The sequence below is a fragment of the Psittacula echo genome, assembly GCF_963264785.1.
Source record: "Psittacula echo genome assembly, chromosome: 6".
Taxonomy (NCBI): domain Eukaryota; kingdom Metazoa; phylum Chordata; class Aves; order Psittaciformes; family Psittacidae; genus Psittacula; species Psittacula echo.
In genome coordinates, this window is record NC_137743.1 from 57,641,042 (window position 1) to 57,929,399 (window position 288,358).

At 40.1% G+C, this 288,358-nt stretch overlaps 1 protein-coding gene across 1 annotated transcript; it reads right to left on the reverse strand.

Annotated features, from left to right (window-relative positions):
• Positions 1–10,682: 10,682 nt before the first annotated feature.
• ZMIZ1 (zinc finger MIZ-type containing 1) lies at positions 10,683–232,018 on the reverse strand (the record flags this gene model as incomplete). Its single annotated transcript, XM_080622186.1, is given in 22 exon segments — positions 10,683–10,790; positions 14,374–14,622; positions 20,341–20,504; positions 23,532–23,779; positions 24,244–24,312; positions 25,274–25,341; positions 25,646–25,806; positions 26,365–26,470; positions 27,671–27,881; positions 31,104–31,245; positions 32,550–32,724; positions 32,728–32,796; positions 34,999–35,187; positions 37,275–37,547; positions 38,613–38,811; positions 40,226–40,443; positions 42,603–42,717; positions 58,248–58,392; positions 133,885–133,990; positions 145,801–145,914; positions 162,013–162,122; positions 231,935–232,018. Coding segments are annotated over 21 exon segments (3,189 nt in total). The 5' UTR covers positions 162,073–162,122; positions 231,935–232,018.
• Positions 232,019–288,358: the final 56,340 nt, after the last annotated feature.

Below are 288,358 nucleotides of genomic sequence, written 5' to 3' on the forward strand. Positions count from 1 at the left end.
CACATTCCTGATTCTAACTGTCCGACTGCACGCCTACTTGTTTGTGACGCAGGAATGTAGGTTAATTGTATTTTTCAGTCTTGGATTGCTGCTGGATTGATCTTGGCAGCTTGGCAAGATCACATTTTGCAACCTACCAACTGCAAGAATGCAACTACACACAATTCATCTTTGTCATCTTTGGCACATGTTGCTATGCTTTTCACAGGGCTGTATGCTTAGACTATGCAAATAAAACTTCAAATATAGACTGCAGCAGTCTAATATTGAGTGGATTTCACCTCAGCATCACTTGTTACTGTGATAGAGGGAATTCTTATGGTACTGATGTGAAGAACCCTCATGGATCTGGGACCTAGTTGTCTCAAGGACTCTGGTAATCTGGACTGTTAGTAGAGGGAAGGGTCATACAGGGACTCAGCTTGATTTTAAGTGAGGAAAGCAGGAATTTCCAGTGGGCATTCCCACCCTCCACCTGCAGAGCCCAGATGTGCTGCACTTCAAAATACTCAGTGCAATTTTTATTTCAAGGTTTTGGCTGAGCCAGAAGATGAGTTCAGAGCTGGAAAGGATTCCTGTGATCTGTATCTGTGATATGCATTTATTTATGAATGGGGAGTAGAGCAGGGGAGATGGTGAAAGACCTTTCCATTATACTAAGTGATTGCAGTGTGAAATTAAATCATACAAGAGCTCAAAGAGCACAGAGTAGCCACACAGGTACATTTACAGATGAAAAGAAAAAATGCTAATAAATATTTCCCCCGATCAAGGTTTTCTCTTAGGAACTTGTAGTAACCCAGCTCACAACGTGAACCTTCTCTCCAGCACGCACTGAACATAAAGGAGGAGTTTCCCCACATGACTTCATCCTAATTACCTACAAATAGTCATACAAGAAAAACCTCAATCCACTCATGCTCTTTACAGCTGTGATTAGCGTTTTCATTTCGGAAGTTCTGAGTGGCACTGCTCGCTCGGAATTCATTACTCTGCCTCCCTGCATAATGTATGGAAACTCACTGCTGAGATGTCAGATTACATGGGGCCTTTATGCAGCGCCCAGGGCACCCTGCAGCTGCCTGCAGCTTCCCACAAGACTGCCCATACACCACTACACCTGGTCCAAGAACGTTTACAGAGGGATCAAAATAGTACTAAGATATAGCCATAATTACATGAGCCCCTCTATCTTCCGAAACACACAAATTTCAATTAGAACTTGAAATTTATAAGGATCAGTTCAGTTTATTTACCTGTGCAGTACCACCTCTGGTCTGAGGAATGAGTTAAACATAAAATAGTATCAGAAATACTTTTAGAATTGATCAGTCATGCTAATGATGATGAATAAGACTAGTTTGGAGCTTGGGATGATCATACTGAAAATGGAATTGCCCAGGAATTACTCATCAGAGGGGACTTGTAGTAGCTTCTTCCCGGGGAGTGGAAGTCAGCACTGCATTGTCCCCACCTCCATCCTGAGAGGCTGTTCCGGCACGCACTTGCATGGAAACCTACATCTGTTCTCTCATCACTACCAGCTCCTGCCATGCCTCGTCATTTCTTTCTCTGTGTGACTCCATTGACTGGTCAGGTCTCGTTTCGTGGTGTAACACGGAACTGGTAAAAACATAACTGATAACAAAGCCAGAGGAGCATCGACACTTCCTGTAATCACTGTCAAGAACACCAGAAAACGCCAGGTGAAAGGAAGGGGGGAGCATCACACATTTAGCATTTTAAGACTGACAGAGTGGTAATACAGCATTCTAGGTTGAGGTGATTTTTAGAAGTTAATTGTCTTTGCAACTCAAGTGGGAAATGTTTGCACTGTTCACAGAGGCACAGGACCATGTGCGACCCATGGTTCCATGCAGCACATCACCAGCAGCCCCCCAAATTCCCAGCCATACAGTTTTCATTCTCCATCCTTGCCAGAGTATTTAGAGTGTTTTAAATTTATTTTGTCATGGGTGTTTGCTGTAATTTGGTCCCTTTTCTGATATTTTCCCCTCCTCAATATTTAGGACACACTTTCTCATGATTATTTTCCTTATATTCTCATGTCCTCATGACCTTTCTTCTCTATACGGTTTCTCAGGAGCTCTGCATTAATTGGCTGCCAGGTAAAGCCTTGGGTTTTCCTTGTATTTCTCTGATGTGTAAATCTGAACAGTGACTCCTTGAGGTAACTGTACAAGATGAATTACTCTGTCTGCACTAAACTAGTTCTAAAAATAATTGTAGTTTTGAGACATGATTTTCAGTTGTACAACTACGCAATTGGAGTTTAAAGCTAAAAATGGTCAGATAGCATCAGTCTGAAAAGAATCACCTGGAAATTAAAAGCGTCACAGGTATAAAAAGACTAAAAACACCTCCCCCAGTTTTTCTAATGTGTAATTCTGCTGGAATCAACCTCACAATGCAGAATCTCTCCAACACTTTTCTGCTTTTTTGCCATTTCACTACAGAAAAGGCTGCTAGTAACGTGAGCATGTAACAGCACCACTGCATTACCTAGCATGGAACATTATGACATACTTATGTAACATAATTGCATGTGACAATCACCTGAATACACGAGTTCCACCAACCAAGCTAACAAGTTGTCACATGCAAATTAACGTGTGTCTCATTTACAACTAAAGAGCATCATTTTTGGATGATGAAATGTTTGGTGAAATACTTAGAAGCCCCAGGTACAAATGCTGATCAGCATCCCTAGGAGGTGACAGTCCAGGTTTCCTTAACTTCTGATTGTGCCACTCCTGCACATTTTGCCACCAGTTTGATGGTGGCAATATGAAAGTAATGCTTCCTCCCAGGCAGACCATCATTCACAACATAGCAATGAAAACCGCCAGCCAAACAGGATTGCTTGTGAAGCCACATATTTTGTGTAACTTCATGAACCGGGTGTTTTTACCAGTCAGTAACTAGGACGGCCAATCAGATGGGTACGTGGGTAAGTCCTAAATTCACTGATTTTACATGTCTTAAAAATGTACAAAATGTACCTTCTGAGAAATACAGAAGCAATGAACAAGGAGAAAATTAGCCCTGATTATAAATATGAAGAGTAGCTGGTCAAAATATGAATCATTTAAATATGCATTAAAACCCCAATAACACTTAAACTGCAGCTTTTCATTAGTGTGGGGTATTTCAGTAGTTTTTACCAACCAACCAAAAAGATACAACCCTGACAACAGTCTGATTATTTTAAAAATACTTTGCTTTTTCTAGCGTTTGACTAGCTACAACTCATTAAAATGAACAAGCTGTCTCCGTGTTCATAACCATCGCTGTGCTGATACCGATCATGGTGATGTGTGAAACTGAATGTCCCAGAATGGTTCAACAAAGTAAATTTGAAAAAAATCATTAAACAACTATGGGCAAACGCGAAAGTCTCTATTGCACGACTGAGTTAAAAATGTAACTGGTCAACACTTTGACCTCGGGGAAAAGCAGTAATCCCAAAACACATAGAATGTCTAACAAAGCCAAAAACTGCAGAGAAATCAATGTATTTAAGAGTGGCAGACGCTAGTGTTTTTAGAGAAGCTTTCCTGTGTTTAACTGGACCTATCAACAAACCTAGTGAGTTCAGAAATGGGGAAGACACAGACAACGCAAGCAGACATAAACAGGGGAAAGAGCTTTATCTCGTCTACTCCACACATTCAGAAAGAAGATTTTTAACAGGACAGACTTAAATAGCATAAAACCAGTTACTATGATTTAGGCAAGGAGTTTCTGGAAATGCAGATGAAGTGTGCATAGTGTAGCAAACAAACCAGTAGGTCCACCTTTACCATGGTATATGCTAATGCCAGTAGGAGTCATGACATAACTGCTGTCTGCTTGCTTTATAAATGAAATCACATAACTGGTTAGGTTCCTTGTGGACCATTTCTATACTGGAAAATTATATTGACTGATGGAGACAAGATACCTCAGCAAAAGATTTTGGAGGTCTATCCGATACAACAAAAATTCCATGTTCCTTTTAGAGAGAGCAAATGTGAATAGTGCATTGACGTGATGACAGACATTAGGAGTAATCTGCATAGAGTCAGTAGGATTTCAGTGGTGCAGAAAGTAGAAAACTGTAATAAGGTGACACGCTGCTAATAACTCTAAATGTAAAAAAGAAAGGTAATCGTTCACACATGGAAGTTCACAACACAGGAAGATTTGTACAGATTTGGGACTTAAGCAGATTAGAGGGAAACAGGTTTGTGCTAAATACACATAGAAATAAAAAGAGTAGGTACACAAATGTGAAAATTTGTTAATTAAAGGAAAACAGAAGGGTAACAAATGAGAGCATTATATATGGCGTATCAGGTGAGAGTTGTACAACTGTTTTATATGCTGTCTAGCTGCTTTAAAGGAAAGCAAGCTGCTCTAGGCACAGAAGTCTCATCCCAGTTGTTCAAGCAGAAGAGAAACGGGGAGTCCTTCTTCCATGTTTCTAATTGTTTTCAGTCTCCTGCTCCTGTAAAAGGCATTATGAAGTGCGTGGCAACAGAATACAGAGCACACAACCAAAATAATGAGATTCAGAGATCCCTATTGATCAGGTAGAGTAAAAATGCAGGGAAATAAGAGTGTTCTGAAGCTGTTCAATGAGTGGTAAGCACAGAACTCAGACATTCATGTAGGTGGCTGCCTGGAAGCACAGGCAGAGCGCACAATGCACTGAACACACTGCCAGAGCGCAGGATGCGAGACATTGCATCAGCTGGATGCACACATTATACCTACCCTGGGGTCCTTGGGTTTCATCTGTGAGAAACCACTCTCAGAACTGTTGTGGCTGCCTCAAAGTAAGCTTGAAGAATGTACAAGCTTATGGACATCACTCAAAATCTTCATACTTTTCTCCATCTGTACAGTGCAGAAACGGGTTAGCACAACATCTCACTGGCACCTGTGAGCTTCCAGGAAAACAGAACACCAAACCCAAAATATTCATTAATTATTGGCTGGAACGGATAAATATTTTTTCTGCTTCACTCCTGAGTGCACTGTAACTCAGTTTTGTTATGTTACCCTAAAAGCCCATTGTAATGGGCAGTACTAGCAAGGAAGGCGGAAGTTGGGAGTCAGAAACAAACAGTTTTTCTCAATTTTGAGAAAATAAATCTCTAGCCTAGATTTTTATATACCTGCATATATACACTTGTATAGTCAACAGTAAGGACTTGCATCATTATGAGCTGTGGAGTAATTGCTATTTCTGAATTGGATATTTAATACTCATACGTGAAATGCTTAAGTTGTTCTGATGTATTTGAATTCATTTCAAAGGTGGGTTTAGACTAAACCCTTCCACAAATGCCATATACATATACAAATACAGTGATACTGTCTATATTACACTCTCTTAAAACGTTCCCAGATGCAAAGGGGCTCAGATGCATCTATGGCCATGTCTAAGCACAGGTGTAGAACTTGGTTGAGCTGAGACAGGGCCTGTATGTGCCACAGCTGTTGTTGATACGACCCTGTGTGTATTCCTTGTTCCACAATTCGGTCCGCTTAAACAGGCAGATAAATTGAGCAGACTTTGTAACTCAAAGGCTGCATTATGAAACCAGGTCCTTCAACTTGGGGATGCATTAAAAAAACCCATCTAATTGTAGCCATCTTCCAAGATCACTGATTTCACTTCACTGACAGGCTCCAACTGAAGAAAGAAATTCATGAAACCTTAAAACAAAGCCAGTTGTGGACTTGTTGGCTGTTTACTCCCTCCACACATGCCAAGTCTGGAGATAAGCCCTCCTTTCTTGTTATTCGTATCACACACAGACTTCCATTTCAAAGTAATTCTCATTTGTTCAGGTGATACACAGTCCCCTGTGCATTGGGCTGTGAGTCACCGATACCCTGCCCAGCAGAGGCTGTTTTCTATGTGATCCCATGCCTGGCAGTACATTTCAGTTCATAACCTGTCATTCTGTGTCTCCTCCAGGGTGGTTCACACCTTCCCCTTCCCACAGCAAGTCCTGATCCCTGAAAAGGTGCATCCTGCACAGCTGACGTCCACGTTAACATACACCAGGGAGGGTGAAGGGCAGGTTGGTGGTTTCAAAAAGAAACTCAGAATTTACAAAGCAGCTGCCAATTGGCCAGACCTTGATTTTGCAAATTTATTTAGGAAAAAAAAAAATTAACGTGAGCAAATGAGAATACTTCAGTGTTACAACAGAGTATATAAATGTCTAGCTATAGGCAAATAATTTGATCTTTAAATACAAAATAACCACATGAACACCTAATATACAGGTTTCATCTGAATACATATTTATTAGATAAATATTAGGTTGTCACATCATCTAACTACATACAGTTTTGCAAGACTAAAAATCACAATTATTTTTTCTGACCAGTTTAAAGTATGAAATGATTGCATTGTACTGTACATACAATGTACAAACAAAGACAATGGCCATTTTTGCATGTTGCTTCAGATTGTACTTTTTTTTCTTTTTTTTTCTTTTTTTTTTTAATTCCCCTCTGATCGCGTTATCAAAAATTGTACAAAGTATGAATTTGGTTACAATTTATTTTTTCCTGAATCCCCGTATTTTTCTTCATTATTTCTGTAGCACCCTAAAAATACACAGGTGATAGACTAGTACACGTAAGCTAAATATTACATGTAGATAAAACAAAACAAAAGGAAGGATCAGAGTATATTACAGAAGTGAAAGTGAAACAAATGCCGAGACTCCACAAACGCTAACAAACAGGATTCATTTTCCACATAAGATGGAGCTTCAAGCTTCTTTTTTCCTGCGAAATAAAAACAATGCACATTCCAAGGAAAATGAATGCATTTCTGTTAACATGTCTCTATTTGTCATTTACATATGTACAGCTGTCCCTTGAGTCTCCGCTGCAGACACTGGCGTGTATCTGTCAGTCCTATAGTAATGTCTTGGCAGCAGAACTGTAGATCTCTGTGGGTTCTTTCCCAGATGAACTTCCATAGGGAAACAATTTAAGAGTAAACAAACAAACAAACAAGAATAAAAATACTACTGGAATTTCATATAATAATTAAGCTTTAAAAGAAATGACTGTGATTACCCTATTTGCTAGGCTTTTTTTCTCTAAACTTTAATATGGCAGTGAACGGATAAAAAAATAACTAAATTTTCATTTAGAAGCCTTTTCATATAGAAGCCTCCACTATACAGTACCTGATTTTAGCTGACAGGTAAGTTTTAAAACTGTCTTAAATGTCCAACATTTGGGTGATGGGTAAAAATCGTATTTTCTCTCAAGTTCTGCTTAGAAACCGAATGTTTCTGCAAGCTTAAAAATGTCAACTGTCTGCTTTAATTCTCTGTTACTGTTACTAATTCTCAAACACTGCTCCAAACATATTGCTAATATCTATGGGTGGGTTTTTTCCCTTTACGCTTTCCAACAGGTACTTTTAAATGATACATTTTAAATACTACCAGTTAGCAAAAGGTCAGTCCTTAACATACGTGGTTTAAAATGCTAATGTTGTGTTTAAGAGAAAAAAAAAAATCATTTCAATTTCAGGTGACTAACTCAGCTGCTCAGGAATTAATGGAGGTTGGACCATTAAACAGAATCAATTAATAAAATCTGAGCAACCAGTTCCAACTAATAATGAGAAATTTTCTTTATTCCCAAACCTATGGCTTAAGAAACTCCCCCTTCCCCCCTCCCCCAACAAAACCCCCAAATTCTAAGGGCAAAAAGTCAGCTTATCATTAGCCACCCCTGCAGATGACTTCAATACCTACATAAACAATGCAGCAAAAATACAGGGGGAAACTACTACAGTAAAATGGCTACAAAACACATCTGTAACTGAAGAACGGCCTTTCCTAGGAACTGCGTGAGAGCAGCACCACACCACAACCATACTACCATGTATTACACCAAGGTATCTTTAATACTCTGCAGAGATCCTCTACAGGTTGTCAAGCCTATATAAGAAAAAAGACACTTCTAAGCAGAATAAAATATACTATACTGTTTCCCTCCCCCACCCGCCAACATCCCAAAGTGTTACTGTGCCCTGGTTCCAGAGACCGGAGCGATATAAACATGGTACCTCACATACTTGCTGCTTGCCTTAGTGCATCTTTACCTGTTCAGACAGCTGGTCCTAGGTGTTCTGCTCACTTGGGTAAATGAACAACGCCTCTGCCATTACCAGCCCTCAATCACCCACAGTCAGTGAACATCACTCAGTTACTTGTTTGGGGGTTTTTTGCCCTAGGCAACCACTTACTATTATGTTTCCATGACAGAGCTGGGCCCTGATTGTCCAGGTACTGCCTGATGTACCAATTCATTCAACACATAAATGGATACGAAATTTGGGCTAATTTATCAAGAGAAAACAGGAGGGGGAAAAAAAGAAAAATACCCAACTCCCTTATTCTGTTAAAGAACCCTCAATTTTCTTTTTTAAAAAAGGACCCATAATTTTCTTCAGACAAGGTATTTAAAAACACCAGCAAAAGTATAACCAGATCATGAAAATGCTGAATATTATCAAAGACGATACTAAAATATTCACAGATATTTACAATAGCAATTCTTAAAATAATTGATTTTGCATAATGAACAGCGCCTTTCTTAAAAAAACTCGAAACAGGAAAAATAGAAGTATGGGACCATCTCTACATAATATGTTTGACAGATTCAATACTCCTACTGGAAAACAAAGGAACTAAACCGCCATTTCCTTTAATATCTACAGCAAGGTGCTGCTGACTAGCATATATATATCATGACACATGTACAGCAGTAGTGGGAAACGTTAACAAAGAGAGCAAAACAAAACAAAAGCCGCAAAGAATTTACAAATCTGACTTTGGTGAAGAAAGCAAATCCAGAGTCATAAGCACAGAGCATGCCATTTACAGCACTGCAAACTAAACACAGAGGGCTAGGCAGCTAGCTAGTCAAACCAACAGGAACTAACAGGATTTTGCCTGGCACTTCTGTTTAAAATGTATTGTGGTGAGCAAACACAGAGTGTTTGATTGGACTTGGGATGAGGAAAAGGAGTAGGGTCAACTTTGCTTTAGTAACTAAAAGAAACAAAACCAATAACTGTACAGTGGGCAAAAGCTGAAATGTTGCACCACAAGGGCAAAGTTGGCACACATGCACTTCTTACACAGCTACTGTACATCATTTATAAGAGAGAAAGAGAGAGAGAGACGAAGAGCACAGAAATGGGCACAGAAGCAACAGGAAGCTCATGCAGGAGCAGCAACCACACGAGAAGCACAGACCACAGGGGCAAGGCAGTGATTGTGGCAGCAGGGTCTCTTGAGGGCAGTAGCAATCTACCAACAGTTACTGATTCTCCCCATGCCTGGTCCTTCAGGAGAAAGAGCTCATCCCGGCAGCCAAAGTTTGAAAAAAAGAAACTGAAGGAGGAGAAAAAAAAAGGGCTGAAATACCTGTAACAGTCACAGAACAGGAACGCAAAGCAAAACAAAAATGAAGCTGTAAGATGTCTGTCCGATGTCAATGCCCCTTCTCAAGCCAATTATTAAAAACAATTATGCAGATAGTGATGTTACTCTCCCTCCGTCCTGCAAATCAACCTGGCTGCCTTCAACCCAGCTTGTCTTACTATGTTTTGTGCAGTACAGTGACACAAACGCTTGGGGCGCCGAAGGCTGTAGGTAATAATCAGGAACAGTTTGGTTTGCATCCCACCTCCCTCTCTTTTCCATTCCCTATGGCATATACAGCAAAAAGATCTATTACAGACCACAAGAGCTGGATGTTAACTCAGCTACAAAGGGTACTGATCTCAAACCAAAACTACAAAAAAATCCCTAAACATCGCCAACATGTTTAAATTTTCCTGGGTGTTCCCAATCTGTGTGTTTGGGCAGACGAATCCTCTTCACAGAGGTGGTTATGATTCCTGTGCTTGCAGAAATACCAACACCTGTGGCCGCAGCCTGAAGATTCTCAGGATTCTGTTACTGAAATCGCATTAGCTAAACTGCTGGCTCCCTCTGACAGGCCCATGTGTCTTCCCTATCTCTGCCACTCAGCTGTAGGATTTGTGCTTTTTTTGAGCTTTGTATGTGTTTTTGTTTTCCTTTCTGTGTGAGGCCAGGACAATCACCCCAATGCAAACCTGTGGCTGAAGGAGGGCAGAGGGGAGGTGCGGTGGAGGGAGGAGATACAGTTTCAGATATATGGAAGAACACGCTTTGGAAGGACACTCTGAGATGGGTCAGTTAAAGACAGTTCCATTTTGTTGCCTTCTCTTCACTTGCCAAGATTCGGTTTTGCCAAGATACTTCACACTATGTTTATCACAGAACTCTCTCTCTAGAGGATGAACAACAAATGGGGTTTCCAATAGCTGCACAACTGTCTATGCTTCTTTGTCACATGTAGCACGGCAGACTCAGAGATTACTGCATTTATTTATATTGTGTGTTTTTTTCTCCCGTCACTTTCGCAGTCTTTGAAGCTGACAAAAGCAGTTCTGAGATGAAGAAAGCAGGGAGTGCACCACTGGATCAAGTTGTGAGTTTTTTTTTCTTCTCTTGTGGAAAAGGAGTGTAAAGATTTCTTGCTGTGCAGCCACACACGTGTGAACAAGTGAAAGGGATGGGAGAATACACAAGGTTTCAGTTGTTCTCAAAGAGAGAGAGAAGGTCATCATTGCTATTGCTTGGCAAATCAGGAGGATCCAGGTACGAAAGCAGCTCATCTGGATTTGTGAGTTCTGGAAGCAGCTATAAAATACAAAGATAAAAGGAACATTACAGGTAACAGAAATACAATTGAGAAAAGAAAGGGATTAAACACCACACATTCCTGGAAACTGGCTTTCACATGTATATATCCAAATAAGTTGGACGGCAGCAATACAAACCTAACACCCTAAGATGATGCAATATCCACTTGTTTACGAAGGCCTGTATTGCTCAGTTTTCACCTGTGAATTACATTCCCATCTCAGTTAGGTTTTCTCAGTCACCCTCAACCTCCCTTATCACAAAGTTCACCAATAAACAAAGTATATTTCTTGGCTAGTGATGCTGACAAGAACTTCTCATTAAATGTTCGTTATGTATGTCAGCTTCATCTAAAACACCAAGCAAAAACTTTAACCACATGGTTTGAGTAATACATATTTAAGCTTCATGGCAGCTCAGCAAAGACTGGTCTATGTGACTTGCACACGGCAGTGTGATGATAATCCTAAGTCTGCATCCCTACAGGAAGAAGTCCTTTCCTCACTCCCATGCACGGATGTAAGCTCAGGGGCAGGTGACTCACCCAGGGCTAAAACTACCCAGAAAGGAGAAAGAAGGGGAGGGGAAAATAAAACAGGAAAAAAAACCAACCCAACTGCAAAGGAGTACAAGGAAAGGAGTGGCAAGCCTCCCAAGGTGGGCGAGTCCTTTTCCTTCTGTGGCAGTGAGTTTACAATGGTTGGAAGTACTACAGCGTTACCCGCAATTCCAGGCATTTTAAAGGGTCAGGGGCATAACATCTCATTCAACAGAAGATGCACTAATCTTCTAAAGTATCAAAAGGAAGAGCTGTGGAGGTTTATTTATATTTTTTATTACTACTGTGTTTTAAATAGGAAATCTTGTTTTTCCAACCATCAATCACTCAGATTCTTTTTGATCTGACAGGTAACAAGGACATCGTAACTCCTGAGTTGCGTACCAGGCAGTGTTTTCTGCTTTATTCTGCATCTTGCCATATCCTAGTCAAAAAATAAGTGTCATTTATAAAAAAACACCAGGGAAGAGTTTGTAACAAACTCCCTTTATATTTGTAATAAACTTGCTTTTATATCCAGTATTGTGTTAAAGCAAAGACAGAAAAATATGGACTGCTTTAACAAACTTAATAGCAGGCATGAGAAATTCATTTGAAGTTGTTCTGTTGTCAAATGCTATAAAATGAAAAGCTTGGCTGCATTACATTTAGCATGCAAATATTATATTTATATGCTTCTGTTACTCCTGTGCAAATGCAGCTGCATCTTCTAATGTTATATGGATAAACATATCTTTCAGTAGGCTAACCATGAAATGCGGAAAGAAGTTTATTACTTCCTAAGCATTTTGAAAAAAACCACAATGTCAAGTTTACACAAACAGAGTCTCCCAGAGGAATGCTATTCCTGAAACACCGCCTCCTCTTATTGCAAAAATACTGTTGCCATAGTTCTAGACTAAAGATATAAGGCTTAAATGTATTTCACCTGCTATCATGATTTATGAATACCTAGTACAAAAGCCCAAAAGAAAACTGCTTTCTACCAAATGTGTATAAAGTAAAAAATGGTTGAATTTGTCCTATGATTTTACAATTAAATTCTTAAAAATTTAACATAACGTCTCTGAGACCCATTCGTGTACACACGGGATTTAATTTTCTTTTTTCAGAAAGGTGGCAGTTTTAAACAACATGTCCAGTATCTGAAGAGCAAGTACTCCAAGCTCTGAGGGTGACCTCGGCTCCCTTGCTGGGAGCTGAGGGTGCTGCGATGGAGCAGCGGTAAGAGAGGAGCACCAGGGAGGGGACAGAGGCAGAAGAACATACTAGACTTAGGGTCAGAATCTGGAGAGGTGCACCCAGTGCTCCTGAAGTGAATACTTTGAGAGGCAGTTCTAATCAGTCATTTTCTCTGATGTCTCTGCTGTCTATGTGTGCAGATCACCTGTATCTGTATCTATACAAGGTATGTCCTATATCCTAGGTTAAACCTTAGACTGCATCACACTGAAGCCTTACAGAATTAATGTGATTGTGCCAGGAGGGAGTAGACCAAGCTGCCTGCCCATAGCACAGTCCCATTTGGTCTGCTGCATGGAACTTTATACAGCCTGGTTTCACAACACGGCTGCTGAAAGTTAAACCCATTAAAATAATCCAACTGATTGCGACTGAGCTCACAGATATTTCAGGGAACTATATTCCCCACTGCCTTCTCAGTTAGCTAAGATAATTTCAGCCTCCCATTAAGAATCTAGCATACCCCCATCAGAGATAACCACAGTACTGTGATATATGCACAGGTTTTTCTACTTTGCTTTTCACAATGAATGAGTGCCTGAGCCATAACAGCATACTTTGTGTGCTTAAATATTTGAAGAAAAAAATGACATTTTTATTTCACCTATTAATATTCCTCATACAGGGTCCTTAAGGGTTCAGAACTCTAATTGCCACAAGAACTATCGTTCTCAAATGATGTGCATGTGACCGCATTGTGTGAAACAGCAGCATTCTGGTTCAGACAGAAGTTACTCCACTGAGCACTGTTCCCGGTGCACCCATCCCTCCCCTAGCCCCTTCCTTCCCCTCTGTGAGGCTACCTTGCCAGCACAGTGCTCCTGTGTGACCAAAAAGACGTAAATATACAGCAACAGTAAATACAGATATAAATGCAAGGACAGAGGTGAGCATTTCTCTAAGAAAATTACACTGTGCAATAGCAGACTTGGGAACAGACAGAAGAAGATACACATACAGGAACGCATGACTAAAACAAAAATCCAATCCTAGTGCTACAGAATTTGTATTTCAGGAGGTAGGTGGTTAACCAGAGAGATACCTCAGATAATTCACTTCCGACTCCACTGAACGGATGGTAAGAGATGGAAGATCACTTTTGACCTTAAAACTAAGTTTATCTTTGTTTCATTGTGAGCTCCTCGTATAGCAGCTGAGGAGGCAGAAGATACCCTTGTTGGTTGTTCTTCCATGTGGCACACCAGGAGGAAGAACTTGTGCTGCTGAGCTGCCTGCACAAGCAGGTACGGATAGGCACAGGCTGGTTTCGGCTTCAGGGAGCAGGGATAGTGCCACAGCATGGGCCAGCACAGATCACCTTCCCACTGGCCAGGGCACACTGCAGGGCTCAGCATGCAGCTTGCTTGGCACGGCTCCACCACAGTCAGCCACACACAGCTGTTTCCTTCCCCTTATTCAGGCACTGTGATGGTTAGAGAGTCTACATGAACACATGTGAGATCCCGTCCAGCAATGAGGGGGAAGGGAGGATGTGGCTCCCCTCCTGGTGCCTGAACTGCTGTCCGAAGAAATGCCTGTCCTGGTGCTAGGAAGAGGCTATGGCTCGTGTGCCACACAGCTGCTCAAACCAGAACTGTTCTCCCAGCAAGTCAGGAGTGCCCTGTCACCTCGGCTGCAGCACCTGTGCCCATGTACCAAAGCATGAAAGGATGGCATGTGCCATGGAAGCAGCTCCCCATATCCACACCCTCCCCGCCCTCCCGCCGCGATGCGAAGCACACGCTATGGCAGGCAGATGATAGTATGACACAGACTTACATCCAGCGAGGGCTCCGGCATGTCGGGTGCTCCCTGTCCACCAGCCTGACCCTCTAAGGCTGAGGAGGGATTAAAGGTCAGGTCACTGTGTGGATGGTTGCTAGAAGCGGCCGGGGGTGGCTGCCGGGACTGCTGGGTAGGAGGCCCGCTGTGATGTAATGGCTGCCCTGACTGGCTGCTGGGGTGAGGGACGTGCAAACCTTGCTGCATGGAAGTATGGGACTGATCAGTGCTGCCGGGATGAGGGATCTGCGGAGGAGGAAAAAAGCAGGAAAAGAAAGTGAGGCCACAAGGTATAGTGCTCGCAGTGCCTGATTCTGAAACCGCATGTTACAGAAAGAAATAACTTAATCAAAAAAGACACAACAAAAACAAATGAACAGACAAAAGCAACAAAAGAAAGACAAAAAAAAATGTAATCAGGAAAAAAAACTCCATATCCCAATGCTTGGGGAAGTGTTTCAGCTTTTTGAAGGTTATCTGCAAGGGGGAGATAAACACATTGGATTTGCACTGTTGGTTTGCTTCCTTGTGATGTGGGAAACTGCACCTGAAGATGCAACCCCAAAGAGGAGGGAAGGAGGCTTATGGGTACAGCTCAGCATTAGCAAGGCAGATGCTTTTGTCCTAAAAGAAATCCACGAATGAACAGAGAATTTGTTGAATAACAATTCCTATGCCAGAAAACTGATTATCTGAGAAAATGCAGCATTTCTGCTGAGCTCCCTTATTGGGTAGCTTCCTGATATCACTGCCTACTTGCGTTTCAACTCAATACAAACCTCTTGCAAACACCAGCCCTTCCCACTCCTCCCCTCCTTTTCTCTTCAGAATGCAACACTCACTTTAAGGGCTGAAGATTTTCCCTGCTGATATTCATGGGGTCTGATGGTTGACAAAGAAACAAGCCAGCAAGCTCCTCCCACCAGCAGAGCTGCTGTAGGTGGCTGCATACCTGCTGACAAGGCATTAGCTTAAACTAAGCTAATAATCACAATTCTATTTTGTATCCATGCTGTGGATAAGTTCTCTGGCAAAAGCTTTGTATTTTTTACATTTTCCATGGGGAATAAACTACCAAACCATAGTCATCTTCCAAGCCCTGTAATAGAATAATGCGGGAAAAGTCTTTCTCACATGACAGAGAAGCAACAAAAATGCACAAGCCCAATTCCTCCTTCCACTGCATATCACATTTAACACTAGAGGATTCTCTGGAGCTTGACCTTGGTGCCATGAGAGAGAAGTATGTGAATGCTTCAGAATCAGATGTCTCATGTTAGTTGGGTATATGGAGAAGCAAAAAATGTAAACATTTTTTGAGGAATGCTACATGTTGCCACGAAGTGGAGCTGAAATAAAAGGACATATACATACAACAACAGCATGAAATTGATTCAGCCAAGCCAACAGAAACTAGCAAAATGCTATGTCAGCATTGACCCTTTGATATCACAGTAAACTGCAAGGTTATATCCTGCATCTTCAGTATTGGAAAGCAAAAGGGAGGTCATTACAAACTTAACTAAAATGTTCTCACAAAAAGAAAAAAAGATAAATTAGAGAAATAAGCATTAAAAAACCACATTTCACCACTCTTATGAAAACCTGAACACTGATCCACTGGGACAGTCATACTTAGTTACACAGAGATCCTTTACAATGCCTTGGTAATACAATGGTTGGTGGAAATGAGCAGGATTCTATCTGCAACGCTGCATTTGGGCATATTTCCCAAGGAGTGTTTTAAAGTAACTGTTAAAAAGTATCGATACACACTCTTCTCTCCTTTAGGGTCACAGTTTGACTATCTGAAAAGCATTCTGCAATGTTACTGTTGATACCTTAGGGGTAAACTTGTGCAAAATCCGCCCACAGACAACACCTGAATGTCAATGAATCTGCAGCCTAAAAGCTTTACAAAAGTCAAAATGAAAGCAGATGCTATTCAAATAGTACTGTTTTCTTCTCCATTCATTGAGGATGTGTGTAACATGGAAATGGAGGAAGCTTAATAATAATAAAAAGTAAAAAGCTATTTAAGACAGTGTTGCTAAGGCGGGAAAGCAGTTCCCAGAAAACAAAACAAAACAAAACAGGATCATCTTGAATAGTCTTTTAAATTCACCCCTGAATGCACAAAGCAGGCATTAGACTGCCATATTTAGATCAATATTTGAACCAAGGGCATTCATAAGTTCACAGACATATTTCAAAACAAATAAGCAGGTTAGAAAGTCTACATTATGTTTATAGGCAAGCATTCTTATATATAAATATTTTGGTGATAAGGCAGCATCTTGGGCCCTGACATAAATGTTAGATAGGGAGTAATTGTTCACTGTAAGACTGAGGGCCACCATCATCTTAAACAGCCATTGCAGGTTCAAAATCCGTCCAACTTAGGCCACAGACTCTACCGGCCTCCCTGTGAGAAAGCAAAATGCTCAGGGCTTCAACATTTTTCTATTTGCATTCATCTTACAAATGATAAGTTTGCTATGGTGCAGAACCATTCTAATCAGTACACTTTGTGTATGATCAGCTTACATCTGCAACTCACATAGTTTTATTTTAAAAACACTAACCCACACTATGAACATGGAGTCTTAACAAAGTTGCCTTTGCTTACATTGGAAGGCAATTCCTCTTGTGTTTAGGAGTGTAAACTTTGGCACTCTTAAAACATTTACTATCTATAAAAGAAAAGCTTAGAGCACACAAGAGTACATATTCAGCTTAATAGCACAAAACAACACAACTTTTTAATGAGCCCAACAGTGACCCCTAGGAGTGCTGAGATGTATAGCTGGAGAGCAATGGGACGTGCCAGCTGCAGAAAAATATTCCTTTCATCTCAGGAAAAAATTGATAGTGCAACAAAAATCAGCCAGTTAAGTTGATGGCTTATCTCTCTCTCCATTACTGGGGTCATAGTTTTACCAATTCTTTTGCAGGGTTAGCTGGCAGAACCACTGAAAGGTGCCACCCTGCCCTGCTGCTGATCTCACTACTTTTCCCATTCATGCCTTTGTCATTGGGTGCATCCTTGCAGGCATGCAGTGAACTCAGCTGGGAAGCTGACAAGAAGCAAAGCTGAACTATCCCCCCACCCCAAATTAGTTCTTAATCACATCAGTACCTGGATCCAGATCATTTCATGGCTGCAATGACACTTGTGCTGGTGTAAGAGAGAGGAAAAGTGAAAATAGAAACAAGAGCAATGACTTTTTAAGCAACACCAGCTCACCCCACTGAGTCTATTAAACTATGGTGTGATCCTCCACTGCTCAGTCACGTACCACTCCTTACAGTGTCTGCAATAAGCACTAAGCTACAGCTACCTTTGCCTAAAACTTGTTTACAATTTCTGAAATCAAACATAATGTGATTGTGGCAGCTGTTTTGTAGCAATCTTGCACTGACTTAGAAACATCTGTTCTATAGTTCACAACACTACACTGGGGAAGAAGTGTTGCTTCTAGCCATGTTTCAGGTCTTGATTTTCTTCTTGTGTAACAGCAGGTTTGAGAAAAGGTATTTCAGATGATCCAGCCCTTGTTACCCAGCCCTACCCACGCTGGGCAAACATATCTGCATTTCCTGGAGTGATCTATGGACTATGTCTGGGGGGAATCAACATTCTCTGCCTACCATTATACAAAGGCCACCACATAGATCTTCATAATAGGAGAATTAGGAACTTCCCCTTCAATGTTCAGCTCCAGTTAGAGACAGACTTTAGGTCTAATAGGACCGAACATCTGATCCTGACTCACCTTGTAAACATGAAACAGTCAAAGTGAATAGTAGATGAAAACAAAATACATCTTAAATGTGTAAAAAGAAAAGACAAAAAGCCAGATGAGAGAACAGGCAACATCCCAAAACCTTAGTTCAATTATGCAATATGATTTCTAGATATTTTTGTACAGAGATGTCTGTCTAAAGACATTCAGCTACACAATTTAGGAATGTGCTAATGGCATGCATTTCTCTAAAAGCAGTGATTTTAAAGCTGCTTTTCCTGAGTGCCTGCTACAGACAAACAGTTCATTTCTGACAGAGAAGAAAGAGAGAAGAAGAAAAAAAGAGAAAGAGGAAAGCAGAGATTTTTTTAATATCAAAAAAGCTCTGTGAGAGCACTACCAGTCCTCAAACACAGCCTAAAGACTGCACAGCCAGATTGACACAGTCAATCTAATTCCCTTGTGCTAACAGACCTGAAAACTGATCCTCATTAGAGAAAATCAACCATTGTCATAAATTAGGTGGAACCTGCTTTAGCACTGCCTCATGTTCCCAACAGCATACCTTGCATATCATGATAGATGAGGGAGAAGTGAGGCAAAGGTTTAATTGCCAGCTATCACAAACAACTTATCAGATTTGCTACAGACTGGACCACAGAACCAAAAATCTATTAACATTTGCCCACCTACCCTCTTACAGTTCCGGAACATGCACAGCCTTGAGCAACTTTCATGTTTGCTATTATCTGTAAGCAGCCGCATTGTCAGAAAGCTGCAAAATTTTCACTTTCATATTCAACCACATCGTATCCTACCACTTCAGAAATTTCAGCGGGGCAACTACTATAGCAAAGGTATAGCAGTTAACTGATGAAATCAAGAGTTGGTGTCAGGTAATAGGAAGCAAAAAATAATTACCTGTGGCTTTGATTCAAAGGAAAGTAGCTGTGAGGGGTTCAAGATGGTAGTATTTCCCCTCACTACTATATTCTAATACTGTATGGTTGGTTCTGATGCAGGTAACTCAGACTGCCCTTTAAGCTGGGCACATGGAATTTGCCAATGTAAAATTGAATTTACAGCATATTTGCTCTTTCGTTTATTAGCCTGTAAAGAGGTAAAGTCATTACAGTTTCTGGATTCTTCCTTTGCAGACAGTCTTGTTACTTGAGTTCTCTCCAAGTGCTAAGAATTCTCTCTCTCTCCCTTCCTATTTCTCACCATCCTCCTTGGGAAACCCACTGCCAGCTAGAGGAGACATTGACTGAGTAGGCTTTTGCTGAGCATCTGCTACCACATTGCCTCACTACATTCTGAAACTGTACTTTCTAGTATTCATTAAAGACATGGCACAGATGACTTGTCAAGTTAAACATCCTTCCTGTGCAGTAACAGCACACTATAAAGCCCCTGCCCTGTAACTTAAATGAACATAAAAGGATGTATACACACACTCCACACACAAAAAAATAGAAGACTAGCCATGCCTAAGAGCTAAGTACTTCTGGTAGCTTTTCCATCACCTAGCTGCTGCAGTACTCCATTTTCTGGAGACATATAAAGGTTTGTATAAAAAACTAAGCGCTCTGAGCAAGCTGCTTTTCCAAGGCACTGCTCTGCCTCACCTTCTGAGACCTGAGGAACCTCCATTTTTTAGTCTCTTACCCTGATATATTCTCACACCAGTGGCAGCATCTTTCCTTGAAATCTAAATGCTCAGCCTATTCGCAACAGCTTAAAGGTGCCTTTCATGCTACTTGGGTAGAACTCCCCTCAAAATGCTTTGACCTCAGGGACAAAGCCACGGAAGGTATTGTCCCTGCTTTGAAGTCAGTCAATGCCTTACTATAACAAGCTGTCTCTTGAAGATGGATAGTCATAGACCCTGCTGGCCTAGGAAACGAAGTCTAGTTTTTTTCAGGTGTCAGAGCAAAACACAAAGATTAACACAAGCACACGGAGCCAAGTTCTCTCTTTCAGATAAACAAGCTTAAATGACAATTCAAAAAGCTCAGAAATGTTTCTCCAAAACCTCAAAAAGGCCAGAAACTAAAACTAGCATTTTTTTGCACTCCACAAGACTATGCTATTTCATGAACTTCCAAAGTGAGGTATCCACAGAAAGTAAAAGCAGTACAGGAGGCAAGTCCATTAGCTGGATGAGAGCACCTTACCCCCACAAAGGAAAACCTACATACACAACACCATTACTTACAGATTCCTGCATGGGGTGACTGAGGGGTTTGTCAAGAGCTGCCATGCTGCTTGGCATGTCTGGGGGATGTGACAGCTGTGGCCCATGCATGAAGTCATTCATAGACGTGCCACCAGGATTCCCATGCGGGAAGTCAAAATTGCCATGACCTTGGTAACTGTTGCCTAAAAGAGAAACAGATGTGATATGTAAGAAGCCATTTGTTACCCAACATTGATCTCCCATAGTATTTCGTATGAGCTGTACAGCATGGCATCCTGCCTGCGCAGCTCAGCACAAGGCAACTGCAACACTGAATTTGACAACACTGTGCTCCCCGCTGCTGGAGTGAGCTGGAGGAATAGGGAGGGAAAAACCGCACCCAGCTTTTATGCACGTTGTAACTAATTGAAAACTGCTGACATTTTGAAAAACTACTGTCAAGTCACCACATAAATTTAACCATGTTGAGAAGTGAAAGGGTTATTAAATGCCATGGAACATTTGCATGTGGAAGCATCCTGGTGTAACTAAAACTGACCGCCCAAGTCCAAAATCAGTTAGAGGACACCTGTGTTAGTCTATGCTTCTACACAGTAAGATTGTAGCATTGCTTCAGTTTTTGATGCAGCTAATTGACAGAACTGTATCAGGAAGACGCTACAGTATCAGTTCATCTGTTTTACCTCTTCTGTGGTATAAACAGGCAACCTCCACTGAGACAGCGCAGAAGAGGCCTTCACGTCCAGCTGGAGTTTGTGATGTAATTCTCCTTGCTTCCCACAAAACCTAGTAAAATTCACTTGACTGTCTGCAAATATAACATCAATTTTCCACTCTTGGATCTCTTAGTCTTGTTTTCAGAGTTACAAACTGGATGCCTGTAGCCTGTGTTTCAGCATGTGGGTATGCACACTCGCAATAAAAAACTAATGACTATGAAATCCACCTATCTTTAGCCTGAAACAATGTTCTCCAAAGCACCAAAATTTCACACAAATTGACAATAAATGATCTGGATTTACCCCCAGACATCTACCATACAGCAACAAGGCTGGAGCTCCTTGTGGATCCTCAGAACAAATATTGTATGACCATCAATGGTATGTTTTGATCCATCTCACCTTAGCCCAGTGATCTTCACTTGCATGCTAAAGACAGCACCTATCCCAATGCAGAAATTTTACTCTCTTATTTTTTCTGTCCAGATCCCTGTGTTAACACTTCCAACTGAGTTACCAACTCTGGTGGCTTATTTGTTATGAAGAGCAAAAATTGAACTAAACCCAATCAGCTATTTCATAGAAGCAACTGAATTGGATGGTACTGAGCTCTGAAATAACAGAATAACTCTGGAGCTTGCATGGAGAGCCTGCAGTTTGTCAGCTGAAGTACAGCAGCTTTAAGTCAAGAAGGGAGTTTGACAAACTGAAGAAGCTGCATCATTTGCTCTTTAGCACAGCTTCACAAGCTGAAGTTTAATCTCAGAGGAATAGAAGTCATCAGCCATGTAAGAGTATTTCTCAAAGAAGTCAGGACTTTGATCTATCATGTAAATACTGCAGAGCTTTACTAATTCTCATTTTGTTAATCTGCAAACTGGATGAGTCTCACAGAATATAGCTGGTTTTGCCTTGCTTCTCAGGAATGATTTAATAGCAGGGAGCTGGAATAAGGCCTTGTATTACTGAGTACTTGTTGTATTTGGAAATTAAACTTTAGTATGTTTACTGTCAAACCCAAATAAACAAATGTAAACTACAGTAGTTATACTACTACTGCTTTGCTCTAGAGTACTGTTAATCCAAGGACATTACCTAATTCGAAACACTACATTTCAGTGTGCACATTGATGGAGAATGCAGATGCAAGGCAGTGTGCCCAGGGAGTTACAGCCATGCAGCAGCATGCCCTTCTCTGCAGCCAGAGTTGTGCCACATGCTGAGGGACAGACCTATAAAGACATTTAGGATAATCTGGTGCTCTGCATTGATATGCCTATTGCTGGGGAAATAGAAAAGCGTGGGTTTCACCTGCCACTGATGAGTCAGGCCTCTGAGAAGCAATGACTACCTCTGCTACAGGATCCACAGAGGAAGGCAGGAAAATAACAGTCTAGGCAGCAATTGTTACACAAACCCTAAACCTCACTTTACATAACTACCCTGTCTGTTCCTGATTATAAAGTAGAAAGATGACAAAGAATAGATGGCTGTTTTCATGCTCTGACTGCACTTCACTCCTACTAAATGAGTGAAATATTTGTGATGCAGTGCTCTTGGCTTTGTTATACTAGTCATTCATCTGCTTGAAAACCTGAGAAGTTTTATCATCTGTCATCAGTTTTGCAGTCATTGGAGCAAATTAACCATATTTAGCATGCAATCTATATTTTTATTCAAATGCCTGCAAAAAGCACATATATCACCTTGTAATCAATTTGCAGATTCTGATGGTGTGAAAAGTTTGGTCTTTTCCCAGAGCTGAACCGAGTCATATCATACTACTTGCACCAAAAAACAAACAAACAAAAACCAAACAGTCTCTGGTTTCATATTTTCAGAATTGTCACTATAATTGAGTTTTTCACAACATACCAGTCATTTGAAAATGTATCTCGGCTGCCTGTATTTAATTCCCTGTTTCTCAATCTGGCAGCACATGGGTAGAAGAACTCAAAAGTAATTTTCTAATGCAAAGGTGTTTGCAAAACAGTTAAAAGCTCTTTAGAAATCATTCACTTTCTAGTTAGCCTACCAAATGTCACCCACCTGGCCACAAGTTAAACTCAGTGTCCCAGACAGCAGAGTTAATTAATGGGTCAGGTTCTCTACTTTGTAACTTCTGTAGCACTAGGAGCCTTCACTTGAATGAGAGCGCAACAGCAGGAAAATGGACAGAAAAAATTAGGAAATATGTATATCGTGGCAGGCCGTGAATATATAAGGTAACATACAATGTTTGTTGATTCAGGGAGGGCTGCATGGCAATAAATATGACAAGCACCTATTTCCTTACTAAAATATATTTCCCTCTAAACAGATGAATCTTAAATGATGAGACTGATGCAGAATTTCAGAACTGCAGCTATATAATTTCCTTTCCTTATGCACCTCTCTGAGGAGATGCACTGACATATCTGAATCACAAAGCTGAATGAACCACTGACTTCTAGAGTGACCAACCTGAGAGCACAAAAGTATAAAACTAACCTTGGTTACCATACTCAGTGGAGTTGTTGCCCCCTGGAGGAGGGGGTAGGGATGGATAAGGTGATGGCCCAGGACCCAAAGCTGCAATCATCTCCATTACATTTGGCATGATCATCTGGCTTGGGCTCATGGTCTTAAATCTTTTTGAGGGAATGCCATCTGGGTCATCTTTGATGTGAATATCTGACTTTATAGGGACCGGCCTCCAACTGCAAGTTGGATCAATGGTAACTTCTTCAAACTCTGAGCTGTAAAATAATGTGAACATTTTAGCACATTGATTATTATTATTTTTTAATCAATTCTGATAGAGTTTCCATAAGAATCTGCATGGTAACAAATGCTCTGAAATGCTCTAGTATAATACAACCTCAAGATCTTTCACTCCTCAAGTGTGCACCAAAAGCAAGTTTTAAAAAAGGCAACTGTGGGAGCACATTTCTGTGTTTATCCACACAACAAAACCCAGATATATCTATGTGATATCATCACATCTATCATCATATCCTGATCTATCATCAGGAGATAACCCAAACCAAATCTATTAAGTAGATGGAAACTGGTTCATTGTATCACCAGCTCCACCAAGGACCCATGAAATAAAATATTCAAGTTTAGTCTAAGACCTACTTTGGTGTGACTATCTCAGTACTCATTAACGTATCTCCTAGTCGCTTTGTTTTGGATATCTGAAATGATTGAGTTCACTTACTTTTGTATAGCGTTCAGAATACCCCACATATACTGGTCAACCTCCAAGCCCTCCAGCAGAGCGGTTTTACTAGAAAGGAAAAAAACCCCAAACCTCGTGTTACAATATTGCTACACACGCGTGTAAGAGGAATGAGAGAAGGATAGATTAGTGATGAAATCAGCAGACTGAGATCCACCATCATCTGTGACATATTATTTAGGAATTATCTGGGGCAAACAGTTTTAGTTCTACATCTGCATTACCACCATAATGGTATTCTATATCAAACAGATGAGATAAGAATACATCTACTTGCATATGTCCAAACAAGCTGCTCACATGCTTTGAATAATTTTTTTACTGAAATACATTGTTAATTAAAAGGCTTTTCAAACACAGCAGATCTCTCCTGTGAACACCAGCTAGCACTATTCTCTTTTCAAATTGAATTTTTTTTTTGAGTTACACAGTAATATGGCTTCAAAATAACCATGTATTATAGCTATTTTACTTAAGATCAGCACAGATGGGGACAGAACAAAACAAAACAAGAAATGATGTAGTTACACAGGCACTTAGATCTGAACGCAGGTGCTCATACTCAGAGAAATAGGACAAAAATTTTGGCCTGGATGTATGAATGCATAAATTAAGAAGTAAGTTATTCAATTCTTGTTGTATTTTTAGCCAAACATAGAAAGATTCAGGTAGTCCAGAGAAAATACCTGCACTTTAGGGTACATATCAACCATGGATAGTTGCTGAAACAAGCCTGTCTTCAGTCTGCAATGCCCACCTAACATCAGCTGGCACAGATGGGACTGAACTAGAGACTTGCAGAGATGGCTTTAAGTTTCTAATAATCCGCAGTGTTCCCACAATTTATGAAGCATTGCAAGAATTCTCCCTGAACTTTATGCTATTAGATAAATGTACTACATACACCTTACTTCTAGCACTTCCTTTTCCTCCTGCCTTGACCTAAAGTATGATCTGAATTTGGTCAAATGGTCTACAACTGCATTTCATGTAGTACGGTTGCACTTACTTGCATACTGGACACCTCCAAGTTCCTCTTTCACAGTTCAGTTGCAAGTAAGATTCCAGATCAAAGCACTAGGTATCAGAAAGAAAGAAGAAAAAAAAAGAAAAAAAGAGAAATCAAAGGAAAATACCATATTAACTGAAAGAGTTGGGTCAAAAGCAAAACTGTCATGAAAAAAAAGCCTACAAGGACTGAAAACTAAACCAAAAAGCTTACTTTCTCCCTCTACATTAAATATATGCACAATTAATTATTTAGCTTGATAAACACAAAGAAATCACATTTCATTAGGTGTTCTCTTACGATAACTAAGCTAAAGCTACTGTAACAACACATGGCTGAGGGAATACTGACAGGCCACTGGCATCTACTCACTTGTACATGCTTGCAATCGTGACCTCTTGCTGGGAGCTGAATCCGCCGGAATGTGATCGGACACTTCAGAGACACTTTAATAGCAGTTTGCTCTACTCCATCTTCTCCATTTAGTGTTGCGTTGCCAGAGGAAGCTGCTACACTACTGAAGTTCCTCTTTACTGTTTAGGAAGAAAGTATGTGTATGTGTAAAACACAAGCGTACTCTAAATTCTAACATAGAAACGTGAAAGACCAATACTTCAACTGTTAAGGGCCAATGTAGCGGACAATTTATCCACACAAGTGTATTCTGTGTAATTTAGGATACTCTCCTGAAGAGACAAACCATCACACACATGCAAATCAGCTATACCCTCAATCAAATTATGTACCGTACAAGCACTCAAAGCAGCCTTAAAGAAAGAAAAATCTTTCTACCTGGGCCTTTTAGGTAAGTCAAAAACAAATATGAGGGAAAGCTGGAGAGATTTTCCTGGAATGAGAAAGTCTTCATTGGGAACTAAGCTTGTGTCCTTGGTACTTTGTTACGCCCACTCAAATAGTCCTCAACATCTGAGGATACTGAGGATTTAATCTATTCACATGATGTTCTGGAAAGTCCCGACAAGTACATCTTAAGATTTTCAATAAGCAAGTAAATCTCGCACAGAAATAGCTTATCACAACTGAACACAGGCATCCTAGAAAGTCATCTTCCACTTAAAATGGAAACTCACTCTTAGTGATACAATGTTCTGCTGGGAGGAGGCGTTTCTTTAGCAGACCTTGAAGTACAGAGCGAACTGAAGGCCGGTGTACTAACTGCAACACGAACAAGTGTGACTGAAAGAAAATGCATTTTGTTACCAAGAGAACCAAACACACACAGTAAATACACTGCTGAACAGAGCTGCATTCTTCCCTTGAACACATGGCTTTGTAAGAGCCTGGTGCTTAAATATGAAAGCTGGTTCTGCTCTGTGTGCATATGGGCTCCCTTAGGGATATTCTGCACGCTGCATAGTATGTTGTTCCATGCTCCAGGAGCATAACATATACAAGCACTCTAAAAAGGCAAAGATTTCCTGCATTTTCTCCCTCCTTAATATTAAGAATACATAGTGCTGACATATTCATCTCTGACATCAGGGGTTATTTTTAAAAACCTGAATTCTTTGACACTGTCTAGCCTCCCTGCCTGCCCTCAGACTATGTTTGAAGTTGCAAAAAATGACTTGCTACTGATGTTTCTGGAACCAGCTGCATCTTTGGTCCCAACACAGACCTCATTGATGATTCACAGGATGCTGCCTCTGCTCTTAGCCATCGAATAAATGACATTAGGTGAAGAAACATCAGTATGAAGTAAAGCAAAATAGGTGAATGGCTTCTTGTCAAAGTGCCTCACACTGCAACCTTGGGAGAGGTAGCAGCTTGCTTTATTGTCAGTGTCAACAGAACAGTCAAAAGCTCAGACTGTATGTGTGCAACCATCTGCATTAAAAATACAGTTCTCATCCCCAAGAGTGGAACCATGGGAAAGAAGAAAGGGGAAAGTTGCATGGTCTAGACTGCATCATAGAATGTATTTTTTATCTGAAAAGCTATTCGAAAAAATCATTACCACGACCAATGATTATGCTGTTGATATTCTCATGTCAAACCACACTCAGTTTAACACTCTAAAGTAAACGAAATTAGTACCAGACAACAGTCTGCATCACAATCATCTACTTATACATTAATACACTTTAGCTGCCTTGTTACACAGGCACACACTAAATAGGTAGGAGATCAAACTCCCTTTCTCCCCTAGACCACAAGCCTTTTCAGAGACACAAGGACTCCATTACATTCTGCAATAATTCAGCAGCAAAAATTTCCACACTAGCACTCCGACTGTGTCAACATCACCAAACAAGCACCTTACCAGAAAAATGCATGGACAAAAAAGAGAGTAAGGCTCTTCCAGCTAAGGCAACATTTGCAAACCGTACTAAATAGCAAACTCAGCATCAGCAGCCATAAGCTCAGTGTACTTACACAACAACATGCTGTGACTGTAATTTGAATCGTGTTTCTTCCTGGCTGGCAGACGTGCTTTAGGTGCAGAGGTTTATGAGATGTCTTGTTGTCACCACGTTCAATGGTAAGTGGGGTTGCATTAACGCTGACCTGGACTGAAGCTGGCCAGTTTGTGTTCATTTGTCTGTCTTCATGGTGATAGCACTTGAACTGTAATTCCAAGTCAGACCTGTATAACAAGCAATAAATCTTCCTTAATTTTGTGTTTACATTGCAGAGAAAGGTTGTTTTGATGCTAGGAAAGCTTTTTCTTCATCAATCAGATTATTTTTCTAGACTTATTGCCAGTAAAGGATATAACATACTTCATAAAAGCCCTTAACAGAAGCAAGTCATGATGTATTACTGATGCAAGCATACCACAAACTTGCTGTTAATATTTTACACTTATAAAGAACTTTCCAAGGGAACATCTCGAAAAATAATAACATTCAGTAGGTCCTTCCTGTGTGTAAAAATTTAAGAACAAGAGAGTGACATGCTGCAGTGCTTTCTGCTGGAAGACTGTGGATTCTTCACTATTTCAGAGCATTTAAAAGAGCACTGGAATGAACACTTGTCAGACAAAACACAAGTACAGCTAATCCTGCCTTGGAACAGGTAAATGAACTCAGATAAAATGACCCCTGTATCTCACCACCTGCATTTCTGTTATTTCAAATTAACACAGCTGTGGATTAAATCTACCCAATTTAGACCTTCTTTCAGAGCACAAATTCCTCCCACCTCTCCAATAATAACTTCTGCACACTATTTAGCTCCTCAAAAATGGTTTTATAACACCTCCAAAACCGGAAGAGGCTGAGATTAAGTCAATCACAAATTCAGTGGGTAAAACTATGACTTCAGTTTCATACGTGGATGTTAACCTTGTGTTAGGAATGAGTAATTTTAAGAAGAAATTTAAAAGAACACGAAAAACTGAACTGAAATGTCAGGGTTCTGCTGTTTATGACAGCAAAAGACAGCTGAATGTTTATCTTTGAGATTTGAAAATCTAGGTGCTCGTTTCTTCACCTTGCTTGAAGGAAAATATCTTTGTAAGATCCGTGAACAGCTTATTCAGGAGATCATCACCCTAACTGTCATTTTCCAAAACCAGAGATTCAATTCTGAGTTAACATCATCTTTTCTGGATGTCAAAACACCAAGATCTAGCACTGGATAAAAACATTACCTTTTTTTTTAAAACAGAAAAGTATAGAACACAAATCACCTGACCTTTCAGCATAATCCATATCAATCTATATGAAGTCTTTGCAGCTTTTTCTAATATTTTATTACCAATTTTTGAAAGCTCTCTCTGCAAGATACACTGGAGATTCTCACCTTTTGAGAACACACTGCAGTCACCCAAACCTGGAGGGAAGCAAGGCTTGGTAACTCTGACATAAAATCCAAGTGTGCTCCAGAGGACTCTGAGCAGGCCTGCTGAATGTCACAAAGTGGTGACAGAGTTCAGGAGACCCTCATGTTCTCAGCACACACTGTCTCCACTGTGGGATGCTATTAATTACCGAGTAGTGTTAAGACTGAACCAGCTTCAAGAATACATTTTCTCTGCCTTCAACCTTTCTGTTTCTCGTAACCATGAAAAGTTCCAGTGAGGAGAAAAAACAGTGGCATTGCTATTCATTATGTGGGTACACGTGAGAGGTTTTGCTGAATATTTTAACTGGCAGACAAATATTCAAAATTGGCTCGATTCCACCATTCTCTATAAAACTGAAATCCATTCACACATGTGACTAATTCATTTTTCTGGAGTCCATCCAGCCCTGAATTAAATGTGAAATGACTTCATTACAGGACTGTCCGTTCTCCCCACTATTAACAAGCTTTTCAAAATAGCAGACCTGAGCACAGTTTACCTATGAGCCTTCATTAAAATAAGTTTAAATAAAGCCTATGTGCTTGGTGAGCTAAGGAAGAACAGATATTAAGAAACAGCCTCATGCCTCAGTGCAGCACTATAAATCTACTGAATGAGCCAACACAATCCCCAGTAGTGATTACTTATTAATAAGAACAAGCAAATAACTGCCAAAACTCCCTCTGCTGCGAGTAGTCCATGATAATGAAATGCAAGTAAGCAATAACTGACCTCAAAGTTAGGTGTTAATTATTAGATGTGGCCTGCCTGCAATCTCCCTCCTTCTCAACACCCAACACTACCTCAGGGTAGGGGGGCAACATGGCAGCAAGGACTCCTGTATCCCGCATCAAGCCTCGGTTTTAGAGGCAGAGTCAATTCCTGGAGCAGAGAACTCAGTGCACCTCTCTGCCCAACTCACACCCTCCATAACATGAAAACAGAAGCCTCAGGTAGATTCCAGTGAATGGGAAGAAGATCCTCACAGGGAAAAAAGCTGAAGCTACAAGTTATCATTCCCATTAAGATCAGCGGGTATGTGGTCCAGGCATGGGTAGAAACTGAAAGCAAGACAGGCATAACAGAAAATGTGCTGACAGAAGGATGCTGCATTTTATGCTCTCAGCTGCTACACCTGAGAAACAACCTCTACAAAGATCCTGAGCAACTAACCAGCCTTCACAGTGCACAGAGACAGGTTCAAACAATGTTATCAGCAGTCTTCTATTAAACATTTTATTAAACATTTAAAGCAATGTTTATCAGCAGCCTCATGATAACACTGAGATACTTTCTGAGAAAAACAGAACAACAAGACAAAATTATTCTGTGGTATTTGAAAGTAGATAAAAAAGATTTAGGCTCTGACAGTCATTTGATCTAAAGCCCTTCTATGAAAATGGTGAAATCAGGACATAACCTGGAATCACTTATGCAGATCTACATTAAATGCAGGAATGTACCACCTAGGAAAACTATTCCTCTGTGCTGGAAGGAAGTACTTGATGTACAGAATCTTTTGTATGTGGAAAGCCATGTTCCAATATTTCTGACCTGTCCTTACTGGAATCATAGGAGAGAGCAGAATTTCTGAAGTGAGTTTCTAAAGTTTGGCAGATTTAAGCACTTGTATTTTCAAATGACTTTACCAAGTCTCTAAATCAGGCCCTTGATTTAGAGGACCTGATTTTCATTATCAGATACTCTGCACCATTTATGTATCAGTCCTGCGCAGTTACTCCTGCAACTAGCATTTCACAAAGCACCTAAAACGTCAGTCTCCCAAATGGAAGTTTGTAATGGTGTTGGTCATCTGTGTCCAACACACATTCCAGCAGAAAGGATAGAAGAGTTACAGTGATTTTTCAGACACTGTGTGCCATGTGCTATCAGCAAGGAGTTGCCACACAGATCAGGAAGCATTTTAGAGCATGTCTCTGAAAAGTGAGAGGCGAGAGTTATCTGTAAGTGACAAACCTAAGTGGAGTTCATGTGGCCTGGTTGCAAGACTGAGCTTACCTCCACATCAGTGTCTGATGAACAGTTGGCCGTAGGTGAAAGACATGGTTACTGACTGCTAGGTTGTGTTCCAGCCGGAAGGGCTCCAGTACAACACCATCTCTCACAGGAAACGTCAGACGCAGCTCATCATTGTGGTTGGCTGGGATCGAAGAGGGAGAGAAAGCGTGAACTTTCCCTTTAGCATCTGCAGTGCAATAATAATGTGTATATTTATACAGAATAGTAAAAAATGGCACAGTGATCTGCTACTGGGTCTAACTTAGCAGGCTCATATACACTTAAAAGAAAATCACAAGGAATGAACTGATACAAGTGACAGAACTCAAACTGATTGTGATGGCAAAACAATGTCTTCTTTTCTCCGACACCTAACATTAGGACCTTAGCATCCTGACCATAAACAGAAACCAAGCCTGGCAAGAATTCCTAGTTTTTTGTTACTGGATAGGTTCTATGTCCAGGTTGACTCTGTTGGCAGAAGACTTGACAACAAATCTCTTAATTATGGCAAACAGTGATAAGGCTTATTTTCTCTGGTTTGAACAGCAATCAACATTACCTAATTAGTTCCAACAGTTTCATCAGCTGAAACTATCCAATGACCAAAGACACTTGTTTTTAATTACAATCTGATCTCACAACATGATGGTTTGTGGTAAACTTACAGCTGGTTTATGAGGTATGAATATCTTTAAACGCTGTGCTCTTGCTCAAATAATACTGCGGGCCACCTTCTACTTCATTTCTCACCTATCCTGAACTCAGACGAGTTGCAAAGTGCTAACGCAGCAGCAGTTATTTTACAGAAAACATAAAGGTTCTCCTAACTTCCTAGTAAATGATATCTCCTATTGTCTATCAGTCACTTCAAAACCTCAGAGATCTTGTTATTCCTGCCCTGTACACAGCCAAATGCAGCTGTGACATTGAGTGGCTTTGAAAGGAACATGGAACATGTCAATTTTTGGCATACTATTGACTATTCTTAAGAAGCCTATATGGATCACAACAGAGACACCACTATAAATATTCACACTTCATGCTATTCTGCAGAGATGTTCAATGAATGGCTTTGCCCTTGAACAAAACAGATCACAGTGAAAGTTCATACAATAAACAAGCCTACCAAGCACACATAGCGTAACACAAAATCAAGTGGTTTATCCTCAGGAAGTGTACCAAAGGAATACTTCAGAAGCAAACTCCTTACAAGTTTAATCTGGATGAACACTTCTGCTATTCTACTTCAGGAAGGAATAGCAATCTTTCTCTTTCCTGTCCACTGTCTCTAGTGACCCTGCACTGTGCAGGTCACCTATCACAACTTCAACAATCAAAGCCTCTCCCAGAGCAGCAATCAGAGCTAGTTTCCAGACTCTGAAATGTATGTGGCAGAGAACAGAGACAATAAATGACTGTGGTGGCATTCTGTTTGCTACTCACTTGGAGGTGGTGGTAAAGCATTGATATTTGGTTTAATGTCAGGTGGGAATGGTGGTTTGACATCCTGGTTAGGTGACAGGTATGGAGGAATATTGCTCCCTGGAGTCATAGGTGGTGTGGGATTTCCTGGAACAGGTGAATGAGGGTAATTTGCCACAGGTACAGGCCTTGATGGCTAGAAAACAGATAACATCATATTGTTATTGCAGCCTGAAAATAAGAATAAAAAGCCTTGTGAACTGCACTGCTATCAAACACCAAATACTGCAAACAAGGTAAGGAGGCCTCTCTGTCACCGGAAGGAGAAGAAACCACAGGAGGTCCCTTGAGGCCTTCAGGGAAGAGGCAGACTAGGAGAGCAAAGCAGGAACTGAAACCAGACCAGCCAGCTTAACTCAGGCAATAACCAGATACAAGCATGGCTGCCAGAAGGCTTGTCGCACTCCTCTGAAGGCTCTCTTTCCAAAAACAACTGGCAATTCACTTTAGTTTTTCCACACCACCCCAACCCAACCCACCCAGCCCTTTGTATCTCTTTGGCTTCCTCCCAGAATAGCCCCACTGCACAAAAGCCTACATGAAAAACAAATTCCAAAGACATGAAATTAGAATGTTTCTGTCCCTTTTACTGTCATCTATCCCTTCTTCCACCCCCGTCCAACTCATCTACTCAGAATGAAAGCTCTGAGGGTCAGCGTATGTCTTTTATTCTGTGTACCTACAATTAGATTTTGTTCTTAGTTTGATGCTGAATACGACAAATTAAAAGGAAGGTTAGGGATAAATAGCAGCTATAGTATTAAAACATCATTGGTTTTGTTTCTTGTAATTAAGGGGATGGCTGTAGTTAACAGAATAAACCAGTAATGAAGGAAGCTGATATTAACCAAAACTGCTATTTCAAGTCACGCTCTTGTAATAGCTCATGTACCATAAGCACATATTCATGGGAGTGTCAGAAGATGAAAATCTTTACAGACAGCCAAAGTATCAAGACTTCAAATCTGATTCTGTATCTAAACGCTGCACTGCTAGCGTCAGATATTCTAAAGTATCTAAGAAATCTTGAGCATTTACATTTCCAACCATTTTTGCTTTTTTAACACACAGAGTTACTATCTTCACAATCACTATAATCCAAAGGCTCAGGTCCTGTCTGTGGAAAGCTGGAATTTTTCCACTAGCCAGGATGAACTCCCTTGTTAACAAGGTCTCTTCTTTTCTGTTTCCAGATCAGTCGTCATTTGATACAAAATAAAGGATGCATTGGAAAGACCACAGACTCCCTGTTAGAGTTATACTGTAAGCAAAAAACTTAAAACTCCATCTCAAATACACACATGCAAAATGTATTAAAAAATCTGTCACTTAAAAACTTGACAGAGATCATCTGTTGTTACTTTAGCATAAGTGACTGCACTGGAATTACAGCAGTTGAGGATCTGTCTCCTCCTCATGTTCTTCCTGGCAGTGTACTGCAAAAGCTGCCATGATACAAGAGGCACTCCTTTGGGTACCACAGTGGACAGCTTGGTAGAACATATACTCTATAGTAAAGAGTGTTGTTTCCTCTTTCATTTATTCAACGGTGTTTGGGTTTTTTTTTTTTGTCTGAATGACACTGGAACAATTGCAGTTCAACACCAATGTGCAACTTAGATTCTTTAGCCCACATCAGGGATCAGTAAGTAGTTAAGAGACTTCAACAGCTAACGCTTTAAGAACAGGTTAGACCATTGATGGTCCTCCCCATTTTTATGCTCACTGGAGTACCCTGTATGCAAAAGATCACTTTTGTGTGCACTTCAAAGACATCAAGCCTCAGCAGACCCTCAGTACAAACTCAATTTGGAGAATATGAAGGGCTCAAAATGTATCCATAAAGCAGGCTTTAGACAAAATTTTAACAATATTAATTCCTGCCCAAAACAAGCAGCACAGAGGGAAAAGAAGGAGAAAAGGGGAGGGAGAGGTCAGAGAAAGTCACATAAACTTCAGTTGAAAGATTAATTCTACAGATGGAAGAGCTTTTAAGTTTGAACTAGCTTAATCCAACAGTGACCACTGTAGGTCTGAAAACGGGATGCTGCAACACTGAACTTGTTTATTACAAATTTCCAAAGTTGTATTTTTGCAGGGTGCCATGAATAGGTGAAAATATTACACCTGAATCCCATTAGGTACCTTTTTTTTACAGGCTATTTTTAAAGCAAAACCAACATTTTCTTGTAAAAGCCTCTAATGAGCTCCAGTACCATTCAGTTTTCTTTATGAACTGCTCTGAAGTTACAATGCAACTTGGCTGATTGACTTGATCCTGTGATATCCAAACATTAGTAAAAACACTGCTTTTTTTCCCCTTTAATTACATAAAAGCAATAGCTATGAAATAATTCATGTGACTTCATTCATAAATGTCTAGTGGAACGCAATAAGATAATCTGAAAACTCTTACCTTGTAATACTGCCCCATGTTGACTGTTGGAGGAGGATACTGCCCTGTGTTTTGCTGGCCTGGCATCCTCTGTCCGGGATAGTTGGGAGATGTAAGGGGTCTTGGAGGGTTGGGAGTGGGGTACTGACCAGGCTGGTTTGGAAACTGGCTATTTGGTCCATACTGCTGGTTTCCATAATTCGGCTATTTCATGACAGAGATTAAAGAAGATAAAGATGTTTCATGCAAGCAGCTGTCCTAAACTGATTATTAGCACACATTTGACAGCAAAATCAAAACAAAAAACCAAAAACCCCTCTGGGTGCATACTTCTCAACTTAGTGCCACTCATGCCTAAACCAGGCCCTTGAAGGCTGGAAGGGAATACTCATTTTAAAGCATAAAAATCCCACATACCAAAGTGGGATAAGAATAACCATGTATCTTAACACACACGTACACTTAGCCTTGCAGCACTGTTCAAAGGGCATTGCGTTTGAAGAAACCAGAATCACAATCAGATGCAGTGTTCGCAAAATCTCTGTGTTGTTGCAAGTGCTACCAGCCCCAACCCTGGGGATCTGTTTCCAGATGGAGAATGGAAGCACAAAAAGTACCATAAAAAAAAAATAAAATACCCTGGAATGGGCAAAAACCTGTGCCGTACACATCCCTCTGCTCAATACAGCTGCTATCCTGGCCTTGTGCTAGAGCATATAGCAAGACCTTAATAACTAAAGAGACACCACCACTAGTCATAAACGCCCTGCTAGTGCTAACTAGTACTGTGCTGCAGTTTTTGGAATTGAAGTTATGAAAATTGGAACTTTAGAGGTAATATAATATCAATTTGAAAAATTAACTGATTAACAGGCAGTTTCCATAAATGAAGCCTTCAAAAGCCAATAAGCAAATAGCATCTATAAGACCTGCAGAATTCCAGACCAGCAAGCATGTAGCATTTAGTGTATTGTTCAGCACTGACTTCTTGGAAACATGACCATATTCACTTAAAAGGAAATACCTGCTTCTGAAGCAGCAAAAGAAATCTGAAGGTAGCAAGTATCTGAACAAGACACATTTTGTGTTTTTTTAATTGTAGAGTAAATAGCAGTATGAAAAGCCATCCCAGAGAAGCAACTCCTGCTAAAGCACATCACTTTTTTTTACATTTCTGAATACTTTTTAATTAATTAAAAAAAAGTAGTTTGCAGATCAGGAAAGAAATGTAGCCCAATAATAAATGTTTGCTATACTTTCTGCATGCTGTGGTACTCTTTGCTGTATGTTTACTAGAAAGTCTTACTACCATTATTATAGTCAGGGCAATGTCACAATATTCAAAGCTCTACACCTGAAGTTACAGCGGTTGTTTTAGTCTCAGTTTAATACAGAATTTCACCAGCAAATTATCTCTGAAGCTAGTAATGTGGCTAGATTCGTAAAGATAATTAGGTGCATATAGAGCTGAGAGAGTTGGTGGGATTTTCGAGCACCTACTGCCTGATTCATACCAATTTCAATAGTAAAATGCATTGGTACTTTTTAAAATCCAAAAGCTTTTCTGTCTACATCTTTGGCTGTCTACATTTCTCTAAAATTTTGACCCTAAGTGTTTTGCCTTAAGTCAATGGCAATGTAATTTTGTTTACAAAGCCACTCAGATCTCGTATAACAGCATGGGAACTTAAGAGATACCACACTCCAAATAAACTTATATTAGATAAATGCTGACAGAGAGGGATTTGAGTTCAACATGATTTATATTCATCTCAGTGCCTACGAAAAATAAGCCTCAAGAAGTTTGGAAAGCAATTGGTCTTTAAAATAAATGTTATTACTATTGGTGTTCATACAATGTTCACCCGTATCTCTTTAGAGCAATAAAACCACCCAAGAAAATGCAGATCACATATGTACTGGGCTCAAATGAAGTATTTCACCTTCAACGTCTCTTTTAAGTTGTCACATTAAATAAATCCACTCCTGTGAAAGAAGTCTGCTTATGGTTTACAAATTCACCATCTAGCATGGGAATCTTAAAGTGACATACATTTTGAGGGCTCAGCTGATTTTGGGCCCTTATTGGTTTTAATGACTGTCATCTTGACTAATACAGCAAGGGCCAACCCAAAAAAAGAAAGAGCTGCTTCCACTTGTATTTTAATGGCAGCATTCCTATCAAGGCTGGAACAATGACATACCTATCTTACAGGGATGTGCACCACACACTACCCAGCATGTTGCATCACAGGGAAACAGTGTATACAAAACATAATTTATCTTATTACCTCTCCTGGGTACGGTCTCTTTATGCCCTGTATAGGCAAAGACTGGGGACGTGGGCCTGGGTAGGCTTGCTGAGGCATCCTCTGCCCATGGGTGCTGAAGGGACTCATCCCAGGAGGCCGAGGTTGGTTCATGCCCATGGGTGGCCCACTCATACTGGAAGGTGTCATTCCTGCTCCCATGCTTGCTGGGTTCATGTTGCCTGGCATAGAAGCAGGGCCACGAGGACCAGGCTGGTTCATAAACTGGTTGTTGTAAGCCTGAGTTGGACCCATCTGGAAAGAGGAACAAACCTTCAACGGAAGAAGAAAAAAAAAAAAAAAAAAGAATAAAATGCGACATGCATTTAAAACGGGAGGAGGGAGCTGAACATGCTTTTAGGGGAGGGAAGAAGGGGAGGACTTATGTCGCATTTTCCTTCAGTGTTCTCCAACATCTGATGAGCAGTGACGTTAATTATAACAACTCAATTGGAATTGTAGAAGGCATAAGAGAGGAAGACAGACCTAAGTCTAAGGTGAGCAATTAACTTGTTTAAATTGACTAGTTATTACTGTAAGCTAAACAGGTTAGGAAGTTGGCTGTGTAAATACAGCACAATGCTACAATTTCTAAAACATGTGCTTCTTTACATCACCTGGCATATGAGGCCATATACATCAGAACTCAGAGAGGTAAAAAAGCTAAGGAGGGAAAAACCTGAATTGATCAAACCCTTGTTTATTTTAAGAAAAATATTACATGAAGTCATGACATGCTGCAGGCTATGGATCACCAGAAATGCATGTCTCGCATAGCTGTTCTTACAGACAATGTTATTAAAAAGCAAATCCCTTCTCTACTGTTGTTTCCTTGTTTGAAGGGGAAATAAACCAACCAACCAACTGTAGCTGGCAAAATAAACAATTACTGAAGCGGTAAAAAACCTATTCCGAGATTCTGGAACACTTTACCAGGTACTCAAATTTAAAGGTTCAAAGGCTGGCAGAGGCAGCAACAATATATCACATCAGATGCAGCTGTAACTTCTGGTAATCTTCAATTTTTTTAAGGGACAATCTCCAAACTACAAAATACAGTTAGGCAGGATTTATTTCCAACCCTAACTGTTCTATGATTCTATGATTTATTGGGAAAAACATGGGAGATCAACTCATACCTACATACACACATTCCAGCAGCTTCCCGTAAGCATTTATAACCATGCTCATGCACAAAAAAAAAGTAATTAAAAAAAATACAGTAGGCATCCTAATAAACAGGGGAGTAAGAAGAACAGCCCAATTCTCTGTAACGGTCTCCATCAAGCAGGTAGGAAGACATAAGGGTTATTCTCTTACCGGTCCATACTGGTTCATGTCCTTATTCTGCGTTTCCTGAAGGGCTGCCACAGTGGCTGTAGCTGTAGCTGTTGCTGTAGCAGCTGCAGCTGCAACCGCAGCAGCAGCGGCAGCGGCAGCTGGCTGGGTGAAATCAGCTGGCGGCCTCGTGTGGGGTGGGATCCCCATTCCTGCAGGGGTATTTGGGCCTCCTGGGTAACTGACAGGGAAGAAAGGAAAGAAAGAAAGAGAGAATTAAAACGTGCCTGGTGATTTTGTTTTGAACATTGGCGTGATCCTCATCTGGAACTGTTCCAAAACCATTACAACACCTAATGAAAGCCAGCAGGACAAGGCATGAGGTGCGTATATGAGATGCAAGTGTTGCTCAGGTGTAGCAGCCATAGCCACTGGGATTGCAAGGACCCACCATCAGTAGTTTCAGGGGCGGTGTTCTGCTTTGCAGCTCTGTAGCTTACTGTGAAGCTGAACTGAAATCCTGGCAGTTAATGCATTCTTCATTTCCCAATAGTGTAGCAGTATATCACACAGCAGCGTCAACAGACAGCTTTCTCCTCTACAGTGTGCTCATTTGCCTCAGTGGTGAACTACACCAAGTGTTCCCAGCATCGTAAGTGCTCTTCCCTGACCCTTAGCAGAAAGGACAGGAGAGACCCAATGCAATCAGCTCTACTGCATCCCATACAGCGTATTCTGCAGTTCCTACCAGGCTCTCCTATTGATCATAAGACAAATTAAGCTAAACCATGCCTTTCTCACTCCAAGGCATCAACCATTTTTATAAATATGAGCCAGTATACTGTGCCCATTTTAGAGATGTTAATACAAAGCCAAAGAAATTTTCTGATTTGTTCAAGGTCACTCAGTAAATCAGTGGCAGAGATGAAAGGAAAGAGAAGTTCTCAGTGTCCCAGGCTTTTATTCTTCACAGTAGACTGACTATGCTAACAACCTTTTCAGTAGGCTTTGCAGAGAGACCATAAATAGTGGTTTCAGCTAAGTGCACTTACCACCCTTGTTTACAAAGCATAGACACAGAAAGTAAAAATGTAACAAACCCCAGGCTATTAGTTTTTGCCTTATTTCACTAATTCAGCATTTACTTCCCCGAAAAAAATACACAGCCTGACCATCTCTCTCTTAAGAAACATTTTCACCCCCAATTCTTTTCAAATTCCTACTGTGGAGTAAGTATATGGGCAGAAATATGCCACTGCATTGGAACCTACTTTGCCTAATACAAGTTTATTCCTTCATGCACACGTAGAAATTATACCATCAATACCTTTCACATCCTGGCCTTATTAAATGTTAATCATCCCTAAGTGTGTGGTCTGTTTAACAATCTCTCTTAATTAAAACTTTATTTTGGGGGTTTATTAAAGCTAATTGATTGACCTAAGCCATTTCTGTTTACTGTGATGAATTTTACTGCAGTTTGGGTAGCTGATTTCTGAAGCTGTAAAAGCGGCACGCACTTGAGTTAACCAGCATAAAATAGCTACTAAGACTTTATATAATTAAAATAAGCCCAAGACACTTCTGCCAGGCCACTAAAACAAGCTTCATCAATGATTTCCATCCATTTCCCACCTCACACAAGTAAACCTTACCTGCCACCAAAGCCTCCACTTCCAGGATAATTGGGTCGCCCATACATGCTCTGCTGTATGTACGGCTGAGTGGAGCCTGCCTTGGCTGAAAATTGTTGCTGCTGTCCAGCAAACTGAGGGGAATTGATACCAGGGTTGCTGGTAGTCATCCCAGAAGCCATGGGATTTCCTGCTGGGTTCATAGGGTTGTTAGCATTTGCCATTGGATTTCCCAGCACCTGTGAGGACAAACATGAGAATAAAGGGCTGTACCTTGAACTACCTCAAGCAAATTAAGTTGATTTTCTGCAATCAATAAATTAAAATACAACCACCCTGTACTCTGAACTCTAATAAGCATACACCTTGTTGATGTCTAAGTGCACATTCTTGGTGATTTCTTCTTTTGCCATTCCAAACAAGACTTTCTGATCTCTAATTATCCTTCACAGATTTTTAACTAGATGGAACCCAAACTAACACGCTTATGAAAAAAGGTACTACATAGACCTCTTAGAACCATGCTCTGTTTGTGACAAATTCATCTGATTTAGGAAATGCCTTTGTTTTTTTTTTTTTTCTGGGTGTAGGACTTCAAATAATTTGCAAATATTCAGTCCCACGGGCATACTGCAAAGGGTACTACAGATGTAGAACTGTGAAGGAATGTATTTTAGTGTCCTCTGTTCTGTTTTTAAAAGGACTTGGTTTGCTTGTTTGAGGCATATTTTTTTTCCCTTTGAATCAAAACTGCTATGATTTCCTTTGAGATGTAAGTATGGCTGTTCATGGATCACCTGCATGGAAATCTGTCTTCTCCTTGGGAAAAAATATAGCGATTTTTGCACAAGACCAAATTTCAGCTTTGGGAATTTGCAGAAGGAAATCAGTGATCCTGGCCAATGCCTTTTCCCTTGGGGAACTTGAAGACTTACGGGAAACCCTGTCATTCATTTTAATCTGTTCTGAATAACCACAACCAAGCTTCATGTTAAAGAGTTTCGCCCTTCTCTTGCAGTGATTCTGAAAAACCATTTTCTTCTTTTTACCAAAGCACTTTTTTTTCCCTGCTATTGCACATTCTTCTGAAGTATCACAAAGAATTCAAGCAACGTTACAGTGTTTTAGGATAGAACAAAAATCTGAGTCTTTCCCCCACGTCCCCCTCTTTCCTTTTGCCTTTTTAAGTGTGAAAGATTTTCACAGGAAACTGTATTTCCATTTTCTGGACAATGTACAGACTGTAGAAACACCTGTTTACTCAGGTGTTTCTTTCCCAGATGGGATACCTTTTCCTTTAAGGTGTTAAAAAGAAATCAACAATAATAAATGATGTTATAGATCTGCATCACTGTTTCCTCTCTATTTTTTGAAGAAAGATTTTGCCACCACCAATGCTTACATAACTGCCATGTGAGTATTTGTATGACTTGGTCCCTGAATAATTTCTTTTTCAAGTGGCTCAATCCATAACAGTTTTGGTTTTATTTTTCTGACCAAAATTAAAATAATAAAAACAATTACACTGAAAATTCTGTGTTGGATCTAATATCACTTGATTTAAAAAAGGTAAAAAAGACAAGTTAGATTTATGTACTCATTAAAGATGTTGATGTGTTTAGAGCACTTCACCTACAGTGTAAGAAAAGGCTAAACTGCCTGAGAGCTTGATTTGCACCGCACCCCTTGGAGAGTACACTATCACAAATAATTGGCATCTCCTTCATTAAAGCTGCTTCTTTTTGTATAGCATAATTCAATATACATTGCAGAAGAAAAAGAGAGGTAAGAGTGGAGAGAACCAAATGGAAATCCACTAAGTATGGGTCTCACCTGGAAGCCAGGAGCTCATGCCTTTGCTTCGATGCATACTGAAATATTTTTTTAAAGTAAGGCTGTATTAACAGGAGAGGTTGAAAAGAGCACAGCCTATAGTCGGTAGTTAGTATCTCAGTGTGTGGGCAGACCTGGCACAGGCCTTCACCAGTCCACAAGTATGACACAACCCCAGGTAAAATCAACAATAACTGTCATTTGGTGAATCTAGCTAGAATTTTGGTTTTTTTTTTTTTATAAAACAACTCTTCCAATTAAATCTGAATTTCCCAAAAAGTTTGGTATTATCCCAAAATCATTCTTTTAGTGTTGAAACCATACAGTGCAAAAAAAGCAGTAAACCCAAGCCTGACATTTGCATGCAGCTAAAGGAGTTACTGACTCATGCTCTCAGACAACTCCTTTCGATGCTTCCAAAGAGGAGACCACTGGCAAAAAATGCACCATATGCAAGAAAGACACTCTTATCAATCCCAAGAGAATCTTCCAAAAACCCTTCAATTTTGCACACATTAGTGAAAATCTGTATGTAGAGGGGAGGGAGCATAAAAAGGAAGCTTACCTGGCTTTGAGAGGTGTTAGTCACACCCCATACTGTGGTGACCACTGACAAAGAGCCTGGAGGCTGGTTGGTATTTTGCTGCCAGGGAACAGAATCGTAAGGGAAAGACCCATCACTGCAAAAACAAACGTTTAGGAGCATGAGATTCTGGAAGTTTAAACAGTGGCAAGTTGCTGGCAGGGAAAAGAGATTAAAACCCGACATTACCTTAACTCTCCACTCCTCCTTCAATTATTAGCCTAGTACTTTCACAAGTATAAAATTTTTCTTAATACCAACATGACCATATCAAAACCACATGGAACTAATGAATACCTTAGGTATATTTAAGACAGGGCTTTCACCATAAGGTATGTTACCAATGAAAGTGAAAATAAACCTGGCAGCAGAGTTTCAAACAACTATGCAAGTTGCTCAGAATCACTTATTTTTTGCCATCCATCTCAAGCTCTTCAACAATCACTGCTTCAGCTGGCTCCTACCAATTCAATTAGATTTTGAGACCAGACTGCAGCTCCACTGTCTGCACTGGGTCCCCACATGGCCAGAAAAGCCGTTAAAGCAATAGCAGTTCACCATCATTTGGAAAAGTAAATTGAAATTCAGATAGTGTTCTCCCACACGGTGGATAAGCTGCATGCCAAAAACAGTATCAGCTAATCAGCATTCTAGAAAATCAACTGCAGATACAGAACACATCTTTCAGATAAATATATGGTCGAGAAGATTGGGTTTTTCCACTAGCTTTGTCCACAGATACAAGCAAGCATTTCTTACAGTTCTTTTCACATGAAAGCATTGGTGACTTCAAAATGAATGCAGGATAGGCATGCGTCTAGTGTAATTAATGACATATGCTAAATCCAGTGGAAGGAACTATTAATCCAAGAACTGCAAAATATATTCCACTTGAAATTTGCTTGTTCTCATATTATTAAGTTGTAAATTAGATTTCTATTTGCATATATGTTCACATACACGCACGTGATCTTTCATCATCTATATATATATACCATTTAATACACACACACACACACATTGCTGTCTCATTTTCTAATGCCACTTACTTGTATTTTATAATTGAGAACTGCATTTTTGCTTGGACTACCAGCTATCACTGTACAGGGCTACCCTGCCTAAAGAATCCACCATACAGGCTCTGTGAGTGCTTTATCTATATTCTTCAAGGCCTGCACTGTGAAGTGCCAAACAATCAATTCATACAAGACAAGGTGAGACAACCAACCTGCCAAAGCCCTAAAAAGAAAGGGCTGTGGCAGACCAGGGTGCTGACTCTCCCATGTTCCCAGACAGTACTCAAAGCTTGGACCACTACTTCTTCCTGTGCTGTGAGCCAAAATCAAGGACTACCCATGTGATCATTCTTTAGCCTGTTTGTAACACCTCATGTAGACCATTTAGGAATAGGAATTGCTTTGCTTAGAGTGTGCACACATGCGATAAAAAGTGTGTCCCAAGTAACAAATAATCTAATAACAGCATCAGCAACTGTATAAGGTAAAATGAAACATTTCATAAACAACTAGGAAATTTCAAATACCATAATGCTGTGTGAGCACAACAGCACTATATTAGAACATAACTGTGAACCTGAACTGACCCATTTCAAAATACCCAAATAGAATAAAGCAGTAAAATCATACACACACACACACACACACACACACACACACACACACAAAAATAGCATTGATTAAATCAGGGAAAGAATAATTTCCTCTAACAAATAATTAGGGAAAATTAATGGAAAATAGTAAGTCTCTGTAATATGCTTGACATGTAATGTTTATGTTGACAGCATCCATACAAAACAATGTGTGAATAAGGGCATATTTAAGACCTTGCAATCAGTAAGTCCTTCTAGCCCACTTTTCTTACTAGATTTTCTCTTAGAAGGCTGAGAATCTTGCCCCTCTCATTCAGAAGTGCAGACAATAGCTTCAGTGACTAATATTTGCAAGTGACGCAATGCTTCAGCAGGTCCCCTCCACCCACCATGGAGACAAATGATGACTAACCCAGAATTTGTGACTGCTATTAAGCCTTCCTCTTTTTCCTATTCTGAGTGATGCCTCCTACTTTACTTCCTTCTCTGACTGCTTTTGATGATGTCTGCTCTGTGATTTGTTTGGATATTTATGGCACATATGAGTGTTTGTATATTTCAATGACTACACAGAAGCTCTCTCCATGACATAAGCAGTGAAAGGACTCTGCAGCCGTTCCTCTCTATTCTCCACTGATGCACTGGGGACAGGTAACAAAACCTAAGGGACAAGGCAAATCTTTTGCAAGTATAGGAGTAAATAAGAAGGGTAATGACAGGCAGGAGTCAAACCACAAAGTTGCTAAAGGTTCTTCTAATGCAAATATGCCATACAGTTTATACGCACATTGAAACTTCGAGCTAGTGATGCCTTAGTCTGCTATTAAGAAGTTATAACTATTTCTTCACTTTCTTCGCCTCCAAAGCATATTCCTTGGACCCGTTCCTCACCTTTACAGCACACAGAAGAGATTTCATATAGTATTCATCCATAGTTTCCAATGGTGAAGTCAGAGCATTTGTTTAGTGGAAAGCTGCACTGGGTTCTCAAAGACTACACAATTGTTTCACCTAATTACAAAGAAGAGTAAATCACTCCATTTTTATTATAGTATAGTTAAAACACCTCAAGAAACCACATTGTTGACATATGATGAAAGCCCCCAGCACAGGACTCAGTATAACACAGGAAAGCCAGAAAAAATTACCAGGTACAGACTTGTTTAAAATTGTCATTGTTTACATTAAATCACATGACTATCACATGATCCAACCCAGGACTTGGCCTTAAATCACAGACAACACTAATAGCAGAAATTATGGCAACACTGGAATAGTGATAGATGCACCTTGCAGAATATCAGCTTACACACCCTGTTATACAATTACTGCACTAGACTCACTTCAAACTTCCCTTTAGTTACTTCGATCAGAAATACACAGCATTTTAGCAGTGTGCACCTCCAGCATGATACTCTTGCCCATCAATTACATGCATGTTTGAGTATGACTTTTGCTATACTGGATACAATACCCACCCTTCCTCCATTGCATGAAGGCTTCTTTGGTTTCAAACAGTAGGAGATGCTGAAGCACATGCCACTCAACTAAGGATTACTTGTCCCTCCACTCTGCTCTTTCAACTTGCATTTCTGTCCTAAGACAACCCAAAGGAATACTCCCAACATCAAAGGAAAATCCATATAAGTACTGTAATGAAACATGACCAATCCAATTCTCATTTGCAAGACAGCACTCACTTTCCGCTGTTATTATACAGAGCTGTGAATTATCCTGAAATCCCTTTCTTTAAACTTGAAAATGGCAGCCAATAGAGAAAGAAGCTTCAACCTCTCCAGCCACAGCAAAATGCTGCCCATGACATTGTTCCTGTTGAACGATACAAGGGCAATTAAGTCTCTCACTACACCCTGGAGGGTAGTGAGTCAGTTTGGGCTCAGCTGGAGTCCACTAAAAAAGTATTGACTAAATTTATAATAGTGTTAATGAACCTATACATACTGCTGGTCAGCTTTATTGGTCAAGCAGCAGAGGAAGCCATAGAGCAAAGAGGGAGAGATGGAATGAAATTACTTCTCAAACTATGATGTTGTGAATCCCTAATACTAGGAAAACAGAACCAGGTGCATATCCAGCCTCTCTGGAACAGTTACAGCCTTAATGTCAGACACAGACTGTAGAAGTTGCTTAATAAAAAGTGAGCTCCATATAGTAAATTAATACTAGTCAATTACTGTCATTTATACAAGATTTGTGGCATTATTTGAAAATTATGTATTTTAAATATGTTTATATTGTCATTAAAGCAATTGTATGTGTATCTGATACTCATGTTTACATGTCTTTGTTGCTTGAGGAAGAAGAGATATAGATGGTTTAGCAAAGTACGCATCCCTAGAGCACTGGTACTTTACATGCTGTGGAGGAGGGTAAAAAATTGAATTATGCCTTCCCAGTGATTTTTTTCACATGGCTTATTAAGAAAGCCAGATATCTAAAAGACTACCTTTATAAAGCATCTATCTCTGTTTTAAGCACTGAAAATATATCAACTACTGCAGAGAAGCACCAGATGTGGCTTTCTCAAAAGACCTTTCCATTTCAAGCACTGGTATCAAGTTTCCCATAATTGGGCTTTCACGGGCTAGCTGGCTAGTTTCTGTAGCTTACCCTCAAGCCAGCTTTACAGTTTTGCAGGGGTCTTTAATGTTTCTGAAGCACAGTCATCCTTCCTGGCTGGACACATACAGAGTCCACACAGTCCTAATGTACTCTACTAACTATTTCTAAAGGAATCTACTGACTCTACCATAACGTCTTCAGCTGACACCAAGATAAGCAGGTAACTGCCAGTGCAACGCTGGCTGTAATTTCTCCCATGTCTTCTTTTGTCACCCATGGACACACTGAGAAGAGAGCATCTCATGACAAGGAGTGAGGTGCCAGAGATCTAACCCAGGCCAAACGCTCCTTTGCAGTTACACACAGCTAAAAATCAGACAGGTCCAAATACATCCCAAACCCAGGGCTACTGATCTGTTCTTGCCTGCCAGCATCTCTCTGTGTCTGCACCTTGATTTGCCTCTGCAAGTGCCTCTGGGTGTGTGCGTGCTCAGGATGCCCAGCACCCCTTGGCTGTATTCTTTGTTGATGCCTCTAGGTGACACTACTTTAAAACAAACTAAAACAGCGATTTCCAAACAAGGCTCATTGCTTCTGCCTCATTCCCCTTTTCACCCTAAACCCTCATCTGTCTGCAGTGGAAAAATATCACAAATCCCACAAACAGAACAGGAAATAAAGCCCTGGGTAACTAGCACCAATACCAGTGTTTCATGCCCCTACTGTCTCACAAGCTAGGCAGCTTAGCTTTTTTCATTCAGGTTTAGATTTTGTTTTACTTGGATTTCTCAAATGAACACCACTCACGTAGCTTTTATTACTAATATGGATTCGGTTAGCAAACCTTCTTGATTAGGGCACCACCATAAACTTGTCTTAAGCATATTCTTATTTAAGAAAAAGACTGTTTTGCATGGTGCAGTGCAAATACTGGATTTGAACTGCCTTTTTTATATGTTCATGTTATGGAACATGCATGAATTTCACCACATTTTTGTAATTTTCATAATCAGTATAAACAAAACCTAACAACTTCTTTAAAAATAAAATCTCAAGAACAGATGGAATACTATTTGGCAGTTTCATGCAACGCTAATGTTCCAGGAACGACTTCAGCTAATTTTTCCCAATTCAATAAGCTAGGAATCCCCAACAATCTATTCATAAATAAATAACCAATCAAATTTATTACTGATTTTTAAATTTAATTTCTGGTCAAATTTCCACTGAAAATACCCTTGGCCTTGACTATCAATTAAAAAAAAAAAAAATCCAAACAAAAAACCCAATATGACACCTGAAAGACAAAATTTGTTTCTGCTTACTGGCAATCAAAAACATTTCATAGATCTGCTTTTGCTTTCTTTTCAAAAACCTTGGACATTTAGAAGGAAACCACTTCTCATTTTTCATTGAGGTTTTTTCCAGGGGAACAAAACCTCACCAGCTGAAATACATGCATCATCTTCATACAGCTAAAGTGCTTGGCCAAAGCGTTTCAACTCAAACACTTAATTTTAAGTTTCTGATCTAGTTAACAGGTATTAAAACACACTACTATTAAAAAAATTCCTAACACAAAATTTAATGAAGTTATCCCTTGGCCTTCTGTGCTGTGTTTTCCATAGATGTAGAAAACACTCTACACAATCTGCTCTCTGTTCTCATGGAGGAATATGGCAGCGGAAGGAGAGAGCTGCATAGAAAGGGCAGGAAGGCCACTTACAGTCAGCAAGGAAATATGAAGACAAAAGAGTAACTGCCTCTGTACATCACACACTGACATGAAGCAAACTAAAAGCTGATGTTGTGTATAGGTATCCTAAGGTGCTTATGTTAAAGATCAGAAAAAAAGAGGGTAGTGTAGGAAGTTTGTATATTCATACTGGCTTTGAATTGCTAGCAGTAATTTATTTTTGACTGATGCTGCCTATGTGATGCACACCTTCCTCAAATAGTAGTATCATTTGATGAAGCTTAAATTGTGTTGGAATAAATTGAGGCTCTATCATGTATTACACTAAACAAACAAGTAAGACAGAGTCCCATTCAAATCACTGGTTATTTTTATGTCATGCAAAAGTGAAAAAAGCCAATTTGGAAGCATTCTGCGAGACTTTATTTCCTTCTGCTTCTTAATGCCATGACTCCAAACATTCAGATCTTACAGAAAAAATATACAGCTTCAAAAATTATCATATCTTCCCCTCCCTCCCTCCAATTTCTCAAGTTTGTTGTTTTCCTCTACTCTTTCCAACTACATAAGTATGTTCTCTAATCCTTCGGAAAGCTTTGATTCTCCCAACTCCAAACACCCAGAGGTTCCATACCTAGTCCTTCCCTGTCAAGAAAGAATTACCTCAAGTGTTATTTCAGTACTGGATGTTGCCTGTACCAGGCTATGAGCAATATAGACTGAAGAGAAGACTGAAAGCTGTTAGAAAATTCGTAATTCACTGTAAAAAGAAGGAAGGCTGTTTTCTGGCAAACCATTCAAAAACACAGAAGCATTCTGAACCGGTTCTAGGTGAGCAGATGCAGGTGAAGCAGTCAAAAGGTGAAAGCAGCAAGCCATTTATCAGCTCTGTGGTTTGGATGGCACCTGCAGTAAGCAGGTGGCTATCACCCCCTGCCTCTGCTCTCTTAAATATCAACACACACTTTTACAACAACCATTCAGGCAGCCACACACATACCCACAATACATTTGCTCCCGTGGAGACTGAGACAGAAAAATCCAGCCGGCAGTTTAGCAGGCCATACAAAGTGCCTCTGAAAACTGAAAGCCCTGAACTTTGTCTTCATAGTCCCGACAAGGCCTGTGAGGCCTGAATGACTTATGACTGCACGAGGTGGGGACGCTGTCTTCCATTTCACATTGGGTTGCTTTAGGTCAGGCTGTGGCACACTCGCTGCTGCTTCCTGGCGCCTGCCTCACTCTACACCCAGTCTCATCAGTTAAAGAGCCATGCCTGCAAAGTACCACCCTGCTCAGCAAGAGTTAGTGCATCTTAATCTAACCCCTGGAATTAGAAAAATGCATCAGGCTAAATAATTAGATCATTTCAGAAGTTTCTGAAGCTGCACACACCCACAGCCCTCTGTATACACACACAATCCTGCTATGTTACAGATTTCAGATATGTCCGCGCACACTTGTGTGCGCATGCACGCAAAGATACTCGCAGTGATAACACAACTTATTTCTGTCCATGTGGAAAAAACGATCACAGCTATGCAGGTAAGCATAAGAAACAGAAACTCTACTGAGACCTGCTCCTGCCTCAGAAGCAGTAGAAGGGGTTACCATCATCTGACATTATGGGACTAGAGCATCCACCTGATCAAAGGAAAAAAAGATTAAAGCATCACACCCAGTTCTATTGTCACACAAGTAGACCATGCAGCGCATTACTACAGCCCAGATTACAGTTACAAAATCCACCGGTAACAGCCCTGCTATTAACATGCCACCTGTTACCCTTTCCAAAATGCTGAAATTATCTTATGATCGTTTTCAGCTTGACAAATGCAGTTTAATCTTTATTGCATCTCACATCACAGACCTGCTTCATCCATGTCTTATTTATCTCACGTGTGTCGGAATGCAACCCCAAGCCCTCAGTCCCCCCCTGCCACCAGGCATTCCTTCTGCTCTGCTTTATCAATATACCTGGGTTTCCATATCCGACTGCTCCTTTACAATAAAAAACACACCCACCCAGTATTCTACCATTGCCTGTTGCCTTGGTAATCCAAATGCCTGGGTACTCGCTGATTATCGGCGAATGAGACTCGCATTGTTCACACCGCAGCGCGTCTGCTATGTTAATGTGAGATAATGGCAGCCAGAAGACTCCTTTTGTTCCCAGCTTTGCTGTTTATTCATAGTGCCTGGAGGTCAGCGACTGCTACAACAACCGGGGAAGGAACCGCTGTAAGCGTGAGCAGATTCCACTTCTGCTTTTGCCTCTGAGACAGAGGGAAACACGAGCAGCCCCGCACAGCGAGAAGGGCACCGGGAGCTTTGCAGTCTGACTCACGCAAGGTGTAGCAGGCGCCTAGGAAGAAGATTTGATGGACTTGCACTTCCGAGATTTTAGATGAAGCTGATTTACGTTCCCCGACAACAGAAAAAAACCGCTTTCTTCAAGAGGCGCGGCGGAGGGCGGGAGGGGAGGGGGCAGCGCACCGCCTCAGCTCACTGGAACCGCGCGGGGCCGGGGGCTACGGGGCTGACAGGGAAGAGGGGCGAGCCCTGCCGAGCCCAGCCGCGCCGCCGGGCAGCAGCTGCTGCGAGCAGCGGCCGGGGACAGGGCGGCAGTGGCTCCCACAGCGCCGGAGGCTGACACGGGCGGGTCGGGTCGGGACGGGACGGGAGTGGGCAGCCGCCGAGCAGCCCCTCGCCATGCGGCGGCGCCCGGAGCGGGCGAGCACGGCAGGGCAGGGCAGAGGGAGCCCGGGCAAATGCCTTCTCCGGCGAAGGACGGCTGCGCCCGGTGGCACGTACAGAGCAGGTCTGAGAAACGTCTTCCCGAGCCGTCTCCGACACTCTGCCTGTCAAAGTTGTTTGGAAATGCTGTTGCTGACACAGTGACACGGGCAAACAAACCATCACATCGTGTCTCCCCTGACGTGGTAAGTGGGAACGGAGAGCATAAACAGACTGTGGTACCTTCCCCGCATTCCCAGCGTGGAGGAGATGAGGACATGCCGGAAGATACCCTGGCTGGCGTGCTATTCCTCATTCCTACAACAGTCCTTTCACGGAAAGAAACCTCCGATTCCTGCTAACGGCACTGCCAGTATCTAATTAATGTCAGAGACCCATCTGCACCGGTCGCTGATGTGCTCTGTCTACCGAGCAGGCTTTGTTGTCATCAATAGCGAAAACAATGCAGAATTTTTTAGCAAGAATTTCTAACCAATTTTATTTTAGGGAAACCATTAGAAAAGCCTGCATTAGAAATCGCTGCAAATAGCAATGACTATTTCATTTTCTTTCCACTGCGATACTAAAGAGACTTAAGAACCTAGGTGCATGGGAACAGCAGGAATAATACTAATAATAATAAAAAAAGGACAAAACCGTATCAGGAATTTACTCCTTTTGTAATATATTTTCAGGGAAATCCTGTGGAGGGTCACATTTTCATCTAACTGAATGAATGACAGATGCGTGTAAAGAAAAGACATCAAGAAAAATACAAGGTTTTAGACAAAATACATATCTGTGTTCCTGTCGCCAAATTACCAAAAAGAACAGAAATCTTTAAAAAAGACAAGGTATTTGCCATGATTTATGCCAGATTTTTTTTTTCCACTCCACTGAATATGGAACACGTCGCCAGACTGTAAGTCCCTCCCTGGGCAGAAGCCATGTCACCTCCTGGCAGGCAGGCTGAGTGCAACCAACAGCACAGCATAGCACGAGTACCCAGCAAACAGCTACACACACCGAACCCACCAGGGCTGACCCCGGGCTCCCCCAGCCCTCTGTGCCTGCGAAACCACACTCGCGGACCTGGCCCTACAGTGGCTGAAGGGAACTGTCTTAGTTCTGGTCTTCCCCATCCAAAGGTACTCAATCCAGTTAAAAGACTTCTGATAATTTTAATGAGTTTTGCATCAAAGAGCTGGGCAAACTATAGCTTTCAGTGTCACCACACAGTTATCATGTTAACAGTCAAAATGGGTAAAAACTAGGGATGTTGCCATAGCTGAATGATTTTTAACTCCAGCACCGTCAGGAATGAACTGGTTTCATTGAGAACAAGTGACAGAGGGAATCTTCCCAACACACTGGCAGAGGAAAATCACCTGCACTCAACACAAATCGTCTGCTTTTGAGAGCAGCCCTCATGTAAACAGCATGATACTATTGTGGTTATCGCTAAACACTAAAGTGCAATCAATTAGACATTTTCAAGAACTGGGTGTTCCAAACATGAGAATGACACCTGTCTTTTCGGAGGTGTCAGTTACTGTATTTTAAAAACGAGCATAGACAGAGAAAAGCCTGTGAAGGTCAGGGTTTGCCTTAGTCAGCATATATCCCTTACATTCTATTTGCCTAGTCTTTATCAGGATTTTAAAAAATATCAGCTGGCACTTTTTAATAATAATAATAATATAAAAAAAATCACATAGCAAAACCCTAAACTGCTTTATCTAGTAAATATATCAGAGAGGAAAAAATGTAGAATAACACTTACATGTACCTATCAGAAACAAAACAAAACAAAAGACAAAAGTATGGTGGTTGTGTTGCTGCATATTTTTCTGATTGCAATCGCACTGACTCTCTAATCAATACAGAAGCCCTATTTTCGCATCTGTGCAAGGTGCTGTACACACAATAAAAGACAATCTTTATCCTACACCTTTTACCAAGCATGTGAAGAGTATACATTTGAAAAGAAGTTAAACTGCCATTTACTATTATTTTCAGAGATCGTGTCCCTCATGCTCTCCTATCACGAGAATTGACTACAAACATGTCGCCTAAAATTAAATACAGATTTTTCACATGAAAATATTACAGGCTCAATTATTAACAGCTAACGATTACACATTATCAGTTTTTAACTAGGGAGTACTAATAATTTGCATTTAGCTTCAATATTCTTTCGAGGTTTTCTTCCACCTCCTCCTCATAGTAAGTATGTGCATTAAAACTAGTCTCTGGTTTCACTTGGAGGGTAAGATGGGCAAATAAGTCTTGGGACAGTACTTTGGAGCAATTAGCTTTGTCTTCACAATGCTTAGAGCATCAGCATACTGTTTGGAACAAATCCTGAGGTGTTTTTTTTTTTCTTTAAGAAAGGGCACTTCTGCAGAAACAATTTTTGATGCTGAACTTTTCCCTTATTTTTTCTTGATGGTGGATATTAACATTTCTTGACAGAAAGGAAGACAGAAGAAAAAGAGAGGCTGCTCTTGCGGAATCAGGAGTAACAGGTTGCTTTACTGGGTATATTCTCTTATATTAGGATTTACCATCTGTTCAGTCCCTCATTATATTTATTTCACAACTTCACAAACAGAAAGATGAAAGGGCTTTGAAACAATCTTATCTTTCACCTAAAGGGTTTGAATTCTTTCACAAAGATTGTTCCTGTATGCCACAGCTACATGCAGTAACGAAGTGATCCCTGACTTCAAACTGATGTATAAAATGCACACAACGTGCTTGTTTTCAAAGGTGGTATATGCTTGCACCTGACCTTTCCCTTTAACCATTTCTCTCATCCAGACTCTTTTAAATTGACTATCACTGTTGGTCAAAACTGCCTATGATGGCAAAATTGAAAAGGCAGCAACCTTTTCAGAGACTCTGTCACTGTTTCTGCTGGTGTGTTATAGCCAGATCACTTCTGATCCTTAACAAACAATGTAAGAACCAATCCTAACCACCCATAAATTCAGACAGAGAACTGCCATTCTTTCCAAGAGCTCCTACCAATGTTGAAAGTTCAGCTCTTAGTAAAGTTCAAATAGAAACAAAAAAGGCACAAAAACAAACACTAAAAATAAGCACCTTTGTAACACAAGTCTAATGAATAAAAGGTATTTATGGCAATTGCCTGAACATAAAACAATAATGATAATACATAAAGCACCTTCCATAATATTGAATTACTACTTAATTTGATCTACTGTTTAATTTTCTCAAAACCTCCGGCACTCAGTAATTTTGTGATAAAATAATTTTATCTTCATATTTTTCATCAATCTTGACTGCCCTATACAGACATTGGTACCCTTTGGTCACTAACTGCAAGACAGCTGGCAATTAATACAGAAGACCAAAATTTGGAGCTACAGAGAAGACAATAAAAACCTGATGAATGTTCATGACACTGTACCAAACTGCAACTAACAGCTGTTTATTTTCAGGTGGTTTTGCTGACACAGTAAGTTTTACTACAAGTTATGCAAGAAATGATAAGCCTCCTAGGGCTTGCCTAAACTGAACTAGGGTGCAATTCCCACTGGGACTGATGGAAACTGTACCCATTTCAACCAAGATTCAATTTGATCCACATGTAAAGGTCCACCACTTAATGCAATAAAGCGTTAAGCAGGAACTCGATCAAAGCAAAGGAAGGCGTATAATGACAATAATCACATATTTATGTAACAGCATTTGCCGAAGACCTTAAATTCATTTAAAAGTAAAAAAAAAACCCAGCCACCTTGAGTAGTATCTGTTATTACAGACATATCAGTTTGGAAAACTGCAACAAAAGGAAGTTAACGTTACTCCCTGGAAGCTAGAAAGCATGACATTTCACTCCTATGCAGAAGGGTCAGCCTAAAGACTACTGGCTTTCCTTAAGTCCCCCATAAATCCTTTAAGTAGGACTTCAATTATAAGTTATACAGAATTAGGGAGGTGGATAGGGCTCACACTGGACCTTGAGTACAGGAGTGAAACTTACCTACATGAATCAATAAAAAAGTCTAAAAATAAAATAAAATAAATCAATGAATCTCACATGCAAGTTTGAGCTGACTATTATTATACTTTAAAAAAGAAAGATAAGACTGAGGGATTTTTATTTGAGAATCCAGTGCTCATGCTGTTCCATAAAGCACAAGAGTTTGCAGTCCAACCAACCACCCTACATGAGGTAATAGTTATTTAGCTGAAATTTTGTTCTATATGCAACACTTGATCATCCTGTTAATGAAAAACTAAATTTAGAAAGAAATCAGCACAATACAGCCCCTACTCCATCATGCATGCACATCCCTGTATGGCATATATTCTGTTCTCTAGAAGTGCATTTGACCAATAGTATCATTTGCAAAGCCCTCCTTGATCTGTTTTCTTCAGTTTTCTCCCACAACTCCAATTAACTTTTTAAAAATAAAAGGCTGTCCCTAAAAATAGGCCAGGCCTGAATTCCCTCCAGTGTATGTGCCCATAGTTTCTTAAATATGAATCCTTAGATTCAGATTCTTGTCATACATTCTTGAGTCAGAATTTATTTTAAATAGCTGAGCCCTGTTTCAACTTTGAGACTAAGCAGCTGTGATTCTATAGCACCAGGTATATTGCGATTCTAGTCCTTGACTAGAGTTCTGGGTAATTCTGTTGCTAGTGAAAGCAACAGCAGAAAAAGCTCGGTCTGAAAGTACTCAAAATAGTCCTGTGACAGGGGAAGTTTTGGGTTTTTTTTTGTCTAGTGATATTCAGCAACTGACATATATCCTATATTCCCTCTGTTAAGCTACATAAGGTTCTTGAATATGCTCTTGGTAGATTTAATTTAGTATCTAATTCTTTCACAAAACTTGAAGTATCTGGTTACATTAATTTCTTGTTTGTTTGAATTCATACAAAACCCTTGTGTATTAGAGATAAGATACTGTGAACTTTAATACTAAGCTTTTGACCCAAATGTAATTTAATGCAAATACAAATGTTGTTTCATCAACAGCTTTATCACTGGGATTGTACTTCATGGCATTCCATATTTATTTTTTTTTAATTCAAACAATCAGAAAACTCTATTCTTCACCCTATACTTCACTACTGCCTTACAGACTGATTATAAAACATCCATGAAAATAAACAGTTCCAGTCGGAAAAAGAAGTTGGAGAGAGTCACGAGGTGTCTCATTCTAATGTACCACTCCAGAGATTTTGAGTAGTCATAGTTATGGCTAAATTACAGACAAGACAACAGCACACACTGAAGTAGTGATGCAGGTATTTCAAATCCCTGAGAGGCTGCTGCGGATATTATAGGTATGAAGTTATGCCACAGGAATTATGTTTCTAAAGGGGCATCTCATATGTAAACAGCAGTGATTTAGAACTGACTCTCAGCATCTTGCTCAGTAAAGGATTTCAAAGGCAATACTCAAGAGAAACTTACAGGGACTGTTTGATACTGCACAGGATATTCTACTATTATGTAGAATATAGGGTAAGCCAGTATTGCCAGAAATGCTGGTGTTTATGTTGAGCAGAAGAAAGTGTTTATTTTTTGATATGTAACAGAATTTCAATGAAAAACTGCCATGAAAGAAGAGTTGTGCCTATCTTATCTAAGTAATGTAGCACACAGCCCCTGTGAGACATAACAGTGCTTTCATCCTTACTTTATATACTCTAGGGGAACAGAGGCTAAAAGGTCAGATGAGAATCAGGCATCTAAAAACTACAAAACTACACCTAAGAGAGCGTATACTCTGCACCACACTTTCTCTCCAGACTGGCCGCTAATTTCACCTTGGCTTCTGCAAAGCTTCTCCCAGGTGTAAAAACAAGTTATTTTAGAACAGAAGGTGGTAGGGGTTTGTGTTTGTTCTTTTGTTTGTTTGAGGTTTTGTGTGTGTGTTTACCATTGACCAACTGAAAATGTGGCAATCCAGGTACTTTAAAAAGCCACTGATAGTGTATTATGCTACAAAAAAGAACTTCATTCTCAAGGGCTATAATAAAAGGCCTAGTGTTTGAGTGATTTCCCCATGAATACAACAAAAATAAGGAGAAAAACAAGCAACCCAAAAGAAGTGGTTTCCAGACATGCACATTTGTATAGTGGACTTCATGTACATGGACAGATACAAAGATGTCCCCCAGCTCCATTCTAACAGAAAAGTTCATTACTTATGCTACCATGGAAGCTATGTACAAGGATTTCAGCCTTATCCATGCTCTTACAATCCTTTACTAACAAAAGTGCTCTACACTAAAAACAATTTATACTGTTTGTGATTTCTTTAATGTAATGCTAAGTGAAAGAAAGCTTTGAGAAAAACCCTCCCAGAAACATACAGCATGAAATGAATGTTTAGTCCTGTCTACGCTTATTTTTCACTTTTTGCCTTCATCTAGACTCTGCAGACAAGAAATACAAATACTGCTCCTCCACGTAATTTGGTAAAGGCTTCACATCTTCAGCTTCTTCTACTGTCCTTTAATGCTCACATTTTCTCTAAATAAACAGAAGTACTTTGTGATCCTCACCTGATAAAAGGTGGCATAGGACATTCTCCCATGTATGGCTATGCCCACTATATAATTGGTTTGCATACATTTCCAATGGCATTTGGAAAATAGAACATCGGTAAAATGCTTTCAACCTCAAGAAAAGCCAGTTGTATTTAAATAAATAGTAGGAAAATGGCTTGGGAGAGACATGTTGTAGAATTTTATCTCTAGGGCACAACACGAAGTTTGAAAGCATGCCCACTTGATCTGAGCACAGATTTGAAGATGGAATCATCACTTCACTATGCATCAGGCAATAGCAAAGTCAAAACCCGAGTTTATTTTGTACTTGCTCTAATTACAGATCCCCTGTTGTCTGTAGTGCTGTTCAGTGCACAAAGCATCAATGGTAACAAGCATTTCACATCTGTCATGCAGTACATCTGCACACACTGCCACTCCTACAGACTGGGCTGAGACTCACCTATGAGAGAGGGTGGGTTTCATGGAGCTCATAGAGTTCATGGGGGGTTGCATGGGTAGCTTCCCTGGAGGATCGTTCTGCCGGCTTTTCTGGTGGCGAAGCAGCAAGAGCCGTCCCAGCTCCTCACACCACGACGAAAGCAGTGCTGTGTAAACAGAACAAAATAACAGTAAGTGCACAACCCAAGAACCGGCACAGCCAAGTGCAGATGCATGCTACTGTGACAGGAGTCTCAATCCCAACAGACAAGCCCCAGGAGTGAAGAGCTTGTCCACGATCGACCACTCATATTATTATCCTATCAAATTGAGTCTGTAATTGCCCTACACTATCATTATAATGTTTTTACACAAGTTACAAACATTCTACACAGCCCAGGAGGGAGAACTTGTCTGAGCTGAGCAGCACAGAGATGAAGAAAGGATGAGGCACAAAGACACAGGATAGCTGTTGTGAGTAAAAAAAGACATGGAAGAATTTGTTTCATGCTAATAGAAACATAACAAAAATATACAGAAGACATCATTCACAGAGGGGAGCAAAGAACAACAACATCTCTTTTCTGTTCAGCTATTTTTGTGCAAAAGATTAATTGGAGAGACATGAAGAGAAACCCATGTGAAAGAATCCATTTCCAAACCTGCTATCAGCCACCAGTCTTGAACAGATAAACAGGAAAATACAGCCACACTGATGTATGAAAAAAAGTTAGCACTTAAATCTATATTTGACCCAGCACAACCCCTAAATGTGTATTTCCATTATGTGCCTAATATTCTAGTCAATGAGGGCAATTCTGTGCTTACAGGAAAATCACGCTTATGAACTATGAAGATGCAGAGATTTCCTACAGGGACAAAAAGCTTCCAACTCCAGCTGAAGGGATTAAAGGGGTCATTATCTCTGAAAATGTGGCCTCTCCCTTATGCAACCACACTCAGAAAAGACAAGCACAGCTCCAGAAAGTGACTGCAGCTGAAATCCGGCTCCCATGAGTGCGCCCATCCAAGACACCCCACTGGAGCCTCCAGTAACACCCAACTGAGCCTCAAAGCTGCATGTTTAATTCCAGCATCAGCAGTGGCTCTGGTAAAAAATCACCAAGGTACAATGCAGTGAAGAGTTTCACCAGAACAAAGTGCAGACTAATTGCAAAATTCTGCAGTTGAAGAAACATTCTCAAGTGGCAGCGCTTGGCGTTTTTCCTTCTTCAAAGTATGCTTTACAAAGCCCTCCGAACAATAAAATGCTTCATATTTAATTTTTAACTAAGTGCTTTCCTGAGGTGTTACGAACTGAACACAAATCAACAGACTGCAGAAGTAGGTGAGAATCAGAACACTACTCAAAACCCAAGCTGTCACAGCGGTTCAGAGTAGGAGAGCTATACATGTAATTTTAGGCTTCCTGGTTTAAAAGAGACAAATGCAGAATTCCCTAAAATTGTGGCTTTTATTTTCATTTCTTATTTTTCTAGTGGTTGTTTTTTTTTTACCAAATAACACAATCATAAGGAGTAGCAAACTACCATTTCAGGGTACACCACCTTCTTTTTTCAGTAGCTATTGTCCGGTACCATAAAAATATTGGAACAAATACAAACAGACTAATTGTAAAATCATATAGGAGGGAGGGGAGAGAGAGGAAGACCTGTTTTGCCAAGAGCACCCACAAATATGATTTTTCAGTACCAGAAACAACTGAAATTACTCAAGTTTAATGGCCACACAGGAAAAGTATTTAAAGCCCGAGCCATTCCTGTGAATAAATCGCACATTTGGACAAAGGAGACGTAGTAATTTCATTGCATTTATCAAGCAGAAGGTCAAGAGCGGTGTTTAGGGAGGCATTTTAGAGCTCTGCTGTGATAAAAAGGGGACACTGCTTCTTTATGTAACTAAATATGGTCACTCGGAAATTGTCAGCCTCACATGTAGCTACAGAGAGCATTCCCCCGAGCAATGTGAAATGTTCCAGCAACGAGTGTCAGTCTAGGCTGCTTCTCTATTAGCCAAGGAATCTGTCAACAAGCATTTGATCAAATTATACTCACCTTTTATCCCTGGCATATCACTACTAATATGCCAGTGACAAAGGCGCCCTCCCCCTTTCCAGCCACCTGGAGACAAAAATCCCTGCCTTGCAGGGCTTCTTCCTGCACACCACTTGAGCTCTGAGAAACAGGAACAAAGTGTTCTGCTGAACGCTAAATGCAGCCGTTGCAGAGTAATAGTGGATGCTGAGCACTTCCACAGCAAAGTGTAATTACTACAGCATCAAATGGAAATCGTCCATCTTAAATAAGGCTTTGATGGGAGGAGGGAGCTGCTCCTTCTGCACACCTATGTGCACTTGACAAACAAGATAAAAAGCAAAAAACCCAATGGTTCTGAGGACAAGAACCAGCAAACAAAAGACAAACCTGCTTGGAAAAAAACTGGAGTAACTCCAGGAAAAGGAGTAAGCAAGAGGTGAAGATAAGGTAAGATCTTAATGAGTTATTATTATTACCAATATCCAATACACACATTTATAAAGGTGAAATGTAAACCACTAAAGAACAAAGAGGTTCTCAAGATAAGCTGGACAGTGTCATTCTCCAATTTATCTAGACAGGAATCATGTTTTTAGAAACTAAGAGACTGCAGGTATTAAACGTAGCAAATTTACTCATCCCTATCACAGCACTCATTATGGAGAGGTTTAACCTTTCCTCCCTCAGGACATTTCAACTCATACACCATGTATAATAATTGCTCTCTTTCCTGCATCAGTGTTTGTGCATGGAATGAAAACAAGAGCTGCCTGTAGTCACCTTAGGAGTAACCAGTCCCCCTCTATCCTGTTCAGCAGGAGCAAGAACCGTCTAAAGGAGTCTGCTCTCCTCTGCTAGAAACGCAGGGGCAGCCTCCATTCCCCCCTGTCCCAGCTACCTCCACTGCTCTGCTCTCCGCTTGGTAAGATGAATATATACCCCACACACATCTGGTACAGCTGGCTTCTGGAGAACATCACTTCCTGGGCTATTCAAGCACGATGAAACAAACTCAAAATGAATTTACAGATTACACTATTCATCTTTAGTGTACTTAGTTACTGCTTTTTATGCTGACAGTATTAGGCGTATCTCAACTCATTGACACTCAAAGCACGAGAATTTCAGTATCATATTATAATGAACAGATAAAGCAGCAAGCACAAAGGACAGCTACAGATGGTGCCAACAGTCAGTCTCTCCCTCTCATAGCACAGCCAAGCAGCTGCTTTTTCTTCCCCCTCCGCCCCTCCTCCTTGTACAACAGGAGCACAGATTTTGCAGATGGACCATCCACACCGTCTCTCACAGCCTCTTGCTGCGGCAGTTTAATGATCAGATTTAAATCGTATTCCTGTGCTGCACTGCTACAATGTCCCTTGCATGTAATGATGTGGCTTTCCTGCTTAAGTTGAAGTTAACTGTTGCAATGGGGGGAAAGGCAAAACCCCTAAATGTACACCCCCGCACACACCTCCATACGCAGCCCAGGTGTAAAACACAACCTGGTTAATAAACCAGAACTGACATTTTCAACCCTTGTTCAGTCACGGAGGGCTCTACCAGCTCATGCCAAAAGATGCATAATAATGGCAATCAAATGACGTGCTGACAGTTTGAGTGTATTCATACATTTATTTGGCTTAAAGGGACACACTCTGGGATGATTGGTGCAATATTTGACCTACTTTTCTCCATTTGCAAAACCTGTATCATTCTTAATGGGACTGCATTTTACTTTGAGCATTGATGTATTTTCATAGAAATAAATCAATACTGATTTGCTAATGACAACTGTGTTAAGAAACCAACGTAGAAATGAGCAGCCTTGGTTTTCACATTTGCGAAATAGAGAAAACCAGAAAGATTTAAAAATAAGAAAAATTTCAATTATGAGTCGCCCAAGGGGTTTGCCTAAGGAAATGAGAGAAAAAACACATTCAGCGATACTCAGCTTGCTGCTACCCAGTCCCATTTTTGTTTTTCCTTTCCCTGAAGAGCAGCAGACGTTGCAGGAGTGTGTCTCAGCACAGAATGTGACCGACCTCTCCTGAAAATACTCATAAATACTCCCACACACCCGGAGTTGGCCACACTTTATGTCCTTCTGAATGCTTCCTGCAGTTTTAAACACTTTCATTGAAAAAAATCATGAGACATCGCAATGTATCCAACACTGGGATCCTGAGGACAAGGAGAGGGAAGACGACTGTAAGGCAAAGATTTTTTTTTTCTCCCCTCAGCCTGAGTCACATTTCAAGCATTTTTCTGCAACCGCAGAGCTAAGCCTTGTTTGAAAGAGAAAGGAAGCAATTGTTATTTAATCCCCTGCCTCTAGGAGCCAGGTCTTTAAGAACATGCCAAATATCACAAGATTTGCGACACAATTACTAGGACTGGCCGCATCCCATGGTACTGTTCTTTTCATGTGAGGGCCCTTCTGTGCTGAAAACCTGCCAGGCAGTATGGAAACAAAAGCTTCCGCTGCCTGCTCTGTAGCACTTTCCCATCCCTCAGAGCCATGTGTGCCTATCACCCACCAGTAGCACCAGGCATTTCCGTGAGGAAAACCAAGGAGCTCGAGCTGGGGGAAGCCATGGATTACATCCAGGCTGCCCACGCCACTTCTTACTTCTTCTTGGTGACAAATGATGCTGGCGTACTTGCAACAATTACGTGTTGGGTGCTGATGACGCAGCTCAAAGAATAGTTTATAGCCATGGCATTGAATATTGGTACAGCCAGTTACAATCCCTTTTGGGTCAGGGAACAGAAAGGGGAAGGAAAACAGGCTCAGCGATCAATGCTACCCCATAGATTCACTAATGCATTTCATTAGCTGCATCCACACCAGCTCAGATAGCTGCAATCCTGTAACTGACTGATTTAACTCAACGCTGTGCAAAGTGCCATAGTAAGCATCTCTGAGTGAATGAGCCAGTCGGCTCCCTAGAAAGCAAAATACAGAGAAGCACAGTGCTAATCTATTTACCTATTATGATACCCTAGTATTAGTTACAGCTTATCACCTCAGTAAATCGCTGCCTCTTGTTAGGGAACATGCTTAAAGGTGCAGCAAACTGTTATTTACAGGCAGACACTATATTTACAGCCACAAAGACAGGTAAGGAGGGGATAGGACAACAACTCAGTAATTTCAATGCCTTCTGCTTCCCGGGAGACTGCTGGAGGAGCACAATAGGATTACCGCTTCCTTGCTGCAGTTAAGCTGCAGTAGATAGTTCAATAGGCAGACTGGCAGACCCGTATTTCTTACTCACTGCAATGAAAATATTAGGAAAAAAGGAGGAGTTTGATTTGGAAAGCTATCTGTTCAGCACCGTCTCGCTAGTTTGGTTTTCTGTCTCGGAAGGAAACGCATTTGGCTGAAAAGATATTTACAGCATAAGTAAGAAAAATACAACATTTTTTTGCAGGTCATAACCATTAATTTTACATTGCTCTTAGAAACAAATCTGTATTTTTTACATGCAGAATTACAGTTAAGTGGAATACAGAACTACCGAGGGCTTTCTATCCTCTTCTGTATAGACTGCAATCTAAATTCAGTTTTTATAAATTATCCAGTGAAATAATTTGGTGGGATAGCAAGGGAAGCAGCAGAGAAGGAGGGGAGTGGAAATTACTATTGTCTTGATTATTTAAGAATGATAGTCTTTTCACACAGGAAAATGGAGACTATATACTGTTTGTAAAAATATATAAAAAATGTTAACTACCTGATGATCAGTGTGCTGTAGTGTTAGAAAAATCATTTCAATTGCATTAAAAGGATGGAATCTTTGTCCACAATTTGGAAAGCAGTAAATCAGATGTTTTCCTCATGTTTTAAAAGCCATTTTGCTTTTAAGGAGCTGGGGAATGGAGAGAGAGGAGAAATTGTTCATCCCAAACTATTTCAAGGATTGATTTTCCTGTTGCTCTACTTCTCACACATTCCAGGAGAGCCTGGCAATGGCTGGCTAATCTGTCGGATAGTCAGTCAGCGCAGGAAAACAAGGCCACAATGGAAATAGGATGTACCTATCCATCAGGAGAAATTCAGAGTATGCATGTTTGCCCCTCCTCTTCAGTTCTTTCAATGTACCGCTACGTGTCCTAACCCTGCGACAGACAAGCCCTACCCCTGTCATTACACAAGCTTTTGCTGTGTATCTGCCTCAATGTGGAGAGCACAAAAGGAGTGTATATAATGCCAATTACAAAGCAGAAGTAGTCATTTCTCAGCAGTCTGGCTGTTCGACATGGACTCACAGCAGTTCCCAAGGAGCCCACCCCTCCTTCCAGGTCTATCTCTCTGGCTGCCAGCAGATGCCCACTGCACATGCAGGCGCCCATGGCACAGAGCCCGTGCTTGCTCCCAGGTGTTTATTCCCAACTCATACCAGGAGGCTTACACCCCAGCTGGCTGCTTTTTTGGAGCAGCTGAGGATTGTGCTTGCTGTTCTCCATCATGGAAAATCAGTGATATGAGCTTAAAGAGTCCAAGGAAGTTGGATTAAACAAACTGATTTTATCTGGAATTAGAAGTACCAACACAAGCGAGGAGTACCACTGCCAAATACACACAGGTTTAGAAGGTGCTAGTCCCAGTGACTGCACAGCAAACCACATGAAACTGAATTCCCCAGCAGAGCAAAGGCAGCGGCTGGCTCAACCCCTGCTTTAGGAGGCACAAACTGCCCACTAATTGCAAAAGGAACACGAAGTCAACAGCCACAGTTCAACACTGTGAAACAGTATGGTACATGTTTCTACCACTAATATCCAAATAATGCCCTTTATTACCAATGCCTCCTTCATTACTATAGCTAGAGCTGTGTCCTGCAGAAATACCCAGCTTTGCTCTGGTAGGATCTATCATGCAGTTATATATTATCATTAAAAAAACAAACACTACATAGGTTTGTAGCAAAATAGATAACATGGGGAATGCCTAATTAAATGAAATGTAATATAAAATTACTTAACAGAGGTTTTATTCAATAAACCCCTTACTGCAAACGTGAAAGTTATCTAGCATGTGCTTTCAAGGATGCTGCATAAGAGTGACACCAAGCAGAAGTCTGGTCTTGCATATGGGTCCAGCTTGTCTTGGCATATCTTCAGCTCTTCACAAATACTTCTCAAAACACATATATGTTGGCTTCCCCAAAAGCTCTTGCCAATTAAAATATTATATGCTGGAGACACACATTTGAATACTGCTATCCTTACCCCATGACTTCAGTGGAACTGGGATTCTCCAATTTCCTTCTACACTTGCCAAAACTTGGCAGAGCATCTTACCAGCTTCACTACATTAACTTTGAAGTAATACATTACAAAACATAGCAACAATGGCTCAATTTGGCAAGCACAAAACACTCTGCATGGATCCAGATAAAATACGTAAGCACCTCATTTAGGCTTAGTTGTAACCATGTTGCTACATCTGAAAACATGCCCCATTATAAAGACAAAGCCGGTTAAAGGCCACCAGCAAGGCAATCTTTGATACAGCTTTCCAAAGGAAATGCACTCCAATAGCATTAGATTGCTTGCTTTCTTACTCATCCAATTGTCGGTTTCACTGCTTAGAATACAGACAACAGTGTCTTTCATTACTGCTGTATGCATTTATTTCGTAATGCCAGTTCCAGTCATCAACAGACTTTACACATAATGCAGGCATCTGAAAAACGGAAGCGACTCACTTTAACCCATCTTAGCTAGATTCAAAGTGGTGACCTCTAGGTGAGAGGATCAGTTTCACTTTATCCATCCTGAGCCCTCCAATTACTACTGTAAACAACTCCTGAGCTAAAGCTACCACTAACACCTGAAAGAGCTAGGAAAAATACTAGAGGCGTGTAACCAGAGGTTGAATACAGGGAATCCATGCACAATCAGTACGACGACAAAAGTCTGGAAAAGGGAAAACCTAGAAGCTATTTCCCAAAAGACTAAAGGAATAACTTCAGAATTGAAGGCCCAGTTTCCTACTGGTGAAAACTAACCCAAAATATTCAAAAGGACCAAAAGGAATGTAAAAAACAAAAACAAAAACAAAAACAAACAACAACAACAGAAAAAACCCAACCAAAATGGATTTGTCAAGAACAAATCATGCCATTACTTCTGTACTGTCTGTACACTAACAGACAAGAGACTTTGAGTACAGATTTGTTTGATTTTAGTGAGGCTTCAGTGATGCATTACATGACCTTCTTACAAATAAAAAAGGGAAGTAAGGTCTAGCTGAATGTAACACAAAACGGCTGGAAACTTAAGCTTACAGAACTATTAAACCAATGGTCAGTAATAGAAACAAGCATTATTGACTGGGTTTTTGAGGAGTTTGTGCTGGGTCTGAAACTACTGAATGCTTCATTTATGGACAACCATGACACAGATGGATAAACGGCTAGAACATGTTCTGGGTCAATTTACAGATAGCACAAGCTGGAACAAAGCATCAGTTCACTGCAGAATTGGTGTTGAAATCATCTTGAAAAGCTGAAGAAGTGGTCCGAAACTACATCCAAGAAGGACAAGTACAAAGTACGATACAATGCAGCTTCCCAACAACAGGGTGAGAATCCCCTTCAAAGGCAGGAATTCTGAGAAGCGGAGCTGAGGGCAGTAGCTGTGCAGAGGCTGAGCTGTGCCACACTCCTGCAGCAAACTCAACTGTCCTCCTCGGGTACAAGTTTGAAAGATGCACAGTTCTCCTTTCTCTCTACCCCACCACAATGTACAGTCACAGAAGGGAAGAAAAGTTATCAAAATCATTATGAGAAACCCCGCCAATATAATCTGCACTAAAAGATTGCATGGAGTGGTGGTATGCTTTGGTGGTGTTGGCTTGGTTTCTTTTAGAAGAGCAAAGTATGACAGCAATATTTACCAAGTAACAAAGCATCACCCATATCCTCAGCAGAAATGCCAAAATATAACATACAAAGGGACAGAAAAAACACAGGTTAGGTATCAGAAGCATCCTAATGCTACTAAATACCCTAAGGGGAAAGTTGATGAATTTTCCATGAATGGAGATGCTGAGGCACGGTCAGATAAATGTCCAGAGAACAGTACTAGGCATTCCTCAGGCAAGGGGTATGGCACATATCCCACTGAAGTCTTTTACAATTAAATGACCCTATGATTGTGAACATAGGAATTTCAATCAATCAGCTTGCATCAGAAAAATATTCAAATCTCGCTTGTCTTTATAATTATGCTAAATAGAAAAGTAAAAAATACTGAACATCTCAGTTACAGAGTGGGGAGCTCCTCCAGAGACTGCTGAAGTGGCCGTCCAGCTACATGGCTTGCTGGCTACATTTTACAGATGAAAGAAACCGAGAGCAGGTGATGTGCTGAAGGTCACACCATTTGTGACACAACGAGTCCCAGAACAGAGAGGATCATACACCTTCCTCTCTTTGCAAGGAAAAACCACAACCACCACATCAAGGGCTTACTGCTCTGCGCCCACAGTCTCTGTGCCTGCCATGGAACATTTTCAAACAACTGTAAAACATCTGGAGAGGCTTTCAAGGAGAGGAAAAAAATATTACAAAAACCACACAACCAAAATTTATAGCAGAAACGTGTTTCCAAAGTTAACATTGCACAGCCAGAACTTCTGAGAAGGACCAAAAGCTATTTTAGGAACTTTGGTTCTGCAGTCCTACTCTTTGCTTTAATTTCACATTATTTTACCTTTTTATGGGAAAAGAATGTTTTACCAGGTGTCCTCAGGAATTTTTATTTTTGTACAATTAGTGTAATACAGGCATTGCCAACTTCTCCTGAAGTGGTGAAGGAAAAAAATGTTCACTTTCAAAGTTGGGGGCTGCAGGACAATTTTTCATGCTATATAAACTTTGTACTTGAACAGAACCAAGATGAAAGCACTGTGACCCCTACCTTTGCATCGTTTTTCATTCTGAAAGAACAATTACAGCTACATATAAAATAACCTCTATGTGCTGAACATGAAGACAATTAAGGACATCAGCAAAGAGAAACTCAGCCTACAGGAGTGTTTAACTTATTTCTGTTCCAACAATACAGAGCAGACAGATGTGTGTATGGCACTGCACTTTCAAGGCAGTGATGTTTCCCATCTCACTGCCCAGCTGATGTGCCAGTTTTCTAACAAAGTCATTACTTCTCTTTTCCCTGCTGTTCCCCACCAACCCCACAAACCCTACTAGCAACCTGCTCTGCTCCTCTGGTACCAATCACCTTTTCTTGGGAACTACCTAATTAATTAACATTCAATTAACAGACCAAAGTTAAATGCCAAATAATTGTTCCCAAGCTGCACCCGGAAACTTGGCAACTAATGTGAACAAAAGAAAGAATTTAGTACCCTGAAAGTTGTTTTCTTCTAGCTCTGTGTTTAATAAAACACAGTTATATTAAAGAGGCATTCAGTGAGCCATGGATGCTCTTGTTAAAGCATTCTGATACCTTTAAGATACAAAGTGAACTGTGTTTATTTTATTGCCAATAAAGCAAAACTAGCAATCATCTATGCTCTGTTACAATAATGCCACATGGAAAACTCAAATTGGTGTAAAATAAAACATCTAAATAACCCTACCCTGATCTTCAGATTTTTTTGACTGTGTTTTCATGATACAAAGTGTTCAGCAGCAATATTGCTGTCTGTGCCCATGCCCTGCTGTGGCTTGTAAGTGCTCCCAGCCATGCTGAAGCATCTCTTCGCATGACCATACTGTGAACCTGACCACGGATCTGACCTGACTGTGGTTTTTTTTCTCTTCTTCCTCCGACATTTATTTGGTTTGGTTTTGTGTTTTTCCCCCAGCTAGATGAATTCCTCACTGCAGCTCTGAGTCTGGCCCCAGCACCAAGGCTACAGCACTGCAGAGGCAGAAATCAGGCAGCTGTTTCTCTGTACAGGCAGTACCCAAATACATGGCTCCAGTGCACACATATATGCCTCAGTTCAATTAGCTGAGCTAAAAGCACACAGAGGTTCTGAACAAGAGACTGCTTCATTTAAAAACCCAAGTACGAACATTAGCTTTAGACAGATCAGAAATTGCTGATTCCTTGTCTTCAGGGAAATGTTCATGGTTTTACATAGGTAGAAATAGGTTATCCATGAAAAAGGGGAGAAGTAAACAAAAAAATGAACATGGCTAATAGTTTTTTACATGCATCTAGGGAAGAAGCCAGTAGAAATCACAGCCCACACTGATTTCTCAATACCTTTCTTTTCTCTGGTTGAAAATGAAAAAGAAATTTGGAAGAGGGAAAGGGTTATTTGTGACTTATCCTATGGACATTTACAGAAGAGCAGCCTGCCTACATTCTCACAGAGGGCCCCTGCCCCTGCCCCCGCCCCCCCCCCCCCCCCCCTCAAGTGCTATCGTTTCAGGACTGGAGTGGTATAAGATAATGCCATCACTGCTCTTGCCATCTATAAATAACAACTGCATTCAGATCCAGCCGAGTCACGTGGAAAAGCTGGCCAGCACTATGTACATGTGTGTGAGCATGCATTTGGAAACCCAAATAATTCTAATAATCTTGCATGAAATCAGCTTTAGCTTTCCAAATTTAGCTCTACTCCATGCACTCTCTGTGGCTCACGGAGGACTGCCATCATTTTTTTCCAACACTGTTCTTCCCTTGTAAGCTGCTGACTAGGGCATTAGCAGGGCATTGTGCAAAACTGTATCATGTGCTACAGCGCAGACAGGCTGCTCCGAGAGGCAGACAAGAATCAATTGCTCCAGCAGCTCTGCTAACCCTCCCTCCCCTCTCGTTGACATCTTATCTCAGCCACTGAAAAGGCGCATGGGCCGGAGCAAGGCAGCCGTGGGGAGCAGTGGGCGGGTGAGAAAGCGAGACAGACAGCACAGCATGGATGCCACACGCCGGAGCAGTTTCCCGATCCTGCGCTGAACTGCAGCATGAGCTTCCCAGCCTTCTGTGAACGTCTCAGACGGAGCACTGGGATGGCAGAGAAAATAATACACTCCTAATGACACATGAAACCAGGCTTTAGCACCAGCTCTCTACAGCAGATCTGCTGGAGCAGTGCAAAAGGATGATTAAAAAAAAGTAAAACCTATAATTTGGATGTTTAAACGATCTCACAGCATTAGTAACAAACACGAACAGGAAACCATTTCAGATGAGTTGTATGCGACTCCTCAGGGCATTTTCTGGGAAAATGACTAGAATACAACCTGACATGACCAATAAAGCTTACCAAAAATGTTGCTTATCTGAGACTATAATACCCACAACACATCATCAGGAGTAAGGTTTTCATCTTTTGAAGCTAAAACTGAAGAAAGCATATACTGAGGAGGAGAGAAGAAAGGAGGAGGGAGGGCAGTGAGGAACTCAAAGGATTTCTCAAGACTTCAAGCCCTGTTATTTCTGCAGAGCTTTTCACAGGGACAACGTTTCTATTTCACAGCCTGTAGAAAAGCAGCAGCTTATACCAGCACTGAGCAAGCATCCTATTTAAATAGCAACTGCATCTATTTTATGTTCCAAGAACATCTGGAAAAGAAGAATCAAAATGGACATCAGAACACCAAATGTTACTGTAAAACACACAGTAAGACGCTATCCAAGCAGATGGTAAATAAAATTCTCCATTCTTGGTCAGAACCATTTTGGATTAGCTCCTGCTCCTACTGAAGTTGATGGAGAATCTCATAAACAATTTTAGTGGCTGGAAGGCTGAATCTCTTATATTTGTTCAACCTCTAACAATCCGATCCTTTCCTTTTAAAATACACCATTTTAAGTGTACACTACAAAGCGTAACTTCTCTATACATTAACAAGTACTTTCATTTTAGTCAAGCAGATGATAATTTTAGCAATGTCAACTACGGGATTTCCTGGGAAAGTGGCTAGAACAGAGGGTCAAAATCAACAGAAAAGAGAGCAAAAGATAAGATAACATGTTAAAGAAAGATAAGGCTTCTGAAAGGTTAGAGAGATGCATTTATTGCCTATAGACAATGCCTGGCTATTTACTGCCTAGGGACTATATAAATGGCCTTTCACAAACACTAAGAACTGGCTCCTTCCATAAGGAACTTGAAAGAAATGCAATAAAAGTTCAAAACCAAGATGGCATGGGCAAAAATTTCTCAGGGAAATTAACACAGGAATGTTTTCTGGAAGGAGCTGGTTACTTGAAGGGCTTGAAAGGAGTTTGCAGCCAAGTAATAGGAAATTTTCTCTAAGGGGAATAGACTGAAGTAATTTTGAAAACATGAGGGTGGAGGAAGAGACAAGGAGAACCCTCAAGAGCAACAGAAACCCAGGGAACAAGGACAGAGGGAACAAGGACCAGACCTGAGGGCACTGGCTGACTGTTTAATGAGAAGGGAGAATGGGTAATCGCATGGGTGCCAACAAGGTGTGATTCCCTCCCTCCCTCCCTCCCTCCCTCCCACCCCTGCCCCCCACTTTTGGTCCTGCATTTTACTTTGACAAGTTTTTACTACATTTTCTTCCTGTTTAGAGCCCATCATAAAGCTTCCTCATGGAAGAAAGCCCCCCCACAAAACAAATTGTCCAAATTTGGTCAAAGTCAAATAATATATGTATGCAATACCCCACCTAATCTTGTCTATTGCAATATAAATCAATTTGCATTAGCAACCTGCACTTTGGTGCTATAAAACCTAGAAATGACAGCATTTTGAGATTTCATGGTTTGGATAATTTCATTGATGTTGGAGAAAGAGGTGTTCACTGGAATTGCTCCTGCTACATGCACACACATAATCCCTCTACCTCTTTATTAGTACAACCCTTTTGAAAGAAAATAACTGACTATTGGGAATGTCTTGTTTGTTCTCTCGTGAATTTTGTGTTGATTGTTAAGATCAATTCAGGATACCAGCTCCAGTTCCAAAAGCTGTCAAGAAGGGGGAAAAAAAAAAGGGGGGGTGTAAAAAGAGAAAGCGGGAGGGAAGGCAGGCACTGCAGCTTGACTGTGGTGTTGGCCAAAAAAATGGCAAAACCCCCATTTTTTAACTTCCTACACAACACAGTTGTTCTCCCTCTGTCTTCTGAGTCATCTCTATTCATGTTACTAAGAAAGCCCCACAGAGCTTCCCACTAGGGAAGAACAAGATGTATTTTCGAAAAAACTGTTAGCTGATTCCAGCTGCTGCAGAGCCTTTATTTTCAGAAATGATAAAAGAAGCAGGAAAAACACTGTGAATTTCAGGTACCAGATACTTTAATTCATGAACCAGGGATACTTGATATGGAAAGGTAACAGCAGAAATTGTCTGACTGTCTAGAAAGATACTCTTGAAGGATGGTACCGTGTTTCCTTATACCTTTATACAGGTATAAGGAATTATTACAGACATAAGGTCATAAATGTTATTGAAATTTCCATCATGATTATGAAAATCCTACATATTAACACTAATACACAAAAATTTAAAGGTAATAAAGTGAAAGAATAGGGTGAATATTTCCAAATTGCTAAATGCCTCAGCTTTGGGGAAGCACGATTCAATTCCAAAAATATGCTCATCTTAATTATAACTGTCTGTAACAAGTATTTTGTAGTGGTATCCTAAACCAGATGTTTTTCAAATACAGAGTTGAGCACTGTCATGTGATCAGGACCATGCCGTCTAAAAGAAACGCATGTAAACAAAGCACTTTTTTTATCTGCAAGAGGCTGATAAACACTAGCTAATCCTCACCTAATCCTGCGAGGAGAACATCATCCTGGCTTCACAAAGAGGGAGGCTAAGGTAACGAACTAATCCTTTGGGGAAAATACCCAGGTTAGAATGCTGAAGAGACTAGTTATTGTATAAAGGTTCAGAGAAATCACATCTAGTTATTGCCAGCAAAAGAGATTCTGAGTCTACTGACTGGTAGGTCTAAATGAAATTTTCTGTCTGTTCTGATACATTTCTTCTGCCAAGACTATCCCCACTCCCTGAGGGACCTTTCAGGTAACTGTTGACAAAAAGATCAGGAAGGGGAGAATGGGTTTGGACATCAACATAGAAACAGGATTTTCACATCTATAGAGCAGGGTCTTGAAAGGAGAGAGGAACTGCTCTGGAGGAGGATAATGCCAGTCATTAAGGACATAAATTCACAGTCATCCATAGCATCCTGAAGAGGAGAGGATCAATGCACTCTACATCAGATGTGGGATTAGAGCTCAGAGGCTCTTTTCCTAGCCTGGATGCAGACCACTAGACCATGCTAATCTGACAGTAGGAGTTTCACAAGGCAACTGGAAAAAAAGCACAGATTCATGTGGCAGAAAATAAAACACAGATTCTAAAACCTCTTTGCAAATTTTTGCCCAAGGAAATGTGCCACTGAATTTAGAATAAATAATAACAAAGTGGCAAAGGCTAAAAATCTTCCTTTTTAAGTGGACTTCCAAGCAACATGCATGTGATGTGAAAGTGCTGGACTCTGCAGCCTGTTTGACAGCCGGAGCAACAACTGCAGAGAACTCCAGCACCAGTCCAGCAACTTGAGCCAGAATGTTAAATAGAGAAAAGAAGGTTCAAAGCTGAAGCCTAGGATCAAGCAATCAAAGCTTTAAAGTGAAATAGTCTAGTTCATGCACTATTTATAAAAGGTAGTATCTCAAAGCTTTCATGGAGTACAGACTAAGTCCCTGCTATTACAGACTGGAGTAAACTAATAGTGAAGATATGTTTAAGGAAAAGCAAAAATTTATTTCATCCTGGAAAAATCTAAGAATCAAAGAGGATAGCAGAATACAAAATGGGTAAGCCAACATTAACAGCTTTAGGGATGCAGTAGGGATGCATTAAAGAAAGGTATAAAGACTTCATAAGGGAAGACTGGAAGATTGTTATACGACCTACAGCAAACATTACTGCAGGTATCATGATGAAACAAATGACAGCCTTCTATCAGATAGGTTCTTGGCTAACAAGTTTCTGTAGATAGACACGAATTAAAAAATAACTATGAAAACCCACAACCTGGACCGCTGTAGACTAAGGTGAGCAAGAAAGAGTAGATACGAAGCAGTCATGATACTAATGACAGAGAACAGAGCAATTAACCAAGACAATTGTAGTGTCTTGCAACTGATACTGCTGTGTTCCAGACATTCTATGACTGGAAGTCATAAGATCTTTAGTAAAGACCTCTTTTGGAAAAGGTGGGAAACTACAGTGGATCAAACTAATGACCTCTTGAGTTAAGGGAGTGCTTTCATCTGTCCTAGGCAACACAGCAAGTATTTCCAATGCGCTTTTTTTTGTCAAATGCACCTTACAGGGATCAGAGAAGGCCTTTCCAGTGTTTGGATAGGCATCATCAGCTCAGAAACTTCTGAGTGAATAATAAACTTTCAAACACATAGAACTAGAAACAGAGCAATCTCAATCCTAACATACATGCAAGCAAGTTACAATTAATCCCCATTTCTGGGGAACTAGATGATCTTTAAGGTCCCTTCCAACCCAAACCATTCTGTGATTGTATGATCTGCTTGGGAGAGAACAGGAGAAAAGGGAAAAAAAAGTGGGTGGGTAGGCAGTGGAAAGTGAAACAGCCTGATGTTGCATTAGCTCTCTCATTACCACCTTAAACACATCATGTCCCAACTTGAGAAACCCTTGTCTAACAAGGACCAGAAATGAATGAGCTCCCAAAAGGCCCTCGCATGGGAGGACTCTCCATTCCCTTGTTGCTAAACCTGCAGCAGGCTGCAGGCTGAAAAAAGGCTTGGGTCCACTCAAGAGTGAAAGCAGTAATTCAGGCCATGAATTGCCCAACTCCCATGATTTTATGTTAATTAGCCCATGTTATTTTTACATGTGTAAAAGTTACCTATGGTGGTTTCTTCCTACAGAGTAATTACATTGGGATTTTTGAGGATTTACAACTAACCCAATTTTTCAGTTACAAACAAATACAAGTCTAACCAGTGATGGCTGAACCTGAGACTAAAGTATAAACGTACACAAGCACTCTGGGTATTTGGCCAAAAGCTTACGACACCAGGCTTTCACTCTCCCGTATTCTAAGCAGTTACTGTGGTTCAGAAAGCAGACGGACTCTGTCTAGATTAGAATAAACTGACACTTCAGCAACTGAAAGGCTAGCCAGAACACAGGCCTATCTGAGCTAACCCTTATTACTTGTGTAAAAACACCAGCTCCAGGCCACAAGGGAGAGATGCAAGGAGGTACATCCCTCTGTGTGCACTCTTCTAACCAGCTAACTCAAGAAGTGAACAGGGAACTGAGGGAATAAATGGCACCCATAAAATCCTGATCCTTAAAGGAAAAAGCTAAATGCTTCATGTTATTCTAATCAATTCTAGCACCTTAAGCTGTTATCAGAACAGCTTCAAGGTTTACAGCCTGCTTGTACTAGAAAAATTAACTATGAAGAATTAAAAAAACAGTTTATCTTAACACTAAAGCTGGGTATTACTTCACTACCTAATTAGTATTATTCATACTAATTAGTATTCCATTTTGCACAGTTACAGTAAAGTAAATTGCATTCAATTTATACTGGATCAGTTCAACAGTAACAAATTCAAAATGGTCCACCTCAGCAATCTCTCAGGTTCCACCTTGTCTCAGGTGGGAAATATCTCATAATTTTGATAGTAGAACATACAAATGCCCTGACATACACCACAGGACAAAGGATCTGCCAGTATAAATGCTGGAATTTTTCTGATGCATATATTATGTGTCTGAAATCTAAACTATCATGACTAGACACCGATAATATGACCTGTTTCCCTTTTCAGTGTGATTCATAATAGGTTCCAAAGAGGTCTGGCTTCACTGGTGCTGCCTGGCTATGCCTGCTCAGATGGTAAGTCGGACCGGCGCCTGAACATGCTGGTTAGCAGTCGAAGCCAGGAGAGCAGTTCAAACATGGTCAGCCACAATGGAGGTCTTCTGAGATCTTCTCTTCTTAAGCCAAGGAGGTCCCTTGTGAGCATTTGCAAACCACAGCTATTCAGCTGCGTATCAACACAGCCAACTCTGGATTGATTTTTTTTTTAATGGCAAAAAAGCCCTGACGACTTTGCTACTCAAAGACCAGCATTTTGCCAAATGGGAAACACACTATCTGCAAGGAAAAGGTCAGTAGAAAGTTCTTCCATAAACAATGGCCTAGCCGGTCCTCCAAAATATATATATAGTTTATATATATATATTTATATACACTTTATTAAGTTTCAGCCTGAATTGTTAAAACCCAGCGAAAGGATAAGGACCCAAAACCAGTCTCATGATAGCAATGCTGAGCCCTACCAATCCTGCCTTTATTAGAAATATACCTAAAACTGAGTTCCAGTGTTATCACCTGCCCACGTACAACTAATTAAAAAAAGCTCTGACAACCACTTTAAATCCAAAAAAACCCAGTGTTGAAATTATAGCTGCTGAAATAACTTTGGTCCTACAATACTGCTTAGTACTGGCATAAAACCTTGATAAAGTTTCCTGCCTGATTACTTATTTGGTCTGTCCTTGGTCAGGTCAGCCTCTTCCTGACTACACTTCATTTGAAACAACCAACCAACCCACCAAAAAAAAAAACCCACAAACAAAAAAAAAAGAAACCAACCCAAAAAAAACCCCAAAAAACCAAACCCCACAAAACACCAGCCTTCTCTGGATACAATTTCCTAAGTAATGAAACTCAGGTACTGTAGGATGGGCATCTTATATGGACTTTGTTTCAGCATCCCCTTTCCTCTTCTCCTCACAGGTGTTATGAACCATTATGGTGCATTCCATAATTCCAATTTATGTCCTGGGAGGCATTTTTGTGGTGGTGGCAATGATGGGGTAAGTTCTGGTTGTGCCTGCAAGCCATAACATGTGGCAACATTCTCACACCATCCCTCACCAGCATGCAGAAAACACTGATTGATTTTATTTTTGTTTTTATTTGTACAAATGAAAGTTTACAAATTCATGATAGTGACAGCAGTGATGTTCTTCGACATGACAACCTCTACTTAACGGGATAAATGCTCAAAAAGACAACCAAACAAAACAACCTCCTCCTCACAGGCTTCTCCTGCCTCATGCAATCACTAATCCACCTGCCTCATTCACAGAGACCAGCAATGCTGAAGACCTTGAGAGCCTTCACATCCACTGAAACCCAGTCTCCTTACTTGTGCACCAACAACGATTTCCAGATGTTATAGCACATCAAGCTAAAAGCCATACACCCCACTCGCTGCCAACAGGAACAACGTCAACATCGCATTTGAAAGGGGGTATCAAACATCCGTCCTGAATGGGCACCTGAATGTGAAGCCTTTGTACTGTGAGTCTGCTAGTAATCTCTCAGTACTCGACAAGTGACATGGAGAAGAGGTGGGACCATATTAAGAATCCAAGCAGGGATCCTCAATTTACAGCTGTTAAAACAAGAATGTAATTTCACAAGCACTTTTAATAGCAGTGCTATCTTGCAAACCTTTCAGTACTCTGCTCTTAATTTTTTGTGACATATCTTTTAATTTTTACAGCTCAGGAAACTGGATTTTGTAATGCAGATGTCTTGAGAAATGATTGACAGAGCTTGTAAAGCCACGCTGATATTGATAAACACACACTTGTTTTAATAGCTATTAGAACACCCAGTAGTTAAAACCAGATTACATCAGAAATATTCTATAAAGGCCAGTCAGTTTTGCCAGCTTAATAGATTTTACTGCACATGCTTTTTTAAAGTTAAAAATAACGAATTCTCAAAAAGCCTGTAACAAATTTGTTTTATTCCCACATGAAAGTCAGATAGGCTAAACCACAAAGGTATGAATACATACCCGGAATAAATAGTAGCATGACACAAAATTGAAGCCAAGCAAGCCAGTACCAGATTCACAACCAGATCTCCACTGGCTCCAGAAGATAAATTTAATGTATTTCAAACTGACCTTTCAAATTAGGTCACAGAGGGCCACACACTCAATGGAGTTGATCATGTCTATGACATTAATGATCTTAATTCAGGATGAAACTGTACAATTTTATAGCCTTATTTACAAGGTGGAGTGAAAGGTAAAGAATAACAGTCAGAAATCTGAATTTGATTCTACTTTTGACTTTCTGTGCAAGCATAAAGCAGTTCTCAGGAGGAAGATAAGAAGCTGGAGAACAAAATTTCTGCTAAAACAGGGAAGCTCTCTGCTTGAGAGGCTCAGTGGAGCCTCAGTGCCCAGAATATAATCTGCAATACTGCTACATACAAGACTAAATGGACCCTGAATGTTTGACTCAAGCCTTCAGATCACTTTCAGGCTGTCTATTATTATAGTTTTATAATAATAAAAATACAGAGAATAAGCACATTAAGTGTGCTTTGGAGAAAAGCCAGTTGTAGCAAAAGTTGCTTTGTCTGCTAGTTCAAAAATACAGCCTCATTCACTCACAAGAAAAACTATTCATGGACAGAAAGAACACTGCATAATTTGTAGGTCTTTGCAGGGTTCTCCCTGCGCCCCAAGACTCCCTTTTCCTAGAAACAGCATGAGCCAGACAGAGCTTTTTGCCCCCCTACCAGTCTTGAATATTTTAGGTCTTGTGTGAGTGAATCGTAAAGAGCTGTGACACAAAGTTCAGTTTAACTAACTGCCAAACAGGAAAGCACTCATTACTTGTTTAAAAGCATCTTTTGTGCAAATGACTACAGTAGAGCATGATAAATTAAAAAAACCCTCCCATACCCGCAACATGACTGGAGCCCATCTATCCAGCATGGTGCAAACAACAGGCAGACAATACTTTATCTGCTTTCTCAAACTGACCTTGTTGATCTGCTGGATCGTGAGGCTGTGTACCATATTTATAATAACAGAGCACAGGGGCAGACAGCTGACTTGCACTAGAATGTCAGCAAAGCCCCTGCTTTTACTCTGCCTGCAAGGCTTTTATTGCTGACATGAAATCTGAGTCTTAGGAACTCAGATCTGAAAAAGTTTGTGCAAGGAGAGGGGCAGCAATTAACATTTGGTAATATGGACACTTACAGAACCAGCCAAGAATTCCATTTACCATGTGCTGCCTTACAATTACAAAGGATATAATTTACTTACACTCTACACCGGCAACAGGGCAAGCAACAGTAACAAGCAGTACTGTCCTTCATAGTGCACAGAGTTTAGCTGACCATTTGATCCTACTGCTTTAACAGTGAAACATCTACAGTGTGTCGAGCCCCAGCTTAAAGGGTTTCAGATCAGTTAACAATAACTTAATAGATGGAAACATGTACCTGAACATACAACAGAGGTAAACCAGAAGGTGTCAATGAAGACATGCTTGAAGTGAAGTTTGTTAATGTAACTCAACTGCCCTTTTGAAGAGGCTTTGACAAAGCCCCTGGCAATAGAATGTCAAGGAACTCAGTAACCACGGGATCTGCGGCAAACAGCATTGTCACCCACTTGGAACTCCTTAACAGAAAGACAAACAAGAACCAACAGTTCTCAGTATGACAAACAACTAACATAAGAGGGGGATCAAAATAATGCCAAAAATTAAAGGTGTTTAACGTATTCACCCAGTCTCTGAAAAAAAGAGTTTGAAAGTAAGATGACAAGATTTGCAGATGGCACATTTCTGAATAAGTAAACAGTAGAAAACCATATTATTGATAAAAAGAGGAATGTAGAAACATCAAGCTTCATGGAAAAGATGCACTTGGCAGAGAAGGTTTCAAAATCATGCTACTAGTATTCAGAAACAAATACATGGTTTTTATTATGGTTTTCTCCTTCACACAGCTCAAGCAGTCAAGTTCCTTGAAATCCCTATTACAAAGCATTTATGAAGCCAAGAACAAGGTGGAACTCAAAATAAAATTAAGCATTTCTATGTACACATGCTCACTGACATTAGAAAAGATAAATGACATAAATGGACATTAAACATTAGCTCTTGTTCTTAGAAGTACAGCAAGTTTCATACATTTGTCACATGATGTCTAAGATCAAAAGTGGAAGAAAAAGAAAAAAAGAGTCATTTTCTGAAATGTAGGATACAAACTTCAAAAAAGACTCAGCAATTATTCTTACCTAATGATTCCATTCAGTGTTCTCCTCCACAATGAAAGCAACACATTTAAACTTCTTGTATTAGTTAAAAAGACAACAGGCTTAGCTCAAAGAATGACAAGCTGAAAGATGAGGTTTAGCAAACTGAAAGCCAGAAAATCAGAACTGAATCATTCCAGCCTGCTGCCTATAGAAAGCACTGAAGGAGTGCATTTTAAATCAATCTGTTCATCCCAGGCAATATGTATATTGGGACAATTATTTGTTTTCCTTTCTCCAATGTTTAGTCACCATAAAAACCACCTACATGAAAACAGCTTGTGCTTTACAGCTCTGATGAAGCTCATAAAAAATTAATAGAATGTGAAGAAGGAAACGCGATGACGCGTAGAGATTATACATCCAAAAGACAAGAGGTATGTGCAGGTCTCATTGATAATACGCTTACTTCATTTTCACATCTGAGGCAGCATTTTAAACCTAAAGGTTGAATTATAAAATGTGTATCAGGAGTTGTTAGCTATCATGTCAAAACTAAAAACACACATGCACTGGAGAGCGAAAAATTATTAAATAGTTTCTCTTTCATTTACAGGACATGGGAGAATCAAGAACAGAAAAATGAACTCCTCTGGTAAAGTCTTGATCATGCTCAGGAGAATGGCAAAACCTACAACTACTGCAGGAATGGGATTTTATCTGCTAGGTAGGATTCCAACTAGTTTTTTAAGGCCACGGATGCTGACACGGTGCTCTTCACCACAAAGCAACCCTTTGGCTTCTGGGCAGAGTAGAAGCACAGACCTTTGTGTCAGGCTTTCAGTCTCCCTCTGCTCCCTCAGTTCCACATGCATATGCTTCCTGCGGTGGGCATGAGGAGGACTTGACTGGGCCACTTAATCTGGCCTGCACCTCATCGAGGTGGATATATCATGGTGAAGGGTTTATCCCTGTGCTTCACCCTGGGAAGCCAAGTAGATTATTAAGGAGACAATCCCACAGTAAACTCACTCAAGAGTTTTCTCAGCTCATCTGGGATTTTCCTACCTTCTCCCAGCAAGCCTACAAAGTATTGCTCTTTCAAAATTGTGTTGAATTGGGCCAGTAGAACTATTTTTCTGTCTTCCTAGCAACACATGGTAAGGTGTATACTAAATTGCCTTCTAACATCTTATTCACAATATGGTATTACCTCCTAATACTTTAAGAAGAAGTGTAAATACACAAGCAGCAGCAACAGATCAGTCTAAAACCAGTCATGGAAAATGTAGTCTAGAACAGCATTTGTATCATAAATCCTTACCTTATGCTATCAATGTGGGAATCAAGGCCTGATAAGCAACTATAAAAGGGCCTTTTTAAGGTTCCTCATTTGTCCTCCTTAACCTTAAGACTACCTGTTCTAAAAGACATTATGAGAATAAGAAACTAATGTGAACTAATGCTCATTAACACCAAGGGTTGGAGAAGAGAAGGATATCAAGTGCAGGCAGCAAATAATGAGAATCCCATTCATGTTTTAGAGCTCTAATTATTCATAACTAGATGTTGTAAAATTAGCAAATAAGGACAAGAATGAAAAAGATCAGATTCATTGTAGTAGGCACTGTTTTCAAAGATGCTCTTTACTAAACAAACAACATTAAAACTCCCCTAGACTTCAGAATGGAGGATAAAATAGAAACCAAAAAATAGATCAAAATCCAAGTTTCCCTGAGAGGGGAAACTAACCTCCCCAACTGCATACATAAAGAGGGCTGCCCTACCCCTTCCAATCTTCTGATACACTCCTGGTATCATTTTGAATAAAATCTGTGTAACTCAACAATGTATCATGTGACTGCTTTTGGATTTCTTGCTATAAAGTAGCTGTCTGTACAATTACATTTCCAGTTGCCATTTCAGTGCAACTTCATGCTAATTCCTTCATGTTTATATTTGATGCTTTCAATACTATTGTTTTCTAAGGCATTTAAAAAAAAAAGTATTTACCTCAATGAATCTGTATTGGTGAAATGAAATTAAACAAAACAGAAACAGTTGCATGAGCCTCTCTGGCGCAGAGACTGACTAGACTGTCTACAAAGCTAATCTGCAACACTCCTTGAAGCATATTAGTAAGCAATATAACAAGCCACTAAGCTCAAAAAGGATGGAAATACAAACACTAATGAGTCATAAGCAGACAGATAGAAACTAAAATTACAGGTTGATCAAAGATACCTTTGCACTGACAGGGGCAGTGAAAGGAACTGTACAGCACGTACTAATTTAGTTCTATCACAAACTGGTTAAGACTACTGGTGTCAAGATTAATCATTTGAGTCTTGTTCCAAATCATTCCTCTACTTACACCATTTTGCTATTCCCATCTGTCCTAACTATTATATACCTGTTTATTTAAAGAAAAAGAACATATGGCACCAGAGATACTGAGATAGCAAATACAGACTAATGGGTACAGCTGTCATGCAGTAAAGTCAAGTAGGTACATTTGCTCATCTGCCTATGTGCACAGACCTACCACTATATTGGCCAGCCCTTTCTCCAAGCAAAAGAGAAACCTTGGAAACCTATCCTCAAACTCAAGACAATCAATTTTTTGGTATCACTTCAATTCCCCAAAGATTTAGTAGCTGAACTTTTCAAAGTCAAACTCTCCTGCCAGGTACAAGCTGGTAAAGCAAAAAACACATCTGAACTTCAATACTGCTATTAGACACCCTCACCTGTACCAAATACCTTTTTTAACTCACACCTGACTGACACCAGATTCAGGCATGTTGCCTACCAGAATTTTTGTATTGGCATTTTGTTATTCCTGTATTCATGGACTTGAGCTATCCTGCTTATGTTTTGGACGTTAGAACTGTTTATTCAGTCTTTATATTCTGTAATTGGATTACTGAGCGCACCTTTACTTATGCAGTCCAAAGAGATCACACAACTCTTCCCTGCTGACAGACCCAATCTTTCTGCAGAGAGAAAATATATTATTGAGAGAGTGCACACAGGTGCTGGTTACTCACACATAGCAGGTCCCAGTCCTGGGTACTGGATACATTTCACCTAATCTGAGCTTTTTGTAGGACTGCAGCTATAAGGTTGTGCCTGAACTTATATTCTCCTACTTTTTCTGTTTCAATGAAAATAGAAACTTTTGTCGCTAACAGAAATTAAAGAATTCAGTTTATCATAACAACTGAATTCTATAATTATTAAAACCAAACCAAACTGCTAATTTGTTTTTACTTTCAGTTTTTATTTCAAGTAGCCAACATGCAGATGAAAACACAATTCATTTTCAAATACAAAACCTACCTATAGCAAAATAATCAGAGTAACCTGCATTGTGGCTCCCCACCTGCACACGAACAGTCTGTTGGAATATGGTGGAACTGACAAATGTTTCAGAGTTCAGCACAGGCTTCCCCAGGCAGGAAAAGTACACTGCTCTGCAAACTGGCTCCACGTAAGGAGCAATTCTAGTCCCGCCTTGGGTAAGAGGTTGGTCAATCACTGGATTAACACTTCATGGGTTCAATTCACTGAACTGTAACATCAACAGATCGTTACTGCTGGATTAACAAGACATTTAAAGACGCTAAACATGATATTCCAGACAGGCAATTATCAAATGCTAGAAATAATTACTAAACTTAACTTGCCAGTACATGGATAAATGTTGCCCCATGTTACTGTCATTTGATCCAAATATTGGTTTATTTGTCAAAATCTAAAAGATAAGTAAAAAATCCCCCCAAAAGAATCACATTTTTGCAGAGGCAAACCAACACTAGAAAACGAAGATCAGCAGCAGTGTTTATCTTAGAACAGATCTTTCAAATACAGTTAAAGACCTTTCGGCTGGAGAAATGGACCACATCAATGTTGGTGTAAAAGGCATAACTGCGTTTTAATTCATTTGCAAAAAACTCACGGATGTGGTTTAGACAGAAGTTGCTCAATTTGCAGAAATGCCTTGCTCTGGCAAGGCCCAATTTCTTTCCAAAGGGCAGGTCGCTGCATGGAAGAGTGAAAAAAAGAACCTCTTGGAAATGTATGAAAAAAATTTTCACCCAGAGCTAGAGCTGAATATTTATATACCAAAACCAGGCTATTTCCCTCCTTTTTCAGGAAATTATCAAATGAAACACAGCTGAGGTTGCTGAAAGAGCAAGAGGGGCTGGGATACATTTTGGTCAACAGTTCCGGGAAACTGCAAATTCAGTGATGAATATGGAAGACATGGCTGTTAACGAAGTCAAGCCCATTTAAACTGAGTTCATGATTTCTCTGATAGTTCTTTGAACCTGAAACTCAGGGCGGGATCAAGCCCTTCTGGACTGAAACCTCCAAATTACTTACAGATCTGCATTAGACTGATCCTAAAAATACTTCTCAGGGAGTAAAGCCTTACTTCTGCATTTCCATAATGTCAAGATGACTCTCGTGAACAAGCATACAGCATATAACATTTCGGTGCAGTTCAAATGCTTACCAAAAAAATTCAAAAAGTTACCAAAAAAAATTACAAATTCAAAAGCTAGCGTTTTTTTCCCCACAGAATTTGCAGATTAGGTATGTTTACAGTTACTCATGGATGATCCATAACACAAAGAAAAAAGGTGCTATGGGGAAGACGGCTGTTTCAGAGGGAGACACTGAAGAACATCCAGGAGGGAATCTTTGGAAACAAATTTGCTAGAACATGCACCTCAACTAACCTCATTCGCTGCCAATGCATCTTCATACCAACTACACTGACTAATTCAAGGCACAATCTGAGTTTGAATTCGCAGTATGGGATAACAAAAGAGTGTCACCTATAAAACAGTGCTTAGTGAAAAGGTTGGAAAGCTCATATACACATTAAGAGATGTAGCTACTTCCAGGAGTATGTTTCCTGCCTCTTCCGTTCCTTGTGACCATTTTCACACGTATTCTGTCAGCACAACCACCCTCAAAAAGTTTGATATATGGTTATTGCAAATACAGTTTGTATCAGCAAAGAAAAGTGATCTTGCTAGTTTATAGCTTATACTAATTCCTTGAGTGAAACTAGCTGCATCAGCAAAAGGCCATTTTTGTTATAGAACTATACCTACCCTGGCACTTTTGCCTGTATCGAGAATTGTAAATAAACATAGTCCTTAATGACATTTCCATGTTCACACAAGTTTTATGTGCAGATCTCACTTCAGGTGATTTCATCCTTACTCCACAAAATTCCTTATTGTGGTTGCTTAATGCCTTTCTTCCAGGTTTCAGACAAATCACTGAAAGCAAGTAACAAACTATCTCCCAAAAGGTGCACGCCTCTCATGTCATGTAAAACTGAAGTTCAGTAGAGAGTAGGTAGACTTTCAGAGTTCAGATTATGAAATGAGAAGCATATGCAGCTCTACGGGAAAATGTGAAGGGCTTGTAAAAGGTAGGCAGAAGTTACTGGTCTGATGGCTAATTTATAGTAGTCAAAGTTTAAACATTTAAAATGTTAGTAATTCCATAATTACAAAAGAATTGTTGGTTTGGGAACCTTTTCTTGCCCTCCCTCTTTTTCATCTTTTCCCTGCTTACTTATTGTACTGTCAAACCAGAATACAGGTCTATTCTATTTCCTGCACAGGTAGAGCTACCTCCCAGCTTTTGAGAGAAATTAGCATCACTGGACGAAATCTGATTATGACTTATTTTGCCACTTGATTCAATACTGGTATGCATAAATATTACCACTCATGCAGTATGTAACAATATTCAATCTCTAGTGTAATTAGGAAGAAAAAGGGGAGTTAAGGACAGGCAAGAACTATCTTAATCATGAATGAAATCTCCAGCAGAAGCTTCTGGAAAGAGCCACTTAGATTATTTTTTTCCCCTAGGGTCCTTGATTCATGCAAAACTGATCTCAAAACAGATTAGGCAAACAATGAAAATACATATGGGAAAACTCAACTGTAGACTCCCGTTTCAGATGGTGACAACTGGTAAAAATGTTTTTGAAATGCCTGAGTCTGTTGACAATCTAAAGTCCTCTGAAGAATTATGAAAAATTTGCCAAATACTATGAGTGAAACTGCACAACAATTTGAAACGGCATAAATTAGAAGGGAGGGTTACTGGGATTCCACTGATCGAAACCCAAGAACCCACAAGCCATGATTACCCTTCAGTTTAAGGCAACAAGCACTATCTAAAGTGAGATTTTTGAAAAATTATCAGCGGTTCGACAGCCTTTGTGAAGATCCACAAATACAGAGACATTTCAGTCCAAAGACAATGAATAATAAATACTATTTTCACACTAGGACATTAACTTTCATATTGCAGTCAGACAGACTTTTTTACAGTCAGGGTACTGCTCAAATGCAGGCACAGAAGCAAAAAGTGAGGCAATGTTAGGGGAAAGTGCCATTACCTATTAAACTCAGAGTTGAAAGCAGGCAGAACTCAGGTGCAGAGGAAATACTCAGGCTGCTACTTAGGATGCCACTATAACAAGAAATGTTTAACTCTCATACAGCATTATTTTATGATCAGGCTCTGCCTTATTCAAATAAGTTCCCTCATTTCAACCTGATTTGGGTCATCCTGACACTTTTTTCAATTTGTACATGGCTGGAAAGCCAAACACATATTTTGGGTGAAGTATTGGTCACCCAATATTTTGGATAACTGGCAAACTCTGAGTGTTCATATGGGTTAGGTACATGTGCTCTGACTACAGGAGAGATACTTACAATCGAGAAGTAGGAAGCTCAAAGTAAACATACTAGTAACAGAAACTGTCACAACTGGGAATCAACACTGAGAATTAAATAACCTAAACACTGACAACCCATTTTCCAGTGATCTGCATCAGCTTTGCTTGACTTGGCACTAAGAAGAACACAGCAGAGAATCAGGACTGATGAATCTGGACACTGGAACATTGCTTGCCTGACTGCATAAACTGCTTTTTTTCTTCCTGATTAATAAAAACCCATTAAAAAGTATGTATCTGAGGTCTTTGAGCTAAATAAACAACAGTGAGTACTGAAAGGAGACATTCATCACTCTGTTTTTTCCAAGGTGTTACCATGTCTTTGTAATGAAGTTAGAAACAGCCACAGTTCAGGTACTTCCTCTTAAGACAGCTAATCAGCCTTTAAACATCCATTTTCCCAGAAAGAATCCCAAACTTTCACCAAAAGGAAGCATTTGCTGGGAAGGGGTCCTCTTCTCTCTCTCCACTAAGCAACTAATTCTAATCTACTTTGAACCTTTTCAAAATGCTGTGGCCAATTTTATTCAAAAAGAAAACTGTTGATGACATGTCTGTCACTCGTATCCCAAGACAAGCACAGAAAACAGTGTAATGTCTGTCTTGCTACCACAAGCTCATCATTCTTGCATCTGCTAGCAACAGCTGATGAGATCATTCACTAGACTGTTGTGAAGGAAAAATATTAGCTGTCAATATACTCAAGCTCTAGGATCAGAAGGGACAGCCCATCTCCTGACACTCTCCAGAGCTGCCTGATGACTGATTTTACTCCTCCACCTCCATCTCTTCTTGCTTAGTGCAGTGGGGGCTCTGGAAGATTCTTCAGATTTGCATACCAAAGAAAAGAGAAGTACACTCACCACTGTAGGATGGTCATTTGGAGCATTCCAGGTCAAGATTTATCATTGACTGCAATTGCTCTACAAACTGAACCAGGAGTTACTTTTCTTGGAGGATGGGTATTTCACTATTTGTCCTCCTTGCTCAGAGGCCAATTTGTTCCATCATCTATTCCAATTAATGTAACCTCAGGCAATCCAAACCTTCTTTTTTTTTTTATAGTTAATTTTATGTATGGAACTAATGCCTACACACAGTTTAGTAGCAGGGACCATGTTTTCTTTTACCTTGCTTAATTGTGCTATACGAGAACCATGGAGATGTAAAAGAAATCTCTGTAACAGTTCTTTTCCTTGCAAATGAAATGGCTGTAGTGCATTTCCCTCTATCATTTATGTATAAGGTCTCAAACAAGACATATTTTCAAACAGCAGCATTTTATTTGCTTTACTCTCTTTCTTCACCTTGCATCACCCTGCTGGTGGTAAGAAACTGAGTCAGCGTGGCACTGCTCCAACAGCCAAAATCAGATCACCCTTTAACTAAAAAAAGCAGTATTAACAACTTGCAATCATTTGAGGCAAACAGCTCAGATGCAACAACCTCGCAAAGACAGGAAACTGCTCTGAATTGGGACTCAGGAAACAGGCTCAGAAAAGGGGACTTGTCAAACTCAGCTACAGGCTGTGTGAGACATGGTCAAATTGCCTCCTCTACCGCACATTTCAATTTCTATTGTATGCGGCACATGTAATATCTCTCAGGTCAGAAACATTACAGAATCTTTCACTGTGTTAATAACCACCAGGCACTGTGACCACCAAGGTGCTACAAAACTACTTTCACCATTTCCACAGTTAAATGAAAACTAACTAGCGAAAGGTAAACCAGCTCACATCTCTAGTGCTATCCTCTGCTCAGGATAAGGCACAGAGGTGGTAAATATGACTAACTATATAGTGTTACTGTCCTTCCCACACTCACTCTGCAGAGGACATTTGTTTCCAGAGATGTCGGCTCAGCACCTTCTGTGAGTATTACTCTGAGTTCAACCCCCTCAAAGCAAGCCTGATGTTTCCTCCTGCCTTGTGTCAGCCCTCAGTGCACACTGACTGACTAATGCACATACCGAAGTGTCCTTACTCTTTTACTTAAAGGAACAAGTTCCTGCTGAAATATCTGCAGAGCTTAATCTGCAAGTGCAAGAGAGAGAAAAAAGCCAAAAAAAGACATCTGGGACAGAACTGAGGAGACTCCTTATAAATATGCCAAGGAAACTTTTTTCCCCTTCACCCCACTTTAATAGGAAGTAAAACAAAGCAGAACAAAAAAACAAATGCCAAGAAAAAACACTTCAACCAGGTCACATGTGTGTTGAAGTGGAGGTAAGAAACCACTTAAAGCTCTTATAGGACTGTAAGCCCCTTTGACAGTTCTGATAATTTTAAAGGCCTAATTCCATTACAGTATCTGGCAGCCTGCAAGGGCACATTTTATTAACCATAGGCCACCAGGTCATGACAGATGATGACAGAAAACATTAAAGGTTAAGCAGATGTAAGACCATAAAACATTTCAACCTGTACAGTGCCAACAACATTAACTAGCAACCATGACTGTAAAAGGGGAAAAAATAGCTGGGTCTTTCCACAGCTGCAGGCCCAGGGAGCCATAGCAGAATCCTGGCCAGCACCAGGCATGCTCATATGACATGAAAATCCTCTTCGCTACATCAAAGCTCAAATTTCATGTGTTACATGAAGTTCATAAAGTACAAGATCAGATTAATTAAAGTTAACAAAACAGACCTATACAATAGATTTCACTAGTTCCCTTCAGACAGAGACTACCAGTGGTGGTGCCTCAGAGGAGCAGCAAGGCAGGAGACATCCTGGCAGCTCAAGTCAGGCAACCTGTCACTGCCTCTTTGTAACAGTACAGCATTCTGACTTTGAAAAGTAGCACTCAAATTCTCACTGTGATGACCGCCTAAGCTAACAGTAAAATTATTTAGCAAGAAGCAATAATTTTGCCTTAAATCCCCCGCAAAACTTATTCAAGAGCAGCAGTGTAATTACTGCAGGTGGCAAAGCACACTTCAACTCTGCCTGAGAGTATTTATGCAACACATTTACGCAGTTGCGACTCTGACATGTAATTCTGATTGCTCATTCCTTACAGGTGTCTAGATACAATGACAATGGCCATAATCACAGAGTTAAGCTTATTCCAGTCATTAAATATAAAACCTAATATTTCATATCCCAAACTATTTAACAGAAAGGAAAGTATCACAGAGATCATTGCCTCTGTGTGTGGAAAAGGCTTGAAAGCTGCTCTCTTCTACATACTCTCTTCTGTAAGGCACTATGAGCATATTCAAAAACCTTAAAGTTTTTATTTTTTTTTTAAACAAACAAAAAACAAACCACAAACAAACAAAAACAAAAATACAAGCTCCTGTGAGTGACATCTATCTGGGTAATAAATTGCCAACACCACAGACAATTAAATTAAAAGCTGTTCAATATATAAGGAGGAGGGAGTTGACTACTGACCAAGTCTGACATACAAGTAGCTTGTTAATTTGTCAGCAAGCCAAAATAAATGGAATGGGCTGGCTACAGGTGCAGGTAAATGCCTCTGAAAGATACATCAATAAATCATTTAGCCCTCTATAACATTTTAGATTACAGTCATTTAACAAGAAGGACAGTTTTTGCCTTTGCAACATGACTTGTGAGCGCTTCAAGTGAGCCATTTTAAGTCAACACTTGAGATGGGACACTAAAACATCCTTTTCCAGATCTCTTATAACCTACTCCTAGGAGAAACTATAAAACATATCTTCTGTTCTGCTTATAGCAAAATACATAATCCAAGATTATGTGGTATTACATACTAATGATCAACTAAATCTCCAAGTCCAAAACACTCTCTATGAGAGAATAAATCCTACTCCTATATTTTTTGTAGACGTAGAGACAAAGAAACAGTTTGCTGAATGCCAAGGCAAGCCAGAAAGCCAACATCCTAGTCTCACTAAATGCAATAGTATCTATACGGAAGGGTGAAAAGTAGGTCATCGCGTATTAAATGTGTTCCTTCCAAGTAAAATCACTTGGTCCTCATAATTCTCCATCTCAAATACTTCTTCAAAGAGTCAGCCACTGGCTCTCTCCTCTTTCTGCTCAAACACCATCTGCTGGGCCGTTTTTCTATGAAACGATACAAGGAGCCACAAATAATAACAGGCAGAAGCTTAACTGCATGTTCAAAGAAGGCCACCCTCATATTAAAACCAGAAACACAAATACACAAGGACCATATATGCTTCTATTTTTCAAAAAGCTTAAAAGTATATTCACAAGCCATGAAGTCATCTAGTAAAATGATTAAAATCTCTGGTTTCTAATGGACAAAGACCATATAAAAGCTTACATGGATGTTTCTGATTTAAAGCCAATTCTAACTTTTGCCTAATGAAGCGTATTTCTTGGCAGCCACAAATTACTTTAGATAGTCACTTTCAGGACTTTTAGGTAAACTGGTCAATTAAGGAATTACAGTATTTCCATGCTGAGGAATAGTTGGAAAACATATATAGCCATTTGGAAAGCTAGCTGGAACAGGACAATGTAACAGTGTTTGTCTATGTGCAAGAGACAACATTAATTAGAAGTTTCTTCCAGATTAACCTCTTAATTGCCCTATTGCTAGAAAAACAGTAGGAATGTATATGGATGAAAAGGTACACAGGAACATGAAGGACCAGTACTTACTTCCAAAAATATGCCATTTTATTACACCTATGATAGGAGGAGTCTTTGCATATTTACAACCAAACATGGCAGACAGGCACACTGCTAAACATGCATTATAAATCAGAGCTAACAGCCAAAGCCGGACAGAACCCCAGTTACATTGCCAAAGCTCACTAAGGTATTACCAAACTTATAAAAAACCACAAAGGGTGTGACACAATCCTGTGACACATCTGTCTTGAGTGGTAGGGCTGGGGTTAAAACCATCGACAGCAACAAAATGAGAATTCTGAGAAGTATCTGTAGTAGACCCCGTTAACAGAATCAGGGAGACCTACAAGCTGCTCAAGGCAGTCAAATAACAGCCTGTGATCAATAGAAGCAAATACTGCTGGCAGATCAAGCAGGATCAAGACTACATAAGCCACTGCAATCTGTATGAATAAGTAAATCACGACAGGCTGCTCTGAAAGCCGTGGTGTTAGGCCGGTGCTTGAAAAACTCAACTTTTTAAACAGTTGGATAGTGTCAGTAGATAAGACAGTAAAAGCACTGTTAACACCCTTCTTTGAAGTCTGGCTAGAATACGGATAAGTAAGCGGCAAAAGTGGCAGAAACAGCCTTTGGTACTTTTTTCTTTTCCTACCTCTTACTAAGGGAGAAATAAGGTTGTTAATAAAATGTTAAATATGTTTAATCACTAAAACAAACAACACGTCAGTAAAGCTGGTTAGCAGAGCTAATTGAGTATTGAAGAGTCACATGACAATCTCCCATTAGCTCTCTGTTACCTTCTTGGGCTTGAGTAAGAAAAGATACCCAGAATAAGCAAAGAAGTGATTTTTATGAGCATCCTAGGTTGACCTAGTTCTGCTTCTGCTGCAGCTCTACTCACTTCATTTGTAACTAAGTTGGGTCAGAATGATTTTGAAAATCCAGTCACAATAGTTTTAATGATAAGCAGACAAAAGAAGGAACCCATCCAGGTACTCTAACATTACCTTCTAATAGCATTCTAATGAGCTGGTACTTACAAAAAAATGGCGGCGTTTCATCCCTTTCAGGATGTCAACACAGACAAGAGTCCAGCTTGACTACCTCTTGATATTTAAGAGATTTAAGAAACATAAGGAGCACTGAAGAGGTACAAAGAACCCCAACTACTAACAAGAACATTTCATTAGAGGATTAGAAGTTGATTAAAAAATGTTAAATGTTATTCATCAAACTGGTGAGACCTGCACTTCAGTTACAACAAACAACATGAATTGGGAGCTTAGCTGGGTGCCTGAACATTTGATGGGTACTAATAAAGAGAACTGAGAACAAAATTGACTTTTTTTTTTTTCTCCTGGAATAGGTAAAACTGCTATTGGTCGCACTGGATTACTGTCAACAGAATGAGCCCCAGCAAGCTCAGAGTCAGGATTAGTAACACACTCCAGGGAATGCAAGACATTTGAGAATGATCCAGGTCAAGAACTGGAGAAATGTATAATATTTATGATAGACAGGCTGAGTGGCAGCCTCCCACACTGCTGAAGTAATTACTGCCCCAGTGTCACTCATTTTATTTTATAACTATACCTTGTCTTGATTTTAAGGAAAAAAATTATTCAGGCAACTTCCAATTGAAACCAGGGAAAATAACCACTGTTCTTTCTGGGCTTCTCTTGTCTTCTTACTGAGTCCTCAGTGAAAAAGACTATGTACGTGCCAGACTGGCTGGCTGCTTTCTCATTGATGATGAACGGATACGCACTCATCACCATGCCTTAAAAGCTATCACTGCTTTGCTTTATTGCACATTGGTGCACCTCTGATAATTATTGAAGCATCCATTTCATTTGAAGGCTGGCTTATCCTTTTACATTCTGGTTTAAAAGGTTTTGTTCAGTAACTTCAAATTGCTTCAGTAACTCCGCACTCCAGTGAAACAGATGCCACGTCTAATGTTTTTTTTTCACAGAACATTCTCGTTTCTTCTGCAAAGGAAGTAGAAGGAACACCACCACAGCAAGGTAGGAAATTTAGAGGACAGGCAATGGGGTCATTTCTTACAGCAGTATTTTTAAAATCGCCATAATATGCCTATGCTGCAACATATGCCGTACCCTGCAAGGTACTGGAGGCAGTAACATATCCACTCAGCCTGCACAGCTATCCACTAGCTACTCAGTCAGGCTTCTGACACCCAGATTAGATCACCCAGCTCTAGCTGGGATAGCCCTGAACTGCAATGCAGTAATAGCTGAGCAGGACAGGGAGGAAGCCACTTTTCCCCACTTTTTTTTCCTCCTTGAGCAAAGCCTTGCTGCCTAGCTGCTCAATAGCAGTCTCAAGGCTGTCTGTTAACTGCAGCTTATTCCGTTTATTCCACCCAAGACAAAACAGAAGTTCTACTTGCCAGAGCAGCCTCAGAGGAAGGTATTTCCTGTGGGCAGTCTCTGTTCTCAAACTGAGAGGAACAAAACCAGAGAGCATCCTTGCTGAGATCTCTGGAACATCATTTTAGCAATGTTTCACATGGTAAGGTTTTGTGTGTATTTGTTTTCCCCCAGTCAGCTCCTTCCCTGATTAGCTCTTTTGCTGTTTAATATAATATTCTCTTTTCCCTTGTTGTGAAAGAAAAAAAGGAATCACAATTGCAAACTCTCATAGAGTGCTGGTTTCTTGTCAGCTGTACTCTAGTAAGATTTTTCATTGCTGTTGATCAGTAACGTCCCTTTTGCTGGTGTCCTGGTCATGAGAAAGCAGCCTTGTGTTGTCACAGCCTCAGTGACAACTGAGGAGAACATGGGAACTTCTGTGTCCTCAGCTTACCTTGTGACACACAAAACCACTATTCTCTTGTCTTAGTTACGCATCTTTTAATCTGGGGGGCTTTGGGAGGTTGGATTCAGAGACTCTCAATCTAATTGCTACACTAATTTTCCATGACAAAAGCAGGCCTGTCTTGCCAGACCATTCTAAATCATGTCACTGTAATTAATGAAATACCTGTTAACAACACATTGTTTCTTATTTGAGTTCAAAGTATCCTCTATTATTCTTTAACTGTTAATTTGCACACTTCTTTGCCTTGTAACCAACACCTGTCCTCTGTGCAGTTCATGGGGACAAGCTTTCTTGGGTGTTCCTGGAGCATCCGGCATAAGGGTTCCAGGCCTAACTGCTTCTTTTGGCACTAGAAATACCAGAATGCATCTGTTTCACTGAAGCAACACTTCTGCAAGGACCACTGAGACACTGACACGCACAGATATGACATTTGTGCCCATTCTGCTACAGCCTACACAAGATTAACAGGCTTAACTTTCAAATCTTTCTTATGATCAGTATTTTCAACTGCTACCATGAAACCATACCTTTCACATTCAGATGACTTTAGAAGAGAAATCTCACTGCATTTGCAGATGTATTTCCCCATAGATTTTCTGATGGCTCTTCCAGAAGGGGGTATGTGGGAATCAAATTAAAGCAATTTTTTTTTAAATCAAAATTTTAGTCATAAATTCAAAACTGAGCCTTTGGTAACACTCTTCTGCTGGCTTAAACTCAAACTGAAGCATTACTGAGTTCTTCTGAAGTAAATTTACATAAAACCAAACTTTTGTTCACAAGTTCTACTGCACTTCAGCTGCCATCTTGATTTAAGTGCTAAGCAAAAAGAGGAACAAAATCCTGCTTAGGAGATCGGTGACAGCACAGAGAAGACATGCTATTACTTGACTGAGAGAAGCTTCTACTTCTATGCATGATTACCTGCTGATAGTTACTTTATCAATGTAACTGTAATAAAGTTCTAACTTGAGAACAAATTAAAAGAAATATTAGGTAACTTACAACAGTTTTAGCTGGATCTTAATTTTAAGTACTCAAAATCCAAGTAATGTTTCAGCCATGCTAATTGTTTTTCGTAGGTCATTCCAGCCAAATGACCTGGTTCCCTTAACCTGATTGAGACATGATTTCTTGAATGAAATAATGTCTCCACAGTAATTTTTCTCTCCAAAACATACAGGTTTGCAGAATCAACATTATCTTCTGTAATTTTACGAGACAAGCTATGTTGTTGTCATAAAAGGGGATTCAAACTGGCCAGTTCACCCCATGAGGGCTGTTCATTGAGAGCATTTATTTCATTAGAAGTTGACAGATGCTATGGGATTTTCAGCCAGATCTTACAATGGGCACATCTGAACTCAGGGGAAGTAGTTTGTATGACTGAATAACAAGGATTTATGTGATAGTGATTGCAGTGGACACAGGATCACTGACACTACTTTAGGCAAAGTCTATTTCATCTTATGCAGTGAGTTTACTGATCCAAGAGCTGCTGTCTACAACAGCAAGTCTCTTCCCCCAACAAACCATGCTGTCAATGTCAGAGTTGCGAACACTGAAGCTGTACAGATTCCTTGCCTTTTATTTTTGTTGTACATTAACGTATACCATTTTATTCAGTTTTACATTATTATCTGCTTTAATCCAACTAACTAAATCAAAACATAAACCCGCATTCCGAATTCCAGACTTGTATCACTACTCTGAAACTTCCTGAAAACTCCATAAATAATATGCAAATTAAATATATTTTTGGGTTTTGCACAGGCAAAGAGATAAACTTGTAACTACTCAGCACAAGGGGCAAACATGTCAACTTGAATACTCGACACTGCCACTGATTCTAATACATCTTTGGGATTTTCTTTGAGACCGCTTGCCATAGATGCGAGTTCTGCATGGCAAGGTCTTCATAAAGGCAGCAAAAAAGAAATGGTGGCAGCAGTATTGCCACTGCTGTTCGCAGAACAGCTCCTCACGTTTTGACAGTGCCAGGCAGGCTCAAGTTGGAGAAAATGCCACTGATAATTGCTGTTGCATTTTGGTTTTATGGTGGCAGAAACAAGAAGCAACATCCTTGTAAGATGTAAGCGGTTCACCCCCTAAAGCAGCAATATGGTAAAGTCCAGCTAAATGAGCAAACCGTGAATCTCCTTCTCGCAGCTCCGAATCTCTCCCCGCATCTGCGTGCGAACTCGTCCCAGTTTCCCTGCCTGCTGCCTGCCACCGCTGTGACAACATGCAGCACTGCCTTACCCACAATGCACCCTTGCGCTGGCACACACACCCGCCCGGCGCACACACACTCACACACTCACGCTCTCCTAGTCAGCCCGAGGCGACAACGCACACACGCTCCCGTCGCCACTTACACACGCAAAGCCCCCCTCCCGCCGAGGAAGCCAACTTACCCCCAAGTTACATCTCATTCAAAAGCCTAGTCCTCCTCTGCAACCGCCTCGGCTCGCCTGCCTCCCTTCTGCTGCAGAGAAAGGCCACAGATGTCTGCGAATACTTCTAGGCAGAGCCCAGCCAGTGTAGAACAAAGGCAGTCGGGGTTGCCTTCATCTCGGCACAAGGCAGCCAGTAGCTATTTTCAAGCTTGTTCGCTCTCCCCCCTCTGAGGGCACCCTGCTCTGTTTCTCCCTCTCTCTCTCTTCGCCTGTCCAGCTACTGCACAACACACATCAATTATTCATTGCTTGTCTCCCGGTTTCCAGGCAAAACCAATCACAGATGGAGTCTTGCTAATGGGCTCATGCCGTACTTGCCAACAGGCTATTTGTGCTCAAGCTACAACCCTCTAGAGACAATAGAGAGAATCAGGTTAAGCTTTAAAACTTCACACGTACGCGAACAGACCTAAACCGGCAATATACATGTAAGCATCCCTATGACATTGCTTAGGAGTACGTCTTCAGCACACAGCATGGCAGAAGGCTGCTTTAAATCTTCTGAAACGGTTTTAAGAAAATCAAACACTCAGAAAAATCTCACCTCAGCTGCATGTTACTGATAGTGATGGTTTTCTTTTCTGCCTCTAGTGATCCATCTCTTGCTTTCCCATTACACCTCTCCCTCCTTCTCCCATACTCATGCACGCACACACACACACGCACGCACACGCAGCCACTTTGCCAGAAGGAAGAGAGAGAAAGAGAGGAGGAAAAAAAAATACACCCAGGCAGCTCACATTTCAAACTTGCAAGGAGGGGTGGTGCTTAAAACGCGAGGACAAAGCCTCTCTCTCTGGCACCCAGCCAAAATACTAAAATAAATCCCCTTGATCAATTAATTGGCAGCAACACTTGTTAGAGTCCGCGTAACAAACCGCTGAGGGCACCGGGGCTCAAAAGTCTTTAGATTTAGGAAATCTTACGCACTTGTTTCCCCCCTACCCTGTTTGCTGAATGCTGTTGACTAAATCCATCAAACTAGTCATGCTAATTAACGTCCGGAGCAGCCCCGGCGGCGGCGGCGGAGCAGCCCCGGCTCGGGCAGCCCCCGTGGAAGGGAGTTTCCTTCCGGACCGGCCGCCGCCCCGCTTCGGGCAGGATGCACCGGCAAGGCCGGGCCAGCGGCGGGCGTCCCGACGAGGTGGAGAGCGGCGGCTACGGCTGCAGTCCCGAGGGCGGCCAGCACCAGAGGAGCGTCCGCGGACAGCGCAACGAGCCCGCTCGGCGCAGAGACAGCCCGCGGCCGAGGGAAACTGAGGCACGCAGGCAGTCAGGGGCTGCTGGCCGGAGCCGCTGCTGCTGCCGGGACTGCCGTTCTCGGGCTCTCGCTTGGGGTAGGTTTTATGAGTTCAGACCTGCACCTCAGCCGGCCGCTCACTGCCCTAACAGCATCACCCTTTCCCATGCCACTCCGAGTTCAGTGCTGCCCAGGGAAGAGTTTTAAACAAGTTTCACAGATCAGACTGTACCACAAAGCAACCTTTAGTGGACAGCGTTTTAGCTGTCAGTGTCAAAGAAAAGAACAGAACAGGAAGCTAATGTGACAAATTTTTTGCTCCCTCTCAGAGGGAAAACTGGCAGTTTAAGTTGTGGCCAGCCGAGGACCAGCCTTTTCCTGCCAACCTCCTGCGGTGAGGAGCCACTTCCTTTCCCGGCACAACCTGCACGAAGTACCTCCACCTCTTAAAGACGCACCCGGCCCTTTCGCAGATCAGCCATCCTGCAGGCTCCAGCGAAAACCCAAACAAAACACAACAGCAAAAAAGGAGGGATTAAACAAAAAATTCCGGCTCCCCAGCAAAATTCCTTCAGAGAAAAACTGGCCCCAGGTTTCCTTGCCATGCTTACAGTCACCTCAGTGTGCTTCGCAAACACCTTAGCAGAGACAGTCTGCAAAATGACAGACTGGAGCAACAAACTATCACAGGTATCAAAGAGCAGCTCTTCTCCGAAAAATTATTCCACAAAAAAAAGCATTGTCAAATTTTATGGTTGTTTTTTTTTTTTTTTTTTTTTTCTCTTCTTCTTTTGTGTTTTTTTGTTTTGTTTTGTTTTGTTTCCAGGGAATCCACTTCAAACAATTGAAAGGTAAGTGTGCTTTTCCCCTAACTTCCACTTCTGACCTGTGATGAACTCAAGGTCAGCCTGTCAGACAGGGTTATTGCTTTCTCTCCTCAGCTGTCAGACTAAGCAGTATTGCAAACCAAATCCTCCGTAACACTTGGGCAACCTCAGAGCTGCACCAATCTGACCAAAGGAAGACTCTTGACAACACGGCTGCTACTGGTGGTACAAAGCACAGTGCAGGGCTGGTACCCATAGTGGGTGGGCTGTCTGTACCGAGGGGGCAGGCCTTCAGCTAGGTCCTCAGAGAGCGAGGTGGACCCACGGGGCTGCTGGAACAAAATGTACTTCCCATTGCACCTGATCAAATCTGAGATTCAGTCACAGAAAAGTACAGAACCTCTTACAACTGCTTTTATCGCCTTTCAGAGTGGATGGATGCTTTAAAGAGCCGTAAGTTATCCAGCTGGGCTGGCAGAAGAGGTAACAGCAAGCAGGAGTTTAGAGGACTGGCAAAGCAGTAGAGAAGTGTGTTGATAATTCCAAACAAGGACCAAAGTCCCTCCTAATGTAACTGCACTGAGTACAGACTTGGGGGATGTGAATGAAATTTATAACTGACTGTAAGTCAATATCAATTTTAAACAGACACAGAATGCACAATTTTGTGCTTGTTTCAGGTTTTACTAGATTTACAAAATCCATAAGCTATCATGGTGGTATTTCATATTTTGAAAAGACACACAAAGCAACAACAAGAACATATCAGGCAGTTGCAAGGTCCCAAATATTGAGACTGACTCCTTCCTCATACAATCCTCAATGAAATCTTATATTCTGAGGGAAAAATAATTTTATTATTTCCATATAGAAAACTTGTATTACCCAGTTTCCTATGTTTTTCTCCATAACTACCACCATAAGTAAGAGGATTGACTTTTTCCCTCTCTGCAATTAAATGCTCTTTCTAGTGTAACAGTGTAAGTTTCTCTTTTAAGCTGCCTGTCTTCTCAGCGGAAGTGGTTTAAAGTAGACAAATCACTTATTTAAAAATTATGTACTTACTTCTCCTTTGACAAATCTTCAGCAGGTTTCTAATCCCACCCTGCCACTTGAAATATCACTTTCTGTGATGACATTTGAGTCATAGTTGTCAGAAGCATCAGGCTCTGTAGTTAAATGGATTAAATGACACTTCATAGCATGCAGTATTTTGAAGAAGGAGTGGTTTATCATTTGTAGAAATTAATCATAACAGTTTTTTCTCTAGGGCAAATTCCCAATAATTTTTAAAGATTACTATGTTTAAGCCCCACTGACAGCAGTATGTCAAATTACATCACAGGGAAGGTTATCTCAGGCAGCGATTACTATTAACAAGAAGCACTGAAGACATCTACTACTGGGAGGAGTAGGTCCGCACTGAGAAGCACCTTTTAGATGCAGCAGTGGAAGAGCAGACTCTTTGGCTGTGCTTTGTTCGGCTCTCTGGAACCCCACGGGTCCCAGTGTCCAGTGCTGTGCCTGAGCAGCTGCTCTCCCATGGGGCCAGTGAGATGCTCAGCCCAAGCAGGGGAGGCAGGCTGAGGTTGGGGCATTGTTCAGTCCTACGGGGAGAAAGAGGAGACACTTATTTGGGCCACCTCTAGCTGATTAATGAGAAGAATTCAAAGCCACATTTACCTCAAAGCAGGAGGCATCATTTGTCCATTTAATGCATGTTGTCAATGCCAAGTGATACTACTGATCAGTCTTTTCCAGTCTTACTCCTGTCAGTTACTGCTTGGCAAAGAAACATACCACCAGCACATCCATGTGGTACTGCTCTTTGCTCTCCATGCAAGATGCTTCTCTTTCAAGCAGTGTATTTTAAAAAAGTCACAAGTCCATTCTTAAGTCATGATGGTGCAAGAGACCTATATGCCCATGGAACACCGATTTGTATGACAAACAAGATAACAACGTGGACAGATTTGTACGCTCAGGTGCCTTTGACTGCTCAACATAAATGGCATGATGCTTATCTTCAACTAGTTCAAGTGAGATAGCCTTTGCTGCTCTACCTCCTTGCCCCTCTTTGGTGATATTGCAAAACTACATTCATGAACACCTGTAATAAAAGACACAGACCACCAAGAGAAAAAGAAGGAAAGGGTGCAGAGGGGTGGAGATCAAATCCCAATTCAGATACTTCAGTATCAAGTAGACTGTACAAGGGGTGGGGGGATACCATCATGTTCTACTCTAATTTCATATCAGAGGTACACAGAGGAAAAAGCAGAAAAATAGTTTAGAGAAAGAAAACAGAAGGGGTAAGGAAAGTAGCTGTAATACCAGTTATTGCTCACTGCGTCATAATATAATGCCTTAGCAATGCAAATTTTCTATGACCAAAGATTTAAAGGTTTATCTTGGGGACTGATCTCTATTCATCAGGGTTTTCCTCCACTGCTGAACACAGCAGGGTAGTTCCTTACAACATTTGCCTAGAGCAGGTTATTTGGCCAAGAATTAGTTCCCTGGATATGTATATATTTTACTGTTGATTCAAAGGATTCAAAAAACTCTTTAGAAGGCTTACAATTATATAGCTGAAATACATGGAATACATGGATCAGTGGCCTTATGGATTTTTCCTAATGTTTCACAGTAGGTAGAGTCAGTTGAAGCTGTTATAAATCACAGGGCTGCTTCCCACTTACAAACCAACCATGTACTGGGGGAAAAAAATAATCCTTTGAGTGCATCAAGTGTCTTTCATGCATGACCCATTTTTCCAGAATCAAACTAACTCCAACCAGAGAGAGGTGTGAGAAGAAAACCCAGTGTAAAAAGCAAAGTAAAAAAAGGGACTCTTTTATGTGGTTTAGTCCTGCCTTGGTTAAGTCAAAGATTACTCCATTGCAGAGACTACTATGACTGAAGCATCCACCTTGGGCCCCTTCTTTATAAAACAGAGGTAGGAAAGTTATGAAATGTAACAACACAGTATTCCCTTTTCTCCTGCCACTCACGACCAGTGTTTGCATGTGCCGTTGGTAGCTAAAAGTTTTTACATACCTGGAAACACTGAATGCTGTTTTGGATGCGCACAACTATCCTGACTGAGACACTCAAAGCTTCTGAAAGAGACTTAAGCCCTATTTAATTTTCAAGGCCATGGAAATGCTCATGCTCTTGTTATTTCATGAAAATTTGTTCCTTCGAACCTATGCAGCGGCTCAGAATAGGCCTGTGGGTTCTGCCATGAGAAACATCTCTGTCAGCTGCCATAATCTTTAGAAAAGGAGGTCTACCTTAAATCCATCTAATAAGATGCAATGTCACGATTTTCTGATCTCTATTTCCTTTCTTCCTTCCTTTTTTCCTCCCTTTCTTCCTCCCTCTCTTCCTTCCTTTGACTAAATGTCTTTATGACATTCAGGAAAACAAAAAGATCTATAAAATTACAATGAAATACAAGGGGAGGGGAACCCCAGAATTAGAAAGTGAAGCCACATTCATCATGTTTATATCTTTGGTTCTTGCCAGACCTATACTTTTATAGAAAACTGAGAAGCAAAAGTAACCAAACCATGCAGAAATAAAGAATGAAGTACACTAAAGAAAAAACATCTGTAATGTAGGATGACAGTCAGAAGAGACGCTTCACAGAACTAAAAGAGAAATCCCTGCACAATGACAGCATCAGTTCAGACTTGTCTTCAGCACTATTTCACCTGCAGCAGAGCTACTGCCACTGCCTCTTCCCACCTCAACTTGTCCATTGGGCAGCTCTAAAGACAGATGGAACATACTCCACCTGTGATGCTCTGCCTATCTTTTACTGCATCTATTTTGCTACAAATAATAAGATGCTTAAAACATGTGGAAGTGTTGTCATTTTCCCAAATTTTAGAGATGTCTTAACTTTTAGATACTTCCATTCAAACTCCTTGGTAGAAATGGAGCATGGCAGAAATGCCTTCAGTGCTCATCTCACTTTCAGTGCACATGAACTAGAGTTCATGACATCTCTTCTAGCAAATCAGACAGAAAGAGAAATTAACTGAAGTCCTTTCCATATTAAATCCAGTTTTTCAGCATGATCAAGTGGATTTCTGACACATTTTTCACAAACTTTAGATTAAATATTTTTACACCACGTCTTCCAAACTGCCCAATTTTCCTCATATAGTGTAGACACTTTCGGCCTGCTACCACTTTGGGGAAACATCTGATCAACTGTTTCTTTAGATTTCAAGCTACTTTTTTAGCATTCTTAGCATTTTTGAGCTACTCAAGATTATATTCTTAGTCAAATTTTTTTATTGTTTTTTTATTATTTTTTATTATTTATTTTGATTGTTTTATTTTATTGTTTTTATTGGGCATGCAGCCATTCATATCTGAAGCCCCACCTCTGGCAAGCTGTGGGTTAACTACAGCTAAGTTTCCTCTCTTTCCTGCTTACCTGATCAAAGGGATAAGCAGGCAGCTCTGAAGACAGCAACCTAATCAGGTCTAACTGAAAGAAGGCAGAGAGCTATCAGAACTGCAGCTTGTGAGGCTGTGTAGGACTAAAGGCATAAAAAAGAGTAAAAGAAAACTGAAGCTTGGAAAGCAGAAGCCCTGTTAATGCTCCTGGACATGCCCGATTTCAGCCCTGTCCTCGAAGTGGTGCTGTGGGCTGGGCTGCTCAGGCTTTCTGAGGAGCAGCTTAATTTGAGTTTTCTCCTCCTCTACATAATCTTGTTGGCCTCATTTTATTGAGCTGCCCCTAATCTAAAACTGGTTTTGAGAGAAAAAGCTAGGCTGTTTGTTTATATCCTTTTTTATAAGTCTACACCTTGCAATTTTTAATTATTATCTTTTAAAACCAATCCACTAAAATATGGAAGGTATCAGTAGTGAGAAGGAATATGTTATACAAACATTATGAATAGGACATAAATTCAATAAAAGAAGATATGTCCTTCATTAGCCACAGTACTTACATTCTACACATAAGAAAGTTAATGACTGAGCTCTTTTTTCTGTGCTATGAGTGAAATGTGAGAGCATTCAAATAAGAAAGCCGAGAAGCAGTGAATAATTAATAATCATAATAATAATAATAATGAAAACAACACTGAATATCACTTTCTCCAAGACAACTGTGGAGTCTAGAAAGCCATTAAAAGTGCATATAGAAATTTAATGATGCCATATCTAACATATGAGAGGTTACACAAATAAACAAATAGAGAAAAGTCCAAAGTTACAAATTAAAAGTTACAAATTGGTGGCTATGCATCAATGTCTTGGAAAGCTTCCATTCTGGAATACAAAGACATTCATCATTTGGAGGCCAGCTCATGCTTCTAGCTTTGTAGATTTAAACAAATCCATGTACCATCATCATACACTTTTTAGATCAATCTGCCAGAAAGCCATACAGAGTTATTTTTAGTGATCTGTGAGATAAAGTACAGTTTAGCTTGCAAAGTGGCCTAATAAGGCAAAATGCTCTTGGTGAAGACCAAATGCAGTCACTGTCACTCTCCCCCACCCCATGCACTACTCAATCTCTACAAGCATCCATTAATTTTCCCCACTTACTGTGGAGGATTACTGCATTAGCAACAATGAGACAGAACTAGAGGGATCTTTATAATTTTGTCTATTTTGATAATCAAATATGCCGTGATTTCAGAAGAATGGAAATGCTTTGAAATGAAAGTGGTTTTGCTCAGATTTGTCAAGGAAACATTTTGATAGACAATAATTTTAAGAGAAACAACAGCTTAATATTGGTTTTTGCTTTCAGAAACTTGCAAACTGGTTTTCAGTCAACTCCAAATATTTCAAGGCCTCATGTTACTTCAGTGCCATGTTCTCTTCCACCATGCTGGCAGTGCAACAAAGCTTTAAAATGGATACAGAGGACTTTTGGGGAGTATATGTATATTTAAGTATTAGCAAGGGTTTTCTTATAACTAAAGATGTTCCAAAATCCATTAGATAACTTAGAATCTGAGAAAAGTACTCATTTTGACATGTTGCTGCTTGGAGGGGCGGAGGGGGGAATAATTCTGTAACAATTTATAAGAGCAAGATTAAACACAGCAATTAACATAGGCTTCTATCTTTAATAATTATTCATATACCTGTTTAGCTGATTATAAGTCATAGCTCCAGGCTGCCTGCCTGCACTGTTAGGACACGGAGAGCAACCTTTGCTAAATTGACTCCACTGGCTATGCTCACGCTGCAAGAGCTGTTTTCAAGGACAGATGTACAATGTTATATGGGTAAAGAGATGAGCAAATTAAAGATGGGTGTTCTGTCAGGAAAAGGACTGAAGAACTTGTGTCAGCATTTCCTCACATTAATAGGACCTCAGATTTTTAACCCTTCAACACCTATCACTTATAGAAACACTTTCCTCATATAGATAGCACAATTGCATCTTCTCAAATAAAATCATGAAAACACAATCACCCAGAACAAATACAAGGGCATGCACTATAGATAAACATATATATATACATATAGATGAACAGGAATTCATGAAGAGCTTTTAATCCTTCTTAAACTGTGATTAATTTTAAAGCATCATAGCTTGTAAGTTAAACAAGCTGAGAAGAGTAGAACATGAAGTTACCAACACATATTACTGCCGCACAACACAAAAGTTATCCTTCAAAGTCGGATCATCAATAAACGTTCAGCGCATTCCTACCAAAAAGCTACACTGACATTTTTGATTTTTCTTCATATTTATTCTGCGTATTTCTTTTCAAAGCAGTATATATATTTCTTTAAAGAATGCTGAAAGTCTTTCAGACCTACTCTGCTCTGAAAAATATTTAGCAGTACAACCACAGAACAGAGCTATACTGGCAGCTCCTACCAAGCGTAGACACAGTGCATACTGCAAGAGGCCATGTCCTATATTGCCTTGATCGGCTTCCCATTGAAATTAAGTTTACAATCAAGGATTACGTGATCTCATTAACAGAGGGCTTCTGGCATGTAAATGAACACATCTTATTTTACTAGAGCATTTCTAGCACAGAGCTAGTCTACTCTGAGACTAAGAGCAAGTCTACACCTTGCAATGTTCACACTTCCAAGATTTTCTAATAACTTCATCCATCTGTTAAATAATTTATATTCTGTTAGAATATGCAGCAATAGTATAGCTATGAAAATATACATTTCCATAACCTGGAAACTATCCATCAATGTTTAACACTATTTCTTACTTCTCTCCTGCAATGCTGCATGGAGAGTTTCATGAAAGTAGTGCTTTAATGATGTACAGGCAACAGAAAGGAATATAGACTGTAAGAAACACTTTGAAATAACTTAATTAAGAATCCTTCCACTGTGAATGAGAGGAACTTCCCTCTTCTTAACCAATATGCATCAGATTAGTCTTTCTGTCCATTATATACAACACATGGCTTTGGTGGCTGTTCAGTTCTCTTCATTGAGAACTGAACAGTTCAAGACAAATGCTTTAGGACTGGAGATTTGATGATGACCTATTTACCTTGAAGCCTTCAAGGTGAAATACAAGAATTTTGCATGTTAACTTAAGCTCTAAGTATGGTTTTGCTTTTTGTTTCATATTGAAATGCACTAGTAAGTCATATTTAAATCCATTGGTAAGTAAACATTAGAGCTAAACATGTTCTTCAAAATTTTAACTAGAAAACCGCATTTTTAATCAGTTAATTTCTTTTCATTTTTTAAAGTACTTAGACAATACACACTGAAGCACCTCCCCTTTAACTACAAAAGTTGAAATGAAAGTTCAGGTTGTGAGACTGACTTAAACAAAAAGGTACAATCTGGAAAAGACACTAGAAATAAAAATTTTGGATACTTCAACTTGAGAAAACATACTTGGATCTGATTTTCTAGAAGTGCTACATCTCCTGCAGCTAAAAGTTAAGCATCTTCAACATATTTCCATTTGAGCATCCAAGAACTAATGAACTACAAGTCATAAATCTGCTTAGGGAATTGTGGCCTGTACCACCACAGCTCTTCATTTTTGACCAAATGGTCACTGTCAGCTCTCCAAACTATTTACTGACTACTGCACCTTTATCATCAACATTTTAAATTAAAAGTGATGGCAGGTTATTTAAACAAGGCTTAATACATGTTAGTGTTACTCTGCAGGCCACTTCTCTTGGTCTGGAGGACTGGTGCCTGGAAAACACAGTCTTTAAAATGATTCACAGCAGAAATCTTTCTTAAAAAGATGTACTATACTTTCATACCTGCAAAGAAAAATTAGTAGATTCAAAGCAAACTGGTTTTACCAGAGGTTGGAGAAGTAGAGTTACAAAAGTGAAATTTCTTTTTACTTTGGGAAAGGGAATGGTAGACATATTTACAGAAAGATATGTCAGCTGAAGAAAGAATCTGCCTTATGCTTAAAGATAGCTCTGCAATGAGGGATTACTGATACTAAACCTTCATAAGGCAAGTACTTCCAAGAAGGAAAGATAAAGATCCTACAGTGCCTCACATCTCATCAAACCCGTTTTTAACCATTTCCCATGCCAGACACATGCCACTGACTGCAAGCCATCTCCTGGTAGCAAACTGCTTCAAGACCATGCCACAGGTTTCTTTTCCCACATGAGAACAGACTTTTTCTTGCCTTCACCATGAAAACAACCACAATTTACTTCTTTTTTTTTTTTTTTTTTTTTTTTTGGTAGCAATTCCTCTGTGGAAAAGATTTTAGGAAGGATGGGAGTAGGTGATGACTGTTGCTTCAGTTTTGCTATTGGCTTCAAGAGAAAACCATATAAGATAACACTTCTAACTCAGTTCATCTCCATTGATCCGTCCTCCCTCCACCAGCTTCAGTATGAAAAAAACCTGACACATACACACACACATTCTTGTTTTTTCTGTTGCAACTTAATTTAAATTACTGAATATGGTTTCCAAACTAAAGTAATGGATCAGTTAGGAAACTTATGAAATACCTTTAAATTTGGATTTATCTACCCCCCCCCCCAAAAAAAAAAAAACAAACCCAAAACAAAAAACCAACCAAACAAACCCCAAAACCAAAAGAAGAAAGCCCATTCAAGTATACAAGTAGTTCCTATACTCTGGGAGTATAAAAAGTCTCATCAATTTACAATGAGCAAAAAGAAAAAGAAAAAAAGAACATTGATCAAACCAACATTTTGTTTTAAGCATCACCTCTGCCACAGGGAGAGTCAATCAGGCTGAAATGTATGAGTTCAATGTAATTAATATTCATATGACTAATCACTGGGGTTACACCATTGCCCAGATACCCGAGAAAGAGTAGAATAGCATCATTAACAGAAATTATCAATACTATTTGTTAATTTTTAGCTTTAAAAATACAACTAAATTCTTAAGACTTAGACACTGCCTCATATAACAGCAACAATGATTTATGGGCATTCAGCAAGAAAAAAAAGGCATGAATCCCTACAGAACACCACAGGAAGGCGAGTAATAACCCTAAACCTACTAAAATGTGGAACATAATTTACATGATTCTTATAAAATATTTATGTTACTTTCAAAGTATTGACTGAGATATCTGATTTCATCAAAAACATCAAAACATTCTCTAAATAATTACATCAGATTAAAGAGCTGATATTTAAGTAACAATGCTCTTTGAGGGTAGTCATCCTGCAGGCAGAGGAATGCAAAGGTAAGAAAAAAACAGTGTGGGAAACCACTTCTATGCCGTGGTTAACATTACTGAGGATGACTCTGTCAATCAACTGTAATGCAGGCTAGCAAGTAAGCTCAAACACAGACTGGAAATCTGAAGGAAAATCCATACATTCTTTTAACTCTTGCATTTAACTGCCAGAGCAGCAAGTGGTGTCCTTGGAAGGAGCAATAAAGACAGGCAGAGCAGCCACTGCTGCTGCTGCCGCCTTCTGGGAGGGCAGAGCTGAAAGGCATGGGGAAGGAAAAGCTGCCAAGATTGAGGTGTGCTTTGGGGAGCAGCCACACTGGGGTTTCCTGCAAATGAGACCAAATTCTCCCAAGTAACACAGCACGTTTTCCCTTTTATGTCTGTAATGGCAAAAAAAAAAAAAAAAAAAAAAAGGAAAAAAGAAAAAGAGAGACATAGAAAAGAAAGCACTCTTGGCCAGAAACTTACTAAAGAAACGCAGTACCCAAACCCCAATACATTTGGTTATATTTACAAAGACAGTCAACAGAGAAGAGAAAAAGGAAGGAAGTCACTGTGTTGCCATTTGAGCCCTGTTTGGAAGGAATTCAACACATTAACTCAATCGATTATACTAGTGCATAACAGCAAATCCACTGCTTGTCTGATATCCTCACTTGATGGAGTAAATGAGCGACAAACACTGCCGGTATATTCCAAAGGCAGGAGGTGAGGAAGTCACTTTGCTCTGAGAGGTGCAGTACTGGGTGCTGATACAAAGCCCTTGGTCTCCTGTGACAAGCCTGGCTCCCTTGTACCACTGACTGCACTGCCATGAACCTAGTCTCATAAAAACATGATCCTTAAAACTGAAATGTTTGGTTAAATCTGGTTTCTGACTGCTTTCAGGCAAGAACTCACAGTGGTAAACTGCAATTAGTGCAAAAGGTCGTGGAATTGAGTTAACACTGTTCATTTCCACCAGAGGTTCACCACTTCTAGGGAGACGATATCAAATCCAGGAGGAAGCCTCACAACTAACTACTATAAATTATTTATCCTCTCCCTTCAAAATGACAGTAGCAGAAACAACTGTGTGATGAAGGCAGTTGGGAAATTCAAGCCAGCAGTTCTTAGTTCTCTGACATGGTTAACTCAGTTCCCACCTCTTCCTCTCCAACCCTTGCCTTCCTTTACCCTCTTTCCTGTCTATCTGGGTTACAAGTTCTTCAAAGTAAGGATCTTCAAAACGTGTGCAGAGTTTCTTAGTGCAAGTGGTCTTGATCTCAAATTGGACTTTTGAAACCAACACCACAACCAAGCAGCCCTGCATCAGTGCACCAGAAAAAACAAACATTAGATCCTTTGCAAAGTTCTGCGCTTTCTTCTTTGCTGGTGACTGCACCAGATGAGGTTCCTTCTTAGGATATAGAGTGCTCTGACAACAGCTAGTACTTGGGATAACAAATACATGTCTACCTAATTAATAGATTAAAGCAAAACCTATGGGGTTTGTTAACTTGTTTAAAAAGGTAACATTATGCATCTAAGAAGGCCAGGAGTGATATATTTTTCCTTTAAAAAAGTTTCATTATAATCAAGGATGTGACTGTAACAATTGAGTACCAGATTTTGTTACCTTGGTTAAGTTGTCTTTTGCTACAATATCGGTTGTTATATGGCCTAGGGTTACTTTGTTACCATCAGTACCTGTTCAGCAGCATATACAAAATCAGCTCACTGGTCACAGTTCAGTTTACAATGCCTACATTGTCAAATTTGTTATCTTGACTTTGAAATCTATTTTGATCAAGAAGTAAAAGACTTAAACCAGATACTGCCTCGTTAAATTGTTCACACCTAAATTACTTGTTAGGTTTGCTAAATTCTTGCTCATGTTGAAGCTGTCCACAGTTCAAGAGAATTCCATACCCAGGGATTCTGCTTTGACAATTTTTTAAATAACCTTTCACTATACATCTGTCATCTAATGCTCAATAAGCTCTTAATCAGTAGGTTGCATTCCCGAAACATTATTCTTTACCTGTAATTTGGAGTGTTTCTCATTTTGTGGGTTTTTTTTGTTTGCTTGTTTGGGGTTTTGTTTGTTTGTTTGTTTGTTTTCTCTCCCACTAAAAATCTTTAAAACAGTTACTTAGCAGGACTGATCAAAGCATATCATGCTTTTACAACCCATTTGCACTTCTGCAGACCAAGATGCAACAAAAGAACACCTCATGGTTGTCAACAACATGCACATACAAACCCACTCTTCCCATACATTTTTTTAATTCGAGTTAATTTACTGTAAGTGATTAAATTCTAATTTAAATTGCTGACTTTCCATCAGCAAAGGTTTGTCTTTGCCACTGCTTGCTTTTTGTTGGTTTCACCCCCATGGAATAAATCCAAGATTTTTCTCTGACATCTTCAGAAATGAATTTCTTTTAATCTTAAGTTACCTCTACCTAATGTCATCAATATTCAATATTCCAAATATTCTACCTGTGAGAACCAAGAAAACCCTTAAGTTTTCTTTCATATTCCCTCCAACTAAACCGTAAAGTCACCAGATCAGGTCACGTAACTACTTCTGATCTAAAAAGATCCCAAGTGGGACAGCAAGCAACCCTGAGACAGTAGAGCAAGTGACACTCTCAATTAAGAGACATCCAAAAGATTCACACAGAAGATCAAAAAGCAGCACATTTTTAAGTGCATACTTAAAACTGGCACTCAGTATCCCCCATGGAGTTCAATAAGCAGAGCAATTTCTCACCATCTGTGCAATAAAAGCCAAGACAAGGGAAAAAGTTTCCATTATATCTAGTAACAAAAACTGTTTGTGAGTACATTGGCCTTTCAGGCATATGTGGTCTTACACTTTGTCACTTCAGAGCAGATGTTTAATTGGGAGGAAGCAATTTTAAACATCTGTAGCCAATATCTGAGAAGCTAGATGAAGACCACACAGAGCCTTGAGGAAATTAAAAGTGCATGCAATTATGTCACTTCCTAGACTGCATATTCAGGAGAATTAAAAAACAACAAACAAAACCAGCAGTTTCAATAAAGAACCTTCAAAATCCTTCCTCTCCCCTCATTTGCTTTCCTCTGCCTCAGAAAAAAATCTGGTACTCTAGGAGATGTAAAACCTATTAACTGGGCAACCAAGGTTTGACCAACAAAAGACATGGCATCCCCCAAAGGAAAAAGAAGGGAGTAAAGACCAATTTAGTATCAAGCCTTTAATCCCTCAGGGAAACAAGCAAAAGAGTAAATATTTAGAAGATGAAACATTACTTAGTTCTAGTGTGTCTCAAGTGTATTGCAATAACTCAGGTTTAGTGAATACACCTGCAGAATATGCAACAGCAAAAGTCTTCTATCAAGAAGAGCCAGGGAACAGTCTCTCCAGAATCCAAGTCTCTAGCTTGCAACAGCACTGCTGGTAGTAAACCCCAGAACAGAGCTGCCTCTTTATTTCTAGTTACATCTTTCAGAAGCCAGGTTCTTTATTTCACAGAAGAACCTTGGTAAGGAAGACTATTCAGCTAAGCTGCTTTCCCCTCAGGTAGCTGCTACAGTAGTAGAGAAAACAGAAAATGAGGTGACCAAACAGATCAGTTCCAAGAACTAAGGGAAGATGGCCAAGAGATTCAGTTCCAGCAAACATCTGGGGAGACTTGCATTTTTCAAAACTGCTTTGCTTAAACAGAGCATTGTCTACACAAATCAGTGTGCAAACCTGAACAGAATTAACAGGTTTAAATAAAAATACAAATGCAGCCTGGTTTTGCTGCCTTCCTTTTCAGAAGTCATTTATTAGTGTGCTATACACAAGTAGCATTCCATTTCCCAACTGTGAAACAGGGGAAAGATGTGACTTTTTACATTATCAAATATGTAAAAAGAAAGGTTACTTTGCTAGGAAGATTACTGTTTGAAAACTTTAATTAAGATCAGGACAACAAAATGGTAATGGCTCAGCTCATGCAAGGTTTGTGTAACAAGAGGAAAATCACAGGTTTCACAAAAATTATGTGACCAATAAATATTTTTCTAAGCCCACAAAACTGATCTCTAAAAATATTCCTCAAGGGGATGCCAAACCTTTTGATCTGCTCTCTGAGAGCAGAGAACCACCATGTAAAATACACTGTAAGTAGCACTAGTGAATTATGGGTTCTTAGAAATAACCAAAGAACTTGTCAGAATTTACAACCTATAAAACCGCCGGAGTGGCTCCATGGCAGAAGTGAAAGACTAGAGGCACGGACGCTGTGTTTGGCCAACATACAGTAACTCATTTAGCTGACATGCTTTGGCTAGATAGTAAAACTCTCCCTTTGATCTAAACTATAGACTAAGGCTTTACAACATGCGTTGGGGAGGGTAAGACTCCAGATTACTGTTTGCAAGTCCCCTGGCCTTCAGCCTACAGTGGAAGGCACCCATTCCTCTAGAACAGCAGGGAGAGCACACCTGATGCTGACAGTTTTATGAGAGGTCTCTGGACCATGAGATTGTCTTGAAACCTCTCTGTACAAATCAATATGTACAGATTCCTGAACTCACACATCCTGAGCATCGAAACCATGTATCATTACAAAGTACTGTGGTACCTTTATTCTCCAAGGACTGCAACTGGAACATGGTCTTCCCCTCCAGGGAACAAACATGAACACAAACACACGTAGCAAAATTTCCAAGAAAAAATACTGCTAAAACCTCTGTGGAAAACTTCCATTTTTACCCTGCATGTAAATGATGCATTACCTCAATTTGTAGCACATACAGATCATTTTCAGAAGTAAAAAATCCCAAGACTTAAATGAATTAATAGCTATTAATGAGCAACCAAAGACAGAAACAAGCATGCTCTCTACTCTCTGATGGGTTATGATGGCCCACTCAAAGCTGACTCAGGAACTAATGTAGTTGTTTCAAGAAACAAAATATCAAAAGATTCACTCTTTGGCAGCTTTTAAACCATCTGTTCCACACTATTTTAATCACTTCTGCTCAGTACAGGGATTATGGGTTTTAGTTTATTTGTGGTGGAAAAACAAAGAAAGCTGCATTTTTGGAGTGCGTGGGGGGAAATCCAGAATCCTCCAACTACTCTGAAACTGGGGTATTTGAAGAAAGCAAAAGGCTTACTGCTCGCATGCTTGAGTGTGATACAACCACCCTCCCCCTCCATGAGGGATTCCTCCTGTGCCTTGAAGCAAACACAAATTGGAATGTGCCACAGTGACCTGAGAAAAGGGGGAAGTGGGGAAGGAGCTCCTTTTAGCCACTTTATTATGGCAAAACAATTAGTACCATTCTTTCCAACGGAAGAACCTAAAAGTTCCCATTGCTATTTGTTGTGGGAAATTGCTTATTAATGGGAAGAATGTGTTTCCTCAGCTCAAGACTTTTCATGACTTTCTTGCATGACTAAAAGATCAGTAGGGTAGAATTAGGAGGTGGGTTTGAAGTGATGGGTGTATCTTCTGTGTAACACAGTGATTTCACCTCCCTTCTCTCCATCCCCAAAAGAAGAGCAGTCCTTTGAGATGACAAGCAAACCAGGAAAGGTTAGTCCTACAGCTAATTCAAACAGATCTTCAACTAAAAGAGTCCTCTATACAGACGACTAGTGGATCAACACAAGTGCTTGTGTTTACCTGCTTGAGCTACTCAAATGACTATTCCCACACATCATTTTCATCTTTCCCGAGGAAATGTAGTGTTATGGTTTCCACTTCCCACTATGTCTTTTTAGCGCTTCTAAGGGGAGCTGACACAGCCCTTTGTGCTCTAAGCTGAAACCGTGTGCCAGCCCTTTCCCAGAATGACGAAGGGAAATATGTCTTCCCCAGCATCAAAAAATGATGCAGTCTTTTTGGAAACACTGAAAGACATTGAAATACTGAAATACTTATCCGGACCTCAAATGATTTAGCCTGTGATCTTCAATGAAGATAGGCAACAGATCTAGTGAGAGGGAACTGGATCTCTAACCATGTCAGCTTGCCAAAACTGAATGTACCATTGAAAAAAAATTTTTTCCACTGCAAAGATTAATTTTTGGTATTCTCATGATCAATAGCTCCTATATATTACCATTTAATACCGATATCAAAGGAGCCACTCAACTACATGAAGGTCAGGATGGATTTGGCTAAAACAGGATCAGTGTGTTTGTCTGCATGGTCTTAGATGACTAACAGTGTTGGCTGGAAAATAAATAAACAAAATATATTATGAAGTTTTTCATTTTCGTTAAGATTTTTCAACCAGTCCAGAGTAAATTCATATTTAGTGTCTTTTACAGTCATCAAAAGTAGCAGGAAATAGAATGTACTCCTAAAAAGGCTTGATTTTTGCATATAGACACAAATATAAAAATCTAAATATAATCAACAGCTCATCTGGAGTATAAAAGACATCCAAAGACTGTAAGTAGCATAAGTAAATATCTATTTTATATGATTAAAATATTGATAGTAAGTGCTATTAGCTACAACATTTGTTATAGTGCAGAATAAACCCATGCTGGTAGCTAAAAATGTATTAACTCTTAACTATGTAAGTAGAGGAGATAGGAAAGTTCCCTTGGTTTACATAGATTTGTGCAACCACTTTCCATTGCTTAAGGATCCACTAAGTGGGTTAATCATCCCTGATCTTGGCACACTCAGATTAAGCAAAAAATTTCCACAGAAAACATTTTCTGTACTACAGTAAATGAAATCACAGTGAGATATTTTCCTTCCTCTTTTTTTTTCACCTTATTGGCCCAATCTGGGGGCTTTAGCATTCCATCTGGCATATGCAACCACTCAAAACCTCTGAAAATCAGGAACTGAGTGAATATTATATACCCATAGAAGATGCTAGTCTAAAGCAGAAAGGGATTGTAGTGATTTATTTTTAGGACAGAAATGTCACAGTCAATAGTGAGGCACATATCCTGCTTCACTCTGCCCTAGAGGCAACAGCTTTAAAGGTCAGAAAGCAACCCTTTCTGGAAATACTCCACTTTAGCTTCTCTAATAAGAGCATGCAATTAGCCTTTTGAATGAGAAAGTTATTTACCAATAGCGGGAATACTTCAAACTGCACAGACCCTGCATATATGTACACTTTGGAAGATTGTTTGCCACAGGCACTGAAGACAAGAGATTTTGCATTGGTTGTTAGAGTCCATGGGATGCCCCATGCGCTTGCTCTCTGTAATGTGAGGATGACAGACAGATTGTACCACTTGTTCTCAACTGTCCCTTAACAGCAATCCCAGAAAAATAAAGGGTAAAAGGAAAAGAACGAAGAGTGGGAAATGGATTTGCTCCTCAAAGAACTCTCTAGTGGTCGGCAAATGACTGTTTTCTCTCTTCAACTGATTCTTTCAATACAATCTCAAATACTCGTATTTAGGATGCTTCCAAACAGAGATTTCAAAGTCCTCATGCAAACAAGAGATTGCATGATGGCCATAACAGCCACCTGCTATCCCTCTGAAGCTTCTAGGGTAACTGGAGAATGGAAATCCAGATAGCTGGTTATGAAGAGAGGCAAGTATTTAGTGAAGCCCCAGTTGTAACAGGTTCTACCATAATCTGTTACCACTTACACAACTTTTACGTAGGAAGACCATTTTATTTTTAATTAAGCCAAAAAGATACGAATACGTAAATGAACGCATGTAATTTTCTGGTATCTAAAGGAAGACAATTAAATTTAAGCTTCAGACTCGGGCAATTACCTGGAAATAGTGATCAGTAGATAATGTACACATGAACAGAACGTTGAGCACCCTTTAAACACAAGGATAGACTTATTTAGCTCTCATGCCTTCTTTTCTTTTTTCAACTTATTGCTGTTGATAACTTCATTAACTTCCTTTGCAGCCTCTAAATCCCCATGGCATGAGTTTTACCAAGTGGAAGAAATATGATCTTTTGCCGTGAACCTCCCTGATTAATCCCTTGCTAGTACATCAGGGCAACTTTACTGTATTATTTAGGCAGGGAGCATAGTTAAAACCTCACAACCAGCCTCAGCTCATTTATGAAACATGGATGAAATTCCCCTATGTGTGTTTCTGTGTAAGAAGTATCATGTTCTCCTTCATATTCCTGAAAGGGAAATTGTTATTAAGCCCTTAATGATTCAAGGCCAACAAATAATGGGTTATTTATTTATGACATCATAAATTAAAGTAACACATGAAACTAAATGAATCAAAGCTGCTTCTGTCTACATGCTTTCTTCATTTCTGGTTTTGTTATGAAAATGAACTAGTGATTTGGCTTTCGGAGACTGGAAAAAGGGATTCATTTCGTAAGAGTGGCATGAAGCTGAGATTACTGCATTGGGCACAGTCCTGCCATACTGCAAAGCATACTGCATGGAGGAAAGGGGCCTTAAAAGTACCAGAGATCCAACTGTCATGTCTGAGGTATTGTTAGCAAACAATCTAAGAAACTTTAACACATTGACACATCCCTTCACTGTTGCAATTCAAATAAAATGCCAGCAGGCATTCAGAAGAACTGATGGAGGAAAGGGGGAGTTTAAGCTCTTTGTCATCCACAAAATCGTGCTCTGGACCAGCAGTGCTGTCCTATTATTTGCTGGCTCAAAAATACTGATTCAGCAAAGAATTAAGCATGTGCCTAAATTTAAGCAGTTTAATTAACTTTGACGTCAGTGAGCCTACTTGTGTGCTTATAATTAGATGTGTGCTTGCTGAAGCAGAGCCCATCTGAATAGAATCTCGTTGATTTTAATTTGGCCCTTTGTCTTTGCCCCTCATTTATTCTTTGCTGTGACTGAAGGATTAGTGCTAAAGTTCTGATTCAAGAATGCACTTAAACAACTCATCTTCACTCACAACATGCAAAAAGAGGCTAAGCAGGTCTCAAAAAAAAATAAGCATAGACCTATGTGCTTTCCTGAATAACAATTTCATGATTGAAGAGTGATGAGAGAGGATAGTTATTTCACCCATAATGTAAATTGTGTGGTCTGGTCTTCCTTTTTGAAAGTCAGGGTGTTTTTAAAAGATGGAGAATCTTTTCCATTTATGTAAATAAAGAGCTGAAAGTTGTGCACTACATAGAATCATAGAATCATAGAATAGTTAGGGTTGGAAAGGACCTTAAGATCATCTAGTTCCAACCCCCTGCCATGGGCAGGGACATGCCATGGGCAGGGACACATCCATGTCTATATAGACATCCTATATATACAAATTTGCAAGTAAGCAGCTACTTCATACAGTAATTAATTCTATATAGGAATACTTTTTCACTGTTGTTAGTTCTTGCAGTGTAGAGGAGCCTGCCGTAAATGTCCCATTTCTTCATTTCAGCAATGGCTTTCAGGTCCCGGGATATTTTAAGGGATCTTGTTATCTGGGATATTTTAAGGTCACATAAAAACAAACACAAAATAAAACAGAGAATAAAAATAAATAAATACAGAACCACCATCAACAAAAACCCACTAAAAGAACACCTTTATGAAGAATGCCAAGAACATGAACACCAGTCATCAAGACAACAGAAGTAACAGTTCAAGTCCCAGAGGTCAGAAGACAGCCAGGTGCCTCCACAGCACACACACCAGAGCAAAATAGCAAGATCAAAGCCCCAGCTCCTGTCAGGCAGCTTAGCTAAACACCTCTAGAGGAAAATCTGATGTCTTTTAACATGCCTATGCAATTGTATTCAGGACACAGATAGCATCTTGAACAAGCCTTTAAACTCAGATACTTAGCCCATTCTTCTGTGTTTATGGCCTTTTAAAATCTGGAATACTCGACAGCTGTTATTAACTGCAGGCACCTACAATTTAAAGGTGGATTTGGAAGAATACAGCAGTGGAGGGGGAAGATGAAAACCACAAAGTGAGCTCACTGTGGAAAACGCTACAGAGTTACTCAATAAGAAAAGAAACCCAAAGAGTGCTCCTGAAGACTCTCTACCATCTATCACAGTTCTCATCTACTAAGCTCATTGCAGGGTTCCGTGATCCTCTGTACTAAGATGCTGTAACACAGGGTGGAACTACTGTGCTGCACCTGGGTGCACCACTAACAAAACCACTATCAGGTGCCTGAGCTGCACCCAGCAGCTGAAACAGCATAAGATCCATTAAACAGTTTGCATTAATTGTATTTGTAAACACACAGCTAAAATACCAACAGGTCTTTGAAAACCATTCATCAGAAATCCCACTGATATAATGATTTTTCAGAACTCCTACTTAAAACTGTGTGCATGTAGCGAGATGGCTAGTCTTTTATTAACTCTAAGACTGTTGGTACATACCTGAAGTTCTGCTTTCTGAGGAACACTGGGAAAAAAGTTTTAAAAGGTCCTTCCTCAAAGTACACTGAAGAGAAAGCCAATGACACAAAGTGACCAACTATCCACTTACTTCATGAGTGCATTTGGAGATGCAAGAACAGAGTAAGAACATACCAGCTGAATTATTAAAGCAATGTGCTTTAAGTGACAGAACTAATACAATTCTATTAAAGCTGTTTAGTTTGTTACAATAGGCTGCCATATTGAAGAAGATGTAGTAAAATAATTAATTTAGGTAGTAATTTAAGTTACGGGGATATTATTTGCTTATTAACTTGCACATGCCACAAGAGAACCACATTATTACCTGCAGAGCTCATAACACTTCATTATCCCATTCCCATTACTTTGGATTTTGCATTACTATATGATTGGGTTTCCTTGGACACAACTAGATTTTTTTTATCTTAAAATCTATATTTTTACCCTAAGATTCAGTCTCTTAAACACTAACTCATTTGTCTAGAATTTGCCAGCTTTGCAGGCAGAGCAGGCATACGCTGTCCTCTGCTCCCATACTGTGACTTCTCCCTTCTTTGCTCTGTATCTTTTTGCTGCATCAGTAAAAGGAATAGACTTATTTCAACTCTGCCACCTCTACAGCTTTAAACACTTAGAAACAGCTGCCAAAAAAATGGACACTGTTTAATGCACAGGACAGATGATGCTTGGTCTGGGCCCACTGAAAACACTGAATCTACACTTTGTCACAATCCCGTGCAGCCAGCATTCAAAGCTTTCTCTCCAGAGAAGGGGAGACTTGGAGTTCAGAAAAGACATCACTAAAAACTAACACTTCTAAACATGGAACCTTACCAGTAATTCCAACATTGCTATAGAAGACAGCTATTTCTGTACAGATGAGCTTTCTCAAGCCTAGCTTTAGATTCTCAATCTGTGACCTTTATAGCTTTATTGACTTCATGATAAGTAAAGAGTTTTGGACAAGGAGATGAAAGGCAGATAAAAACATCACCTATGCAAAGAAATACAACAATAGAACAATGGTCCTTTACAGACTTCTTTTTTATCCACCTTTGTAGGCTAAATGGCACCTGCAGAATAAACTGTTTCCTTTCATGGGACAACATATAAAATTAATATCTGACTCTTCCAGGTTTCTAGTATGTTTTCAAACTGCAGTCCAAATACTTCTTATATACTTACTTATATACTTCACAGTGAGAAGAGCGTGCAGCAAGCTCACTGCCCTGGACTTCAAGAGAGCAGACTTTGGCCTCTTCAGGAACCTGCTTAGTAAGGTTACAGGGGATATAACCCTAGAGGGCAGGGGGGCCCAAGACTGTTGGCTGTTATTCAAGGATCACCTGCTACAAGCTCAGGAGTGTTGCATCCCAACTAGAAGGAAGTGCAGCAGGAGGGCCAGGAGACCTCCTTGAATGGATAAGGAGCTGCTCAGGAAAATTCAAAGGAAAAAAGAGGCTTATAGAAGGTGGAAGCAAGGACAGGCGGCCTGAGAAGAATACAGAGATGTTGTCCGGGAAGCTAGGGAACAGGTTAGGAAAGCTAAGGCCCAGTTAGAATTAAACTTGGGATGTTAAGGATAACAGGAAGGGATTCTATAGGTACGTAGCGAATAAAAGACAGACTAGGGACAACGTAGGCCCCCTTTGGAAGATATCGGGAGAACTGGCTTCCCAGGATTTGGAGAAGGCTGAGGTTCTTAATGACTTCTTTGCCTCAGTCTTCACTGGCAAAGGCTCTGACCACACCACCCAAGTCTTGGGAGGCGAACGCAGGGACTGTGAGAATGAAGACCCTAGGCCCACTATAGGAGAGGATCTGGTTCGAGGCCATCTTAAGAACCTGAACGTACACAAGTCCATGAGACCTGATGAAATCCATCCACGGGTCCTGAAGGAGCTGGAGAATGAAGTTGCTAAGCCACTGGCCATCATATTTGAAAAATCTTGGCAGTCAGGTGAAGTTCCCGACGACTGGAAGAAGGGAAATATAACCCCCATTTTCAAGAAGGGGAAAATGGATGACCCGGGGAATTACAGACCAGTCAGTCTCACCTCTGTGCCTGGCAAAATCTTGGAGCAGATTCTCCTGGAAGGCATGCTAAGGCACATGAAAAACAAGGAGGTGGTTGGTGACAGCCAGCATGGCTTCACTAAGGGGAAATCCTGCCTGACCAATTTGGTGGCCTTCTATGATGGGGCTGCGAAACTGATGGACAGGGGCAGAGCAGTTGACGTCATCTACCTGGACTTGTGCAAAGCATTCGACACTGTCCCACATGACATCCTTGTCTCTAAACTGGAGAGACATCAATTTGATGGGTGGACCACTCAGTGGATAAAGAACTGGCTGGATGGCCACACACAAAGAGTTGTGGTCAGTGGCTCAATGTCCGGCTGGAGACCAGTAATGAGTGGTGTCCCTCAGGGATCAGTGTTGGGACTGTCCTTGTTCAACATCTTTGTCGGTGACATGGACAGTGGGATTGAGTGCGCCCTCAGCAAGTTTGCCGATGACACCAAGCTGTGTGGTTCGGTTGATACGCCGGAGGGAAGGGATGCCATCCAGAGGGACCTCGACACGCTTGTGAGGTGGGCTGATGCCAACCTTATGGAGTTTAACCATGACAAATGCAAGGTTCTGCACCTGGGTTGGAGCAACCCCAGGCACAGCTACAGGTTGGGCAGAGAAGAGATTCAGAGCAGCCCTGCAGAGAAGGACTTGAGGGTGTTGGTCGATGGGAAAATGAACATGAGCCAGCTTCAGTGTGCGCTCGCAGCCCAGAAAGCCAACCGTATCCTGGGCTGCATCAAAAGGAGCGTGACCAGCAGGTCGAAGGAGGTGATCCTGCCCCTCTACTCTGCTCTCGTGAGACCTCACTTGGAGTATTGTGTGCAGTTCTGGTGTCCTCAACATAAAAAGGACATGGAACTGTTGGAACAAGTCTAGAGGAGGGCCATGAGGATGATCAGGGGACTGGAGCACCTCCTGTATGAAGAGAGGCTGAGAAAGTTGGGGCTGTTCAGCTTGGAGAAGAGAAGGCTGCGTGGAGACCTCATAGCAGCCTTCCAGTATCTGAAGGGGGACTATAGGGATGCTGGGGATGGACTATTCATCAGAGACTGTAGTGACAGGATAAGGGGTAACGGGTTCAAACTTAAACAGGGGAAGTTTAGATTGGATATAAGGAAGAAATTCTTTACTGAGAGGGTGGTGAGACACTGGAATGGGTTGCCCAGGGAGGCTGTGAATGCTCCATCCTTGGCGGTGTTCAAGGCCAGGTTGGATGAGGCCTTGGGTGGCATGGTTTAGTGTGAGGTGTCCCTGCCCATGGCAGGGGGGTTGGAACTAGATGATCTTAAGGTCCTTTCCAACCCTAACTGTTCTATGATTTTATGATTCTACAATACACACACATCTATGCTCACATTCCTTCCAGATCCTCAGTTTAGCATTGTTTTCTTCTCTACAAAATTCCCCTCCAGAATTACATGCATCATGCAGAGACTGTCAGCCATATATCAGCATTGCCTTTTTGAAGACTATCCTTAGAGGTCACCATGATCCTCCTAGAGTTTATGATTACCTGATTGACCAGTTAAAGATTCAATCAAATGTGGGGCCAATATATTTCCCATCCTCCCTCGATTTGAAAACATAACCGTCTGTAGGAGATCCTGCCTCTTCCTCTCTCTCTCTTAGTGAAAGCATACCTTTTTCACTGATGCATGAAGATGTGAATTCTACCAGATCAAGAAAATGTGAGGAGCACAGAACATACTTTCAACCATGGAAGTCTGCCAGTCGGTAGTGCTGACTGAACCAAAGAGGACTGTGCCAATTCCCCCTCTGTTTTTCTAATACCACCTTCAGTGTTTGCTATACCACACATTATAATCGGGGGGGGGGAAGAAAAAAGGAAAACACTGAAATGCCTCTGCATATGCATGTGAAGCTGTTCTAAAGGGATGCTGAACACCACTCTGCTGTCCTTCATAAGAATTGAAGCTTAGCTCCTAGCAAGGACTCTACAAGAAGACTGGCTGCTGAACTCTGCTCAACTGACTTCTTTGCCCTGACACATGGTTCAGGTACTCATATTAGCCATAAATTCACTCAGTTTGAGCTGTTGAATTCTGGTGTCAGAGATACCTTATAATCAATGACCAAAGGATCCCATTAAGCCTCCAGCAGCGGTTTGATGATCCACCAGCTTTGTGTCACAGGCTTGAGGACTTTGCCATCAGACATTATTCTTGTTTAACATCACAGCCTCCTGTTCCCCTGGAGGCACTGAGCGTGTGGAGGCTGTTCTCACTTACATGAAACAGACAACACACACTTCTTCCCATCCTTCTATCATGATTCTTTAAAAGGCACCTCAGTCCCCAGACCCCGAGCACATAGCTTCATACAATTGTATTGTATGAATATAACCAAGAGTAGTGCAGAGGCAGGAACTTCTTGAGTGGCACCCATCTTACTGTATTGCTGCTGCCTTGGATGAGGAACTGCTTTATGCCTTCTTCCTCTATCAGTGCAAGCTGGGAGCAATAATTGGCTAGAAAGAATCAAATGAACACAGAATGCGCTCCAACCAAAGACTTTACCTTTACCTATTAATTTTTCCACACACTAAAAGAAGGAAAAAGAATCTCTTTCTTTTGAAAGAATGTTTTTTCTTTCTTCCATTCTGACAGTTGCTAGACCAGAATGTCAGTCTGGGCTTTTTCCAGCTCACAATGATGCTCATTCTAGGTATCAAATGTATACCTAGCTAAACTGAGTAAAATTTTAGATCAGAACTTAAAACCAATATACTGTCTTACAAAGCATACTAGATGTTGTAACAGGACAGAGAAAGGAGGTTCATACAATTTTGGCTCCAACAAAAATCTATCTGAAGTCTTTACTTTTGCTCTCAAAACACTGAACACAGCTCTAGTACATTGTTGCTTTTCCTTTCGTCAAGTCACACTTACTGTAGTTACTGCTAATTATTTCAAACACACACATTTAGCTGTAATACTAGAAGACATCTAAAACAAAAGCCCCTTACTGCTTGCAATGGTATTTGGCTTTTTAAGGACCACTAGGACCACTCCAACATTCCCAGTGGGAGACAGCAACCGTTATAAATTTCCAACAATTTACATCTCCCAATCTCATTTTAGACCAGCAGTGAGTAATTTTTTCACACTGAGAATCTAGAGGTCTCTCTGGTTCTTTGCCTTAATTGAAATTGCTTCTCTAGTAAATACACTAAATAATTTCATTTGTTTTGTCTGTGATGGAAAGACAATATCTTCCAGAGTGAGCAAGACTAATGTCATTTGGGTGTGACCAGACAATCACAGGGGAGACTATCGCACAAGAAACAAATTCCCTGCTTTGTACGCAGATGTTCAGTGTTCAATTTATCTCCTCAGGAGCAGCCCTGGTTCACTTCAAAGCCAAGTCAGTAATATTTGCCTTTAAAAACTGTTTAAATTTCATTTTTTCTGTAGAGAGCTTGCTTTAGAAGATGCACATTTTAAACCAGTCTGTGAACCTGAAACAAAGGATTGCTGCCTGTGGCTGCAGGTTCAAATCTATAGAAGCCCTAAACAGAAATAACGAATATATTGAAGGCGGCTGAATTCAACCATTAGTTTGACTTTCTGTATGAAATGTTACTACTTTCAGTTTTGCTGAGAGTGAAGCAGATACTCAGTCCATAGAAAACACAAAGAAACACTGGTTCTTTGTAACATGCAAGCATGCAAGAAATACATATTCTCAACAACAAAGCATAGGTACAACAGAGTTATCTACTATACAGACAGATAAAAGAATCAAAGAAATTTGCTTAGGACTGCACAATATCCAGGCATCTTAACACTTAATGATTTCTTCCTTCTAGCACAGTAGGAAATCCTATCCACGAGCCCCAGCCCCAACAACAACTACACCTATGAAGACATCTTACAGGAGCAGAGACACATTGACCATCATAGACCCGTTTCTTGGGACTTCACATCCAGATTTGCCCAAAAGCCTGGTGTAAGTCACAGAAATAAGATTCAAAATTTAAGCCTCTAGCTGCAGATTCACATCTTTTGGGTTTTTACTACATTTTTTTGAGTGAAATCTCATTTCCTCCATTTATTCCTCAAGTCAGGTGTTAGTGATAACTGCTACAAAGTATGATTTAGCACATACAGGCACGGCAGGAATAAATAAGGAAAATATGGATTTATTAGGATATTCACAAATGCTCATGAGACACAAACATCCTTGCAGTTTTAACCAGACTATCAAGAAATAAAATGGGAGAATTTACCTCGACATCTGGAAAACCTGCAGAGGAAAGCCGATCTGATGGTTTTCTTTACATGTGTTATTGAAATTGAAGTAAGTTTAGACAAAAAAAATCCATTAAAATGGAAGCAATCCAGAAGGCTTATCAAACATGAACATACAAACATCTAATGAACTTCTCAGAAGAGAAGTTCACATACAGAGCACATTGAAAGGAACAATACTGCATTTGTTTCAGTAATATATTACTGTCCTGGTTTTGGCTGGGATAGAGTTAACATTTTATCTTAGTTGAAACCAGGACAATTACTTAAATAGCTCTCTTCAAATCCATTTTCTGTTTTTCTGTGGTCTTTCTACTTGAATTCCCTCTCTTGGAGAGGCACAAAGACTAATACAAATTAGAACAATCTACTATGATGAATCCTTATGATTATTTGATTATTCTCTAATTGGTATTTAAATGAATGTATTTTATCACATAGCACTTATGTAAATACCTTGCTATCGGCGTACTTTAACAGGTGTACTTGAACAGAAGCATTAGAAAAGATGAAACACTGTAACACTTACTCAGTAGACTTCTCACTATAGAAAACTCTCTTTTTAAAGAGAAATACTACGTATAACATCTTGTCTCCTAAGCAGTGTGTTCACAGTGTTGTCTCTAGAACATTCAGAGGAAGAACTTTTCCTAACAGGCTGACTATGTGCTGCCGATGAACCCGCAGGAGTTAGGAACAATCTGAAATTCTGACCAGTGGAGTCTCAGTCGTATTTAGGAAGTGAACTTGCTGTCCTGGAGCTTGATGATCTTATCTGTTCGCACAGTTAATGCTTTTGGTCGTTCAGCCCTCCAGCAACAAAAAAAGCCACCAATCCCCGTGAAGTTGCTATGCTTCTGTTCTCATAGCTGGACTCCTTGTGAATTTCTTTGAATGCCTCCAAGAAACACAGGCTGATAAAAGAGCACTGGCAGAGGTACATTTGGATGCACTGCAGCTCTAAAGGGAACAGGTTCAGGACTGCATGCTGTAAGCTGAGAAAAGGTAACTTGTAAAGGGCAAATGCCATGCTGAAGAGTTTCCTTTCTTCTCTCCCATGAATATATGTATGTTTTCACAGCTGCATTCCTTCTTACTTTCGATTTGTGACTTACCTCATTTTAACAGGGACAGATATGTTACTCAAAACAACAGAAAATAAAACATTAAAATTCACACTGAGACCAAGCTCTAGTCTGTCTGTATCAGCAGATTTTCAGTTGCTCTCAGCACATATGGGATCCCTGAAGCAGAAGACAGAAAACAGTGATAGAAATCAACAGAAATTTTCTCTGGAGAATGCCAGTTCTCGTCCAAACAAAAGTATGTTGTGCACATCAGGAAAAGATACTGCCCAGGAATTGCATGATGACCTAATTCACTATACGCTTCAAATCCACAGCCAAGTGAGCCTTCAGGTAAGAACCAGCCTCATGAAAATCCAAGGCACAGACTAAGAAAACAGCAGGGCTAGCTTGCTGCTACAGTTGAGTCTTTGCAATTTTTCTAAGTGCTATAGTAAAGGTATTAGTGCAAAACTGCTCCAACCTGGCAACAGAGGTTTACTGCTACATCTCTCAAAGTCAGAATTGGTACCATGGTAACAAGGACCATGTCAAAAAGCCAGATAAAACACCTGATATTTTGGATAGACAAAATAAAGAAGCAGCAGCTCAGCTACACAACCTCCTTTACAAACAAAGGCGCCCAAGTGCACAACAGAGCAGTGATTGCCAAAAAGGAAGTAAACTTCCATTACAGCAAAACAATACCTGTCTACATAGACGTGTCATGAGGCCCTAAAACTCACATTAAAGATGAAGAGGAATTGCCAACCTGAGGATAATGAAAGTCTGACACAAGTGTGACCGTGTTTCTTCTAAGAGTAGAAGGCAGACCAAATTCATTGTCAGCAGACATTTCTGAGGAAGGGAGCAGGAACAGCTCAAACAAGGAAAGCCTAGTCGGAAAGAGCATCTCTGATTCTGTGGGCTCTTCAGATACTCCATCTCAAGGTGTCTGAGAGCTAACTCCTGGCAAGTCTGCCACATGTCAAGCCAACCCAACAGAGGCTCAAGATACAGGATATAATCTTCCAAACTGCAAGTCTTTTAGAGTTTGTTCTAAGTAAACTCATGGGAAAAGATAAATGCACTAAGTCCACTGTGCCTTCCCTGTGATCCCCTTTTCTGCAGTCAGTGTAAATGTGGCTGTCACAGACTACTACAGATAATGCTGCTTGCCACGAAGCAACAGTACCGGTTGTGATTTCCTTTGGTCAAAGGGAGTTGCCAACTTCATTAACAGAAACTAATGAAACTAACCCCATAATCTGAATGAATTAAGAATGAATTACTCATTCATTTGCAGTATCCACACTATAAATCTTTATATAAGAGAGCCTTAGTTGCAACAAAAGTATATCTTGCCAGTGTATGTTCCAGAACAGAATTACTTTAACTGTATTATAGCAAAGCATAAGTGTCCCAGCTAAACCATGGCTCCACTGCATTGGACACATATCTAAAGGGGAACAGCTAGTTTCTGTCCTGCATAATACTGAATTTAATTAAACTGGGAAAACAAAAGTGAGATGGAAGGTGTGCTATTATCCTTGCTTTAAAAACATAAAACTATAAACCAAAGAACAAAGCAGACAATGACATTCAGTCTGTGCTAAGAGCTGGGAAATGAACCTACAGATCACGTGAAATGTAGTCAGTCTTCTGCCTCAAAAGCTGTTTCGAAAAGTAACAGCTAAAAGAAAATGATGCCTTTATTTTAATGAAGACTGTTCAAGTGGACAGTTTTGAGATCACCAATGGATCAGACAGCTGCATGGAAATGTAGCAAGAATTTAGGACTACACAGATACACAGCTCTTATCCAGCTTCTAACTACATGAAGAACCACATTACACAGTCAGATTCATGTTTATTGAGCTTTATCTTTAAAAAGGCAGCTTGACTTGTCCATTTTCCTTTTCTCTACTCCCTCCCTCTTTGCTGTCATTCCAACTGAAAAGCTTTTCCAAATGCATCTGCCCTAACAGTTCAGAATTCCTCACTTATTTCAGTAACTTTTTCAATTCATATCTATATGGTTTTGTGCCAATACTGTCCTGTAGCTTCATGACTCTTCTTGTTCCAAGTTGTTTATTTGTTGGTAATTACACACATTTCATAACTCTGCTCAGCTTTCATTTCATGAACAGCCCAAGCCAAGCTCTACTTCTCTGCTTTCATAAAGCTGCCTACTTATTCTTCTTATCAGTCACTTCCCTAGGTTTCCTTGTATTTCTTCTCCAGTCATATGAGACCATTTTGACTTGACTGATTTGCTGAAAATCTTTGGTGTGAGGCATGAGGGTGACAATTCATATGCTATGTCTTTCCAAACGCAGGCATGTTGATCACGCCGTCCCTTCAAGCTGGAGGGATGCCACCAGCCTTTGCTGTAGTAACTTCCATTCTATACTTGTAATCCTTTTAGCCGCCTCATTTTGCCTTGTGTCCACAGATAATGCGAGCATTGTTACTGGAAACTTAGGCGAAGTGTTCATCTAGCCTTACAGTCCCCCATAATCTAGAGGTTATCTTTACTTTCTGTATTTTCCTCATTCATATTGCAACCTCATTTTTTCTCTCCTTTTCTCTCATTTCTGTAAGTTTGATTTGATAACACACCAAAATATACTTTGCCCAACCTATGGCCTTGAAACAAGACAGTAAAATATGTTAGATGATTTACTCTGATCAGGACGTACCTCACGTCTTAGTATCTTGTCCAGTGATGCCTTAACACCACCATTCGCCAGTACTCTCACTGCAAATACCTTTGTTAACCTTTGTCCAATCTATTCGCATCTTTTGTATTATATTCACTAAGAATAGCCTTATTATTTTCCAGTTATAGTACAATGATTGAAGCTAAAAAAAAAAAAAAAAAAAAAGAAAACATGATGTAAAATCCTCACATAGCACACAGTTTTAGTTTATGCTTCATACAAAATTATGATTATTAAGTAACACTGCTCTTGAAAAGTAAATCAAAAGCACACCAGGCAGAGCCTAAGGGACTGAAATGAAAAAGGGGTTGCTATCTCTGCTATCAAACATCTAACACTTAGCTGCCCATCCAAGCTATCACAGCATTTGTTTGCTGTAGCTTCTCCATGACTGCTGAAGTACCTTTTCTGCACAGTTCTGCCCTCAGGCTCCTTCCTCCCTCTCTCTCTTTACAGACATACTGAACACTGTCCTTTTCTGACAAAGCTCCCTGTATGATCTCATCCTGCTGTCCCCTTGTCTGGCCTCAGCTTGGCCTCCTGACAGAAGCAAAAGTAGCTACAAGAGCAATGGAGTTCAGCAGCTTGATAAAAAATTAAAGAAAAAAAAAAAAAGAATCAAGCAAAAAATTATTCGCTTTTGTTACTTTTTTCTTTTTTCCATTTTTTTCTTTCCCTAATGAACACTGGTCGGTGAACTTTGTTTTACCTGAATAGCAGACCTTAAAGTAAAGCTACCAAATCACCTAAAATCTTCTGTGGGAAGGACAAAGTAGCAGATACCACTCTCAGAGTTCAAACAAACACTATTAGGAAAGTCTTCAGGCTTGAAGAAGAAAAAACAGAATACGTGAACACCCATGCACTCACATACTAAGAGCAACTGAGGTTGCTGCAGTTTGAAAGCAAATGAGCAGGCAGCTAACCTGCTGGGCCATTCCCTATAGGTGTCACGGCAAAGGAATTTGCCATGAAAGGTCCGGGGAGCAACTGTCATGAAAGAGACACGTATATTTTTAAAGGTTTTGTCATTTGTCTTCAGGGTGGGAAACACTGTATTTGACCTCCTGCTGAGGCAAGCAGCCTAGATGCAGCAGCATGGGCAAGAAGAATAAAAGGAGGCACAGCTACTATTTCAGGTACAAACACCAGAAAGCAGAGACAAAAGGCAGAGTCATTAAATTATCACTACTATTTAAAAGTACACACGACAACTTTTAATACTTTTCATGCCATATGGGTGTCCTTGCAAGGCATTCTCCAACACAATTTGTATTAGCTAATTATTAACTATCTCAATGGCAAGGAAGAAGAAACAAGAAAGCATGACATCAAACACCAAATGGTCTTGGTTGGAAATGCTGCAGAGCTGCCAGCTCTCGGTCTGTTCCCTTGCCTGCGTTCTGGCTGGGGCTGTGCCACCTGAGAAGGTTGCTGTCCCACCTGGCTCCAGCCTCTCATCTCCCTGCTTCCTCCTATAGAATCACAGTACCCCAATCTGCCATCTGTAGCTCCTGTAATCGTGCCTCAACCTCTTCAGCTCAGCAGGGAGCTACCACCAAACTGGTTTAAACCAGGTGGGATGAAACAGTGTGGGGCCAACTGCATGAGCCAGAGGTGTGGGTTTCCCATAAAGCTGAGCCAGTGCAGCAGCTGGCTGCTCTGCCCTCCAGCCTCAGGCTCCAGATCTCTTCTATCAGGGTTAACAGAGACCCTAAGGCACTGCCAGGGGACACTCACCCTCCTGGGGCCCTGAAGAGAGCCAGCTCAGGGAGTCAGTCAAACAGAAAACAAGCCATACCAGCAAAAGCTCTTCTGCCAGTACAAGTCCCTGAGCAAGCTCAGACTGTGAATCGCTCTGAGAACAGAGGCAGGACTACCAACTGCACTGGTTCAGCTGCCTCTGCAAACCAATGGACCTGAGGGATGCGAGGCTGGGGTGGTCCACCCGCTCCATACAGCAGAGCTGCAGAGCATGCCAGCCACCACTGCCAGAACACTCCAGGCATCCCAGCCTGCAGGACATCCATCAACAAGCCTTGTCCTCAGCTGTAAAGAGACACTAATAGTAGATTGCCCTTGAAAGGAGGATTTGGTACATATATTATCCCCAATGTTCACCTACTCAAATGAATTTTAATTAGAATTTTTTTTCTTCTTAATTTCAGAATGCCAGACACTAACCAATACGGATTAAAAATGTTTTCAGAGCAATCCCTTTGGCAGCATTAAATTCATACTTGGAGGAATGAATTCAAACCATTATAGATTCCCTTTAAGCCTGAATTAAGGGAAAAATAAATGCTTATTTATTAAAAATAATGCTATTTAATATCTACATCAGGGGACTTCTATAGGAAGTGAGTGGGTGTTGAAGGTGGCTTTCAATAGATGTAACAAAAAAAAGAATAAGTTACTCAGAACAACATGCAACCATCCTTGACAACAATTTAGGCAAATCATGAAAGGCAGCTTTCAGTGGTGTGCACTGTTTACAAAAGAACCTAAAGGACAATCTCAGCATTTGTACAAAATCTTAATAAGGGAGCAGAGCCACTGTTGCTTTAGAAATTACAAAATGTTAATGCACTCAGAGGTGGAAATTAACCCTTTCAAAGTCAGGAGGGTCTGAAACAACCTCATATTTACAATCCTAGCCTGTCAGTCTTTCAAGTTGCCCATTCAATGATGTAGCTCTCGCAGATCGTATGCGAATGTGACATCCTTAGAGTAGGGGCTATATGTGACATTTCACAAAATAAGCTATGATGAATATTTAATACAAATAATCAGAGCATTAAAACCCACAAAATAGGCACAATGAAATCCCTGCAATAACTAGTGAAACAACTGCATATATGACAAAACTAAAGTAGCTGTGAAACCAAACATTTAAGATCATTGGCAATAAAACAGTTTTACATGCAACTGGGAAATAGGAAGCAAAGCAAAGAACTGAGAAGGTTCTCACAATACACTGACAGAAGAGCACGTGATTTCATTATCAGCTTTCCCACTATTATATCAATTAACAATGAAAAGACTTCAATCAGTACATATTGCCAGGGTAATGAGTTGGGGGAAAAAAAAAAGCATATATTCACCGAAAATAATTACTGTTAGAAATCAAAACCCAACACTGGGCTTTTCTGGGACATGACATCTGACTAGCAGTTAAGATTATCCCCTCATCCAAGGCCTAAAGGAAAAGAACTACAACATGAAGGAAAAGATTGACCACCTTACCTTCACTAATATACTGCTAGAAGACACACCTCAGGAAGAATTGCTAAGAGAAGGGGCATGACTATTTTTAACAGGTACATTTTCAAAGGAAATAGAATTTTAATGTCTCACTTAATGCATTCATAGCTGGAAACCTCCATTTGACAAGATTTAAAAAGAAGAAATCAAGTAGAGATGTGATAGCTAACTATTGGAGAAGCTCACTAGAAGTTCAGAAAAAAGGGGAGGTTGTGCCTGGTCAGATGAATGTGTTGTCTTCCACACAGTCTTCCCACATGAAAATCAAACAGTTTATTCAACATTTAATAAAACTAATGATCACTTCCCATACAAAAATTAAATCAGTAAGTCCAGTGAACATGCCTCAGTATGAAAGCCCCTTTTGCACAAGAAACTCCATAGAACACTTAGGACAAAAGGTAGCTATGAGTAAAGAAGTCTGGGGCTGATAAAAACTGAAAAGGAATATGAAAAGATTTTTTAACACCCAGTCAGTTGACTACAAATTACTGTTTTGGAAGAAAATAACCTTTTCTGATGTTCTAAAACAGGGACTGCATACCAGTTTAGTACTAAGCAGAAAAGTTATCCATGCTTAGTCTGGAATGGAACAATTATCTTCCTGTTTTCCAAGCCAGTGCACATTATGTTGACATTCATCAGCTAAGAAAAGGAGAACCAGAATTAAATGCTCCAGTTAAATCAAACATGTGAGAAGAAGAAAGACCTGAAGTGTATTTTTTGCTTTTACTATATAGAGAAGCATTGGCAACACATCATGATCAAGTATTGCTATTTGATCAGAGCCTTGTAACAGACTATTGCTCTAAAATACGGGAAAAATGGCTACTTAATAGTATACCAATAGCTTTGTTACTTAGTCCTGGCTCAAAATTCTAAAGCTAATGACTAGATGTATGAGAAACCACAGTACTTGTTTGCACGGACATACGCAGTCAAGGAAGAAAAGTCTGGCTGTAGACATACTAGGGAGTGCAGAATGAATGTGAAAGATTTAGAGGTTGACATATGACAGAAAAATCAATGATTTACCAAGATGGAGGGGCCTGAGTGCGTTCATTCCCACCATGAAATTAATGAACATCTATGCTTCCGGAAGTAATATTTCATCTATAAGATCACACAGGGCAACGAACAGTGCCAGTTGGGAAAATATGAATTTCCAAAGTCATGCATCCTCAGAACAACATGCCACTGAAATACTAAAAGCATTAGTATAACCACCAAATACATATTTGTATTTTTTTTTATGTTGGTTTTGTTTTGTTAAAGACTTTAAGACAGTTGTAGGTAGCACTTATTCAGAATATGACCATTCAAGAATCAGTAATACGCCAAAAAAAAGGTTTTTTCCTACCAGCTGATTTTGGAGTGAATTTGTCCCTGTTGGCTGCACATACTGCCAGTAGCCTGTATCCAAGATCCAGGTCAAATCCTTGCTGAGCTGCCACTCGACTAACCACCTGCAAAGAGAAAGAGAGAAAGCTTCATTAGAGGTTACTTGAGCTCACTGCATAGTTACATTAACCTGTTTATCAGCACTAATGTTAAGCAACTGAATCTGCTGTGATAGCCACAATAAAAGCATGGTATGAAGCACTGCTCTCCAGTAGCTTCCAGTGCAAGCACAGCAAACCAACACAGGAGTCCTCTGGTGATCTGCTTATTTGACCACTTGCCAGAAGAAAGGCCTGGTAGTTCCACAAAAGATGGAGACACAAAGCTTTTCCTGAAGAAATAATGCAACAGGAAAGTATGCAAAGATTATACAGAATGCATTTTACTGTACTTGAAACTTCAGGATGAGAAGTCCCTAAGTCTCTAATCTCTGTGTCACAAGCAGTTCCTGGCCCTGTTCTCAAGAGCAGTGCCCAGGTCTTTTAGATTAAAATGCCCTCCTCCGCATTGATGGGCAGTGTTCTTTCGCGCTGTGGTAAGCGTCACAGTTGCTGCATTTTAACAATACTGTATTGGGGAGCACAGTTAGTACAGTTTTAGAATAAATAGGCCTGTGCAAGAAGTATTTGCCAAACACATTAAACAGCGAAAGCAGTCTTGTTGGTTTGTTTCTGGTTTTGACTGATCTAGAAGGACAAGCAGAACTAGGCAAACCAAAGACTGGGGTTAAGGATGTAAAGCATTCAACTGTTTCTCCAGGCCAGCAAGTAGCTACATGCCAAGAACGTATTCTCATGAAAATCTGCATAGTATAAACACAATACTGTGGTCATTCTGGCAAACTATGCTAAAGTTATAAACTTTATATAAAAAAAAGCAAAGCTTTTATATTGCCTTCTAGTGACACAGGATGACTTCAGACTCAAGAGGCATGGATAAAATGTCATTCTTAACCTTGCCATTACTGCTTTGCATTGAAACAATGGTCAAGGAGCTCCACAAGAAGCAGAACACCATCTCCTTGTATGAAGCAAAAGGAGATCCTTATCCTAAATAATTTAGAATACAAGAAAATATAATTTTCCCACAGCTATCTCCACGTGAAAGCTTCTTTCTGAAGTAATGACCCTGCAATTATCTGTGCCAAGATTGGGTCTCCACAAAAAGCAACAGTACAGAACAGAGCGAAGAACCAACATACATGATAACCTACAAATAGTAAATAAATGCACTATCCTGCCCTATCTACTCAACACTATTAGATGAATCTTATTATTCTGAACTTTTCCCATTATCCACTTTTCCTAATTAACAATTAAGAACCAAATTTCTTTCTTAGGAAAGAATTAGTACAGGTAAGGTTCATGGGTAGGTTTCTGCTTTTTCTGTTGTTCCTATTAATTTAGAAACTACAAATTCACACGACTTCATCAGGTGGAAGTGTCCTCTGCTGAATTTTTTTTTAACCATTCCAATCTAAAAACTTAAGTAGGAAGAGCTTCAGGGAAATGAGATTTTGGGATACTCAGTACAGTAACACACAACCCCAGAACACATATACTGTTTTATCTTCTGTTTCTCTTTACAATTGCAAGTTTTAGATAGGAAAGAAAAAATAATTTGTAAGAAAGAATGAAATTATTTTTGGTAAAGCAAAAAACTTCCACCTTGGTAGATGAGCCTTTAATTCTTTACACTTAAAAGTCTGATTGTTGTTAATATCCTGGTGAAGACTCTGGGTCCAAACTTGCAAAAATAAGATAAAATGAAGAAGAAAAAAAAACAACAAAAACCCCACAAAAACCTCAAAACAAAACCCCACAAACAGAACAACAAGATATTTCATAATTCATGCTAAGCTAGCAATAGGAGTGAAGACTGGTGGGCTGCTGTGAGATCTGTAAGGCACTGAGACACTTTGAAATATAACTGTTCCCCTTTCCTACTTCCAGTGTCACCACAGTTCAGCCACTGACAGGTAGATGTCAGGATAGGATCAGTAGGAAGCAGACAGAAAGCTCCTCAAAAAAACCTGCTTCTTGCTAAAGGCTCCCGAGGACAATGTCTCATTAGTGTGTAAACATTATTTAAACTCCTTTAGGTATCATCTACTGTACCATCACAGAGGAACACATTTCAGAGTGCTATTAAAGTAAAATAAAGGAGATCAGGCCCTCCCATTTTCTGTTTTGAAAAAGCTTATTATCATTTGGAAATGGTAACTATTTTGAAACTGGACAGGAATGAAGGCAGATGCACCTGCTCAGCAGCGAGCACATGGTAATTTAAGAAATGCATTGTCTTCCTATATGCTTGGTTCATTTTAAAATGTGAATCTACAGACAGTGAGATCCTGCCGACCAGAGGCCAAATCACTACCCTCAACTGACATCTTGCTAATTACAGAAAAATTTCTACCAGGTAACTCAGGAAATACAGAGAATCATAAACCCCTGAGCCCATGAAAGCCAACCTGTGATCACAGATTCTTCACTGAGTTGATTGCAAAGTCCGGGTCAGTCCGAGTCCTAACCACAGGCTGAGGCCTAACCTGTTACACTCTCACTCGACATGCGTTTCCTTTTCTCAGTTTCTTCTGCCACAGAAGCACTGCTCTGTACCTCACCGTGGCCAAGTGCAGAGCTTGTGGATGCCAGGGTACACAGCCCCAGCACTGACTGGACCCCAATGGCCACAGCATCATCCAGCTAAAGCCTACATTGAAGCCGGTGAAGCTGTATCTTATCAGGCACTGCAAGCAGAAGGCTAAACACAAGAAGGAGGAATCTGAACTTGCAAATCTACAGAAGTCAGCCAGTAAAATCATTACTTATTGCTCAAGTTTTTAATGAAAAATGTGTGGGGAAACAAACTGCAAATTCATTTTAGCTAAAGAAGGAGGCTCTGTAAAACAAACTGGTAGAACTGTGCTCAAAAGGGGTTTCTCTGGACTCTTCTACCCCAGTCCCTGGCTTTCATATACCACTCCTCAGCAACTGCCTTGGTCAACATGAACAGGGTGGTCCATGTTTTATATCCAATTTCTCTACAGGCTTAAGAATTTTTGCATTAGCTGTATTTATAATTTAAAGTTCTTCTTTCAGTTGTGACAGCTGAAGACTTACTTTTATTTCAAAACGAAAGTCAAACAGAACAGATCTATACCCTCCAAAGACCTCGTTTCAGGTTGTCTACAACTGAAGTCAGACATTGGGCACTTGATACTTAGAAGGCCTTCCTCCCATGAACCTGTATGCAAGGGACCTCCTGGCCTTTAAAATAAACAGATTTCTCAGAAACAAGATGACAGATGCATCACAGGACTATGACCCAGAAAACACAAAGAACTAAGTTTGCGACATTTGGTAAGTTTAATATATTCAAGTCAGCAGACCCTGATGAAATTTACCTTAGAATGCCTCAAAGGAACTAGCCTGGACAAACCTTGTAACTTCTAATGATTACCTTCAAGAATTCATTCAAGACAGAGACCTTGGAGGCACATCGAATCTCTGGTTTTAAGATGGTAAAAAGGTGAATCTCAGAAATCAAAAGTACCCAAACAGTCAACAAAACAAATTACTAAACAAATATTAGGTGCGTAACATAGAATATAATTATGAATACATCAGCACAGTGCAGTTTTCTTTTTCAACATTAACTGGCCTTGTAAGTGTAAGGAAGATAGTGGATGTAACATATCTTATATCTAATGTGCCTTTTGACATTACCTTACATGACACTGTTATAACAGAGGAACATAGCTCAGATGACAGTAGTATAAATTTTACTCAGATTATTAATTCCTCTGTCAAATCATAACTTGTCCTGGATACAGGTCATTTCTATGCATTCAGTCCTGACTTGGACAATACAACAGAGTAAAATGCAAAACTTCTCAATAATAACAGGCAGAGAAGTCTGCAAACACTTCAGAGTTTAAAATAATCTTTATAAACTGGAAAAATGTTCAAAAAACAAGGCCAAAGACACATATCAAATACTATAGATGGGAAAGAAGAAAAAACTCATATGTCAAATAGAAAATTAGGAATAAACAGCAGAATTCATCTGCTCAGTGTACAACTAAGGATAAATACATTGTAGATTGGGGCAAAAAAAGAGTAGACTCCATGTTCCTTTAGGTCCATCCTGATCCAAATCTCAGTGATTTTAAACACTTACTGCTGACTGGAGCCACCCAGCTCAGTCTGAACTCTGTCTGAGGAACTATCCTAAGTTTGATACGTCCCATGATTTCAATCTTACTCCGGTGACAGCCTGATCAGATGGGATCGAGTTAACAGTTTCAATTATCCATTCAATGTTATAGCTAAGTGATATGATACCACATGCAAGCATACTCCGGCCTTCTACAACTGCTAATTCAAGTTGAGCACATCAGTCAAAATTAAAAAAACATGCAGGTGGCACCCTGTGTCAAACCATTACTTTGTTCTTCAATACTGCAAGCATGCATCTTAGTTGAGCTAAGCATATAGGCCACAAAATTCCATTGTAAAGTAGTGTATTTAAAAAGGTAACAGACAAGAGTTGACAGTGATACTACAATCATAAATTGTTAAGACAATTGAGATCATCCTCCTTTATCATGGTTGAGACAGGTGCTTGGCCAGCCCAAGATTCAACACTTACTATTTCTCTATGTTAGTTTACAGTAACAGTTGAGACAGACCTTTTAAAAGCTAGCCTATTTCTTACACATGCTTGTAACACCTAGCTTTTATTTTAACTTAGAAAGGGTGCTGACAGCTATTTCAAGCTGTGTCTTTAAAGGAACATACACCAGATTTATAAACAAACATTACTGTAACATTAACCGCTAGTAAGAAACTCTGATCATCTCAAGCCTTTGAAATCTTTAATCTGTATAATATTGCATTCATAACACAGACATTGCATTCACTGCCTGTGACACAGCTCTGCAGAGTTCCAGATGTCTGAACTCTCAGGGTCATTGACAGTGAGTTAAAAATGATGACAGTGAGGTTTTAATAAGATGAGAAGCAGAGAAATTCGGCTACCAACTTCTTGACTCTTTGCAGAACTTAACTGCAGTACTTTTTTTTCTTCTCTTTTTTTCTCCTTTCACAAGGCTAAGGAGCTACACCATTGCAAGCTCCACTCCCTGCACTTCTTGTCATCACCCCACGAAGTACTGGAACAATGTACCTCTTAACCTAACAGGCCTGTTAATCAAGAGAGCTATATGACTGCTTATTACAAAACTCCCTTCCCATTATGTTGCACTTTCAATGAATCTCTTAACTAGCAGCAGTCAAGAGCACCCCCCCCTGCTGGCATCAGAATGAATTTTACCAATTCAATTTTCTGGCAGCTCAAAACTAAAAATGCCAGCTGATTGCTAGTTCAGACAGCTCCGTGTTCAGCCACTTGTGCATACTTGAAATTATCTGAATGCAGTTTGAAGACTACAGCAGAAATTTTGTAATTAGAATTCTGCAATGTAGATGGTAATTTTTCCCCCTCAGTAACACACAAAGATCAGATAAACAGGAAGCAAATTGAGGAATTTTGCAACATGAACAGTGATCTGCCTCAAACAGGAGAGAAAAAAGAGGGGGGGGAGAGAGAGGAAGAATTTTTTGTGATCTGAAGTCCTGGTTTGATGAGACTCTTAACACTCCTGTTGGAGAAGAGCTGCCTCAACAATACAGACAATCAAAACGGGTGAGTAAAGTTGTACATCATTAACTAGTTTCTTGCCTTTGATGCTTGAAAACAGGCATTAAGTAGATTCTGCAAAAGTAAGGGACTCTACAGAGTGCCCTGTGTTCAAACTAGGGCTTTCTTAAAATATATTTCTGACCAGATAAGGTCCTGATCGGTGCATGAGGATCATATTTTCAAGTGAAAATAAACCAGTATCCTTGCCAGCTACTACTTTTCTTGGCACTTCGTGCAACAGTTAAGTAAACCATGCAGAATAAGGACATTTTCTTTACATCCTTCTCCTCTCTTCTGCATGCCTCTAACAACCATAAACATGAGACGGTCACCCTGTAAACCCTCTCCATCAGAAATTTTCTCTCAGAGGGAAAGATGCAGGGAATTTGCTTTAATTAAGCCAGCTGATCACTGGGTCATTGCAATACTGTTGCCACCTGAGTCCTAGCTGACTTTGAGCAATTATATGGATGAAACATACACCTATCATAAAAACAAAGTGACAAAGGAATTCCAAAAGCTTTTTAATTTGGACAGCAAGACATCTCAAACATTTTAAAGTTGCAAAAAACCTCATGTAAAATAATCCACCTTGACTAACAAAATTAAGTTCAAAAAAGAGCTTTAGGACACCATGAGGTCAGATGACAGCCAGTAATAGTGACTTATTTGGTATGAGCTGCTCTGAAGCAGAGTGTTCTGTGCCTGCTGGCTGTACTCCGATGGTACAGCACATACACAGCCCTTGAGTGATGTGATGCACTGCAAACACATAAAATTGTGTGTGTTTAACAAATGCATGGAAAAGATGATGGAAGCAGAATTTCTTCCATGTTAACCTTTTGCTCTGGAAGTCTTGGATACAAAGACTAAATGCAACATTTCTAGGCCTCTAATAGGCAGCTGCATCCTGCCATTTTCTGGGTATAGATATGATGAACAAACTCTTCTATCTGTAATTACTCGCATTCAGATCCTAACCCTATTTGAAATCTGTGTTTTTGAATGTCACATGTTGATTTTTGGTTACACACTTTTCTGCATTAAACAGAATGAGCCCAGTCAGGCGTGAAGTCAATGTAACAGCAGCTACCTTTTGAACACATTTGCATTAGCTTGACTTTGTTCATTTTGCTGTCTGAGGCATCATCCTGTTGTGAAAACATGGCATTATTCAAAGATACCATTCTTGTGTTTTTAGATACATATATATATGTATTTTTAATCAAATACATTTCTATGCCATGACAGTAGGAGCAGCTTTCTTCCCATCCCCCTTAAAATGACCTAAATTATCTCAATGGTCTCAATTTCAGGATTTTCCAAAGAAATGCAATTCAAAAGATTATTGTACCATGTATCAGTATGACTAAAACATCAACCTATAGCAGACACTTCCATCAGTTTACCACAGATGCTTGTTATTTCAGCAACTCTCATTCAGCAGTACAGAGATCTACTAAAAGCTACATGCAGCATAAAAAATTTACATTAAATCCATAATCTTCAGATAGAGTACAATTAGGACTGCAGTCGTTCTGGTGGCGTTAATTTAAAGAGAAACATTTCTTAAACAAACATGGGTGAGTTTTCCCACATCTGATGACTGAAGTAGACCCAATATTTGGAGAGGAAATATAGAACATTAAGATAGAATCATAGAATCATAGAATAGAATGATAGAATAGTTAGGGTTGGAAAGGACCTTGAGATCATCTAGTTCCAACCCCCCTGCCATGGGCAGGGACACCCCACACTAAACCATGCCACCCAAGGCCTCATCCAACCTGGCCTTGAACACCGCCAAGGATGAAGCATTCACAACCTCTCTGGGCAACCCATTCCAGTGCTTCACCACCCTCTCAGTAAAGAATTTCTTCCTTATATCCAATCTAAACTTCCCCTGTTTTAAGTTTGAACCCGTTACCTCTTGTCCTGTCACTACAGATAGTGGGGACAAAGGCATTTTTCACGACTATTTCAGCATACCTTTTTGTGGACAAACTGGGGTAGGAAGTGCCATCCTTTGGATAGAATGAGGGACCCAGGTCATAACCACAATGATCAGGGACCCCATTTTTCACTAGAGAAGCTGTGTTACATTCAGTGCTTTGGCCAAGGGTCAGCTCAGGTCAGTACACCCTGCTTACCTAAATTCCTCCTATTGTCCAAACACGTTGTGGTGCTGGATTTTGATTTCTTAGACTAAGCCTCTAGGTACAGTTACAGAGTAACTGCACACAGCTCTGCTTCTCTCACCCTTCTATTTCTTCGTCAAACACACTGAAGAGCACTGAAGAACGATGAACTTTGCGCCTGCAACACTGAAGTGCAGCAAGAGAGTGCCTTTACTGTAGTTTGCTGAAGACAAGTCTGTAAATCTGTCCATTTTGCTCTCAGCTGTCCTCTCATTTCCATTTTTGCTGCAGTGCCAACTCAAAAGATAGCCAATGACCTCAGTAAGATCATGTACATGTTAAACTGCCTGGCAAGAGTAGTCCTATGGGAATAGACTAAAGTGGACCTGAGAAAAGGCAAAATAGAGACAGACCACCTTGTCCAATCAAACTAGGGTTATTTTTTCAACTGCTCTTTCTTTCTAAAGGCAGTAATGTAATGCCATACACCTTACGTTTTCAGAGAACAGTATTCTTATATTTATTAAGAATATTAGCTTTACCATAATAGATTCTCATCCCAAAGTGCTTTATAAACTGTGAATGTTAGAATCAGAAACTGTTTCAATCATAATAAAAACACAGCTACATCTGGTTTTTGGAAAGTGGAGGTTATTTTAATCAGCTCCCCCATAACACTATGCAAGAAGTAATGTTACATACCAAAGAACACCGTATCTGTTGCAATTTCAATAATTTATAGAATCAATGATTTCAATTATAATTCTGTTTCTGGCCTACAGACAACTGCATTTGATTTGAAACTAGCTATGGCTGAAAAAACACCTAGCTTTCCTCAGCAAGTTAGAAGAGAGTTTACGGTCTCTGAGAAAGATGGCAATTTGCTTGCATGCGTTCCATCAAAGCTGTTTAAGGGAACCTTTCTGTAGCCCATAGCATGCAAGGAAGAAAACAGATTTGAATCCTACCCCTCCCTCCTTGACTTTATTTATCTGTTGAAATGTGTTTTCTTTTATAAACTTAAATCACCCACTCACTTTGGTGATTTTCTGTAATGGGTAAGCACAAAAACGTAAGCTCTAGAATTAATGTCTGCCAGAACTGTTTGAATGTAATGGCAATGCACATGCAGTCACACACATTTTTGCCTTAAAGGGCACAGCTTCTGGGGCTTAGTTCACGAAAAAATGTTTTCTTTCAATAGCACAAGCCACAGGTTTACCCATGTACCCCAATCTTTTCTCATCAACTGTTTGCACTGCACAGAAATTACTTCCGTTTCATTCATAGGCCTTGGCAGCATTAAGTCTAAGTACTTCTGTACACTACAGAAGAGGAGCCCTATAAGCAAGCAAGCACTTTTAGCATTTGTAGAATTTCAGGATTAAATGCACTTGCCTTTAGGAAGTCACACAGCTCAAATGTTGTAATGGTGGTAGAAACTACTTGTTTTAAAAAGCAAATCCAAAAATATGGAAATTTTAAGGGAATTTGGTTTTGAAGGTCATTTTAAAGGCTGTCAAAATAAAACAATAATCCTATTTTAGTGGTTGAACAGACTTTCATACTGATTTTTCTTTTAGCATAATCCTCACACAGAGGAACATTTGATAAACTTTGTCAGTATTAAGAAAAATTGGCTCCTGATAGTACAGAACATGCAGCTAAGCAAGCTAATATTAAATTTACTCTTGATATTCCAATATTTCAGCTGCCTTTCATTTATTTACAACTTTCTGAGTAATTTCCCTGGAAACAGACTGAAGTTCTATCATGTTTGTTAAAGGCAGCCCTATCTGCAGTCCTAAACTGCAGAAAGTGCTCTCCCATAATAAGCTCAGGAAAGGGAGATTTCATGCCACCCTTTTCAGATTTTAGGAAGAAGTATGAAGCAAAGCAATACACACTGTTCAAAAGACACATTGTCCTGTAAGAGGACAACAAGCCTCAATATCCACCTTTGCTAGATTTTGAAGAAGAAAATGTTTAGAAAGAAGTTCTATATGAGCAGGCTCATATAGAAAAACTTTTGTAAGGAGACCTTGCCAGCTGTGCTGCTATGTATAAGATACAAGAAGTATTAACCTCTTGGGGTACCATCATGTAGGTAAGCCTCTTTAATAAGAAGCAGGAAGAGGGGTGTACACAGTGAGAAATTAAAGAATACCTCCTTAGAAGGATTTTAAAATTAGGAACAAGAAACACATATTCATTGCAGTTTACATATATTCTGCAAAGCCCGTGTATTTGTCTAACACAAAACAAGGCAACTGATTAAATTCTTGTGTTTTTATCTTCTAAGAAATATAATGAGATTACAATGTGCAATAAAGATGCTGCTGCCAGTCAGTCCTACACTGCAGGTAGTGCTCTCCCATAATGAGCTCAGGAAAATGGAATTTCATGCCACCCTTTCCAGATTTCAGGAAGAAGTATGAAACAAAGCAATACATGCTGTCCAAATCTTAACAGTACTTAGATACTAAGGATTTTTTCTCTCTTTCTTGTCAACAGGTAGTATTTTCATTTCAAGAAGCTTTGATAACCAGGTATGATGTGGTTTACGTCACTATTTTTCATGGAACATTTCCTTCTTGATTTCCCTATGCTCTGTAGAGACAGTGAATCACTAGCAGCTGGATCTTGTTTTGACCCTGCACTTGGGCAGGGCTGCAGATCTGCTTATATAGAAAAAAAGGATTTAAACAGCAAAGAAGCCGCAGGTCAGATTTGCGATTTTCTAGCAGAGATCTGCAGAGAAATACTGTGCACAGGCTGCCTCAGTATACTTGAGCCAAATGTCTCCTTTCCCAAGCACTAACCTGAAAATGGTAGCAAATATTTTAAAAAGCATAAATAAAATGTATTTATGGTCACATAGATCCTATGAACTTTTTCTCATGATTAAGGTTATACAGAACTTTTGCTTCAAATGGGATTGTTAAATATCTTATCTTTGGACTCTAGTAACATTTCTAACTTTAATTTTCTTTTCTGATTGGAAGAATGATATGCACCTTCTTAGATCATTGGATTAATTCTAACTTTTTGACATAGAAATCTGAGGGGTGCTATACACTTGAGCACATTAAGATGGAGCCATTCCTTAACATTTGGATTTCTGGCAAATAAATCTGTCGTAGTGTCTGGTTTATATCCATCAGCTACATAGTGCATGAAAATAATCCATGTGCTTTTGCCCACCCAACAGATACAACAATGAACTCTTCATTAATGATTTTCGAATTTGTTTCCTTTGTGACTCTTTATTTACATCAACTTGTTCTCCAAACTGCAGTGAAGCTTTTGAACACTCCAGTCAGAACTTATTTCTTCTAAAGGCTTGACTCCACGTAACTATTTTGGACTGGATCCTGCTACCGGGTGAATGAGAAATAAAACTTCCAAAACAAGAATTGCTGTTGTGTACGCACTAAAATATATTTTAAATGCATTATAATGAAGTCACTTTAGGAACAATGGTGGTCTTAATAAAGAATGAATGGAAAGAAAAACACTGAAGTCAATAAAACAGTAAAACTGTTAGAATTAGTATGTCAGGATTAGATCTCCAGTCAATATATGCAACAAAGTAAGCCAAACAGGCATGTCATAAATACTGTTTCGCTGAAAGCATAGCATACTTAGGGTAGAAGGCAAACAGTCCTTCAGTCCTACCAAAAATGAGCAAAGGAGAATAAATGCCTGAAAAGCCTGTTAACTCCGTAAGAATTTAAAACCATGAAAACAAGTATGTGCATATCAGGTAACCTAGCCTGTACACTTGCATGTAATCTGACTATAAATGTTTTCCCCTCTTGTAATTTAACTTCTTAACTTACTGCATTTTGCTTCCTGTGAAGTAACAGTCAAATAAACAGATTTTAGGATCTGGCTTTGTGTGTTTAAGGTAAAATGACAAAAACTCCACAAAATGTAGATTCTAAGTATCAGTTTCCCTTGGCCATGACAGACCACATAGGGTATAAACCAGACAGGAATCACCGCCACAGAGGGAGCAGACATACCGTCAAACAACCCATCAGGCTCTGCTCAAACGGTCTCTGGAAGGCTCGGGGGTCTCCACACCAGTCCAGCAGCTCTGTTGCTGCATTATGGAAGTTTGCAGGATTCTGTAAGTGCTGAAAAGGGAAGACAAAGCAACACAGTAAGTAACATACACATGGGCTGACACAGTCTTTTCTGTATCACATTAATGCAAAGTTTGAAAACTAGGAATAGCGTATAATTTGGAAGCAAGACTTTAAATTGTACCATGAACACAGAAAATTCTACTTCATTCTTATTAATACTTACAGAGATTTTTAAATTTTCTGATATGAACTCACTAGTTAGAGACAAGCAGTAGGTGAAAGACCAAAGCTCCCCTCAATTCCTTCCTCCATAACACCACCTCTTCCACCTGCGAATCATAATAGATTCTACTCAGAAATGAAAACCGTTTGAGCCCAAGTGGAGGGAAATTTCAGTCTCATGTTCAGAGTCTTTGCCCTGGGCTTATGCTTCACCGTCAGGACATGTCAGCACAGCCCTGCCTTCCAACAATCAAGATTTTAATCTCTGCCTGCCAGCCAAGAGGCAAACACTCCAGCAACAGAGCAAAGCATACTCACTATACTGATCCGTTCTAGGAGTTTTAGTTTTTGTATCATCATGAGCCATTTGGGTGATCAGCTTTGGGATGATGAAAACCAGAGGATTACTTCTTGACTGAAGCATAGTGGGATACTGCCATGACTGAAAATATTTTCACATGCACAGAAAGCATGTAGGAATTTCAGAGTGGAATCCTACCTCTCCTGAAGAGGCTGACACAATTCTGAGAGAAAAATCTGATTTTGTTTTGAGACTTGAATGAGCAATGCAATTTTTAAACTATTACATTAATCTCTGCCTCTGTACTAAACAACCTGTGGTCCTGTTTTTAAGAAGAGGCATTTAGTAAACTTACCTGTTACTATTATTCACACTGTCACTCCTCACTGTGCTACATTATCAAAGTATTCCAACATTTTCGCAGGAGCAGAGGGAGAGCATAAAAAAGAACGAATTCATTTTACATGAATAATAGTAAACTGAAAAATACTAAACTCTCCAGTTCTGGTGATGCTAGACATTTCAATGAAAACACCAGAAACAAGCAGCAGAGAGTGTATTCAGGAATTGTTGGTATCTTTTTAAATAGTATGGTTCTAATTCTTGGGATTGCTGAGAAAAACATGAAAATGAGATGAGCGTTTTATCTGGAAGGCACAAAACCCAAAGGCATCATTTTTAAAATACATCATTATTTTTTAATCAGTTGCACATTTTGGGAAAAACATGACTGCTCATTTCGAAGCATCTGGATTAACAATAATGTTCACAACCTATTTTTCCCCCTTCTCCCCGAGAAGCTGCATATATCAACTCTATGACAAATGAAGGAAAAGAAAAATTCCTCCCATGCCAGGTTTTGAGGAGCTCCCAGTCTGTGAGCCTTTGGATCACATTTCTGTAATTCTTATTCCATGAAGACTCCTGGTCAGAGGCCTTGTTTTAACAAGAGGTGACTGACACATGGGGCAGTGTGTGAAATGGCAGAATGTGAAAAGCAGACAGTATTGTGCAATGCAGTTTTCCTCCTCTGCTCTCCAAACACGCACTGTAGCTCATGCCACCATCCAGTCTGATAGCTTTACCTCAGCTGCATTTCAGAACACCATTTCTTTGCCAACTGTTCGTCCAGTTGCTGAAGGAGGCAAACTACTGCGTATACAAATTAAAGAGAATCCGAATAAGTAAGTGTAAGAAGCCGTATTTTAAGGCTTCTTGTAAAAAAAAACAACCCCAAAAGGTCCCATGAATGCTATTAACAGAGCCAGTGGTTTGGGTTATGAATCTTGTCAGCAAAAGGGAAAAGGATGCCTTTTAGAAGGCTTCATTTAATCCTCCAGAGAAGTGATTGCCTGACACCAAATCTCTCAGTATATACTCTTTGCACATGCCACTTTCATCTGCAAGGGAAACAGAAGTTGGATCAAATCCCTCTACAATAGCACATGTAAGCCCTGCTACTATCAAATATACAATTTCCAGAAGGCAAGAAAGGCACATAAGCTGGTGAAAAAATTGCACCATACTGAACACATACTCCATCAGGAGGACACTGGTCCCAGCTCTCCCAGTAGGGATAAAAATCCCCAAACCAAAACCGCCTCCCACACAGACACAATGTGAGGAAAAATTCACTGAAAGCTACACAATTCTGTACCTGAAAGTCTTTAATAACTGTTCCCTTATTGTGAAATTACTTGAGATCCCCTGATGAAAAGTCCTAAATAAGAGCTACATACTGTTTATTTTCACCAGTGTTGCTGTTTGCCTGCTACACATGACATCTTCCACTAATGCTTACAATGAAATTTTCCCATTGTGAAACAGGTATTATGCTTGAATTAGAACAATATTTACAAGCTTAGGCTAACAAATAAAAAGCAGAGCAAGACCTTAGGTATACGCCTAATTTTCAGTTTAGTACCACCTAATGCCAATTTCTATTTACCATGACATTACTGAAAAGCAGTATCCCTTTCCTAAAGGTCCAACATACATTAAAATTGCGCTTCCCTGTGGAGAAAAAGGCTCCTTCTACCTGCCTGTGTCAAAGCAGGGGTGACCTCAATGACTTAATTGTTTGCTCTGTAACCCTCTGTCAACTTATTTCATTGCATCAGGACTGAGTACTGAGGCACACTGTCAATAACCCACTTCTTAAATACAAAGGGGGTGCTGAAATCCTGATTTCTTAAATGCAACTATGTAACTGAAACTAGTTTAGAATTCATTGGGCAAGATAATCAATTCTATTAGTTTCATTATACGCTAAAAAGCCTCTAACAAACCATGAGAAAAAGTTGTCAGAATACCAGTGGTTTCTGTCTCTGTGGAGTGGACTTTAGTAGTTTCTGGGACAACAGAAAAGCTGTCCTGCAGGGACACTTTGTGCAAGGTCACACACAGTTCTGTCCAGGACTTATTTATCACAGCTTCCAGACTTTCTTAGTATTTCTAAAAAAAGGTTCTTCTCCAATTTTTCTTTTTCAGATTATGGAGGGCAAGGTTACTTTTGTGAAAAACAAGGGGAAAATCCAGCAAGAACCAAAGAACGAAGGCAGGTGCAATTCCCTCCTTTGTTATGCAAGAAGACATTCCAAATGCCTGCTGTGATATTTTTATTTATTGACAGCTTAAACACTGCACCTGGGGCAAAAAGCCCCAATGTCATTCACATCCTCACACACTGAGGTGTGCTGGGGAAGAATATTACATCTACTATATTAATTGAACAAGAAATTAAAGAGATTTTCTTAACTCTCGATCCAAGAACAGAAGTACAAAACAAAGCTTATGCCAGATCCATTCATCAGCTTTGTTGTGAAGCATTTCCCAACCATGGCTTCATCCTCTCCAACTGAAATTATTGGCAGCATTTTGACAGAAGCAAGGTGTGTGCCTGAAGAGTCTAATCTGAAACTGTGTTTCACATAACAAGGGCAGGAAATCACCTCTTTAGTAGATGGTTTAGAAAAAAAGTGGCAATGAACTAGATCTGGCTTTGACACACTTTGGTGTACATTGAAAGCTACTAGTGAAGGGCCAACTGACACCACCTTGTTTGCAAGCAGTGGTGTTTTCAAGAAGTGGAGAGGATTTATATTAATAAAATCTGAAGGAGAGATGAACAAAGTCAACAAACTGACTGAATCGGCTATTTACCAGATTTCTTGCAGTATCATCTGCTTTTTAGAAGGTTATTAGTGAAACATGACAATTTCTATTATCTCAAAACCTAAGAAATTTTTCAGTGTAATCACATATAACTCCAAAACCTTAGCCTGAATGGAACAGAAATCACAGAAATACTTGCATGTGAACATAAAATTATAGCAGGGATCACCAGGCAGTGCTTTGAAGAGACAGTCTCTCAGATTCATCTATTTTTGGTCTTGGAAGGAATCTTGTGTTCTTTGTAGCACTTCAATTAACAGTCTGGTGTAGGGGGATGGAGAAAAAAAAGCAAAGAACTTTGTTCTTCACTTTACTACGTCCAAAAAGACTGAACTGTACCAGCAGAGCCCCTTTCTGAGGACTTTGGCTGACATTCGGGCTGGATTCCAGGAAGGCATCTACCCGCTACTCATCAGCACCTTCAGCTTAAACATTTTATTTACATAAAGAACTGTGTCCCTGTGTAGCCTGCTCTAGGTGGCCCTTCCTTGGCAGGGGGTTTGGACCAGATGATCTCCAGAGGTCCCTTCCAACCTAATAATTCTGTGACATATGGGCAGAGGATGCAGGTATACTAGGACCCAAGTTCATCAGCTTTCACACCAACTGGCTGTGGGCCTGTTCCATGGTTTGCTGCTGCATAGTCTCCCGGAGTGAGAAATAACATTCAAACGGAGAGTTACACATAACATCTGATATGCGGCTATTTCTGGTGCAAACACTTCAAAATACAGCCACTTCCTGAAATTGTCAGTCCCTTCCAATTAGACAGTGATCAAAATGTCTTGCTGCACAATAAAACACTACAATTGCCCCAAAAGAATAAGCTTCATATGAATACAGGCCCCTATAAGTAAAATAGGCATATGTAATAAAGATCTTATTTTTTAAAAGGATACTAAAGCATAACTGAGTAATTTCAGTCTACACACCCACACTGAAGTGGGTGTAAGCCACTTCCTGCAACCAAAGACTCAATCTGATTTTAGAGACACAAACCAATTATCCACATTGAATATGGCAAGGACAACATCCTTATCTCCTTTAAATATAGAGGACTGCAACCCAGATGTACACTCGTGTATTTTAGATAGAACAGTCTAGAAAGTAATGGCAGAGTAGCAGTCAAAATTAGGAGCAATTACAAAGGGTTAATGTTATCTCATACGTACATCAAGAAACGCTAACCTGACAAGAATGGTGTGGAAAGTGAATCATTTAAACACGGAATCCATATGCTCCAGTTTGTTGCTATAGAAAACAAATGTAGAATTTCAATTTACAAATGATGTATCTCTGGTGGAGGATTTTTTCTCTTTTTTTCTGTGGAACACATCAGACGGAAGACACGGACCCAATTTGCCACAACTTAACTTATTCAAAATGAGATGTCATGCAAAGAAGTTTTTGAGTAGCAAACTGCTTAACTATGCTAAACAAGTTATTTCATTTATTTACGTGATGTCGCACCAAATTATGAAGGCTGACTCAAGTTGTCTGTTTATTTTGCTGCGTTATGTCTGCTCTGTGTCTCACTCCTTGATTTAATGGAGCTGCGGAAGATAATATAACTTATCACACAGACACTGTGCCATGTTGCTAGATTCTAGGTTAATTAACAGTAGCCTACAGTCACTGAATTTCTCACATGGTTAGGCACTTGGACCCTGTCTACTGTCTAGCTTCACTAATCAACGAGTCTGGGAATTTTACATTAGTGACAGAACACACTAGCAACACAGGGAGCTTTTGACCGCACAGAAAAAGAAAACACAGCTAGACTGCAGGTAGCCTTTTCTTCACTCTGAAATTAACCCGTTCCTACACCACATGGCTAGGCTGCATGCTTGGCAAAACTTCTGGTACACCAATTGGTGAAATTAAATGCAAAAGGCAGCTGCCCTCCTGCAGCACAGAAAACTATGGCTGCTGTTCCATGAGCACTGCACCAGCAGCTGCTAGCCCTGAAAGGCTTCTGCCTCCCACAGCTCTGCCTTCTCCTGCACAGCACAAGAGGATGCAAAGCTGCATGGTGAACTAGCCTCACCCTGTACTAATAATTTCAGCTGCATATACTCTCCAAAACGGCATGCGGTGCAGATTCTTGAACATTAGCACTAGCAGTGGGGGTAGCAGCAGTGCGTGCCAGCAGCAGGCCACTCAGGAACTCATGGGAATGGTCACGGGTTACAGCATGCCATCATTTCATGCCACTATTAGATTGAAGTTGACCTAAAACTAAGGGTTCATTTTCTTGACATGCTCAGTCTCACAGCAGGCTGCCCCAAAAGCTTCTTCCTCAAACTACATACTTGCACCAGTTTCACTGCATCAGACCATGCTTGCTGTTCTGACCGTGAACTAGCCTCCCAAATACTGATTTTCAGTCACTGCTTACAGTGAGATTCCCCATGTGACCACATAATCACTAGACTCAAAGAAGGTGGTAGCAAATGAAAGGGAGGGCTGGGAAGGTACCAGGACTCTGCTCTCAGCAGCTCACGCTTTGGATTAAACGCATCATGAAACTTCTCCCGAAGGTGGAGCTATACCATCAACATAAGAGGAAGGCAAAGTTAAAATCACAGCGTAAATACTCCTCCTGCTCACAATGCTCCCCTCCTTTTAAAATATAATGGTACTTTCGATTATTTCAACCTAGAGAAATTTTTCTGTTACTAATATTCCTTGTTATTCTCCATAAAACACTGCATTTTAAGAGAGGTACCAAAAGAGTAATGATTTTTAGCATTCTGATATTGTACATATTTACTCTGGGCTTAATTCTCAGACTTTAGCCAAGTTATTCCTCGTTTAAACAACAGGGTCATAAAATTTCCACAAAACCTTTCAACAAGTCCAGAATTTCAAGTGATACAAAGCCCAGTACCAAAGCCATCTTTTGTTAATGATGAGCCAGATATTCAGCATGCCATAAATTTTGCATAGAGCTCATGACATTTGAAATGCACATATAAAACTCTAAAGTTCACATGATCTGCTTGCTATTTCAGCTATTGGCATGCAGGTTTTCAAGCCTTTCTCCACAACAATGGAAGTTAACATTCTCATATGGCTGTAAAAAAATCTAGTAATTTAAAAGCAAAACAAAACATACAGTAGTTACTGAACTTTTTATATAAAAATAAGGATGCTCAATATCACTGATGCTGAAATGGTAGTTCCTTGATACTGGCTTGATTCTGGCTGAGGAAGGAGCTGACCCACTCTTTTCTGTGCCTACATGGCTTTTCTAACTGGTGCATACCGGCTGTGACCCTTGAGAGACAGGATTTGGTGTCCAGGTGCTTTGGTGTCCAGATTCTGCCAAGCAAGTCAGACTTTTTTTATCTACCTTAATATTCATCCAGATATGCCTGCAATCACGTGTAATGAAAATGCACTGTTGTACTGAAGGGGAGTAAAAAGGGGGGTAGGAAAGAAAGGGACCTGGAAAGAAAGGGACCTGGAAAGAAAGAGACAGAGAAAACAGAAAGAGATTACATGCCCTTCAACTGAAACAACCCAGGAGCAGAATTACTGTGGTCCTGCATGTTGGGCAAAGGGCGTTCAGCTCCTGAATGAAAACTAATCACCTATCTAAAGAATGTAAACAGGATTCCTGGTCAGACACCCTTGACACAGCATAACCAAGGGGAGACAAGGCTGGTCTCTGTGTATTACTCAGTGCACAAGTATTCTCCCACTAGACCTAAATTTGATAGCTCACTCAGCACCATAAGCAAGCAGTAGAGGAACAGCAAATCAGCAAGGGTCATTTGCTGTAATACATTAATAGAGCCTTTATTACTTTAAAACTTGAGTGTGAGTGAGCCCAGCCGTAAGCCCTTCTCCCTCTCCCATGCACAGGCCTCTACTTCAGGTCCCCATCTACCAGGAATTCCTTCTCTCCCTGGCATGCCCTCCACTGGCTGCAACAGAGCTCGAGGGTGTTACGGAAACACCGGACATTAACCAATGTAGCTTTAAATGCAGAAAATGCTGCAACCTGAAATAGGTGGTTTCACTATTATTATTTTTTTTACAGTCAAGTGTGATTCTACAAAGGCCTTATCCAAAGCAGCTATACTCAGTATATTAAAGCTCATCTGCAATGAGGATTCAAAACAAATGGTCTTTTTCTTTTTCAAGAGGATAGAGGGGAGTATTGAGCTATTTTCTGTCTTAAAGGAGTGTGATTTTTGTTTATCTGGATATGGTTATATATAGTTTAATTCTCTACAGTCCCCTTCAATATCAAAGATTGTTTTATTTATCAAAAAATTAAAAGGCTCAAGCTGTGCATTTTGTACTCAGATAATCCCCCCTCCCAATTTAGTCTTTGTGAGATTGAGAGATCCCTAATAGAATTATCTTGCACTTACATGGCTCATTCCATCAGAGGCTTTATAAATATTTTATTAAGCTCACATTTTGAGAAGCAGTGGATAAACTGAGAGAGATTAAACCCAAGTTAGCCATGCCTACTTACAAAAAACAGAAAGAAAGGGAGTCACCTTTGCCCCATTTGTCCACTGCAGCTTCATTTTCAAAGGAAAACAGTAAAAATACTGACCAAAGACTACGACCTCTTTATTAGATGTTTTAGCTACATGAAAAATACTGGGTAAGATGAGCAGAGGAGTCAACAATAAAAACAGAAGATCACATGCTAAACAAATAAGAGCAGATGAAAAACACATACATCACTGCAAAAAAATCAAGTTGTCCAGGTGTGAGCGGTAAGGAAACAAAACCTGTACTAATGCAGATTTCCACTGATGCTTCTGATACACTTTTAGTATAAAGTGTGTCTAAATCAGTATTGGTGTCAGAAAAGGTTAATGTCTGATAATTGAATAGCTTTGTTTTGCTGCCTGGCTCTCTCATACCATGAGCTCTGTGAGGAAGATTGCACATCTATATGCATGTGCTGGAGGAAAGATAATGTAACCTTGTCTTGTCTCTTAGTTTTACAAAAATGTTAGAGACAGACTTAACATCCTGATCCTCAAGCACTATACACAGAAGCTAGAAGAGCTGAAACAAGAATCACTCCCTAACTGCTGATCAGAGTCATATCGCCATCTTCCTGTTCAGTACCTTTCATATCTATATAGCTGCACTACATTTATGATAGACTTTGATAATAACTTTGTGTTATAGAAGGGAAATGAAGCAAATTAATGTCCTTTTGCCATAAACCCACCTACTGCTGTTCTACCACATTTTCCCCTGCACAAAAGGAAACTGTGGCTTAAGGGTCTAAAGGCTGTGATCCAAATCTGACTGAAGATGGAAATGGGGCACACTAGTAGTGATATGATTTTTTTGTTAAACTATTGGTAGATGAAACAACAGTGCCCAGTCGAATATTTTCACCCTTCTCATCACCAACACCTGGACTGCTATTATGCCAGCTGAGAGCACTGAGCACAGTATGGTTTACAAAAGACTCAAAATAATCAGCGGGCTCTGAATTATACTTCCTTAATCATTCACAAGCAGTGAATTTATGGGGAAAAAAAGTCAAGAAACAAAGGTAAATCTGTTTGTTCATTCTCTAAAGCCATGCTCAGTGATGCAAGGCTCCAATCTATCTTTAAATTTGCGATTACAAATCAACTGAATTATGAAGTAAGTTTGCCTAACTAGTTCACTCACTCTTCCTGGCAACAGAACCAAGCCATTTTCCATTAGTGTCCCCTGATCATAACATGCGGGATGGATGTCTCTGTGTGTGACTACAGAAATGATGCTGAGGCTTCTTTAGTTTTAGCATTCCAATAGATAATGTAACAATACAGGAGCTTTCTTCTCTACTTTCTCAATGTTCTCATGACTTTCAGCTAGTAATTGCAGTCCTAAATACCTAGACATATCAACAAGATACTTTTCCAAAAGCAGTGGCCATGCTCTTTTCCCTAGAATACTACTGCACTATTAGAATAATGATCTAAATATTTACTCTACTTGTTAATGGTCTAAATGTCTTTCAGTAGAAGGTTAAGTGAAGAATACAGGCAAAATGGAGTGTCTACATAAATAATTCTGTGTTATGAACCATATAATAATTTGAGGTGCATATCATAGCATTTTGAAATGCTTGGGTCAGTGGTTTAAGTCATGAAGATCTTACCATATCAAAATGTTTTAAAGATTAAAGAAATATTACAACATCCCTTTACTGGAAGACTATTGTCAATAGTGCATCCTTTAAAAAGAAATAATGCTACCCAAGAGTATAGGGTGAGTTCATGGCAAGGAGAAAAAAAAGTACTAATTTAAATTCCTCTGACTTAAGAACCAAATTTAAAAAATGCACTTAGAACAAATACACTTCTTAGTCTTCTAAATTTCAGGAGAATAAATGCACTGATTCTGAAAAATAACCAATAGTCTTCAATATACTTGGTTGAACAGAAGCACATTTGTTGGACATTTTATTTTCCAATTAATTTTTTTGACCCATCTGAGTAATTTACTTACCCACTGATCCTGCTATTTATAGCACTTTTAATCAACTGAATTATCTTTATTATTTTAATCTCTTAATCTATGCAGAGATAAAATCTCAAGGTGACTATTTAAAATGGCCACTACATGAACTGATACCACCGTGGAAGATGTAAAATTCACATGGCCTATTCTCATGGGTCCTACCAGCCAGCAAGATATTACTGAGATATTTCAAAGTCAAAAGGAAAAATACATCCCCATGCATCTTTTTCATTTGCATGTGCTTACAAAACTGCCTGCAGCATGTGCTTTGTGACCTGCCTATGTACAATGTTAACAGCTCTTCTTGTGTAGTGCATAGAAGCAATAAGGAGCAAACACACCAGTAAGGGACTTCTCCTTCAGTAGAGATCTGCATGGTAGAGGTCTGCACAGCTGAAGGCTCTTGTTATTACCAGCACTATTGCCACTTCAAACAACTGGGTGTTTTTTCTTAAATGAAAAGTTCTGCTTTTGCAAACAGGTACAGTATTTCTTATATGCAAATGCTGACTAAGTCATACCTGCTCTGGATTTGCTATTTCACTAATGCACACAACGGAAGGAACTCAAGTAGCAAGCACATACATATAAAGAAAGAGCCTGAAAGGGCATGACAAAACCTAGAGACATGTTGCCAGCTAAGTCACATGTTCACTGCAGAGACTGACCCAGCTGCTGATGAAAAGGACTTCCTGTGCTCCTCAGACACTGAGGACACCCTGGATCCAACTTATAGATTTCTAGAATTTTCAAGTGTTCATCCTTATTTATCAGTAGACAATTTAAAGCAACAGTTAGTGCACAGAAAAGACTGAAATTATTCTAAACACTAAATATGGGTCCTAGCAATGGTAAGTGGGAGTTTAAAACATTTTTTCCTTTTCAAAAACAGTTAACAATACTCATGTCCCAGCCCTTGTGGGCAGGTGCTGCAGTGAAACAAGCAGCAGAACTGGGAAGAAGTGTTCCCACACCAATATTACCTGCCCACCTCAAAAGATGATGGGTTATAATCTGCTCACTGAAAACTTGTCAGATAAACAAACCATCAAGAAGGCGCTTTCTTCCCCCTTCCCTCCAGAAGTGCTTCTAGCACTTTGCCTCTTTGCTCTTTCCCTTGTGGCTTCCCTGCCAGAGCCAGAGCAGTCCCCACTGGGATGCAGGATCTAACAGGGCAGGAATGTTGATTGACAAGTCTCTAAATGGACTAGAGGAGCCAGGAAAGCTGGTCTGCTGTCAGTTTTTCCTAAACATACTTAACTCTAGCAGAGGAATATTCCACCAGACTGAGCATGAAAGCAGACAAAGAATTTGCAGTGTTGGGTCTTAGAAACTAAAAAAACAACACACCATAGCTACTGAGATGGCATTGATGGACCATGCAACCAGTAAGCTGTAACACTTGAGGCCCACTGAATGTCTTTTTAGAGAAAAGAAAGGTCCTTTTCACCATTTGTCTTACTGCTATATGTTATTTCATATTTAGCTGCTAAAGCCCCCTGAAACATTTATAGGGTTACAATCAAAAAATATGTATTCTAAATAAATGTGCCCTTCATAAGAATACTTCTCATTTTCAAAATTCTTCAAGAATGAAAATTTCTTGAAGCTTTATTAAAACCTTATCAGTTGTGATTTCATACCAGCCCATATTAACCAGTACAAAATATATTAAAAATGACATGGTTAGGACTGCTGAACATTTACATGAGTCTACAACAATAACACTGAAGAGCAGGAGAATTAGTTCAAGCATTTCAGGGCTTAAATGCTAACAGTTATGTAAATATACAGAGAATTCCATTTTCTTCTGAATTGCAGCAACTAAATACTCAGTTGCTGAATGATGAAAGAAATGGGCCTACTTGTTTCCAATTCGAGCAAGAAAATAGCAACAAAACCACACAGCACAACTTTTAGCTATTTCTGAATGGCTCTGTATGCATTATAAAGCATCACAACTGCAGCAATTCAGGAAGCTTTCTTTAAGGAAAGAGGGAGAAATGCTAATCTGTTTCTAGAAATCAGCTATGTGATGATGTGTGCCCCCAGTTAAATGGGATTCCCCAAGTGATACAGCACCATTTGAGGATAATGCTCAACATGTTCTAATGTAATGTGACACAAGCAGCAGAAACAACCTTCTGCGTTCCCACCATGACCAAATACTTTTGACACTAGAGAGCCTTTCCATACTTTCTTGTAACCTGTTACTAAAATTTCAGCACAGCTTTAGTATGTACCCTGACAACTGTCCTCAGGAGAGCAGGAAGATATCACGCACCTATTCTGAAAGGGATGGTTTCCTTGTAATTTAAATATAGAAAGATTTTCTCTATCTTCCTCTTTTCAAGAATTTCAGAAGAGATGTATAGAAACCTTATAGACTGACTGACAGCAAACAGACAACAGAAGACAGAAGTCCCTAGATTTAAAATACTTCTGCTTTTTTAAAGTGAGAGTAGCGTGGAGATGCCATGCAACCCACTGATTTCGCCTGGTATTTGCTCATATCATTTAAGAAAAATAATGGACAGTGTCTGACTAAAGCCATACCTCTGGCTACTATGAAGAACAGTTTAAGAAAATCAGTCAACTCTGCCCTATGCAGTGGGAGCCAAGCTGTCTCCCTCACAATGCTGTACATGGGCACAACGGAAGCCCTCAAATTCAGCCCTGTGCATGCTCAACCCAGTTCCTGCTGCTCTGGAGCTCCATGGTGGACAGGTATATTAGAGCCAGCCAAGCCAGGAGTACTTGGCAGATAAACAGATTATTACTGCAGCATCAAATAGGGCAGTTCTCAAGGGCTATCAAGCCTTTGCTGAGCACAGAAATAATTTTGTGGTTTTGTTTATACTGATAAAGAATTAAAGAAAAAAATCAGCACCCTCAAGATCCAGCCACCTTCAATGTACACTGAAGAGTCTCCTGTGTCATGACAAACTAATTGCATGTGTTAAGGGAAGCCTGTTACTTTGGCTTTTTCCACTGTACATCAAAAAAACCTTTTTGATTTTAAAGCACATACACTTACAAATACAGAGGGAATCAGCTACAAAGAGACCACACAAGCTGTTCCAGCCTTCCACAGAAGTCTGAAGGTTTTTTTAAGAGTAAATACACAGCCACCTCTTCAGTTTGCCCTTTCATCTATTCTGAAACACTTCTTAACACACACTTCATTTCCTAACTAGCTGATCATATACAAGTTTTGGATTTGTAGCTTTAAAGTGCTAAAAAAGATGAAGGTAAAACACAACCTTGATCATGGAACAGAAGTCAGCAAGGATATTGTGGGTGTCTCACAAGTCACAGAGCTGGGAAGAAAGAAGCCTGTCTTGACCCTGTGTTGAAACCTGATCTAGTTAAAGAGGCACATGGATTACCATTTATAGCGTTTCTCAGGGGCTGGGTGAGGGGCAAGGAGGGCAGCAGACAGCTCTGTCTGGCTGTGTAAGCCACTAGCTGCCAGCAAGGTTATAAAACATGCAGATGCTGGTCACTAAGGAAGGATGGTCCTCATTGTAGTGCACCTTCCAATGCCCCTGCTGTGTTAACCATCCCAAAAGCACTTCAGAACAGCAGTAGTTTGCTCACAGGCTGGGAGGAAAGGATGAAAAGACTGGAGGCCAGGGAAGAAACCGCAGGCAGATTTTTATCTCTCCCTGCAGTTAATCCCCCAAATCAGTGAAGATCCATTGAATATGGCCATGTGATGTACTGTTTGCTCCCCAAACCAACATGCACGTAACAGCGTGTGGTCCAGTTCTCTATGGGTGAACTGGAAATACCCCCTTTGTGATACAACATTAATTTTGCCAGCTTATCACCTGTCACAAAGAACAAGGTAAATATCTCCAAGCTGGAAATTTATGACCCTGTGGCAGATGTGGGAGTCTCCTCCAAAAAAGCTAGTCACAATCAGTTTCTGTCTCTTTCTCCACTGTGGCAAAGGTAACAGTACAAGATTTTGGAACTATAAAAAAGCAAAGAGCAATCTCTATGTGAAGTTCTTAAAAAAAACCCTCACAACAAACCAACCAACCAAAAACCAACCAACCAAACCCATCAACCCTCACCCATTCCTCTGCCACAAAACTACAAGTATGGCCACTTCCACAGAAAAGCTTTCTGCTATGTGTTTTTGGTGTTCAGTCTTGTCTTGATTAACCACACTTTTTCAGGAGTTGAAAACAGAAGCAACCTTAATCTCTTATTTGGGCCCATAGAGAACATAGGCACCATGCATTCATAAGCATGCCCAAATGTGACACCTCATCATCAGGCATCCTTTGCTGTCTGACAGAACAGAGTAACTATAAAACATGCCCCTTCCCTGAGCTTTCTTCCAGTCAGGGTCAAACAAAACCGAGAATGCTGGACAAAAGCTGGGAAGTCTGACCTTCCTCCCTTCCCTTTGGCCTTCATCGCCGAAAAAACATCCTAGCTGCATATGTAAACTAGCACTGTGTATAAATGAACTTAGTGCTTTAACTGACAGAGTACCCATTACACAGACAAAAATACCTCTTTAATACTGTAAGAAGTGTAATTTGATACTTTACCTAATTAAAATAATACAAATTGTCTATGTACAGAAACTGACAGTGCTAGAAAAAGGAACTGCGCAGCACCCTACTTGATCTAAAGTTCTGTTCTTACAGCTGGAAAGTTAAACTGTTCTGCAAGTCACTTCACTCCTCATCCAATGGGCCAGAATGGCCAAAAAGGACACCAAATTATCCCAGTCAAAGGCATGATTTTTTTCTGAACCAAATAGTTGTTCATGAGAAACTGAGATGAAATCCCCAAACTCGTATCTCCCTCGGGCCTCTGAAGGGCTATGAGATGCATTAACTTTCACCACAGCATGATGAAAGAAAGAGAAGAGCCATCACAGTCCAAGGCTGGATTATGATCAGCAACTCTGCAGGGGCAGATTCCTGTTTCTGCTCCTTGACCTATGAATTAGCTTTGCATTATTCTGAAATGCTCATTTATAAAGGAAGCAAAATACCTCTGTGCAGCTTGCATTTATGCATCTCTTTGCTGCATGCATGCATTGGTATAGAGGTAAAAATGTGAAACATCAACACAAGAAACCATTCTCTTGCTCACCTCTTCTACACAAAGGACCATTGCTATGAATTTTCTGTAACGATTCTTGCATGCAGAGAATGCATGTGAGGGGAGGATACACACTGCCTGCAGCGAATGCATGTGAGGGGAGGATACACACTGCCTGCAGCACCAGAGAGCAAAGCTTGCTGAGAAGGGTAAAGCAGGCATCTGCACATTCCATCCTTGCCTTTGTAGTTTCACTTGGTTATAAAAGCATTTGCAAGCGCAATTACAATAGTGAAATCTGTAAATGAGACTTAGATCCCACTGCCTTTCAGTGAATTATAAGAGCCCTTCATCTTCACAAGCAGATGCTTCTGAAAATTTTACTTGTGAAAGGAAGTTTTTACATTTCTGCGCAAACCAATTAACCCCCACACTTGGGGGGTATCCCAATTGTCCAAGTTCGAGTTTCCAGGTGGTGCAGGGTCAGGCACTTGCTTAGAATCAAAACTGGCCCATCAAAATTCTGGATTACTGTGCTCACAGCACAAGCGCGATGGCTGCCTGCTGTGACACCTTCAGGGCAGAGCTGGCAGGACTAGCACCACTCTGCTTCCTGCTGAGACAGATTTGTTGAGTCTCCAGGCTGAAGATTTCTTAGGAAGGTGAAAGGGAAAGTTTGGCTTTTGAGGTTTACATACCAGCTCTAGCAGCAGATATTCTTCTCTTCAATGACATTATAAAGTCTCATTCCTACCACTCTCCTCCCCTCTAAAAGGCAAGGATATTCATTAAGCAACAGGTAACTATCATGTAGAACACACCTTGCCATACAATACACAATGCTTGTCTAGTGGAAGTGAGCTTCACCTTTAGCTTACCTGTTTTATGCACTGCAGCCGGTCATTGGTCTGCTGTATGTGCCTGTCCATAGAATTCATTTTGATTGTCTCCACTTTCTTCTACCTGAAAGCCATTAAAATTCCTCGATCTGCAAGACAAAAAAAGACAATAAAGATCACTAAGCACAGCCTGTGCACTTCTACCACCTAAACAATCGAGCAAAGCGCCTCTTGCAAGAAACTGCTGAGCACATTGTGAGATAATAATAATCCCAATAACAAACATGTCCTGGCGCTCATCAGACCCACCTCTGACAAAGAGTGCAAATTAAGGCAAACTAAAACTTCCCTGTGACTTGAAAAAAATCTAGAAAATGGAAACAAAGCCTCAGAGTGGTGTCAGTGACTTTAATTCATGTTGCTCCGGCTGTAAAATACCACCAACTGAAAACTGGCAGCAAATTATGGTGATCTAAAGAGCAAACCCGCAGTCCTCTAAGTCCACCACTGATGCTCATGCTGGGTTAGGTTTGTGGATACAGCTTGGTACACACTGGTACCATCAAGATGAACCCTGCTCCACGTATTCATTAACTTTTTTTCAGAGTCATACTTTACATCATACTCCATGATCACACATAAGTGGTTCTTTGTCAAGATGTGTCTGGAATCAACACCTGCAAAAAGGGGAAACAGTAGGTGCTAAATTAGCACGCACAAATCATGCTGAATTCACCATTTACCCTTCTCTTATCCATGTGTTTAGACTGGGGTAAGGGGTTAACCATTACACAAACAGCTCTACTGATCTGAAAGGCAGGAATGGCCAAAATGCCACTCAAACTTGGACCAATAGTAAGACACTAAAAGCATAAGGAAGCAGAAGTAAGCCTCCTGGTTTGGGCATGGCTTGCATTTCACTAGGACCCTTCTACTCATTCATCTCTCCAGCCTTTCCTTACAGTTTTTTGTGTAGTGGCAGAACAGTAGATCACAAAGACAGAAGCAAACAACTAATCAACAGGTTCCGTCCATAATTCATATTACCAAACTGTTTGTACCATGACTTCTACTTACTTATGTTTCACGTAGAACTGCATGAGACTTCAGCCTGTACTTAATAAGCTGACCAGTTTTAAGTGCTTTTTTTCTGAAGTTGACTTCCCAGGGGCACAGAGATGTTTTACATATATATATATGTATACTCTGCTGTTTCAATCACTGTCATGGAATCTAAACCGGAAATGAAGCCACAGATATTCTGTACCGGAACATGAAAGCAGCCTTTGCCTACAAATTCCTGTATCCTTTTCCTGCGACATGAGCAGTACAGTCTAAGAAGTTGTATTGTCACACTCATGAACAGAGACTGGGCACAGATTCAGAGATATATATACCCAAATGCAGCATTTATGTGAAACTTTACACCAGCACAAGCAAGATCCTAGACTAGAACAGAAACCTCTCCCTTATGAACTGCTTCAGTGGCACTGAACAGTTATTCAAACAGTTGTCCTTGACAAAACTCTTCTCCACTCCCTACATACACAGAAGAGACAGCAAATTTTTCAGAGAGTTGTTCAGTTAGGGAAGCTGGCACTCACCACTCCTAGTACACGCGACTCAACATCCCTGGAGTTCAAACACCTCTGCAAGTCCATCACTGTCTCACTGTCCATTCTCAGCTCCCGGAAAGAGTGTTCCTGGTGGTGGGAATCCTGACTGCATGGCTGTCAGGGCGAGACAGACTCCAGACCACAGCATCCGCATGCATCCCACACACCAAAGCTGCCTGAGATTTCTATATCTAGCTGATAATGTTCTTCATGGCTCCTGCCAGATTAGACTCAGGGAAAGAAATCTTTTCTGCTAGACAGCTAAATGAGGTCTTATAACAGCAGCTCAAGCTCCTCACCTCCAAGCTCTAGACACAAGAGGGTTCAATAAAGCACTCCTGTCAATAAATTATAATACTTACGAAATGGAAAAGCCAGTTTCACATACAAGTATTCTCTTTTGATTATGCCACTGCCACCTTCTCAATAGCAAATACCATCCAAACGTCCTTTAGCAAATGTAAATTGATATATTTTATTAAAAGCGACTAACACAGTCTTATCTGCCTGTAAGACCCCCAAACAGACCTCAGTAGTCATGAAGTTTAATGTCTCAGTGGACAGCAGAGGTATTCATCAAGAGATAAGCTAGCCCAGACATGACACCAATTCAGCGGTGATCCATCTTACAAGCTGGGACACATTATCTGCATTTTAATTGAACATCACAACAGATGGAGAAGGGCATGCTGAAAACAATCACAAATGTATACATACATATACATTTCTGTTGAAATATTTTGAGAAACGTAAACTGACATGCAAACCCAGATATACCAGCACTCGTGGCTAGCAGCATCAGGAGCTGCTTCTGGTGTTACTAGCAGCATAGTTCAGGGCTGGGAGACTGCAGAGAGATTTTACAGAGACAGTGACAATGACTTGCATTCATGTACTGTCACTCATGCCAACAAAGTATCCTGCATGTTGATTTATGAACTGTACATATAATGTCACCCCAACTCACTGCCTTCCAGTTAACCACAAACAAAATTGAAGGTTAGCTACCTCAACCACAGCTTACTATTGTACTTGTCCAGATTGTCATTTCTCCCACACAGTATAGCTTCTCAAAGCCCACTTGGAAAAGCAGAGGGCAGGGTGCACAGAACTAACTTGCATGACTGAGCTGGAGCCTGACGGGGCTCTTGAAGGCAGGACTGGGAGTGCGGTCCCCTGTTCTCCTACACAGACATGCCATACAATTTCTGTTGTAAACTAATCAAATTCACTCACAAAAATAGTTCTGCTTTTAGCACCCAATGGCTTCCACTAAAAAGCACTCTCACCCTTCCCCCTAGTAGCTAGAAGTATTTTCACTTCCATCCTCAACTCCACTTGTTCTCACGTCACAAGTGTTCTCTGGAAGAAACAGCCTTTCACTCTGCCAGGCTCCTTCCACTTTTTCCTCCTCATCGCGTGGACAGACACTTATTAGCCCTTTATATCACTGGTTTGCTATTTTCACCAGCCCAAGCTCAGTTACTCTCTTCTGGTCAAGAGAAGCTCCTCAGCCCACTAACTCCCCCAGGCAGTGAACATTCGTTGCATGAACCAAACAGCCAGAATTATACATATGAAGCCTCACCACACACATACAATGACATTAACAGTTTGTACTGGAAATATCCTGCCTCACCTCGATCAGAATAATTTTTACCTTTCGCTCACATACACCATAAAAGCATCAAATAGAATAACTTCAGTGAGCATACTCGCTCTAAGTAATTTCTGTTATAAAAACGCAGAGCTTATTAGTGGGAAACCATTATTATCTGGAAATTATTCTTTCATAGGCCTCAGCAAGAATTAAAAGATTAGATGTGGAAAGTGAAAATTATCATATGGATATGAAGTTTTACAAAGGCAGAATAAGCACTTTGACACCAGACCATTTTACCTGGAAAAAATACCAGCAGAATTGTTTCCAGTGACTATACCTTCTATACAGGTTCTGCTGTATACTGGTCTGGTTCACATCCTGAAATATAAAACCTTGCCCTTTCTGTCAATCTCACACTGGTTTGAAAGTAGCAGCAAGATCACCTTACCCAAAAATAATAGTGCTTAAGATACTCAGCCCTGCCAGCCTTTTTGTAAGAGCTGACTTCTACTCGGTTAAGTGTCGAGTGCTTATCAGGTCACAAGTGAAAATGACTTTGCAGGGTCCCTTGGTAGCCTCTGTTGCACCCGCATTAGAAATCACGCTAAGACTCAGGTGCTGGAGCAGCTTGAGACAGCAGGGGATGTTGCTGATAGGGATTAAAGGTACTGGCAGAATGGGATGGAAAAGGGAATTTCACCCTGTACTTCCCCGACACATAGGAAGGTCGTACACTACTGCTTTATATGCTAACTCTATCTAAAAGGATAAACAAAAGAAGTGCTCCCAGCACCTTCTGGTAATTCAACAATAAAAATCCCCCATTCCTCTGCTGCCTTTTCTGAGTCTCTTGCTTAAAAAAAAAAAAAAAAAAAAAAGTGAGTTATTCTTTGCCTTCCTCCTTCCCTCCCCTCTAGCATTGCGAGTTTATAGCCCTAGGCAGTAATTAAAGAGCCCTCATTTACATATTTATGATGTCTCAAAAATGGAGAATGTGGTTTTTTAAAGGAACAGATGCATCGACCTGTTACTTTTCTTTTTTAACCCTAAACATACTGAATCTTTTTGTTAAACCATTACCACAAAACCCTCTTCCATGTTGAAAAAAAGAATGAAATTATGTAGAGGGTATGAGATCTTCACAAGCTTCTGCTATACTCTGTGTTGGTTGAAAGTTCAAGTTAGGAGTTTGCAATTATTGCGTCAAAAATTGGACTTCCAATAACGCTTTTAAGAAGAGCAATGTAGTAAAACATGGTCCCTTGCCAGTTAGTTCCTAAGGCAGCCTAAACAGCCTCTTAAAAAAATAATAAAAAATGCAAACATTTAAACACAGCTTCAAAACACTGATGCATCTAAAGATGCACTGCAGTTTGAAAGTAAGTGTAGTTTCAGTTCTGCTCTGGGATGAGCTTTCCTTGCTGCCAGGGCTACCATCCACAGGAAGAGTTGTGGTACCAACGGACCATGGAAACCAGCTCACCTGTGGCCAAGAGAGACCTGAATCACCAACTGAACCAAGCCCGACTTTCTCCCCAAGTTTAGACAGTCCTCACATGGTGCTTTTCACTCTTTCTCCCCTCTCACACACTTCCTTCCCTCACCATGAGGCACAAACACAAGTAAAGCAGAGCCCACCGGAACACGTCACCTTCTGCCCAGCCAAGGGTGGCACAGGCACCACAGCCTGAGCAAGCACTGCCTCCCACCCCCCACCTGGGCAAGCCTGCACCATTTCCTTAGAAATCAAGTTTTTAACAAATAATCCTTCCTCCAGAAAGCCATTTTAAGAGCACAGAAAGAAAGGCAGACCTTCCGAGGATAGAGGTGAGGCTGCTGTGAGAGGTGTTGGGAGGGCCAGCAGCACTGTGTTACACTGGGTTTCCCTTTCCACAGGTGACAAACACACGGCCAGCCACCCTCTGGGGAACCGTGGTTGCTGTAATTAACAATTTAGAGCCGTTTTGAACCCCTCAATGGAAGGAGGACATGAAAAGAGACACACAGTCAACAAGCATAACTAAGTAGGTGAAAGAAAAGAAGGAAACTTCCCTAAGCAGGAATTCAATAGAGCAGTTTTCAAACATCCCTTTTCCCCTCCCAGGCCCAGCCCAGCCCCGGACAGAAGCTGATTAATACGGCTGAGTCAGTTAAAAATAATAATTTCCTGAGTGTCTCCAGTGTGCTGAGGGCTGTGCAAGAGGACAGTTAGTTTCTATCTAATAAGCGACTGAGCAAGCAACAAGCAAGATAGAGGAGGGCAGGAGAGAACTGCGCTGGCTAACGACTTCAGGAGAGTGCAGGGCAGGGAGGCCAGGGCCACAGGCAGCAGCGCCGAGAGGGGGTAAGGAGGCCCCAGCAAAGCTGCCGCCAGCCGGGCGGGAAGCACCGAGAGAGGGCCGTGGGGGTAGCCGGGGCCGCGGAGCCCGCTCCCCGCCGCGCCGGCAGAGGGCGCCGCAGGGCCGCGCCGCTGCCTGCCCGCCCGCCCGCCTGCCGCGGGGCCTTGGGCCCTGCCGCCGCCGCCCTGAGGGAGTGCGGGCCGGAAAAGCGGCTTTCCGTGTCCTGGAAGCACGGATCCCTGGGGAGACGAGTCTGACACAGTTCAGAGGCTCTGGGGAGCCTGCCACCTCCGACGGCAAATTTCACAAACATCGGTTCCCTCAGCGCCCGATCCTGGCGATAAAACGTGGCGGTCCAGCGACGAACCCCACCTAATTCCACTTGGAAGTTCTCCTGAACATTTAACACCTCTTAAAAGAAGTTGTTTCTTGACTATCGGAACATACCTTTGTGTGTACGCACAGATGAATACCGTAATTGCCTTAATTCTGCTTTTCGGCATTAGGCTAGGGCACATGAAAACCCGCAGAACGCTCAGACCTGGAGGCAGACCTCAGTGCACCGCTACAGCAAAGCTCAGCACGTACACATGCACCGGGCACAGGGCACCGGCCCGTGTCCTCACACGGCAGTAAAAGGTCTTTCAGCTTGCTTTTCAATAACAGAATTTTCAGTGATATTATTTTCTGGGAAAAGTTTAATACCCATCCATAACACCTATTTCCCCTGCCAGATACTGTTGTACTAAACAAAAACAAAACAAAACAAAAAAAAAAAAGGTGAAAGGCTGTTTTAGTCATTAAACACTTGAAAAAGGAAGTTGTTTTAATAAAGCTTTATTTACCATAAGCTGCTAAATAGCTACTGCTGTTGGCTTTGAGCTATTAAAAAGGGCCAGATGTGAGACAAAGCAGCGTTTGTTATGCTGGGTGAGGAAGAATAGATATTTGTGCTGTGCTGCTTTCCATTGTTGCTCTACAAATGTGCAGTAATCCCCAGAAGACTTTCTATCATCTCTGACTGTGAGAGGGGGAAAGCAAGCTAGCGTGTGTGTGCGCCTGCATGGCTTCAGCGAGGGGCGAGCAGGTTCTTGTCATTTATGGTGTCTTGAGCTGCATGGGGTGGCGGTTGTGTCGGGCTTAAGGAAACTTTTCACAGCCGTGTGCTTGGGAACATTTTTATATAGAGAGCCCATTATCTGCAGGCACAAACAGCGAGCCAGATGAACACAAAAAAGCAAACCCACACATGCTTTTGGAAAGAAAAAGGCAGCATGACGGCTGCATAAGCAAGCCTGCTGGACTCCTCTGGGAGGAGAAGCGGCGGTGCGCAGAAGTTGTTCAATCATGAAGCACATCTGCAGCCTGATTACAAAAGCAAAGGTGGTAGGGCTAGCTGGAAGCACACCAGCGCTGGGATATGACCTATGCTTAAAGTACAGACATAAAAATACTTACACCCCCCCGTATAAGAGTGGTATCGCAGGGACGTGAAAATATCCCATCTCTAGCTAAGGAGACTGCTTCTTCGAGCCAGGACAAGCTGGGCATTAGCCACCACTAACCGTAAAGCACATGGAATGCCTTCCTGCACTCGCAGCCCTCACCTCCAGCCCGCTGGCTGAAATGACTGGTTTCCTCAGACGGAGAGCAGCATCTGCAGATCACAGCTTCAGGTAATTGCCCTGCTGCATGCTTATATTACCAGGTTGTTTTCCCTGCATTCCACCCAGCTCCTAGTGTCATCAGCTCTGTCAGCTTGTTATCATTAGGGAGAGCATGGAGGGAAAAGGACACTGCAGTTTAAAACAGCAAGAGGTAATAACACAGAATTAAAGGCAAAAGTGTGTGGAAGTGTGCTACCGGAGAGCCAGAGCTGACAGACCTGCTGTAGTGCTCTCAGAGGCTTTGCGCACTCCAGTATAGACAGATCTGCTAGAACAAACATTGACAGTTCCACAGCAGAATCCACTGATTCGGTGGTTTATTAAATGTACTGTAGCTTGCAGGTAAGAAATGCTAATCCTCATTGGGACATCTACAAGCAAATGAGCCATCCCTAAAAGCTTGCAGGGTTGCACTCAAATAATTTCCTAACCAGTGTCCCTGATCATTCATACAACAATGCTGTAAAACCCCCCTGCCTGATAGATTTCAAATTCTTAAACCGAGAGAGAATCTAGCATCTATTCCCACCTTTTGGGCTCAGTGGGAAGATTGCAGAGGAAATTGGGTGAGTGTAAGAACTGAAAAGGATTTGCATTCTGGCATGTGATGCTTGCTTATTTACCTAATGAAAGCTCATTTTTTTCAGAGGTTCTGTGGTAAGATGTGAAGTACTTGTTGAAAACCCTTTGTGTCTGCCTACTGCAGTAAGCATGAAGTGTTGCTAACATCATCTGGCTTACATGCACTCTAAGGGCTCAGCCTATAGAGTTGCTACAAAGAATACATATGATCTATAAACTTTTCCTGCTCTTGCTAGACGTTTATCAGCTACTAAAGAAAGCCAACTGGTTTGGACATACTCATCCAAGTTACTTAAAACCTGAAAGATGAGCCACAGAAGACAACCTAATTTAAGTATTTTCTAAAGGTCCAGAGTAAACAGTAACAACCCAATTGACCTGTACAAAGATGACCTCAGAAGGAGAAAATTTAGAGGAGGGATGGCAGTAGCAGCAAATATTTTTAACAATTTAACAATAACCTGTCAAAAAGTGAAGATGCTATTTTGCATTTGCTGTGCTCCAATAACATCTCTCTTAAGCCAGACAGCCTGCTATGTAACAAACAGAGGTCACAACCTCTTGGGCCTGCCAAAAGAAATGCTTCTAGCAAGAAACATCTCAAGCCCACTGTGAATTAGAAATGAGAACGACTTGCATTCTGACACTGAACGCTCTCTTACTTATCTGATGAAACAAGGCATGTTTTGAAAGTTGAACTGTAGCATTTGAAGGAAATTGTCTGCTGATTTCTTCTTGTGATGCTGTATCATCACAACTTACATTCCTCATTACTGGGTGGCAACAGAAAGAACATAACAATCCGCCATCCTCAAACTACACTGCACTCAATAAAGGAATGAGGATAGATTTGGGCTGCTTTCTTTTCTCCAGTAAGTTTAGCATTGAGAAGAAGGCATACAGTAAAGGTAGACAGTAATTTCTCTTTATGGCCTATAAACGTAAGATTTATTCACTTTTTCTTTCCTCCTATGAGAGCTAAGAAACTGCTCCCAAGACCAGTGATTTCTGGTAAGCCACTAAGGAATGCATCACTCCTTCAGAGAGGAGAAAGAAAAGCAGGTTTACCCTCAAATCAGCAAAGTCTCTAGAGAACAGAACAACTGAATAGCTGCTTTGGGATGCAGGCTCTAATAACTTTGATATCTGCCATTATCCTGATGTGTTCTGATGAAATTTAAGCAAAGATTTACCCAGCCTTCCAGAATGGAAGCAAGATAAATTCCAAGAGGACCAGCAGAACCTGTAAAAGCTAAATGTAGCTGAAGAAATAAGGTAGAAATTGGATATGGTTTTTTTTGGCCAGAGAAACAGAGTAGTCGCTGGCAGCCGAAGTGCATTTTCTGCACTGCTTTCAGTGGTTACCTAAATGTGGTTTCTCCCAAACTCCCCGCTTATTTTGACAATATAGTGCAGGGGGCTGCCATTTCTTTAAAATAATTTAAACTAAAGATATTGGACACCTAGACACACCAAAACTACAGTTTTGGTGAGTTCTATTTTATCATCTTCATTTTAAAGCAGCTGATTGGAGATCCATCCATATTAATCCTTCTGGACCAGTGTAATACACATTAAAACCCAAGGTATTTGGTCTTATTGAATTGTTCTGCAGACAAATGCCCAATATTTCAAGTCACCACCAAATCCTAAATTACAAGAAACCTTGCTGACAGTCTGGGTCACATGCTCTGGGACTGGACAAGCAAAACAAGATTACTGTGTATCCCTCAAGGAAAACTGCTTGTACATATGCAATGAAGCACTGTGTGAACACAATATACTGGGAGACTTGTAATGTCACTGCTGTTTATGTTAGTCTCAACAGCTAATATACAAGCACCTGAAACCCAACCAAACTGACTGATCCATTGCTACTGAAACATTATGAAGAAGCCTAGAAATATTTTTGACATCCTATAGTTGATTTTGAAAACAGTGTAATTTAAAAACTATTTCCAACTGCAGCGCCTTCATTCCAACAAATTCAACGCTGCACACGTCCCTGCTATTTGACCATATATAATGTAGTCTCTGTTTTTCCTGTTTTCTAAGTGCCCATAATTCCAGTAAGGTAGAAATTCTTCTAGACTCCTAGATCAGAAAACACTGCAGGACCTTTACACACCAAAGTCTGCTGCCCTCAAGAAAGATTTTAACTGAAACACCCGTGATCATCTGCCCTATTGGGTTTTCTCACAATCTTATCACTTGAGAGGACCTTTATATCTAGAAACTGGTCTTTGAGAATTGCCAGTGTCCCAGACCTACCTTATAGGTAGAATTTTACACTTACCATGTAGTAAGTTTAATTTTACAAAGAATCTTAACAGACAACTCAGTTTTCAAGGGTTTCATGAATTCCATGGTTAAAGATCTGACACCTGCTCAGGTCACAAAGCTCTTGGGATAATCAGAAATAGATTTTAGTAGCATTTCTACTAAGAGCACAGATCTTGTCAGCTGTACCTCCACTAGGTGTCTCACCCTCAGGTGATAGCACAAGCAAGCTGAAATGGCATTTGGCAGAATACAACATCGGGTATCAGGCAGGTGGTTTAAAATTCTCTTGAGCATTTCAAAGCAGCAAATATACAAATGCTAAATTGGGCCTGAACAAAAGTTACCCCAATGGAAAAGACTAGGAATCCGTTCAGAATCCCCTGTTAAGAAGAGGAGGGCACAGTTCCCATCATCAACATTGCTGTTTCAACTGGAACAGGGCAGGAGTGAGCCTGACAACTTAGGAGTGACAGCTGTCTTACAAACTGAAGCAGGCAGACTTCCCATTTTTATTACAAAGTGAACAGACTCACTATTGCTAATGAATTATTTACAGTGTGGTCCATAAATTAAAACACCTAGACTTGTCTTGTGTTTTTCATACCACCTTCATTATTATAAAGTATCTGCCCAGAAGCTTTTTCCCGTAACTGCAGGGCAAAGTCAGCCCTGTGAACAGAGACCTGAGCTGTTCTCCTGACTAACCACCACCAAGCACTTGACTTCTTCAGCTCTTCTGGCTTTCCAACTACATTGAGAGCCCCTCAGGGTAGGTGCTATCTCCACCAAACACACAGACTAATGCAAATCACAGTTGAGACTGGGGCTACCATATGCTAGTTTAATATAAACAATGAAAAGTGATATAATAAAATCTTTTGTAAGTACTACTATAAGGATAAAGCATCTAATACTACTCTTCCTGCAACTTCAAGACAAAGTTTCCAACACTGAGCCAGACTTCCAACTATAGAATTAAATTAACCTGATAAACTTACACCATACATCCAGATGACATCTGGATAAAAGCAGTTTAAGTCCAGATGGCATTTTCTTTCCTTCTACTCATATCCTTCCTTTCTTATATTTTGTTTAAATGGTTATTACAACACGGTGTAACAGACCTCAAAAGCCTACATACTTTTCTTCTTTGTTCCCAGCGGCAACACTACAGCCTCCAGAGGTCAGCTTTATAGCCTTCAAGTTGTTCTGAAGCCCTGCCTGATTAGATGTACTCTGGAGTGACTTTCATTCTGATCAAATGTGATGTGCTGGCAACACGCATACAAAGGTGGCAGAGCAGCCATGCAGCAAAGCCTGAAGCAGGCAGGAGTTGGTGCAACATCTTATTTGAAACAAAGCATGGCTCCCCAGAAAGGAAACAAGTGTCCCCATTGAAAAGGCTCTGATGAACTCAAGGACAGACATGTTGTTGTGACAATTTCAAACCTTGCAGAGAATAAAACTGCTCCTATCCAACTTCTCCTCAGACTTTGCTCTTGATTTTTATCACACTTGAGTGGCTGCATTTTAACCCATTTTTTTTCCCCCTGAGTAATCGGGGTTCATTAAAACTGAAATTTGAGGGATATCTTCTGAAAGATGGTTCATTTATTAAAAAGCCTAGCTGCCCACTGTGCCCCATTACAGGATTTAAAAGGTTCCTGTCTATTGCATGGCTGATCCAAGCAGGGATATAAAAGGAAAGGGCAGGCTGGCACAAAACAGGCCATGCTGCAGGCGTAGCCTATTCACTCCTGTCCTGACTGGTACAAGGGAACCAATTCAGATAGTTAGTACCAGATGTGAGAGTTTCTATTTTTTCCTGAATTTGCTTCTCTTGACAGAAACTAAGCCACAAAAGCAGAGTTATGTAGTAAACAGCAGCTCTTCCTTCCCAACAAAAAAATACCTCACTAACTTGCACTACTTCAAATTAAGGACTTCTTTGAGCCAGCCTTTCCTACCTTCTCCATGGGCAAAAAAATTGAACCTGGCTTCTCTGTCCTTCAAAATATATTCAGACACTCACCAGTCCTGAATAAGGAAATTTCTACTGTCTTTACCTTTCCATGCTGTCTGTCTCTCAGCTGGTTAAGAGTTAGGCAATCTTAGTTCTTCTTCCCTGGGCATCAGTGGTATTCAAAAAAGCAGACAGTAAAGTACTAAATAATTGAGTGCTCTATCTTCTATCTCTACACTTCTCAGCTTGTAATTTCACCTTTCCAACTGTACAAAGAGGCAGGCAAACACCCATAAGCATCTTCTACCAATAGCTGACTTCTTGCCTATTAGCAAACAGCAAAGCAGCAACAATTAAACAAGTCCTTAACTTAGCTGCAGGCAAGTAAGAATACTTTTAAAAGAAAAGTCTAAGAGAACAAAACTCACCAATGATTTTACAGGTTGGCATAAACACTGGAGATGTACAGGCAAGTGGGATATCCTGTAATAGAGAACATGACAAAATCCAATCTTCCTCCTACTTCTATGACATACCGTAGGAGAAAGCATGACTTTTCAGCTCTTTTCAAGTATTACTTCTCTAGAAGGATAACAATTATTTGACGGCCTTCTCTTTTTCTTACCAGCTCAAAAACAGAGGTATTACTGTAATACTAGGTATTATGGCCATCTAAAATCAGGGCATGAACCCTTTCTTGACTCCATAAGGTTTTGTTCAAAAAGGAAGCTGTATGCGCAAGCAAGAAGTTAAGCCACATTATATGTAGACAGACCATAACTTGAAGATCTAGGGACCTGGGCTTGCCCAGAAAGACACAAAAAAATGTGGACTGAAAGACATTTGTATCAGCAAGCAAGGGTAAAAAAAAAAAATCTATATAGAAAAAGACCCTGCCACAAAGTTTGTAGAGTACAAGTTAAGCAAAATGAATCACTTTCCTTTGCAATCATTAAAGCATTATGAAGATCTTTGTGAGATATTTAGTAAAAGGATTAGAGTTTATTAATCACCTACCCTAATTATTCAATATTAAACTCATTAAGAATAAACAAGAAACCAATGCCAGTTCTGTAACTGTAAAAATGCTATGCGCTAGTTCCTTGTAAGATCAACTCAGCCCCTGAAAATATGCCATAATGCTACAGATAACAGCCAAAGTCTGTGGATCCTGCCTGCACAGAATGATGACCTGCTACCCACGTGCAAGTGTTGTAAATCTGTTGAACATACTATTTTCAAGCTTCTTTCCATTTTATTTTCCATGCTTGCACATAAATTTTTTTCTTACTGCCATCAGTAGGCCTGAAAAGATTTAGGGGATGCATATGACATCATACAGCAATGTTGTGACTTATTTCCACTGCCAAGCAAAAATTACATACATCAAAAATGGTAGGTGGGAAGGTATTTCATTCAAAGGTTGACTTTGCTCTAGAAAGCCAAACTTGCTCTTTACTACAGTTTTGATAGTCCAGTCTCTTCTAAAGCAGAGAAGCATCACAGGAGCCCAGTTGCATGTTCTCTAGATAATACAGGCAATTTTGAACTCTGACGTAAGCACCAGTGTCCTAACACACAAGTCTTTCCTTCCTTGTCTATCATAAGAAGAATAATATGTTAAAAAATCCTGTATGTTGTCCTGTTCTAGCTGATGCCAGGAATAGAGATTAATTCTCTAAAATGGTTTAAAACCAATTTAGACACCCATTTCCTAGGATGACTGTCATTTCTTTTCAAGTCTCTCAAGTATCACTAAGGACATCAGTTAGTTATTGCTTCCTTCCATTCAGACTCAGCATATCAGAGTTGCATCTTCACTCTCTCCCTTGTTTTAGATTCTGTTTGGAGACTTGGTCAAAACTACAGAAAGGACTGGTTTATATTACCTGTGACTCAAGTTTCTTTAAACCTCACTGTCATAATGCAAGTGCTTTTTATATGACACACCTATTAAAGAGCTGAGAATTACCAATGGACTGCACAGCAACTGCAATGCTATGGGAAGAAAACCTCTGATGGGTCTAAGAAGCAAAGTTCCCAAGAGCTTTAACTGGTCTGTGAAAAATAATTCACTAGCATAAACTTTTTTTAGTAAGCATCTTTCTTTGTGAAAACCAACTAAGCTGCTATTTATAAGGCTTTGATTAAATTAACACACAAATAGATATATAAGCATACATGTGCAGATATATAACAGGAAGAAATACTCCGAAAGAAACAATTTATACATACAAATGCACGTAAGCACTTTCTTGCAAGGCTGAACAACAAATCCTAAGTGTTGTGGAACACAGGAGAAAAGTTTGCACAAGTGACATTTAGCAGATGCATTCTGCAGTTTAATTCAGCTATCATGCAGAACATGTCTAGCTTTGGCTTAGGTTTTTATTAATCATCCTATATACTAAATTATAAAGGGAAAATAATTGGAAATAGGATATGGTTTGTATCATATCACCATGTCCCTCCCTACAAGAAATTGAATTTTTAAATTAGCTTAAAACAGTCATTTAACACAACATGTTCAAGAATTGAGCAAACAATTTAACACTCAACAGAATAAAGCAGTATTTAACACCGACAGTGACCCAGTGGGCCTCCTCACAGGTTTAACGAAGCATGGGCTGCCTTGTCAGGCTCTAAGAATGAAGTGGGGCCAGTACATAGAAAGGAGCCATTTAGGACAGGCAGTGGCAAGGAAAATATCAGAGTTGGAAGGTCATATAAATTGCTAGACATGGAGACAAGATCTGTCAAAAAGACAAACTACCTAACAATTTTAGCCTATTGGCTAGAGCCGTCCATATCAGCATAATGTTAACATATATTATAATCTCATCACAAAAAAATCCATGTAGATGGAGGAGAACTGCTGCAAAACCCCCTCCCTTATCTTTTGCTTAGACAGCAACTCATTCTAACAGAGGCTTAAGGAAATGTTTTCTCTGATTTTCTTCATATGACCCCAACATATTTTATATATTACGAGTAAAAGAAAAGTTGTTAACATGTTAAAAGCAGAGCTGTCAATTCGCCTACAGTTACAGAGTTTATTGAAGTATTCATCACAAGCATCTCTGGTTTTGGACAACAGTGACTTTTTTACTTATTCCTATTGTAATTTATTTTTAATAAAAGCTTTTCTGAATAGTCGCTGAAATACTTAAAATAGAAAGGTGGAAGGTGGACTTTTGCTAGACAAGATAATAATTTTTTTATATTTTAAATCATCTGCATTTATGCCAGCTATTACAGCTCAATCATAATTATGGAGCTGTGATTGTTCCTCAGCCAGGTGTTGGTGACTCTCCATCTTTAATGTAAAATCATCTCATGATTTCACTTCTGTTGAGATCACTGCAACAGTTTGAGGCCATGTGATTTTTCCTTGCCATCTCAGTGCCCCACTGCATTGCAATATATGGTTTTTGTCATCTTTCCTCTGGCCTTATTTGGATCAGCATTAGAGAGAAGGCCTTCAGGAAGGCCTGGAAGTATTTCTCAAGTCAGTAGGTGGAATGCTTCCCTGGGGGAGAGTATTAAGCTAAACCTCCAGGAATTCTTCCAGGGAATCCTGATATTGTTCATTCCCCAGGGTTTATGCATGAAATGTGACAGCTGAGATTAGTTCAGAAGCATCTGTTCCTAAAGCCTAGAACTGAACCTCCATGAATGTATTGCACATCATTTTCAGAAAGACATCTCCCTAAAGCTTAATTTCCCCACTAAAGCAAAAATTCGATTATTATAAAACTGATGTGTTCCTTATATTATGACCCACGAAGCGACACGCAAAACTCAAATGACAAAACTCCCTGCAAGTTCCATCAGGTTATGCTCCACTTAGGGTACATACCCTACTTCCAGTCATTTTTTTATTCTTGGAGTGTAACTCAGGATACTTTCTCTTACATGTCAATTTTCATAGTAATTAGCATGTAGAGAAGCTGACCAAGGAAGAAAAACAAAGTCAGCAAACAGAAAACAAACATTTCTGGATTTCTGATTTTTTTGTTTAGGTGTTTTTCTGTTTTTGTTGTTGTTTGTTTATATTTTTTCCCTAAACACAATACAAGCAGAAGCCAATTCTGAAGGATTTGTAAGGGCAGTGTATATTCCCTCCTAGCTATTCAAGCAGGCAGTAGGTATTCATGAGTACTGAGAGATGTGCATAATTATTCCTGAATGATTATTTATCCAGAACGAAGAGCAACTGTGGAGCATCTATCACTCTTTGTTCCAGGTCAGAAGTTTCAGCTAGCCATTTAAAAAGAAAAATAGCATAATGTGGATGAAGCAACCAACAATATACTGAGCACCACGAATACTGAATATATAAATCAAAGTGTTTCAGAAACACAGAAGCTCTAAAGTTAGAACTGTTTGCCATGTATTGCTGAAGACAAAACAATTAGTTTGGTTTGCAAAAGAGACATTAACAAAACATATTATTTCTTTTAAAAGAAGCATTATATGCTTAGGGTAGCCATTTCCTGCTGATTGTGATATATAATCTGTTTAATTTCTTTTAACCAGACACTAAGCAGGATATATACAACAGTAGATCAAGCCAAACAAGGGGATTATGCTGAAGTATTGAATAGCATGCATAGCATCCAATACACTTGCAGGGTCTAGTTGCTGCTTTCCATCACCTTTAGATGGGCAGAAAGGTGTTGAAGACTGTATCACTTGTTTCCAATGGCCTCTGGGTACAGAGCTCTCCAACTGTGTCATTTCTACTTCTAGGCTAGCAAAGTACAGAAAAGAGTGACTTGGGGTCAATTGATATCTAAAACCCCTCCTGTGAATGCCACCTGGAGAAGACAGGGAACTAATTTCATCTGCTTTTATTCTATGCTGATGTTCCTAACAACACACATACTTATAAGGGCTGTCAGAGTATTAATGCTGTATGATATTTCATGAAAACAAATCATGAAGATACTTACAGATTCCCATCACTTGAATAAAAACAAACCTTTGGCATACTATGTTTTATACCATATTAAATGGTGCTTTCCGTTGATCAAGAAGAGTCTGAACCAGGACAGTTTGGCCACACCTTCACTGAGGATTTTAATTCCCCACCATGGTCAACAGCATTTCACATGGAGACAGACTAAAAGGAAAAGGATGTGGGAAACGACAAGTCTCCGGCTGCTACTTTTTAAACCTGCAGCAAGACATGCAATTTTACCAACACATTGCTCTGGATGCCTGTGGAAACATGTTGTCTGTTTGCAAGAGGGCTGCTGGCATTAGCACTGCTGGTGGAAACACTAGCAATTGTGGACAGCTGCTGAAAAAATAGTTTGTCTGAAGTGATTGAAATTACGCCTTCACTGGTTCCAATAGGACAGCACAAATCCTCATCTTCCTTAAAAACAAACCATCAGGACAAAGGATGGAGTTGGTTTGGCTAACTTTGTTTCACTGACCTGATGTAAAAAAAAAAAAAAAAAAAAGCCACCATGGCAGAAAACTAGAAATAATTCAAAGTAAAAAGCAGCTGGTTTTATCCTACCCTTCTACGTAGCAGGACAAGAAAGGAGTACTAACTGTCTCCTAATCACAACCAGGACAGTTCAAAGCTAAACAACTGCTCATTTTAAAATATGTCATCTAAGAAAACAATGAATAAGTTAGGCTTTAAACTTGTTCTTTCTTCAGGAAAAAGAAACAGCTAAGGTATTTAAAATTAAATGGGATATTCACAATTAATCTGCTTTTTAATTAACTTACTCTGCTGCTGTAAGTGAGTCTGCATTTACCCTCATTCTTTGGAAAATTCCAAAGTGCTACTTCTGACCTCTGATTTACTGTTGCCGTACATCTTTATAAGCGGTACTTTAGTTTAAGTGGCAGTTGCATATTAATTACAAAGTTAATTATGTGGTATGTAATCATGCTGTAATTCATTAGTTTACTCCACAGTGTGAAAGGATAATGCTAAATGGAAGACCTGATGCAGAGTATTTTAGTAATTTACATTTTTGCATCAAATATTCAAAATATTAAATAGGAAACATTGTCTGCACTTAAGGGAGCCTACAAAAGCGCTAATCGTGATTCTACTAACAATCATGCTTAAACTTTTCCTCCTTGAAAAAGGTTGGAGCAATTTTAGCAGGATAAAATATTTTCTCTAAAAACAAGTACACGTCTGAGTGCTGCTAAGACCAGGGCAAAATATCAGAAATATTGAACTAATTCAAATATTCAAATCTGGTACTTCTTGACACGACTCATTCTCAAAAGACAGGTGCTCTCTGCTTTCTGAAATCAGGTTTCTTTAAGACTTTTCAGTTTGAAAACCTAAATTCTGAGGCATCAAGTAGTATTAACCACAGTCGAAGACATAGGTTACAGACCTACGATCTTAATTACTGACACTTTGCATAAAGTACCTATAGTCAGATAATTTACTACTGGTTTCTCTCTGAAATTTGCAGTGAAATGCAATTCCTTTTTCTTCAGGCCTCCTTACTACAGATTTGCATTTCCTAACAGAAATACTGAACACACATGTAAACATTTATTTTGAAGGTAAAGATTTCTGGTGAAAAGTGAAGCAGGCACAATACCATAATAAAGCTGTCTCTGTGTCCAAGGTTTAATTATCCCAGGAACTATCCAGCATACTCTGATCAACAGAAATTCAATAGAAAACACAAAACCTATGTTTTGCATGAAGTCACGTAGAATTCCTCTTAGTCATGAAGAATTCCTTCTCAGTACTCAAAGCACACATTCTGTCCCAGAAGTATCCCATTTACTGTTCTTCATCAAGAACTGCTGTTTTTCACACTGGTTCTGCACAAGTTGTAATCTTTTTTCCTTCCACTACCTATCAGTGTGATGCAAAATGATGCTCTTTGTGTGATATTTAAAAGTCAACAGAGGTAGGAGTATCCTCCTAAAACTAACATCATAAAACCCACGATAAAGAGCACTTTAGTACCCATGATAAAAAGCAGCTCTATCACTTAAAGTCAGAGAAAGAAAAGTTACTATGCAAAGGGTCTACGTTTTTTGAGCCTATACTTCATCTCTGTAGGTTGGAGCTATTTTCACTCACAAATACAAATCCAAGGGTACTTTAACTATCGGTAACTCTGCAAAAAAGTGGGAAATATCATGAACAAAGTTGTCAACTGTTGTGCAGTGTTCTGACCGCACAATCTTTATTATCACACAGACTGCAACAACTAAAAGAAGCCCTAACTCTCCAAACAAACATCAACAGATTACCAAATCTGTGACTGAGTTAGCAGCACTCCCGGTATTCTGTCTCATGGGCTGAGGAAGTTTCTCTTTGAAGTCATTTGGGAAAAATAAAGAATCCATATTTTTGCAGGTGAATTATGACAAACTACTAAGAGCTTCTCACTCCTTAAGATTCTTAAAGCTTTGCTGATAAAACATCATAGGGATCTTAAAATATAAATAAAATGCATGCAGAATAATTAAAGTTCCAGTGAAAAAAATTGAAATTAATGTTATGGTACTACTGAAAATGTAAAGATAGCAAAATAGCATCCTGTTTCATGCTACTGCATTTTGAGTACTATGTATGTAATTAGGCAAGGTTTAAGCTGGTTACTTAAACTTTTTAAAACAGCAATTAAAGAAAAAGCACACGCATCAGTGGCTTTTTAAAAAAAAAAGCTGAAATCTGTGTAAAAAGCTCTGTGTGCTCTGTAGCCTCAGCTAAAAATAAACAGTTCTCTTTCTTTGAGCACTGCAGTCATGGATTTTGCACTAAGAAATGTAGTTAAAAAATTAATTTCAAGCTCTACTAGAAACAGGATACAATAAATATTGTGTCCAATATAAAAGGAAAAAGACAAATCAGTTCAAAAAATAATTTTACTTTCAAACTTTTATACAAGTACAACAGCAGCTAAGAAAATTGAAAGCATTTGCTCCCCTTTCAGAAACAGCCAGAAGATATTTAACTTAATATACAAAGTTAGTATTTGCTGAACTGCGTAATTAATTTAGGCCTGTAGGGACTGGGTTACAGATCGTACAGACCTGGCTTCTTTCTTCTTTGTGTTTGACTTCTGTTTCATAACAGATGTGTTTGGAAATATACCGTATGGAATAGATCCATACATCGTGTTTTAAAGAACTGAAAAAAGTGTTGGGTTTTTTTATATATATGATGGTACAGCCAAACCCCAACAATTAAAAACCTAAAACACAGCTCAAATTCTCCTCAAAATTTTAGCCCATGGTAGAAAGTACTCATCTTCTTTTTATATATGGTGGCGTAAAAAAAACCCCAATGCTTTAAGAGCAAATAAGGCTATATAAAAAAAAACCCCAAAAAAACCAACACCCCTCCCCCACCACCAAAAAAAATCCAAACTAATTCATCCAATTCACTTTCAACAGAATACGGTACACGCTTGAGTCATCCTTTTGGGCTTTTTAAAATCTCTGCACAAAAAAAAAAAAAAAAAGAAAAGAAAAGGAAGAGAAACTTCTGGTTTGGTCAGTGCCTTTTCTCCTACCTTAGCAAAAGGAGAAATGAGTCCACTTTCACATTTTCAGAAATTACTTTGGTATGGATTCTTAATGCTAGCCATCTCAGAGAGAGCTTTAGCCTAAGCTAATCATCCAAGTGCCATCAACAGTCAGTGGAGAGCAGTACTTTCAGAGTACTGCTCTCAGAGAGCAATTTGTCCCTTGCTAAGACAGAAGTAAAAAATGGGTAGCACAAATTGCTCTCTGGGGATACCTATTCCTGTCCACTGATTATAGAGCAAGTCTGGATCATTTCTTAAGACACCAGAGTCTTCACTGACTTGGAGGAAGATGTAGACTCTTTAATCCCTTCCTCATTTTTGCAAACAAAACTATTTCCTTGACATGTCTGAAATTGTGCGCTAATGTTATGAAGCACATTAATTTGAGCTTGGGTAGAATTAGAAGCATGGGAAAAGAGAATCCTTAATTATTACATTATCAAGTGTTTCTTCCATAATTTGTAAAACCTGTATTTTATATTTTATTGTAAATAGCATGTAAATATGGTACTGTACATTTTACCTGCTTGTTAATAAAATGTACTAAATTGCTAAAAATAAATATGGTGAAGAGATCTTTCCAGAGGCTTGAGTTTCATAGGACATGGATATTTTATGTAATATATTCAGTAATTTATATGAGCCTTGTTCTCTACACTATCATATGCAATTGTATATATTTTTCATATATAATAAAATGAGAGGAATTTATCCATTATTTGGAACCCCAGTCAAGGTGCTAGTCAAGAAGCTGCGTTCAATTCCTCTGTCATTTCTCCCATTGAAGCCTGGGCAAGTCATAGGTTCTTCCTATGAACTTGTTTAACAGCTGTGGAATAGGTATAATACACTTTCCTGGGGTGTTACGGGAATAGATACTTAAAAGTTACAAGCTACTCAATCAGCCCAATCACACAGGTAACATAAAAGTAACTAGATGAAGTATATTGCCATACAAGTGTTTTCTTTAGATTAAATACATCTCTCTCAGCTATGCACAAAGCCAAACTACAAAAGCTCACTTAGATGGATATCCTGAGAGAAAACAAGCCTAGAATCCAGTATGATGTATTATTACTTTTAATTGTTAAAAAAAAATTACAAGACTGGGAGATTATTTGGGCTCCTTGGCCTTATCAGAGAGTTTATTCTAGGGCAAATTTTTGAAGAGAGCACAAAGAACATGATACTTTGAGCAAGACCATTAGCACATTCTTTTTTCCCCTGATATAGCCTTAATAGAAGAGAGTGCTACTGATTTACAACTTTGAAGGTAAACAGAATTGCAAATCTCTCACACATATCTTCCTTATCACCCTTCTTGGGACATGCAGGCATGTAATGAATTCCCAGGAACAGACAGGCCACCACCTTGTCTCACCTTTCCTAACACAACGCTTGCACTTCATTTGCTGGTGGCTGGCTGGTTTGCTGTCCTTGGGCATCTTTTCTAAGGGCTCACAGCTCCTGCAAAGGCAGCCTGCAATACACCAACTGCTGTTTACAAAGCAGTCTTCAGCTCTGCACTGATTACCAACCACTGGGCAATCAAGATGATGCACTGTTTCACCTAATTATTGACATCTGGATGAGCTGTTTATTAAACAAAAAAAGACACTGTTGTTTAGCAGTTCCTAGTGAGTTTGAAAGCTCAAAATTTGTTTCCAAAGAAGTCGTATATCCACTAATGGCACTCCAAACCCCATTTCCCTTAGTCACCATTCCGGATGAATTGCAAACCTGGGTCTGCTCCCTTCAGAATTCTAGCAGCTTGGTCTTGTTCTGACATTAAATTCCTTGTTGAATGTAATTTCTGCCTGCTAAGACCAAATTTTGGTTACTCCTGTTATCATTCAACTGTGTGCAATAATTATTAAGAAAGTAGGAAGGCTGAGTGCTTGCTCCATGCAAATGCTAACAGTTCAGACAGCATGCTCAGTATGAAAAGTCAGCAAAATTTCCCTACAATTTCCCGTACATGTATTTAAATCACAAATAGTTAGTAACTCCAGATCTTAGTTTTTATTTATTTTAAGTACCGTATCCAAATCTTCCAGCTCAGGATGTCTCCATACATTTATACTTACAATCTTTTAAGGATCAGTTCTCTTCTTTCTATGAAAGCACCTCCCAAGACCTCCTTGTTTGTAAGAGACAATTTTCTTTCAAAGGTCTATCAGTCTCCATAGCCATAGTGGAGTCTCCAAAGCCAGCCAGTTAGCTCACTCCCGTACCAGCAAAGAAAATAAAGTTAGTTAGGTAAAGGTAGGACAACCTTTTTTAATGCTAAAATCAGGAGTGCCCTCTAGTGAGATTCCACAGGGAGCTTGTATGACTAACATCTGTCAGCTAGTGCTTCTTTATCTTCATAGGTGGTCTGATCTGTTGGGAGTATAATTACTGTAACGTGCTTCCCATAATGCAACATCAAGCATGGGAAAGCAAGAGCAGACTCTGTGGGTGTATGCAACACTGATGGCCCAGAAAACTGGCACTGACTGGCTGGTGAGAGAACTCCCCCCACAACTAAGGTGCAGTCACAGAAAGTCCCATCACGTACGCACTGAAGTAGAAGGCTAATGCTCAGTAGCAGAGAATGCCTAAGCTCAGACATAGTGTTAGTTAACATGAGTAAGTTTAATGAACACACATCAAACACAAACTCATCTAACAATATTTACCCTCTTATTATATGCTTTGAAATGCTTGCCTCTAATCTTGCAACCTGCTTTATTCTGATGTTCATATTTATAAGACTAAAACTACTGAAACTGGAAATGATACCTAAATTACAGATCCAGACACCACCTGAGCAGATAAAATGCAGTGCACACAATCAAACAGGCAGATTGAGAAATTCTGTGTCCTGTCGTTCCATACTATAAAACTGCTGATCCATCAGCAACTTAAAGCAACTGAGAATCTTGCAGTGTGCCTGGTAGCAGTGCTTGCAGCATAAGCCTCAGGGTATTTTCTAACTTATTAGAGACCTTTTTTGTCAGCTCATGATGGTAGTTCTTTGTAGGGCTAAATAACTTGCATATCCATCTCTGCTACATCTAAATAGAAACATATTCATACTTTTGAAATCATGGGTTAGTATCACTCCCCTCCTTGCCCCCAATCAGTTTGACTGAGGTATTCAAGGAAAAAGTGGAAAGCCATAAATCTTTTGGCTTTCAAAACAGTTTTACAAATAAAGAGGAAAGGTACAGAGCAAATTATGTACTAGAGGCCACAGAATAATTGAAGTAGTGGCACAGTACTGGATATCAATAGTTACACACACACAGTAAACTTTAAGAGACCAACAGGTGTAACAACACTGAAGAAAAAGTCATGTTGTGCTGTAGGTGGGCAAGTCAGAGAGTACCTAGGAAGAGAATCATAGGGCTTGATGTTTAATAGGAAAAACTGTCTCAGGAAAACTGTTTCCTAGTTATGCATGTAACAGTATGAAGAGTACAAAAAAGAGAAAGCAAAAAATTGTGTTTTACGATAGCAAAATGAAGCATTGTTCCCGAGATAGGATCTTGAGAGTGTGTTTTTGTTAATTTTCACTAACACAAGGCACTCTTTAAAGCAAGAGGCTGCTAACATGAAGAGTTAACGGAGTTAACTATAACAATAAAAGAAAGAACAGATGGAGGAGAAATGTCTTCCTTTCTTTCACATATCTGTGAGGTGTTTGACTTCACACACATCCCAGGCTAGATATCAAAACTAAACCTAAATTTGATGGCTCATATTCCTAAAGGGATACAGTGGCCTTCACCTTTAGGTCAAGAATTCAAATGCAAGCACAATCAGTGGTGACCAACTGTTGTCACCATCTGCCTGTTTAGTTGCCTGGACGAGAACAGAAAGGTTGTTCAGCCCAGTCCCATTGTTAATGGACAGGTGTCTCCATCACAGAAACAACCATCATGAGTGTCACTAACCTGAAGTTGAGTCAGAGAGGTCAAGAACTGAACGGGCATAAAAACTGAATTAACAGATTAAAGAGTCCCTCTAGATAAGGGTCAATGCAGTTGTGTGTGTGCTGTCTACATAAAGAGCACTTCAGTCTTCGGGGCTTGCAGTCACATGCCTGTCACTGAAACAAATTAATTTTTAAATGGAAACAAAATTGAATAAAACTACTTATAATTTGATTTAAATTCAGCTATTAGGCTGGTTCCCATTTTCTTTAGCATCAGCTGGAGGTACACAAAAGCATATCCATGTCTGCAGTTTGTACAGCTGCACTGCTAAATATCAGTATCCTTCTGAATGCTCAGAGGTGTTCAGGTCCTCCAGCTTGACAGGCAGCAGACGATACTGCAGCCACACCACGGCTATTTCCCACAGTACTAGTGTGTTTCTTCAATAGGCTTGAAAAGCCACCTGGGCTTCTAAGTGTTGAGATTGGTAGTGGCAGCACTGGACAGGTGCACTGATTTGTACTGGTACTATCATAAACACAAGGGAATCCATAGTTTTTCATTTTCTTGCAGAATTTGATATTTGCAAATAATGAGCATTAGTAGAAGCTATCTTAACAAATCTCTTTATACTGATAAGAAACTCTTCTTATTCTACTGTCTCTTTTTAATTCCTTTACGTACACTTGTATTTCTAACAGTGTATCAAAACACTAAGAGTTTGTAGCCCAAAATATTTTTCTTTCCACTATACATACATGTACGTTTTGCATCTGCTTAGATCCACTGAAATCAGATTATAATTACTTTGTTTTGATTCTCACAGTAAGTACTGTGCTGGAGTCAACAATGAAGCAGGAAGATGTCAGATGCCCAGAGAAGATAGCTTGAAGCACCACCTTTGAAAAATTTGGGACAGATAGTAACTTGGCTTTCCTCCCTGCCAGGAGAAGTAATCTGAGCTCTATGCAATTTAGAGCATGTACACGCACATGTATCTTTGGAAGCATTAACATGAGCATGAGGTTTGTCCAAGGAGGAGAAGCTTCCTCAGGCTTGCCCAACAATTCCCATCTTACAACTGTCGTGGAGCTGCGCTTCTCCCAGATCAGACATTTCTCCTTGCCATAGTATACAACACCACTTTGGGAAACATGAGAGTGGTCTACCCTGCAACTCCCACTCTTTCTCACTGCTATTGTATGTGGAACATGCTTTTGGATGCTTTCCATAATTCATAAATATGAATATTATTTAATATGAATATTTAAAACAAAAAGCTAAGCAGAAATTCTTATTCACAAAGGGGTTTTTTGTTTGCTTTTAAGAAAAAAAACCAGAAACCCAAACAACCAAAAGGAGGACACAGGAACTTGTTAGTCTTTTTACAAAGTCACAATAAGCTGCAGCTTACATTAATTCTCACCCAACACTGACACACAACCAAGCAAACTGTATTTTCTCGAGGTAGAAAGAAAACGAATTCTACTCAAGTTATTTTTATCACTACACTTGAAGTCAGTAATGCAATTCCTGGGAAATAACTGTCCTTCATAGATTATACCTGTGTTTGGCAAGGAACACACATGCATAAGTGCATTGAGGGTTGAAGGTATGAGTCAATACCATGAGTTAGAAGAGGTCTCAGTGAATAAAAATATTTTGGACAAGTATTTATCTCCAATTACTACCTAGATTCTAAAGAAAACTGGGAAGCAGCAGTAATGAACAATGGCTTCATTCTGATAAGAGTCGAACAATCTCCAGGATGAAACGGGTCATTTCAAGAAAATGGACAATTCCTCTATTCATTGCTTGTTCAGATAACCACCACTAGGTCAACTCTGGAATAAGAGCATATTATCATTTATGCCCAGGCCATGCCTCACTCAGCTACCATGTAATTTTGTTTTCCCTTTCTGAAAAGCTTCCTTTCCATTAGAAAGGAATTCCCATCCCTTTACCCTCCATCTTCTGTGATACAAACCACATGTCTAGTAGCTTCTTAATGAGTTATGATCTCCAAGTTATTCACATTCATTACAGTTGAATGGATATGCTATGTTTTCAGCTTCATCTCCAAACTATATATAACTTATATAACAATATAACTTTTTGTCCCATACCTTGTTTATTCAGACTGTCCCTTCGGGAACAGGAACAATCCGGTACTTCAAGACTGTCAGACACAACCTGACCACAAACTTGTGAAGCTTCCTATGCTCTATATATAAAACAAATCCCATGGTTCTTTACTAATTTTTACGTTAGAAAATAAAATCAGAAGTTACTGGGATAATACGTAAAGAGAACTTAAAAGTTCCCACAGGTTGACATCTTCAGTATCACTTCCTAGAATCTAAGCAGTAAAATCACGGGTGCTGTCACCATACAGAGATTACAATAGGGTTTGCTGCCTCCCATTTTATTCTGTGATGGATCAGACACAAGTACAATTCATGAAGTAAATCCCTCGATGCCTTTGAGTCAGGAATCATGACATGGCTGTTTCTGCTGAAGGCTGGTTTCAGAGATCCAGACTATCCTTCACTATTACATGTTCCTGGGGACTGGACACAGCAGCCTGAAGAGTTAAGAGCAACTTTCTTCTATTTCAAGCAAAGTTTGATGATGATGCTTTAGCAGGGACCCCCTTCTTCACAAAGGGCTTCTCTCTGGACACTCCTCCTGAGTGCCCTCGTGACTGAGTGCACTGGAACGTAACATGGAAAATTCTGAAGCCTATTAAAGCACTGAGGCAACCTGGTCAAGTAATTTTTCAGTGAAAGCTGCTGAATTACAAACTCCACATGTAGCCAAAATCCCATAAAGGAAAATGGAGTATCTGTCTAATCCAAGGCACACATCCATCATCTTACCTAGCTGCTCAACCTATAACGCTGCCTTTGTATTAGATGAGGCTTAAGCTCACTGAGGCACTAACATCAAAAACCACACGTAAAAAGCATCAGCTGACGAAGACAAAGGAACCACCTCCTGAGCCCTGTTTAGCCATTTGTATGTTAGGGATGAGGAAAGCTTTGGAAAAGGCAGGCCCTAACTGTGCTGTATAAACACCATTGTTGAGGAACCTTAAGCATTTCTAGCTTCCAAGCTCACGACACAACACTGATGTGGTCTAGAACACAGGAAAGCTATCCTGTGCATTTCCTCTACCTTCCATGGACTAAATGTGTAATTTCTCCCAGGATGTGCAAATGATGAGAAAGGGATTACACTGGTTCTCAGTACAGCTTTGTGATACGAGTAATACTTTGTGTGAGAGATGTGAAGAGAGGCTCAGCATAACTGTGGGGTTTGTTTTGGAAATATCTGAAAGTTGCAACCCTGATCCAGCTATCACAGACTGAACCACAATCGTGTATGCACCAACCTACATACCTTGCCTTTAGAATTTGTTACATACTTGTGTTTAAAAACAGCTTTTTCAGTCTAATTGTTAACTCTTGAAAGCAGGAGAAAACCACACCGTTAATCACAGTCTAAATAAGATAAACATACAAATGTCTGCTTTACGTCTATGGCTTTTGAGAAATACATCAAGTAGATTCAAACATCTCAGAAAATATATCTGGAAGTGCATGTCCAAACTTCCCACTCTGAGTCCCCCAAAACCTTCATGAGGCACAATGCTCATCAGAGTGCTAATTGATAACATTGTAAAGACAGAGTAAATCCTGGTTTGTTTATAATGCTGCACAAATAGCTGTGGATCACTCTCTGTGGCATTAGATAAAACAAGAGAGAATCCAAAGCCTTAGAACACAGTGCACTTTCACAGAACAATAATAGTATCACCAACAAGAAAATAAAAACCTTTGCCTGTGTGCATCTCTTGGCAATCTTCACACACGAAAGCAGAAAGGAAGGTGTTGCAGCATTGTATCTTCAGAGCAATCAGAGCCACACCAACTGAAGGTTACAGCCAACAATCCAGCAATAGCCTCTATTATAGAAGGAAAAAGTTTTTGCTATCTACAATTTAGACACAACTTCATTAATTTGTTTTACTAAGATGGAGACAAATCTACTTAATGGAACTCATATGGAAGCTTAAATTGGTGTGTATATATAAAATACAGAGACATATATACACACAAATAAAATTAACTGCAAGTTTCTGAATTTTGCCTACCATCTCAACCTTCCAGTGGTGGCATTTTGTGTGTTATTCATCACTTCTGTTAGAAGCATGTTTGCCTTTTGGTTTCAGCAAATCCATCTTTGTTCTTATGCTTTTCAGCATTATCCTGCAAATATTTCCTCAGTCCAAATTCATGCAAGTTCTACATTTTAGTATTACTCCCCATTCTGGAAAAAACAAACCAAACCCCCCCGCCCCCCCAAACCTCCATTATACAAACAGAAACTTTATTGGTGAGAAATTCACCTTGGTACCCCATTCCCATTTTGTAAGAATGATTACCATATACCTTTGCGAACAGCCTGAAAATGCACTGTATTATCAGTGATCTGTATTGCCAGTATTACATCACTGCTAAAGAGTTTCCTTGGCATTTGCAACTAATAACTAATTATTATAACCCTTCCTTCACATACATGGGCTACATAAAATACAGTAGTGAACACAGGTGAAATTTGACTGTCTTCAAGACCAGCTTCCCAAGATAACACTTTTCCTATTACGAGCGAGGGTTTTGATCTCTCTCTCACAAAGGGACCTTGGCTCCAACTGCCCAGCTGATACAGCACACAGTTCATAGTATCACACTAATGTGCCTAGACAGCAACGAGTTGTGCATCTCATGTATTGTTGCAACTTTCCTTTTCCTAAGCTACCTAACATACAAAAGCAAACACATAGAAGAATTTCTCCAAGACTGTCTGGAGTGGGATTCAGCAATCCAGCTGATCACTTGAGGTAGGCTCCAACCCAGAGTGCTCACTTAGGCGAAAGGTAATACAGCCTCCCAATAAGCAATCCCATTCCTGAACCTGCTCCTGCCTTTTCCTCCTGTTACTGCACTGGCTCTTCACAATACAGCCTCTGCATGTGATGGCTATTGTCAAATTCAATGCAGGGACCAGGAGAGAGCCTTTCATCACCTCACTGCTCTCAAAAGAAACCTTATAAGCACACTGCCAACACAATGCACGACCTGCTTATGGTCATTTTCTTTCCTCTCCCTCTTTGTGTCTCTACACGTTAGACAACACTGAGATCCAAAATGGTACTTCAGTCATAAAATCATGATTTAAATTTGTGTGTAGGACTAAGGAGAAAGAAAACACAGTTACACATACCAGACAAACACACATACACACTCCTCATCTCTAATTCAAGGCAAACATTTTGCAGGCAGTTTCTTGGCATTTTCTATGAATACATATTTAGTCTAACCGGGCTTTATGTTGAATATGTCAACCATGTCATACATAAAGCTGCATATTACAGTCTTTCAGGAGTAACAAAACGGTGAAACAAACGTATCAGGGCTTCTGACTACCTTCAAGTGCCTTGAGTAACCTGTGGAGGCTCATGACTGAAGTCATGTCATTTAGCTCTCTGATAATAACTTCACGCACACAAGATGCTCCTTCCCGCTTCAGCATGAGCTGCTGCAGCAGAGCCTGCCTCCTGAGTGGTGACACGGCCCAGGCACTACTGCCATACCTGCCCTTGCCCTAGCCGGCCTGTCCTTCAGGGGCTCATCAGCACCACTGCCCGCACTGCAAAGACTCTGCAGAGCAACTCCTGACACACTGCTACACCAGGCTGTGGGCAAACTGCACTCCGTCTTTTCATCTCTCTCTAAATTTTTATTACCTTAAGAATCATCTTTCATGCCACACCACCAGGCAGAAAAGTTTAAGATTATGATAATTTTCTGTTATTCTTCTCTGGCCATGTCTGATACTTTCTTATCTGCATTTTTTTTTTTTTTTGCTGAAGACATTTGCTGATCTTAAACCTGGCTTGAATGAATAGCAATTGTTCCCTTCTGGTTTTGAAGGTACTTTGTTTGTCTACCCCATTCACTGGCCTGAAATCAGCAAGGCCTCAGATGGCTGTTGCTATGGCAACTCTGTTCATTCAACACTGGCATATAATGAAGACAATGTGTTTTCCATTTAGATGAGTTTTAGAGCAAAAGAGAGAAGACTCCTGTTTAACAGTCCCTGAGAATGCTAGGGTAATATAATCAGGGTTTCTGTAGTATCAGTAAAACCACGATGTGAGACTAAAAGAGGGGAAAGAAAGAAAAGTTATGTTGATGTTTCACAATAATTACAGCACTGGGCAAATTAATCAACAGTGTGACTGCATTTCTTTACTTTTTAAGACCTTCTCCACTGAGAATAATTCAGAAATAAATGTTTTGCTCATACTTTTCCCCAGTGAAGTGGCAATTGGGACACTACCAACTTGCTAATAAGACACCTAGAAGCTTCTCTCTCCCCTAGCTTCCTTAAGGAAAGGGGTACTTTGAAAGCACAATTAGGATGTGCAGGTGTGTGCTTGTTTTTAAAACCAGTTTTCATGAACACTGACAGGCAGAACTATCAATGCAACAACTTTCTCTGTCATCTCCTGGGTACTGGCCACGCAGGCTACACCTGCAAGGCGGAGAGGGTCCCTCTGCAGCGGCACTGTGGATCCACACTACCCACAGAAACAAGGAACAGAGTTATTAAATAAAGGGTTCTTTGAATACAGATATGATTCACATTTCACTTCTATGCCCTAGGTTTTTCTACGTACCTCAGTTACATTAAAAATAAGCATAACAAAGCGTGTGTCAGGAGAGAGGAAGCAGAAAGGGCTCTGTATACACAGAAGAAGGTAGACAGGGAAAGGCTGCTCCTCTTGCCCACTGGGGCTTGCCATGCAATTACTGCTCTGTATTGCTACTAAAGGCCACTACTGAACAGGGCTTTTTAAGGAGAATCTTACAAACATTTCCGAAAAACTTACATCACAGACACTTATTTACTCCTTTGATCTACAAAATCTGGACATTCCCCCTTCTCTCCCTCTTCTCCTTCCTTCTCTCTTGCTCACCCCCACAAGCCTTTTTCTAACTTTTTATCTGGTTACCTTCTGGGATTCACTCAGGAAAAGAAAACAGGGATTTTTGAGATCCCCAGAAATAACAAAAAAGAGGAAAATGGAAACTAGGCATTATAAGTTCTTCTATTTGCAGTGGAAACAGTGACTTGAAAAGATTTCTCTTTTCCACTGCTTTTGCAGAGCAGCAGGGAGCAAACACTTCCTGAAAGGAAAGCCAGTTTTCCAAACTCAAATGAAGTCCAATGTTTTAAAATCCTTCCAACAGGAAACAGCATGTTTTCAGTTGACATGTCCTTCATTTAATCAGGTTATCGCCTTATCTTACTCGAAGGAGGTGAGTGGTTTTGGAACAAAGTTGTCCTTTTTTTTTTCTTTTAGGAATCACATTTATGTCAGGTTTGTGGTTGTTTGGGGTTTTTTTTAAATGGCAAAGTAAAAAAGACAAACATGAAGCTGCAGTAAAGACGCAGGATCTACATTTATCTATTTTCAAGGTTTTTTTTTCCCACTGATGAAGTTAAGATTGTCATGAATAAGGAAATGACCTGTTTTAATACACAGAGGCTCTCTCCACACATGGAAGTGTCACAGAATCAAAGTCAAGAAATCCTGGGTGTTCACAGCGATTTCAGCCTCTGCGTAACAGCAGTTTGTGAAATTGTGCACATTCAGTGCCACACACAAACCATTCCAGGATTTCAAATAGCTGTGCCACCAGCTTGCTTCAAATATCTGAAAACAAAACACAATATTCTCCACATAAATATCCACAGTAAGATGTCTGACAATTCCAATTACTTCCCAAATACAAGGCTTACGCAGGTGGAGCCAACTAATACTTCTCTGTTATCCAAGTGAGCTGGGCTTTGATGGGTTATAAAACTTGGTGACTACCCATATATTTTGTAACACTATCTAAGGAGGAGGAAGATATATGTCAAGATCTGTGTTTGTTCCTTTACACTTCTACAGCTGAAGAAAGCAGTCATGTTTATGTCTGTCAGATCTTTTCTGGCTCTTCACTTGCGCTGACAGCCTACAGCCTTGCTTCAGCTCCTACAAAGCTCAAAACCTGCAGCTGCACTAGCTGGCATGCCTTTTCTCATTCTTCCCCTCCACCTCCTATCTCCCCCCTTTCACTCCCCCTGTCTTTATTTCTAACTTTTTTTAATCTAGATCAAAGGCATATAGGCACCAAACCTGACTGGGCTCCAAGAAAAGACAAACACCGAATTTTAAGGCACAACTACAGATATGTTGGTACATTCACTCACACATGCACACTTTCCCTTTCTTATTTCAAACAGCCACCTGCTATTCTGTGGACCGGCCATAGCACTGATCTCATCTATTGTCAGAATACAAAAAAACCAGCCATCATTTATGCAAGCAAGACAGCAATATAAATCAAGACAAGCTTGGAGTACTTGAACATAGATTCATTGTCACTTCAGACCTTGAGATGTAGCTCTTTGGCTCCTGCCGGCTAAGTCAAGATTCAAGGTTACGATTCCCCAGATAAAACAACAGACAAAACAGTTTTGTTAGTGTCAGACCAACCAAAGGGTAGTTTTGTTTAAATCCAGTAACACAGTTTCTTAAAAACATTAGAAGAAATAACACTGGTTCTTACAGAAATTTCTATTCTCTACAAGTTACAAACCCACAACCAGCTTTAATTTCAGGGTCCACATGAAGAACTGTATTGCAGAGTAACTGTACTGGCAAACAAAGTTATGATGAAGCTTTTGAAGTGTCAGAGGTAAACTTCACAGTAACAGTCAGGTCAAACTATTCACTAAAGGATTAATCAGTTTCCTTTCCTCATCTCTCCTTTGGAGAGAAAACCACTGTAGAAACAGTGGTGAGCAGGGCAGAGCTGCAAAAGAGCAGGATGCAAACCAAAAGAGCAGAGCGTGCAACAGCAGAGGGTTCAGAAAGGAATATTTGCTGCTTTTCCTAGATCCACAGTGTTCTGGTTAATCCACACAGACAAGACAGCAGCAGTAAGCAGTACTCCCTCAGAAACAAAGGCAATTTCAACAAGATTCAGCACTGAATCTGCAGTGTACTTCAGTATCACTTGTCAGTCTTTGTACCACACTGGCATCTCAAGGCTCTCGGCACAGACCAGCACACCAGCGCAGGAGCTGCTGCAGGGGCCTGACTGTAAATGCGAATAATCCCATGAGCATCATGGGATTATTCTCCATGGTTCAGCCATCTCAGTCTTTGCACGCAAGGTGGGGGAGAGGATAAAGCAGCTCTGCAGGCTGTAATACAACTTGTGCACATCCAGCCATGTGCAACAGGGATGGCAGCAGCCTTAAGCTAGGACCATGTTCCAGGGTTAGTTGAGGTGCAAGCAAGCCGAAATTAATTCTTACATCCTTGTGCGCACAGCACCCCTCCCTCTGGCAGCCAAAGACTCTATGGTGTAGCTGCTGAGCCAAAGGTAGCAGGTCTGGCTTCTGCACCCATGCTGTCAGCAGGGGAGGAAAAGGGAAACAAATGACAGCAAGATGTTACTGGCTTATGCCCTGCACAGAAAGGGGAATCTCCAGAAGATGGGTCACAGTAGGGTTGCTGCTCTTTGAGATATTTCAGATGCCTCTTTTTAGCTCTCCTAAATCGTAAGTCTGTGCCTTCCTCAGCCGCGATGCTGCTTCTGTGAAAGGCCCAGCATGACTGCATTGCCTGCGCTAAGGAGAGCGGTCAGGGGAAGTCCCCTGTCCCAGGCTGGCAGTGGGAGATGAAGAGACAGGAACACTGCATCTGAATAAACAGAAGGCCAAGTCCCTTGCTGCAGAGACAGGCACAGAGCAAAACATGGAAACATGGTGACTGGCTCTGAAGGAAAAGTGGCAGTGAATCCCTCACAGATATGCTAGGAATTCCTGGTGCAGATGATAACAAAACTGAAAAATTTTTATTTATAAAAACAAAAGGAAGTAATTTATTAGCTGATGCCTATTTCCCTCATTCCTTCTACTTCTATGACACTGTTACAATGTACATCGGCTTATGATCTGTCCCAAAGTAGCATCAGTAGTTTTTTAATCTGCACTGAAATGCTGCAGATTCATGAAAAAGAAAGTATTTTCTTCAGATTTTTAAAGTTGTTTTTCCTTTTATCATCCACACATGTGTAGTGCCTAGCAAACTGCAGCCAGGTCATAGGTGGGGTGCATCCCGGTACTATCACAAATAACTGAAATAATTGTTTCAGCACAGTTTGAACCACGAAAATAAATCTGTTCTTGTCACTAATGCACTAATAAATGGCAACAACAACAGAAGCAGCACCAAACATTTGATGATCCAATGTTTACAAAATCACAATATTTGCAAAAATTGTCAGGAAACTTCTAAATTCAGACAAAAAAAAAAGTTTAGATTTAAGAAGATTCAACTGTCTCTAAGCAAGCTGATTAGCCGCTGAATGACTGGACGTGCGCTGGGCTGGTTTTGTTAGAATGAACACTGAATACCGAACACTGTCATACTGAATGTCGGCTCAGCATATGACATGTTCAAGTAAAATTAATTAAAGCACTTTTTTTCCCCATCATATTTACAAACATAAGTGTCATTTTCATACTATAAATTCTTCCTCATCACAGGAGCAATTATTGAGCAAACTAGAAACTGAAATTTTGAATCAAACAACAAAAATTTTCAATAAAATTATGTAGACACATAGGAGAAGTCAACATGATCTAAGTCTTTATTCTTCTTAAATAGAAAGCACAAAGTTCTTAATAGTCTACATTCTTGCTAAGCATAACGTAAGAGTCACTACTATAATGAGAATTTTGAACAATGGATAATTTTCTTGTAGAGAATGGGATTTACTCAGGTGGACGTCAGATGGTCAGGAGGTTTATGATATTCCTTCTGTGTTAAAATACAGTGCACCAGTTCAGGAGTGCTGTCTAATAAAGATATTACAACATTAGCAAGCAACATGGTCAGACTAAATCCTAATGTAAACTACTGTTAGAGGGGTATTACATTGTTGTCATTTGCTCTGTGAGTTGCAGACTTTAGGATAATAATATTGCTTGGTAATAGTGATAGCTTAATTTCATGTTGTAACACCCTAATGACTTTATTGTTTCACTCCCATTCCAATTCCAATAGCTATTACACCTGTATTATCAAAGTGTTGTGGTTGAGTACCTTCTGGATAATTTACTTATGTTACAAAAGACTAATTCAAAGGAAGGCTATAGTTAGTTTCCCTAACTGTTGCACCATTTATCTTTTTAGCATAAGCAGAATCCATCAGAAACGCGTATGTTGATTAAAACAACCAGCCTAAAGTCATACTTCAGTTCATGGCCAGGATATATTTCCTTCAATAGGATGATTGAGGGGCAAGCATTTCTAAAAATTGTCCAGAGCAGCAAGTTCTTATTACACACAATTAAGAAATTAAAACTTCTCAGATAGAGATGTCCAAGTACTACATTTAGGTCAATGGCTTACCAGTGTAAGAATTAAGTACTTTCTCTACGGAGGCAGGCAACAACCTATGGAGCTTAATTTGAGGAGTGACTATTAAAAGTTGAGTTCTTATACACCCAGTGATTTGGACACCAAAAGAATAGGATAAGCTATAAGAGTAATATACAGCTTAGCAGATAATACATATCCTAATCTTCAACTACATTAGATGATCAGTCCTGCTCAACCAATTCTACTTGCCATTGATAAATATATTAAAATTGAGTTAAAATGTCCTATCTTCAATCCTTTTTTTTTTTTTTTTTTTCCCAGAAAGGGCTTCAACAATTTATTTTTCTTTACTTCATCTTAATCGACAAATTAAGTACCTCAAAGAAATAGTAAACAATTACTAAAAATACTTACTAAAAAGCATTTTAAAAATTAACTACTTTCCAAACAATTAACACACTGGAATTTCTTTCATCACAATCTATTTAATATGGAATCTTTCATGGGAGTGATGTGAAAAGTCTGAAATAGTCACACATCAGTGACTTAAAAACCAGCTGATCTGGAGACTCATGGCTGGTGATTCCTATATGGCAGTATATACTTAGCTGTGTTATAAAACACCATGAAAGTTCTGTTGTACTAAAGAATCTTTTGTTCCTTTAAAAGTTTTCAGGTTAACATTTTAATGGACATAATAAAGCTGTGGCAAGCCGGTTCCCTCTAGAGGTTATATTTGGGGAATAAAAAAAGCTTACCTTAACTTTTACTACTCCATTTTGTACCCTTTGGTCTTGCTTCAAGACTCAGATGAATCTGACTTTACAGACTGTTATCCAAGTAAGTGAAAAACCTGCAATTGCTTTAGTTACTTGTGCTACATAAAAATACTCTTCAAGATCTACAAGAAAGCTTTACACTGACATCTAACAGTAAAAGAAAAAATAATTTAAAAATCTCTTTTCCGATCCAAAATATTTCAGGCAAGTCTGACAAAATACTGCTCTCTGCTGCTTCTCTGAAATGTTTTTCATGTTGAAATTCACCAACAAATACATACTAAAGCTCTGTGGACTTTTGCAGTTAGTATGGAATGCAGAGAAGCATTTTTAAATTGGAAGTTCTCCCTCTTGAAACTTCCATTAAGGATATTTACACACCTTCTGTGTAACATTTCTTTTTTTTCCAGGCATGTAGCTAAATGAGGGGTTTTTAATATAAACAGCAAAAGTGTTTATGCTGCACCATCATGAAACATAAAAGCTAATCTTCTCTGCTTAAGAAGCCTCTGAACTATGTCTACCTGTCTCCAAATATTTGGATAAACATGTAGATAAAGACCTCAACTGCCAATATTCAAGTTCTCTTTTTGCCAATTCCAGTAGGATCCATTAGGACTTTGCCAACTCACCCACCTAAATTGCTTCTGAGTACATCCCCAGCAAACCACCTCCAACTAGAAGACTAAGGTCAGGGTTTGTAAAGTGTATGTATTACTGACATATCCGCTACATAGCTGCTTATCCTCACTCAACCAATATGGAAAGATTAAAAGAAAAGTTTATGCCATTTTTAATTATTTTTTTCAAGTATTTAAAGAAAACACAACTTTGAAAGTGTGTTTTGATGTCTATCAGAAAAAGCTCATCCCACTGACAACTTTCTGGTAGAAGACAGGATAACTCACAGCACTTATTATTATGATATATTATTACTTAACAACTCCAGGACTCCTGAGTTCAATACCTGTTTGTGGCACTGACTCACAACATGCCCATAGGTAAGTGACCTAATTATTCTGTGCCTGCTTTGCTATTAGAAATGCTGGAAAGAAATTTGAGATCCTTGGACCAAAATCCCTTCTGAAAGCATTGAACAATAGGCTTGCAGGATCTGAACATAGAAGTGGAAAGCAACTTTTCCATTAGGTACAATGAAATTTTTCCTGATACAAAAGGGAAGAGATTTATATTTTACTGAACTATGTGTTCAAGAGTTTTTTGGTTTTAATCTCTTTCACATGTTCTGTCATTCAAGTAATTTTCTTTGCTATTATCCACCAAATACAGAATCATAGAATAGTTAGGGTTGGAAAGGACTTCAAGATCATCTAATGAGATGAAGAGAGAGGGAAAAATCCCTCTATTACTATTTCTACACTATTTCTATGTAATACACAAAGTTTTTGATTAACCTGTCGTGGTTTAAGCCCAGGCCGTAAATCAGAACCACGAAGTCCACTTCGCCCCCCACCTTTCTTCCCTCCGCTTCTGGAAGGACGGGGAGGAGAATCAAAACAATGCAGCTCCCACGGGTTGAGATAAGAACAGTTTAATAACTAAGGTATAACACAAATCACTACTGCTACCACCAATAGTAATGATGATAAAGGAAATAACAAGGAAGAGAATACAACCACTCACCAACCGGTACCTCACCCCCACCCCGCAGCATTCCAGCCCTTCCGGGAACTCTCAGTTCTACATCCTGGGCATGACGTGCTGTGGTATGGAATACCTCTTTGGCTAGTTTGGGTCAGGTGTCCTGTCCCTGCTTCCTCCCGGCTTCTCCTCCTCCCTGGCAGAGCATGAGACTCACAAAGTCCTTGGTCAGTCTAAACATCGCTGTTATCAGCTCTGTTCACAGGCTGAAAGTCAAAAACACAGCGCTGCAACAGCTACTAAGAAGGAGAAATGACCGCTACTGCTGAACCCAGGACAAACGTTAAGTTTTTGATTACCTTAAGTTTTTTATTTTTGATTTTGATCATAAACTTTTTGATTACCTTAAGTTTTGATTAACAAGTCAGAATCAACAGCAATTTCTCCCATATATGTTATTATTGCCACAGGATAAAATATAATCATTCTTTTGATAGTCCAATACCCAGGCTTATTCTCACAACAGAAGAGTGTTTACGTAACATTTTTGAAAGGGAATAAAAAGATTATTTCAGCCTCTTCCAATTAATAGTATTTACCAAATTTTGGTGGTTCATTTGCTCTCCTACACAGAGAACAATTGCCCTCTGGCTAAAAAAATAAAGTTATATTAGCTTTTAATTTCCATTTTCAAAGGTATGTTTATGGAATATTAAAATTTGTAATAATTTTTCCTAGCACACATACTGACTTCTGTGTTCTCTCTTGTGCTCCACATTTGCCCACTCCATTCACCCTCCACCCTGAGCCTACATTACAATTATAAATACAACTATAAATTTACATTATAATTTAGGTATGTGTCTGACTGTCCACATATAAAAAATGCAAACACGAACTTAATATGAAGGAAAAACTAACACTGGATTTCTTTGCTTGTCCTAAGAAATGCATGAGCTTGGTTTGGACCATGCGAAAGGACCAGGATGTTGGATGCAGCCTGATGCTCTAATTGGAGAAATGGTTTATTTAAATACGATTTCTACTATAACAGTAGAAAAAAAATAAAAAAAAAAAAAAAAATTATTTAAATACGATTTCTACTATAACAGTAGAAAAAAAAATTCTTAGGAAGAGAACTTATTTAATAAGGATTTTGCATTTCATTGCAATGTTACAAAGGTTTTTGAAGAAATTCATATACACTGAATTAACTACTTAAAGCAACCAGCATTTAAGCAGGAAACTCCCGAAGCACACAACAGCAAAGCAGACTACCATGTTTAATGTGACATGGAGTTATGCACAGGCTCAGGCTCAAAAACTGTAAAAGAGCCTCCACATGCTGGAATAATTCACTTCTTGATGATAGATTTCTAAAGGAAGAGAAGGGTAAGGGGGAGAGGGCAGAAAAGAGCTCTGCTTAGGCTAAAAAGCATTTACTCCTAAAGGCAAAACATACGGATATCACAAAAGAGCTTCAACATGTTTCTATTGAAAATAACATTTTGGTGCACAGGAAACGTACAAAACTCTGCATCCACTGGCTCTGGCAAACCAGTCTTCTTGTTCTCTGTCTCAAATTCCTGTTCTGCTCCACAGCAGAGCCCCTCCATCTCAGTATCCAAAGACTCCCACCAGTTGTGACTCCCAACCCAGAAATAATCAGCTTAACATTCAGCTTCGCCAATAACTGTTCAAGGTGCTTTAAAAAAGGGAAAAACAAACCAACCAACCAACCAACCACTAATTTAGTTCACTATTGTTGTCCTTAGGTCAGCTGTGATTATTTTCCAGTATAGCAACTTTAAGGAAACTAACATATACAGAACTTTCCTCCTACAAAGGAAAAACAGAATCAAATTTCAAGGAAGGCATTGCATCCACTTTTGCAGCCTTCTGTTCCTCTCTGAGCCAATTCAGACTCCAGACATCAAAGTTATTTGGTTGTTGGTTGGCACAATCACCACTGGGGACAATCCAGGGCTCATCAACCCAGGGCTCACCAATCCGGGGCAGGATGGTGGAATGATACACCAGTACAGTCACCTCACCCACCTAAGAAGAAGCCCTTGGTCTCACCACCTAAGTGTGTGCAGAAAATGTTGGCATCTGGAACATAGTTGTGACACAAAAGTTGCAAGTGCACACAAACATCTTCATTCTGATATAAATTTAATTGTGAGACTAAAATGCAAGGTAAAAAATTACACTGATTTGTAAAAATACTTGATGGAAGTGCACACAATATTTTCCATATTCTGCTCTTTGGAATAAACAGCAACACTACAGCACACGCCTCCAGAGGAATACAGCCAGACAACAACTTCGATTTTTGTCACTCTTACAAATACTCTCACACTTCCGCTCTTACCTAGCTTTCTTCCCAGCCAGAGCCAGTTATTGCTGGAAGGGAGCCAATAACTTCTCGTGCCTCCCAAAGCAATGCCTGTTACCTGAGCTCTCACTAGTAGCTAGCCTGTGACAAAGGCAGTACTGAGGAAAATTATATTCCTGTTTAAAGCAGCAAGGTATAAAATCTACATGTACACCAGCCAGAGAAGATTTTGGTATACATATTAGCAAACACCTGAAGGACAGTTTAAGATTCAGTGAAGTCTGGTCAGCGATGACAGATATGTACAAAGCAACACATGAATATGATTATTAATGAAGTTCAGCAAAACCTCTGCAAACAGATGGGTTATTAACTACGTGGTAGCTTACCATGATGCAAACTGACGTTGCCAGTTAACCCAGTAACCTGTCACGCCACATGTGTGGCTGCGCCCCAAGGTGAGGGTGATCAGATATGATCTTCCAAGTAAAAAGATAAATAAAGGAATAATTCTTGGTGTAATTTCCATTATGTATACAGGTTTTCACAACTTCAGGAAGGAAAACATGATTTTGCATAACTGCACAACAACATGCAGCCAGCAACACCTTTCACGCATTATCCTCAGACTGATTTTACCAAGTAAGGATGAAAAAGTCTAAGACCTCTATTTGGCTGAGGCTTAAATTCAGATCCTGTAGCTTACCTGACTAAATTATAAGATCATTTTTTGCTGTTAGATATATTGTTTGTTTACCAGGCAACACAGAACTAAAAAAAAGCATTAAACTTCTTTAATACCCCAAGTTTTCACTTAATCCTGGGCAGCAAAGTAATTTAATTTCTCAGTTTCAGGATATCCAATGTTAACTTTACACATAGCTCAAATTCTTTATTAATATTGCCAGAAATTGGGGCGGGGGGAGGGAGGAGGATTGACTTTTTCCTATTCACTTCAAAGAAGAAGAGGTGGAGATAAATTGCATACCTGTTAAAACAACATGATTTAAAACTTTACGACAGAATGAAGCTCCTGTTGTGCCATCTGGTTAATAAGCTGTCAGTTCATTTATTAAGAACTGTAGAGATCTGATGGAATTTGGGGAAGCGGCTGACAGCCCATCATATTTCTAATTCTAAGGTGCATCCTGTCTTTCAGTAAAGTTTGAATAAAACAATTCCACATGCCAGGTTTGCAAGTGAGCTATACAAAGAACAAAGGAATTTGGGAGGAAGCTTGTAAAACTCTAAAGCTTTGTAGAGTATGAAGAGAAATGTATCTATAATCAGACACTGAATCAATCTCATTTACCTCCACTACCCTCCCCAGTACATTTTCTCCCATCCCTCCTCCATCCCATACTACATTCTTCTGCACAAGGAGGTTTTGAAGCAGGTTTAAAGAAGGTAACCACTGTTGGAGAAAGGCAGGAAGGGTAGGAGTTTTTCATCTCCAAGGCTAAATGCATGAAGCTGATCTTAATGGATAGCATCTGCAACTGTTTGCAGGCTGAGAAGGGCATTTGAACTATCTGAGGAGCAAAACCAAGTTTCAGCTTAAGCCTAAGAAAAAATGGTGGAGACAGAGGGAAAATAAAAAAACCTGAAGAGCTGTGAGCCTCAGCTGTCCAAAGCATCCTTTGGTAAAAGGAATTCTTACTTTACAGGAGCTGAAAGTGACAAAAATGTAACTTTTTGTTCCTTTATTGGACGTTTTACTATGTCCTCACCAGGATCTTCATTAAAATCCCATTTAAGATTATGTCAGTGGCTGGTTGCAATGGTAAAGTGGCACCTCTGGGATGTTGCCCAATATGATTAAAACACACACAGAGCAGTGCCGCAAATTGTAGGTTTTTCAACTTGGATATCCCTGTGGTTTTGTTTTCATTTTTAAGGAGACTAACAAACCTTTTGATTGAAAATATACCAACTGTTAGGAAATACCTTCTGTTAGAAGAGAAAAGGTGTGCAGCACTTGACTGGGACTGGCATTAACCATAAGCAGCTCTTCTGCTTTGACAGAACAGCATCGTTACCAACAACATCTTAGCTGGGATCAGGGGAACCAGTTATATTTCTGAATGTCTCAAGTGCAACTGTAACCTCTTTTGGAATGCAAAAAAAGGCATAACAGTCTTCCTTGTATTACAAGGATGCTGGAAAACTGCATTTGAATAATGTTCAGACATATTTAAAAGATCCAAGTCCATCTGCTGCTGAAGTCTTTACAGACCTCAGCTTTATTTTCAAGATTATCAATGGGCAGGAGAGAAACAGTTTCACCTCTGTTGGTAGGACAAACTCTAAGTCACAGAAAGATCCAGTGATTTCCCAAAAAACGCATGGGGGAGTCTGACAGAGCTGAAATTGAATCTACATACCCTGATGAGAATAGGCCAATTACAAAAATACCGACTTCTAACTCTTGTCACAAAAAGAGAGCTTTGCCAAGACTCTTTGACTTAGAAGTCTCCAACACTCTGAGTTCCTGGAGCTGGCTTTATCCCCATGGCACATCTAGCCCCGTTTTAGTTATTTTATCAATATTCTAGCTCTGAGTCAGGAATGTACTACTATACCTAATTTGGTTCACAATAAATGCTCCACAAAACAACATCAAGACTAAAGTTAAACATGTGTTCATGTGCTTTTCTAAACTCGAGTCTTAACAGTGACACATGAGTAAACATTTTTAATAGCTCAAAAATCTCAGCACCTTTACCAGCTCTTTTAATCCCTACTATTTTAGGCACTATTATTTCAACACATAAAATTTAGTTATTTTATATAAAAACAGAGCCAACTGATTTCTTTGTTATCATAAAGATACGAGCCTGTTTCCCTTTTCGTAACTGTAGGTAATGCACAAGGGACCAGAACTCGCAAACATTTTACCACTGAGCATTATACAACAAGCACTTTCTGAAACTGCAGCTAATTCTCTGCCTTAAAACCAGAACAAATGCTAACAGAACAAAAGGGAAGACACACCTGCTTTCCCTGAGCTGTAAAGTTTGGGGGTTGGTTGGTTTTCAAATGCAAGCTCCATAGAAGAACAAGCTAATCTGTAGAAATACACTATCTCTCAATGATTGGGGCTTAAAAATAAAACAAGCAAATAAGAAGTAACTGTAAAACAGGGAACAACAGTTGGAACATTCCTTTTGGTAAGTTATTAGTAAAACCTCTTAAGAATTGGTCATCAAGGTACGCTAATATTTTGGTTACAGGATGTTGTAGACAAAGCAACTGAGAAACTGGAGGATGACAGCATTCTGCTTCATTTAAGAGACACCAGTTTCAAAGCAATTGTTTTCTAAAACTTTTTTGTTCATAGGAAATTTGAAAGACACTGGATTGCCAGTCCATTTGAGATAGAAACTCAGACTGCCTCAAAAGTCCTATTTCTCATACATGTCTCAACTACAAAATAAGAATTTTCAAGGTTTTAAACTCACTGTGTGTTCTGTTATAAACACAGGATGACGACATATATGAGATTAATCAAAACATGCAGAATATTTTACACATTACCATCCTGTTTTACGAAGTTTAGGTGCTAATGGGTTAAATGTTAAAAGAAATGCTTCTTCAAATAAGAATGCTGAATACTGTTAAGAATCTTATGCTTCATATGTCTGCCATTCACATGGAAGCATGCTGCCCAGTCGCCTTAAATCACTTCCAAAACTTCATTGTTGCAGATTTATTTGGAATAGAAAGGGGGGGGGGGGGGGAAAGACAGGGTAGAAGAAACCAAAATCATTCTTCAGTTCTCAAAATGCTTTACAATATGCTATGTTTTATATATCCCAGCAAGTTTTCCATTTTCAAAACCCAAATGTGCATCTTTTTTCAGGCATCATTAATTGCGATTAGCACTGTGCAGACCTCAAAACTCAATGGAGGTTTGGGCTGGCTTCCAGAAGCTGACATTCTTACCAGCATCTCTTTGGTGTAGAAATCCTGAGAGAGTTTCAGTTCTTCCTTGTTCCCAAATGGTTACAAATATTTCAAGAATAGACTTTTCTGCGGTATTTCTCTTCCCTCTTCCAAACAAACCCAGCGGTCCAGAGGCATGCACAAAAGGCTGTGAAATACCTCTTGTACCTTCCTCAACCACCTAAAAAGGATCAAAGTTTTGGATAGAGGTTTGCTTTTTGAAGCAGGATACACAACAGTAATCCATGGCATTATGAAAGCTCTTCGGAAAAGTTTGCCTCCCATTACAGCCCAAACTGGAGCATCTAAATCTGCTCTTTCTGGAGCTGCAAAATCTTGATGCACTCTCACCTCTTACAGCAAAGGTCAGAATCTACCAGAATCACCCACTATGCTGTCTCATTTACAGAAGGAGTTATCTTTTTCCATATTTTCCCCATAGGAGTTATTGGAGCCAATAGCTGGTTTGTACCTTTAACCTTCTGATAACCTTGACACAATACCACTGCCCTGCAAGCAACTGGGCCTTGCTGTTCATTGATTTCAGCAAGAAGCAGGTTTTGCAGAAGAATGCATTATCTTCCCAAGACTGAAGAAGATTTATATAAAGAAACTTTGATAAAAATCAGCTCTTGAGAGCAGTTACAGGATAAACTCCAAGGCATGAAAAACTCTAAGTGAGGCAACAAATACGTTCAAAATCATCTTCAATATCACACCTACTGAGGCCAAAAAACCCGACTGTATCTTGGCTAATTTCAGCAGATATATGTTCCTATGCTTGGCCTCAACTATAGATGCCTTGTATTTGAGAAATTTGGGGATAACCTATACTTTTTCTGACCTTGTAACAAAACAGCAATAATCCAAGAACTTTATTTCATGAAGAGATTTCAATAAAAGCAGGTTACTTTAACAGAAAGAAAACCAAAAACAACATCGAGGCTTTTGCTGCCAATGACTCACAATACTTTTTTTTCTAAACTGTCCACAAGTACTTCACAGCAGACTGTAATGATTTCAACCTTTGCTGAAATGTGCTCACACTGAAACCCATCGCTGAACCAGCATCTTTCTGTTACTCTCTCAGCTCAGGGCTTAATGTATAAGGCATCATAGGCAGGCCACCACCATAAAGCCTATTCTGTCAGCAGCACTGCTTTTTTGGTTTACCTACACATATCGGCCTGTCATTCACAGCAGGTCAGCAGTTGTGTGGTGAGCAGCTCTGCCAACCCTGCTGCAGCACAGCAAGCTTCCAAGAAAGGGACCAGACAGCTTGAGGTGAAATCAGCTCAGCCGTCCCAAGACAAGCCATGCTTCCCTATGAATCACAGCCATTAGTCACGCTTATTACAGCACAAACACCATGTATTTGAACAGCAGTGTGCTTTGCTGGGGACCAGCTGCATGCTAACTTTTACAAAGGTGCTCATTAAAGCCTCCATCTCTTTTTGTCTTTTGGATCTCATAGTGCTCCCATGCCAGCCCGCTTTTGGAAATTACACTTACTGCTTCCATGAAAGCTTTGGCTTTTGGAAGAATAAGGTGGGCTGTCTAAGCAACATTTGGGGCCTTTCCAAACAACTGATCATAACTGAAAGTCAGTGTAGTTGCAATATGGCATATCCCTGCTAATAGAGACAACCCACTATGGTTTTGTTGCAGGATGGCTAGCACATTATTAAGCCTCCCTGTATTACAGCAAAGTTGTAATCAACTTCATAAATATACCAAAACCTCAACCTATGCTTATAAAACGACAAGAAACAAAGGTAGTTTATTACTTCTCTTTTAGACAGTGCGACTGAGTGAACTTCCCTAGGGCCCCACAGCTATTGAAGCAGTATTTTGTTAGTGCCTTAAGCAAAGCCCTGTCCCCAGCACGATACACAGGACACAGTGCTTGCTGGCTTCAGCAATCTGACTGTCAGTCTCCACCATTCAAGAACTGCTGCACCGAGTGCTCTAATCCAGTGGTTATAGGAAAGTGAAAATCCCCAAATTTGGTAGGAAACCAATTAGCATCTTGCTAGCACCACCGTCATACTTAATTATATTTAGGAAGCAATTATCAACAGAAACCTCAGTCAATATCCTCACTGCTATTAGCAAAGTCACTCCCAAGGAACAAACAGGGACAGCATAGGAGTTAAACCACGTGAAATTACATTGTATTCATGTCAGGTTTGTTCACTTTCTACTGTCTTAATCTTTTACTTTTTAAATTACTGCATCACATGACATCTTTTAAAAGCTTCAACATATTAAACAGCTTGACAGAAATATTATTGGAAAGGAGACTCTTGGCTCTATGCAGGAGCACAGATTAGACTGACATATTTATCCTTTCTGACGTTATGAAACAATTAAAAAGTAATCTTTCTTATGTTAGTTTAAATTAAATGCTATTTTGTAATTAAACAGTCAAGTCCTAGAATTAAGTGGCTATCACCTGAAAATCTTACTTCTCTCCCTTTATAAAATGTGTTAGTAGCAAAAACCTTGAAAAATATAATCCCAGTGTCATGAATGCCAGAAAAGCAAAACAAAAAACCCAAACCAGAAACACTCTTCTAAAAAAAACCCAACACCCAAAATTCTTTAAACAGAAAAAATAAATACATTTGCTCCTCCACATTTGTGAGCTTTTCCAGACAAAAGCTGAGTTGCAGTCAGAAGTGAGTAAGGTTTTTCTCCAACGTCATGCAAATCCATGAAATTTCTAGTATTACACCCTGCAGAAGACAGAGCTGAGCTCCCACAAATCACCCGCGCTGCTATCAGACTCAGTGCAGGAAAAGAGCTTGGTCTGTGGCCTCTATACTGGCAAACCTCTGGTGACATGCTGTGTTACACAACGAGCTCTCCTTCCATGCGGACCAGCAGCTTCTCTGCACGGCAGCGTCTGCAAGTGGCCTGGATGCAAGTCAGTGAACCGGAAGGGAGAATCTCCCATGTGAATCTCTTTTCCAGTACCAACGCAAGCATGAAGGGGATCAGTTCAAAATGAGAGGTGAACTGGAACAAGAGTTTCATTACAAGGAATAAGCCAGTTATTTCCCTGAAGCGGCATGAGCAGTGCTTGTTATCATGTACATGGGTAACAGTTATCACATTGATCAGCTACTTACAAATGACAAGCCTTCCCCTGAGGAAGAATATATTGTGACTCCAACTTAAACACACAATGTATACACCAACATCACAGAAAGATCTCTAATTTAGGAGAAAATATTGCAAATAATCATACGTTATTTTTCATGTAAAACTTCTCAAAGGCTAAACAGTCACACACAACATCTATCTGAATAAACAGCAGGTTTCAAATGGGGGGCCTGGAAGGGGCTTTGCTAGTAAGAATTAGACTAGGAAGCTGGTAGAGTGAAGGAACGTTTTTGCACCTGAGCTGGGCACCAGAGCAGGAGAGCAAGGTTAAAAAGAAATACCCATCTCCACCAAAGGTTAGTATTACAGAAGAAAAAAAAAACCCAAACCAAACAAGCTACTACCCTTACTTCTATTATTTGTTTTACAATAACATCTATAAGGCCCTTTGCCAGATACAAAAGCAAACTCTGACAAGCATTTTCCCAGCAGAGATTTATAATCTAATAACAGGATATGGCATAGGTGAAGAGACTTGTCCAAGGTCACATAGTAGATACACGGCACAAATAAGGATGTCAATACTCCCTGACACTCTCTCTAGTCCCTTGCCATCTAATTCACATTGCCTCCCTACACCTTTGATGACAAACAAGCAAAGAACCTATTTAGAGTGGCAGGAAGGGATGATGATTCTACAGACAACTATGGGTCCATTTTGCTGATGAAATAAAAGGTTTCCATTTTTCTTTCAAGGGAATAGCTGCAGATAGAGCTGTTATTTGTTATTACTACAAAATCCAGAAAAACTATAGTAATAAATTTAATTTTACATTATAAATTTAATTTCATAAAGCACATAACAAAACCCTTTTACTTAAAGATTGATTCTTAAAAATAGCAAGATCTACACTTATCTTCCTTTTGTGGTATTTGTTGCTGCTGATTTTGAACAGACACGTTTTAAAGAGATCTGAAGCATTAAGAAACATAAGCTTAACTGTCTTCCTTCCCTGCCTGCCTTTGTTTACCATGTAAATTGCCACCCACACACTTTCCCATATAGAGCACAGTGGGGTACTATTCACCAACACAGAGCTTCAGCAAATGCAGCTCCTGTCCCCAGCAGGAATAAGGTTATGCCTGGAGTTCACTCTTTAAGTCACATAAATTTATCTGGGGGTAACAGAAAAAAGAGGTCTGATAAGAGTCACTGAGCTAATCCGACTTACACCTAACAGACTTGAGAATGGGGGAATGGAGGGCGAAGCAGAACAGAAAATGCACAGAAAATAGATTATTTCACGGAAAGTAATTTTGACCCCCATAATTTGTGTTTTACTAGGGTTCCTTAATGACACATAGAACCTACATGCTTTACTATGCATCCAGAAATGCAATAAGCCAAGAAACCAAAAAATAACCAAATATCCAGAACTACATAGGTTTAAACTCCTGAAAGCAACAGGAATTGCTGCCAAATATTTGAGGGGTCTTTTCTTTTAGAGCACTATTTTCTTACTTTCAAAAGCCTTAACAAATGCTCTGCAACCTCACAATCCATTTATGAAGCACTGTCCTACCACCATACAGACACTCAGTGAAGGCACGTGATATTGCTGACTTTCTCAGATAAGTATCAACATTCATGTTTTTATGCACCCAACACCCATCTGTGCGCCTGCAAGCCGGGGGTTTATCATATGGGAAAAGAGCTCCCAGAGCAGCTTGCCGCTCTCCACTTCCTGCAGGAACTGCGGGAGGGAGGGAAGGAGGGAGAGGGGTAGGGAAACCTTCACATGCCTCAGTTTTCCTTTGGTTAAAGTATTACCAACCTCAAGAGAATTAAAAACTTAAAACCTCTACCACAGCCTGCAGAGAAAGAAACAGAATCCCCTCCCCTCCAGGCTTTGCACAGGGAGAAGTCCTTTTTCCAAGATCTCAGTTCAAGGTTACTGCAGGAGGAGACAGGCACTACAAACAACAAAACCGAAACAAGCAAATAAACAAAACAAAAAAAACCCCACCCCCAAATCCCACAACACCACACAAGGAAAGAGCAGAAACACAGCCAAAATGTTCTAGCATCCCCAGCTGTGATTTATCTCCTTTTAGAGGTCCACATAGGCACACATGCAGAATCAAAACCTTTCCATCAGACAAAAAAAATGCATGTATCACTACATGTGCACATTTACTAAAGCTATGCTCTTAACTTCACAGAGCAAGAAAAAAAGAACCCAAAACCTGAATTAAATCAAACAAAAACTCAATCCGAAGTGTATGTCTGAGGATTTTCAGGTATCCCTTCTGCAGTCATCTCAGTAGTAACTTTTGTAATTTTGAAATTCCATGATGGGGGCATCCCTTGCAGGTTTCAATTAGCAGCCTTTACTGTCTGAAAGTACTTTAATCTGATTTTTTCCCCCCAGTGAAATGCTTTGCCATTAAGCAAAATGGAGGATTAGGAATAATCACAATTAATGGAGTAAATGTTTGTATAATGAAATCATGCTTGTACCAGCAGGCAAAGCGAGAGACTCAGGATAGCCTTCTCCACTCTTGATTTTATACTGTGTAGCCTCAGATATTACAGGAAAACAATTTAGAGTGAAAGATTATCCTCTGGCTCCTGATCTGGCATTGTGTTTACTAAGGACAAACAGAAGTGATGTTATCCCAAGTGACATGTTAGGGAAGCTTAGAACTTATATTTTGTTCTGCCTCTTTTTTTCTCACTCCCTTGATAAGGTTTGGGGGAATAGGGATTTTTTAAGCGGTCTGACTACCAAGGAGTTTTATGGCTGCAGAATTATGAAATTAAGTTTCCCATTGTCTAGATACCATACTCATCCAGAGATTTCCATGTGCTTTTAGGTCCCTTTTCTGAAGCATCTTCTTTTAATACCAAGTTCCTATTACTCTTTTTTCAAAATGTTTTATTCTAAGCACCAGAACAGATCTACAGATTAGATTAAAGGCTCACTGCACAGCCAGTGTTTCATAGACAGGATATAATGGTAAGAGTCACCTTCTAACTTCTGTGTAAACAGTTACATGGGAGACACACAGTCAGACTGCAGCTGCTGGAAAATTTCAGCGTATTCCCTCAAAACCACTTCTTCAATTATTCCCAGGTTAGCTTTGCCCCCAAGGTGGTATCCCCTGTGTACAACATCTACGCAGGAAGCTGCAGAGACTCATCAAATCCCCACAGGGGAAGAAACGAGGAAAGGTTAGCTCACACTGAGAATTTAACGCTGTTCTTTTCATTAAAAATCAGTCCTTACAGAATGGATGGAAAACAGCCCGCACTCAAGTATCACCATCTAGTAATGGTCTTGTCTGTAGTGCCAAGACAATCATCTCTGTACAGAAGAAGCTGTGCTTAGGAGTTTGACAGGTTGGGCGTTAAAACAAATGTATTAACTTTGAAGGGAAGGAAAACTTAATTCAGTAACCTTCAAAAGAGTTCAGTGCATAGCTCAGAAAACACCAGCAGAAGAGAGATGCCTTTACTGCGATAGGAAAACAAATGAAAATACATGTTGGAAAAGGGACCATGCTTTCTTAGCAACTTTACTGCAGGTCCTAGAGGCCTTTGCTGCCAATCTAGTCAGAAGTTAGCAAGCTTCAATCTGGTTTGCTACCATTGAAGTTTTAAAACATACTCCAGCAGTCTTTCTTTGAGGTCTAAAGCTCAAATTGTTTTCAACAGTTAATTTCTGATACTTTTAGAGACTAGTAACATGCAGTATTGTAAAGCTTGGATAAAGTAGTATTCCCAAGAATACTGCTGGTTTACTTGTGAACACCCTCTGTTGTTGAATTTCTATCCTTTCCCTGCAAGCTGGTGGGTAGAATACCCAAAACACTGCATTCGAACTACAAAGAGTGTGCACTTTGCTAAATTTGACTTCCCTGCCCAATCAAGCGAGACCACTGAACACTGCTTATATAGAAATATTTGAAAACACCATGTTTATTAAAAAAAAAAAAAAATAAATGGGAAGGACTTCAGGGCAAAACACTCCTCTTCCTTTCTCTTAACTCCCAGGTGCCTAAATAATGAATGGTCACTATATAATTTCTTCTTAGGGCATTTGCCCTGGAGCTGGAAGGCACGGTGTACACTCGGGACTGTATTTTTCACATACTAAAAAATTCCATCAAATTTAAGGTAATATGTGAACACACATGCTTTGCTGATTCTTTAAACTATTTGAAATGATTCTTCTTTGGATTCCAAAGACACATCTAGATTTAGTTTAGTTCTGTCAGGATGTCTGTACAATGCATTTATTGAAATTACTCTGTGAGATTGGGGTTTGCTTATACTTTCACTTAAGACTGCTGACATTAGTATGTCATAAAATGTACAGAAATGAGGATGGTGGTTCTGGGGATGGGCACTAGACTGCACTGTGCCTTTACTGGTAGAGTTAGCTTGTTCTATAAAGGTAAGGTCTAGATCTGCTCTCTCCCAAATCCAGACAAATTTGTATCTTAAGTTTCAGTTTGGACCCAGTGTATTCTAATTAGTAGCAAAAAAAAGTACAACTTGCACACAGTTTACTCACAGATATTCAGTGGAAGAGTTAAAATGTGGACACTTTGTCAAAATGAGATCTGTGATTGCTCCGCATTTGGATTTACTCTGCAGCACATGCTGGAGGGCAGCAGTCCGCAACTGACAACATCACCAGTGTCCCTCGCACACACACCCTGCAGGCCTGCCAACATGGCAGCTGGCTTCCCCAAGTCCCTTGCCCCTGGTGAAACCAACTGAGGGAAGCAGAGAGCCAGCTGCCGCAAGCTCTTCCACCAGCAAGGAAGCCTGGATGCAGACCATCTCATGGTTCTCGTAATGACCTGATGTACAAAGGTTTCTGTGCCAGTCTCCATGCACTATGGTTCCCATGCAACTTCCATGACAAAGGGCTTCAGAGCATTTAAAGAAAAAGAGAGAGGGCGATGGGGTCTCTAGGGACATCAACTGCAAAATTGACTTGTGATAAAATTAGTTCTCTCAGCTATACAACACAACAGCCTGTCTTCAGCCAACAATGTGTGCCACAACCACATGAATTATTTTTACGAATGAACAGTGGCTTATAGTTCAAGTCTTCTGAACTACTCACTGAGTCAAACTATTGTGCAAATAAGTTCTTTCACAAACTCCTGCCATGTTCTGGTGGGTGGTTCTTGAATGGTCCAATGAAAAGATTTGTCATTCATAAATACACACTGACAAGGTTACAAATGGATTTCTAATGGCAGTTTGGGGATTGCTTACTGATTCTATGTGCTATTTCCTTACTCGAGGTATGACTGGGCACAAAACAGGCAGCGCTGCTGCCAGTCTAACTTCATAGCCAGCAGAGAAAGAACAGTAACTATGCTTCCTATTCTCCTTCATCCTGCTTTCTCTCTCCCTCAAAAACCAAAAAAAAGGCTCAAAACAAAAAATATGTTTCAGTATGCATTCTCAGGAAAACCACTTATACTTGCATCTGTAGAACTCTCTCATTCACTGACACTGTAACAAAGAAGCCCTGCTTATCCATGTACTTCAGAAAGTATTATGACCCTAAGCATCATTTTATACTCTAATTTAGTTCAGCAGCTTTTACCTGGAGCATATTCTCAAGCATACATACACAATGCTGTATTGTTAATTACTTCATTGGTGTGAAAGTCTGACAGGATTCTTACCTTTTATTTTTAGCCACTTCCAAGTACTTTGTGTCCAAGTCTGAACCAGGGAGCAGGGAGCATAAATTTCTATTAATCAATCAATGATTGCAGTGGTGGTGAGCTCTAGTTTTTCGTTCTGACTGAAAAGCAAAATGAAAAGCTATATTTTGCAAATTTACGCATTATAGATTGTAGCGGCAGCTGGTGGACTGCTGCTGAGACAGACTGTCTTTTCCTTTCCAGTCCCCTGTGACCGAGATGGAAGAATTACAGGACAGCACTAGCAGCTGCTGCTGCTGCCCCAGAAGCAGCAAGCCAAGGTCTCTGGAAAAATAACTGGGGAGGTGGGGGAAGGGAGGAAGGGGGACAAAGAAGTTGGGGAGGGGAAGGCATTGCCAAGGCTGGCTGCACAAACAGCACTGCACCTTGCCCTGAAAAGAAACAATCGCGCTGGTTTGGCTTCCTTCAGTAGACACACGTCTCTTAAACCATTATGAGACTTTGAAACACTAACAATTTTTGATAAGGACTTTCAGAAGCTGAACAAAAGTGAGCAAGGCAATATTCCTTCCAGTCCGGTGACTGCAGCAGTTTGCTCTTGAATCCTCTAAAAAGAAAGCACAGCATAATGAGAAATACCCTTCCTTGCGGCTTTTGAAAAGCTTTAAGACAGTCATTCTATGGAGCAGTCTGTGATAGCACAGGCACAGCCTACAAGTCAATTCATACCCTGTCTGCCTCCTGTAAAACAGGGATAACTAAATCCCTTCTTACACACATGCAGTCACTGAGATAAATAATTAATGACTCAAAGACATCATGTGCAAACACTAAAGATCACTCATTTTATTAGACAGATATGAAAGTTTGTTAAAAAAACTGCTCAGTGCAAAAATCAGCTCACTTACGTATTTGATCACCTAAACAGTGGCTCAATGCAGGCAAGCAACACCCATTTATGCTACTCACAGTGACACTAAGTATCATGAGCATCCCAACAGGGCTGAAAATCACAAATACACTGACCAAACAACATCTACCCACATCTCCAAACCTGATCTTCAACCCAAAGCTTTCACGTGTCCTGATGGATCTCCTAGGTTTGAGGGACAGCTCTGTGCCCACAGCTGATCTCTGGGGCTCTAGTGCCCCACCAACAAGCTCCCCCTTCACAAGCACTGCAGTGGATGGAAAGCTCCCTTTGCAACAGTAACTTTCAGTTTAACAAAAGTAACCTCTGAATGCTCATTTTCAAGAGAGATAATCTGCTATACACAAACCATAAATGGGTCATGTGCTTCTGTTCCTTCTACAAACAGACCTAAATGCAAGATACCAGTTGGTCCAGTGGACACTGCTTCATTTCCACAGTGGTTGCAAAGACTTCCAGATTAGCCATACAACAGATTAATTGAAGAAACCATTCAGCTATTTTAAAAGTGAAAATTGCTGCTACCACCACAGATATACCATCACTATGCCCTGTACACCTGGCATTGTGGTACACAAAGATTTACTAGAAAGGCATACATACTGAGTTTGATTCCTGTAAGGGAGAATATGCATCAGTTTAAATATGTATCTTATCTTTTAATTGCAGGACCTGTTTTCACCCAGTATGTTTAGTCACTAAAAAAAAAAAAAAAAAGAGGGGAAAAAAAAAAAAAAAAAAAAAAGAAAGAGAACTTCAAATCATCTTTGAATTAATGTCATACGTATAAACCAAGCAATGCTTAAGGTCAGAAGAAAGTACTGCTGACTGAAACAGCTTTCCTCGGCTTTGTTGTACGTCAGAATCCCTTTCAAGATAAGCCCAGACTCTGTATACAAACCCAGCACCATTATAAGCAGACACAGCCTTCTCTCAGTGTTCAAATTTCACATTCATTTTGGGAAGCTAAGCCAGTGATTGCTATCTGAAGAGACAGCTTTTGATATATCATCAATTTCCTGAAGAACATATCAGTTTATTGAGCAGGGTTTTCAGACTTATCTCATGTGATAGCATTTACGCCTCACATTTTTTAAATTTAAAAAACCCCCTATAGTTAAAACATCGAGACGGCTGCAGAGGGCATGTCCTCAAAAGCTAACAGCAGGTATCTGCTGCTAACACTAGTGGGGACTCAACTCATTACGAAGTTCTTTACAAAAATGAAATAAACGCTTCCTCCTTAGCATATTAGATCTTATGTTATTTCTAAACCCAGAGGGTATCTAGTCAAAGTACATGTGTCTGAGATGAAGCCCACCAACATTTCTATTTTTAATGCATATAGGAAAATACTCTCAGCAACACTAACCCATTTCTGCTGCTACAAATGCCTCACAACTTACCACCCAATCCCCACTCTTCAGGCCACACTACCTACAAGGCTACCTTATCTCACAGCGAAGGTACTGCTCACATGATGCTCATTATTTCCGTTCAGATTTCATTCTGTGGTAATCTTTGAAATTACCAAGTCCAATTCACTAAGACCGCTACCTAGGTAACATAAAAAACAGTTGTATATCTCAGTCTAGGTCCTGGTGCATAAGAAACCACCTTACTGAAAACATGGCCAGAGATAGAGAATCACAGAATGGTTGAAGTTTGTGCCCATTGCTCCTTGTCCTGTCACTGGGCACCACTGAACAGAGCCTGGCTCTGTTTTCTTTGCACCCTCCCTTCAGATATCTTCGTACACCTGTGAGATCCTCCTGAGCCTTCTCTTCTCCAGGCTGAACAGTCCCAGCTCTCTCAGCCTTTCCTCATACATGAGGTGCTCCAGTCCATCATATTCATGGTCCTGCCTTGAACTCTCTCCAGGAGCTCTGTGTCTTGTACTAAGAAGCTCAGCACTGGACGCGCTCTCTCAGTGTGGCCTCAGCAGTGCTGAGCAGACGAGAAGGATCATCTCCCGTGACCTGCTGACTGTGCTCTGCCTGATGCAGCTCAGGATACTGTTGGCCTTCTTTGCAGCAAGGGCACACTGCTGGTTCATATTCAGCCTGATATCTACCAAGACCCCTAGGTCTGTTTCTGCCAAGCTGCTTTCCAGCTGGGTGGTCCCTGGCAAATACTGGTGCCTGGGGCTGTTCCTCTCTCCAGGTGAAAGGCTTTGCCTTCATGAGGCTCCTGTCAGCCCATTTTTCCAGCTTGTCTATGTAGATGGTAAGCACGACTCTCTGGTGTTATCAGCCATCTCCCCCAGTTTTGTGTCATCTGAAAACTTGCCTGGAGTACACTCCACTGAGTGCTACAGATAGCTAATGGAGATACTGAATGGCATAAGAGCCAGTATTGACACCTGGGGTACACTGCTAGCTACTGGCCTCCAAATAGACACGTGCCACTGCACTAATACTCCTTCTGGCAGGCAGAGCTTGAGGGAGGCAAAAACAATAGCACAGAAACCAAATTACTTTTTAACTCCTACTAGGGACTTAGCAGATCAGAGTTGAACAGTACTAAGGTACAGCTGGAAATCACTGTTTCCTAGCTGGTCATGTTCTATCAAAAGCACCCTATAAAAATCCCTTACATAACATCTAATCCCAAGAGCTGTCACACTGACATTTATCTTCAGGATATGCATTTCTTACAAGTTACCCAGGCTCTTACTCAGCCTTTATTCTTAGGGCAAGAAAATTGATAAGGTCTGTAGAAACAATGTAAACATTTGCAGCAATACTGGTAGAGCCCTATTTCCAAGCAAAGAGTTTAAGTCAAAACAACTTTTACTGTTGGAAAAACTTGCTTTGAATTCAGTTTTCTGAACAGTTTGACTTGACATCTATTGTATCCATGCATTGCCAAAAAACATTCAGTCATGGCTTCAAGGCGATTCAGTGGTGATAGGGATTGGAGCATACGTTTAGCATTCATGCCAATTTATAGCTTTGTAAGTTGAAGACAATTACAAGGGCTAATTACACAAGAGCCTTCACTGCCCTTCTAAGTCTCAACCAGTTAAGGAACAGAACAGTTTTTTTCTCTATAATTCATTAGGAAGGATCTAGAGAATTGCTTGGCTTATTGCCACAAGACAGCCAAAGCATGTGGCCTTAGAAGTCCCAGCATCACGTACATGGAAAAAGAGGCTCAACAGAGACCAGCAAATAGGGTGTAATGACAGCCTGCACCCAGAGCAGCCCACTTCTGGTATTGATTTCATTTGCCTTTATTCTGAAAATATAAGCTAAGGTAGGCCTCTTCCTAAGCAGCAGTTCTCAATGACATCTCAGACACTCAAACACTATCTGAAGTTACTCATCTTAGTGACTGTACTATTTCCCTCTAGTCCATGTTTTTTGACTCAAAGCTACCTTTGAACTCCAACTTCCTTCAATCTCTCCAGTAAGAATGAAGCCTTTGATTCTTCTAGGGGTTTAGGGCCATGATGGAGAGGTAAGCACCATGCACAGTACTCTGTGTACAAGCCCTTTTTGCTCTCCCTCTATTATCTCTTTGTCACTTATGTTTGTTTACATATGATTCACTTGTTTCATTTATTTATCAGGTCGCTATACCCATACGCTTCTTCTCCTCTTGGCTGGGAGGCCACTGTTTCACAACACAGAAACTTAAAGAACCATCTACTTAATGAAAATTAATTCAGCAGATGTTTCTCCTTTGCAATATGTTAGCTTGGTGCAAGTGGTTTTACACCTACTGAATATAAACACATACAGAGGTATTTAAGGTATTCTGCCATTCACACCACATTTGAAGACTGAAAAGTCTAAAGTTCAAGAACATGAAAAGTTTATTTTGAAGATAGCGTGGCCTTACCACAAGCACATTTTCATAAGACACTTGAAATCACAGACTGTGCCTATACTTCACATCTCATAAACATACGCATAGTTTCTACGCTTGAGCAATTATTTCACATTTCATGCAAAGGGCATTAGAAACATGGCACCTGGGCTCACACACTTAGCCTGAAGATTTGGGCTGATAACGCGCTTTCTGCGTGTATGTGTGCACACATGTTGCCAAAAAAAATAACTGCAAGCTTTCAAAAATAAGCAGAAATGCTGCAAAGTCCAGCATCTCCATCAGAAAATATTATGTCTATAAATATTACAATTCTGGTACCCTGCACAGTACATTCCTGTTACAAGTAGTAAATCGGTTTTGCTTGTATATATATCCAAAGAAATAAGTTTACTGGCTACAGAAGACAAAGGCAAAACCTTCCCAATATGCTGGATATCATCACAGGTATATTCTTGACCAATATAAAAACTGAATCCAATCCACTAAAATGTTTGCAGAAGTCCAGCTACTTTTATGCAACAAAATGAGCAAATTTGGTCGATTCCCTCGTTTTGTGCATGAACCCAAAATGTCATCAGGTTAAGAACCAGAGTAGCTACTGGTTACTCACAATCTTTAACAAGGCATAATTTGAGACTAATATCTATAATCCTGCACCCTACTGTGGAGGAAGGGAATAAACATTGAAATGAAGCTCCACAGCAGACCTTCAATTCATCATTAAGGATTTACTCTGAGCAAAGAATTTTCATCCTACAAAGAACTGGAAAATGAACTTGATATCAGTTCAACTTCAGATAAACACTGCTAATACTTAAAGCCCTTTGACACTGGCTATTAAAAGAAAAGTTCTATTTATGCCAGACCTATTACTGAGGTTCCCCACTGAGGAACATAATAATTTGCTGGATGATTACTCTATTGTGTAATTATTCAGAGCTTATTATATACACAAAATCTCATAAGATAATGTGGATTGTCTTACAGTCTTGCTATCTCCCTGACCAGTCCTTATAAGAACATAGAGGCGTAAGTTGGTTTGACAAGTTTCTGGACCAAAACCATAGCTGGCAATGGTTCAAACTGACTGCACCCAAAAAGTCACGATGGATGCAATGGACAATGAAGCCTGTACCCTAGATGTTTGCCTTCAATGAGCTGGGAGGAAAACAGGCTTTAGCTTTGTACCACCAGTGAGAGCAGCACGATTATTTCAGTTGAGGAAGGCTGAATTGTCTAAATCTTAGTGCAAAAAAGTGTTGCAGCTTCAGCAGATACATTGAAAAGGCAGTACAAGTGGCACTGTAACATTAAGTGCTGGGCCACTGTTTATTTCTAGTGTGTATAGACTACAATAAAACCTGCTATACAGTATGTGTTTGATAAACAACAAGGATCAATCCCATACTGAACTTCACGGTACTGCTTGCTGCTGTGTCCTGATAACAAGCACATGTCCCTTACTTAGGAAAGGGAGACCCAGAAGATTTCCAATGTGACTTCGTTTAACAATATAGCTGGAATAAAAATAAAAATCATAGAATCATAGAATCAACTAGGTTAGAAAAGACCTTTAAGATCATCAAGTCCAACCATTACCCCAGGACTTCCAAACCGTATCACTGAGGACCTCATCTACATGGTTTCCGAACACTTCCAGGGACGGTGATTCCACCACTGCCCTGGGCAGCCTGTTTCAATGCCTGATCACCCTCTACATGAATAAAGCTCTCTCCACAAGCTCATAGACTTATGGGTTCATACATACTTCCTCAAGAGCAAAACTACCACTTCTTGTGCCACATTAGAAGGAAAAATGGGATTTAAATCTATTTTTATCTACAAGCTGCTGGAGAGCTAGTATACAGATGTACATTTCTTGTACTTGCATATGTAACCAATATTTTACATTTTCTACTTCCAATTTAAAATGACCATTCCCTAATGAGAAGTTAAGGCTATTTTTCAAAAGGCCGCCTGCAAAAATAGCCTCCAGGATCCTCAACGCTCCTTTTGAGCACCAGCATGTAGCAGCCAGACACACCTCTTGCCCCTGAGACTTTTCTAAGAACTTTCCATCTCATGGAGTGCAGCAAGAAGAAAACAGGAATTACCATAAGGGAACTTGGCCTGTATTCTAGGCTAGAGGAAAACAAACTCTTCAAATAAGCAAACTGCTGTAGGGTTTCCCTCTCAACTACTTTGAGCACAGAAAGGGCACTGACATATGTCCTACTCACACGATGGCCACTCTGTTCGTTGAAAACTTTACCAACCCCTGACCAATCTGCAGGTCACCACTGCCTGCCAGTCTCACCACTGGAAGTTAGACATCACTTCAACTTCACTTGCCTTAGCTTATCCTGTGATTATTATTGGTTTTCATTTTTTCCAAGTGTTCACATCACCCCAAAAGCTGTAGTTGAAACTCAGTGAAGGAAAGACAAGGGAAGACACACGTGGTGAAATTTACTGCCTATCAACCAGCTAGGCTACTTCTGTGATGATTACCTGCTTCTTGGAGAAAGAATGATCCAAAACTACTATTTACATGTTTAAACTAACCCAGATCAGTTTGTCTCTAATGGTGCACGGAATAATCACGTGAACTAGCTAGCTAGCAGATCTGAATGGCAGTGACTTCTGTGAGAGGCAGCAATAAGCTGCTGAGAACACATGTTTTTCACAGTCTAATCTCTCTTCCTAAATTCAACCAGAGCTGTCTGAACGATGAGTACATTTGAAAAGAGGTTTTAAAATCATTATGATTGGCCACACGCATGAATTTCTGAAGGAATTTCTAAGGCACAAAGGGGAGAGAGGTGTCCATCTCCCTTGGTACATTCAATTGCAGGAGTGCCCCTGCCTTTTCAGAAGTTAATGTTAGGGATCTGCTCTGGAAAACACTCATCTTGAGGCTAAGCATTTTCCATCATTCTGGAATCCTGCTTACACCTGCCACAAAAGCCAAATATTTGGGTTTATGCACATATACCAATTGCTCTGATTCATACATGAAAAAACAAACAAAACAAAACAAAGCCCACAAACCAACTCTCAGGTGCTTTTTGCACCTACATCATCAGCCATTTGAGCCACCTACATCTATATATTACTCCCCTTTCCTTTGGTTACGCTCTCAGCGTTTGCTGACAGTGCAAGCGGAGCACTGGTGATACAGGGGCTGAGATAGAAGGAACACTGGTGAGTTAGGTATAATCGTGCTTTTTAAAAACCCCTAATCTATGCATTTGGAGAGGCAAAGAAACAGAGATTATATGATTCACCCTTGACATTCTGCCAGACAACTTCAATCCAGTAAAATGCCCCCTAATGACCTGAATGTAATACCATGGTGTTACAGTGTCATTTAAATACTGCAGGGTTCTTCCACTGGCAGTGCAGTCTGGAGACTTAATATGTGATGTATGGGATTATACTGCTACTAAAATATTACTTAGTGCTGCTGAAATTTCAAATTAATTCTTGGAGCTAAATCATTATTCAACTCTGTCTTTGCAGAGATACATTACCCTGGTTGCTTTAATAACAACGATTTTAGAACTAAAAGGTTGGTACTGTCTCTTTGAGGCTTGCTCAAACGGAGAAGTGGTCTCTGAAGTGCCAAGCAGATTAACGCAGCGATGCATGGATGTTTGTGACCAAGAAAATAGTTTGAGAAAAATGGGCTCAAATATTAAGAGAGCTCGTAGTGATGTGGCTGATGAATCATTTTGATATTTCACAATAAAAGAAGAGAGTAGTCCAGTTTGCTCTATATTTATATACATACACACTCATGTGTTCCCGTCCATCGCCACCCTCCTCAACAGACAGAAGATTTCTTAATATTTGAGGGGACAGATTCTTGCTGAAGTAAATAACGCAACTGTTGGTAACTGATGAAACCAATCTATGCCAGCTAAGGATGTGGCTTTCAAGTCATTCTGAGCTCTAGCTTTCCAAACCTAAATAAACAAAATTCAGCTTTTACAGCTTCTTCATATATAACTCCTGTTACTAAGAGTACTTTGTACCTTTTACTACAGCACTTCAACACTAAAATGGACAGATTCTTGACACTGCATTATAACCAATGTACAAAGTAATTTGCTAACATACGATGTAACGGAAGACAAAAAGAGGACGGGCTAATCATAAAGGCAAACTTCTCCCCTCTCAAATTTTGCCCATTTTTTAATGTGTTTGGATTAGTTTGGGTTTCCCAATTAAAATACCAGGCTGTTCACTTCTACAATAAAGTTTCTTATGTCTGGGAAACATTCCCAAGTTATATTGTAAAAAAAAATAACAAGAACAGCCGTAAATGAGGAACACGATGGGGCCAAAACCAACTTGTGGTAGTGAGTCTACATTTGGAATAATCAGTTCTTCTCCTTATGAAAACTGTTACCTACTTCCTCATTCATTAATATTGTCCTTGTTTACTCTTGCAGCCAGGCCAAAGATTTTCCCTTCCCTCTGAATATAATTTCCTGCTATTGACAGACACGTTGAAGTGGTAGATGTGTGTATGTCTGCATGGCATACTGCAGGCCGAGGCGAGCCTTCTTGGCCACCATCCAAGCCAGCTGTAAATGAGCCAGCTCCAAACTGGAAGCTGTGTAAGCACAATTAGCACAGCAGTAAGCCTGATCTAACACATCCTGCCAAGAGACCGAGCTTATTAGCTCAAGCTCAGCACAATGCTAACAATGGATATGGGGTTTCTGCTGGTTCATATCCACACAGAATGTGGCCAGCTGAAGATGAGCAGACGAAGCTCATGTCTACCCACAAGATACATAGGTGTAGGTCCATGTTCTCCTCGGGTATACTCCTCTACTACAAGAACAATTTGTTTCTCTCTCCATGAACTCCTAGAACGCTCTAACTGCAAACCAGCAGGACCTGACTCAGTGCTGCAAGGAGATGGAGGGAATGGAGGTCTTCAGGTGGGAATTTCAGAGGAAGCATGAGAAAAAAGGCACCATGTAGGAGAAAGGCACCAGAAATGCCAAAGATGTGAGAGAAGGGCAGAGCAAGAGTCTACAAACTGATAAAGAGCACTCCACCTCTAGTTTCCCAGCTTTTATTAGGTCCAGGTCAGTAAAGAAAAAAAAAACAAACAAACCTTCATTACCATATAGTAGATGTTAAATGGCCATAAATTGATTAATATGAAATGGTAAATGCTAAATCTCTGCATGGCCAGACATCCATCCCACCAACCAAGGAAGAATGCACTCCACTTAGTGGACATTTGAACAGTCCAGAGGAGGAACATGCTCAGAGAAGGAAATCCGTTATCAAATTAGGACCCGAAAAAATAGCACTCCTCTGATGCCATAGTTAATATTAAAGGAGCAGTGATAATCTGGTGGTTGGCAATAGTTTAGGAGAAATTTAAGTTTCTCCTAAATAGTGTAGGAGAAACTTATGGATTCAGAGCAAAACCAGACAAAAAAATCAAATGGTAGCAATGAAAATCACTGGAGGGCATAGGGAAGCGTGTGGTAAGAACACCACCTGAAAAGACTGGGAATGTTTGAATTTAAAAGGATAGTAATAAAATGGTCATTACTAAACTATGTTAAACAGAAACTGGCCTGCAGAAATTAGTGAGCTTCTGCCCACCCAGTAACAGAGCACACAAGCAAAAAGAAACGCCAGTAAAGTGCCCCGTTCAAAGGCAACAAAAGGAAAAACCTTCCTATTCAACATATAATTATTTTGTCGAATTCTCTGCCACTAAAGTATTGCTGTGGCAAACACTTGGTATCTTTGAAAGGTGGTGCTCATGCCTGTTTTTCTTCCTCCCACTCTGTTTGTAAAGCAACATTTTTAGTTTTCAGTTGTTTGAGCTTTCTGCTGTATGGAACAGGTACAAGCGAGTGACAGAAGGGACTCCACGTGGTGTTGCAGACATACTTCTCGTGTTCGCATTCTGCAGCTCAATTAGGTTTATTTTCACTTATGAGATTTAAGATTACATTGTGTATATGCAGGTTTTCCATGATTTGTTAGCTCAAAATCTTTTATAAAGACTTAGTTTGACCTGTGGTGCAGACTGTAAATTCTCAGCAAAGTACAACTAGCATAAATACCTGGTCCTGATTGTATGGCTCGGGCCATACACCTGCTGGCATTGCACACAGTATTTCCTGTGTTCTGGTAGCACAGATCTCAGTCATATATATCTTTATGATTCAAGGCAGCATTTGAACCACTGACAGGTGCTTCAAAAGAATTTTTTTCTTCCCTTTTCCCTGTCCTTTCATAAACTTCTAAAAACATGTACAAATCAAACTGGATTAATCACACCAGGTTAAGCGATGGACTTAGCCACAGACAAAAGAAAAACTGAGAGCTGAAATTACATTTGCATTGTTCTTTTGTTCTGAGAAAGAAATAAATTTCTCTTTCTCTTTTCCCACTTCAAGCTTGAAGAAGAAAGCTATGCTATCAGAAATATCAAGGCCTAATAAAAGGTGTGAAAAAACAGTTCTACCTCGCATTTTCTAACCTCAGTAAGATTAAATAGAGGAATTTAGTTAAATGCTGTTCAATATGAAACGTATTTAAAAAATCTGCAACAGCATTATTATTGCAGGTTAAGTTAACCTTATTTAAAATGTGTCTGTCATTTAAAAACACATATACAAGTCAACTGTTAACAGACTGTTCTGAAACAGGATCTCAACTTACACACGTATCCAATATATCTAGAGTATGTGTAATATATACAATATACATATGTGTAAGCTATACAAGTTGAATTACCCATTCAGCTCCTTTCATTACATATGCTTTCAGTGAAAAGATACAAATTCTTGACTTGTAAAGCAGCTGATCTAAAATACCCTAGAAGAACGCATTTCTAATAGTTGGAAAAAAACCACTGAGGCGATAAACAAGATTAAGAGGAAAAGGGAGGATAGAGAAGTAAAATATTTGCCAGTCAGCTACAAATACTTTTGTCCTGAACAAAAATAAATATTCAATGAATGTATTATTTCTTTTGGAAATATTTCTTTGCACAGAGGAATGCAAGCTAGCATCCTTTACAAAGCTGTAGGAATCTTGTCCCTATCACCATAAAATAGGTTTAGTACCGGATACAGCAATCTCCCATGCCATCACATGATAAACAGAATACTGGAATACTGATTCTATTTGGTCTCCCTTCAAAGCAATACTTACTTTTAAAAAAAAAATAAAATAAAAAAGTCAGAAGCCATCAGCCAAAGGAAGTACCTCAGACTAAAAGGCCTGTCTACGCTCAAGATGTGTACATTGCTTTTTCTTTAGACAAAATAAAACCAGGATAAACTGCAGTGTGTCTGCAGAAGGTTCTTCTATTTTTAACCAATACTGTCCTGCCAGTATCAATTCATCCAGATAGAGAATCCTTCATTAAAAATATAATTTATTTTGGTTGCTTTTCACTATGCTGGAGTGACATCTTTCCCAACCACTGTCAAAGGCAATTAAGAACAGAGCTTTTGAGAACAAGTTTCAACCATGATTCCCAATGTCCTGCCTCAACAAAGTTTCCTTATAAAGGCTTGGGAAATCTTAGATGGCAAGGGGCAAAATGAAATGGCATGGAAAGTATTATTCAGATATAGATATTATCATTATAAAATTATAAAAAGTCTTTGCACATTCTCATAAAGGCACAGAAGCTACAAACCAGTGAGATATACTAAGGAACAAGATTAAAACACTAGAACATCTCCAAAAAAAGGGATGCTCTTGTACATTATTTCTGCTGCCTAAAGAGCTTAGGGTGCTACAGCTTTTTACTAAAAGCACACCACTGAAGACAACTCCCATAAGGAGTTACCAATATCTTACTCAGATTTCTTGGGTAATTCTCCACATTTCTATACCTTCACTTGGAAAAAAAGCCACATATACAAGCAGATACTGTGCAACTTAAACTGGAAGTTTGTCTTTGAATCATGGCTTGCTTTTACAAAAAGGTAATTTACAAATACCAGAGCATTTATAGTTAAGATGATTGTTGAAACTATGGTCTTCCCTACATGTAGCAGTCCAGCAACTTCAGGACCTGCTCTAGTTACAGACCTGTAGGCACCACCATTCTAGACTAGCTCAATCCAGATGACTTTGACCAATTATCGCAGTATGTGTTTCATGCCACAGGATCTAGGAGTTTTCTACCAATAACCACCAAGGTAAACAGGGGGGAAAAAAGGACTCTCCATTCCCCCATAGTCACCGTTCCCCAATACTGACATGATAAGGGGCAGTGCACTCAGGAAACAGTGGCAACATTACCAGTTCAGCTGTCTACCTTCAGACTCAAAGCATGCCTCAAGTCAGCTTTACAGATTTGAAATTGCAGAAATGCAAACAGAATTGACTCAAATGTCAGTGGCCTAGACAGCAATTGCTGTACCCCATCTGTCTACCCCTACAGCATGGGAGCAGTTCCAAAACTATCACTACGACCACCTCAAACAGTTCTTCCCATTTTCTTTTAGACAGGAAGCTGCCCCTATTTTCTTCCATCTATTTCTGTTAACAAAGCTGGTTTGGGGAGGGACAATTCCCTTTCCTCAAACATTCAGCCTTTTTTCCTGCTGTCTTTGCCTTACTCTTCCTATGCCAAGACTCTTCCAAGGAAAGGGAGAATCTACTGCTTTCAGAGTATAAAGGAACACTCCAAGGCAAAACCATGCTGCCTTTTAGTAATTTTTGATGCAGTTAACAATCTGACTCAGCAATAAGCCCACCTGGATGTGGTCATAAACCTTCCACTGACTATGCCCTGAGCAGCCTCATGGAACACACAGCCACATCGCTAAGGTGATTTTTTGCAGTGACAAAGCTGGCTCTGGCTGCTTGTTACCCTTTGTACTGCCCTCTCCCTACCCCTCCTGGTTGCCTTAGGATAACTTAATGGTACTGTGTAGCAAACAGAGTTGGTTAAATTAAAAATAGTCCATTGATCCTCCCCCTCCCTCCCCATTCTTGCCAGGTTATTTTTAAAACATATCAGTTCTCTGTCCTTGTTCAACAAGCAGCTGAGTTCAGCTGGAAGGTGAAGGGATGAGGAGGAGGAGAAGGTGTACCTCTACCAGCCCAGGGGTGAAAGAGAGAGTGCAGGGTCTCCTGCACCCACTTTGCCACCAAGACAAAACATATCTTTGACATTACAGACTGACACAGAGATCCTCACAATTATAGTTTGAGGTGGTGTTTGCAAAGTCTCCAAAGGAGCATGTGCCACTCCTACAGTTAGAAAAAAAAGGTTTGCATAATCTTAACCCTTATATACCAGGAGACAGAACTAATTCTCTGCTTTTGTCATTTGACTTGGGGATTCTATGCTGCTGCAGCAGGACTTAGGAAATGGCTCTTCACTGTAACCTTTTTTGAGTGCTCATTTTCTGTTTGCATTACTCTAGCTTGCAAGATGACAGCTATCAAGTCAGATTACTGAATGCCACTCACAGTGACACATGCCAAAAGTAAACCAGTAACACCATCTAAATAACAGAGTTAGGCTTAATATGTAGGTTAGCAGCTATTACATTAAGTAAAAAATAATTCTAGACAAATTCAGCAATTAAAAGTAGTGCCAAATAGCTTTTAACTTTTTTCTTGGAAAAAACAGATGAATTCTTAAAATTCATTGGACTGATCAGATAAAAACTCCTCTGGATAAAAACTGTTCGAGATTCCTAAAGAAAATCCACACCTGAAGTGTAATTAATTGTAGGCTGCCACAAAAAGAAGTAAAAGGAGGAGAGGGGGAATATAATAATTAAAAAATAAATCCTCCTCACCCTCCTGTTCTTTCTGTGTGTTTATTAAGCCTCCGGAAATACCATGGCAAACATTCCAGCTCTACAGCAGCGAGGCCACCTGGCCCGAAGGCACAGCAAGGAACTTCTTTCCCAAGTTCCTTCACAAAACAGTGATTTTTTTTTTTTTTTTTTTTTTTTTAAGCACACCAGGATCCAAGTTCAGGGAAATCTCCAGGAGATTTTCAGGAATACAGTTTTGAAACAGGGTGGGTTTTGGGGTGGTTTTTTTATTTATTTGTTGTATTCCTGTGCCTGCACACGCTATTTTTTATAATTAAAGACTGAAGTCTCAGACCTACATTCAGGAGGCATAAAATAAAACATACTCTTTAAGGCACCGGTAAAAACTATTTGTAATGTCCTCTAAATCTCCTATTACAGTTACAATCAGTAATATTGTATTTCTTAATATAACAAGATCTTTTCCTGGCAAAAATCACAGCAGTTAAAACCTCTCCTCCTCCTAGTCTTTCAGTATGATTTTAGTAAGAACTATTAATGAAACGATTTATGCACATGAACTTTACTAAACATTACGAAAAAGTACTCAAAATGTGAACTTGAATAACAACCTTCCAGTTTTCACATGTGTAAGTACTTAGAAGTAATAATTTTAAATGTAGGAGTATGGATGAATCATAACATAATAGTTCAGTATCAGTTGAAATTTCTGTTTTGTCTTGAAACAAAATAGAAGAAAGCATCACTGTACAAAAAGGAAAACAGTCCTGCAGTACAAAAGCACAGCCAATGGCAGGCACACACCACTAACTTGCTTTTGTAGCCATGTCAAAAATGCTTCTAATTATCAGAGGTAAAACAGGGATGGCATTTCTGCTGGAAGCAAGTTTTACACTTCAGTCTTTCCTCTACCCTCTCTTTCAGCCTATAAATATTAGTCTTACACATTTTTCTCCCATACAGCTCATGAAAAGGTTGAGTTTTTCAAGGCTGAGAGCAGATAGAAATGTTCATCAAGAAATGCCTTCAGGTCAACTATCTGTTGCTCATCAAAGTGGAGCACTGAAAATATGAATGAGGGCGAGGGAGGATTATATGAGCAGGGTAGAGCAGATCATTAACTTTTTTCCTTTTGGAAATGGGTTCAGTTATCACCCATGCACTCTGGTGGTGATGGTCACAAGGTACTGACTCCTCCTCCCCTAATTTCAATTGCATTCAGAACAACTACAAATGCATGAAAGTGTCTTGAATGCTATTTCCCAGTATAAGGAAATGTTGCAGGGATGTGACAAGGAGTGAAAGTGGAGATGACCCACATAACAGTGTAAAGAAAGGCAGCTCGTCCCCAGGAAGACTAATACGTGGACCAAATTCTTGAGAAGCTCTGAACTGCATTGGAAATAAGGCAAAGATGATATTACCTATTGGTGGTGGGGGGAACAGAAACCCTGGAGTGTCCACTGTGTTTTATTTCTGTACAACAGCTGGACATGAGCTACTGAACACATTATTGAAACTACTGCTCATTTCTACTCAGGGATTTCTACTTTGTTTATTATAAATACGCATTTATTGGCAGCAAGTAGAACATATTACTCCTCCGTTTTATAGCCCGAATGGCTCATACAAAGAGTAATTTGTTTGTATTCTGTATCAGGATCAATAATGTACCAGGGATAGCCCAAGGAATGTTTATGCTGAGGGCTTGGCTTGCAGTGTTTTGTTGTTGCAATCAATTGACCAAACAGGACTGCTTCTTAGAACAACAAATAAACTTTGATAGTGACCAGATCAGCCCTTAATGCACAAAACACGATGCAGCATCTGGAAAAAGAGTGAAAGCTCACAAGTGTGTTTACTGCCTGATGGTGCATACAGCTTTCTTACCTGAATTTTTCCCACTGGCCTTTCTTCCTCTAGGTAGCTGGGGGCTGTTTCCTCAACACCCTCACATAACAAGTTCCATTTACCTGCAAAAAAAAATACAGACACATCATGCTTCCCTTCTCCTGCATAACATGGTAATATTCAAAGCAGCTCACTGAACAGACCTGAAATGAATGAAGAGCATTTAGGAATACCAGGACCAAGCCTGAAGGACCAGATCTGAGACTGAGTCCAGGTTCCAGATCAGCTCTGCCACCCCCAAGCTTTCAAGACTCACTCCAGCAGTTTAAGTCTTACAGGTTTTTTTGCCTGTAACAATGAGACAAGGAAAAGATAACAAGAATTCTGCTGAGGTTTATATCAAAATTTCCTGAATCAAATGGTAATGTTTCTTTCCAGTTAAAGGTCATGCTGAAGTCTCTTTTATTCTCTTTATAAATGATAAATCACTGACTGTTGTGAGCCAAGTGCCGTTAAAAAAAATACCCCAACCCCCGAACTCTGCTCAGGGGAATATGCCAAAACACCTCAAAACCTTCATGCTGTCTGCGGCAAAACAAGACAAGTTTATGGATTACATTGGCACAGCAGTATGACTTCTAGGAAATGCTTTTTAATTATAAAGAAAGACTGCGAAGGGAGACAGGGAAATGTTTACAGGCAGTATGTATTTTGTTACATGCTGTTTCAGCAGGCAGACAAGGTGTCCTTACAGCCTTACTACTAGGCTCCAAACCTCAGCAAATATTGAAGAAAGCAACATGATGACTATGTTTTCCTTCTCTTTTGACTAACTTCCAAACAACTTTCATGCAAAAGAGTTTTCCATCAAACATGAAAAAGCAAGTATTACAGAAAAAGAATAAGGCACACAATTCACAGCCAGTGCAGGTTCCTCCCCAAGGACCAGATTCGGGAGCAGACACTTCTGTAGCAATTCATATGATGCAAAAGTCAGAGAAGACTTAAATGCGGAAGAAAAACCTCAAGTTATTACAAATAACTTGTTAGTTGCATACAGTGTCTGTTCTGCAGTCATATTTATTCTGCTCACTGATATTCACAAAGAATAAAAACATGTCTGAAAACTATAGGTTAGAAGCAGTGATCCCACCCCAACACTTACAGTGCCACCAAGGGACTGTCTGCTTCAGACAGGAGCTTTGCTGGTTTTCTTGCCTCACAACAAAGGGCAATTTTAGAGAAGTTACGTATTGACAGGCACCCTGGGTGAATGATTGGCTTTTAAGGCGTCATTGAACTGTGAATGTTTTCCCCCTGGGACATGTTTATTCTCATCCAGAAGTTCTCCCCAGTGCTTTTGTACTGCTTATAGAAGCCCGGGAAAATATGTTAATTGATTCAGATTTAGTATGTGTTAACATGACTTTCTCAGCTAATGCAGATGGGGTCTTTAATGAAGTTGGACTTATTTATTTATCCAACTTGTAAGTTTGTTCCTCCAAGGATAAACTTTTGTTCTGCCTGTCCCAGGAGCTGGGTACCAGTCCAGGTGCAACAGGATGGGACATTGGCAAATCGGGCTGTAGCATTTCCTTGGCAGCTTAAACTTTACCTCTCACTTCTCTCTCCTGGATGCTTGCATAAGCTGTCCAACCCCACATTTGTGCAGCTGCACGGTTAGCTGGATTGGGGGAACTAATTTCTCATAAACAGCTGTGCCAACACAACACAGGGAGCAGGCACAGGTCAGGAGTGATCAGCCGCGATGGCAGAGGGTAGGAACAGGGGCTGTTTAAACCAGCTTAAACTGCACTACTGCAATACACAGAGCCAACGTTTTGCTCCCCTCCTCTACATTTCAGCTCTGCCTGTCTGTAAAACTGGCACCACAATTCCCACTTCGTTTCATAAAGCACCTCTCAAAAGGGCTATCCTACTAACATGTCTGTGAATTCACATCACAGACCACTTTTTGTAAATCAGGTCCAAGCTGATTCTAAAGAACATCTGTCTCTACCAGCATCTGCTCCCTAGTTTCACCATGCAACCTTGCCCACGGGCTGTACCACCTGCCCCACCACTGCCCCTGTCCATTCCTGGCCCTCATACCAGACCCAGGTCTGCCAGCACACTGCACAGGGACCAGTTTCTGAAGATAAAATCAGCTTTTTATTTAAGCCTGATCTGTTCTCTCATCCTGTTTCTAGGAAGATCCTCAAAACAGTCTCACTGTACAGTTTGGGGTAGCGAGCTACACCTGAAAATGAGAACAGATGAGGGGGAAAAGGACAACTGAAGAGACCTTAAGTCTAGCATCAGTCACCCTCTCCAGGTGTGAAACCATGGCCTCGCTGTGACACAACACGGTGCCACACAACCTCCACCCTTTTCACATTCATACCCAGTTCACGTCCCATGACGCAGCTGCACAAGCGGGCGCTGGAACGCAACTAATCCTCACAAATACCTGTCGGTGCCCAGTAAGAGAGCTGCCAGGTGTGAACAGGAAAGAGCATGGAGGGGAATAGGCAGCACTCAGCCAGAGATTATTTCCTGCGCTCTCAGATCCAGCAGAGGGAGCACAAAAAAGCAGGGTTTTGGCCAAATGCTTTTTTGGCTATGAACTGCTTGATGCTTGGGATTCCAGGCACTTTGTATGAGATTATTTCTATAGCAATGCATATGTGGTGCATTACAACCACATAATAGACAGAACCCTTGCTCTGAGTAGATTACACCATAAAAATCAATATGGTGAAGGAAAGGACCAATACAAGCAGGGAAGGCTGCAGAAGGTGAGAGGAGGAAGGAGAGGAAACACAGAAGGGCTGCCAACTCTGGTGATTTGATCATGACTCCTGCAATACTAGGTCTTCTTCCTAAGGCCAGCTCTCCAGAGTCTCATCATCACATACAAATTTCAGCTTTCATACTTTTGCTTGCTTGTTTTTTTTTTTTTACAGGCTGTATCTCTAAGTTTCCAAAGTTCAAAAGCAAAGCTGTAAAGGCAGCCTAGGTAAACCCCAAAGATTCAAAAACTGGCAAAGTACAAGAATCCCCAAAATTCGTTATCTGCATGTTGTGGGCAAAACAACCTAAACTCAGGGAGCTTTACTTAATTTTACTTTATTTATTGTCAATTAACACATTTTACTTACTGTTTGGGGAATTGTGGGGAAAAAGAGGAAACTAAACAGTTCAGCAAACCCTGAGGGAAATTTTTCCTCCACCTTCCCAAGGCTCAACTTCAGCCAAACTCCTTCTCTCCTGACCCTTTTCCTAATCGAACTTCCCTTGTTACTGCCATGCCTTGCACTCAGTCCAATCCAGTCCAACGCCTTTGGTGAGGCAACAGGCAGCAGAGGTGGCTGTGGGCTGTATGCTCAGTGGTTTGTCTGCTCCTCCCCACTTCTCATTTGTCCTTCCACTGCTCCTTGCTGATTCACTCGATTTCCCATCTGAGCCTGGACTCCTCCTTCACTAGCCCTAGTCTGCCAAGGATGTCCTAGCTCCAGCCTGGGGCAGCCACGGTCCCACGGGGGCATTCCTGCAGGGCAGCCCAGGTGATATCTCCCTCCTCTGCAGCTCCTGTCATCAAACCCAGCAATTTAGGCCCAATGTTCCGTGCAGTTTCAACAGTTTTCTTTCAACATGACATTCTGGTTCTTAGTGATTTTGCCAAGATGAATCAACGGAAAAGGTCAATATACATAAGGGAAACACCCAGAGCAAACTGTGCATCATGGCAAGTCTTAAAAGCATGTAAGAAACACTGAAGGTGAGAACTGGAAGAAATCCAACAACAGGGAGGCAACACAGAGTTCATCTTTAGGCCTCCCACATCTCAGCTGTAACATTGTAATGGACTTGAGTCAAGCACAAACAACTTTCCCTGCTTTCTCATCACATCCTGATCCCACCTGGTACCTGGCAGTTCTGAGAGACAGGTTTATTATAGATGTTCCTGGAGTATCATAGATCTTCCTAGAGCCCTGTGTCTCAGCCTTATCCTCTGAGGAAAGCAAGAGGGACCTCAAGATATCTCACTGTCTACACCTCAGTACTCAGCCTGCACTGGACTTGAGCTGCAAAACCTTCAGCTTCCAGAAACAAAATACCATTTGGTCTCTACATACCCAAACAAAAATTAAAGAGATAGCAAATACAAAACACACAGATAAATCCTTGGAAACCAGAAATATTGCAAAGATAGACATGAGTCTGTTGTACAATTTTCTTACGGAAATACATAAAGCAGTGCAAATTCCAGGTATTTTTCTACTTTCACAAGTTCTTTCCAAGTTGCAGCACTATTCTTGAACTACAGAATATATTCAAGCCCAAAATTCCTGTAAAACCACAGCATGGTTTTAAAACTGTGGTTTTCAAAACCACAGAATCCCAAGTTCTCATTTATCCAGGGCTGTAACTGGGTCTTCAGTGAAGAATACAAAGGGCTGTCCTTCCTACATAAGTTTACTGATCAACAAGCAAACTTCTGCTAAACAGGAAATTTTAAACACTTCTACACACTGTTTAAATATTATACACAGTCCTTGTTAGGTACCATAATCCTCTATCAACTCAGGAGTTTTCAGAGACTTGAAATTCTATTTTGAAATTCTAAAGCAACTCAAGATCAACACTGAGTGTATGCCTGACAAGCAGAGAATGCTGTCCTCTGCCGAAAAAGGAAGAGTCTGCTAGATTTATGAAAGAGAAGCATAAAATATTGCTAAAGTACGCAATGAAAAATAGGTGGGGGGTTTGGAGAGGTGAAAAAGAAAGGGACCCTAAGCTTAGTGAGGTTTGTGTGTTCCTTTCCTGGGCAGAGACAGAGTAAGAGTAAAATAAGAAAGAATCCCAGTAGTATTTCAATTTTTGCTTTATTTTTCACTGGGGTAAAAGCAGTTTTGTTTATTCAGTCACCATTTCCTCAATTAGTTTTTCTGATTTTTAACAAAAGTTTATGCTTAGTTTCTTTTCCCTACCTAAACAGAAATGAAATCCATCTCAAACTTGTATTTTGCATTATTTCAAAAAAAGAAAACATAACTGGAGTGCACTTTATTTCAGATGTGGAGGTCATGAAGTTGTAATTTACTTACTTGGAGATGGAAGGGAATGTCAGGTTTGTGTTATGACCTACATATAGAAGGCCTAACAGCAGCAGTATGCAGTATCATGATCTCCAGTTTAGAACAAAACCAAAATCCTTTGCTTCTCCCAACTTCACAAAAATCTAATTATTAAAAGAACCACTTTTCCAATCCAGCTCTCTTTTCCATGCTGCATCTGAATTGAAAATGCACCTAGAGCACCTAAAGCCACAGACCCAACATTGCCACTATCCATGTCTCTGCTCTCCTGGGAACCTTGAAGTTCCTGGGGCAGCACTGCATCTTGCCTCGCTTCTCAGCCCCACACCCCAGATTTGAGGGCTGCACAGGAGTCAGCAAGCTGATCTGGAGATCCAGCATCAGGAGGGAGGAACGGGTGTAAGCAGGAACAGGGAAATAGGACTGGGAGGACAGGCACTTCAGTACATCTCTCTGAAGACACACACCACAACTTTGCTGTTACACAATAACCTGATGCAGGTCGCTTTGGCCTGAGCTGAAAAGAGGCAGATTTGGTGTGCCCGCTCTGTGCCAGGGAGACAGCCCAGATGCAGCTTTGTGACCCCCAGCTAGGCTGCTCCAGCCTACCAGCACCACAGCCAGCAACAGCAAAAATCAGCCAGGAGCAGATGAATCCAAAACAATTAGAGTTTGCAAATCATTACATTTCACAAGTGACCATTGGAGTAACAGCTCCTACCTAGTCTGCAGCAGACAGTAGCATACTTGAGCGCAACTGTTTATAGCAGAGGGCTGAGCTGCCAACTTGCAGGCATAGGATAATGAGCACTATTAATCTTGGCTTAAACTGAACCATTGTTCTGGAGATTAGACATCTCTTGTAAAATCCCATTATTGGAGACCATTTGCCATCTATTTCCGTGGCAACATTTTTAGTTTGTTTTGTTCTATTTTAGAAAAATTTCCCCCTTCCCTTTTCCTTATATCCTATTGTTCTTACAGGGCCTTAAACAATAATCCACTCAAGTACAGCCATGGAAGTGGTTTGAAGGAACAAAGGCTGCTTCTGGCATAGCCAGTGCATCTGATCTCCTTACATACAGCTGCCTCCATATCCTCTGCAGATTTGCAGAGCACTACAAGCCACTGATTTCCTTCTGCTTCTCCTGGGAGTAGGATACAAAATAAACTAGGGGCAGGAGGATTCTACTAAAATTATACTTGAAGCATCGAGTAAGGATGCAGGTGAGTCACAAGCAAGTTCTGCAGCTAATCTTGCTAAAGGAGTACATAGCAGAGGGCTGACCTGAAAAGAAAGCAGTATGCATGAACAAGACAGAAAAAAAAACCAACAGAAATCTAACTCCAGGGAGGTGATGCAGTGGAAGCAGAGTGTCTCAGCTCTGCTAAAGAAGATTATTGCCACATCTAGCAGTTAGCACCCACCCAAGTAGTGTGCCATCAACTTAATTCTCAAACAAGACTAACAGAACAGTGAGACAGGATTAGACATGCTTGTTTTTAACCATTCATTTCTCTCTCTGGTGGAATACTATCAGCACAGCATTGGCATCAAAATTACTACCCTTCAAAGCGTGCAGAGCACATTTTTAATTTCACATGTAGCAGTTATGTCATATGGGGTTATTTATTTTTTAATTTAATGTGGTAAAATGTATTTAATCTGTTTTGAGAAAAGAACAAATTGATTTAGTGAGCAGCTCAAGACTCTCCCTGGAGACACTAAACCACACAGCAACCTGGATATAAGTTGAGACTTCACTAAAGTAATTTTAATTGTAGGTCATAAGAAATGTCGAGATTTAAAACACAAAGGAATATTAAAAGTTAAGCCATCATCTGTGAGACTAACAAATGTCTTATACTTGGCAGTATTTTTTTAAATCTTCATGGCATTACTACTTAAGCACAGTAGCCAAGCAGAGAGCTTAAAGGTGCATGTAATACATGCACATTATTTATGCTGGGGGAGGCAGGGAACACGACACACACACCAAACCCACCACATCAAGAGAAAAATACAGGGTTGAAAAGAAACCCAGAAAATGACACTCATGTAGTTGGTGCCTCTTTCCTACTTTGTTTCATTACACTAAATATTTTTTCTTTATAAACAAAAAGCTTTGCTTCACTGTGGTCAGAAAATGTTCTTCCTTAAGTACAGTATAAAACAGGGTTGTGCGTACAGCAATACATATGCAGACAGGGAGGACATAAGTGAGGAAAGATGGTTTTTAAAAAGAACTTTAAAACAAACCAACACCCACAAAGCCTTAAACACTTTCAGAGCTTTGTGCACAGGCTTTATGAAGAAAAACTCTTAATTTCTTCTTAGGTAAAAAGTACTTTTTAAACAGTTTTTTCATGGGGAAAGTCCACCCAAATTCTGCCTTGCGGTTTTGAGCTGGTTCCTCATTCTGTAGAACTTATCTGAACTCCCCAAAATTTTCCTTTATCCACTTGCTTCAAATAAGAATGACAAAAGAGGGCTCTGACCTTTGCAGCAGTAAGTGAAAACCCCTCCAGTTTAACTTCTTAAAAGAGAAGTTAAAAATTAGGTGCATTCATTTTCAAAACCGAAACAGTATCTAAGAGCTCTTACTAAAGTATCTAAAGAAAACATATACAACACATCTCGTTCTCTCACATTCTCCTATCAGAAATAAAGTTTAAAGGTCAGCAATGTGAAATTTGGGCAGGTTTTTTTTTACCATCCCTGTCTAATAACCTTTTAACCTTGGTCAATATACAAATTTCCATTGCTGCCATCACCCTCCTCTCACGGGAGTGGAGACAAGAAGGCTAATTTCCCTCTTTTAGTTAAATGAGAATGGAACTCACCAGTAACCAGGTATTTAAACAGAAAGCAGTTCAAGTGATGCACTGAAGACACACATTAAGGGAAACCCTTCATGTGTGTGGAAGGAGAAACAAAGAAGTAATTTTAACATCCTATATTCTGCCAGTCAACTCATTAATTACAAACATTAATTTCATTGGGTTTAGCCACTCTCCTGGCAGGTGTGCCAAAACCTATGGATGAACACATGTCTCTCTAAACATGAAGGTAGGCATCTCACACAAGTACAAATCTATCCACTGCCATGTCCTTTTTCTTCACATCAGCTCACTGAATACTACCATATACTAACCACCTCCATATATAAGTTTAAGTGCTGTGAACGTGCACATACATGCAAACCTACATCCACACATGGTGTAGCATGGGGGCTACCACCTGCTTAGCCTGTGTGAGCAGTGTTGCTGTGCCAGGGAAGTGAATGGCAGGAAAGTTGCAACACCGCAACCCAAGTAAGATGCAGGCAAACACAATTCTAAAGATCCAAGCCTTCTGTGCAAACTAGCGTCATAGAAATAAAAGCACTGAAATAAATAACTGCACATATGCCTCAGAGGAAGAGTCATATCTTAGGATTTAACAGCTAGCAGCAGTCTTTCCCCCATCTTCTCTTCAAGTCATTTGGTCAAAGCAGATGAGTGCTCCTTGCGGTCCATCACATAAGCTGTTACACATAAGCGCGCCCAAACTGGTAGCCCTGGATCCTGGTTTTCTGGTGCTCTGGAGGGCTGCAGGGCAGGGTCCAGGGCTTCCCCTCATGCCAAACCCTGCCAGGCTGCCCACACTGAAACTTGAGGTCATTGGCAGCTTGGAAAGGCAGCCAAGAGCAGGCAATGTTGCACAATTTGTGTTCTGTGTGGACATCTGAGCTGGAAAGACAAGTCACTTCAAAACAAACTGAAGTTTGCCTCGGGATTTTCTATGTTATACTGCAGGCTGCCCTTAAACTCTTCCACTGACAGCATTTGCAAAACTCACATTAATTTTCAGTGACACTGAAAGAGGGAGGGAGAGACCCTAAACACAATCCCAGCCCTACCTCACTAACTTCACTCCCTACATAGAACCATAGAATAGTTAGGGTTGGAAAGGACCTTGAGATCATTTAGTTCCAACCCCCCTGCCATGGGCAGGGACACCCCACACTAAACCATGCCACCCAAGGCCTCATCCAACCTGGCCTTGAACACCACCAAGGATGGAGCATTCACAACCTCCCTGGGCAACCCATTCCAGTGCCTCACCACCCTCTCAGTAAAGAATTTCTTCCTTATATCCAATCTATATTTCCCCTGTTTAAGTTTGAACCCGTTACCCCTTGTCCTGTCACTATAGTCCCTGATGAATAGTCCCTCCCCAGCATCCTTGTAGGCCCTCTTCAGATACTGGAAGGCTGCTATGAGGTCTCCATGCAGCCTTCTCTTCTCCATCTTCATGAACATCCACTTGCTGCTCTCCTGTCCTCAGAAACCCTTCCTCTCCAACATGCCGAAAGCTTTTAACCCATATTAAAGCCACAAGCATCCAGCTCCAGCACTGAACAGGCACTGTTGTGGTAAAACCACTATTCTGTAAGAGGTGAGCCCTGGAAAATCTTGCTCAGACACTTTGGAGATGTGGCTGCTGCCACTGACCCTCCAACATGGAGGAGGCTCCACGGGCTTGTATCTGCACCTCTGCTGTGAGGGGTTGCTCGGTCAAGGGAAGTGCTTAAGAAAGTGGATGGGGAGCTCCAACAAGGGAGGCAGAGATAAACATTGCCTTCTGGCAGCTCCTCTCTGGGGGTGGGATGGACATCTGAGGAGGGGTGAATTAGAGGCAGAACAGCTGTTTGCTCAGTGAATGAGTCACAGGACTCAGCTATTAATTCTTCCTCCCAAGGGAATATACCCCCATGCCAGCCCACCCACCATCCTACAAAACAAACAAACACATAATGGAGGTCAGGGAGAGGGAGCCCAGTAAGAGGAAAGATAAAAAAGGAGAAAAAAATAACCAAGCATTTAATATTTACATAAGAATGAAATGTTTCATTAATTACATACAGAATCAATTTGCAGCTATTTCCCTTAAATTTCTCAGTCAAACCCACAGATTTTACGCACTTTGAACTGTGCTGCACCAGTAATTGTGGATGAATATTTTAGATCAGTCTTGAATCACTGTACTGCACACACCAAATGAACTAATAAGCTGCTCATGTGTGGACTACTAATGTATTTTCTTTCTTTCCTAGACAGATGGAGTGCAGTCTAAAAATCAGTTGGATTGGCTACTGGGAATCTTCAGAAAGGCTTAGAAAACTCTTTAGTTCTACTGTTTTATTAAAAATACCACTGAAGCCCACATGCATTAAAAAGGAACCAGAAAGATGCAGAAAAAAACCAAGCAAGTTTAACAAAGATACAAAGGAAGAGCTAGACATTTCACATGACTATAGCAACCTTCAGAGAGCGACAACGAATAGTGTGTTGTGAAACATTATTACAGGACTATTGAAAAGATGGACATCTTTGCCATCTAGATGATATTTATCACAATAGGTCCATTTATGGGGACTCATTTTAAATCATATACAGTGGCATATCAGTTCTGTAATCTGACAGATGTGTTCTAGTTTACAGAAACATCTGTTGAGTCAGAATAGTTAATTGCACTTTGAGGATGCTTTCAGAGATTAAAAGTTCCCTTATTTCAAGGAAATTTTAAGTGTTCTTACAGCTTAAACTCCCTTTTCATGTACAAAATTAACATAAGCACGCACACTCCAAAGAAATTAATGTATGAAATATAAGGAATAACTTCCCTGAGGGATTATCTGTTTTATTCCGCCTCCTGTACACCCTGCCTCACACTGTGCTCAGCTACGGGGAAGAGAAAACAAAAACAGAACTTGAGTCATGCATAATTCTGAAATACAAACTAAGATGTGGCCAACACGGGCAAAGAATACAGAAGAAGCTGTCTTCTTTGGTCAAGAATTTTAAAAAAACAGGGAACAGCTGAAAACCACTACACGATGCCGGCCATCACTTTTTGTGAAAATGCTTGTCATTATATTTCAGAAGCTTTTATTAGCTTATTCTAAAAGAAATGCTGTACATGCTGTATCTTTCACCACCATGAGGGTGTATGACAAGCCAGGAGAACCACTCACAAGATTAAACATGGGCTGAATGACATTAAGCCATTCCCCCATGTGAAGCTCTACCAACTACTTCTTATACGCAGATAGGGACTGGAAGCAAACAATCCCCATTCATACACCTATTCAAATTCATACATTATTCAAATATTGAAATTAAAAATATCAAAAAACTTGTAGAAGACTCTTACAAGTTTTCAACGTGTGAGCAGATTACTTCTTTCTCATGCTTCTATCCTGAATTCTCTTGCAGCCTTCTGCCCTCCGTAACAGTAGGAGGATTAAAAAAATGTACTTCCTAAGAAGAAATACAAACTTTGATTTAAAAAAATTCAGCAGTAGATTTACTTGGTTGGTTGGTGTTTTACCAAAAACACAACAAAATGAAACAACCAAAAAAGATATGATCAGTTGTTCCTCAAACATGACTGAATCTGCCTGTCTATAGCTCACAAGCCACAGGGTTCCCATGATTAATTGAATGAACTACTTGATTTTACTCCAGAAGCTATCATAAGGCTAAAGTGCAAGTGCATAACCAAGAGCACCATACAAGACTACAGATACCAACAGTGCAGCTGGGTTTTGCTTCCTATAAATCCTATAGTGATAGCACACCACAATCTAAGTAGACTGTTATTCTTTAGTGTAGAGGAAACCAAACTTGAAGTGAGAGCGCAAAAGTTAAGACAAGCACTGTAATCATGACCATGCCTTAAAGAGGTCTCATCTTGTTGAAGTTACAGCATATTCCCTTGCTGCTAAACCAAACTGAGACTACTGTCTCAGTTGCATTAAATTATTAGGTAATTAGCCCTGGGTAAGGACAACAGTGTGTTGATGCTGGCAAGCTGTGAAAAGAACACTTCAGCAAAAAAGATCAATAGCATTTTTGTCTGGCTTACAATAGGACAACTGCTGGCCCAGGTTATGAGTTTAAGCCATTTTTCATTTGGCAGGCAAGACAAGACTAGTGACAGATCAATACAGTAACTTTACGATAGGCTGCTGCTTCTGCAGATGGCAGAACCATAAATACGCATCATTTTTAAAGCCTGGAGCAATCCATTATTTAAACAGAAACCACCTGACCTTTTATAATATTTAGACATTCCTACACAAAAAGGAAAATCAGAAAACAAAAGACGGAAAATCAGGAAGATTAGCTGTCCTGTAAGATAGAATGGAATATTAGCTGTTTGAAAGTCAGTATTTAAAGTACCAAGCTCCCGTGCTATTTGGAGGAAGAAACTAAAGCCACAAGGTTGGCATCAGGTAACTACTTATCCCTTCAAAGACAAAATGTTATTGTGGATCAGTTCTCATTTTATGCGATTTTCTTATCTGTAGGTTATCTGGGATAAAAAAAGAGCCTATTTACTAATCTTTAAACCAGTACAAAATACAACAACAAAAAACCCCCAAACAAACAAGCCACTTTAATGTGTCCTGCAAATGTGAGATGATTCACTTTAACACCTACAATTAGTAAGTATTTGAGAGACTACAGTTACAAATGGGTGGTTATTTTTGCCATGTTGCAATATACACACTATAGCATTCACAGGTATGGTTTGTTATCCTGCACTGGTATTAGATTGCCTATAATGTTCTACATTTTTAACAAAGGCAAAGAAAAACAAGAGGAAGGTTTTACAACCCTAGTGCTTTTATCGTAAGATCTATAGTTGAAGGGAACGTAAAGGATAGCACCTTTACAAATTATTCAGGCCAGGCCTCCAGCTGAGGACACAGGTGGAGCATCTGGCCCTACATTTACAGTATTCTCTTTACTATAAACATGAAATAACCACAGAACATGGTGAATTAATCGTACAAGCAACTTGCCTCTGCGTCCCCGTCCGAGACTGGTTTGTGTCAATTACTAGGGAAATACCTGCTTAAGCAGGAAACTGATTTTACAAAAGCACATTAGATTCGCAGGCTTTCATCAATACTTTTTGGTTGCTGCAAGTAACTAATTAATGTTAATGTCAACATAAATGATGGGAGAAGGAGGAAAATATTAATTAACGCAATATAAAACCCGAGATGGCTGCTTCTTCCTATACAGTACTGCCATGCAGCTGGCTTCCAGTCCATGCCTGAAAAATGAGTTGTTATTAATCTGGTCACTAATTTTACCTTGCATGATGTAAGCAAACAGCGCTACATTTTCCCCTTAACTAATGCCAGTTATGCACAGCATTAGTTTAAAACGCAACAGAATAGCACACAAACCAGAAGTCTTCTGACTAGGCTCCACTCATGCTAAAAATAACTTGGTGCACACGTACACAATGCTAAATCTACCAGTGATCTGCTTTGCTCCATAACTACCCCCTCAAGCCTTCTACAAGATCCTATTCACATCAAGCTGCGTTAAAGCAGGAAAACTAGGTATTGAATCTATTTTTAAAACAAATTGAATTTCTTTAAACTCAAAGGTGAAGGATGGTTTCAATCATTTCACATTTATAATCTCACCTCTTTTCAGCAAGCACAAGTGCTCTTTATACCCAACCGCACTTAGACGTGCTAGCCTCCATGCTTGACAGCCACCAACACTTGGTCTCAACCCAGGGACTCTGTCAGCGTGGTGCCCTCTCACAAAACAGCGGCCCACAATTCTGATATGCAGGACAGAAAATATCCTTAGAGATGATGTCCCTGTGATCAGGCTGAACGAGATACCAAATAAATTCAATGGCTTGGATTTTGTCTTTTCTGGGGGGTTTGTTTTGTGGGTTGGTTTTTGTTTGTTTGTTTGTTTTAAAATAAACTTACTAGGTTTCTGGTTGCAAAAGCCCCCCCATATTTGTATAAAAAACAATAAATCGCAGCACTCAGAAACAGTTACTGATGCTCCTTTTTACAGTGCCTCAATGACAGTTTCAATTTTAAGATAATCCAAAGCATTTCACTCATGCTATAGGATATGCATACAAGTAATATCCCCACATTGGCTGTTCCAAAACACCATCTCAGCCACAGTACACCTCAGATGCACACCCATTTCACCTAACTGCTGCCACCAGGAAGGTGGGAAGGAGATTGGGTCAAGCCTGCAGCTTGGCCACATGGACACTGACTAAAAGCAATGTTGGGAGGAGTGATCACATCACCTGGCATCGGACCACCTGAGGAGTGTGTTCAAAGAGAGATGCTCCTCCTGCACCTGGAGTGATTATTACTTACTTTTTGGTACGATGACTCCCCAGTATGTATTTTCTTTAACACTTCAGCCACCTTTACCCCAGTCCTTCACTGAACATACTCCTGGTATTTCCAATTCTTATGCTTTCCTCTTTTCCCTACATCCTATTGGATCTAAGTTCCAATACACTATTTCCTTCTCAGTAAGGTCCTCACTGCAACTTTGACTGTTTCCTATATTTCCTCTGCCCCTGGTAAGATCTAAACTACACCTTCCATCCCAGACCACTCTCTGCAGACTCCCATTCTCTCCCTTCTTCAACCAAATTCCCTGGACTTTCTGTATTAAGGGAGTTTTAATCAATAGGGACATTAACTCTTCTTTTTAGTATTACACTATTAAAATGAAATTATCTTTGACTGAAGATACCACCATATGAACAGCTTTATAGACTTTAAGATCACTACCAGTGAAATGAGACCTCACAAGGACCTCCACAATTTCTTGTTGAAGAAACTGTACATAAGTGATAAGTCTACAAATAAAGACGACAATCACAGTATCACAGTATGTTAGAGATTGGAAGGGACCTCAAAAGATCATCTAGTCCAATCCCCCTGCCAGAGCAGGAACACCTAGGTAAGGTTACACAGGAATGTGTCCAGGCGGGTTTTGAATGTCTCCAGAGAAGGAGACTCCACAACCTCCCTGGGCAGCCTGTTCCAGTGTTCTGTCACCCTCACTGAGAAGAAGTTTCTTCTCAAGTTTAAGTGGAACCTCTTTTGTTCCAGTTTGTACTCATTACCCCTTGTCCTATCATTGTTTGCCACTGAGAAGAGCCTGGCTCCATCCTCATGACACTCCCCCTTTATATATTTATAAACATTCATGAGGTCACCCCTCAGTCTCCTCTTCTCCAAACTATAGAGACCCAGCTCCCTCAGCCTTTCCTCATAAGGGAGATGCTCCACTCCCTTAATCATCTTAGTCGCCCTGCGCTGGACTCTCTCCAGCAGGTCCCTGTCCTTCTTGAACTGAGGGGCCCAGAACTGGACACAATATTCCAGATGCGGTCTCAGATTGCAACGCAGCAACTTAGCTACTGTTCAAGAGGTTAATTAAGTTACAGGGAAAGAAAACCAGACAGGCTTCCAGCACCAGACCAAACTTCTATGATCATATTTAACTCCATGATGATGACCAGAAGGCAAGATCACTATGTATGTATTAATAACACAAATAAGAAAGCTAAAACAGTGCATTCACATTACACATTGTTTGTACTACCCTCCACCAGACCCAATCCTTTCAAGTGAAATAAAGTGAAGGTATTATAATTAGAGAGTTCATAATGCCATTTAATCAAGTGTCGAGCTGGAGCACAGTGGGTTGTATACCAAAGACAAAACCACATGTTTTGTCAGTACAAAAGTACAGAAGCAGTACAATGCCGAGTGCAAGATCACACATATTCTTCAGGCAAAATAACAAGTTACTACAAAGCCATGTTTGTTTTCAAGCACTCAATCAACAGACTTTGCATACTAGGTAATTTTACATCATATAAATAAATTATTTCATAAACTGTGAATGAAATATGACCACAAAAATGTCTTTTGATTCTTACAGACAGAAAACCCCAGATTGGAGTTCTCAGTTTGTGAATTAATTCTTCATCGTTTTATTAGAAGAATTAATTCTACTTCAACGATATTATAATTATTTTTCTACTACTGCTTATTGTTTACAAAGTGCTTTACAATAATTAACCAGTTTCTACAACACCTCTAGAAGTCTCTGTGTAGTGTAGCTGAGATAGGAGTATCCTGAGCTCTCAGGCAGCAGAACAGCAAGGGACATTTTCCCAGGGGTCACAGTATCCTTGGCAAACCTAGCAGGAGATGATTCTCACAATCAAGATTAATGTTACAACAGCTCCTTCCCACGTTTCAAAACTGGACTGCGAGCTAGCCTCATCCTCTCTTCCACGAAACAGAAAAAGGTAGTTGGAAATCATTGTTGCAAAGGACCAATCAGACACTCACTCTCACATTTTATATTAGCCTCCTGACCAATCCAAAACATCCTGCCAATGTACCTGCCCAAGATTCATGTCCTTGGTTGGCAGGAGCGAACATGCCACACAAGGAAGGACCCTAATGAGAATAGCTGCAGCTAATACTCATTCCCCTTCTGATACACCAAAGATGTCTAGTGTTATTCTTTATAGCAACAAAGACTAGTCTTGTCCTAAGTAGCCATTGTTTTAACCACACCATAATATTTTTAGGAAAATATGAAAACAGTTTCCATTTTATGTATGGAGAAACTTACATGACAAACCTAGCAAGTGTTACCACAACCACAAAATGTTCCCAGAAAAAGGTGGGATTTGGGCACAGTGTTGTTACAATTGTTACTTATTTCACAGGTGCAGCTAAGAAACCCTACAGACCTTAGCCTGATCTTAATTTGGGGCCTTTAGAGCCCAAATATGATTTTTCATTGTATTACATAAATACCAATAAATATATATGATGTATGTATCCAAGTTACGTGTAACAACACGAAGTAACATCAGGAAAATTAAAGCAGAAAAACGACACAGCAGCACAGATCTTCAAAAATCACTCTCGCACAAGCAAGCGTCTTCAGCCCAAAGTGGTGTTTAAAGATCTGTTCCCTACATAACAGCACATTCTCAAATGACTGAAGATCAAGAAATAAAAAAGTCTGAATTAAAACAGGGTCTGGTTTACCATCCATTAAGGTTGCAAAAAAGAGTCCCATTGGCTTCAGACAGCACTGGGTCCTACTCTAGTCACACCACTATGCAGGCTTCCAGTGCCTTTCAGCTTATCTGTATGACAGTTACACAGCCAGTGGTTCCCAAAATAGCAAGATACAACCTTCCATCTGCTTGAATATTCCTCATGGATAACAGCTTTAATACTCCTAATGCCTAAAAAAGGACTTTGCAAACTAGGACTCAATTTTACCATAACCTGTAGAGTCCCACTCAACCATTGCCATGTCCAGAGAAGCACTGTCATCAAAGTTTTACAGACTGGTTTCTTCCTTTCCTGCCCATCATGCACAAGTCCTTTTTAATAATTGCATGTCAAAAGCAAGAAAGACGCAGAGATCACATGCTTTCATCACTTATTCACAAATAGCTAATTAATGTAAGGACTTCTCTTGATTTTGTTGGGTCACTTACACACTTAAAATATTTGGGTGCTTCAGTTCAGTAGGAATGAACATCCCAAAACATAGAATATTATCATGGAGGGGAATTAAGATGTTTGCTTTGTTTCTTTCTTTAAAGCTTTAAGTTACATAAAATATAGGAAAACTTTACTCTCATCTGCACTCTGAAAATATTCCTTAAAATGCAGAAGAAGGCTTAATATGCACAAGACAAATACAAATTAAAGTACACTGAAGAAATGGCAGGACAAATAGTTTAATCCTCGCTCAAAGATTAACACCATAACTCAGCAATGAAAGGGATGAAACACAAGTCTAGTCTTTATTAGTGGAGACAAATGTTTGTCACCTTAATCTCCAATATGCTATTCTTCTGTAACTACGGGGTATATTCCCTGTTCAATCTGTGGGAGATTTAGGCGGACAATGTTAATCCTAGTGCAAAATTTAAGCAACATGAATCAAGTCAAAGTGTACAAGAACATTTTAGCCACAAGCGGTAGCTCCCATCAAACGGGACACAGTCAAGATAAAAATCCTGCCGTTCTAATATCCTTAGGGCTTTATCCCGCCAGCACTAACTGATAGTGTTGCTCATGAGAGATACTGCAAAAGACAGCAACAATAAGGACAAAAATATATCTCAAATCCCTTACTGAAGCGGATTAATTTTAATGAACACTTCATCTCTACTGCTTTTGACTGAAACTCTGCCATGATATTAAACTGTTCAGATGCCCACCTATTTCACTTTGCTTGCACATGCAGTGTTGATTCCATAAACATCCCGCAGGACCATTTACACCAAAGAGTACATTTGCTGTACTGATTATAGACTTCCAACACCATTAGTGCCTGTCAGTCAGAAAGGCTGCGGGACCTTGGGTTTGAAAATCAAGCTAAAAAGAGATGCACACTGGCAAACTCAAAAATCAGCATCCAAATCTAAACCAATTTCCTATACTTCTAGAAAAAATTAAAATTTTTAGTTTCTATTGCTTTATTAATTTCTGTTTAAAAATTAGCCTTTTATTTACAACATAAGTCCTTATTAATGCTTCAGTCAAAGTGAAAACCAGACACAGTTATTTGACATGGACTAAAACTGTTTAAAATCCACTCCAAATAAATGTGTGGTACACACCTAAATGCATTGTATCCCACTTCTTAATTCTTTGCATCCATTCTAATTTTTCCTAAGGCAAGACACTAGAATAATCACTTTATTGTTACATTTACTGACAATGACCTCAGAAGGTGATAACATTTTGATCCCATTTGATTACATTAGTCCTAATAGATTCTAATGGAAGCACAAGTAAATCCTCTTTCTTATCACTCATTCTCATTAACTTCAGCAGTCACTGTAACTTAACTGCTCAAAGGGCTTTAGCACACATGAAGTACAAATGAAAGAGAACCTGCGCTGCCTTTCACTTACACCTTTAATCTTGTTCACGGAATAAATTTAGGGTAACTCTAAAAACAATGTGCCCAGATAGAGTTGTCACTGTGCCAGTAGTGGTTAATGCTGCTATGACGCTGACAACGCAACAGCAGCCCACAGGAGACAAGACCCAGGAAGCTATCCTCCAAGAGTTCACACAGTCTAAGCAAAATCAAATGAACAGGATGTACCTGGAAGGTTATAAAAGAAAATAAATTACTATTGTTATTGACTTACTTCTTGCTGACACTGCAGAAAGTACTGAGTTGTTAGTCAGGATTTGAGCAGAGCAAGCAGGGCAAGGGACATCTTATAAGGAACTGTGTCCCACGTGCAGAAGGTGATGCCAGAAAATGTATGAAAACTGTCATGGGAAAAGCAGGTGGCCAGAGCATCAAGTCTCACACATGATCAGTAATTACTGTTCCAAGCTTTCTGGCAAGGAGGGTCACCTACAGGTGCTTACATCCACTGTGCCCAAGATTGCTCTGGCAAGGGAAAGAGCAGCGCACAGCTTCGGCGGGTAGCTGTCATCTCTATTTCCCTACCTGATGCCATCTGATACAGAAAACAGAGGTCCTGGTGTGAGAAATCAGAGTAGCCCACAAATGAGCCAACTGTGCTGAAATCTGGTTTGACTGCAGAGGTCAGGACAGCTCATCAGCCAGCTGCTCTTCTATGTAAGTGTAACGAGACACTCGCAGCTTGCTGCCCCTCCAGTGTAATTGCACATCTTGTTCTTTGTAATCATGCTTACCACTTATATGCTGCTGTAGAGACATAACTAATCCTCACAGATCCCACTGAGAGGCAGGCAGAAAAGTATTACCTGCCCCATTCTGCAGATGGAGAGAAACATATATTATCTACAGGAGTGAGCTAATGACTGGAATAATGTGATACACTTCCGCAGGCCTGTGAGGACCCAGCCTCATGTGCGCTGGCGGCCAACTTGGCCAACAGAGGTCAAGTCATTTGTCAAAAACCATGGGGTGTTATTGTGAGATACAGGATGAAAACTCTTAAGGCACTGAACCTAGCTTTGTTCTCAGGTCACTGTACAAACCACACCTGGTAAATACCTGTGGGGGGCTGGTTTGGGAGGGGGGGTTATTAAACCAACCCATAAGGGATTTTAATTAAAAAGAAGCCCAAATAAAATGAAAACTTTTGCTACAGTTCCCCAAGTAGAATGGAAGTCCCCACAATTTCATTAATTCTGGAGACAATTACTTGTTTTCTACAGCATCCAGAAAATGCCATGCTTCTGCTGTCAGAAGAGAGACAGTTACTTACAAATGCATCATATATGAAAATCAGAGGACAGCAACACACAAATGATATGAAGTATATACAGTAAATAATATAACAAGGAGGCTGCATCATTATTTTCCTGTCTTTTGTTACTAGGCTACATATGTTACTCTCAAATGCCATTGCAGGTGGGGAAAAAAAATTTTCAGTTGTCATCTTCTATCACTTTTAAGGCCTCAAAGTTAAAATCGAGCAAACACAACTAGCCATTTCTGTGTTTAAAAACACACATGATCAATAATCATCAAGCAACCATCCAAACTTCCACAACAATAATGAAATAATATTATTTTTCTTTAAACTCTTATATACTTTAATTACATTTTCCATCTTTCTTATGGATTTAGCATTGCCAGGAACTTTAGGAATGGAAACTGATCTTTATTTGGTTTAAACAATGATCTGACTCCAGAAGGCAAGATTTTAAATAAAATTATCATCACAAGGCCAAGAGCCAGGTTGGGGAACTGACTCCGCTTTATTTTCAGATCTGTTGCTATTGCGCAGTTCCTTTTCCTTTTCAATCTTCATATTCCATCAAAATGAGAGTTACATAGCTTACAACCCTGGACTGAAGTTGCTTCTCAGTAGCAGGAAACATTCACAAAGCCATTTTACATCACAGATTGATATTTTAGCCAGGTTCACAGCCAGAAACATCAATACGGTGGCTAATCAGAGAAACTTTCTCCCCACACCATCTTTATACTGCTGTGAACTATCTTATCCTTTGGTAATGTGCATTTTTTTAACTCTCTACTTTAAGAAGCAGCAGCAATGTTAATTTGCATCATTCTAAAAGGAATCCTCTCTAATAATTTTAGACTTGGGTGGAAGGTGAAAGGAGAGGTCTTACCTCAAGAACTAAGCTATTTGCTGTTAAGCTCAGTAGCCAGCTATTCCAACCAGGCCTTCCTCTGGTCAGGCACCAGCTGGTCAGGCTGCACATCTCCCTCCTCATCAATGAACAAACAGTTTAATACCCACTCGTTTCATGCATCTGTAAAAAAAAAAATGCATGATGCCCACTTGTCGGTTGCTTATCTTCAGGACCTCTGCTGAAGGACACATTAAGGTTTTATGGAAGGCATCACACTTAGGTTATTTTCTTCTTGAAGATGCCAGCAGGATTCATTACTGTTAATTAAGTTTGTTCTTTATCAAGAAAATACATTTTCTTCAGCTTGGGAAGTGGATACAGGATTAAAACATACCCTACACAACTGAACTTAGAAGACATGAAGGTGAATTATGCAATACTATCTATCCCAAATCCAACATTAATGTAAAAAAACCCTGAGATAATCAAACCAGCTTGTTCACTAAAGTACCTAAGAGCCAAAACCAGCAATTTCAAGGGGTTTTGTAGATTCACTCAGAAAAACAAAAATCCGTTTTCTAGAAGAGGATTCACAATTCACCAACTCCTTAAGTCAGAAGAAACGCAGAATTCTGCCTGTTTCCAGCCTTCTATTACACACCTTTACAGTCAAAACACATATCTTGGGATAAATCAACTCACCTGTTTACACTACCTTTCATGTTTCCACATGCACAATTTGCCTATGAGTTTTTAGGAATTATGTAAATAGTTATTAATGTCATGTGGTTTCAACTAGTAGGAAAAAATCCCAGATAAAATTGCTCACCAAATGACCTTTATAGCTTTCCTTTAGCACGCAAAATTAAGCAAGAAAGTCTCGTAATAATCATACGTGCTTTTTAAGTAACATTATTTCAAGGAAAAATGACCTATGAAAATTTTCTTTTTAAAGAAATAAAAGCTGAATTTGCACAAACCACAAAGACACTCGACAGACAAATCAGAAGACAATCTCTGAAAAATCTAGTATCAAAGTGCAGAAACATAAAACACTTCAATACATTTCAAGGTCCCAAAAAATTGCAACAATAACCCTTTGAACTGATCTCTCCACTCCCACTAACAATCACGAAGTACTGCAGGGATCACTCTACAGTGCAGTCACTCCTGAATTATACAGCACAAAACAGATTAGATTGCTACAGATACAAGTATATGTATCCTATAGATAATCAAGGAGCCTAGTGAGATCAAGTAAAGAAAATAGTCAGAAAATACAGTATTTCTGTTCTCTTGTACAACATGAAAGTATGTGCTTTTTCTAGACTTCTTATTGGAGGACTGTAAAACAAATTCATCAATTACTTTTTTCAGCAAGCAGAACTATTTTGGGCCAAAATGGGGAGGGTAAGGGGTTGTAAAAAATAAAAAAGAGGGTGGGAGGGAAGAAAAGCAAAACCAACCCAAATCCGTAAGGGTAACTTGAGACAGCCAATACACAACCCAACATCTTCAAGCTCCAGCTGCCATGTAACAACACTTAAAGTTTTATTTTAACAGGATCTCAGGCCTGGCACTATACAGCAAAAGGGACAAACCTGTTCTATCGCATCAGGTAACTTTTCAGTGACAAGCCTCCTGCCTCAGTTTCCCCTCCTGAAGCAACAATATTTACCACCTCACACCAGAGCCCTGAAAAGGTTAACTTATGTGTGCAAGAAGCTTTTAAAATGAAAGAATGCTTTATTTCTCTGCTTTCAGGGACGGCAGTCATCCTCGCAGAAATACTTGTAGCCAGAAGCTTCCTATTCAGCCAGTTATAAAAGTCACGGTTGTCTTGATAGCTGTGCATGACCCACTTCTTCACCTCGAGCCTGCTGCAGTAGTATGTAAATGCCCAGGAGTTTATAACTATATAACTGAATTGGTAAGGGAAGAAGCGTATTAATGGGGACAGGAAAAGGCAAAATTTATGACACATAAAAGGTACTGCTTATCCAGATGAAATGTATTATAGCCCATTTGAGTTAAAATATCACATACGTATGAGGCCTTAATGAAACCGTAATCCAGACAGGAGCAGGGAGAAAACTGAGCAAGAAGTGCATTTGTGCAGAAAAAATTTGATCCTGTAGCCTGGCAGGCAGAAACGTAACTGGCTGTGTGTGGCATGTGTGTTCATGGCCGGCATCAGGCATGTGAAAACAAAGATCCCTACAGCCCTGGAAATTAATGGAAGGAAGCAAGCTGTGGAAACAAACCGACAAAGGAAGACATATCAAAGATTTCAAATCTATCCAAGATTAGACATTGTGGGGTAAATGCCCAACGTATCACAGCTGAGCAGTGCTAAGATTAGCTCTTACTGCCTGTGTGCACAGCAAGTGGCAAGACAGAAACCCAAACTCTGTGGAAAGCTTCAGGGGTTTCCAAGACAAAAATGTGAAAACAACCATTTACATGAAAAGGGCTTTTCTGCATATTGCTTAAACAAAGGGTTTAAAAAAATTCCTTCAAACTCATCTCTCCCCTGTAGTTCACTTTGCAAATACAACAGGTGCCATATCCAGCTTTGGCTCAGTTCACCAATACTGCTACTAAGTGATAAATGTCAAATCCTGAATTGAGGATATCATAGTTCAAAGTGCCTATTATCAGTTGATTATGTCATCTGAAAATATCATTACTAAATATTTATTTCCTTATATAAATCATGATCAAAAAAACCCCCAAAACTCTAAAACCAAATCAGCACGATCCTGTTTTTACCCTCCTTGAAGTTCCTTAATTCAGCATAATACCAGTTACAGTTGCTTTGAATTATACCAAATGCATAGTTTCACCATGAATTTCATTTTAGGCAATGTCTGCATCTGGAATCCGGTGGTTATCTGAAAACTGCTCCTTTCACTTTTTCACAATTTTAAGGCAGATTTTTAGCCTTTCTGTTTGAAGACAACATCTAGAACATTGTGCCCCCTGAAGCTGCAACAGCCAGTAGAGAGAGCATTTTTCTCTAGACATCTCTCTTGAAAAAATTCAGTAGCTTGACTTGTTATATACAAACATCTAACATTGGCTCTACAGTTTGGTAAGCAATGCTGCCTCTCTGAGTCTGGACAAGCACTACGCTACCATGTCAAAAAGTCCACAAAGAGGCAAGGTGTTCAATTCCTGGCCTGCTGTGGGCTTGGTACCACTGCCTGGAGCTCTGTGGTAAACCAAACAACTCATTATGGGACTTTGAATTTTTAGCATCCTTTCAAAACTTTCATTCAAATAATGAAGAGCCCCTTGATAAGCAAAGGAGCACACACAGAGCCACAAAAACTGGATGCTATGATTCGCGCTAACAAGACAGAAATAGCAGCATGACCAAGACCCAAGTACGCGATATGACACGTGCAGCTGTCTAAATAGCTCTGCTGTCAGTGTCACTGCGTGCTAATGGCATTCCCTTCTGCTTGGCCTCATTTCTCCACTTTACACAAGAGCTTAAAAATTCAGGCACTTCCAGCTCCACCTAGACTGAACTACTCACTTAAACAAATAGGAAAAATAGCCACACAACTAGTTAAGATTTCACTCACTTTGGAAAGGTTTCAAAAAAGCTTGGATCATATGGCAAGAACTGAAGTATCTCTTATTTCTGGGGTATTAAAAAAATGTTGTCAAATTTTTATTTTCTTTCCATCTATACAAAGGTCTTTTTCAAAGGAAAATTTGCATCTCCGGTACAGCAACAATTAGCTTAATATTGTGAAAATACCAACACAGTAATCTCCATAAGATAACACAGATTACACAAACGTCATCTCCACAAGATGTTTTACTGAAGAAAGTACTTTCTGGTAATGTACTATATGCATTTTGTGAGCTTCTTTTATGCTTTAAATGCCCTAGAACAATTTCAAGCACATGAACATGAGTTAGAAATATCCCAAATGATTTACCAGTCCAGCAGAGTATGCCATGGTGCTGTGATGTCTGCTAATTTTACAAACTTCACCTTAATTTCGAAGGAAGAAAACCATACTTATGTATTTTGAGATTTATACCCTAATTCATTGTAATTCCAACATAATGCAGTGGATACAGCACCCTTGCCACTTCAGCTCCTTCCTCATTGCAGCTATGCAATCACTAAGATATTACAAGCCAAAATTATCAGCCAAAAATACTTTTCTTTTTTAAGTGATTATGTATCCCTGCAACAGAATATTAATGCCAGCAAAATCCAGATGAAACAATATGCTTGGTAAGTATGCATATTTTGTAAATTCTGGAAGCCATCATATGAAGTCGAATGTAGACTTCAGTTTCAGGTTCTAAACTGGAACAAAATTTTGGATGGACCAAGTCAAGAAGAAGAGAGATGCTTATTTGTCATTCAACTGTGACACCACAGTACTAGAAACTAGCTAAATACAGCAAAATACATGCCGTTTCTTTATTAACCACAAGAAGGAACTAAACCAGGTAAGTATTTATCCCTAAGACATTTCTAGTGAAATACAGGTCTCTTTGGGTCTGTCACCCACAAGATGGGTTCTACTGTGCACAATGAACAGAAGAGCTCATGCCACAGACATCAGCGATCAGACACTCAGAGCAGTCAGACACTGAAGAGCACATCAGACACTGCTGCACCTTCTCCTAAAATGTCTGGATGTTATTTCTCCTAAAATGTCTAGGCCAACAAAAAGCACTTTCTCACAACCAGTATTATTTTGGGTGTGGTGAGAACTCCTGTTCTCCTGTGGGCTTTTTTAGACAGAGAAGAAAATATAGATGGTTAGCCCTGGACACTAAGGCTTTCACCAGCTTTAAATTCTCTTGAGAAAATGTCACTGCTTCAAAGGCAATTAAAACTAGACATCAAAACTCATGCACAAACATTACTTACCAAAAGCAAGCACCTCTTTGCCAACATATCAATAAAGTACTGAACACGTTCAGAGCCCATAGAAATCTAGCAGGTTGAGAGGTTACAAACACCTGTTTAAAAACCAAAACGAACTACCCTACTTGTGGCTTAAAAGAGGAATATACAGCTATGTCATTAAAGACTGAGCCATTCTAGTTCAGGCAATTATAAAAAAAACATCGCCTTTATGCCTGATAGCGTAACACAAAGCTCAGAGCCCAAGATTTCCCCTTGGCCTCAGCTGCAGGAGTGGGATTTACAACCCATGCAAGGAGGTGACAGTCATCAGCACAGTGCCCCATTTGGGCTCCTGGCAGTGCCACACACCTGGGCAGAAAGGCCAGGTGAGGGTGAAGAAAGGACAACACTCAACATCTGTGCAAATTAATGAGTTCAACTTAATTACCTCCCAACAGAAAGATTAAATGGGGTGCAAGTGGTGATATGAAATTGTCCTGATGCATTCCACTGTCGGAATCCACCACTCACCAAGTTGAACTGACTTTTAAACAGTGGAAATTCAAACAACTCCCATGAGAAACTAACACAATTCCCATCTTAATCAAATGCTTTGTAATAGTTACATATAAAATGTGATTTTTGAGGAGAGAAAGTCAATTATTCCTTCTCCTTTCGTTCCTATAGGAGACCTGGCAAACTGATGCTATTTCTAGAACAATACTAGAATAGTAGTGTGAACTGAGGATGAAAAGCATACTATGAATAATATTTTGCAAATAACCCAAAACTGCATTTTTAATAAAAGCAGTAGCTAAGTATCTTGAGTGCTTGAAATAGCAGGACAGTTAGGCTACTGTTAAATTCTTTACAATCCCAACCTTCCAGAAATAAATCTGTAAGTATGTGAATACCCTAGAAATAATTTAAGACAGCAATTAATATGTATTTTATAGTATGTTCCCCAAATAAAGATTTTGCTGCTAATTTTGAATGTCCAACTGAGCTACTTTAGGAGTACTTGAATTCAGAATGTGCCACAAATCCTTCAGTTTCTACTTAGGCATCGACAATTTTTGAACAAAAGTCACTGAGTTCAAGGAAACCCTGATTTCAGCAAAAATAAGACTGTGTATTTTAATAATAATAATAAAAAAACCCAAACCAAACCTACTGTTGTAGAAAAGCAATCCTTAATCTTTTCACATGTATATAAGAAGATTTCTACATAAATTAACTAAATATCACACAAGTTTTTAAGATGGCTTTTGCCCATGACCTCTGAAGGTAGACTCAACTTCAATTATTTCCACTTCATCAGAAAAAGATTTGGAAAATATGTATCTAGAGCTTAGATGCTGCCTGACAAGTCCTATCTCACAAGTGATTAATGTGCTGACAATTTGCCAAAAAGGGGTGCATTTATCCACTCAGTGGGCAAGCAAACATTCGTGAGGACAACTGCTGTCTATGCAAGGCGGCCACAGACTGAGTGGTCATTAGATGTTAAATAGCAACTGACATTTTAAATGAAATCCAAGGGCTGTCAGCATCAAAGGTTCACTGAACTAGAGCAACTGAAAGAAGGGCGAAGGGAAGGGAGCCAATGAAATGGCTGTTTTCTCAGTGGCAGTTCTAATTTTATTTTTGCTAATCAATACCATAACAATAAAGCATTTTGAATATTAGTTTTATGTAGTAACTCTTCATTAAATCATGCTTGCATGAAAGGAAATCAAACATGCCCAGCTTTACAGCAAGGCTCTATTCCAGGTGATATCAAAGACTAAAACAGGAGTGGTGGTGGGAAAGGGGAGAAAGGGGGAAAGAAGGAGAAAAAAAACACCCTGCACAATGTTAAACACCTACGAGGAGATGACAAATCAAATGGGAATTACTGTGGTAAAAACATAATTAAAAACTTGATTGAAGTTACACAGAATTTACCTAGCACTGCAAATTAACTTTACACTGAAAGTATTCACTGGGAAAGCAACAAAAAGGCATTTCATTAGTAATCTATATTTAAACAATATGTACAATAGAGTTGTTCTAATGAGAAACATAGGGGGTTTAATAACAGCAGTTTCCAATGGCTGCCCAGAGACACTGCTATCACTGAGATTTCTGCACATAAACAAACAATCTTTGGCAATACCATGTGTGGATTGTAGCCATGAGACCCAGCAGAGATTGGTGCTCTACAGCTTCTTGTTATAAATTAACTGCACTGAAAACACTAGTACACAACCCTGGGCTACCCATTTAGCATGGGCCTTCTGACTTCATGTGAAGGAATAGCCCCATTTCAGCCGTTCCTGGTTTTCTTTAAGTTTTCTTTCTTAAAGAATGTATTGTTAAAAGTTATCAGGAACACACCTCTGCTGCTAGGACATTTCATTCCCATCTCTTTAGGGGGACAGACTATTTGTGAACATGATGAAGGATTACATTGCAATCATTAACTAAGTCACATAACATAACACACCATTACTGGTAAAATAGTAATAATGAAAATAGCAATAACAGCACGTTAAATATAAACTACCCAAATGCATACTATTGATCTCCAAATGCTAAAGTCAAAACACATACATAAGAAATGCACTGTTACAATCCCAAGATGGAACTTTTCTACAACACTTGGAGGAGAACATAAATTCAGTTTATCCCAGGTATCAGAGGGAATCCTTAAAGATTTTGTTCACTTAATGATTTCACACTTCTTCCTTATATCAGACAAATATGTTTTGGTCTTTTCCAAGCCACACATGCTTCACAAATTCTGTGAAAGTTTAACAGGCTTGCAGGATCAACCCTGCTTGGTCACCTTTTATAAATACAAAATCTCCTCAGGTCACCCAACCACAACCTTAAACACCCAGGTCATAAAAACAATGGTATAGTTTACATCAGTATTGTTTCCATATTTTTACTTTCGAAACCGAGTCACTAAGTCCATCACTTCAAAAAAGTATTAAGCTGCCTTCAGCTGCTCAATCCAATTTTTTACTAGAACTAGGTTTTCACACTTGGATGGCAGCTTGGTAGGCTGCCATCACAGGCTATCTTTACCTTTCTCTACTGAAAATACTTTAGAAAGTCCATCCCAGACAACAGTGAGCCTGAAAGAAAAATAATCAGGAAAAAAAATAAACAAAATCTTTGTTAATAAAAACAAAACACAAAAGTTTTTTCTGATGGACTTTTTGACCTAACACAAGTATTATTATATCCTTCCCATAGATATCTGTTGTGTGTTTTTGGTATTATACAATAGTATCTAGTAAAACAAAGTAAAATCATCAAAAGCAAGATTTGTTCTGCATCTTGGTGTGATAAATATCAGAGAGCTACACATGAAAAGGGGCACTTATATGAAAGGACTTAAGTGAAATGGCTATAAAGCAAGTGATGTATTTCTCAAAGTGCCCCAAACACAAACCCCAAGAGTAGGAAACAAGGGAGATGTTCTGCAAATTATCTTGCAGACTATAGAATAAGCAGCATTTCCAAGACACAGATAACAGAGATGACAGGTTTTCTGCTTGCCACAGGACTACTGCATTCACCAAGAGACTGTCTATATGTTTTGTGGATCTGTATTTTAGGAATCAATATATTTATTTTTCTATGATATTAAAAGGAATAATCTTTAATAATGTAAGTGTCTGAGACATGTTTTCTTATCAAATTGAGCTTGTTTTAGTTTTTATGTCAGCAGAAGGGAAACAAGCAAATGGTGCTTCATCTTGTTTTGGCTGAACTGCATTAAAAATATATATATAGAAATTCACTTCCTTGCATTTGTTGAAAATTTGGTAGATAACATTTGTTCAATACTTGTAAATAACAACAGTTTCACTTTTCTTGTCCAAAACCCCACAAGTTCTAGAATTATTTTTTTTTCTAAACCATGTATTTATTAAATAAATAAATAAAAAAGGCAAACCAAACTAGAACATGCTCGCTTGCCTAAGTATGGGAACACTGTCATCTCCACACACAGGGTTTTTTGGAGTAGGAGGCAACCTCAAATACAATACCATAAAGATGAGACAACTGGCTGGAAGCGAAGCCCATTGCATTTACTCTAGCAGCCACTGGGGAAAAAGTGTGCATGACATTATTCCAACAACTGCACTAGTGACCAAAATTGTCAAGTTATATGTCGCTCCTCTGCTAAATGTTGCACACAACTTCCGGATTTAAAGTATTCCATGCAAATTGTCACATCGAAAAAAATACCTGACATTATGCATATGAAATGTGCATATCCTACAGTCTTTCCATGGCACTGAAGAAATTAAGGTCATCTTCTGTCCCACCTCCTAAGACCTGCACCCATTCTGCTGTTCCACCAAACTGCACATATTACCACACCTCCTTTAGAAGTGAGAGGGTAGAGGGTCCAAATCTCTCTAAGTAGATGGTAAATCAGGTAAGATATGCAGTGAGTAACACGACTAATCTCACCAAAATCTCTCTCCTGGCACAGCAGATCTTCCCAAGGGGTCAGCTTGTTGTGCCAAGGCAGGATTTCTCCAACCAGCAGAGAAGAGCAGGAGGAGGCACACTGTCCTTGGGCTCACCCAGAAGCAATGAACTCAGAAGAAAGGAATTGCCCCATCAGTTCTGAGAAGAGCATTGACACACCAGAAAGCAAGCTGTGCTCAGTGCTTTTCCTTTTTTAACACAGTGTATTTACACTCAAGAGAATGCAGCTCACATGCAGTATCGACCCAGGTTGAAGAGACTACACTTTCACTACAGAGGGCACAGAGAAGGCACGTGTTTCTAAAAGCCTTTTCTATGCTAGCCTTATTCTGTACCCAGAGGACAACACACAATCTAAGGGGATGCTGGGTTTTGGAGCAAAAGGGCATAACTAGGACTTGCAGTAAAAATAAAGAAAAAAAAAAAATAAAGAAAAAAAAAAGAAAAAAAACCTATGTGTTGCAGTAAAACCTACAGGTGCAGCCAAAACTGCAAGTCCACTGTGGTACTTACTGTGCAAACACATAAACATGAAACAGCATTTCAAAAAGCTTATAATTCAATGAATATAGAAGATCATCTAGAGAAGAACAGCAGCACGATTTTTAGGCTATTTATAAAAACACGAATGCCCAGGAATAAACCAACAGATAGGTTTTGGTAAAGTTTTTGCAAGCTTTGTATTTTTCTGAAGATGACAACTACCTAACTAATTCTCCTTATGCCGTTTGAAACTGAAGAAAGCTGTGACTTTACGTATGTATGTTTGGAAAAAGGATATTGAGGGAAACAAAGCCAGTGATGGGTGGGAAACTGCCTGTTTGAACATATTCTTAGGATTATTGAATATAGGTCATTGACACAGCAGGAAAAGCTTCCCAAAACCTCTAATGCCTATAGCACCCCACTGGCCACAGCAAAAGTCCATCCTCTTCTCTCCTTTCCAACGCTGTGTCACACCGGCCAGCAGGTAACTGCTGAAAAGCCATTAGCTTAGATCTGAAAACAAGACAATGCTGTTGTACCAGCCACTGGCTTGAGTGCCAAGACAGCTGTGTCTGTACCATGGTACACTTTATTTCTAAAGCTGGATTTGTTCACACCAAACCAGCTCAGCTGTATCCATGAAGATATTCTAAAACTCAGAAGCAAGTATTGCTTTTCCACACATCAAACATTCAAGACAATCCTATTGTAACATTTCCATTTCCAAATTCAAGAAACCAACACTAAGCACTTGGTATCTAAACCCATTCCAAGTGAAACTGATTCAGAAAAGGTAAGTATAAAATTCCTTCCTGAAGCAAATGAACAAGAGGATGGACGGGCTAGGTCCCACAGCTGCCATCCTACACCTGCCACCTCCTTTGAGGTGACCGAGGTGACTTTACTCAAGGTAACTTTGTTTTTCAGTGAGAACAATGGAAATTCAGTTCCAAATTCCATTGGAAATTTTATTTTCCAGATCAGAGCAGTAAACCCAAATGACTAATAGAAGCCAAGCGTGCCCCAGATTTACCATTGGCACAAGCATTACCAAACACTGGCTTGCTATCCTCTTCCCTTTATACTGGGAGAAACTGAGAGGTGATCTAGAAAATCTTCTGTCATAAACACCTACCTGTGGCATTTGACAACCTGTAACTCTGCAATCCCCATTATACCTGAGAAGACCACAAGGCAGAAAAGATGAGACCTGGGCACATTAGGAAATTTATGACTTCTGAAAAGATTTAGCATACACATTTTTTTACTTTCTTAAAGCAGTCCTGCTTAAGATGAGGACAGAGGTGGCAGCACAACTTCTACAGGATGCTCCTGTATAGCTCGACTTGCAGCAATACAGCAATAGCCACTACTGCAAATCCCTAGAGAAGACAACAGAACTACAAAGAAGGGAAAATGAATAAAAGTCTCACCCAGTGAATTGGGAAGAACCCAGAATATAAAGCACATCATTCAAGTCCTCTGCCCTACTGAGTCTGAGCACTGCTGTTGTTCTCTTACTCAGTTCAGCTCAAAATAGCGAGCATCTTCAGCAACATGCCAAGTCCTCTCAGCACCAGCCACCAGCTGATTTCCAGAGGACCTCAGAGGAACTGCCAAGGCCTCTGCAGTGTCCAGACTCTGTGGCCATATCAGTGCTCATCCATTCCCCTTTACCTTGCCCATGCCTCAGTTCTGATCTGCCTCACTTCTGGTCGCTGCAGGTAGCACTTTCTGCAAAGTTCTCTGCAGACAGCAGCTTGCAGTTAACTCCATGTGTGCACAAGCCATGCAAATAATACATGAAAGTGCAAACCATGTGCTTTTGTAATTTTTTCATGAGAAAAGGAAGAAGGCTTTACCTTTCGGCTTCACTGCATTTAAAAATATACTACTTGTTTGGGTTGAGTCACTTGTTTGTTTTTGCAACAGTGTATGACAAGTTGAGGGCAAATGGATCTTGCATAGCAAATTGCTCACACACACAAAGACTTTCATAAAAAACCTTGAGTTATGGGTTACAAGCAGTGACAAAATCCAAAACCTGCTTCTTCAGAAGACACAGATCGGTATCTTTCTGTGCAGACAACCTCTATCTTCATTTAATGATGTGTTGCACAGCTAAGAATTTTTCATGAATTAAGGAAAGCTCACTTGCCAGATTTTATACAAGAAAAACAAAAAGTAATCTATCATCTTTGAAGCTGCTAGTCACTCTAAGAGGGAGAGGCCAGTATTTTTAGCTGAGCATACGAAGCTTTTGCTGTCTCCCCAACGCAGCCTTAGAATCATCTCACGCCCACAGCCACCTCCAGAACTGCACTCTGACCTGCCATTAAATACTTTACTCATCATTAATTAGCTCTGAAACTTTTTATACTGATACTCTATGTTCATCTATGCATGCATTTTATATGGCTTTCTTTTAGACAACACTTCAAATAAAAATGTATGTTAATGACGTGGCAGAAACCTCTTGTAAATGCTCCTTTCCCCACTTCCAGCAAGCTTACTGGAAATAACATCAACTCAGCAGTCCTTGGGAAGTGAGAGCATGAGTTAGTACATGTTAGCTAATTCAAAAGGTCTTCTATAAATCTAGTAATTATACTTAATTTCATATACAAAGGTCACCATTAAATTCCCTGCAGATTTGTATCTCAACATATTAAAACTTCAGCAATAATTTACTTAACAAATAATACCACAACATTAATTACCTGCAAACAGCAACACTGCACAGATTTTAAGAGGGCGCACTGGAAGCCACACAATATTCTAGCTGCTGCACACACCCGTTGGCTATCTTTAGATCATATTATACACTTTTTTTAAAACAGCCCAAAAATTCCAAACCTAACAATCTCTTTTAGCATCCTAAGTCAAAATAAATGAGATCTAGTTGAAAAGCTGAATAATTTCCAGTTGCGAGAGAAGAGGAAGCGAGAACGAACTGAGATTGCAAAACAGTGACACAGGCAGCTGGAGCAACAACACAACAGGGCAGCTCGCATAAAAACAAAGACTGGGTCAAAAAACTCTTAAGAGGTGTTACTACACAATTATATTGCAACAATGCACCACCATGATCTAGTGAGTGCCTCAAGTTTTAGTACAGCTGTGACAGAAGAAGGGGCTGTTTATCTGATCATGATCCTGGTCTCCCCACCTCTTAATCTGCAGTCCAGGCTGACAAACCAGAACTGACAGAAATGCCATATGAGATGAAGCAGTTTGGGTGACTGCTATGGGACAGCCAACAAAAAGCTTATGAAAAGGGGAAGAAAAAGAAGTAATTAAAAAGAATGCTGGCATCACTGCTTACACTTAAAAAAAGCCTGTGCCATTAAAAGGCAAGACATAAGGGAATATCTGGAGGCCTAAGGATGCAAGATGACTTTCAAGCAAAAAAGGGAAAAACCTATTGCCTCGCAGTCTCAAGTGCAAGTGTTTTAAACTTTGACCCTCTGAGCTTACGAAGTCATACCCAGATCCATTTGCTTCTGTGTTTTCACTGTCAGGCTCAAGAACCCCCCAAATGTGTCCCTTCCTTCCCGTTAGGCCTAGCACTTACATATTTAAGAGACCTGAAAAATGCTTCCAGCATCCACAAAGTCATGCAAGATTCACTGATCTTAACCTCCTGGATGTGGAGGAGAATGTCCTCTAGCTGGTATGCAAACAGCAGACTGAAACAGCATCCCACTGACCCAACACTGCCATATTTGCCTTGCTCCTTATGAAGTGGTCATAGAATTAAATTGAATAATAAACTTGATACACCAAGCAACTGCTGTCAATGGCTTAATTTCCATGCAAGACAAGAAGAACTAAAAATAATTCAAATTTCATTTTTTCCAGTTGCATAACAGTAGGATGGAAGGAAGCCTCAGCCCCAACAGATGCATTCTCTTGCTGGCCTCCCCAGAGCAATGGAGGGCGTGGAACATGCACGTGGGCTGGGGACAAGGGGACAAGGGGACAAGGCAGGGTGGGCTGGGAATGGGCATTTCGGAATGAGGGGAGGAACTTGGCTTTCCCCAGCCAGATGGGTTTACCACACTGAGTTCAGGCCTGGGCAGCACAGCTGCAAGTTATAAATGCTAAGGCAGGCCAAGGTGAGTGGCAGCCGCTCAGGGCTGCCAAATTCCAGGCAATTAGAACCAGGTGCCCTCGGCTCCCTGGTGGGTGCCTGGACAGAGACAAAGCAGTGGGGAAAAGTCTGCTACTGGAGGGATGGAGGGAGAGAGAGCAGGGAGGGGAGGAGTGTTGCTTTATGGCAGCATGGTAAATCAATTGCAATTTTTATTTCTACTGCTGAATATTATTCCGCTCTCTTCATGGCTTTTATGAATGTTTGCCTTACAACATAATGTATTTGCAAGAAATCAATAGTCTCTTATCCTTGCAAACTAGTAGCCAATGTTGCCACCTTTCCAGCTTGCAGATCAACTACTGCTGCCCACTGCATCCAAACCAGGAAAACTGCTTGCTTTCTTGTTGCATTTCATACAAATCTTCAGCTAGGAAAGCAGAAATAAACACACCTATTTCAAGGAAGCTGCCAACAGCTTTTAAATCAAAGCCTGTGTCTTAAAGTATGCTTTTCCACTGAGCAAGTATGGAGGTACCATTATGGGCCCTCCTTAAAGAAACAGCTCATACCAGGAATATGAGCATTTCAGGATGTGCTAGGGATGCTTTACTCAAGAGAACTGGAAGGGAAGGAAAAGATGTTCTTATACAGCTCAAAGGATAGTACCAAAAATTACTGTTCTAAATATAAGTACTGTATAGAAGACCAACTGTGAAAGGTGCTGCACATTTACGTAATGGCTTTAAATACAACATTATTTTAACTCACATGAAGGAAAAAAAAAAAACCAAAGAGGGTGTCAGGCAGAAGAGACACCATGCCTGTAATTAACACATAAAGAAAGACACGGTATTCTGTATAGCTTTCTCCAGAAACTCCCTTTCTTCATCTGTCAGTCCTCTATGAACCAGCTTTTGCTCCAAAACTCAGATCAACTTCCCTAGAAATTCTTGCTCTGAATTTAAAGAAAACCAAACACACACCCCCCCCAAAGTACAATACATAAACAAAATCAAAACAAAAAAGAAGGGCTTATAATTGTTTCCTCCTTTGCTAACAAACCTCCAAAAGCAGGACTAATCACCTTAGGTAACATCTGTATATCCCCTTAGCCTCCATATCCTTCTCAATTTTGCTTTTGCTTGGTTTTAATTTTTTCTCTGCTGTAAAGGGGTTAAAGGCTATCTTTTTACCTTCTCTAACTTATCTCTGTTTACTGTTTATCCTTCTCCCAGGGGGCAGCATCTGAAAGTGGTCTTCTGCCCCTCTGAGCCCCACTGGGACTCATCTGCAACTGTGGGGGTTGCATGGAGGAGCTCCACCATGGCTGGCTTTCTGAGCTTCGGACTGCTCCCTCTGATGAGTACAGAAATAATAATTTAGTACCCAGGAGATGGTGTCTCAGGGGCCACAATAAAAGCTTCAGCAAGAAGGGCTTGCTCATCACCCAGAATAGAGTACCCGCTGTGGGATTTTATATGCAGCTTCACCTAAGTAGTGCAGCTACTGAACGTTTAACAGAGACGAGCTATAGTTCCTGCATGCACAGCTGCATGTGCCCTCAGCTGTCTTGCTGAAGCATACCTGATATGAACCCAGTACAGAGGTGACTGCACCCACCACCCACTGCCACGCTCCCCGACCACATTGCATCCCCTCCTGGAGTGTCCCTGAACTAGAGCAGAAACGATCACCTCATGCTCTTGCCCTGCTCTGCGGTAGGTTAGAATCCCATCTGTTTACAGGACTGCCTTTTCCTGTGACCCATCTTTGAGCACAAAGGGCAAATTGTAACCTTGCTACCGCACCAGGCAAACATGGGAGAAGAAGTGCCTGCTTGCTGTTCTTGGGAGCAGCCCCTGCACATTCACCCGAAGGGACTCTGTGTTGCTGTCTAATACTGTTCTGTGAAGAGGCAAGTGCCAATTTCCACTCTGTTAGGACTAGTAAATTTTATGTTTGTAATGCCTGGTTGCTGAAAAGAAAATAACAGGCTTGTTCATGAGAAGTCCAGGGCTGGTAGTGCAAAACAGCAAAAACAGCAAACCAGGAAGCTGCTTTGAGCAGAGCTGGATCCGTCAGCCTGGGCTCAGATTATACCTCTGCAAAGCCATAAAACTGCTTCTGTGGGGGAGAGCCATCATTCAAACAACAGCCTGAGATAAACCACAATCTAATGACTGTCACAGTCCCTTTGACACCAACACTTACCATCTCCTAGTGTTTACAGACTAATCAGTTTAGCCTTCCCAACTGGCTGCGTTCATGAGGCAGCTGCTCATCATGACTTGCATTTTCTTAAAGCAACCCAGAGCAGACACCGAGGGCTCTGTGATTTCCTCTGCTCCTCTGGCTCTGAATGCCCGAACAGAACAAGGAGAAAATATATAATTTTTCATAATTCCTGTGTCATGGAGAATCCTTAGTCATTTCTAGTGAATGCTCAGGATATTATTAGCTATTTTCAAAGAACAGCCCTTCATATAAACCTAAAAATGAACAGTTACCACAATACCAATTCTGTTTGTTGGGGTTTTTTTTAAGTATTTTTTAAAATATTTGTATTACCAAATTTTCGAAAGATTTTCTCAGGCATTAAAGTTGATAATACTTGTAATACAGACAGTCTTGTTTAATATAAATTATATAATAATGTATATAAATTATATAAATAGGCTTCTTTGATTGCTCAGAGCATCCATCATTAAGTTCTGAGGCATAGCTTTAGGCATAATTGTACTACTGAATTCATCAGCTGCCTAATCATCATTCATTTTGCATCTATTTCTGCTAATTAAAAAGAAAAAAACTCCTAACAACTTTTACATAAATACTGTATTTGTTCTCTGCAAAGACACAAGGCTAATTCACCACTGATTAACTGATTATCTAATTTCATAGCTGTCACTCCACAAGGACCAGCACCCAGAGCCACCAGGAAAGGAAACACAAAGACCAAGTGAAGTCCATCACTCCATACCTGCTGGCACCCATGCTTGTCTGGCTTGGTTACAGTCAAGGTTAATGGCCTTGGCCCTAGGCTGCACATAGAGGCTCTGCTGGCCCCACAGTTCCTGGGGTAAAGGACAGGTCCTTGATGGAAAAGCTCTATTAGCTTCTGTGAACACTCAGCAAGGTACTAAATGAGAGCAGAAACCTGATGGCCACAACAAATCTGGCAGGGGCACTACACAAAGCGAGAGCTCAGGGTGGTTATGCAGCCTCACGAGACCCTCTGCATTAATTAAACCTCAGTGTGTTCCCTCTGCTTTCATCCCTTCACCTGAAGTCCAGTATGATACAGACTCAGCAGCAGCAACCCCTCTGCTTAGGCCCCTGCTAATACCAAAATCTTTTGCTTTCAAAGAACAGCTGTCAGCATTTAAAGATCTATCCTTTTCTGACAGGAAACACAGCCAGGTCTTAGAAGAAGAAGGAAGAACTGCCTCAGGTAGCAGCTAATCTCTCCAGGCATGCATGCTGTGCTGAGAGCAGAATCCAACCACAACTGCATCCCCACCAACTGTGCAGATCCCCAGGGTGAGCTGAGAGCACATGAACGGCAAAGCACAAGAGGCGATGCACAGCATCCCTAAAGAAACAGGTTTTTTTTTTTCCTCCTAACCCAATTATATTTAATTGAGAAACCAAATAACTTGAGGAAGGCAACCTTGATCTGTGCAACTGTCTCGAATTTTCACCAGTTTCAATGCATAGCTGTTGCTAACCTTGTCCTGGTTCCAGTGGTACACCTAGTACAAGCTGCTGTTACAGTGCAAATGAACAAAGGTGACACCACCATCATTGGTTGTGTAGACAAGTGCCGTTTAGCTCTCCATAGATTTTCTATTACAGCATTAGAGACACTACCAATCCCAAACCCTCCACTCCCTTCAGGTAATAGCAAGTTAGGCAAATCAGTTCCACCACAAGGGATAGTCATTTAAGATCATTATGGCACCTTGGATTTTTGTCACTACATATCTCAAAAGCAGAGGAAAAACCAACATAGTCATATTCACTTCTGATAAAATATATGGAATCACTTAGAAGTACTTCTTTTTTGAACAAACTTAGTAACATCCTCAAATGGGAAAGGAGCTAGGAGCGACAACGTGTTTCAGCTATGCAGAGACATGAAATCATATGCTTTTTTAATAAACTGTACAGAAGGAGATAACTGAGTATCTGATGAGGTGCAAGAGGCATTCATTTCACTATCAGCCTGATTTCTGGACTGAAAACTACACACATGTACCAAAGTTTACCTGTCTATTTTTCGGAAACCTTTTTATTTCCCCCGTTATATATCTCTTTCTTTTGAGAAACTCCAGGGTGACAATCAAGACTTGACCTTCAGAAGAACTGATTCATGACTAAATGACTGTCATGCTTCCTCCAACAGAGACTCTGACACAGGATGGGCAAACGATTTTGGACCTCTGCTTTTATCTCCCTAAGCTCCAAAACCTTTCTCTAGCTATTTGACTAAAAGTGATTCCCATCCCATGGGGACGCATGTGCAGCCTGCTCCCAACACTCAACCAGGACAGCATGTCCTGGGATGCAGCAGGTAAGTGCCAGGCCTGAGGCATGGCTATATGGCTATCACCAGATATATTTATTGCATGACAGTGAACCAAAGCACATTATGCTCATACAATAACCGTACTGTGCTTCATGACCAGTACTGAGTTGTAAGATATAATCCTATACTACTTTTGAAGGTGTTACAGAGTCTGCCCCAATTGAAGTTTTCATTATGATGGACTAAATTACCCCTCAGAAACACAATAGAGACAAGACAAATTATTTATCTTGGTAGATTTCTTTGTAAGTGGATAACAGAGCTGAGGGGATGATGTTACTTGAGGAACTGGAAAAGAGGTATTTAACATCCTCAGGTCCCCAAGAATTGGAGGTCAGCCAGCAAGACGTCCAAAAAGGACAGGAATGAAGACCTAGGAAACTACAGGCCTGTCAGCCTGACCTCAGTGCTGGGGAAGGTCATGGAGATGTTGATCCTAAGTAAGATCATAAAGCACTTGTGGGAAAACAGAGGGATCAGGCCCAGTCAACATGGGCTCATGAAGGGCAGGTCCTGCTTGACCAACCTGATCTACTTCTGCGATAAGGTGACCTGCCTGGTTGATGAGGGAAAGGCTGTGGACATTGTCTATCTGGCCTTAAGTAAAGCATTTGACACTGTCTCCCACAGCAATCTCCTGGGGAAATGGGCTGTTCATGGCCTGGGTAAGTGGATTCTTCGCTGGGTTGGAAACTGGCTGGATAGCCGAGTCCAGAGAGTGGTGGTAAATGGTATCACATCTGGTTGTCAACCAGTCAATAGTGGTGTCCCTCAGGGCTCAGTGTTAGGGCAAGTATTTTTTAACATCTTCACTGATGATCTGGATGAGGGGATTGAGTGCACCCTCAGTAAATCTGTGGACACCACCAAGCTGAGCTGGAGTGTTGATCTGCTGAAGCTCTGCCGAGGGATCTGGACAGGCTGGATCGATGGGCTGTGGCCAGTGATATGAGGTTCAACAAGGCCAAGTGCCAGGTCCTGACACTGGGCCACAGCAACCCCATGCAGCACTCCAGGCTTGGGGAAGAGTGTCTGTAAAGCAGCTCGGCTGAAAAGGACCTGGGGGTGCTGACTGATGGCCGCTGAACATGAGCCAGCTTGTGCCCAGGCAGCCAAGAAAGCCAATGGCATCCTGATCCATATCAGAAATAGTGTGGCAGCAGGATTAGAGCAGTGATCAGCCCCCTGTACTCGGCACTGGTGAGGTTGCACCTCGAATCCTGTGCTCAGTTCTGGGCCCCTCACTACAAGAAAGACATTGAAGTGCTGGAGCAGGTGCAGAGAAGAGCAGCGAAGCTGGTGAAGGGTCTGGAGAATAAGTGTGATGAGGAATAGCTGAGGGAACTGGGGCTGTTTAGTCTGGAAAAGAGAAGGCTCTGGGGGAACCTTATTGCACTTTACAACTAAATGAAAGGAAGTTGTATTGAGGTGGGTGTCAGTCTCTTCTCCCAAGTAACAAGCAACAGGAAAAGAAGTAACTGCCTCAGGCTGTGCTGGGGAGGTTTAGACTGGATATAAGGTTTCTTCACAGAGAGGCTGATCAGGCATTAGAATAGGCTGCCCAGAGCAATGGTGGAATCACCATCCCTGGAAGTGTTCAAAAAATGCACAGATGAGGCCCTCAATGATATGCTTTAGCAGTGTTCTTGGCAGTTCTGGGGTAATGGTTGGACTTGATGATCTTAAAGGTCTTTTCCAACCTTGTTGATTACATGATTCTATAAAAACCCTATGAAGAACTTCATGTATAGACAACACTAACTTGATGCACTAGAAAAAAGTGCAACTTAGCATAACTCTGAGGAGGATCTGCCTAACAGTGCACACAAAATTAAGTGTAAGCATGAACGTGTCCTTAGTAGACTAAGGAGAAAACACTATTTGCAACAGCAATTTATTGTCCTGCAGTTATTACAGTTGCTGAAAATAGTTTCACCCCATAGGAAATAAAATCCACTGACACCCCTTCTATACATGAATACCAAGAACACTGAAAAGCACAGCACTAATTCTGAACATTATTAAAATACAGACTAAAGCAGCATGCTATTTATAAAAGTCAACATTTTTGCCTCCACTTGATCCAGAAAGCACTTCAACGGAACTTTAAGTACGCAAAATTAACTGAAAATAAAAGATTCTGGCAGCTACCATTTATTTAACACCTCACTGAAATGTGTTCAAAAAAGACAGAATGCTGAAGAATTAAGTATAGGTTTTCATTAATATTTACACAAAAGACATGCCACAAACACTTTAGACAATACATATTTACAAAAACCAGTACATTTAGCTGACTGTATAGCTCACTACAGATAGATTATAATCTTACCTTTAAAATTGAAAAAAAGATAAAATCTTAGATATCAACTTTTTCCAAAAAACACTCATACAAGAACAGTCTCAGAAAGTTTAGGGATGACGGAATAATTACTCAATTCTCATCAAATAAGAGCAGACTGCTTATAGATTTCAAATCAGATTTTCTCCACACAATTTGTTCTACAAAAATTCTGTGCATTTTCAAATCTTTAACCTAGAGACATAAAACAACAATGGACATATTTTTTCATAAGCTACAGCCATGTGCTGCATTTAAAAGATGCTGATTTATCTGACAAGTGGGATATATACATTTGCTCAAGTGCTTATACCACTTCATACTCATTTGTGGGTTGCAGAGCCATGTAGAAGTGCTAGGCTTTAGCAGAAGAACAGTTTTGGTACATGAATCAATGGAACTGAAACATTCAGGGTTCAGTGATTTCCTTCTCAATTTTAGGGCTAAGTCAGTGAACGGTCTGGATGCAGGAAACAGGGATGTTAGGCTCTAGCTCTGCCATATGTTATTACATAAATCACAGCATGCTTTTGTACCTGCAGTGTTCATCTGCAAAAGAGATGAAACCACCGAATATTCTTCCCAACTTATTTTGATAGTAAACACTCCAGGCAAAAGCAGTCTGTTCCTAGGTACTAATATGGCCCATAGAATGACACAGAAATCTTGAAGTTACTGGAATATAAGCCACAGTGATACATTTAGGATTATTTACATCAAAAATGCCCAAGAGACTAGCTTTACTGCCTTCTGGATTAGCCAGTATTTATATTTCTAACTCGAAGCAATTTGAAAAGGTATGAAGTAAAAATATTTTATCATCAAGCATCAATTCAGACCGTAATTTCCAATCACAGTTTTAAATACTGTGTCAGTGTCCTGAACCAGAAAACAGGAATTTGTGATAACAGAGTAATACAAATTTTAAGTTTTTCCTATTCCTCTTTATCACAGATGCTGTAATAATGGCTATTTTAAAAAAAAAGTCAGCAAAAAGATACATGCTTATTGATGGTGTTGAAATTATGTTTTTGAATTATATGAGATATCTGAATATACATTGCTGTTCAGAAGTATTATTATTCATGAACATTTTATTATGATATTCCTTAATGGAAATAATTTCTGTTTAATGCCACTGTACAATTACAAATTGTATAACAGTATTGTTAGATATTACAATGGAGTGAAAAAGAACAATTTAAATTTCAAGAATTTTTGCAACAACATGTCATGCTACTGAAAAAATTTCATGTCACAGCATATTTCCTAATCTTCTCATTTTATTACAATACAATGTTAAAACTATAGGGTTCCCCAGCAATCCTGTGAAATCCAAAAACTGCGAAAGGAATACAACACATTGAATATTGAGAAAGTTTTCTCCTCCTTGCTACAGAAAACTGAAACACATATATAACTGGAATATCTACCTCTTCCCATCTACTAAGTGATCTTTTACACCTCTCCAATTAACTCCTCAGAGGCACTGACTCGATCTTCGTTTTGACGTTAAAATTGTGAGTGAAATCACTGATGGACTGAAGCCAGTGGCAGAATTCCTACAACAATTTAATGGGGCCAGAAATTTGATTCTTAACATGCATAATCTCCTCTCTTAACTTTGTAAGTGGCAAAGCCATTCCCAAGTATGAGCTTCTTTTGAAAAGTGGTTGACATCCTCCCACCCCAGCAGCAACAGAGCTCACCACATTCAATCACATACGGCATTCAAACGTCGCTGCCACTTGATATCCAACAATTAATAGTTACCATGGAACTGGTAGCGATTTTGACAAGGCAACATTGCTAAAATGCATTATCAACTCAGATTTTATAATCCTCTGAAATGCGTGTTTGGATTGTGAAAGAAAGAGACCCATCACAAATGCGTATGTTTTCATGTCTCTAAAAGCTGCACCTCATGCTATATTTCAAATCCATTATGTTCAGTGAAGAAAGCAATTAAAGAGATGCAGGGAATAACAAGCATTAATATGTACACTCTTTGTTTAAACGGGCTGAGTTCCTCGAAGGGTTTTTTTGCAGTGATTATTTCCAGCCTACAAAAGGCATAGACAATCAATACCACATCTTCACATCCTCCTTGCCAAACCAGACACTGTATTCTGATCTCTTCATCTCTAAATCAAGTTCACTTCCAAATACATCTCCTGCCATGCATGCACACAGAAGCACACACATTTAGTCCCTTACCACCAGCTAGCCCCATTCCTGTATCAGAGCAAATCAGGAAAGGGTAGCTGCTGGTCAAGGACCTTGCTGCACATGAACACTCCCACTAATGGGGTCTTATTCCCACACCTAGCCTGCGAAGCACACAGTTTATGGCAGACGGACAGAAAAAGTCTGTGCATGGAGGGCTGCATTTCAATTTGCCTGCTGGCCTCAGCAAGACGCCACTCAGTACTCCTTCCAGGCTGACAACACAAAGCTGGGTGAGGCAGGAATAACCACCCCCCTGCTGCAGATCTCCACGTTCACCTTTTCTTACAGATACTACTACCACATTGCAGGAGAGCCCTGCAGCAGCTTCAGACATGCAGGGAGGTTCCCTTCACACAGTAAGGACTGCTAGATGGGACTTGGCTTCTCCTCAAACTGCACAAGGGGGAAACTGAGAGAGCTCTCGGATGCATTTGGACCAGGCAATCCTGCTCACAGAGACCTCCCCTTGCCCCAGGCAGATGGAAAACCAGTTTCCACCCCGCAGGTGCAGAAGCATCAAGCCAGAACTCTCCAGACACTCAGCAGACATCTAACATCCTCAAGTGGACTTTATGCTTTGACTGACTGCATCTGCTGATAACCCTGGGTGAGCCTCCCCCACAGCTCACACTGCCATCCTCAGCAGTGTGCAGCTCAGTGGGTTGGAGACGCTGCTGCCCCCAGTTAACACAAATCATTGCTAGAGATCTGTAAACACTGACCCCCCTTTACCTTCTGTGGGAAAAGAAAATGTAAGTACTGAGCCAGACATGCAAAAATCAGACAAATTAGCTTAAAATAACCTGCCTGCCTCTGGAAGGGATTTTTGAACATTCAGAGGACTCCCACCACAGGCAGGCTGTGAGGAAGGTGATACACAGGAAGAAGAGTGCTGTGCAAAATGAGATTCTCCAAGTCCTCATCTGTGGTTCGCTCTTCTGCTGTCTTCACTTTGTGATACAGCCAACCATACCTCTGAGGACCATAACACACATGGGGGAAATATGGAGAATGCATACTGTGAAGCTCCTGTACTTAACACTGCATGCAAAATCAAGCTGAAAGAGCAAGGGTTTTTACAAATGAAACAATTAAATAGCTCACTGCTGTCCTAAAAGCTGGTCCCACTCCTGGGTATGCTCTTCTGCCAGCCTTGTGTTGGCTCTGCCACTTAACAGACTACAGAAACCTATTTACTCTAACTCAGCTAAGAACCAACTCAGTGCAGGGAAGAAGAGGGGGATAGACTTGACAGTGTAGTGAGCTGATTCAGCTAAATACTTACTCATAGGAGTTAAGGGTGGGTAGCTAAATACTTACCCAACTAAGAGAGCTGAACCTACTCAAGAGATGCAGTGGAAACACACGGGCAGAAGTTCAATCTCCCCCTTAGTTGGTGGCAAAGTTAAACTGCTTCAGTCACCTTACAAAGCTTCACTGATAAATGCTAAGAGATGACCGTTCCACAACTCCTTCCTTTGCCCTAAGGTGAAGTACTTCCACTACCAAATACAAATGAGAACTGAAATGAGATGTTTGCTGTCCTTGCCTAGTCCATCCTACATCTCTCCTCAAAGTGCAGATCTGTATTAGAACATCAGCTAAGGTGTTTATATATTACCTTGCATAACAGCACCCTACTTTAATTACATAAAATTATTGACAATAAACCAGACAGTATTTTCCCCACCATTAAGATGCTCTTTGGTGGTTATTTTAACCTCTTAGCTCTTCTCCTGTAGACAAATACACTTAGAATAATTAAAGCCTTTTTGTATCTGATATTTCCCAACCTGCATTCTTAAGCTGTCAAGTTCTGCCCATTTCCTTTGCTGAACTGGCTGACATCTCATCTGTTATCTTCTACATACTTTTTCCTTTTTTTCAAATAACATCTAACCAAAGCAGTCAGAAACTTGCTCTTTACCCATCTTACAGATCACCATGCAATTTTCTTTCCTGGTTATTCAGACTGCAAAGTGGGATTGAACAAAAGTCTGGTTCCAGATCATCCTAATGGATTCCCTGGGCACAGGGAAGCTCCTATTCTCAGGAACCCCGTGTAGACAGTGAGGGCATGAGAAATGAAAAAAAGTTCGCAAACCAGAAGAGATTCACATTTTTTGTAAACTTCCCTATGTTTTTATGTTCTTGCATTTGAACTTTAGGATGAACAAAATCAGAAAAGCGATTTTGACCTGATAGGAATATAATCCTTTACATTTAATCTCAGTAGAAAAGCAAATCTTTCAGAAGCAAATACTTGAAATAATAAAAGGTGGCATTCTAACAGGCAGTCCAATGATTCTGTGGTATTCCAACAAACACTTAGTTGAGAAAAACTATCAATTTCAACAGTCCACTGTTAATCTTCCTATGCTTCCATGATTATAACTCTTCCTTGAACAACATACAATATTGCACATCTTATTGCCAGTGACAGATTGTCTGTACCTAGAGTTTCCAGTATGCGTGCATCAGGCTTCAAAAAAATAGTCAGGCTCAGAAAACGTAGTGCAGCAAAAACTCAAGAGCATATAAAAGCTTGACATATGTGGATAATTGATAGCAGACAGAATGCAATGGCCAAAAGCAGCACAGGCTGCTGCCAGAAGGCACATGGCAGCTTTACTACCGCTGCAGCATCTCTCCACATTGAATAGAAAAGTATAGTAGATTCAAGGAAAATGGCAGTCAAGGTGGGAAGTTTTTCAGAACCAGATTTACTAGCCAGCTATTTGAATACACCTTCCATAAAATTAGACAAAAAGGGGTCAGTACAGAGATAATATGCAGCCTGAATGAGAATGTAAAAATAAAGCAGACTGCTTGAACATGAAATACAATTAGAACATCGCTATGAAGAGAATCCTTGACTTTTCTGATACTGTGTGAGTTTTGGTTTTTTCTAGAAACCTATAGTTCATTTATTCCTTCCTCCACCTCTCTGCCTGGGGAGAAAGCTATAAAAATCTGTAGCTGGGAGAAAGAGAGAAAGAGGGAGAGAGAGAGGGAGAGAGAGAGGGAGAGAGAGAGGGAGAGAGAGAGGGAGAAAGAGAGGGAGAGAGAGAGGGAGAGAGAGAGGGAGAGAGAGAGGGAGAGAGAGAGGGAAAGAGAGAGAGGGAGAGAGAGAGGGAGACAAAGAGGGAGAGAAAGAGGGAGAGAAAGAGGGAGAGAAAGAGAGAAAGAGAGAAGAGAAAGAGAGAAAGAGAGAGAGAGAAGGAGAGAAAGAGAGAAAAAGAAAGAGAGAGAGAGTGAGAAAGAGAGAGAGAAAGAGGGAGAGAAAGAGAGAGAAAGAGAAAGAGAGAGAGAGAAAGAGAAAGAGAGAGAAAGAGGGAGAAAGACAGAAAAAGAGAGAGAAAGAGAAAGAGAGAGAAAGAGAGAGAAAGAGAAAGAGAGAGAAAGAGAGAGAAAGAGAGAGAAAGAGAGAGAAAGAGAGAGAAAGAGAGAGAAAGAAAGAGAGAGAAAGAGAAAGAGAGAAAGAGAGAGAAAGAGAGAGAAAGAGAAAGAGAGAGAAAGAGAGAGAGAAAGAAAGAGAGAGAAAGAGAAAGAGAAAGAGGGAGAAAGAGGGAGAAAGAAAAAGAGAGAGAAAGAGAGAGAGAAAGAGAGAGAGAGAAAGAGAAAGAGAGAGAAGGGGCGGAGAGAGAAAGGGGGGAGGGAGAAAGAGAAAGGTTGAAGGGAGGGGAGGAGAGAGGAGAAAGGAGGAGAGTAAGAAAAAAAGAAGACAAAACAGGAGAAGGCAGTCTGTGATGCACCAATTATTCTGACTCTGAGTTCACAAAAGGTAAGCAGGGGTCAGGCTGTGAGCAGGAGCACAGACAGCCTTGCTCCGTCGCCAGCCTCACCACCCAGAACCGGGCTCTCTAGCAGCTCCGGTGATGGTCATGCCCTGACTGATGGGGCATCACTGACCCCAGCAAGATTATTCTGTCAGTCACCACGAGTGCTGCTCTTTCTCTGTCTTCTTGACAGCTCACAGTGTCTTTTGGGTACCACCAAATTTCCAGGCTTCTAACTAAAGACCAGGGTGAGTAGAAAAGGCTTAGAGAAACCAGAAAGAAAGGTGGGCAACAGCCAGTTACTTTGACTAGCCACAAAATTAACGTCTCCTGAGTCTCTCCCAGTGCTATTCATCAACTGTGGTATTTTTTTCCCACAGAGCTGTTAGGAATCAATGAGATCTGTGCTGCAAACTGCTCCAGTAGTATGGTAATGAGGAAAAAATTATAGTAAAGACATTTGTGTCATATGATAATATCCATTCCTCTGGATTTATTTTGCACTTTTTCTCTAAGAATGACTACAAACTCACACAGAACTGAGGGCAGCTAAACAGACTGGGAGCAAAGTAAACCATTATGGTGGGCTTGGTCACATTGTTACTGGAATGTGCTCTGAATCTCCTCAATAGCAACACAGGCAAAGATTTTGTGATAAAACCATTTAATCTAGTGACACTGGGTGGGTGGGTTTTGTTTGGGGTTTTTAAAATTTTTATTGTATAACTAATAACTCGTTATTTAACTGTAATACACCATCTAATTAAAGTCTCTGCTGCTTCAGGTTAGGATTTGGGAAAACTTACTAATACAGTTAGTGGAAGAAAGCAAAATGGATGCCTGATTCTTGTGTGATGTTTTGAGGATTTTTGTACCTATAATTGCATATATGTCTGGACTTGTACTTCTTTGTTCCTGTGAATCAAACAGGTAGATGCCAATGTATGCTACTAATCATGTGCAACACTTCTAAGTGTGCACTGTCCTGCTTCCAAATGCTGGAATATATCTGTACTCTTAGTTGGTGTCTCCTGTTTGATGCCCCTATAAATACAGGTACTAAAAGCCATGGAGTTCTGGGGTCTATGTGATGTTTCTCTCAAAGAGCTGGATCCTGAGTACTTTGTTATATAAAGGCCAGATCACTGCTCCAGCGCTTTAGATGACAAACCAGATGACAGGACCCCCTTGTAGTTCATTCATTACTAGCAGCATTATGACAGTAATCTTCACCTGAGGGTGGATCCCCACTATGGCAATCATTCTGCTCATTGAGAGGCAGTCTGCGCCCCAAAACTTCATAGTTTGAGTCAACAGTTGTAGAAGAAGAAACACGTACCCACAAGAGACATGATGTGTCCCAAGGTATGCTAAAAACAAAATCCACAAGGATAGAAACCATCTCTCCACTCCTGCTCTGGTGCTCTGTGTATTGTCTGGTGCATCTGCTAAACCCACCAAGGCACTTACTCCATGGCGTATTTCTTTTGGGACAAGCTACTTAACTGATAGACGTGAGTTAAAATGACAGTCAGCTTTTTTGTGCCTCATTATGTTTCTCTCTTTTCCATATTCATGTTAGACTCTTTCCATATTTAGTGTTTGAAATTTTATGGAAATATTGCTAGTCAAGAGCTACACTTGTAAGAAGGTAAAATGAGGACAAAACACAGGGGACAGATCAGAATCTTTAATCTTTGCTGCTGCATGTAATTTATAAAATGTATTAATCTGGTTTCATTCATTTACTGAACCATTTTACACTCCAAGTCTCTGCTGCTTTGCCTGCATTTTAACTGGTCCAAAGCAATTTTGTTTAATGAAAAAGACTCATTTAGTTAGCATAGCAAGGAGGTTTAGCCCTCATACCTTTTTGTGTGAGATCCTGAGGGTCTGCCCCCTAAAGTTGTGGGGGAGTATAAGTGGTAGTGTTAGACTTAAACAAATCAATTTCATTGCAGAGCTTTCCCTGTCATAATGATCAGTTTGCAGCACAAATCTCATTGATTTTTCACAGCCCTGTGGAAAAAAAAAAGCCCCAGTTGATGAATAGCATGTATTTAGGCACTTTGTCTAGCAGCAATAGCAGTGTATAGAAAAGCATGACATAAGAATCATATACTGTGACAAAAACTACGGTAAAAAAGGTAACAAGCATAGCTTCCATGTGATTTAAACATTTAAAGTACTGAGCATTTCAGAAATGAATTGTCTGTGAAACGTTCAAAGGGTTGACTTGAGATCTGTAAAGCTGGAGAGAAAAAGGAATTCCCATTCTTCCCTTGGCTGCCCTCCATTCTGGGTCAATTTGTAGTCATTCTTAGAGAAAAAGCACAAAATAAACCCAGAAGACTGGATATTATCACATGACACAAATGTCTTCAGTATCATTTTTTCCTCCAATTACCATACTAGTAGAACTCAAAGATTGCACCCACTACTCCTCAAACATCAGGAACACATTGTGCAAATGTCATCAAGTGAAGAAAAGAGTTCAATTTCCCCAAGAGATACTTCCATACCAGAAAATGACAGACTTCATAACAAGTCTGCAATGCAAACAAGCAAGTTAAAAGTCTTAATGGTATAACTCAACACCATTTTAAGTGGGCAAAAGTGTTCAGTTATGTCCCATTGCTAATTTCTTTTTAAACATTAATTATACTCTAGTGAGAAGGTTTCTATATCTGTAAGCAGGTATCAGCGTCCTGCTGAAATAGTCATGTTGTGGAACGTTTCTTTGTAAAACCAGAGGAACTCCTGTTCTATGAAGACCATATTCATTGGTACAAGCACATACATATATATATTCATGAATACACAGGACATACAATGTAGCCTCTTCGGTCAAGAAATTCCGGAATAAAAGAAGTTACAGACATGCAAGCTAGTATTTAATTGCTGTGTTACGCATTATGTTTCTTTCAGGACTGACTGTATTAGTGGACCCCTATGCAAGAAGACTGTTCATTTTCATGAAGAGCTTTTAAGCATACTTAAGAAAGAGAAGGTTTAAATACTGTGCTTGCAGCGGGTAAGAGTCACGGCAAGCAGCTCGGTGCCTTCAGCTCAAGAACATACTATAATGAGGAAGAGAGTGCAAACACAGCTGGGCCTCAGAGGAAATGGAAGGAGTTTCTTGGGGACACACAGGACTGCACAGAGTTTCATGCAACTCAGAAATTCACCGAGTTGAATAAAAACTGCTCTCAGGTTAAGACCCACCTTCAGACACACAGCAGAAAACAGCAAGTTGCTCATAAACCTTTTATTTCCATTTTTCTTACATAGCTTTTTTGTGGTGATCTTTCTTTTCTATTTAAGAAGTTAATCATTCCAGTATTTATTCAAATAAAGTCTCACTTTCAGAGGTTAAAAGCTTTTGGGTCTTTTTGGAGGCATTATCTGTGGGAAAAGGTCTAAGCACATGCAACTGAAAAGCTCTGGGCAATTCAGTGTCCTGTTGGCTCCCTATTAAAAAATAAAAAAAACCCCACAAACGGCTCTAGCTTGGTCCTAGAGCCAAATCCCCTAATACACAGAAGCCAACAATTTTCTTGGATTATGTACTTGCCACACGTGTATATAGTAAGTCCAAAACACTAACACAAATGAATGCTTGAAATCCTGACCTGGCCTTTTATTCAGAAGGTAAGCTACTGTCAGATTTCATTTTGCCACATTAAAAGAATGGAAAGCCCTGAGCAGGATCTCTGACCAGGAGCCAGGTAGGTAGTGAATCACAGTAACTGTGATTCCACAGTTGAAAATAACGTTTCAGTATGACTAAATTCCTAAGACTCAGGACAGAAGCACCACATCTTGCCTGTTATTCTACAGGCTATCCTTAAAACAAACAAATGAACAGTAAGCTGCTCAGGTTCATGAGATGCACATGGGAAGTGTGTTTACCCATGCTATGAGAGCTGAAATAGCAATACCAAATGCTGGCAGAAGTCAAGCTAAGTTCTCCTCCTGTAGACCTCAGGCATATGACTACACTGCTGTGATGTGCTCATGTTATTCCCAGGACAATACTAATATTTCTGCAAAAGGTTGTGCTATGTGAACGTACCAGAGGAGGGTAGTGTTTGCTTGGGCATCTCTCTATGGCACTCTCTTGTGTTGCTTAGGAATGCCTTAAAATAGCAGATCAACTACTGAACAATTTCACTAATCTGCACTTCAATGATTTACTCAGTCTGAGAAGTGTTTTGGTCCCATCAAGTCTGGTATAATTTTTTTAACCTTTACCTCCAGATGCCATCCAGTTTGAAAGAGTCTATCATGTAGTGAACAGTCTTCAGTTCCTCCAACCCCAAAACTTCTGACGGAAAGTTGATATTTAAGGTATTGCATGGTGTTTGGTCTCCCTTTTTAATTTCAGGATATTTGAAGGCATCTTCAACATACTAACTTCACCAAGTTGTGGGATTTATTTTTTTCCTCCCCTGATACTTCCTTGAAAGTCTGTCACCTCTCCCTGAAAGATTAGGAACAAGAGACACCACTTATACTTCTGTAGAACTCCCTTTTCCTTACTACGAAAGAATGCTACCACTTCTTATTCTCTTGTTTCCTTATTAAGAGGAAAGCTGGGGATTTTTGAAATCTCAGCAATTATGAAAGCAATCACAACTTTACAATCAAAATAATATAACAATTGGTTAAACTAATTTACCATGCTATTTTCCTCAAACAGGCAAAGGCTAGTGGCATGCTGAAATACAGCATTCTCATCACAGCAGCGAACGTTCTTTGCTTTATGCTGCTCCAGCAGCTGCAGCCCATCTATTTGTTTTATTTGGCCTTTTTAACATCTGCATAACTTGCATTCTTCAGATACTAGGTTACTTCTTTCTCTGGATGTGGGGGTGGAGAAAAGGGGAGGGGGGACAAAGCCCTCTAGTTTACCTGGTTTTGAAATCCACCATACCCAAAGTTGGACACAGAGATTAATGTGCTTTAGATATTTTGTCTCCATAGGATAAAAAAAAAAAAAAAAATAAAGTAAAACTTTCAACCATTCTCTTGTAAGTACACATTACAAAATTATTAGAAAGGAAACGCCCCAACAACTATGCATCCATAGCTCCAAAAGTATTCGTTCAGACAGTTCCGATGGCTTAATGGAAGTTATACTCTGTGAAGAGCTAGAAGTGTAATTAACAGATTGCCTCTGGCCTAAAGTCTGCTAATTATTACACCTAGGTCCCTTAGAAAAATGATAGCACAAGTAAATGGGCATAAAACATGAAGGTCTTGCCACAGATACTGTTTATGGGACTATTACTTTGTTAGGTAATAATCCACTTTGTTAGGAGAAGAGCGAGTCAAACACCACCACCCAGAATTATTTGCTTTAGCTTTTACCCAGCTAGTACTCCACATAGGCTTCACTGTTTGCTCAAATGGTTTGTGACAAGTAAAGGAAACCAGAGAACAAGAATTAGTGACACTGGTGATGAAGGAAGCCAGGCAGTGAGAAGTCTGCAAGATAATAAATTTGCTACTGTTATTTTCCATGGAATACAAACTAATTACTGCACCAAATCACACTAGTTCCTACCTGCAGTCATTATGAAAACCACAAATAATGCTCTAACCTGAAAACCAGTACAATCCACTGAAGGAAAGCTCAAATGGGTAAGCTACAGATAAGATTCAGAGCCCCTATAAACGAAGTTCCAGTTGATTCTCATCCATTTATGTAATTTGTCTCACAAGTTCAAATAATGGTAGCTCACCAAGCCCCTAACACATATGGGTAAAGAGAGCAGGTGAAAAGCCTGAAGTTAGGGTAGGCAGTGCAACTCTCCAGTGCAGGACAGGCGTACTATAGAAAGAGAGAAATGGAGCTACAGCAACAGATGACATTTTCAGAAGCAGCCAAGACTGAATAATACACCAAATTAAAATATGGGAAAAAAAAAAAAAAGTGTTATTTCCCACTATGATACTATCACATTAACTTATTCAAAAATGGGCTTTTATAAAGGGCTTCAATTTCTTTCAAAGTTATAACTCTTTCCCAGGTAGTCACCAAGACCAGATGACATAATCTCTGGCCTTTTTACACATTGCAACATTCATTAAGAACCAATGACTCCTGACCTTGGGTTAAGAAATCTAACTGAAGCAGGTTAGACTGTTGACCTGAAACGAGTAACACTTAGTTGCTCCATCAAAACAGTAAATATAAGTCTGAAGAAACATTTATATCCACAAAAATTTATTTTTCCAACTATACCAGCTGACCTAATTCAAACCCCTCTACCTACAAATATTGTCCTACCATTTAAAAAGAAATCCCTCTGCCTATTCATTTTTACATTAAGTACTACCTTTAAATTCCTGAAGCAGAGAAACATCAAACCAAAATTGTTTCTTAAGTGATTTATTTCTATTTTTTTTCTAGCATTACCTTAATGAACAAATATAGACCCCAAAAGAAGACAGTAACTGGATGGAGGCATTACAACTGTTCCTGTCTTGTTTAATCTGGTAAGAAGGTAATGCTTCAAACATCTTTAATTTCTTATAGGCACAGGAGACTTTGAAAGAATCCAAGAGAAACTGGTAGACACTAATGAAAATCATCAATAACTGCAACAGTCTTGTGGTTTCATCCCTTAGCATCTTCTGTCATATAGGAAGAGTGGGTGCATACAACGACAGACATTTCAAAAACCATTTTGCATACCTACCCCTTCCCTCCAAACAGCTAGTCTCCATGCATCTAAGAGTTGGATAAAGCTCAAAGAACTCTTAGGTAAATGAAAAGATATAGAAACAGGCCGAACTGATTCCCTGCATTAAGGACATTTTGCTAGGAAACTGGGGAAGTAAAACCTATTACAGCAATCTACAAAAGACTGAGAAAAGACTAGTCACAGGTAAACTGCTTGAAGTTCTCTGCATTTATAACTAAAGAATTCTCTGTTTGGGAGAAGTTATTAGAGGAAGGCAAAAGAAATTAAGAAAAAACAGACATATATGACTGCAGAAGGAATTTATTTGAACCATTTAAAAGACAAATCTAAAAACTGCAAGTGAACTGCTGCCTTCATAATGGAAATACCAGCCAAGTCTAGCTGTCCTCATCCACAAAAAAAGACATCCAGCTTTGTATTTTGATATAAGCACTAATGCTTTTGCACTATTATACAATATATTTTACTTTCCTCTTTCTGAGGAGACTATTTTTAAATCAATTACAATCTAATCTAGTTGCAATGTCTTGATATACAAAAGGTATGACTGATTTTGATTCAATTAGTTGCATTTCCTACCTCTTTTAGCCTGTTCGATTACATGCAAAATACTGTCATACTCATTTAACCAGTCCCTCACCACTCCATTGGGGAACATATTAGCTACACTTCTGTTAAGCACAGGCACAAAGCAGTCTGATGAGCAGCAGAGTGTCACAGCCATTGATGTTATAAATGCTGTTTTATTATCATGGCAGCAAGTCATGCTACGAATTGCAATAAAATCCGTTAACATTTTATTCAAATTCATGGCTGTATTAGGTCAAGTGCTTGTGAATAAACTCTAAAGGATGGAGGACTGGCTTTAAGACTGTTGTTACCAATTGGTTACATTCTAATAGATTTATTATTCAGCTCAAATTGTAGAGCTGTGACTTAATTTCATTGGGGACAAAATGTTTTTAAGATAAGTTTGAAAATAGCGAGATGGAGAAAAATAAAAACATGTCTATGTAAGTACCCCTAGAGTCATCAACACCACATTAGATGAGGATGCCACTGAGGTAACAGCGATGTCATGCTGTACGTATACTTTACTTCATTAGTAACCACAATTTGTCACACAAAATGCAAACAGTGTTGCTGATATAAGCATTTACAATCTTCAAATATAATAACCAAGAGCAGATACATTTGTTCCAGATAAAATTCTTGTAAATACTGTTTTTCCTTAAAGATGTGATACAAACACAGCATCTGTATTTCTTAGATTCTGAATTTGAAAAGATTGCCAGCTCCTCACAGGATAACCAATTCCCTGTTTTTCTGATCTTCATGCTAACCAGTTTGACAAAAGTACTATTTAATCTAGTTATGGAATATATCTCATAACATAAATATTCCAAGCTCTACAGCAGGATTCCATTTGTAACTCAAAGCAGTGTAAAAACAAGAGTTAATTGCCTGTACAAATATTTCAGGGTAGTGTTTACGTAATCTACAGTACATTAAGTACCAGAGTTGTGCTCTACTGATAGGTGAAAGAACAACTTTGAAAGGCAACTGCATTGCCAATTAGCTTTCAACAAATATGTACACAAGCTGTGCTCAGCTTCCTCATTCTCCCCAGACTGCCTGCATTTATAATGGTGAACTCCTTTCTACTCAAATATGCAGCTAACTTGCACTGCTGGAACAAGGGAAGATGGCATACTTTATTCAGAGTAGTAACCTGCCCAAATTCACAGTTTTAGATGGTGATCTTTGACCAAAGCCACACACCAGCCT